Source organism: Thalia democratica, chromosome 1 (assembly GCF_965202585.1).
Source record: "Thalia democratica chromosome 1, ktThaDemo2.hap1.1, whole genome shotgun sequence".
Taxonomy (NCBI): domain Eukaryota; kingdom Metazoa; phylum Chordata; class Thaliacea; order Salpida; family Salpidae; genus Thalia; species Thalia democratica.
The window spans coordinates 68,164,773-68,451,557 of record NC_139165.1 but is presented as its reverse complement, the minus strand read 5'-3'; the positions used below and the strand labels follow the sequence as shown (position 1 = coordinate 68,451,557).

Sequence of the window (286,785 nt, the reverse complement as noted above, 5' to 3'; positions counted from 1 at the left end):
AACAAACTGACTAAGGTTTTAATTAACAAGCAGTAATTGAGCTATATTGGAAACTGAGCTTTTATATCAGGGGTCGGCAAACTGCGGCCCGCGAGCATTTTTTTTATTTAATTGGAATGCGGCCCGCGAGCATGTAAATGTGGCCCGCTGAGCATTGACATATTTTAAGTTAATTTGATTAATTTCGTTGTAAGTCTCTGTATACATTTAAAACAATTTAAAGACTTTACTGCTTCAGCTTATAAATGTGAAAAAGACAGATAAGCATTCCACCAAGGTTTTTTCTCAAATTCTTAAAAACTTTCTTATTACAACAGCAAGTTATTATATGAAAAAAAAAAGTGCTTGAATTTAGTTAGTTATATAATACCTAATTAGTAAATAAACTAAATTCAAAATGTTGTCCGTTTTGTACAAAAGTAATGCACAGTAATTAACTAAAGTGTCATTTCTTCACAGTTTAGTTTTTTTTTGATGTTTTTTATACCTAAGTTTCTTTTACAAATGTTTTATTACTAAATGTTATATTTTAGTAAGCACAAAAATATTTAAAATAACACAATAATAAGAAATAAGGTTTACGTTATTTTGTTTTTGACACATTTGATTTTTTAGAAGTTTTCTTTTTAAATTAATTCCTAAGCACACCAATATACAAAGATGCTTATATTTTAAATCACTTTTTATTTAACACTTCCGTTTAGTTTATAGATAGTTTTCTAATATCATTCTTTTACATGTAATATCTAAGTGTGTGCAGACACATTTAAAACAGTATATAAAATATGAATCAAAATAGTTTTTGTTAGGTATACTTTTTTATTTTTTAAACAATGTTTTTTTTTTGCAAAAGAAGTTAATTTTTATGCGTTGCATACTAATATACACAGTTGCTGTTTTTTGTGACTACTTACTCAATACAAACTAGATTAAGGGATGGTAAACTTATCAAGTTTGTACATTGTTAATCGAAATAGTTCAAATTCAATTAAATAAGCTACTAAAAATTGCCACACACTCAGACTATTACTATTTGAAGACTTCAAATCTCAGGACAATTTAGTAATTTTTCAATTTTTAGCTTAAATTGCTCTTTGTATACTAAAATATCAGATTAGTTTAAAGTCACTCAGGCAGGCTTATTTGCTTCAAAGAGTAGTAAATTATATTTATGATGTATGTTTTGTTCAGTGTTGGTTAAAATTACAATATATTTTTGATTCTAATCATTCTTGCAGCTGATACAATTTAAAACATTATTTATGTTAATTGTGTACATATAAGTGTCAAAAAATAGTGTTGCCAAAAAACTTGAATCCCTGAAAAGCTTGGAATTTGACGATATATGCTTAAAAAATCTGAAAAAACCTTGATTTAAGAATTATATAAAAAAAATATGGAATTTAAAACATTTTTTACATGTAAAAGTAATGAAATTTTGATTTGACACAAAAAGCTACCATATAAGTATTTTTTTATAAACACATTTAAAGTAGCTTAACAGTTACTTTTAAATTTTGCTATACTATTTAAGACATTTATTTTATTTTTAACTTAATTTTGTACTAAAAATAGAAGCAAAAAATAGTGCTTTCAAAAACTTTACATTGGTGCATTGTATCTTTGCTTTTAAAATATATTTACCTATTGTTGTGATTTGTATTGGAACTAACCCTAGAAATTCTTCTAAAATGTTGAAATTAGTAAAAACATTTCTAATAGAAATTCTCAGATGAGCAATATCTGTTGTATCAGTGCTCTCATCTCAAAGGACTGATTAAAGTCCTAATTTGATTTTTGCGGCTTTATAACCTTCAGACATTTCATAAACACAACTTCTTGTTATCATTAAAAAAATAAACAAAAGTATTTTACTACCGCCAACACAAACTATTTTAGTAATTTTTCAATTCTAAACGGAATATTTTTTTATTAATTACTTTTGTTACTTTAAAATTACTATCTTAAAATTTTTTTTGATCAGTCTGTAGTCACTGAAGATAATCAAATGCTTTGTTGAAGCTGACATTTTTATAGCTCGTCATATATTTTATATTTACTCTTTTTAAATGCAATATTTTTATTGCAGATAAAGACTTGCTAATAATGCTCAATAAAAATAAGTTTTTCTACTTCATCAATGGCTTAATGTATTTTTGCATATATTTTTTTTTTTAACTTATTTGTCTTTTCAAGCTGACTTGTAACAATTTTTTTAGGTATATAATTAATTCAGTGTTAATAAACTTTGATATTTATTTATTTTGTGAACGGTATTTTAAACAGGGTTACTAAACAAACAGGCTAGTTCAAAAATTTTAAAGAGTAGGTTAAAGCTGTTTAAGACATTTTTAAAAAACTCAGTTGTGTGTGAAACTTTTATTTCAAACACTTTGAATAAATCTTGGATTTCTCAGAATAGTTTTTAAGTGTAGTGTAGATTACTAATTGCATTTTATTTTTTCTTCCTTCATATTGTACTTTTTTATAATGATGATATTTTAGTAAGGTATTTAAGCTTTATTAACAGAAAGTTTTTAGATTTTTTAACTTTTAAAAGACTTAGGCTAGTTTGATTAAACTTATAATTTTTTTCTTTTAAAGTGGCAACCATGTAAAAGACTAATTAATTACTAATAAATCATTTTATTAAAGTATTCGAGCATTTTATGTTAAAAAACTTGATTTACGACTCGGTGTACGACTTAATAACCGAAAGGTTTCATTGTACACCAGGTCCTTAAACCAAACTTTTTGAGCGCTTCTTTTTTATCGTTCAATAAACAATAATAATAGTTTAGCTTATCTACAATACAAAGAGGTATTAGTTTTATTTAGTTAACTAATTACTTGATTTTCTAAAGATTGCAAATTATTTAAGACAAAAAAGTTGTTTTCAAAAATTAATGTTTTTGAAAATATGAAAATGTGTTTCATAACATAAAAAATGTATAAAATTGACCCATAAATGTTTTTCAAGCTCGGTTTTTATAGAGAATTAGGTTGTAAGTAAAATTACAAAACTATAAGTTTAATTTATCAAGTGTTTAAGAAAGTATACATTTCATTAAGACTTAAATATTTAAACGATGTAAATTTTATTCCAATAGATTTTTATAACTTAAATAGGCATTCTATGTGTAGCTAAAAGTCATTTAAAGTGATAGAGTGAATAAAAGTAAATTATCTCTGGTGTGACTAAAACTCAAACCAAAAGATTATTCAAATGTCACTAAAACTGCGGCCCGCGAAGATTTTGGAAACTTAAAATTTGGCCTGCGAGCACCAACTGCCTGCCTTTGGTTGAAAATATCTAAAATTAAATAACATAAACAGCTGTTTTTTGTTTGATAATTCTTTTATTCTAGGAGTTAGAAAATACATATTCAGAAAAAATAAGCAAACACTTATTAATGATTTTATAATTAACCTAATAGCTTCTAAATAATTAGTTAAAAGTTTTAGAAATATCAATATAAAAATTATAACCTGAAGAAATATTCAGTCAGCTTAAGAATTAACATATTTATTTAGTCAGCTTAAAAACTGCTTTTAAAACATACATTTTAAAGTACATAAGAGTACTATAGTAACTTGAACATCCAAAATGATTTAGTCGAGTAGGTAAACTAGAACATACTGAACATTAAAATTGACTAAACATCATTCTAAATATTATAAACTTCTAGGAAGTCGGTTATTTGATATTTTTTCAATTATCCTCGTATTATATATATCTTGCCATTAAGTATACAGCAACCAAAACAAGAACGGCTTGGATCATGGGAGTTTAAAAAGTAAATTAACTTTTTTCACTTGAGCAAAATTCAATCAGATCTAATTCTTTTTCTAAGAAACACGACTGGTAACAAAGATTTTTTTGTTGTGAACTACAGTTATGTGGCCGAATAGTTTTTAAAGTAGTTTTTGTGTCAATAGTAGTCGATTTATTTTCACTAAGTTGTATTCTTCTATTGTATCCACAAATTTATAATTTGAAACACTACCGATGCCCCTTATTTATATTGAAAGTATCAATGTTATAGTAGGTCTTTTCGTATTCATGCTTGCAACTTCAGTCGATTTAAAAGACTCAGCGCTATAAACTTGACATTTTGCGAGCTTTCTTCTTTCTCATAATAACTTCCGGCCACGAAAATACAGTTGGCAAATGAGCACATTCCAAACCACCTTCTCGGTTATGCATTGGAGGAATTGTTAAATGTGGACATTTTTTACTATGTCGTATTACCTCAGTATCAGCTAACATTATACCGTTTCTAAAACCTCCAATTATAAAAGTATTACCTCAAATAGCAGTAGAATGATGACAAGCTGTTAAATAATTTAAATGCATATTAATGTAAATCATAATTACTTGTTCTTAAATTGAGTATTAATAGCTTTACTGATCTCAAGAGGTCTTAATCCTCTCTGAGATTGTATATAATAGGTCTGAGTTCGAGAGGTATGAGATCCACAGATTATTACTATACTGTTTTCATAATCAGTATTTTGTAATTCTTTTTCTGTTTATTTTAAATTTTATGTTACTAATTAATTTTATTACAATTTTTTGTTTAGTAAAATATTTAAATCATTTTTAAACAATTTGTGAGTTATTACATAATTCAAAATAATTAAAATTGTTCCTCTTTTTTAAATGTATTTTAGGAAAACAGCTGTCGCTGTTTATATTTAGTGAACTTATATTTTACAGCATTCAAAAACTTTTTTTAAATCTTTAAAAATTTTACGTTGTCCAAATAGAAAGTTTTTACTGTAAATAAACCTTTCTTTGGCAAACAGTTTTACTTTAGTTGTCTTCTTTTGTCAACTTTTTTTTCTTAGTATTTCTTCACACAGATCAACTCTACTACTTTTTATAAAAACTTTACTATGTTTTAACTCAGCTGATTTTTTTTTTCTGAAAAGTTTTCTTTTGTAATATTTGTATACTGTTGAGCGTTTTCTAGTGAAGCTATATTTTTTCAGATCAATCTTAAAATTTTATTTGTTCTCTTAAAATCTCATTCTCAAACTTACTAATATTTTCCTCTAATAATTTAACCATTTTATTTTCGTAACCAATTATGCCTTCAAGCTGTTTTTTCAACTTCTTTTGAAATACTCTTGAAAGATTACATCTTCCGTGAATTTAAATACATTTTGTCATCAAAAAAGGGTTGGTTATTGGTATTTTCATTGGTTTCATTTTCTTCACTTTAATCTAAGTCTGCAAACATTGATAAAAAACGAGTAGCTTAAAATTAACTAATATTATTTTATTTTAAAGATTATAAAGCACAAATTGCTAAAAACAACAGTTATTAGACTATTTTTTACATAATCACTGACTAAATGTTTTAAAATACATTTTAAAACTGAAACAAAAGTTAGAAACTTTGACATAAGTTTTTTTAACTAAACAAGTCTTTGTTTTTAAAATTTTCTTTTGCTGCTAGAAAAAATCTCACTACAAGAATAGTTCTTTTTGTGATTTCCATTGTTTATGTTTATATGTTCGATACGTTGCTATTTTTTTATCAACACATTTTTTTTGAAACATCTAGCAATGTATTTTTCTAAAGCTTCAATACTTTGCTTTTTTGTTGCAAGTCTTTAATTTCTTTTTCGAAACAGTTAAAAAAACTTTAAAACTTTTAAGATTGTCTTGATAAATTTTGTTAGTTTCTTTCAGACTTGTGTTTTTTTTTGTCATGCTTCTTAAGTACATTTAGTATTAATATTATTTGTTCTATTTCACTGTCAAATTTTGTTTTTTACTCTTCTGTATCACTTGAACAACAACTGTAACTTAGTTCATCAAAACATCGGGATGTATTGTAATTTACAATGTTAGTTATTTCAATTTTACAGCTCGGACATTTATTGTTACATGTGACCACATTGAGTGACAGAAATATCAGTTTTTGCTACAAACAGTTTATCTAAACATGTACTGCATTTAAACTGTATTTTTTATATTAAACTATTTTTAAATTATGTAAATTCTTAATTTAAAAAATGCTTTAAAATAAAGTATAAATTACTACATATTACTAAATATTGTAAGACTTGGGCGGCACTAGACTGGCTTCCTTGAGTCTGTGCTACCATGAAAAAAAAATTAAATTGTTTACTCATAAAGTTTTCAATCAGAAACTTGACTCATTACTTTATATTTACTGGTTCTATTAACTACCTTTTAGTACGTTAAATTTCTAGAATGTAAGCATTAGGTTATGATTAGAAGTAGCAGTAAGTAATAAAAATTAAACACGTTGAATTCAGTTATTACTAGATTAAAATTTTAAATAACAGATACTTTAAGAAGAAACCCTTCTTTACTTACATAAGTTATTCAAGTGAAAATGATAATATAAGTAAATAAATGTATGATGCTGATTTTTGAGAAAAAACTGAGCTTCAAACGTTTTCAAAGCTTTGTTATTGATAGTTAAATATATTTCTCAAGCATTGTTCTTTTATTTATCTATACTAAAATAGTAAATTGTTAACTTGGGTTTTTACTAGCAGACTTCTGCAAGCTTACAGCATATTTCTCCTCTAATACTATTTAATTCATTTATTGCTATATAATAAACGAAAATAAAATTTTCCAATCAACATTAAAAAGATTAGAGCCTCTCTTAGTATCTTTTTGATTTGTATACTGAAACTTTACTTGTAATTATAGATTTAAATTTTTTCATAAGCTTATTAATGTTGAACTCTACAATAAAAACATTAGTAAAAAGTATTTTTAACAAGAGTTAGAAACCTAGAGAGCAACCGTAATCAGTTTTAAATTGTAATTTCATTATTATGATATTATAAATAAGGAAAGAATAATAGCATATTCAAAAGAGGAAACTTTACACTAAGTTGCTACAACTTCTATCTAAAGTTATAGTATAAGTAAAATAATAATTTAATTGACTTCTGATAAACTACAAACTGAATTTAGTCTAGTTGTTAGTTTTTAATTACTATATCTAAATGTTGAAAACAAGTTTCTACGCAGCAAACTTTTAATGTTTTAGAACTTAGAAATCAGGTTGTATAAAAATTATTATCGCATGCTCTTTAGCATGATTTTTTCTACTAATATAATTGTAATACTTGTTCATAAAATGCTATTTTACAAGACAAAAATATGTCTGTGCTACCCTTCTTACTTAAATAATCTTAGAGTTGTTTATTATGTATATTTTTTGATGAAATTTTGTTGATAACTTTCTTAAAACTTTATATAAGACATTGAATAATTGAAAAGTTTATTTATATACAAAATGAAAATTACTATCTGTTTGAAAAAATATTCACATAATACTTATTTATGGTTAAAATTGTTGTTAAACGGCTACATAAACGATTAATTTTAATTATTTACTGTTATTAAAAACACATATACATATGTTTATATAATTAAGCAGATTTTGCACATTTTTCAGCGTCTTATTATTGATAAACAAAACAGCAACAACTTTTAATCATGATTACAATTTTCAGATAAGTTTAAATATTATTCACAGTAATGTATTAGTTGATGAACCTGAATAGTTAAAATAGCACCATCACACAATAATAATAAAATTAAAAAACGAACTAAATATAAAAAAGACAAACAATAAAAATAAACAAATAAAAAGTAAAACTTTAAAGAAAACTTTTAGCTAAAAATTGTGCTGAAATCTGCTTGAATATAATCTAAAATTCTAGTTTTTTAAAAGGTTGGTGTTAAGTATACCAGTTTTGTATCTGACTTTTCCAAAAAGCTACAATTTCCTTGGTTTCCAATAAGCTATTAACTTAAACTTTTAAACTGCATAATTTTCCAGTAGTCCAAGTTTTTATATTAGAGATAATGACTTCATCATATTATAAACATAGTGAAACAAAAAACAACTAATTAACAAAACATTAAGTTAGTAATATACGGGAAATATATACATAAATTTTGAGTCAGTAATATGCGGGAATATGCTTAAATACAAAAATTCTAAAATTTGTGTTCAATGCTATAGGCATTTGTTTGATTTTTCCACAAAGTAACAACTTCCTTGTATTACCATCATTTTTTTTAATTAAAATTGTTGCAACGACTTTTCAAACTTTATGTTTTCAAATAATCCAGATTTTTGCCAGCTAAGATCAAAAACCAAGAGACTTACAATTAACTACCATTTAAAAATTGAGCTTTTTGTCTAAGTTAATGTGCACTAGCATTTGATAAATTATAATTTTTATAAACTGTAATAGTTTTATACTATGATTGTTTTAAAGACTAGCAACTTATAATTCATTAGTTACAAATTTAGTTTTAGAAAATTTTAAAATTTTATCAAAAGTTTTGCTTTAAGTTTCTATTCTAAAAAATTACGTTAAAGCCTAAAAACATTAACATCTGTTATTTAAATAATAGTTTAGGTTCAAGTCTCATTTTAAATTATTTTTACAGGAAATTTTATATAGAATTCCATTTTATTTTACTTGAAGAGGTCGCAATTTTTTGTCACTGAAACCTGGTTGAAAATAAAATATTTAATTTGCACCTCTTTATTTTAATAAGCTCTTTACATATCAGTAAATTAAGCAATATTTTTTAGTAAAGACAAATAACTATATAGGAGATTTAATATTTTTTATAATAAAGCAACAGTTTTAATATCTTTGTTGTTAGCTATTTCGTAGATTCGCGAGCGGTTACTTTTTTAAATACGGGTGTTAAAATATAATATTGTACATAACTTAGTCAACAATACATTTAAAAATATTTAGTTAAGAAACTCATCTATTCCAGACTTGTAAGAAATTAAATTTGCTGAAATTTGACTGTTAAAAATATTTACTCATGGTCATTTTAAACCAAAATGATTTAGTCGAGTAGGTAAAGTAGAACATACTGAACATTAAAATTGACTAAACATCATTCTAAATATTATAAACTTCTAGGAAGTCGGTTATTTGATATTTTTTCAATTATCCTCGTATTATATATATCTTGCCATTAAGTATACAGCAACCAAAACAAGAACGGCTTGGATCATGGGAGTTTAAAAAGTAAATTAACTTTTTTCACTTGAGCAAAATTCAATCAGATCTAATTCTTTTTCTAAGAAACACGACTGGTAACAAAAATTTTTTTGTTGTGAACTACAGCTATGTGGCCGAATAGTTTTTAAAGTAGTTTTGTGTCAATAGTAGTCGATTTAATTTCACTAAGTTGTATTCTTCTATTGTATCCACAAATTTATAATTTTAAACACTACCGATGCCCCTTATTTATATTGAAAGTATCAATGTTATAGTAGGTCTTTTCGTATTCATGCTTGCAACTTCAGTCGATTTAAAAGACTCAGCGCTATAAACTTGACATTTTCGAGCTTTCTTCTTTCTCATAATAACTTCCGGCCACGAAAATACAGTTGGCAAATGAGCACATTCCAAACCACCTTCTCGGTTATGCATTGGAGGAATTGTTAAATGTGGACATTTTTTACTATGTCGTATTACCTCAGTATCAGCTAACATTATACCGTTTCTAAAACCTCCAATTATAAAAGTATTACCTCAAATAGCAGTAGAATGATGACAAGCTGTTAAATAATTTAAATGCATATTAATGTAAATCATAATTACTTGTTCTTAAATTGAGTATATTAATAGCTTTACTGAACTCGAGAGGTCTTAATCCTCTCTAAGATTGTATATAATAGGTCTGAGTTCGAGAGGTATGAGATCCACAGATTATTACTATACTGTTTTCATAATCAGTTTTTTGTAATTCTTTTTCTGTTTATTTTAAGTTTTATGTTACTAATTAATTTAATTACAATTTTTTGTTTAGTAAAATATTTAAACCATTTTTGAACAATTTGTGAGTTATTACATAATTCAAGTTATTCAAGCTTGTTCCTCTTTTTTAAATGTATTTTAGGAAAAAAACTGTCGCTGTTTATATTTAATGAACTTATATTTTACAGCATTCAAAAACTTTTTTTAAATCTTTAAAAATTTTACGTTGTCCAAATAGAAAGTATTTACTGTAAACAAACCTTTCTTTTGGGAAACAGTTTACTTTAGTTGTCTTATTTTGTCAACTTTTTTTTCTTAGTATTTCTTCACACAGATCAACTCTACTACTTTTTATAAAAACTTTACTATGTTTTAACTCAGCTGAATTTTTTTTTTCTGCAATATTTAAAAGTTTTCTTTTGTACTGTTGAGTGTTTTCTAGTGAAGCTATATTTTTTCAGATCAATCTTAAAATTTTATTTGTTCTCTTAAAATCTCATTCTCAAACTTACTAATATTTTCCTCTAATAATTTAACCATTTTATTTTCGTAACCAATTATGCCTTCAAGCTGTTTTTTCAACTTCTTTTGAAATACTCTTGAAAGATTACATCTTCCGTGAATTTAAATACATTTTGTCATCAAAAAAGGGTTGGTTATTGGTATTTTCATTGGTTTCATTTTCTTCACTTTAATCTAAGTCTGCAAACATTGATAAAAAACGAGTAGCTTAAAATTAACTAATATTATTTTATTTTAAAGATTATAAAGCACAAATTGCTAAAAACAACAGTTATTAGATTATTTTTTACAGTAATCACTGACTAAATGTTTTAAAATACATTTTAAAACTGAAACAAAAGTTAGAAACTTTGACATAAGTTTTTTTAACTAAACAAGCCTTTGTTTTTAAACTTTTTTTTGCTGCTAGAACAAATCTGATTACAAAAATAGTTCTTTTTGTGATTTCCATTGTTTATGTTTATATGTTCGATACGTTGCTATTTTTTTTATCAACACATTTTTTTGAAACACCTAGCAATGTATTTTTCTAAAGCTTCAATACTTTGCTTTTTTGTTGCAAGTCTTTAATTTCTTTTTCGAAACAGTTAAAAAAACTTTAAAACTTTTAAGATTGTCTTGATAAATTTTGTTAGTTTCTTTCAGACTTGTGTTTTTTTTTGTCATGCATTTAAGTACATTTAGTATTACTATTATTTGTTCTATTTACCTGTCAAAATTTTTTTTTTACTCTTTTGTATCACTTGAACAACAACTGTAACTTAGTTCATCAAAACATCGAGATGTATTGTTTTTTACAATGTTAGTTATTTCATTTTTACAACTCGGACATTTATTTTTACATGTAACCACATTGAGTGACAGAAATATCAGTTTTTGCTACAAACAGTTTATCTAAACATGTACTGCATTTAAACTGTATTTTTTATATTAAACTATTTTTAAATTATGTAAATTCTTAATTAAAAAAAATACTTTAAAGTAAAATATAAATTACTACATATTGTAAGACTTGGGCGGCACTAGACTGGTTTCCTTGAGTCTGTGCTACCATGAAAAAAAAATTAAATTGTTTACTCATAAAGTTTTCAATCAGAAACTTGACTCATTACTTCAGATTTACTGGTTCTATTAACTACCTTTTAGTACGTAAATTTCTAGAATGTAAACATTAGGTTATGATTAGAAGTAGCCGTAAGTAATGAAAATAAAACACGTTGAATTCAGTTATTACTAGATTAAAATTTTAAATAATAGATACTTTAAAAAGAAACCCTTCTTTACTTACATAAGTTATTCAAGTGAAAATGATAGTATAAGTAAATAAATGTATGATGCTGATTTTTGAGAAAAAACTGAGCTTCAAACGTTTTTAAAGCTTTTTTATTGATAGTGAAATATATTTCTCAAGCATTGTTCTTTTATTTATCTATACTAAAATAGTAAATTGTTAACTTGGATTTTTACTAGCAGACTTCTGCAAGCTTGCAGCATATTCTTCCTCTAATACTATTTAATTCATTGATTGCTATATAATAAACAAAAATATAATTTTCCAATCAATTTTAAAAAGATTAGAGCCTCTCTTAGTATCTTTTTGATTTGTATACTGAAACTTTACTTGTAATTATAGATTTAAATTTTTTCATAGGCTTATAAATGTTGAACTCTACAATAAAAACATTAGTAAAAAGTATTTTTAACAAGAGTTAAAAACCTAGAGAGCAACCGTAATCAGTTTTAAATTGTAGTTTTATCATTATAATATTATAAATAAGGAAAGAATAATAGCATTTTTAAAAGAGGAAACTTTACACTAAGTTGCTACAACTTCTATCTAAAGTTATAGTATAAGTAAAATAATAATTTAATTGACTTCTCATGAACTACAAACGAATTTAGTCTAGTTGTTAGTTTTTAATTACTTTATCTAAATGTTGAAAACAAGTTTCTACGCAGCAAACTTCTAATGTTTTAGAACTCAGAAATTAGATTGTATAAAGATTATTATTGTACGCTCTTTAGCATGATTTTTTCTACTAATATAATTGTATTGCTTGTTCATAAAATGCTATTTTACGAGACAAAAATATGTCTGTACTACTCTTCTTACTTGAATAATCTTAGAGTTGTTTATTATGTATATTTTTTGATGAAATTTTGTTGATAACTTTCTTAAAACTTTGTATAAGGCATTGAAAAATTGAAAAGTTTATTTATATACAAAATGAAAATAACTATCTGTTTGAAAAAATATTCACATAATGCTTATTTATGATTAAGTTGTTGTTAATCGGCTACATAAATGATTAATTTTAATTTTTTACTGTTATTAAAAACACATATACATATGTTTATATAATTAAGCAGATTTTGCACATTTTTCAGCGTCTTATTATTGATAAATAAAACAGCAACAACTTTTAATCATGATTACAATTTTCAGATAAGTTTAAATATTATTCACAGTAATGTATTAGTTGATGAACCTGAATAGTTAAAATAGCACCATCACACAATAATAATAAAATTAAAAAACGAACTAAATATAAAAAAGACAAACAATAAAAATAAACAAATAAAAAGTAAAACTTTAAAGAAAACTTTTAGCTAAAAATTGTGCTGAAATCTGCTTGAATATAATCCAAAATTCTAGTTTTTTAAAAGGTTGGTGTTAAGTATACCAGTTTTGTATCTGACTTTTCCAAAAAGCTACAATTTCCTTGGTTTCCAATAAGCTATTAACTTAAACTTTTAAACTGCATAATTTTCCAGTAGTCCAAGTTTTTATATTAGAGATATTGACTTCATCATATTATAAACATAGTGAAACAAAAAACAACTAATTAACAAATCATTTAAGTATAAATTTTGAGTTAGGAATATGCGGGAATATGCTTTAATATAAAGTTTCTAAAATTTGTGTTCAATGCTTTAGGTCAGGGGTCGGCAGCCTTATGTGACTCGCGGGCCAATTTTCTTAGAAAAACTTGCTCGCGGGCCGCACTATTTAGAAAAAAAACCTGTGAGGGCCTCATTTATCTAAGAAAAATTCTAGTAATCAGTAAAAAAATATTATTAAGATTAGAAATATAACAATTTAAGTAATATTAGACGATAAATAAAAAGTATCTTTTGAATTAAGAGCCTAAATGTAAGTTTTTATTACAAAAATAGAATTTTTATCGTATTTGAAATGTATATTTTTTGCAGAAAAGGAGCTCGCGGGCCGCAGATTTTGATTTAAAGGGCCGCAGTTTGCCGACCCCTGCTTTAGGTATTTGTTTGATTTTTCCACAGAGTAACAATTTCCTTGTATTCCCATCAATTTTTTTAATTAAAATTTATGCAACGACTTTTCAAACTTTATGTTTTCAAATAATTCAGATTTTTTTACCAGTTACGATCAAAAACCAAGAGACTTACAATAAACTACCAATTAAAAATTGAGCTTTTTATACAAGTTAATGTGCACTAGCATTTGATAAATCATAAACTTTTATTACCGCTCTGGAAAGTCATATAAAAATTATTAGACAATGAATTTTAATAAACTACAATAGTTTTATGCTATGATTGTTTTCAAAAACTAGGATCTTACGCCTAAATTTATTAACATCTGTTTTTTAAATAATAGTTTAGGTTCAAGTCTCATTTTGATTTATTTTCACATGAGATTTTAAATATTTTTCTATTTTATTTTACTTGAAGAGGTCGCGATTTTTTGTCACCGAAACCTGGTTGAAAATAAAATATTTGATTTGCACATCTTTATTTTAATAAGCTTTTCAGTAAATTGAGCAATATTTTTTGTTAAGACAAATAACTATACAGGAGATTTTATAAATTTTTATAATAAAGCAACAGTTTTGATACCTTTGTTGATAGCTATAGCGTAGATTCGCGAGCGGTTACTTTTTAAATTACGGGTGTTAAAATATAATCTTGTACATAACTTAGTCAACAATACATTCAAAAATCTTTAGTTAAGAAACTCATCTATTCCAGACTTGCAAGAAATTAAATTTGCTGAAATTTAACTGTTAAAAATATTTATTCATGGTCATTTTAAAGCATTGATACTTGATAGCTCTCATAATTTAACAAATTTTTAACAAATGAATGAAACTAAATATTTTAAAGTTGAAATTGCTTCAGAACTTTTTAAGCCAAATGTTTTAAACTAGATAAGGAGATATAATGCTAGACTAAGTTTAATCAATTTACGCTGGTATGGCAAATATGATCTACCTGCGCACTTTATCAAATTATGATTACTAAAATTTGAAACTATTAAGAAAAATTAATGAATAATAATTTTGTAAATTATCGCTCAGTTTCATTAGTTAAAGTTAAATGAATTAGTTTTTTTTGCAATTTTACTGTTTCTTAAAAATAAAAAGCAGCAATTTTTTTCATACGGGACCAGTTTGAACCTGCGCACAATTTACACCCGATAAATTCTAACCCAAATCAGTTTCCACCCGATCAATTTAAAGTAACAAATTAAAACAAATATAAGATAATAAAGAAATGTATATTAGGATAAATATAAAAAAATAATGAGAAAAATTCCGACCAACAGTAACAATAAGGGATTATAGTCATAATAAAAAACAAAGTTATAATTAATTTGATATGTTAAGTAAAAGTTTTGGGTTGGATTTCATCGGGTGTGAATTGTGAGTATACCATTATATACTTGCTTTTATTGCCCTGCTCACTGCTCAGTAACATCTAACAAATTAGGTAAATATAAAGTTTTAAATTATTGTAAAACATGTCCTCTGTAGTCTAGTTTTGTAAGCAACTATGAGTCAAACAACTTTAGTTTGTATGAAGTAATTTTGTAGTAATTCCTAAAGTTGTGACAAAATATATGATAGGCTACAATTTTGCCAAGTTAAGCAACAAAAGTAAAAACTACAATCGTGGCCCACAGTTTTTTTTCAAAATTTTGCCAACTGCAGTTAAATGCCTGCCAACCCTTAATGTAATAGGTGGTCTACAAACAAGGTTGCAGCACACTCATGCATGTCTATCAATATAGTTGACAAGTTAAATTAGTAGTGATGCACTCAAAACTCTTTCTGGACAAAATATTTTGAGCATCATTTTTTTGTTCAATAAACTAAGCCAGTTTATTTTTTTTTTTTTTAGGCTTATTAAACATTTTTTGGTAATTTCCTAGGATGATTTCGCACCAATATCAAAGCCAAAGTATTTAACACTTTGTAACTTTACATTCTGATTAGACAAGTATAGAGCTGAAAAGCTCTAAATCTAAACTATACCTTAATCATTGAGACCTTAAGGTAAATAAAATGAATTTTTGATTAAAAAAAGCTACCGATCAAGGGTTAGGGGTAACAGTGATAGTAAAGATAAAATAACTAATAGAAATGAATTTAAAAAATAAAACTGTAAGGTAAATTAATTAAAAATTAAAACAAACTACCGATCAAAATAAGGATTAGGGGTAGCAGTGATAGTAAAATAATAAACTAATAAAAAATATTATAAAAAAGAAAATTAAAAAATAAATTAATTAAAAAAAAAAGCTACTATTCAGGAGTAAGGGTTAAGGGTAACAGTGATAATGAAAAAAAAAACTACTGATTAAAACTATTTAACAAAAGTTTGTTGTCCAAATTTGAGTAATCGTGTTCCCTATATTCCAATTTTATACTTATCATATCTTTTCATATCCTATCAGAATGTAAAATTAGAAAGTGTAAAATATTTTTGCTTTGATACTGGTGCGAAATCATCCTAAGAAATTACCCATTTTTTTTGTTGTTACCTAAAAAGTCTCTTTTTGATTATATAGTATATTATAAAAATTAAAATGAGATAAGTATGTTGTATGCCTGCCCTAACCTTAACAAACCCCTGTTGAAAAAAAAAAACTTATCCACTAAAATTAAATGATGTCTACAGGTTGCAAATTTGTAAATTGTTACTTGAACAGGGTTTGATTTGGAGCTTAATAGTCCTGGACAAGACATTAAACTGTATCAGTGGTGTATGACACGATAAGCAAAAGGTTTTTTAGTACACCAGGTCCTTGGACCAAAACTCTTTGTTGGTTTTTTTGTTGTTCAATAATATGTTTTCTTTGATATTAAGATTATTATTTTAAATTTCTGTTTAGTTGGACAATAAAGTTTTTCAAAGAAATTAAATTTTGTAACTAAAAGACCTAAGACAAGACTTAGCCTACATTGCTTTAGGTATTTGGGTCCAAAGTGTTGGTCTAGTGTTTCAGAAACTTTAAACAACGTAGTTTTAAATATAGTTATAATTTATTTTAAATAATTCACTACAAGAAGTAATTTTGCAGTGGTATTGCATATATATTTTAAATCTACTGAATTTTGATAAATGGTATGTACACCAGAAAGAATTCTTCTGACAGAATTTTATAAATTTTGCAAGGAACATTTCCTAAAAGTTTGAAGCATTTATCTCAAAAAACTTAGGAGAAGATCGATTTTTTGTGGAATAGTCGTTTTTGTGGCTTTAGTTTGCTCCCATAAGAAATCTATTCTTGTCTCAAACTTTGACCTGCTATATCTCAGAAATTATTTTGAACTTTTAAAATCTGTAAAAAGCAACTTGTAGCTTAGTTAAAACTTTATAAAATAAGATCAAATTGTGAAAAAAGTAATTTACCACCCCTATGCCCTTAAGTTTATCCAGTTTCAGTATTTTGTATAACCAATTTTGGTCAAGAATATGAATTTTATTGATTTTTAAACGCTTATTTAAAAATTTTTTAGCCTTGCAGCTAGTTCTTCACTACTTTTAGAAATAACATTGTAGTTTTTGTTTTAAATTAGTAATTATCATGATTTGAGTTAATTAATATGGAAGTGAGTATATAGTGTGGTAAGAATAAAGTAAGTTAATTAAATTTTCATAAGTTTAAACTATTTTCCATTGCATATTAAGTTAACTAGCTTGGTTACATAAAATTATCCACAAATTTTGTTTTAATCTTAATTACTTTTAACTTTTAAAGTTGAGTCTTTGAAAACAGTATTTCTCACCAGTTTAGTAAACATCTAATGCAGAAGCATACACATACACAGGGTTGCCACACACTCAGGGAACTCAGGGAATCTCAGGGAATTTTCAAACTGTAGAAAATCTCAGGGAAACTCAGGGAATTTTGGCATTTTTCTTTTAACTCAGGGAAACTCAGGGAAGTTTCGATTTTTTCTCTAAATTTCAGGGAAGTTTTTGAAAATCTCAGGGAAATTTTTTTCTAGATCTAGAATGAGGTTTAGTTAATCCAGTTTCTATATTTTATTCAAAAGTAGTAATTTTTATTATTTAAGTGGTTATTTAGAATTTTTTTAGCCTTGCGGCTAGTTCTTCAATATTCTTAGTTTAACATTGTAGTTTTTTTTAAAGTTTTAAATTTATATTTACTTAAGTAAAATCAAACAGTTTATAGAAATGAAAGTTGTTGTTAACTATTCATTGAAAAGTTCTGATAAACTTTTTATTTTTAGTTACTTATGTAGTTTAAAAAACACTATGTTGTACTATTAGTTTTTATTTTTTAAATGATAAAGTTGTTTGTTATTTGTTTACAACTACTTGTTTGAACTTTTTAAGAAGGGCTGCTGTTTTAAATCCGGCATGTCTAATTGGAATGGGTAAAGACCGTTGTGTCAGAAACTTTACAAGGTTGGTCCAACAACTTGTCAGCATGAAGATACTAAAAGCAAAAGAGGGTGATGACAGCATTAAAAATACATTGATTTGTTAAGTTCATCTAACACTCAAATACTTTTTGAAAATTTTCTAGAAGAAAGTCACAGTTTAGACACCTTTTATTTTGACACACTCGATATCCCAAGCAAGTATAAAGATTTAACAAGAGTCCTTGAGGCTGTTTTTGTGCTTCACAATGGCCAGGCAAGTGTTGAACGGGGCTTTAGCTTAAATAAGGAAGTAATATCAACTAATATGGGGGAGATGACAATAAGGTCCCGAAGAATGATCAAAGATCATCTATATGCAAACAGTCTAGAACCAAGCACAGTTGAACTAAGTTCTGAATTGTTAAAGTTTGTAAAATCTTCTAGGGCCCAATATTTGGCATATCTTGAGTAACAGCGCTTTTCTAAAAATGTTCCAAATAAAGGTGATGCTTTGAGCAAGTTAGGAGAACAAAAAAGTAAACTTACAAAGCAACTCAAATGTTTGAATGAAGACTATGACAAATATACTGCAGATGCCAACAAACAGTCTGATTTAGAAGCAATGAAAGAATTATTAGCAAGAGGAATAGCTGCTAAGGACAACGCAAATAAACTTGAAAATAAAATTAAAACTATTGATTTAGAAATTGCATACTTAAAAAAACAGTATTAAGATTTTTTTATTAGGTAATGTGAAATTGTTTTAAAATCAAAATTATGTTTTCAGTTATTTAAAATAGATTGTGTATGAACATCTAAAAGACATAAAAAAAATTTTAATTTTAGATTATTTTGTATCAGTTGTTAGGTATTAAGTTGTACTTTGATATGAGATATTTCTTTAGCTATTTCTTTAAACTTTCTTTTTGCAGGTTTTTTTACAATAATGTTAAGCTTTTAAGTTTTATTTACTGCATTCAGAACAGTTGCTAGGAAAGACATACAAGTCATAATGAAGTTATTATGTATGCATTTAAGTGAGTTCTTCATGTGAAATTATTATTATAGTATAATTAAATTTGTCAATTAAAATGTCAAACAAATTAAACTTTATTCTTTTATGTAGAAAGTTAACTAAAAAGTTTACACAAAGTTGTGCAAAAATTTAGTTTTTAATTTTTAATTGGTTTAAACCTTTTAAGATTGAGTTTTTGAAAACAGTTTTTTTCATAAATTTAATGCAGAAGCATACACATACAACCTTCCTTTTATCATTAAAGAAGAAAAATGAGAATGAGGTATTAATAATTTGTGTTAGAAGAGAAATTTTTTTTTTAAGATTTAAAAAATACTCAGGGAAATTTAAGGTTACTCAGGGAAATTTAAGGTCACTCAGGGAAGATTTTTTGGCTCAAAGAGTGGCAACCCTGCATACAACTTTCCTTTTTATTACTATGAAGAAGAATGAACATAAGGTATAAGTAGTTTGCGCCAGAGTAAAAAAAAAATTAACAAATTGAAAAAAAAACTTAAAACAGTTTTTTTGACTCAAAGATAGCAAAGCTGTAAATGTTTGCATTTTTTAAAATTTAGAAATAAGTTATAAAATAAATAAACAGTTATAACTTCAAACAATAAAAAATCTATTTGCATCATGTATATTATTTAATATACTGCTATTATGATTTTATTTATATTTTCAGTTTTACTTTTTAATTCTGAAGTTATAGACCCTAACCTATATAATTCTATGCTAGCTTACATGAATATTTAAAAACATTTTTAATTGGTTATATTTAAATAATTATTTATATTTTAAATATTTGGAATATTACATTTATTGGACTTGATTGAGGTTGATTTAAATAACATAATATAAAAAAGAAAACTATATAACCAAGAACAAATATTTTCCAAGTTATTTTTTTTTATCTTTTAGTGAAGTAGAAATAGATTTCACAAATTGTAGTAAATCTCATATCTTTCAAAACGTTTAAAGTATAGTAAGTGAGTTTATAAAAAAAACTAAAATTTTAGGTTTATTTTAAAAACTTAATGTTTTGTTTTCACCAAGCTTGCACTCGTGTTGTTCCAACTTCTGTAGGAAGGACTTTCTGGAAAAGTATTCAAAATCGATCTTATGGTGCAGAAGCATCAATAGCAAGCAATGGAGCAACAATCATTGATGGAAAGGAAATTTCTAAACTCATCAAAAAGGAAGTTAAGCAAGAAATTAATGAATGGGTGCAAGCTGGTAACAGGCAGCCACATTTGTCTGTAGTGTTAGTAGGAGATGATCCTGCAAGTGCTACTTATGTGAAAAACAAGATGCTAGCTTGTAAAAGAGTCGGAATAACTAGTACTGTTATAACTAAAGAAAGTGATATTACACAAGCTCAGCTATTAAAAGTACTAGATAGTTTAAATGAAAACGAAGAAGTTGATGGACTTTTAGTTCAACTACCAGTTCCTGACCATATTGATGAAAGAACTGTTTGTAACTACATTTCACCAATGAAAGATGTTGATGGCTTTCACATTTCAAATGTTGGCAGGATGTGTTTAGATCAGACTAGCATGTTACCTGCCACACCTTCTGGAGTGTGGGAACTACTCAAGCGTTATAACATTGAGACACATGGAAAAACTGCACTAGTTTGTGGGAGATCTAAAAATGTTGGAATGCCAATGGCCATGTTGCTTCACACAGATCATCGTCATGAACGTCCTGGTGGAGATAGCACTGTAATTCAAACTCATCGTTACACACCTAGAGAAGAGTTAAAGCGACTTGCAAAAATTTCTGATATTGTTGTGGCAGCTGCTGGTATACCTGGCTTAATTACAGCAGATATGGTTAAACCAGGTAGCTGCATTATTGATGTAGGTATTAACAGAGTTCCAAATGGAGAAGGTGGTTTTAAACTAGTTGGTGACGTAGATTTCAATGAAGTTAAAAAAGTTGCTGGTCATATTACTCCTGTTCCAGGCGGAGTTGGTCCAATGACCGTTGCTATGTTAATGAAAAACACCATTGTTGCTGCAAAGAAAGCAATAAAATACTAGCTGATTAACTTATATCTCACTTATACTGTATTATAAAATGTTTATAAATATTAACTTGAAAGCAATTACAAATTTATGAATACCACATTTAATTTGATATACTTAGAATACAACCTTAAGTATTATTTTTGTCAATATTTAGTAATATCAAGTAAAAGTTTGGTCTCATATTTTTCAACTAGAAATTTTAGTTGTAATAACTTTAGTACTTTCATTAGTTTGCCAAAAGCCCTTGCTTCCGAATAGAATTTCTGCAGTTATATGCAACTTTATTTTATAGTAAATATTTTTAGTCAACTGTTGTTTTTCTAAGATTCACCAAGATGTTAACAGTTCACTAATTAGGTGTTATGAATAATAAATTTTTTAACCTATAGTTCATATTGTACAAGTTTTAGGTGCTTAATTAGTTTTCGTCACGTAATACTTTAGCTTGCACTTTGCTTGTTTAGAAAATGCTTCATAAATGTCTGATACATCATAAATTAATTACTGTGATCTAAAAGTGATTTTATAATACAATTTTCACTGGTATAATTTTTTGATAATTTTTCATCATATTAATTCATGATAGTTCATGTACATTTATAACAAAATTGAATTTTTCATTGTCAAAAGCAACAAAACAAACTGACTTTTGATTTCGAGTTACAGTTATTTTAAAGATAATGTTGTGTTTGTAAATAAGTTTATAGTCATTTCTTAGTTTGTAAGTAAGTTAGTTCATATTTCTTAATTTTTTAATCAAACAAAAGGGGTTAAACAAAATAAGTTTTTAGTTTTGATTCAGGATTTTAATTTTTTTTACTACTACAGAGTGTTGTTAAATTAAATATCTTTAATTCTAAAGTTATGCGTATAAATCTAATACACCAAAGTTTTATTTTAATAATACTACCACCAAGTTTAAATCGAAATGGTTTTTATGTAATATATTTTCAAATAAAAAAAGATTTATTTACCAAAACCTACAAATGATAAGTATTCTAACATCATTATAATAAAGTAATATGTATTAAAATTTTATACTTTAAGCTTATTTATTTTTTATAAGTTAAGCTATAACTTTACTTTAAAGTATGTTCAAGTAATTTTTATAATTACTATTTTGACAAATTTGTATCATACTTATTCTAATAATCAATAAAACAAATTCGAATAAATGTGTGCGTGAACTGCTGAATTTTTATAATTTTTTTGCATGCTTTGTGAGTCTTTTAAATTTATTAGGTGTTTTATTTCACATACAATTATTTAGTTAAGTAATATGTCATTAAATAAAGAGTCAAGCTCATCAAATCCATCAAGTTCTGTTTGGGATTACAAACATGGACAAGAATTACCCTCAATTCTTGAAGCCTTACTCGAAAGGGATGATATCAGCAGCCAATTCCACGTGTTCAGTATGCTGCTCCACAGCATTATGTTAGACTGTGGATATATGAATGAAAACGAAATAAGCGTAGAATCAAATCAAATTTTAATTTGCTACACTCACAGTGGATGTAGTGGTTTAAAAATGAAGATGTATTGTAGTCCAATGGGACCTTTTGTCTCAATTAATGCGTACTTTTATAGTGTTGATGCTGACAGTCCAATTAAAAACTTTAATATGCAGTTGAAATATAATGATGCAATGTTAGTAGATGGTTTTAACAAAAAACCAAGAGAAAACACAAATCTCTTCAAAAGCTTGAAGAGATTCACAAGTAAATTCGCAGAAAACTTTGCTTACCAAGCTGCAAATGAAATGAGAAAGTATCTAGGGTTGCCTCCGCTATCAGGACTCTTATCTGTGTTACCACACTTGTTACAGAAGATATTTTTGTATCTTGACGTCAAAGACATTACAAATGCTTCAGACACGTGTATTAGGCTGAACAATGTGCTAAAAGATAACTATTTCTGGAAAAAGGTTTATGCACGTGATTTTAAAGATGACACATGTACAAACAAATCTGTCAACTGGCAAGAAAAGTATAAGTTTCATTACAACAGGCAGAAAGAGCAAGAGTCTCGCCTCCGAGAAGAACCAACTTCAATCCCAAATAGACCTGTACCCATGCCAGGTATGATAGATCCCATGCAAATAATTCCAAACCAACCGAGCTTCCCAGGCATTATTGGTGGTGAGTACGACTTGCGTCCCAGCTTCCCTTATGGTGGTCCATTTGGAGGAAGCAACCCGATGGGTCCCCCAGGACGTCCCGGAATGAGACCCAGGTTCGACCCGTTTGGACCGCCTGGGCAGGGAAGGTTCAGGCCGGGAAGAGGTGGCGGTATGATGGACTTTGATGATCCGTTCCAACCTAGAGATCGATCAGGGAGAGGAGGAAGATTTCCTGGAGGTGGGTTCGATGATGATATGTTTATGTGAAACTGGATTGTTAAGCCTTAACAAACTGGTTATCATGCTTATAAAATACACGGTTGCTGTTTTTTTCATTAAATAGTAGGTTGTTGCTATCTTTTAATATAGTTCTAGTTTTCCACATAATACCAATCTGTTTTTTTTCATCTTTTTGTGTAAGTTTGTAGTTAAATATTCTGTTCAGTTTTTACCCAGCTTAATAGCAGCTTAAACTGCCTTATTTACTGAATTTACTTTTCAGGTATCTAAGTTTTATACATTTCTTTATTGAATACCTTTTTTCCAAAATAATTATTTTATTTTCTGAATTAATGAATGCACTATTTTGTTTTCAATTGCATACAGTTTTTTTACTAAACTATGAAAAAAGGTGGTAAGTCCTATTCAGTGATTCCAAATTTTTAGCAGTTAATTTAAGTATAGCATACGAGTTTTTCTACTGTAAACTTTTTGATACAAAACTAAACTTCTACAGATTCAAAAAACTGTTAGTATAAAAGAAGTTGTAAACTGTTGATTTTTTTTAAACAAGACAAGAAAGAAAATGTACTAGATAAATTGAATTTTTATTAATTTTTCTGTTAATAAATATAATTTCTATATACATTTTGAGAACCACTAACTAACCAATTAGATTAGAGTTTTAGAACAATAAGTTTTTATACCAAAAACACCTAGATGCAGGGTAGCTTTTAAATGATTTTATATGTAAGTAGTGAAATTTTGATTTAACACCAAAAGTCTATCATATAGAGAAAAATTTTCTGTCATCATTTAAAAATTAAAAAAAAAACATTTAAAATAGCTTCATAGTATCTTTTCAATGTTTTTATACTATTCAACAATTTTTTTTTCCTTAAACTAATACCCTTAGTTGTAGGCAGAAACACATTAACTTTAAAATTTCTGAAAATAAAAGAATGATTGTAATATTTTATGAGCATTTGATTAAATCTTTTACAGTTTACTGTAAAGTTTTTAAGAACCACAGTTAATGAAAACTTAAATATATGTTTAATATGAATAAGTTGTCCAGTTAAACTCTTTACTTGGATTTTATATAAACTAGTAATTTAATACTTTTATTTTAATTCACAAGTAAAAATAATTTTTTAAATTTGGAAGTACATAAATAAAAAAGTTATTAAATCATGAATTTATTCATAAAAGTATAAGTCAGTGAATCAAGGAGATGCTGAGTTACAATAAAGTTCTTTATCAAATAAAATATATTAGTCCTACAAAAAAGCTTTTACAAAAATAAAGATTTGCCATTTAAAATAACAAGTTTTTCAATATAATGTTATTAGCAAAAAAGTATTACTTTGGCAAAGGTGATGAACAATTTTTCATATACTGACTATGCAAGTTCCAACAATATTGAATATTCTTTTTTAATTGTATTTTATTATTTTCTTAATAAAACAATTTTACTTCTCGTACATGTTTTCAATTTGTTTAGAAGATAGATAAATAAAATTTTCATAAGAGTTCCAATTGTGAAATGTTCTGATCTTCGTATGAAACAAAAAATATTTAACATCAAGTAGCTATTACAGGGTTGCCACTCGGTCAGGAAAAGTCAGGAAAAATTAAAGAAAATTACAAAAGTCAGGAAAAAATGGGGGGTTTTGAAAAAAAGTCAGGAAATTTTATAAATTTAAAAAAAAGTCAGACTTTGTCAGTTTAAATTTAAGAAATTCCATGTTTTCCAAAGCCTTCAAATGGTAAAAATTAATTAAAAGTCTATTAAAGTCAGAAAAAATTTTCCTATAAATTTACAAAAATATTTAATTTTATTTCCAATGCCTTCTTCATTTGGTATAAATTAATTAAATATCCTTTATAAAACTGCTAAAATTTTCTATTAACATAATGAACAAGTACCCTACTTAAACAAGCAGATTTTGTAAGCTTTTTAGTATTGATGATCTGTAGCAAGGACAGTTCCATAGTGAAACTGCGATATAAACACAAAAGTTTATCTTGCATAATTTTAGAATCAAAGTGTTTTTTGTTGAAGTAAATAATTGAGTTATTTATAACTAAGCAGTTAGTTTAGTATTTTATGTGACAAGTTAATGTTTATACTGAAGCGGAATGCAGACTAGATGAAGGAAACTATATCTTCATTGGATGAAGATGTTGAAGTGCTAATAAAAAAACGGAGAAAATAAATTTTAGTACATACATTTAAAAAAACAGTATTTGATTAAGTTCTTTATTGTTTTAACTGTAAAAATTCGTTATTGTTTTAAGGTTTGAGTTGTGAAAGTTCCTTATTGATTTAAGCAGGGTTGCCACTCGGTCAGGAAAAATTTAAAAAAATGACAAAAGTCAGGAAAAAATGGGGGGTTTTGAAAAAAAGTCAGGAAATTTGATAAAATTTAAGAAAAAGTCAGATTTGTCAGTTTTAATTTACAAAATACCTTGTTTTCCAAAGCCTTAAAATGGTAAAAATTAATTAAAAGTCCTTTAAAGTCAAAAAAAAATTCCAAAATTTTCCTAGAAATTTACAAAAATATTTAATTTTATTTCAAATGCCTTCATCTGCTATAAAATAGTAGAATACCCTTTACAAAACTGCAAAAATTTTCTATTAACATATTGTTCAAGTTCCCTACTTGAACATGCAGATTTTGTAAGCTTTTTAGTATTGATGATCTGTAGCAGAACACTTCCATAGTGAAACTGTGATATATACACAAAAGTTTATCTAGCATAATTTTAGAATCAAAGCGTTTTTTGTTTAAGTATATAATTGAGTTTTTTATAACTAAGCAGTTAGTTTAGTATTTCATGTAACAAGTAACCAACACTTAACCTTTTTATAGGTGTTATTTTTATAGGTTTATTTTAAGTGTGTACACTTAACCTTTTTATAATTTTTTCAAAGTTGTTAAAATTACAAAATAAGTTATAAGAGAGGTATATGCCAAGATTAAGTTTACTTATTTATTATTATTTGTATTTTTTGTAGAGTAACTTAAGTTTTTTAAGTAAATAAGAGTATATTTATTTGTTACAAACTTTATACTAAATGATAAGAGGAAATATTTTATAAATAAAAGTAAATGAGTGCCAAAAGAAAAGAAATTAAGCCCGCAAGTTGTGGCTTGATTTAGAGAAAAGATTCTCTTCAACAAGTGTAGGGACAGCAGATGAGAGCTATTTAAATAAAATGTGGCAAATGATTTTAACTACCAAGAAAATGAAGCGAAATGCAGTTCAAATGAAGGAAACCATATCTTCATTAGATGAAGAGGTTAAAAAGCTAATAAAAAAACGGAGGAAATAAATTTTAGTACATACATTAAAAAAAGAAATGTTTGATTAAGTTCTTTATTGATTTAAGGTTTTAATTGTAAAAGTTCCTTATATGTCGTTTCGTTTATTTAGATACATTTATGCTAGGAAATTCTAAAAAATTGTGTTATTTATTGTTTTAAGGTTTCAACTGTAAAAATTTGATTTTAGTTGTGAAAGTTCGTTATTAATTCAAGGTTTTATTGTAAAAATTCCTTATATGTCGATTGTTTATCTAGATACATTTATGCTAGGAAATGCTAAAAAATTATGTCTTTTTTCAGATAAGCTGTGTCTATAAGGTAATAATACAGGTATTTTGATGATAGAGCTGTTTATTACAAACACCAATCAAACACAGATGGTTTAAGTAATGTACTGGAAGTTTGATGATAGAATTCAGCAAAAAATTGATGTTGTTTTTAACCTGCAGCAAAATTAGATTGAAAGCTTTATATAGTTTCAAGTGTTAGATTATGTGTTTTAGAATAAGTTTAATTTAAAAGTTTGATTTAGAAAAGTCAGGAAAATTTTGGTAAAAAGTCAGGAAATTTTTCTCAGCTTGATCAGTGGCAACCATGCTATTATCTCTTTAAAATTAAAACTAGTGTTTTAGATTCAGCTCACGAGGAGATATCGCAATAAACAGAACTAAAATTGCTTTTTGTAAATTTTTATGTAATGATTAAGAAGAAATTTACATTCTTTGTTTTTGTTTAAATAATTTATTTAGAGCAGGGTTTCTCAAAAAAGGCAGCCTATTAGAGCTAAAAAATAGCTCTATTGGTAGCCATAAGCTTCAAAGGGGATTTTGATAAACGATAAAAGTTTATTATCGTTAGTAGTAAAGGGGCCAGGGGCGTGTCTAGACTTTTTTCAAAGGGGGTTCACAATTTTTTTAGTTCTTAATTTCCCGCTTAAGTACGCATTTCTTAGGTATGCACTGCCAGTTAAGTACGCAATATTTAGCCGAAAAAGTGTTTGTTTAAAATGCTTTTTTCTGCTTAGAAACAAGAAAAAACATATAAGTAGTGATGGGAAAATATTAAATATTTCTATTTATAATACTGGACTAAATTTAGATAAATTAAAACTAAAAGAGCTGGAAAAAGTATATTTATAATAAAAAAAAACTTTAAGTAATTTAAACTATAAATATTTAAATTTTACTAAAAAAAAGGTTAATTATCTAGGATGATGTCGCACCAATATCAAGCTGAATTTATATCAAATTTAACTATAATTATAGGCTTAAAACTTATATTTTATAAAAACATAAATAAAAGTTATTTATTATAAATCAATAAAACTTAAATATTTAACTCTTTTTTTATTTCAAAACAAATGATACATAATTTATATACATTACTATACTGTAAAATAAAATCAATTAAGTATTTTAGTTTATAACAAATGAATTTAATTCTAAAAATGTATTTATATAGCTTGTTTAAAACGAAGTATAATTTTAGATCAATTATACAAGGCTTAAAGTATTGATTTTAAGCCTAAATCATGGTTCAAAAAGATATTAAACACAATATAATTCCAGCTTGATATTGGTGCGACATCATCCTAGGTAATTACCAAAAAATATTTAGACTTTTACAACTAAATTAAAAAATCTTTAAACTATAATTAAATGTTTGCCTTACGGTGCAGGTATTCTAATAATGATTTTGAAATCTCTCTGAGTTAAAATTTTCAAAAAATCAAGAACAAAATTTGTGGTTAACACATATACAAAAACAAAACAACTTAAATAAAAAATATTAAAATAGCAATAAATGATAAAAGAATAAATTGGCAGGTCTAAAGATAATTTTGAAAACTCTACAAATTGAACTTTTCAAGGTTTAAACTCAGTTGGTTGACACATAAACAAAAAATTTAAATTACAAAAGCTTCACACAACATTATCATATACAACCAAATAAGTAAAATAAAATTTTAGCAATTATATTGGACATTTTTTAAGTAAAATTGTACTTACTAGTTCAAAAACAATACTGTATTAAAAATTATTTACACTAATTAACAATTTTTAGTGGGAACTAAGAGCATCGCAGTAAAAAGTTTCCTAGAAAGAAAATGCTACTTTAAAACTTTTACCCATTATGACGTCACAATTGAAAATTTATTTAAAATCTGTTTCAGCTGGGCAAAAAAGAGCATTTTTTGTTAAGGAAACGTTTTTATCTTTCAGTATTATAAATTCAACATTGATTATTTAAAGTTTATCAAATAACCGAAACAAAGTCAATAAACAACGTTTTTAATGATATTCTAATTTTTTTTTTTCATTTTTCTTTTTTTTTATGCGGTTCACAGGAAACCAGTCAAAACACGCCCCTGAAAGGAGCCATAACTTCATTCAGGAGTTGATGATGGAAATCAAAACAAAAAGGTCTTAGGCGTATTTAAGGATAGTTTTAAAACTTTTACTAGATATTATGGAAAATTTAATGGTCATAAGCTGTAAAAAGGGAAGACACAAGGCCATAATTTGAAATGATGAAGAGCAAAAAAGGTCTCATACGTATTTTAGGGTAGTTAAAGTTTTTGATAAGTTTTGTCGGAGGGGGCCATAGCTTTTTTCATTTCTTATAAAGGAGCCTTATGAAAAAAGTTTAAGAAACCCTGATTTAGAGTAATGTTATGTAAGTTTTCAAAGGACAGTCTTAAATATGTAAATTGATTTTAAATTCTAATGTTATCTCTAAAACAGTATAACCTTAAGATAAAAACATAAAATTAAAAAATATTTTCAAGCAGTGCCTACTTGGTTAGTAAACAGCTTTTCAGTATACTTCTAAACCGACACATATAGTTAAAAGCTAAGTTAACAAATTTTCTATAGATTACCAAGTTTTATTACTTAAATGACTTTATAAAGTCCTGTAATGAAGATTTGATATAGCGTTTAGAATAGAACTTACTAAATTTAAATATTTAAAAAATAAAAATTCCTAATTATACTCTTAATTTTTGTTTTATTTTCGAGTTAAAACGAAAGTTTTTCTCAAAGTTATACCTTATAGTATAAGGCTTATACATAACTTTTAAATTAGCATCTGTTCTAATATTTTTGTACAAAAAGTACTTAAAAAATAAAAACAAGTTTATCAAACACAAACTCAAATAATTAGCTTTAAGAACCTAAAGTATGAACGAACTAAATAATTTTTAAGCAAAGTTTTTTGTAAAAACTAAGTTTTGTTGACAACTACTTTACAAATGTTCGATTATTCAAATCCTACAGTAGGAGTCGACAAACACAGTACAACAACTAACCAAATATTAAGTTGTAAAGTTAAATCTACCCACAAAGTATAAATATAAAACTTTGCTCTAAACTTAATTTGCAAAAATGTTCTTCTTTTTTTTTTTATGAAAAAATTAATAGTATTTTTTATTAACGAATACTTCTTAAAACTAAATTTCACCTGATTTGCAAAGACTTTTTTACGATTGTTATAGTTAATACTTTTATCAAAATAAGTCAGATAATAAAATTACTTTCATAAAATATTACTAACAGTTCGTTTACTTAATTTTTGTTAGCCATCTTACTGTTCACATGATTTTTTATCACAGTTTAGTTGTTAAAAATAAAACTAAATTTCGTTTTTCTCCATATACAACAACTGTTCGTATTTTTTTAAATTCTGACCCTTTACTTCATTAAACAGAGACTTCCGGATTCCATGATAGAGGTTTATTCTTATCTAGTTTGTTCTTAAACGTAATAGGCTCTCTATCAGCCGAAATCAGCTATGCGTATCATGAAAAGAAAAAAAAATTAAGGTAGAAAAACTTCAGAACTCACTCTCCCCTCTGCAATGATAAACGTTTTCTGAAGGTCAAGCAAGTGAGTTACAGAATATACATCAACAAAAACAATAATAAACACAGTGATGCAACGAATAGTAAAAAGAATAATTATTTAATAACTTTAAGTTCTCCTTGATTCTTAATTCTTCGTTTTTAGTTTCAGTTATTGTTTTTTCCTTTCATTCAACTTTTTTTTGTACAAAAGATTGTCATTTTTGTGGTAATTTGTTAGCAGCTTTAACTCATCAGTTTTGAAATTCAAGAATTTTAGGTCGCACTTGCATACGCACTTAAAACTTAATGTTGGACGACCTCGCTTGCGCTTTCAAACTACCATCTCACTATGCAACAAATACTTTGAAGTTCGCTCTTCACCCATCCTTAAAACTTGACCGAGCCAGCGAAGCTTACGTTTGCTGAGGGTAAAGTACATAACGTAGTTTTTTGTTACAACGTTACAAAATCCAGTATAATTTAGAAACAATTGTTTTTTTGTTTTCAAAACTATATATAAGATGGAAGACTAATAGCGTAATTAAAGTATTACTATTCTACTTTCATAATATCGTTAAAGTTTTTTTTTTGTGATGATTTTAAATACAAACGTTAAGTTTGAAGTTTTAGAAAATAATACTATTTTTTTATAAAGCCATAAAAGCTTTCAAAATAAAGTTTGCTTTTAAATAAATATATAAAAAAGGACTTTTTGTGTAGTGTTTATCCAGTGCTATACAGTTGGTATTAACCCCAATATTTCTATCTTTTTTCTAAGTATTTTAATATCCTTAAATATTTTCAAACTTATGTATTTACTTTGCTATTGCTGCTTTTTAGAGTGTAGTGTAGACTAACATAACATGTATTTACACAATTTAACAGTTTAATTCACATGCTTTATTGTAATAATTAAAATAATGAGAACATCAAATAAAAGAAAAAAAACGCATTGCTACAATTATTGGTTCAAAAAGTAATCTAGATTCTAGATAATGAAAAAAAACTTAAAAAACCTAATTAACATTTTTTTTACCAACATAAATTACATTGGGACAAGTAAAAAAAATCAAATATACTTTAGCACGTATGGTTTTTCTAATCTAAGGCTCTTTTTTTTACAACTTTTTTACATTACATATCTAATCATTTTATTCTTTTCACTTTTTTACTTAATCATTTAAAGTTTCTTAAAAGCCTTTGTTCTTATAATTTTTAGTATGTTTACGACTTATTTACTACTACAAAACATTTATTTTAAAGGTAAAGATCGTATTTTAAAAAAAGTCGGATATCATTTCAAGCGTAGTTTTATAAACTTTTATTGTTAAATTTGGTTTAACACATTTATTCCCTAAACTTCGATGACAGTTTTGGTTCATCGTACTTTATGATAAAATATGGGTATGATACAATTTCAAATATATCTAGCTTTCCGAGCTAAGAAACTTATTAAGTTTAAAGGAATCAAATAAAAATACTTACAACTATGAAAAAAAAGTCCTAAAAACTAAATTGTCTTTTTATTTGTTGAAATAATTTATTTTTATCTTAATTCGATTAGTAGTACAATTTTTTTTTAAGAAGCTACTTAAAGTTTTTAGATTAATTCTAACTGATGAGAGTCTTTATATTTTAACAGAACAAATTTGTTAAGTTACTACAGTGGCTCTAAATTGGGTTCCTGCCTGTGCTAAAAAAATAACAAAATTGAAAAATTTAAACTGTTTAATGAAACTGTTTTGAACAACAAACTTTATATACGCCTTGGGATTTTTTTAATATTTTTTAAATGTGATATTCATTTGATAAAAAGTGTTAACATAAAAATGCTTAGAGTAAATTTTGAAAAGATGTAAATAGTTTCAAAAAATAAATTCATTAAGATATTACTGTTTATTGAAGGATATATAAGCTCTCAAAATAGTTGGTCTAAAGACCTAGTGTACGAAAAATCTTATCCGTTTTCGAGTCGTACACTACTTGGATAAAGGGTTACATTTTAATGGTCTGATATAATAATCGATTTTTAATTATTGACTAATTTCAGAAGAAAACCCTGCACTAGTTTGCAAATGACTTTTAAATTTTTAATGGTAGAAATTTAAATAACCGAAAATATTGTACTATTTCTATACATAATACTGAAATTTTACTTTAAAATATCTAGTATTATGCTATTAATGTTGAAACACACTTATCCACTCGAAGAAAAAAACTTAGTATAAGTAACATGTTATTCAAATACACTGTTTGAAAATTCAGTAATCTTAAAGCAGTTTCCTGCAATCTTTTTGTAACTACTTTTTTCTTTTTAATTTTTAAAACTTTCTTAATTTTTGATTTTCGTTGCTCATTAAAAACTGATATTTGATTATTAAAACTACTTGACTAATATATTACTGACCAGTAAAATTTTTAAATTACAGTGACAATATAAAAATTAGTACCTATCTAAAAAATGATATTACTTTATCTTCTAACGATACTTTACTACTGCTAAAAATAAAATCATTAAGTTTTATCATAATAACATTTTTACTTTTATTAATTAAATTTCAGTTAAACTAAATATATCTTTTTACTAAAGATATCACAATGTATAATAGTTAAAATTCTAAACATAAGGAACAAATAAAAATATCACTATTGTAATGTTTTGAATGGATAATACTTAAAATAACATAATTAGTTTATCAAAAACAAACAAGTTCAAAATATTAAATGTTATGTTTTTTAATCAGTAATTTAAACAACAAAAACTTTAACTAAAACAAGTATAATTAAGAATTTTGTAGTTTTTATCAACATTACTAAAAAAAAAGCTCAATTTTTTACTTTAAATGTTTACAAATGCTTTATTATAGAAAAAACAGTAGTGCTTGTTAAAAAAACAATTAAATTTCAGACTTGATTTAAATATAAAAAATTATTGCTATACTACAATTAAAAAAACTACACAGCACATGAAAACTTTTTTTAACATGTCTGGCCAGCGAAAGACTTTTTCTGGTGAATGTTGTTCACTAATTAAAAGTTATGCCAACAACTATGGTAAACATCAAATTTTTGATTTATTTTTCAGTTGCTTCACTTTAGTAAGAGAAACTGAATAAAATTTATACTCTATAACATAAAGTATAAATTTAAACTATCTTTTTTTCATGTGCGACGCAAATTCATGCACTATTTTTAAACTAACTATTGTTTACAAAACTTTAAAGACCGACAAAATTTTGCTGCTCATTAGATATGAAAAAACTATGATAAATATTTGTAGAGTGTAAGTTTTTAATTACTTAAAAATCAATTGTATAGTATTAATAATAATTGTAGATTTATTTTTACAACGTTATCACGTACAAAAAAAAAGAACTACCAAACTCAAAAAAAAAATTGTTTATGGTTGCTAAATATGAAGTTTAATCCAAAATGTTTTGGATATTTTTTATATAGAAGAAGTGATTGAACTTTTTTTTTTTGAATAAATTTTATACATAATAAAAGTTAATCCCAATCAAAGTATGATTATTTCAAGTTTTACAGAAAAAATATCTTATATGTTTTTCTTAAAACTTTATGTATAGGTTTGATTTTAGAGTTAAGTTGTGTTTAAAGTTGAGAAAATATAGAAAAGCAAATGTTTTTTGATAACTAGTCATTTATTGTGTTGATAATTTTTTTTTTCGATTCTTTAGTTTGCTACCAAAAAACCTATAGAACAATCGATCATGAATTGACTTATATCTAAAAATGTAGTTTGATATTTTTATATATTTAAAAAAAAACTTGTTACTGAGCGATAAAAAAAAATTAAGCTTGAATAAAAATTTTACAGCCTTGTGAATTATAATTAAAAAAAATTTGATTAATCAATTTTTACTACTTAAAAAAAATTTACCAAAAATATTAGCTTAAAAAAATATATACGGAAAGCAAGGGTATTTAGCAAACTAGAAAAAATACTTGTATTTCTGTAAAGTTCAAAACTTTAGGCATAAACATAGCTACCACTTTTTTAGACTTAAAAACAGTAAGAAGAACGTTTAATTTTGTATATGAAATAACTTAAGGTATCCAGATAATAAATAATTAAAATATTATGAAACAATTAATCACTATAAAAATAACTTAAGTTATTTGTAATGTACATCAATTTTGTTATAGTTTTACAGTGAACATTAAACTATTTTAAACTTAAAACGAAACAGATTAATTATTTAAATTTTAGCTAAATTTATATTCAAGCAAATCATTTAATATTCAATACTTTCTTTGCAGCAACAATAATGTTTTTTATTAACATAGCAACGGTCATTGGACCAACTCCGCCTGGAACAGGGGTTATATGACCAGCAACTTTTTTAACCTCATCGTAATCTACGTCTACAACTAGTTTAAAACCACCTTTTCCATTTGGAACTCTGTTAATACCTACATCAATAATGCAGCTACCTGGTTTAACCATATCTGCTGTAATTAAACCAGGTATACCAGCAGCTGCAACAACAATGTTAGAAATCTTCGCAAGTCGTTTTAATTCTTCTCTAGGTGTGTAACGATGAGTTTGAATCACAGTGCTATCTCCACCAGGACGTTCATGACGATGATCTGTGTGAAGCAACATGGCCATTTAGTTTTAGATCTCCCACTTACTAGTGCAATTTTTCCATCCATCTCTATGTTCTAAAGCTTGATTGAGTTTTACGTAAAACTTAATAAAAAATATTATGGTAGGTTTTAAAGGCATACTTTTATAAAAAAAATTTCTTATAGTATTGTACAGAGTATAATATTCTAATAAATATTACAAGTGCTATCACATTTTTTAAAGACTTTAAAATATTATTGTTTTTTGTAGGCTTTACTTTATTAACAAGTCTGTTTTATTTTTGTCATAGTTTAGTTTCAGTTATAACCAAACAAGCATTTTATATTTTCTTTATATCAAAAGTAAAGTTAAAATTTATAAAACATTGAATATTGAATTTGAACTCATAGTAAAATATAATAGAAATATTCTGTTTCTCGAAATTAAACATAATCCTTAAAGATCAGTCTGAGCTTATAAAAAAGCTAAGTCAGCAAAGTTTTTAAAAGGTTTTCATAATTCTATTTATACCCTTAATCTTAACCTGCCTTACTAAAACATACTAAAAATTAACTTAAAATAAAAGTTTAAATAACTTAAATTTAAAATAACATACAAAATATTTTTTTTGTTGCTGACTCAGTTTTTTTCAGCTATTTTTTAGCTCAGACGTCGTCAGACTGACTTTTAAGTATACTAGTCCTTGAAATTAAATATAACTTTATGCAACAATTTTTAATTTTAGGTTAAATTTATTTTTAAATTATGGTTTGCCTATTTTTATTAGAATAAAATCTCGTCGTAGAGTAGGTGAAAATAGTATTTAAATAATTAATAGTAATAATAATGTTTATTGAAGCAAAATAAAAAAAAGCACTGAAAATAGTTAGTTATAGAACCTGGAACTACGATAAACCTCTCGGTTTTCGAGTAGTACACCACTTGGATACAGTTTAACGTCTTGTCCAGAACTACAAAGTATTTTTTAAATTCGTACTCGGACGAAAATTTTTAAAATGGTTATGTTCAAAATGAAAGACTCTCTTCAATTAATCTCAATAAAATATTTTGAATGGATAAAACGAAAAAAGCTGTAATCACACTAAACAAGCAAAAATTGGTGCTTTTTTATTCTAGTCCTCTATTTTTCTATTATTAAACAATATAAAGTCACATAATGTTTGCCAATATAACATATTATTCATAATAATTTGTCAAGTTTCAAATTTTCATAATTTTGTAGACTTTTTTGTCATTAATTAATGAAGTTTTTCATAAGTTGGTCTTTCATGATTGATGTCTCTTTGGGATCTGATTTTTAGGCTCCAATTTTTGTACATGTAAAGTGTAAACTATTTGACTTAAATTTCAAATATTTCTTTTCATAAATTTGCAGGCATGTTTCTCAATGTTTAATCTTAATGATAATATTTTATTTTGGCTCTAACTTTAGTAGTGTTAAATTTACAGCCATTTACATTTAGCCTTTAAATAGTTTCTCAAAATATATGCTATTTCCATTAGACTTTCAATATTTTTTTTTATATTAACAACTAAAATATTGCAGACACTTTTTTAATGTTATATCTTTATGATACTCTTTTATTTTGTTTTTAATTATATTTAAAATTTTGCCTAAAGCAGTAGGGGTCCTAATGATAGATTTAAAACTCACTGAGTTGAGTATTTCATGATCAACACCCAGTGGTTAACACATATACAAAAAATAATCAATTATAGCTTTTCAATCACAGTAGTACAGGAAATTTAAGCCCATGTTGAAGAATTTGTTTCTCTTTAAGCTTCTTAACCCAAACTACATTGTGTATACAAATAAACCACTTGAATTCTAGTGCAATTATCATATTTGTTCAATAAATAATCTTAATGATACTAATCTATTTTGGTTCTGATTATGTTTTGTTGAAATCAAAATCTTTTAACATTGTTCAAGAGTAAGTGTGTTAAAAAAATAACGTTGGGTCCTATATAAGTTTTAAGAGTGTATTGAACAAAAAAAAAACACTCAAATATTTGGTCCAAGGACCTGGTGTACAAAAAAGCCTTTCGGTTATAGAGTCATACACCAGGATACAGTTTAAAGTCATGTCCAGGACAGTTAATAAACTAAATCAGTATAATTTTTTTTCTAACCTGATAGAAAGACTTAGTCTAACTGTTGCCTCCTCTACAATGAGGGTTTGCAAACTGTGTCCTGCTAGAAAAATTAAACATTTTTGTTTCAATTAGTTTAATATATTGTTCTTCTCAAAAAAAACTTAAACTTAAAAGATAATTTATCTTTTTTTGTTTAATAAGATTAGTAAAAAATTTGTTTTTTAAGCACATTTAAGTTGTTTCTTTTCAACCTGCCTACCCCTGCTTTACAACAACAAACATTTTTTGAAGGTCAAGCAAATAAGAAACATCATGTGTAATTTCACCTGCCCACAATATAAAACTTTTGGTAATAAAGTATAAAAGGTCCACACAATTTTTTTTTTGTTATGATGTTTATTTTTGTTACCAGGGCTAAATAAATACACTTTATAAACCTGTTAAGATTAGTGTACATAAGAACATGATGTCATTTTAATTTCTAATGAGATTGTAACTGCTAACATTAACACTTTTAAAATTATCAGAAGAAAGGTCAAATTCTTACTGTTTTAAAGATATAATAAGGAAATATAAATATAAAACAACAATTAAATGTTTAAAAAAGTTTAAATTCTATTTATAAACTTAAAATCGAACATCAATTAAAATAAGTTTTTGATACTTTGTAAGTAAATAACTTAAAAATTATAAATTACGTTTTTTTACTCAGAAACTTAGCTGTATTCGTCTGCAGGCATTCTATTTCAATTTATAACAATTTTTAAGATTAAAAAATGTTATAAAAGAACAGAGCAACTCTTCTTTAAAAAATTTCCTGTCAACTGAATTAAATATAAAAAATAAATGATTTAAAAAATCTTTATTTAAATAAATTAAATACCTAATTGTAAGTTTTTACCCACAATGTTTCAAAAGTATGTTTTTATATGAAAAATTGCATGCTGCAGATTTTTAGTTTTGACATGCTCAGGGTTCGTGCGCGTCAGGCTAAATCAGGCTAAGTCAGGCTAAATCAGTTTTTCTGAAAAAAGTTGAAAAACGTCAGGCTAAATCAGTTTGTTATTTAAAAATTTGAGAAACTCAGTTTTTCTCAGTTCAAATGCTTGAAAATTTTTGATAGAAAAAATTGAAAAATCTTTTTAAGATCAAATTGAGATGTGAATTTATTTCTAAAAAAATCTTTAGTGAGTAAAGACAAAATCAGTAAGTTTTTGTAAAAATAAATGTTTTGATTAGATTATATAAGTCACAATTATGAAAATTAAAAAAAAAATACAGTTTAAACATTACAGTTTAGTTCAACTACTTAGCTGTTTGTTTGAATTTGTTTACATCAGCTATGTTTCTCAGAGCTTAGTTGGTTAAACTGTTTTCATTTCTAGTTTAAAGGCTTTTTACCAAATAGTTTTTAGATTAAATTTCTTAGTAGTTTATTCATATATTTTACTGTTTGTTTCAAGTTATTAGAGATATGCACAAAAATTAAAGGTTATTTTTATTTAAGTGTTAGCTTTTTTAAATCTGACATGACATCAACAATCACTGTATTTATTTATAGTTTAGGATTCATAATTATGTATCAATTTTAAGTATTAGTCAAAATACTTTAATAAACATTTTTTACTTATTTTAATACTAATGTAAGCGTTTCATTTTAAGGACATAGGGGGGGTAGAAGCCATTTTTGACCAAAAATAACATATAGACTTATATTATAGTAAATTTCATAATCTTTCAGATGCTTTTTTTAGATTTTAAAAATATTAAGTAACTTTTTTTATGACCGGTTATATAAAGGGTTGTCTTTATAAAGGGTATATAAAGGGTAACTTTAAAGCCGTTTTTCTCGAGTTTTTAAAAACGGGCTTTAAAATCTATCTTCTCCTTCATTTTTCAAGCAATCTTCTTCAAATTTTCAGGATATGTTCCTTAAATTATGAGAAAAAAACGTTATTTGTGAATTTTAATAATTTAAAAAAATAAAAATTTTATGACAAAAAAAAAAAAAAAAGTGATTTTTTATCAAAATTTTTTTCAAAAAAAAGGTATTTTTACTTAAAATTTTTTAAAGTCACAAATAACGTTTTTTTGTTATTGTATAAAGAATAGACTGTAAAAGTTTGAAGAAGTGCTTAAAAAATGAAGGAGAAGATAGATTTTGAATGCATTAGTCTTTTTTCGCCGTTTTAGTTTTTCCTTCCCCATAAGGAACCTGTTATGCGGCCCGACTTTGGCCGGTCATATCTCAAAAACTAATTCGAATTTTTAAAAACGGTAATAAGCAACTTGAAGCTTAGTAAAAACTCTATAAAATAAGATCAACTTGTAAAAAACATGGCCTACCCCCCTATGGCCTTAAATAAAACACAACAATGCACGTTGTTTATTATAAATCTTCTACTTATAATGTGTTTACTTTGTGCTTAATTAAATTGAACAATTGTGTTTAGTAATATTAAGTTTTTACACTAGTAATATATTACATATAACAATTATTTTAAAACTTATCACTGAATTTGTTATGCTAAGGGCATAGGGGGGTAAATCACCTTTTTCACAATTTAGTCTTATTTTATTGAGTTGTAACTAAGCTATGAGTTGATTTTTGCAGATTTTTATAGCTCAAAATATTTTTGATATAAAGCTGGTTGAAGTCATTAACTATAATAGTACTAATCAAGACCCCCCAATACCTAAAATGACTTCTAAAGGGGATTTTCCTTACTTTGAAATTGTCAGGCTAAATTTGTCTCAGTCAGGCTAAATGAAAAATATTTTGCGCACGAACCCTGCATGTTGTGAAGAACTTTTTTTTTTCAAACTAAATAATTTCAAAAAATCAGTGGCCATCTTGAGCTAATACCATTTGACTTTTAATAGTAACAATACTTTATGTCAGGTTTTCCTCAACTTAGTACTCAAGATAACACTTACTAATATGTTTGTTTATGCAAAAATATTTTCTATCTTATGATATTTGAGAGAAACTCTGGCCAACAAAGGTTAGTATGAAACTTTTTCAGGTTATTTGAAAAGCTCAGGCTTGTTAGACTTTTTTTTTTCAAACTCAAGCTTTTTTTCCTTTGTTTTTGAAATCCCTGGTTAGTGTTTAACTTTAAAATTAGTTTTTCTTAATGTGTTTTCTTCCATGTACTCAAATTTGGCTAATAGTAAAACAGTTAATTGATTTTTATACATATTTTCTTCTTTTTTTTTACAAACTCAGGCTGACTCAGAATAGTTTTTGGTCACTTACACTGACTTTTTTGCTCTAAGAGTGGCAACCCTGTTTTATAAACAGTTTATACTTAGCACGCATTTAGTTAGATGCTATATATAATCAGATTATTTTATCTTAATTCTAATTTGTATTCTGTTCTTAATTAAGTTTTAATAGAAAAAACATTTACCTGTGTATACCTGGAATTTAATACTTGTTGAAAAAAAAAGCATTAAAAACATAGAGCTTTTTAACAATTTTTATATAAAATAATGAGCTTTATATTGAATAAGAAATAACAACTATATACAATAAGAGTTTATGTAATACAACACCACATTATTTTCTGAAACAATAGTTTTTCTATTCTGACAAACGGAATATATCCGCAGTCAGTTTATTAAGTAGATATTATACTAAATAAATGCAGCAAAAAATTTCTTATTCATAGTTTTATTATAAAACAAATTTAAAGCAAAATATTTTTAGTTATTTTATACTATTTAAAATTTTTTAACCTTAAATTTTATTTTAAATAAAAGAGAATAAAAACCTTATACTTGAACAGCATGGGAAAATTTTCAAAAACCTTTAGGAAATTTAAAAAAAACAATAAACCATTCTTAATAAAGTAGCCTAAAGTTTGTAGCTTAAAAAATGAATCCCAAAGGGGGACACAGTTATTATTTAAAATATGATTATATACTAAATAGTATGAAATAATTTTTTTTCCTATCATTATTATTTCTTCTAAAGAAATTAATATCATACACAATTCCTATCAAAACTGTTTGATAATAACTAATTATATTCAAAAAATCTTTACAAAATCATACTTAAACAGCAGCATTAACAAGCACTCTTGACACACACCTCTTTTAAGAGGACAAAAGTTCTGGTTGAATACCAAAAGCTTATTGTACAGTAAAAAAATTATGAAAGTTTGTATATTCATACTATCAAAGCCAATTATGTTACCTTATTTAAGTTATAAGTCAAAGCATGCAGTAATTATGACATCATAAGAAAAATAAAAAAAATTAAAATTTACAGAATAACATTTTAAAAATTATGTTGACTTAATAAAAATTAAATTCAGTAAAAATAATGGTTTTGAATGATAGTATGTATATGAGCTTTCATAATCATAATGGCAATAACTTTTAAATAATAAGGGACTAGTTTTTAATTTTTGCTTTTTAGATTCCATATTACTAAAAAGTAACTAAATTTTATTACATGTCATTAATAGTATGAATAATAAAAACACCTTAAGTTGTTAACTGCATTAATGTTTTAAGTTATAAAAGTTTATGGATGAAATAGATAAAAGTATACTCAAAAGTACATTGGATCCTTTGTGCTATAGTCAGGTCTTAATTTATATAAAAGATCTTTTATCTGCTTCAAAAGTAAATAATAATATATATCAACTAATGACAAGATATATCTCAAAAGTGAAAATATTTGGGTTTGTTGTTAAACTTCAACACAGACATGATTCTATTGAGTGTTGTATTGATGATGGTACTGCTGAAATCAAGTGTTTTCTTCAAAATACTGTGGATTTAGATGCAATTAACCAGGTTACTGCTGAATTAAAACCTGACCTCGTTCGTAGACATCAACAACATTTAAATGTTGAGCTTGGAAATTTTATTGTTCTTAGTGGAATTATTAAAACAGACCGCTGTGACATAAATTATGTATCCAGTAGTCAGTGGGAAAAGGCTGATGGGTTAAAGTTTCAAAGCTTATGGCATACATTGGTAAAAAGAAGAATAGGTCTTTATAAAAGGATTTACACTAAAAGTATCAACTTAGAGACTTTGGTTGATAAAGCTAAAGTTTCAATCATGTTGCAAAAGCTTTATCATATGTCACTTGAAAAGTTTAAATCAGTAATTAATGAACTTATCAAAAATAGTAATTTCACAGAGTTTTGTGGGTATGAATTATTTGAAACATCTGAAATAAAACTGGCAATATCAGAATGTAAACAACAACTAATGTCAAATTTTAAACATCCAAAGGAAAACAAAGTATTTACATGTGCACTGTGTTGTGTACTGTTTTGGAACGTTTGTGAAGGGTTTCTTATACGTGATAAAAGCAAAATAAGTTCAAAAGTCACAAAGCATGACCAATTAAACAGTAGGTACTTCGTAACTTTAAACTACAAACCGTTAAAGAAATTTTTATCAATCTATCTATCGAAACATAAAGAATATCCCTCTATAGAAAAAATGAAATTAATATTATCTAGAAAGTTTTCTTATTTTGTAAATTATAAACATTCATCTTCTGTTTTGTTTCTTTTGTACAACAAAAAATCCTAATGCTTTATTGTTTCAAAAAAATCATATGTTTATTTTTGTACTTGCTGTTTATGAATTTCTTTCTATATAACATTTTACAAGTTCTACTAATATAGTTTTCAGTTAGAATTGTATATTATAATGTAATTATAGTTTTTAAAGAATAGTTTCTTAAATTGTTAATTTTTTATTTTTGCCTCTAATAGTCTTTTTATGACAATTCAGGTTTTTTACATTAAACAAACGATTGAAGTTTTATAAGAAGTAAAAACTAACTTGACTTAAAAAATTTACCTTAACAATTTATTTATCCCATCTTAAAGTTTTTACATATGGTATAATACATTAGTTATATTACATAAGATTAAAACAAATATATTATAAATAATTAAATTACATTGTGTTTGTCATAATTGTTTTGGAATGATGTTGATATTATTGAAACATTCTTTTAACATTACCTTAAAGTAGGGTTGACACTCACTCGGGCTAGTTTGTGATTTTTTATTAAAATCGTACCATTAGTGTTAAGTTGAAAAGCAATATGAGACATAGTTATAAATTTAAATGCTTTAAAAAATATATCAGTAAAGAAAATAGTAAACTTATTATTTAAAAAGACAGCTTGATAATTTTTTGTATAATTTTTTCAGTAATAATGAACACCATTTTATTTATTTATAGGTTTCAAAATACTTAAATAATAATAGTTTACTTAATAACTAAGGTAATTTTTTTTCAAAGAAGCAAATATATGTTTTATATATTTTTTCTAATTCAAAAGCAGAAATTAAAATTATACCATAAAATTAACTAATAGGCTTTTTACATGTACTGTGTTTCAATAAAATAAGCTTTTGATGTTTTTAAGTATTATATTTTAATAATGTTAAATAAGTTATATGATTTTATTTAATATTTTTAAATAATTTAAATTACTTCTTAAATAAAATAAGTTTTTAATTCAATTACAATTTAAAGAAAAAAAGTGGTATTGAATTTGAATTTTAATTTGTATAAAACAAAACTTTAGCCAATTTGAACTAGCTTGTCAGTTTATTTTGGACATTCAACATAATAGATTCTTTAAATTGAAATGAGCGATTTAGTGTGTCATGAGCAAGTAGTTACAAAACGAGATTTGAAAGCACCATTAGACGAGTCAACACTACAGGATGAGCGTCTTTTGAAAAACTTAATAGACCTGGAAAAGTTCTATGTAATTAAAGAAAATTATTTAAATAATGGAACCCAACCAGAAGTTAAGCCACATATGAGAGACATCCTTTCTAACTGGATGCTAGATGTTAGTTACTTCTATTTTATATTTAGCACATTATATTAACTAGTAACTGGCCTTTTAATTTTAAAAAAATGTTTATTTTATGGTTGTATGTTTTTGAAGTTTGCACAGTATAGATCTAAAAGTACTTTTATTAGCATACAAAGTAGTTTAAGTTTTATTTCTTTATTAACGATTTAAAAGTTAGGCTTTTTTTTTTCAAAAATCAGCATTGGCTTTTATATGGAGGCTTAAAAAGTAAAATATAACAAATCAGTTATTTTAATATGAGAAAATATCAAGAAGTTAAAAAAAGTTTTTTTCCATTCTTTTAATAATTTAAATTAATTGATTTCTGGTGCTAAAATCTAAAACATAGTGAAAAATAAAAATTTTCAAGAAAAAATAGTTGGTTTACAATAAGAAGTTCTTGCAAAGTTGCTTCATTAGGCATTTGAAAAATGAAACTAAAAAATGCTAGTGTAAAAACTAATCATCAACTAATTAAGTAGTTTAAGAAAGCTCTTACTGTTTTTATAAAATGAAGTTGAGTAAATACGAAAACTAAACTAAGTTAATGAGATGTTGCATTTTTTTGTAATTATTGTATACAATGTAAATTATTTTTGTTATAAATAGTTCTTGGTGACTATATAAAGAAACTCCCATACTATAATTATTTTCCTACTGCTTTTTTTAAAGTCATTATAGTCTTATTTAGTTTTTTAAAAGTTTTCTAAGTGCATTTAATTAAGTTATATATTATTATATATTTATAAGTTTGTAAAAATGTTAGTTTTTTTTCTTTAGATTAAGGTTTATTTTTTAAAGTGAAAACTTACTTTTACTTCCTGTTGTGCTTGTTAAAAAGTTATATACTTTAAGACTTTATCATATTTTTTGTAAAAACCTTAATCTGTGTTTGAAACTTTAATGCAACTGCTGAGGTTGTGTCAGTAAAATGGAGCCGTAGATTCTCTTTGATAATAAAAAAATAAAAATATATTTTGTAGTTATTAACATTTGCTAATAATAAAATTAAAGCATCATTTGTAAGTAGCATTAAGTTCCCAAACTATTTTTATAAAGTTATGTTAAATTAATAAAAAAGGAGATATCATTAAAGTTTAGCTGATTTAGTTTTAATATGGTGGCAACCTTAATTTATTATTTCTAATTCAAAAAAACTGTTTTGACTTTTTTGTTCTAACTTTGACTATGTTTTTTATTAAATAGTAGCACTTATAAAAATTACAAAATTTTATTCATTTATTTAACGAATAATTAGAATTAAAAACTTTTATATAAGAATTCAAAAGTTTACATCAAAAATTTTTTAAAACAGGTATGCACAGCTGAAAAATGTGAACCTGATGTATTTCCATTGGCAATGAGTTTGCTGGATAGATTCATGTGCCGCTACAAGGTTAAAGTCGAATGTTTGCAGTTGTACGGAGCCGTGTGTATTTTGATTGCTTCAAAGGTATACATCAATTTCGATAAACGTTATGAATCAGCGTAAAATGATTACTTTTGTAACAGGCAAAAGACACCTGCCCAATGCAAGCTGAAATATTGGTTTCTTATGCTGCCCATTCTTATCTTCATTCAGTTGTAATTGTAAGTTTTATTTCAGCACTTATTGAAAACATTTTGTTATTGTTGTAGTTTAAATAAAGTCAGCAATATAAATTGCTTTTTTCACAATGATGTAAAGCGTTAAAAAAGATTAATCATGGTAAAACATATCGGTATGTAGTTATTTAAACTAACTTTTTTGTAAGTCGATTACAAATATATTTAAAAAGTTTTGGTGATTTAAGTTTCTAAGAAAAGGTTTAGCATTTACAGTATTAAAGTATTTTAATGCTTAAGCTGCTGAAGATATTCTAATACAAATGCATAGCTTACATAGGAATGTAAAGAAAAAATATTTTATATATTTTATGTTTGTAAAGAATTAAATTTGCTTTAAATACTGTTTTTTTTTTATTTACAAGTCTATTTTGATGTTAATTTTGATAAACTAACTTCTATTTAAAAACCAAATAACTTAAATAAAAGTTAGCTATTCAATTATCTAAAATTAATGCATTCAGAATAGTTAGCTAAAAGCTTATTTGAAGGAAAAAGTATAAATTAAAGTTAATGTTTTTGAACAAAAATCGAGTGACACAGGGTAGAAATGTTCAAAGCACTCAACAACGCAGCAAGTGCTTGTTTAAACTTGCGTTGTGTAACAAATGAGACTGGCTCATTGTGTATCATTGTTGAAACAGTAGGTAGCATTTTTGAATTTGTGAACGCGCAGCAATTTATATGAATGAAACTCGAGTGGGCGGGCATTTTTGCCTGTTGACGTCAAAATAGTTTTTCAAAGAGAAGCGGATTCTTGTTATGAGTGTGTGAAATTATGTGGTGTTAACTAAAGTGTTTTGCTCATTAGTTATTTTCTCACTTGTTTTTGTTTGGTATTTTTGTAGTTTTTTACTACTGCAATTTTACAAACTGGCACTATTTACTAAACAATTTTTTACTACCACTTTTTGATACTGTACATGCCATAAAAAATATATTTTAAATTATATTAAAAGTTATTTTGAATATTTTAGATTAAATCCGAAATAAATCTCAATTTGAAAGAAAAAAAAAAACAATGCTAGTTTTAAAAAATATTGCTTTTATGTATTTTGTTTATCTTTATCCCTGTGTTACAATGAAAAAAGACTGTTTTGATGATTTTAAAATTAAGATATCAGTCTTGAAAACATGTTTATCTTAATTAACAAAGTTATCAATCAAAATATAAAGTGGTAACATCTTTATTTAAGTAAAAGTTATTGAACTAAGAAGGCCACGTTATATCTTTAAAATGATTAGCAAACTGGTTAAAAACAAAAAATATGATTTAGTTTGGGTCAATAAATTTATTTGCAAATTAGTAAGCTCACTAAAAAGCATTTTTAGGTATTTTCAATTATATTTAGTACTGCGGTAATGATATTTCGTAAGTAAATTACTGCTAGCTGTCCGTAGAAACAAATTCAATTTGTTTTATAAAACATTCACTGGTGTTCTAGATTGCTGTTAAGATAATATTAGTAGTGTTTGTGTAAATTGAATTTAATATTAAATTTTATTTTATAGCATTTTTTTAGGCAGTTGTTCGATTTATTTTATTATAAAGCTCTGTAAACGTTTGTTAAAAAGTAAAGGCAAGTAATCTAAATAATATAAAAACTTTTATAGTTTAAATAAACTAAGCTTTGAAATAAACTATTTTAAATTTAAACTTGTTTTATACCTTAAAATATAACTCAAAATTTTAAGTGAATACATAGTTTTTAAAACCTAAAAACAAATTCTTTAGATACAATAAAAATTCTATATATATTGTTTAGAGTTTAGTAGAGCTGATATCGTTAAAAAAGGTTGTCATAAAATAAGATGATTGTTTTATTTTCTAAAAGAAAAATGGTTTTATAATACTTGTATTAATTTTATTTTTTTGTAGTATGCTAAAAGATGAATAAACTAATAACTTTTTTATTTTTTAATAAAACTTAAATGAAAAATTACAAAGAAGTTGAGAGTTGTAATGAAGCAAAAGGAAAATGAATCGTAAAATTTTATTAAACTTTAAATTATACCGTTTTCACTGATGATTCAATACATATATGCATCTAATGACAGCGAGTTTCGTGATATTTTGTTTTCACAACATACAAATATAATTTACAGTCCGCGGAAAGGACGGTTGTGGTGTCGCTGGATTATGACGTGCACTCGGTCACCCCCGTTGATTTCGTCGATCCGTTCCTCTACAAACTGCTCGATCTGTCCAATCACTACTTGCACGATCCCAAAACTTTTGTCGACAACGTCAGGCAACTGGTGTTTGTTTACATCAACGCGTCTTACTTGTGTTAGTAGTTTTTAGATAATTGTTATGCATTTAAAACTAATGTTTTTTTTACTATATTATTTAATTAAAATACAGCAGTAATTAATTTGCAAGTCTTTTAAAATAAAACATTATTCTAAGATATATTACTTCTTAAAATAGTAAATTATTAGTAGTCATGATAAGTTTTAAATTAAAGTTATTTTGTATTTGATAAATTCCAAATTAATTTAGACCGTTCCCTAGGCTTTTAGTTAATTGTAAAAATTCTTAAGGTTTCCCTAGAGAAATGTACATACTACGCTATAAGTTAATTTTTAAAATGTTTATTGCATCATGTTTTTGATATTATTATCAAGGTTTATATTTTAGACCTCAGTTAAAAAAAAATCTTCTGAAAACAAGTCGTTATGCCTTAAAAATACGTTTTAAGACTAACAGCAATAGAATATCAGAAAAGTTGCAAATAATATTCATCATTATAAATCTACACTATCAGTAAATTAAAAAAGGTTAGCGTACGAAAAATTAAGTTTTACTAAAAGCAGGGTTGCCACTCGGTCAGGAAATCAGGAAAAATTTTGAAAAATGACCAAAGTCAGGAAAAAATGGGGGGTTTTGAAAAAAAGTCAGGAAAAATCAGAAAATTTGATAATATTAAAAAAAAGTCAGATTTTGTTAGTTTAAATTTACAAAATTCCTTGTTTTCCAAAGCCTTCAAATGGTAAAAAATAATTAAAAGTCTTTTAAAGTCAGAAAAAAATTCCAAAATTTTCCTATAAATTTACAAAAGTATTTAATTTTATTTCCTATTTCTTCATCTGGTATAAATTAGTAAAATATCCTTTACAAAACTGCAAAAATTTTCTATTAACATATTGAACAAATACCCTATTTGAACAAGCAGATTTTGTAAGCTTTTTAGTATTGATGATCTGTAGCAAGGACACTTTCATAGTGAAACTGTGATATATACACAAAAGTTTATCTAGCATAATTTTAGAATCAAAGTGTTTTTTGTTTAAGTAAATAATTGAGTTCTTTATAACAAAGCAGTTAGTTTAGTATTTTATGTATTAAGTTAATGTGTATACTTTACCTCTTTATAATTTTTTCAAAGTTGTTAAAATTTATAAAATAAGTTATAAGAGAGGTTTATGCCAAGATTAAGTTTACTTATTATTTGTATTTTTTGTAGAGTAACTTAAGTTTTTAAAGTAAATAAGAGTATACTTATTTGTTACAAATTTTATACTAAATGATAAAAGGAAATATTTTATAAATGAAAGTAAAAATAAATGAGTGCCAAAAGAAAAGAAATGAAGCCCACAAGTTGTGGCTTGATTTAGAGAAAAGATTCTCTTTAACAAGTGTAGGGGCAGCAGATGAGAGCGATTTAAATAAAATGAGGCAAATGATTATAACTGCCAATAAAATGAAGCGGTATGCAGTTCAGATGAAGGAAACCATTACTATATAACCTTTAATAGATGAAGAGGTTGAAGTGCTAATAAAAAAACGGAGAATTAAAATTTTAGTACATCATTTAAAAAAACAGTATTTGATTAAGTTCTTTATTGTTTTAATGTTTTAACTGTAAAAGTTCGTTATTGTTTTAAGGTTTAAGTTGTGAAAGTTCCTTATTGATTTAAAGTTTTAATTGTAAAATTTCCTTATATGTCGTTTGTTTATCTAGATACATTTATGCTAGGAAATGCTAAAAATTGTGTCTTTTTTCAGACAAGCTGTGTTTATAAGGTAATAATACAAGTATTTTGCTGATAGAGCGGTTTATTACAAACATCTATCATACACAGATGGTTTAAGTGATGTACTGGAAGTTTGATGATGGAACTCAGCAAAAAACTGTTGTTTTTAACCTGTATTTTAATTAGATTGAAAGCTTTATATAGTTTCAAATGTTAGATTATGTATTTTAGAATCAGTTTAATTTAAGAGTTTGATTTAGAAAAGTCAGGAAAGTTTTGGTAAAAAGTCAGGAAAAAGTCAGAAAATTTTTCTCAGCTTGATCAGTGGCAACCATGTAAAAGGCATCAGAGAAAAATGTTAATGTAGCATTTTATTTTGACTGTACAATGAATGTATTTTGAACTTAGTCTAGTGGTTTATCGAATTAAAAATATTAACTTTTAAAATCAGCATATCCAAGTATTACTTAAACCTTTTAAACAAAGAATTTTAAATTAGTTTAAATTCCAAAAAGCCGTAATCAAATCGTTATAACAATTGTTGTATTTAATCTATTTTCAGATACCGAAGAGTTCATGCATTACGAGCCATCATTGCTGACATTCACAAGTATTTGCTGTGCCGTGCAGACGTTGACCCAAGCTCCGTGTTTTAACTTTGGAAGGGAAGTTATTGCCAAAATGTTTCAGACAACTACTATTGACGAGGTTTGTGTTCAGATGATTAGTACACATAATTTTAACTCAACTCATTTGCTAGTATTTATAACAAAAATCTCAAATTAATGAAAAAGTGAAGAAAATATTAATGTTTTTTTTTGTTATTCAAAAACGTGTACTTATGGACACTTTAAAACTAAGAAACAAATAAGTTAGTGCTTACTGAGTTAGTAAAACAATTTTTAATCAAAAACTTTTACACTGTTGATATACTGTATTTTAATAGTGCCTGGTATCTAAAAAACAAATAATATACTTATATCTACTGTATAAGATAAGTCAACCTTAATATACATTTCTTCAGTAGTCTTAAAATATACTAATAATTTTACATTTTTAAATTTAATTATCTATGGTTATATCATATACGAATAAGTTAATATAATAAAAAAAAATAATAATAACCATAAGAATGAGAAAATGTTATTATAAGAAAAACTCAAATATTAAGCTATTACAAATAAGTTCATTACTCATTTTTTAATTTCTAAAACTTCTAATACTTTAGCTAAAAAAGTTTTTTTAATTTTTTTATTTCAACATTAAAAGTTATTGTAAAGTAATCTAATAGGCACAAAACAATTAAACATTATACTTGTTATTAATAATTAAGCTTGTTGCAAAAAATTAAAACTCGTTTAGTCGCAATTCCGTTGATTTAAGTTTATTGTAAGCAACTGTCGAACTCTAGCAAAATGTTACGCAGAAAAAATTACACCAATGCTTCCTCAAGCTCAAAAGCGACTTGCTGGACAAGAAGGTCCAGTCGATACTGCGCAACATCAACTACGAAATCCACGAGGTGACCGCATCCTGCGTCAAAAATCCCCACTACGTGCACGTTTACCAGTTCGGCGAAAATCAAAGGCAAGAGCAGAGGTTCCGAGTGATCAACTAGGGAGGTGTCGCGCTCCAACGATAAGAGAGAGTCTGCGCGTGCAGTAAGGCACGTTGTTTCGTTTTGTATCATGTTTTATTTCTTTATAATTTTGTTTTTCAGTTTTAAATATTTTGGTTTTCTGTTTTATAAGTCGCCACGTGTAGCATTTAAAAACAAAAGTTATGACGTCGAAGATAATGGATTAATATTTCACATCAAATTAGAAATAAATTTGGCTAGTGTCAATTTTCTTTTGGAAAAGTCATAAAAATCATGTTACAAACACAAAAACGGTTTTTGGTAGTACATGTGAATCTGTTTAAGTGCCTTTTATCATTTATAAAAAGAGTGCTTTTTATTGTACCCAAGTATTTCAAAAACAAAATAGATAGTTTGATTTAAGTAAACAAACTCTAGAAAATACACAACAAAAGGACCAAATAACGCTGCGGGCTATGCTGTTTATAAGGCCCATATAAAAAAACCTTATTCTTCTACTTATTAACGTTTTTAAAGTTCTATCTTCATTTTACAACCTTACTAAATATCTGAAAGGTGCTATACTTAAACGGGTGCTTGAATAAACTTCATGCACTTTTGAATTACTTTGTTAAGTAACAAAAAAAAAAACTTTAATGAAGTTATACTCTTAGTTTTGATTAAATTGGTAATAATATTCTGACTCCTGTTTGAACATTCACCACCTTTTTTTTACGTTTTGTTGTACATATTATTAAGATCAATAAACTTTACATCTAGCATTTCGTGTTTAGTGTGCTTATATTTATGTATGCTATAAAGATAATAACCATTTTTTTTAAGTAAAGCTTGAAAGTTATCTAAAATTGTTTTTAAAGCTGTTTAATAAAATTGTTTTCAAATAGAAATATATTTCTTTTCAAATATACAACTCTGTTTTTAAAAATATTCTAACGCAATTAAAAAAATTTTAGAACCTGTTATAATATATATTTTTTTAATTTAGCTTGGTTAATATTTCTTAGTTAAGTCTAACTGCTCTCCAGTATGAAAATTGGTTAGTAGTACAATACTACATCAAAATTAAATATTATTATTATTGTATAGTTTTGGTAAGCTTATAGCTGAGGTTGACAATATCAACTTACTTTTATAATTTTTGAGCTACTTTAAGAAATTCTAACATGAGTAAGATCGTTTACATGGAAGTGTAAAGTTTTAAATGTTCTGTTTAAAAAATATACTAGAAGTCTGTGTTAAACTTTCACTTAACTGTTGATAGACTCCAACACGCTATTTCCTTCTCAAATATTACCTTCAGTTGAACAACTTATAGTTTTCTTCTACATTATTGTAACTTATTTTTGAAATTTAGATAAAGTTAGAATTTTGACTTTTCTGCAAACTTGTTTTGAAAATCAGATATTGTTAATGAATAAGTATTTTTTAAATAAAAGAAGGTTTAGAAGAATTAGATTAATTTTGTTTCAAAGCTAATCACCGATCATTTGTAAAAAATCGGTTGTGGTAATAATAGTGCTTGTTACTAAATGCCAACGTTGACAAGGGTTTTGTTAAAGTTTAGCCGTTGTATTTACAAATTTTACATATTAAAAATTTAACTAATGAACCACATACACACTAACAACTTTTAGAGGAAATCCCTGTTAAGTTATTGCTTAATAAACTAGCCTTGTTTCAAGTACAAAATGTATTCATAAGTAAGTCTGAAGAAGCAGACATCCCTTATAATCCTTTGCTAACCCAACTAGGTCGTCTGATAAAGCATTATGATTCGGGGTATAACATTGTGTTGGTCAGATGTTTTAGTTAACTAAGGATTATTTGCTCGAGTACGTTTACTAGCACCTTAAGTCTTTTCAGCTGTTTGTGCACGCGTTGCATGCTTGGTAACCAACCAATATATGCTACTTGTAATAGGTTGTGTTTCATGCTACTAGTACTCATAGTTGGTGTCATATATTTACCGATAGTGGTAAGCTATGTTTTTATTGATAAGGCTTAACCTACAAAAAGCTTGCTATAGTCTAATCTACTTTATACATATTAAGGATATTTCGTTTTATTTCACTAAGCTAATTTGGAAACAGTAAAAAGTTAACGGCTAGAATCACTCAACGTTAATTTTACAATGTAAAAAAAGAAGCGATAAGAAAATGACACTCACACTTAATACAGTTCAGAGATTTTAGGTCGCTTAGAAGAGCGTGTATGAACTAGATGTATCTGAACTACTTTCGTTTCTGATAACTCGTTCTGAAGCCAAGTTCAAGGAGACAATCACTTAAAACGATTTAAGATGCCACGGTTGAAGCCAGAAATTATTTAAAAATCGAGACTAGGTTGTGTTTTATATTAAAATGACAATATGTAAATGTTTCCAATTAAATTATTACACTTCAACATGCGGTACAAGTTGCCAAAGGCAATCTAGTGGCTTTAGCAAAATAAAATTTACTACAACGAAAGGTTAACTCATTTAAAAAGTTTCTAAACTGCTAGAAGTGCAAAACCCTGCTATAAACATCTGCTTAAAAAAAACGAAAAATGTCTATCTCTCGTGGCGTTTTTTCCTTTTATACTGTAATATACGTTAACTTTTTTTAGTGTCTTAGAACTACAAAAACAAGCAGCAACTAAAGTTTAAACAAAATTTAAATAAAAAATAGTATTACTTTTTAAAAGCCTTACGGAGTTTACAAATGACTCAGTTTGAGCTACAATCAGTCTTTAGGGTCGCAGTCTGTTCTTAAAAAAAAAACGTCACTATTCAAAAAATACTACAGAAGCAAAAATCTAGGAAGAGTAAGTTTAATGAAAATTAAACTAAGAAAATGTTTTTAAACTTCAATCAAACAGGGAAAGTTATGACTAAAGTAGTTCAAATATGTTATTTGAAATAACACTTATTGTTTACAATACTCGTATTCACGATGTGATCAGAAGTTATTATATTTAGCACATAAATTATAATTTCTTAATTTGTTGTTTAAATATTAATAACATTAAAACACAAAAAAAGCGTTTATTTATAAGAATAAGTTTTTTTATTGGAATCTTTTTTCCAGTAGTTTACGGTGCACAGTTATCTAAGAGGTTAAAGACTATTAGATTATAGCAGGGATCGGCAAACCGCGGTCCAAAAGCATGTAAATTTTTGAAGCTTACAATAGATACCTAGGGTTTGAAATAAAGTGTAAAAAAAACGGGAACGGGTCTAAATTGCGCGAAGACAAAATTGCACGAGGTTACTAAATTGCACGTGGGGACTAAATTGCACGAGAACAAAATTGCACAAGTGTACAAAATTGCACGAAGACTAGTTTAAACGCAGACACAAAATTGCACGAGGGAACAAAATTGCACGAAGACTGTTTTGCACGGAAGCTCAATTTTGCACGAGTTACATTTTTGCACGGAAGGTCAATTTTGCACGACAGACAGTTTTGCACAAAAGAATACTAACTAAAAGTAACTAAGTAAAAAATATATTAAAATCTTTATATTTTATAAAAAAAAAATAACCATGTATTAGTGTAATAAATTTTAATTTAATTAGGTCTATATCAACTTTATTTATTTATTTTCTAAAATGTATTTAGCTTTTTTTAATTAAATTTAATTTATTATGTTTAAAAAATAATATAAATTAAAAACGTTTTTAATAAAAATAAAACTATAATTTTATTTTCATAAAAATAAACCTTATTAATGAATAAATATGTATTGATGTAAACTTAAATTAAATTAAAATTATACTAAATTTCAATATAAAACAAAACAAGATTAAAAAATAATAAATATATAATAATTACATGGGTAGGTGTTAGAATTGCACGAGCGTACAAAATTGCACGAGGGGACAAAATTGCACGAAGATACTTTTGCACAGAAAAAAACAAGCATGCAAACTAGTGAGACAATTAGATAAATTTAGAAAGGAGAAAATCCGTCTGATGAAATTTTTGTTGTGCATTATACAGAAAGTTCTGTTATGGCTGTGTACTTTCATAAATTATACTTAAAATTGTTTCTTTTTGTTTTAAATAAAAGTTTTTAATTAGATATTTTAGTATTCTTTTAAGTGTTTATAGTTTAAAGTTTATATATAATTTTAAGTTCAAGGTTAATTTTTTATATTATAGATATCTTTGTTTTAAGAATTAAATTGAGGCATATTGAACTCATTTTTTAATTTATTTCAATTTTTTATAGCTCGTAAATGTTTAGTAGATACTAAATACAAAGGTCTTAAAGTAAAAAAAAAAACAATTCTTTCTACGATAAATATTTAACGTAAATTTAAGATTTAGGCTCTATATGGTGAAAAATACTGGAATTTTGAGATCTTTTGATTAAAAATCTAGCAAGGTCTGCCAATTTTCTGAGATTTATTTTTATATCTACAAAATCTAAGGATTCTAATACTATAAACATTATTTATACATCATTATTTTCTAATTGTCTAAACTTTATTTTAGTTGCATCACTATTTGCACGCGTTTTACTCTAATTAGCTCTTAAGTTACTCCTGCTCTGTTTTTTCTCTTTATCCCAGACTTGCGGAAAAGCACTGTCAGAAGATATTTTCTTCTTACTACTAGAGAAGAATAAGAATATACAAGCGTTTGACTAAAATAAAACAAACAAATAATACAACAGCTACAACTAGTTAATTTCAGTTTTTAGCAAAAAAATATTTATTAATATAAACAAAACTTTTTTTTGGTAATTATATTTGATAAGGATTAGAATCTAATTTTATTATCTAGTTTTCTATTTTTATTTATATAATTTTTTTTTGATTGATTTTTTGTTTAACTATTTAATTTATTCATTTTGACTTTTTTATTTATCCTTATTTCATTTAAATTTTTTAAATTATTTATTTTGTTTATTTTTACTCTTCTTATTAATTTTATTAACTTTTATTTTGGACTTTTATTTAATGTATTTATTGTTAAACTTATTAACTTTTAATTTCTATAAATTATTTTTAATTTTATTTTTATTAGTTTCTTAATTTTCTAATTATTTTTTTCTTAAATTCTGACTTTTTTTATTATTTGTTTTAATCTATTTGACATTTAATATATTATTTAATAATTTAAAACTTTTGTTTTTAATTATTATTTTTGTTATTAATTATTTTATTTGATATTTTTTTCATTTATATTTATCTATTTATTCTTATTTTTTATTGATTTGTTATTTTTTGTTTTAAAATTTTTTCCTTAATTTTAAATTTTAATTTTTTCTATTTATTATTTAGTTATAAATTTTTTTAATTCTGATTTTTTTTTCAAATATTATATAAACTTTTTTGGTGCAAAATTGTCTTCGTGCAAAAATGTCTACGTTGAAAATTGTCTGCTCGTGCAAAAATATACCCTCGTGCAAAAGTGAACCCTCGTGCAATTTTGTCTACGTGCATTTTTATCTTTGTGCAATTTTATGCTCTCGTGCAAATTAGTCTTCGTGCAAAAGTGTCTTCGTGCAATTTTGTGTTTTCGTGCAATTTTGTCCCCTCTTGCAATTTTGTACGCTCGCGCAATTTAGACAGCTACCCAAAAAAAACAGCTAAGGTACAATTTACAGAAAAAAGGTGAGGTTGTTATTAAAACTATGACTGTGGCCTGCTGAGTTTTTTATTTATAAGTTTGTCCCGCAATGAATAAATTCCTGCCGAACCCTAGCTTAGAACATAAACTTATTTACCTAATTTTTAATACTAAGTTTCTATGCGTCAGATTTTTTTTTTGAAATATTATCAAAATGTCATTTTAAACACTCGAAAAATTCTTAAGTTCCAAAAATAAGTTGGAAAATATGGCTTTTGAGTAAATAATTAGGTTGTGAATTTTTATATAAATAAGCATTTGATTTTAGTGGCTTTACTAAAATTAAATTAATATTGACAAACTGTAGAAATTTGTACACATGTTAAAAAAGTTCTGATTTTCCAAAAAAGATTCAGTTGTTTTTGAAAAGAAATTAAAATAAAGGTTTTTGTTTTTAAAAAGTAGAATTTATCCGTACAAGTATTTGAAAATTTCTATAATACAGTAGGGATATCGATAAGGTAAGCACCATGTAACCAAGAAAAAGTTCGCATCTTACAGATTTGATACAAAACTTACTTTTTACATATCGAATAGTAACTAATATCAAGTTATTAAATACAGTCTGTTCAAGTTTATTTTAGAGTTAACAGTTTTTTCAAAAAACTAATATGTTTATGTAAAATAATTAGGATTGTGCATAAGCATTAATCATAACAGGATTATGTTTTCGTTCATTTAAGATCATGAGCTTTTTTTTATCAAAAAGTTTTTGGTTCTATTTTGTACTAGACTATCTAGTGTGCTCAAATGTTTTTATTTTGTAGTTTACTTTGCTAAAGCTTTGAAGAAATTTGAGAAGCATTAGTGATAGTTAAAGTATTATTATCAGTAAAAACTTAGCTTTATAAACAAAAAATAGTCAAAAATACAGGTAATTTATCTAAAATTTTAAATCAAGTTGAGTTAATAGACTATGTTTAAAAAATATATAAATAGAATAATATAAAAGTGCTGATCATACCAGTTCGATCACCAGACCACAAGCCTTCCGTAGACTGATACCGGTTTTGTCTCTATTAGGACTTATTAATCAGTTACAACTAATAAAATTGCAGTAGTTAATCTACAAACAGTTTATTTTTTTTTTCAGATGAAACAACCAGTTGCTGGTGTTGATAAGTGACGTCAGCATTGTCTTTTGGCGTGCAACGTTTAATACATTGTCTACTAGGCAAGAAATCTGGTACGCTCGTATTAAATACGATCAACAAAAACACCAGCGAAAGTCTGCAGAGCAGAAGTCTGGACTTTCAGATACCGTGAGACAAGCCCAAGTCACTAAAAACACAAGAGACAAGCTCAAGTCATTTAACACACAAGAGACAAGCTCAAGTCACTTGACACACAAGAGTAACTTGAGCTTGTCTCACGGCCTACAAAAGTCCAGGCTTCTGCTCGGCAGACTTTCGCGGATGTTTTTGTTGATAAAATTTTATAAGGTGTAACTTTATAAAAATCAAAAAATATTCTGTACATTTTAGTAAATATTCTATAAAACTTAGTAGAGGGTTGCATGACAATTTTAGTTCCGACAATTAAAAATTTGATAATTCTGAGTTTTTGTCTTTTCAACTAATAAAGTATAGTAATTTTTTAGTTTCTTATGTTATCTAAGTTTTTTAAATATCTTAATTTTTAAAATTTGACCTACATGAACATTTTTTTTTTTTTAAATTACATTTTTAGATATGGGCTATTAAATTTTTTTATAAGAGTATTAACTGTCACAATTTGATTTTTCAAACTTTTTAAAGAGTATAGAATAACGGATTCTAAAAAAATCTCATATACTTGAAAAAAGTACAAAAGATATAAAACTTTAAAGATCTAATATATTAACCAAGTTGAAAATGTATTTAATTTAGCTTTAGGCAAATACAATTGCATTTACATAGATGTTGATATTTCTTGATGTTAATTCTTTATAAAAACTTCTTAAAATCAAAGTATGGTCTTTAAAAAAAATCTAAATTTTGTATATATTTTTTACAGAGCTCTGTTGAAGTGTGTTAAGCCGTTAACACACAGAAACATGTGTTAGTTAAATAAAGAATGAATAATGTTTAAGTTTGTTATTATTAAACATTCCAGTAAACTTGTTTCTTAAGGATCTTTATTAGCAAACGCTTAAACTTATGTTTTTCATAGTCAAAAATTATTTAAAAAGTTCTCTCTTGAGCTTTATAAGTAAAAACACTGGTTTTTTAATACTCTTTGTTTGCAAGCTTTTGAACTGTACGAATAGAGCTCTAAGATGCGAAAGAGACTGATGGAAAAGTCTCAAACAGCCAAAAGGAGTTCAGTTTAGTTATCAGCATTTATGAAATTAATATACTTAGGCAAGGAACATTGCAACTAAATAAGACGGGTAATTTAATAGTGTTTTAATTTTATCACATTTTGGCTGAAAAATTTCATAAAAAAAAAATAAGTAGACCTTTACACAATTTCACATGAATATCTGCAACATTTGGTATGACTCCAAGCTAACTTTTGCGCGAGTTCGGTTGTTTGTCATTTCTATTTTTTGCTTTACAAAAGCAATGCGTTGACCCTTACAATGATGGAAGAGATAAATATCTTCCACCCACGATGCTTCCGTCCTAATATAAGAACTATACTACAAGAAGTCATTACCAACGAAATATTCCAAGACGTAAAACTACGTACAGCATTTCATCAGCCAGTACATGGTTCGCTTATTTGGTCATGTTTAGATAATGAGTGTTGAGGTAATTTTAAAGATCTTTCGACGGCAAATAGGTTGTTTGCAAATATAACGTGGGTAAAAATTTTACGAAAACACTTGGAAGTGCGACCCGAGAAGCTTTGGTATTGGCATTGTGGAGATAAATAAGCTTTCTGATAACCGAATATGTCTCTTTCTCATCCGCAAAATGTTGTGTTAAAACTAGAAGGAATAAGAAGATATAATAAAAACAAAAAAAAAAAATTTAATTAGTTTTTACACTAGTGTGTTTACAAATTAAATGTTTTTATTATGATACTTTTTTTTTCTGTTCTACTGTTTTTTGAATATGACTAAATTGTTATGAAATTATGACACGTATGACTTAGTTCAAATCTTAAAAGATTATTGTTACTTCGTATAAATTTGGTAATTTACTTTAATTTTTAGTAACTTATAACTTAAATATGTTAAATATTAATTGCAGATAATTTGAATATCATATTTAAATTAAAGGTTTATAGTTTAATAAAATAACAGTTTAAGAAAATATATTGTAAAAATATATTAAAGAAACTAACTTATATCTAGCTTCACACAAAAAAAGTGTTCATTATTTTTATTTAACTGTTTATTACTAACAAAATTATGTTTCTTAGTAATAAACTGTTAAAATAAATGTTAGATAAAAATCTTATTAAAGACATTTTAGTCGAGAACTTTAAATTGTTTAATTTAAAACAAGTTACAATATTACAAAAAACTTATGTACAATAAATTGTTTTTTTGTCCGTACTTCTTAATTTAATGTTGTGAATTGTTGTGTTGTGCATTGTTCTGTTAATATATACCTATTTTTTAATTTGATAAACTGCTGTTTAGCAGTTTACAAATTTTTAGTACTTTTAAAGTAGACTTTTAAACAATATTGTAGTTATTTTATTTAATAAAGTCGATTATTTGTATAGTTTGCATTCGTTTTTTTTTTCACTCACTTTTTAAAGACACAGTAAAAGTTGATCTTTCTTACAAAAACATACACTTGTTTACATGAGAAGGCAGTTTTATTAACGTAGCTAAAGATTCGGATACATTTATAAATCCCTGGATACGTTGTACTGTCAAATAACGAGCTTGTTTAAAAAGTAGACGTTGTAAATTCTCTTTTATAGTAGGATTTTATAATAAACTAGTTTTCTATTTACACAAAAAATTGTTGACAAAATAAAGTTTATTAAAAACATTGATAATATTTTTTCTTAAAATAATGTTTTAAAAATAATATAAACATAAAGTTTAAGTTAGTATTTACTTAATAATTTCAAAAAATGTTTCTTTTTTTGTATATTGCTAGAAAATAGTTTATAATAGTCAACTAAACCTGTAAGCACATATTTTTACTAATACCATGACAATTTTTTTTTGACAACTAAATTTTTAAATCCAAACAGTAAAATTTAAATTTACTATGAAGTTATGTTGATTTATGTTTTCTAAAGTAAAATTTTCTTAAGTTATTAAAAAAGTTACAAAAAACAAAATAATATTTAAAGTCGTACATAAATATAATTACTCAATCAACTTTTTTGGTTGACAAAAACTGATTATTAGATTTTAGAAATCATTTTTTTAGATTTTTAATTGAAATAGTGAACACTTATTTCGCCCCTTTTTAAATGCTTTATATTTTCAGAAATGTTCAATACATTTCATCTTTGAACTTTTTGTTATTAAATATCCTTATAGAGTGATTTCTAAATAATTACAGTAACTTCTCGCTTATTTACGCACATTGTGTCCACAGAAAAAAATGCGTAGATATATGAGTTATCGTAAAGATACGAGAGGTACCAAATATACTTACTATAATGGCTGTTTATTGATATTGCTTCCGTGGCTTCCAAAGCTGTAACTGGTGCATTACGAAGAATTAAAGGCAAAGTCCGAAAAATTTCAACGCTTGCTGTGCAAAGCAAGTGTTACAGAAGAAGAACATAAACTAAAAAAAAACGTCAAATGAAAATTAGTGATATGTTTACTAAAAAACAATTGAGATTTGTGTTAATTGTAAGCTCTATATTTATTAAGTATCACTGCTACTTTTTGCTAGGAAGTTTCATTAGATTTATTTTTTAAATGTTTGTTCATATATAAGGCAAGAGTGCTGTATTATTTATTTGTGTTTTAAACTCTTATTATTTCATTATACTTTTGTTATTTAACACATTCATATTTCTTCCAGAATTTTAATTTAATCTCTTATTGTTAACAAAGTTTCTGTTATAATGACGAATAACTAGCTGCTTATCAAAAAAAAATCGGTAAACTTTATCAATTAGTCAAGAATATAAGTTTACAAAGTCTAAAGATATAGAGAGGTGAGCAAGCATTTGAAACATATTTTAAATTAAAATTTTACAATAAACCTAATTTTTGCAATATTAAAAAAAAGAAAAAAATATTTTTTGAATTTTTTAGAGTTCTAAAATGCGTAACAAAACGAGAGTGCGTAACGTCATAAGTGCGTAAAGATCCGAGAGGTTACTGCATTTGAAAGTTATATAAATTACTTTTTATAAAGCATGTTTTAGTCACTTTTACTCTGAGAAAAAAAAATGTTTAAGTAAAACATAAACACAAATCATGTTAAACAATTTATTAAAGTTTCATAAGTATTTATAGTTTTACTTTAAAGAATTGATAAAAAAATTTGCTAGTTGATTTTTTTACTATCTTTTTAAATTTATTTTATATTTCAAATCAAAGAATGTAACGTACTACATTCTTTTGAGAAATACAAAAAGTTGCATTTTTATTTAAAGTCCTACATTTAAAGTTGGTTATCTTTAAAACACCAACGTGTTTTATGGCACTATATGTTTTATAGGTATTTATAGATATGTTTTTTCTATTATTACGACCTTTAAAAGATTATAACAGGTGTATTCTTTCAACTAATAGAACATTAGAAGTTGAAGGTTAGTAAGAAAATTTTCTGTATGTTATTACAATAAACTGCAAGTTATTAGTTTTTAGTCTACGAAAATTGTAGTTAAACAAAATATTCTATTAACCTTGTTATAGGTTATAAAAAAATAGTTACAATAGAACAATACAAAAACACTCCTAAAAATATGAAAACTTTAAATACTACTGTTTAAATTTACCTGCACAGTTTTATGGTTAAAAAATCAAAAAATCAAGAGTTCATGTTAAATAAATTGATTACGTACTTTTAGTTTATTTTAGAAACATGATAAAAAACAGCTTTTTCATGCTAAGTTTGAATTCAGCAAAATAATTAGTTTGTTGACCTTTTTTATCTCGAAAATAAGTTCATTTGTTTAATTCATGTTTTCATGCTTATGTTTTTTTTTCAAAATGAAAGTAACTACAAAAGTTATGCTTGTACAAAGTGTTGCTAATAAAACAAATTACTAGATTTTGAATATTAAATAAGTACCATAAAAACACTGTCAACGTCTTAAGCTTTTTTTAAAGATCTTTAAAAAATACTTTAATTAAAAATAATACAAATAAGCAAAATACTACATTTTATTTTAACAATCGTTAGACATAATTTCTTATATTATTACAATAATCAATTATTGTTTTACAAACTTTCGTTTTATAAAGTTTGCAGATATAAATAATTTTCCTAAAACTAAATAAAAATATTGGCTAAACATGATAAAAAATATTTTCGGTTGAGGTAGTTTTATAATAGAAAATGATTGAAAAATAAAAAATCATAAATAAGGAGTAGAAATACTCGAAGTCAATGGATTTTAAATTGAATTATTATTTTTTAAATATTGATTAAATGATACACAAAGTTTAATTTAGTGAGTATCTTTTTTGAAACTTTCGGTTTCTAATACTTTTTTAACAATTAGTTCCATGGCTTCGTCGGATTTTAAATACTTTACATGTTTTGCTCTTCTTCTGAGCTGAACGATATCCGACCATGAAGATGTTAACGAGCTGAAAATTAAGCAAAGTTTTCAAAAGTTATTTAAATTTAAAGTCTTATTAACTATATACATGTAAATACTTTTTATATGCTTGCTTTATATAGCTAACGATTTTATATGACAATAATATTTAAAGTCTAAAAAAAATAATTTTGATTTATTTTCGTAGTAATTCTTTAAAAATAAGGAGACCATGTTAATTATAATTAAATTCGTCACAAAGTTACATCATTTATTATTCTTTTTTTAGTAAGGAACAATCTAGTCAATTAATGAACAGTATTAATGTTTTTTATTTTGTTTGCTAAGTTTGAACTTAGTTTAAACTTACATAATTTTGTCACTGCTGTAGAAAATCTTAAAACTCTTAAGTTAAAATGCTAATGGACAGTTTAAAAAATATCATAAAAACATAAAAATTTTGCTAACAAGTATTTGATTTGCTAAATTATTAAGCTAAATTTTAAAGGTAAGTTTGCTAAAAATGTTTAAATCCCTTAACTTTAAAAAACAATATAGTATTAACTAATAGTTAGTTAATTTTAATAAAAGTTTCTGTTAAATTGTTTTTATTAGATCTGAGTTGTGTTTTGATATTTTTTACTTTTTAACAGCATCACAAACTTCAAAAAAATTTATAAACACTATTATTAACGATAAATAGAAAATACCTCAAAAAGACTTTAGAACGGGCACAAATCTCCATTTCTACATTTGACAAAATATCCATAACATCTGTCCACAACCATTTATACTTTTTGAAAGACTTCATCCAGTAATCTTTTATTTGATCACCAGTATAAACCAAGTAACCCTAAAACATTTTTATGGGAAGAAAATATTACTTAATTTTTAAGCTAAACTTAAATGTATATATACTATTAAAGATTGTTTAATTTTTCTTAACTTAAAAGTAGTTGTTTAAGTACAAGTTTTACTGTCAAATTACTTTAACTGTATCACTAAGTAAATTAAGTTTTTTATCTTGCTGCAAGGTAGATTAACACCATGATAATCTAATCTTAATAGTTTTACACTTTTAAAACTTATTAATAAGTTTTCGAAGCTTTTTAATATGTCTTAAACTTGAACCACTACAAAGATTTAAAAAGTTTTGATCATAACACTGTTTTTTAATGTTCGAAAATATTATTTATTTAATTATTCAGTAGAAGGGTTTTATATCAACAATACTACTTATTATACTTAAATGTTAAAGTTTTTTACCTAGTATATGTAAGAACTAAACAAAATAAAAACAAAATGCTCGAAAGTTTAAATAAGAAAACAAGAAATTTTAGTGAAATATGTTATAGAAGTTTAAGTTTATAAAGAGTACAATGACCAGTTTTTTTTTAATTAACAAATTAAAACTTAGTCGCTCGAAAATATTAGGTACAATCTAAAAAATATATAATATTATTAATAGTGCTTAATTATAAATTTTCGTTAAGTTAAATAACTTTAGTAAATAGTGCTTCTTGAGAAAAAAACTTGATGAAGAAACTTGAAACTAGTATTTACTGATAAAAAGGTAATAAATATAATAAGATGTAACGTTAAAAGGCGTTAAATCCTGGAGATCCTGATAAGCTAAGCTTATCGGAATATACACCACAGATGTTTTTGTGTCAAAACTTTATTCCGACTAACGGTTTTTCACTGCTCTCAAATAAATTTAAGAACAGATCAACGGAGTCTTTAAAATATTAACACACTTTAGAAAAAAAGCATGTATAGTTATGTATAATGTTTATGTGAATAGTTTTTTTGAGGTTAGTGTGTGCTTTTATTAAATTTGTAATTTTTATAGAAAATTTTATATTTTTATGTTTTTATTCCAAACTTTGTTTTTAAACCATAAAGTTCGTTTATAGTTACTACTCACATAAACATTATACATAACTATACATGCTTTTTTTTTCTAATGTGTAAAAATATTTTAAAGACTCCGTAGATCTGTTCTTAAATTTATTTGAGAGCAGTGAAACGCCGTTAGTCGGAATAAAGTTTTGTAGTAAACATCTGTAGTAAATATAATATTAAGTTTTCTAAGTTAAAATAAATTAAAGTTAAGATACGTTCGTTAGTTTATTATAGCTACAGAATATTTTCTAAACTTTTATTCTAGAAAAATAATAAACAATTTTTAAAGTTGAGACAAACACATTAAACAATTAATATTAAAAAATTGTTGAGAGCTCTTACGCAGTATTTAGCGGTTTCTAGGTTAAGAGAAAATTTTTACGAGAGTTTTTAGACTGGAAAGACTTTGAACTTGGTCTATTTATCGGGAAAATTTTGCACTTGCCAAAAAACTATCTAAGAATTTCAAATCAAGCTTTTTATAACTAAAAAGATACTTTTAATAACGTGGTTTAGATAAAATTATTCAAAAAATTAACCTTTGCACTTAGTAGTTGTGATACTTTATTTATGTAATCGAGCTGAGAAGGTGGTGTGGCAATGTATATGGTTCTACGTGTATTACTCAAATTAGAAGAAAATGTTTTTTCTATTTTTTTGTTAATAATATCTGCAAGCTTAGCAGGAGTAAGATTCAACATTCTTTCACACATTTCCAACCTAGCTTTAGGGCCCCACTTCACAGGACCTGTGCACCTGTTTAAAAGATCTGTTTTATAAACAAAAAATCTAAATACCTACTTTATTTTTACTTACAAACAAAGGTTATTTCTTTTAACATTTTATTTAACTTTTTCTAATATACATTTTAAAGTTGTGTTATTATTAAGTTTTCAGAAATTATACAACTTGAAACTTATAAAAAGACATTTAATATTTTAAAAGCTTAAACAGTTTTTACTTTAACCGAAACTCAATATTGATAACTTACAACATTTAAAAAAATCAAGTCTAAAAAATATAACTGAAAAAAAGCTGCATTTAATACAAAATTGTAGCTAAATAATCAAGCGAATAACTTTATTATTTCAATCAACAAATTTAGAAAATAATAGTTAATGCATTTTATAAGAAATTTTACTATTATTTTTTAATTTATTCAAAGATTTAACGGGTAATGTTTAAGACTTTTAGTTTAAAAGTAATAAACTTTAAAAAGGACTAGATAGTTTCAATTTTCTAATATTTTAGAGTTACTTGGTTAATGAACAACTGCACAGTGAACGATTTTAATTTTTTTTCAATGTTTTGATGAAAACTACAAAATGAATATTAAACCAAAATAAAAACATTGACAACTAAGTGATTAATTATAAAACTTATTTAATTCAAATAATTAATCTTTAACAATATTTAATTCGAAATGCAATAGTCGATATTTATCCGAGTCTCTTACTTTTTTCCCCAATCGTTATAATCAAATCTCCAGTGTACTGAAAAACTTATAGATCCATTCATTTTTATTTTAATAAAGTCTAAAGCTAGCTGAGTTATGTGGCTTGGTATTGGTGTGTTTCTTATAACTTCTGAGTACAACTCAGTGTCATTTAACTTTTTCAGGCCTATTTAAAAAAGTTTACATAAAAAAACAATATAAACAAGAAATGTTAAACTATTTCAAAATTAAACAATATAACTATAAAAGTAATTTTTCTAAAATTTTTAGATTTGTTATTATCGAGTTTTCAAAATACTAAGTTTAAAAAAAAGCTATAGCATAATGTTGTATAATAAATTAAAGTAGAATGACTAAAAAATATTTATTCTAATTTTAAAAACAAACTAATTAAAAAGATGACTTACTAAATTTTTTAGGCGATGGTTTTTTAGGATAGACCTGTTCAAATCCCTCTATAATTCGAAATGGCCAAAGAAGCATGCCGCAAGCTCTCTATTACAATAATGTTTCAAATTCTAAGTGTAAAAAAAATATACAAAAACGAAGAATTTAATTGAAAACAACGAATTTAGTTTGTTTTTGTTAAAGTTTATAAGTAATTTATAAAAAGAAAAGTTCAACTGATTTTGCTAATTGAATCTACTAGATAACTAACTTTTTGTGGCAATTTTTTTTTACTTTCATGTTTTACAGACTCATACAACTTATTTTTTTTAAATATATTTACAAAGTATTGAGATGCAGAACAAAACTAACGCTTGAGTTATAATATTGTCTAATATCTTCTTTTGATGAATTCAGTTTATACATTTTATTTCTAGCTAAATATTTCTTTCTCGGAAATTTTATGCTCTTAAAAAAATTAAATAATAGGTTAATTACTATTTTTTTTAATTTTTTTCAATACTTTAAACCGTTGTAGAAAGCTTATTATTTATTTATCACTTTCAAATTAAACTTGGTGGTTTTTAATGTACTATTTAAAAAAAAGTATACTTCTAGCTTTTATATCAGAAATTATTAATATTAGGAAGTGATGATAAAGTGATCAGTGTTGTAAATAGTTTGTTTACACTGTTAATAGTATGAAATACATATTGTTAATAATGAAAAATAGTTATAGTAATATAAAATAAAAAACAGTATAACACCTTTTTTTCTAAAAATTTTTTTTTTCTATATATTTTCACAACTTAAAAAATATTAATTTAATGACAACCATACTAAAAAAAATCGTATATTAGACATAAAGAAAAACTTTAAGAAACAACCAAATAAAAAATATTTTAAAACTAATATGAAAAATTTAAGCAATTCGATTACTAGTAACCATTAAAATTTTCTTAAATGTTATAGACTTTATCTGAAAAACTATTAAAAAAATAGTAATTTTAAAACGTTTTAACTTTTTTTCAAACTAAGAAAATGCTTACACGCCTTTTTATTTTAACTTAGTTTAGACTTAATTTTAAGATTACAATTTATAAAATTAAAGTTAATGGACTTGAAACATTTTAGATATTTTTAAAAAACCTTAACAGGGTAGATTTCAGAGCCGTTCAAGTTCTGTTGATAAAATTTTTCATCATCAGGTAGTTTTAGACCATAGCTTCTGTGAAAGTTGTCATACGATATGTTTGTCATTTGACGAGTTCTAAAAATCACATCTATCTTTGAGTGACATCTTTTTTTGTAATCAGACAATGAAATTACTGGAATAAAGTTGTAGAGCATGTTTAGGTTTATACGATGTCTTGCATCAATAAAGACAGAACTGTGAAAAATTATAGTTTAAAAAAAAAATAAAGAACCTTAGTACAATTGGTTCAAAAAAATTAGCCTAGGTTTTTGCTTAATTTAATAACTTAAACTAAAAGCTGTTTGAAACTCTATAAATAAGTTTCTAGTAATTAATATAACTACATACCTGTTGTCAGTTCGATGTTTTCTAAACAAAGGTAAAACTAAAGTACGGTTCAACTGTATAGCGATATATACAGACTCTCGAAGACCAATTAGCTGGTTGTTGGGTCCACCAAATAAAATAGGCAGTAAGTATTTTGACCGACGTAAATTTATTTTTGTACTTTTGTTTTTGATTACTTTGTTTGGAAAATGTATTATTTGACTGTTATTAACAACAACATTTGGTGCAGTATAACTTTTAACTGTTTTATAACTTGTTTCGAATACATTTTGTTTTTCAGGTAAAGTTTCTTTTAGATCAGTCCCTTTATTTATTGAAAAGTCTTGTTGTTTATGTGTGATAACTTTTTTTATTTCTTCATTTTTTTCAGGTATAACTTCTTTTAGATCTATCCTTTTATTTATCAAAAAGTTTTTTTCTTTATATGAATTGATGCTTTTAAGTTCTTCATTTTTGCGGCGAAGTATGCTTAAGTCTTTTAAACGGTAGTTATAGTTCAAATTTACGTTTAAGACAAGATTAAGAACTATAATTAAAGCTAAAAATGGAATTACAACTCGAAGATTTTTAAACATATCAAAAATATATCTGTAAAAAATATTCTTTTTTTAGGATAAACAAAACTAAAAAATAAGAAACTTATATTTCTAAAAACTTTATAAGGAGTAAAACTTTTTAAGGCAAAAAATAATATTATATCTAGGTAGCATTTTATATATTTGAACTTTTAGTTAAATTTTTGAGATGTACCTACGACTAAATAAAGCATTATTATAAATTAATAAAAGAAGTTTAATACAGTAAGTTATTTTACTTTAAAGTGTTGTTTAAAGTTTTAACACTAAGTTTCGTGTGTTTTGTTATAAAAACTAATTTTAACTAAAGCAGTTTTCAACTTTAACTCAAGGTATACTATATCTGTTGTTAGCGTTTGTTACAATAACAGTACTCGAACAATTTAAGACATTTTTATTAAACTTAAAAAGTCTTTAAAATTTATCATAGTTTTCTAACCTAAGTATTAAACTCTAATTTGTCAACATAATTTTTAAGCTTTTAATGTGAGCAGCATTTTAAGTACACTCTATAAAACATTTTGTGTCTACGTTTTTATGATTTATTTTTACAAAAATATTCTCTAAATAACTTTTGGGAAAAAAAGGATTGTTCTTGCAAAACTCTTTTTTTCTTCGAAGTAGTGATAATCTTAAAATTAGATTTTTAATTTTAGTTCATTTTCTCCAAACTTTTGCTGTCGACATCACTTATATATAAATTGTTTATGATTAAGTATGTTTCACCACATTGGTTTCAAATCAAAGCACATATTCCGTCATTTCTACAGCTGATGATTTTTTAATTTCAAAATTTTCTTTATACACAACTTATCTTTTGTTGTCATAGTTTCACCATAGTGGATGGTTTTCACAGTGTGCTTATTATCTATTCTAACTTTAACACTGCATAAAAAAGTCAAAATCTATCTTCCAATTTTTTATCATTGTGTGGTAGATTTTTAAAGTTTTTGTGGTCTTTCATATGCTTTTTTATGTACTAAGGATTAAATATATTATATTTAAGTGAATAGTAATAATTTATTGTCTAAATTTTTAAACTTAGCAATGTTTCATTATTTCTTATAACTTTATAAAAAACTACTTATCGAGTCATATTATGAATATCGAGCTAATTAGATAGTTTAAAAAAATTACAGTCGAGCTTGAAAACAGATATGAGTTAAAACATGTGTGAATAAAAAATAAGCTTACAAAAGTAGCTTTATATAAAAAAAAATTTCAAACACCAATTTTGAAAATTGAAATACTTTTGTTGTTTTTTTGGGGCTTTTATTCCTGATCAAACTAGTTTTAAACCTAAATTTTTCATGTTAATACGGTAAAAAAATACTTTTTTCTTTAAACATGCGTTCTAAATTACTAAACATTAAGTAGAAGTTTTATTTTACTTATCTAGTTAAAAGTTTTAACAAATTTGTTATTTTTTAGCTGTTTATTGTTTAACGTAAAATTAAAGTTTGTATAAAACAGCATAAAAATATATACAAAGACGAAGTAAAACTAATATTAGTTGTGAGTAGAATTGAAATAACTGTTTTGTTTAAATTTAAGCAAGTATAAAACAAAGTGTTAAAAGTACTATCAAAACTAGTTTGTTGTCAACAGAGGTTTAGTAGAAAAACTAGTTTTATGTTTTAACCTACTTATTTTATACAGAACAACCGGTTTTGGTGTTTTGTGTTCACTTTATCAAACATTTTGTTCGTGTTTCATAAAGACTGCGATTAAACGTAAAATCATTAACATTTATTAAACATTCCCTTTCTTAATTTGATAGTTTATAATTAGTTAAATAGAAATAAAAACAATAAAAATTTGATTTCGTAACGTACACGTTTTTTTAATGACAATGTAAATATCTTCATTTGTTATATTATTTTGTTACTGTTCAGTTTAGTACTGTAATAAAGCTTGTAACAATTATATTAAAAAATATTGTAACTAGTATTATTTTTATTAAGTACGTATTAATTGGAATATTGTTCTGAAATCTCTAATAAAAAATATTATTTAACTTTGATTACAATAATACTTCATTTTTAAATTTGCATATATTCAAAGTATCAAAATTTAAAAACTATAATCTTTAATAAATGAAACTATAAAAAAACATCAACTTTTCTAAGTAACTAAATGATCATCAAATTGTATTGTCATGTTTGACTGTTTTCCTAACAACTGTTAAGTAAATAAGTATTAATAATATACAAGAATGTGTAAAAATATAATTTATGCTATTTATTTTAGTATGAACTTAGTTCTAAAAACAGTTTTAAGATGTATCCATAGTTCTAAGAACTTTTAATCTGTACTATGTAGGTTAAAATAACAACAAAACTTGAAAATATGTTGTTCAAAGTTTTTCAATACACTAAGTATTTTTTGAGTTACAAAGAAAAGAAAACACTCATACAAAACAATCTGGATCATGCAAAATCTACTTTTACTTAATTAAGTCTAGATTAAAAAAAACTTAAAACCAAACCGAAACTAAAAACCTGAAAGTGTAATTACTTGCGACTGTAAATCTTAAAATCTGCTAAAAAATAAGTTTGATTATAATGGTTGGTGAAAACCTCCTTGGGGCAAATTCATGTCACTGTTAATTTTACGCTAAAATGTTAAGAAGTAAGTACTTTCAAATAAACTTTTACTGCTACACATTTAAAACGTTTTAATTATGGATAGTTTTTTTTAAACATATCTTGATTTGTAGATTTAAAGCTAATAAACGCAATGTAAAGTTTTTTATCTTAAAATAAAATAATTTGGAAATTTATACTTAAAATAGTTTTTTTTCTTCACAGCTTAACAATAATTTTTATCTTTGTAGGAAATAATCATTAAAAAGAAAATAGCATTTGTAACCCTTTCCTATTTTTTTACAATCATTTTCAACTTTTTGTAAACTGCTTGTTACATTTTTATATAAATGTATTTGCGACAGTACTTTTAAAAACTTAAGACAAATACTACAAACAATTGTTTTTTATACAACAAAATATTAAAAAAAAAATTCGAAACAAAACGTAATTAATATTAAAAGTATTTTTAAATATAAGCTTTGAAAAAATTGGTTATATAACTTTTGGTTAAGCATTAAAGTTTTAGCTCAAAAGTTGGTATACCTAATACATAAAAATGACTTACAGAATAATACTAGTCTTAGCGTCCTAAACTTTGCAGATGACACAATGCTATACATTACATTCACAAAAAACACATACTTAAATAATATTAAAAGTTTTAATACAGAACTAAAAAAGATATCAGATTGGCTTATGGTAAACAAACTCTAACTAAACCTAAATAAAACCAAAGGCATGATTTTACATCAATCAAAAATTAGTTTTTGGAAAAATATAGATTTTTATTTAAAAATAGGTAAAACAGTTATAACAAAGACAAATAGCAATAAATATTTGCGAACAATTTGAGACAGAAATTTAAAATGGTCAGAACACATAGAAACAATAAAAACAAAACTACAAAAAAAACATTTGGTGTATTATAGAAAATCATACACTTCTTAAATGAAAAAGTATTATACTTGATCTTTAGTTCTTTGCTTATGAGCAATGTTAGATATGGCTTGTTGTGCTGGGGAAAAGCAAATAAAAAATGTAAAAGTGATATCAATGTTCTCATGTACAGAGCACTTAGATGCATACATTATAAGAAATATGATGATAGTGTTTAAAAATTAAAAACTCAAAAAAATATTATATGTTTAAAGTCTGTATCTATATGAATTAGGTCCGTTTATGTTTAAGTTTAATAATAATTTGTTACCAGCTAACTTTAATAATTACTATAAAAGTGTAAAGATGTCCATAAATATTAAACGTGGTCTTAAGAAACAATTTTTTTCCTACTTAGATTTAACAGTAAGATAGGTCATAAATCGCTATCCTACCAAGGTAGGAAATTATTCACTAAGCTACCATAATGTTTTAAAAATATAAGTCATTTTTGAAAGTTCCAGAATGAACTTAAAAGTTATATTTTAATAGTTATTATCAAGGTCATTATTGATCATTGCTACTCGTCTATTTACTTTTGTTTAAGGAGTTAATAATATTTGTCATTTAATACCTATAAATAATTTTTATTTATTTTTTTTTCAAAAGCTGATTTGCTTTTTTACAACAACAGTGACTTAGTCTAGATTGGATCATTTTCTATCTGGTTATTCTTTAGACTATTTTTTAAGATTATCACTTTGAATTAAGTTCAGAATACTTACAAACTTTTTCTGTTTTTTTAGCATGCCAAAATTAGTTATAGCTGCATACTCTTTAACATAAAATTAAGTATTTAAATGATAAGCTGAGATAACTGTTTCAAGTAAACTTGTGCTAAACAATCTCTTTTTCTGCGAAAACTTTAAAAAAATCTTCTTTTTTATGTTTGCAAACACTGTTTGCTTTCTATCAATACAATTTTAGACTTAGACAAGTATTTGAAATATAAAAAAGTATATTATAAAGTATGAGGAAATTTGTTGTTTTAATTATTTTTATTTATTAATGTTGGTTTTTTTTCATTAAGTGCGTAAATGTTACAGTACTTATCTTTATATTTTTATTTATAAAAGCTAAGTTCAGTTATGGTAAAATTCACTTCTTTAAAAGTATTGAAAAATTTATACTGTATTTTTTTTATCTTCTAAATATGAAATTTATTTTAATGTTCAAGTAAAATTATAAGTAAAAAAATATAAATTACACTTTTAGCACAAAATACTGATAAAATTGAACGTAAAAATATTTCAGCGTGTTACAATTTTACCTTCTTTAAAGAAGTTGTAACCTATCATATAAGTATTCACATGTTTGCTATTAGTATTTTTTATCTCCTTTTATAAGTTATTTTAAAGTTATATTTACTTTTTTAGTTTTTGTGTTATTAGACAAGTTTTTAAGTACATTTTTAAACACAAAGTTCAGTTAGTTTTCGTTTAGTTTTCTTTTCTTTCATTTCGCGTAATTGATTGTTTTAGTACTAAAGATTCAAATAATTAGAAGGTAAAAAATTATTTGTAAAAGCTCGTAAGAAATTGTATTAACAGGTAGTGTACGACTCGATAACCGAAAGGTTTTTTTCGTACACCAGGTCCTTAGACCAAACTTTTTGAGCGCTTTTTTTATCGTTCAATAAACAATATACAACTTTTTTGTCTTTATTCTTTAGGTTTAGTATCGTATATTTTTTTAAATAAACTTCAAAAATCTTTTTAAAAGTTTATTAATAATTTAGCTAAAAAAGTTATAAAACTGAATTACTGTTTCTAACTTTAACAGAATAGAATAAACTTACGTTCCATAATTTTGAAACAAAGCATAATGATTTTATTTTGTCCGCCTTAACATGTACGTTTTTAAACTGTGAACTTGTTTAAATTTGAAAAATACTGAAGTTTTGCAGATATTTTGCCTACAAAGTTTTAAAAATAGATAGTATTTACTAAAACTCTAACACTTACATTGAAAACAAAAAGTCATCCGTCACATCTAAAACTTTTTTCAAATTGTAATAATCAATATTATTAAAACAATATAAGGTATGCTAGTTATATGATAGTTTTGATTGATTTTCTTTATTTCATGATGTTAATAATCAATTTGCAAAAAGCTGAAATATGTACATTGTACAACAAAGAATATTTACAACTTAAACTTAAATTTTTCTGTTTAAAAATTTCATTTTTTATCAAACAAGTTGTAACTTTAAAAGTATAAAAACTTTTGATTGTTAAGAAAAATTTAAGTTTTATTAATATGTTATATAAGTAATAAACAAAATATAGACAATTAATTCCAATACGAGGCTGGACATGGTTGATTTTTCAAATGATAAAGTGAATAAACTTCATACTCATTTTTTAATATATAAAAAACCTTAAATTTATAAAAAAACGTATTACTCAACAATAGTGATGTGAAAAATATAGCAGCAGTTATTTCTGGTTGGATATAAAATAATTTTTATTAAATAACGTTATTTGAAAGTTATATTTGTACAAAGGAAAATGTGAGGGTAGCATTCTATGAAGATTTCTTTAATCAATATTCTCGTACCTCCAGTGATTGGTGATCTAGTTCATTAGGCATATAATGAAGGTAAGTACCGATTTACTTTGAAATTGGGAAAAGTAGTACCCATATTCAAGCCAGTATCAAAAGCATTATCTGAAAATTTTAGGCCGTTTTAAATTTATCTAGTTTAGATGAAATATTTGCTATAGTTATATACAACCGTTTGCATAGTTTTTTTTAAACAAAATATAGCATTTTAATTAAACAAATCTCTTTTTAGTTTCAAATAGTGTAACTCTAAAACCTTAGCTTTGTCTGAGTTTGTTGAAAAAGATTTGTCTACATTTTATAAGAGCCATATGGTATTTGCATTCTTACTAGATCTAAGTAAAGCTGATAATGAAGAGAGAAATTTTCCTAAACAAATTTGAACTTTATGGTATAAAAAAAAAAAGTACTTATAGTTGAAATCATATCTCATTGAAAAGAACAAGTTGATGCATTTCGGGGAATATGATTCAATCTATAAAAATATTAATTTTGTAGTGACACAAGGTTAAGTTTTAAAGCTTTTATTGATTTAACTACATACTACTGATTTGCAGAACAAAATTATTTTTTTCGCAGATTAAACATTGTTATACACAAAACTAGAACAAAACACGTACCTACAGGTAAGTTCAACCGATATAGGACTTAAATATTTCAGACTGATTTATTGTAAACAGGCTTAATAGAAAAACAATAATAAAACTAGATCATTCTCATTGATTCAAACGTAACTGGGAAAAAATAAATATAAAAATAAATATATTTTTTTATAATTATTTGGATGTAACAACCGCTAGTGATTTTTTTTGGATTGAACATGTAGAAAAATTGAGTCTGAATTATCAAAAAAAATTATATTTGATGAAACCAAGGTACTTCCTATAGAAGAAATATATGCATATAAGCTTTAAATCTCGTTTTAGTTAGTCCTAATATATACGGTTTGTTTGGTGTAACGAATATATCTAAAATAAAATAATTCAATGTATTTTTTAATAAAGCAGTTATATATATTGATTATAAAAGTTATGAATAAAATGTAAAAGACCTAAAACCTACAAATACTATTAAGTTTTAGAAACTTGCTTAAATTTAAGCCAGGTGCATCTATATATAAAGTATAAACTAAATTAAACTTTTAACAATAACTAAAAATACTATCTTCAAGTATAAGTAAACTTAAAAATATTCTATAAATAATATTGAGAACGGGTCACTTTTGCACGGCGTTACTTTTGCACGGTGGGTCATTTTTGCACGAGAGTAAAAAACATATAAAAGAAAAAAAAATTGTAAAATCAATATATAAATATATATATATATAAAATAATTAATAAAAAAAAGTAAAAATTTACTGACCGAGTGTAAGGATTAGTGGTAACAGTAAAAGTAAAAAGAAAAAATAAAATAGAAAAAATTTGAACAAAAAACTAATAAAAAAACAAGTAGGAAAAAAAAAGTTAACAACCGAGGTTAAGGGTTAGGGGTAACAGTGATAGAAAAAAATATACATACCTAACAAAAATTATTAATCAAAAAACACAGAAAAACAAAAAAATAAAAATAAAAAAACTTAAAAAAGTAAAATAATAAGTTTACCGACCGAGTGTAAGGGTTAGGGCAGGGGTCGGCAAACTACGATCCTCAAAGTCAAAATCTGCCGCCTGCGAGCTCCTTTTTGGACAAAAAAAAACTTTTCAATAAAAATTAAAGATTTTGTAATCAAAACTTACAGTTAGGCTCTTAACTCAATAAATATTCTTTACTAGTGCTCTGCCATTGCTTAATTTATCACATTTTTGAACTAAAATAATATTTTTCTACTGATTACTAGAACTTTATTTAAATAAATACGGCCCTCGAAAGTTTTTTCTAAATAAAGCTACCCGCGAGCAATTTTTCTAAGAAAATTGGCCCGCGAAAAAGGCAGCCGATCTCTGGGTTAGGGGTAGTAGTGAAAGCAAAAAAAAAAAAGTTAATAAAAAAAATTAAGGTTTTTTCAACCTGTGCAAAAATGGCCCTCCATGCAAAAGCGACGCCGTGCAAAAGTGTCCCTCGTGCTAAAGTGACTCTTGTGCAAAATATTCGCCGTGCAAAATTGTCCACTCGTGCAAAAGTGACCCTGCGTGCAAAAGTGACGCCGTGCAAAAGTGTCCCCTCGTGCAAAAGTGATACTCGTGCAAAAGAGTCACCTTGTGCAAAAGTTTCCCTTCGTGCAAAAGTGACACCTACCCAACTGTAGACTAAAATTTTAAATAATTTAAAAGACCAACGCAACTTTGAAAGGTTCTGAAAGGTATTTTTTTGAAGTAAGAGTTAGATAAATAAATTATAAATGGTTAAATTCTGTTATAGTGGTCATACGTCTCAAAAATATAGTGATAGTTTATTTTTCTAGTTAGACAGTTCTTAGAGAGTTTGTTGACTGGGATCTTATGACACTTTTGTCTAATCTAGTTCCAGAAATTACTGTTATATATTAGACCAGTGGTCTTCACGGTATTGGAATTTGTACACCCTAAATTAGAATAAAACATTTCTGTGCACCCGGAGCTCGAAACTCCTAACATTTTAGTTAACATTTTTTAAATTTACCCAGATATCTTGTGTAAGTTTCAAAACACTTCTCAAATATACCTGATACTTTTTTTTGCTCTTCATCATAAACTCCAGAATATTTAGTGTAAATTTTAAAGTAGATTTTGTGATTCTTTTGACGATTATGGGGCACCTTAAAACTCCGTTTTCGTGTACACTAGTCTGCATGGGTGCACACTGTAAAAACCACAAATCTAATGTAAGTTTCAAAAATTTTCAGAAATATTTAGTGTAAGTTTCAAAACTCCGCTCAAATATGCCTAAAGCTTTCTTTATTATTATTTGCTCTTTATCCAAAACTCCGAATTAACTAGTGTAAGTTTTAAAAAATTGCCTGAAAGTTTTAAAATAGATTCGTGCACCCTTAACCTCTCCTAAAATTCAAAATAAAGTTCACACCCCGTGAAGACAACTGATTTAGACTATATTTCGTTTACTAGTGAAAGTTTCTTTATTTAAGTTTGAGTGGTTAAAAAATAATACTTTAACTGTATAATATATTAAGTCCGTTATGTAGTAGTTTTCAGATAAGCTAAGTAGTTAAATAGTTAACTTAAATTGCTGTTAAAGTTTAAGTTTTATCTACATAAAAATAAAAAACGGTTAGGAACCACTTAAAAAAAACTTTCTCAGTCTTTTACAAAACATTACGAAAAGATTAAAAGAGGCAGACTACCTTCATTTCAACATTTTAAGTTTAAAATTCATGGTATCTTTAGTTATTTTTTATTATTATCTTATACAAAACTTAATACATTATACAGTTAAAATGCTACTTTTTTAATGTTAATTATTCTGAGTTAAGTTTCATATTCTGTTTTGTTTCTTTTTCAATTGTATGTTTGTTTACTTTGTTGTTAAATAGAGTTGAAGTTATTTATGTTAAGCAATTTTATTACATAGCTCAAAATAGCTAAAGTAAATAAAATGTGCGTAGCTCGATTACTGTCAAGTATTTTTTAGTGATCTACCGGATCTAAGATCCGGTTCAGGATCCAGCTTATTGGAAAGACTTTCATTTCCAACATCAGCTTCTTTCAGTTTTATACTTAGGTTATTGTGCTTTTGCTTTGAAATTTTGAAAAACTCAACTATCTACATATGATTTTCACGAAATATTTTTGTCGTTCTACTGCACGTTTGAAACAAAAACAAATACAAACACTCCGAAAGCGAGTAACAAGATTCAGTTGATCAAGAGGTTGAAACAGATGTTAAGTTTTTTTTTTGCTGAAAAAAAATTACTTTCAACTAAATTAAAGATGCTAAAGTCTTAGCTTGATGGAAGTCAAAGAAGAAAAGATACCCGTCAGGCTTGAAAGTAAGTATCTTTCGACACCTCTATTTTCTGTTTATTCTTAAAGTTTATTATCTAAAGTTGGTAACTTGTACGAGCAAAAGCAAAAACGATTGCTTCTAAAGAGCAAAGAAAAATTTTATTTCTTCATTACAAGTTTAAAAATTTAGAATACATTTCTTTATAGATTAGTATCGTAAATTTGAGTAAAAATTATTTACTAAGTTAATTAGTTTTATTTATCTAAACAGTTGCTTAAAAAGTTAATATTTTTCTCTTAATTCAAAGTTTTATATATAAAAGTTTAATTTAATCTTATCATTAAAAAACATTTAAAGTTTATTGTTTTTAAATTATTTTAATATTTTATTTGCTTTTATTTTTCATAATACAAGATACGAAATTCAAGTTCAATCGTACAAGTAGCTTGAAATCGTATTTTAAAATATAAAGTGAGAATTCGTATAGATAAATTTTTTTGTCTTTTTCGTACGACATTTATTTTTTTCTTAGTCTAAAAAGTAAAACAGTTTAACAATAATATTGTGTTTCTTTTTCAACAAAATATATGATTTAAAAATTTGTACGAATCTAGCTTTATTAAAATAATTAATTTTTATATGTTTGTTCACTATTGGCACTACATAAAACTTTAAGTATTTGGATCCGAATCAGGCCAGATCTTAATTAGAAAAGATCCGGGTCCGATCGGACCTTAAGTTTATTAATTAGGATCCGGCTGGATCCTAATTAGTGGATCTGGTAAATCACTAGACTTTTTGTACATCAGGGTCTATGACCATATTTTTATGCGAAGGGATCATGATCCTGATAGTCAAATTTAAAAAGAATTTCTTTTAAACTACTTTTAAAACATTTCTAGTACGTTATTAAAGTAGAGCGTATGACGTGTAACAAAAACTTTACCACAAAAACAAGTATAAAGCACTACTAATTCTTAAAATAAATTATTAAGCAATACCAATGAATTTTATAAATAAATTTAAAGTACTGTTAAAAAGCATATTAAATAAGTAAAAAGAATATATTTAGTTAGTTTCATATAACTGTAAGACTTTATTAAATACGTTATTAATAAATACACAATGTTTCACTCCTATTGTGATATATAGTAGACCTTAAGTTGTTAATCAAATTTTATTCGTGCACCAGGTTCTAGGTCACAGGGGTCGGCTTATTTTGATATAACTTTGTTTTAAAATAAAATTAAAGACTTTAGAGTGATCTTTAAAAAATAATCTGTCACCTTTTTTTTGTTGAAAAAAAATAGTAAAAAATAAGTTTTTAAAAGCACGCAAAAGTTGTTCTTTTTTTGACCTGCCGACCCCTGTATTTTGAGCGCTTTTTTTTTCAATTAACAAAAATATTCAAATAGAATGAAATTCAAATTAAATTACAACGTCATATAGCTGTTATAAATTTATTTTCATTACTAAAACTTCTTTATAAAATTTAATTTTTTAATACTAAGCTAAAAAAAGCATTCCTAACATATTATTGCTTTTATGTCTGTTTATAATAAAACTACTTTAGCTAATAAAAAAAATTAACTAAAGTTTTATATTGCTTTTATGTAAACTAGGGTTTCCGTAAGTTAAAGTTATAAGCTAATTTTTAGTTATTTTAGTAAGTCAGTGGTAAAAAACTATGAGTTTTATACTAGTGAGAAACTTGTGAAATATTTGCTAAAAATTTAAACTTTTCCTAAATTTTACTACATTGACTGAATTTTATTATATTAACTTCATTGTATAACCAATTTCTAAATTTCTCTATGTTTTTAAACACAAAGCCACTAAAATAATAATAAACGGTTTGTTGATAATAAGTGATTTTAAATTTAATTATTATGTTTGGTATATCTAAGTTTGCAATTTTATTGGGCAATTTTTTTTTACCTGACATTTTTTTGTTAATCTTAACAAAATTTTTTGTACTTGTTTATTTTTGTAGAATTTAATGTATTAATATTTATTTTTTGGGTATCCGGTTTGCTAATTGTTCGAAATGTTAACATCTTCTAAATAATTTTTTTGTTTAGATTTCCGGAAAACTCATGCTAGATTGAATATTTTTAGTGAGTTATCAAGGTTAAAACATAACAATTAGTAAAGTTATAGATAGTTTGTCAACATTAAATAAGAACTATTATTTTTTTATTAAAGTTTAGTTTTTGTTTGCAGGTTATTCTTATTTTTTTTTTTAGAATTTCCATCAAGTTAAATGTAAACAAAGACAATATTTATAAGTTAATTTGTTAAAGTGCGCTGAACAAAAATTATTGTATCAAAGATTTTGATTAAAATATTATGCTGTAATAAGAATATCTACCAAAAAAACTACTAACAATAGTATTATTATCCTACATTAAGGTTATAGACTACAGAGTACCAATTTTTTGTTACAAACGTCTTTATCTTCATTTTTTGCGAACTAGAAACCACAAGCATTTTAACATTACAAATAAATTTTCTACGATTTTGTTTACAATAAACCTTTTGAAGATGCTCTTTTTTGAGTAATTTAACGCACTTTAATTTAATAAAGTATTGTGTGTAAAAAATATATAAAATCTAATAAACTTCAATAAAATCATAAGTTCTACCTTTATAGTCTGTATAAAACCGAAAAGAAGTTAAAATAAAAAGTACATAATATTTTGATATTCGATATATTTAAGTACTGTGCTATCGTTTATAATAATACCTAAACTTAACGTCACAAAGTTATAAAACTAGATCTAAAAGTACATTTAAATTTAAAAATAGTAAAAAGTTTTAAAGTACAAGTAGTATTTGTTTAAAAAAAGTGTTTACTTTTTTGAAAAACGAGTTTTTGGGCTTTATTAATTGTATAATAAAGACATTTTTTCGGAAGTTTTAGTGTACATTTTAAAGTTACAGAGAGAATTAAACGTGACAAAAAATTGTTTATAAAAGCTAAAGATAAAATTACTGTCACTGAAATTTATGTACACAGTTGCTGAGTGTTAATTTAGATTTTTTTTGAGTTTTGCTAAAGATGACGTAAATTAATACAATGCTTCCTTACTTATCCAGTTCTCGCTTATCCGGCTGATTTCAGTCGAAGAGTAGTTTTTTTTATTTATTCAAACTAAAATCAATGCTTTATTTTAGTACATATCTAATTTGATTACAATAACTAAGCTAGCAGTTTGTAGTAACCTCATTACTCTTTAAAAAAAGTTAAACTTAATGTTTTAGTTTATATTTTTCTCGTTATACAAATAATAAAATAAACTTATAAGTAAAGTAACAATTTAAAGTTAAGTTTTTTTTTAAATTGTTTTTCTTTTGTTTTTCATATTTAGCTTTCCAAGTAGACAACATTAAAAGGTAAAAGATAAGTTCATAACAAGTTGACGGTTTATAAACAAAAATTAGAAATACTAGTTAGTTTACTTAATAAATGTTGTTATGTTCAAACGACCCCAAGTACAAACAATTTCTTATATTTAATACAAACAGTTAAATAAACTAATGTTAACTTTATCTGTTGACTAATTATTATCAAAAATTTAAACTGCCATAATAGTTTATAAAACAAATCTATTTAAAAAAATTGCGAAGCAACATCTTAACATTTTAAAGTCAAACACACAAGAATTGATACTAAGCATTTTTTTAAAAGTGCTTTAGTAAATTTTTTTTTTAATTAAATATTTCTGGTGTTTTTAAAAAACAACTTTTTAATAGTAATTATTTAAAATTTAATTAAAACATATACATATACGCTATTTTATCTTGTTTGAAATAAAACTATTAATGTTGTTCAGCACTATACTTTAAAATAAAGTAGTAAAACCTTTTTTACATATAACTATCATTTGGTTACATGACTATTCAAATTCGGACAATTCAAATTCCGACAATTCAAATTCTTAAAAAAAAAATAAAACAGTCACAAATAAAAAAGTAATGTATAGTTGCAAAAAGCAAAAAAAACATATGTAGATCTTATTAATATCTACAAACTACTTTTTTTTTTTTTGAAAAAAATTAAATATTATTCAAGTTATTTTAAAATTACTAAAAATAACTATGTTTTTTATTTTATTTAAACCATATCTCAAAAACTATTTAATTATTTGAAAAAAGAAAAAAATGGTTTGTAGATATTAATAAGATCTACATAAGTATTTTTTATTTTTGACAAATATACATAACTTTTTTATTTGTGGCTATTCCAATTTTTTTTTAAGAATTTGAATTGTCGGAATTTGAATTGTCCGAATTTGAATAGTCGTGCACCCCTATCATTTTTAGTTGAAAAAGTAAATTGTAACATTTTTTTTTGGATAATTGTAAGCGTCAACAAAATTAAAATATTTCATGAAGAACTAAACGACAAATATGATACAACATAAGTTTTTGCTTAAAGAAAATAGAAAAGTTACGCAATTTAGTCTTATATACAATATTTTAACCATAATATCGTAAACAAAAGTTTAGAGAAACGTGCTCTTAAGAGTCTTAATCTGTTTCAATAATATCGACTCAAAACTTTATAGTTTAAATACTTTAAAGTGTTTACTTTCTGATAAATATTTACGTTTCAATAGTTTAAAATGAAGTAAAATGTTCACTTAAGTTTTAGCATCAATTAAGTTTTTCACAAAACTATCTAATAGCACTTTTTGGAAATTTTAAAAGTTTATCATAAATCTCTTTGAACGGATGTCGCAAAACTTGTAATAGGTACAAAGTCAAATTCATGAATAAAGTCCGCCCGAGGCTAATGAGATGTAGACTTAAAACAAGCTAATGTGTTCGTCTTGCCTTGCACGAATTTGCAGCATAAATAAAATAAATATTTCAAAGTATTGTTATTGTGTTCGTATCTCTTCATTTTTCTTTTTATAAGCGGATTAACAGTCAGTTATCATCGCTGCTCGCGTGCGTTTATATTGATACAGATTTTTTTTTAACTTTTTTCAAGAGATTAACTGCACATATGTTTGTTGAAGTTCACTGTTAGGTGGTTTTAGAAGTTTGTGTTTGCTATAGAAACGTCTGAGACAACCTGACTAAAAACATTAAAGAAACGTTTTAGAGTTTAGATTTTTATTTAAAATTTTCAAATTTTTTTAAATTGAAAATATTAAAACTTTAGCTAAAGTTTACAAGTATTCAAAATTATAAGTCTATATTTATTAACTAGTTAATTGTGTTTTATTACCAGATTTTTTTTTATATAATAATCTTTTAATTTAGTTTTTTAGACATAAAATCGTAGCAACAATTTTTTGTTTTATAAAGTTCTAAAAAACTAAATAGTTTATAAAATATTTATTGGTCATACTTAAAAAGTCGAGGAACTTTGTAATTAGTTAACATTTTTATAGATGTAAGGCAGTTTTTGACAACTTAAATAAGCCATACGATGAATGTCAAAAAGTAATTACGTCTCACATAACTGTGTATGTAACATTTAATGACTTTGCATGACAAAGTTAAAACAGTATTCAAAACAAAATCTTTAGTTATGGCTATATTAAAACTACAAGGTATTTTATTAAAATGTATTAAGTACTCTTAAAGACTAAAGCCATTTTTAATACATATAGTTTAAAACGTTTTGAACTTTAGCTTTTTACGTAACAGGCTAAATTGTTTCAGTTGTTGAGTTATAAAGTCAATATAGTTTATTTTATAGTTTTAAATACTTTTTATCAAAGTACAATTGTCAGTTGATCTACTCGATCTAATTGTACTTTGTTTTCGTAACACATTAAAAAAAAGAAAACCTATTCTCTGTCGTTGTTTTTTTTTATCAACTTTAATTCAAAAAAAAAAACAAGACTAATTAATTTAAACCATGCAGTTACTTATATAATTCGAATCAAAAAATGTCAATAAACTCAAATACCTTTTTAAAAATAACAATAATAATGGGAATTGCAGCTATGCTTTGCCTTATTTCGACAAACAAGTATTTAGAAAAAAGTCGACTGGTCGAAGCTAGAAACAAGTTCAGAGAGTACTATTTCAAATATAACCGTGAAAGTGATTTTCCTGTTATAAATTTATTAAACAACGAAGATAAATTAATAATAATGCAGAATAGTTTGTTCAAGGAAAGTTTCACACAAAAAGACTCAAGCAGTACAAAATCAGTTGATAAAGTAACCTCAAAAAGCAAAGTTTTTACGAAAAGCCAAAGCGTTTCTACTGAAACAACTCCAATAACAAGTAACAAAAAGCTAGTAAAAACTGACAGTTATAAAAGCTCAAAAGATTCTAGATTGTCTGCTAAAAGAAAAAGTTTTAAAGTGTATACAGGGGTTGCTAAAGAACTACCGTTAATCTCAATAAAAAATATTGAACCAAAAATAAACTTAAACAAAAAGAAGTTTTTGTTTCCTCTTTTAAGCAATGGACCTAACAACCAATTAATGGGATTAAGGGAGTCGATTTACATTGCTATTAGGTTGAACCGTACGTTAGTATTGCCCTTTTTTAGAAAACATCGAACTGACACGTAAGTTTTGTTCAATATTGTGTTCAAATATTTAAATTGATTTAATAATAAGTAGATTATGCTTTGTTTTTTGACGAAACATGCGACTTTTAATGTTTCGTCATGAATCAAATTATAAAGTATAAAATTTTTACAGCCATGAATACTCTATCAATCCAAGACATCGTATCAACTTGAAAACTCTCTATGAATTTATTCCGATAGTCGAGTTTGATTATTTCAAGCAAAAGTGTCATTCCACTATCGAAGCGGTGTTTAGAACTCAAGCAATGACCGATCGTTTATACTCAAGAATAAACAACGTTTTCCAACTTAAGTTTTCAAAATCAGAAAATATTGACCAAAATGCTGCAAAATTTCCGAAAATAGATTCGTTTAAGGTTAGCTCAATGAGTATGTCTTAAAAATGAAGTGTGCAAAAATTCTTGTCTTTATCAAAAATTAAACATTTTGTTAAAATTTATTTAGGTAAGTTTTCAATGAAAAGTAATTAATTTTAGATAAGCTATAGTTAAAACTTTAACAGATATAGTTTTAAGTAAGCTAAAGAAAGTCTAGAAGTTAAATATTTTAAAAATTATTTTTGATCAAAATAACAAATAAGTTGTTATATATACTTGTTTATAATGTATTGTATTTTTTTATAAATTTGTTTTAGTAAAAACATGTTTACATCATGATAATTTGAAATCATAATTATTTATCAACAGAGTATAGAATTTCCGAAAAATAATTCTCCAATTGAACTTACAAAGAACAAACTTTTTCAAGTTCAATCGTCAAAAAGAGAGTTAAATGCTTTTTATAATTCAAGTGTTAGTTTTGCATTTATATTGTTTGTTTTTATATAGTTATTTGAATTACATTATAAAATAACACAGATATTATAATTAAATTTTTTAATCAAAATTTTAAATGTTAAGTTTTATATGATAAAAACTTTTTTTGGTAAACACTAAAATAAATCAACTTAAATCTTATTTAAATTTTTAATAGTAATACAGTAATTTAAAATCCTGGTCACTAAAAGCCTGAAAACATTTAAAAAAAAGTTTTAATGAAATAAAGGTATTTTGTACAGCTTAAAAAAAATAAATGCGTTTATTTTACTTCATACTTAGGTATAACAAGGTTACTTGTTATTACAACTTGGAATTTTTAAGTATTAATAAAAATTATTAACAAAAACAACTTTTAGAAAGCCTGTGCTATTATTCCATGGCCATATAAAACACTTCAAATTGATGATGTTATCCTTAAACAAGATTTGATACAGAAAAAAGGTTAATATTAAAAAAATATCAACTATATGTTTTAAAACGTGTACTGTTTTCTAGTTATTATAAATACCAGTATTAAATTTACTTTTTTTTTAATAATTCAAATTATAATAGTTATATTTCTAGTTAATACAAATAAAATTATTATTTTTGCTTTATTTTTAATAATTTTATATACTCTTCTTATTAAAATATTTTAACCCAATATATATACACAATACTAGTCAATACAATAAATAACTATTTATTGTATACGAAATATAAGTCCTATTGGTATTAAATCTTAAATATAGACTTTTTTCATTTTTCAGATATTACGAAAATAGATAGTATGACCGACACACAACTGTATGCAGAAGTTTTAAAATATACAATACCACCAAATCATGTAACAGAACTGGCTTTAGATTTTATCAAAATGAAAATGAATAAAATTTTTCAAGTTGCAATTCACTGGAGGTTTGACTACGATGATTGGGGTAAAAGGTTAGTAATTTAATTTTTGTTGCAGTTTTTTAATCACATTAAAAACAGCGTGTCTAAAAACGATAGTCGTGCGGTTAAGATTTGTGGTAAGAACAATTGTTTAGTAAACTATCAAAAATACATTTATGTAAGTCTAACGAAAACTTTACAGACTGATTAAAGCAACAACTGTTTCTAACAACCAATATGAATAAAAAGCATTATTGTTCAAGTTTAAAATTGAAGTTAAAGCTTCAATTATAAAAGTTTGAGTAGTTATAATCTGGTTTTTTAAACTGAAATTGTGTCTATAAATAAACAATCATAGGGTATTATTTAATAAATTACTAAAAGTGCTAACTAGGTATTAAATATTAGCTGTAACTGGTTAGTTAAAGTTTTAATTAAGTTGTTGGTTGATCATTTGTACAACATACAAACTTAATTTAACTTTAATGACCAAAAACTTAACGAAAGTTTTGCTTAAGATAGTAAATTTATGATAAAGTTTTAAAGGCAAATGTTTATACTTTTTTCACACATTATTTCAAAGGATTAAGTAAAATCAAGTTGCAACATACAATTTAAAGATTATTTATTATTAACGATTAAAATACAATGTTTGAATAAGATTTAGCTTTTTCAAGCAATAATAAATATCTCTAAATATAAAATGGTTGATATTAAGAACTATTTTAGCAATGTAATAAAACAATCATCGATAAATAATTAGTATTTATGAGTAAACACATTTGTTTTAAAATTAAAAGTTTTTTGCTATAATGATTTTTTTCAAACACCCCAAAATATGAATAAATTTATATTGCTTAAAACACTGTATTCTGATTAAGTACAGTTTAACTACTTAACCATCATTTACTATCATTAAAACTAAATTTTTGAACAATTACAATTATTTTTTCTCAATATAAATTAGGTATTTAACCGTGTTTAAAACGAAAACTGAGGAGTTTAAAAAATAAATTAAAAATATAGTTAAATTATTAGTTTAAATAATAACTAATATTATATATTAATTTTTAAAACAGTCACCATACACATATAAAGTATTTTAAAAGAATTAAAATTTTCAAAAGTGTAAATACTTTTTCGTGATCTGTATCTATATCCATTTCAAAAACTTAACTAAGAAACGATTTCTTAAACATTCAGTTTAATTTAATAAATCAGTTTCAAAAAGTCATTTTAAAAACTAACAGACGTACTTCGATACTAAAAAATTTAATAAAAGTATCTTGTTATTTATAAATTACAATAAGTTTTAATTTTAACAGATGCACAGGGCCTGTAAAATGGGGTTCAGAAGCCCGTATAAGTTTGTGCGAAGTTTTGCTAAATTTGAGTCCTATTGAGCTTGCAGAAGTGATTAACAAGAAATACAGCAATATTTCAAGTTTGGTTTCACAGTCTTCCAGCAAAAATATTTATATTGCAACTCCACCAACGCAGCTCGATTATATTAACAATGTGACAATTTTGTTAAACGATATGGTATGTAGTTTTTTATAATGAAGTATTATCTTAAAATGTAAAGGAATTTTAGTAAAAAATTTCAGTAAGTTGATAAAGTATTCTTTGTCAAAGCTAAAGGATAAAGAATTATCTTAACTGTTATAGAGCTTAGTGATCTCATTTTTACTTTAATATTTGTTTTCGTATTTATTGTTTCAAATAGAAAAACATTCAAAAAATCAATTAATAACTTCTTCTTTTTTCGTTCGAAGGGATATACAGTATATACAAGCGATGCAGTAAAAAAACATTGGAAACAAAGCTTTAGTGAGTATAACTGGTTGTGGTCTGATTTAAATGATATTTTGTCAAGTGTTGAAATGGAAATTTGTTCTCATTCGCAAATATTTCTTGGGTAACTATTTTGATTAATCTTTTAGTTAAGTTGTTTTTTCTAAGCTGAAAACTCTTAAAGTCTTAGATTTTAATGGTAATACTTGAAAAATAATGGTAAAAGGCTTGTATTCGAACATATATTTTGTTTCAAGTAAAAAACTAAATTTGAAGTGTTTCAATAATTTTGTGATTAAAAGTAATTTATTAAAATTGTAAAAGTCTAAAATAGTAGAATTACAATAAAAGTGGTAACAACAATGAACGTATCTAGTTTTATAGTAGTATAAAGTGTATAGTTTTGATTCAATTTACATTTAAGTTTTCAATATTAAAAAAAACGGTATGAAACATATATATATTTACTGCGATATTTTTTTAGATTATAGAGTACAAGCCTTAGTAAATTTAAAGTCTAGATCATTTATGTAAGCTATAATCCATCACTTATCATTTTTAAATTTTCAGTGCATTGTCGTCTTCCTGGACATACAATGTTAGTTTAAGAAGAAATTTAATTACACCTATACAGCTTTTAAAACAAGATGAGACTATTAACAGACTTATTTATAAAAATAGAAACAAAAAGTCAAGGGTAAAATCAAGGGTATTAGCAAGAAAAAAGCTAAAAAGAACTAAGCTAAAACAATTTACTTTCAAGTAAATGTCTATTTTTATCAAATTAATATATTGATACAATTTTAAAACACTTTTTTAAGCTAGTAATAACAAAAAATGCTCTTATCTTTGTTCAACTGCGTTCAATTTGTTTCATGTTTTACACTTGCTTGTATGTTTACATTGTGATGGCTTTTATATTTAAAATATTAGTGTGACTATAAAGTTAAAACGTAACTACTTTCTTTTTTTCATGAGAACTATATAATATTGTTTAATATTCAATTTTGTATTTTATCATTTTAAACACTGTGTTTTAAAAAACATGTTTTTTATATTGATAACTCAGTTTCATTTTAGTTATGTGTGTTAGTAATTTTTCTCAACTACTAACAACAGTAATAAAATAATTGATAATTATTATAATAATAATTAAACATTAAAAAAAAAACTCTTTTAATGAATGCAGTTTTGTACGTCTTAATGCAGTCTAACTTTTTTTTTGCTTAAATTTTGTCAGATACATTTAAAACTGAACAGTAATTGTCTTAGTCAAGTGCTTTTTTACTTTTATAAAATCATGTGAAAAGTTTTTAGACTTTATTGATACTTTTTATGCTGCTGTATCTTAGTTTGGCACTTATGTATCATTAGTTAGTATAAAACAGTTAAAGATTTTACAAAAATAGAATCTATAAGACGTTAAATTTTCTCAGTTTTATTCGTAAATTAGATGCTTTATAACTAGTAATCTTTTAAGTGAATTGATAATATATGTTAAAGTTCTTTAATGTCTTAGTTTGTTTAAATTTTAAAATGTATAATCATGTAAAAAACAGTCTCCGATTTGAATATGATCAACACATCTTATCTATTAATTAACTTTTTTTTTAAGTTTTAAAGCTTTTTTGCTAAACATTAAATAAGAAGATTGACATCTTTTTTTTAAGCTGTTGTTAGTACGATTTATAAAAAGGGTATTATAAGTGGATTATACAAAATTTTACTTATTGGTTAAAAAAAAATAGTATGATACTTCTTTTTATGTAGACGTTGCTTTAGAATAAAAAAGAAGATTATCAAAACAATGAATGTCTTTCAGTAAAAATACTTTATAGCTAAGTTGTTTATTATATAAAACCACGCTCAGAAGTTAAGCCTTTTATTCTTTTAATAAATTTTTGTTTATGATTTTGTTTTACACTGACTGATAACATTAGCTTTTTTTAACATTTTTGAAACAACATCTTAATTTTTTTTTCTAGGAATTACTTTAACTAATCATATTTCTTTTTAAAATAAATGCTAAAACTGTGTTTTTAACTGTATTTGAAAAAACTATAATATTTAAATAATCAATAATCAATTTAAAGACTTTTTCAATGTCAATAATCAGTTATTTCGTTTGTAATTTTAAGAAATTTTTTTTAACCTGTATCTAAGCTAAAACCGCTAAAAAACCGTAATTATTTTCCAAATTTTCATCAACTAAAAAAAATTACAATGTTTAAACTTAAGAACAACCAATTACATATGAAACGTAAAAACTTTAATTGTATTCAAACATCGGAAAAGAGCTATCTAATTTTTGAAAACTACGGACATTTAAACACTTCTTTTCCAAAAAATTAAAGTACTTGTAAAATTATTTTGAGTAGGTATGGATTATGTCGTTAATTTTTGTAACATTGTTTACTAATATATTTTATCTAAATTTAAAAAAAAGTATATGATTTTTTTATTTTCATAACTAACACTGTAGTATTATTTAAAAATAAATGTTTTTTTTATAGTTTTTATAAACTATAGGAAACTTAAGGTGTTTATACCATGCGTATCAATAAAGAAAATAGAATAATTTAATTCAAGCTAAAATTAATTAGTTGTGTTTCTTGATGTAAGTGTTTTTATTAGAAGTAATGATAGCAAAACAAGTTTCTTTAAAACTTAAACAATTTATTATTTACGTTTGAAACAAAGCTGGATAAACCAGAAATTCAGTAAAAACTATAATTTTGCAACAGTGAAAGATTTGTAATATAGTTTAAGCATTCCCATATGAAGTTGAAATCAAGACTTGCTTTAGGCGTATAAAACCTCACTAGTATAATGACAACTATACTTAACGATTATAAGTAGGTTGAATTTTTCTATATTAAGTATAAAATTTTATAATCTTTTTATTTTGTATTGCTTTTATACTTTTTGTAACAACACTTTTGATATGTATAACTAAGTGAAAACTAAAACTAGTCGTTTAATATATTTTTTATAACATTTTAAGTATTTTTAATTCAATGCATATGTGTCTGAAAAATGTAAGTTTTAAACAACAACAAATTTTTTGAAGACTATGTCAAAACTTTGTTAATTATATTTTATTAATAAAAATATTACTTTATTTTCTGCTAAAAATGTTTAAATAGTTTCAATTTTATAAAACCATATATTGTTTAACTTATTAAGTTCTATATTTTTAACAAATTAGAGCTGTGTAAAAAACAAACATTTTATTTGGTATAAATAACTTTCTTCAAAACAATTATTTATTTCGAAAAAAAACTATTAGTAAAAATGTATTTAAAAAATCAATAAAGCTTCAAAATCTAGAGTAATTTTATAAAGCTTATGGTAAACAACTTATGTTAGTAATTATTCTGTTAAGTCACAAAGAAACCTACTTTTGTAAATAGTAACAAGCTAAAAGTAACCATGTGCATTTTTAATAAAACGTTTTAATTTAAAACATAAATTAAATTGAAAAAAAATTGATTCTCACTGGTTTCACATTTAAGTAGAAGTAAGCAATTTTTTGCATTTAAAGTGTATAAATAATCACTTTAGAAATATTTTTCATGTATGATCAAGTAGTGTGTCCTTACAAACTATGTTTAGTAATATTTTCATTTTAATACACAGGAAAGAAGTTTTTTTGACTTGTCGGTCAAGTATTATATTTAAGATACGCCATAATATTGGGCTAAACAAATTTATGATATTAGTTAATTATAATAACTGTTTTAATTATTTTTCAATAATATTTAATTTCAGTTGAATATTTTGTTTAACTTATCCGTTTTATTTCAAAATATCATATACACTATTTTTTATTTACTAAGATTTTATTTAATGAACTTTTTTTTTCCTATATATTTATCAAAAAATTAATTAAAAGAATTAAGCTAATAATTCTTAGTCTTTTTTTTATAGTTTTGTTTTGAAGAAAAGGTATAAAATTTTATTTTTATTTATATAGTTTTGTTCTTTTGTAAACTATGATATAAAGAAAGAGTCATAAATGAAACTTTAATAATTATGGATTAATAATTTTACCAGTGATCTACCATATTACAATTTTTTTACTAAAGTCCAGGCTGGTTCTAGATATTCTAATTTGTTAAAGAACATTTAACAGAGTGTATGAAAATTAAATTATTTAGAATTTTTTTCCAAAATAATAAAGATAATTATAATTATCTCATGACCGAAAAAATTAAAACGGCTATGAATCAAATTATCAGGCAAAGTACTTTGATCGACCCAACTAGGAAAACCTAAGCAAATGTACTGCAAGTTTAAAGATATTTATAGATATTTTGTTAAACATTTTGTAGTTTATATAGCAAAGAGAAAAGATTTATAAATGTTTTAAAAACTTTGCAACTCAGGTCAATAATTTTTTATAAAAGTATTAAAACTTTCGAATTTTTTTTACTTGACGGTTTTATTAGAGTGGTTTATATAAACAGCACTATTGACGAAAGCATTACATAGGTAACAGGTTTGAATAAAAAACTTTTTTGCGGGTATATTTAAGAACATGTTTTAGCAGATCGTCGTAAAAAACTTATGCTCAAATAATGGTAATAGCTCTTAGAAATAAAATTTGTAGAAAAAGTTTGTAATAATATTAATAGTTTATTGTATGCCAAAAATAGGCACCCAAAGAAAAATAATGCATAAAAAATATTTTTGGTAATCGATTTTATTATTACAGCTTATTGGACGACAAAAAAGCGCTTAAATAGTTTGGTGTACGAAGAACCTTTAGGTTATTGAGTCGCACACCACGGCTAACTTTTAACGTCTTGTCGAGCACAGGATTTTTTTGTATTAAAAAACAAGTAAAAAGTAGCAATTTTTAGCATTAACATTTTGTAATATTTAAAGTAAAAAGAACACAAAACATGTTAAAAGAAAGAATCACAACATAACTTACCATGAAAAATAAATTATATATAGTATTTTGGTTGTAAAATGCATATTTCTTAGAACAAAAACTTAGGCTTATTGGCTTGTTTTAAATTGTTTATAACTGTAGTTATTTACCTACAAATTACATTATATCAAGATAAAATACGTAAGAAAACAGCAAACTGTTACACTAAACTAGCTATCATATTTAAGTTTTTTACAGTAATTTGATTAATTATTTAACTACTTAAAGTTTTTAAAGCAGTTATATCTGAGACTTTATAAATCTATTTAAAAATAAATACTATTTTGTTAAGCTGGGTGCAAATAAATTCTGTATATAGAGCTAGTTTTTTATCATAAAAAAACCTGCGCGGTTTCATAAAATGGAAAGTGTCTTTACAACAATAATAATAACAAAGGTCATAATTTATTATATTTAAGAATATAATATCAGAAAGATAATTTAATTCTATAAAACTAATAAAAATTATATAAAATGCAGAAAAACTCTTTTATATTGAGTTTTATCACTAACTATCATACTTTACTTGGATACAATTTAACCTCTTGCCAAGTACTAATACTATAAACACTAATATTTACTAAGAATCAAATTAAAAACAATTTTTTTACCATATAGAAAATATAGTTGTGTTGGTAAATGTAAAAGATAGCTTTAAAGATAAGTGTTTGTTTAGGACTGGGTATCTACCTCTAGGTTAGAGCTTTGGTGTAATCAGGGACATTTTGTTAGAAGTTTAGTGATATCATTTTAACCTTTTAGATGTTTCACTTCTACAGAAAAACATCCTGACTCGTGTTTTCCCAACAAACTAATTCCGGGAGGAACCAGATCCTTAACTAAAGTCAAGGATAGCAAGGTCTCACATTTATTTTTTAATTTATCTCAATCTTAACAATAAAGGTAAGGTCCTGTCGATATAGATAACTACTTTTAACGTATCAAATCAACATATGTGTTAAAATAAAAACGATTAGTACGTAAAAATTTAGTCTTTGATAAGTTAACAATAGAAGATATTTTTTTCTGAAAAAAGTTAAGTATATCAATTTCAAAATTTATTCCATATAAGTGTAATACTCTGTCTTTATGTATTTGTATTTTATTAACCAGAACTAATGACTTATTTAATTTAAAAGAAGTTTCATAATTGTATTATTTTTTTTTTGTTTTACCATGGTTTATTGCTTAATAAATATAAGTTATCTTGAAAAGTTCTAACTATATTAGCTTTATTTAATTGTATTACAAAAAACTAAATAGTTATAACTTTAATAATCATTTGAGACTTCTGCGATGTAAGCTTAGTTACATTTTACAAACTTTAAACTTGTTTTGAATATTAACAAAACAGCAGCTTTCATAATCAGTAAAAAACTTTAAAACCTAAAACAACTTTAAGAATTAAATACTTGATTGTAGTCTAGTTGTTTTTTACTACCTTAGTTCTTATTTTAGATAGCTTTATTTTCTAGTTTTGTTTTATGCTAAATTCACTTTAAGATAAATTTAAAATAGTAAAACAAAAAGTTCCAACTATTAATACTACTGGACTGTTTACTTAAAAAACAGAATAAACTTTGTTTTGTCCATTAAAAATATAGTTTATTTTTTGTTAGATATAGTAGTATATATCAAAATAGTAAATATAATTGAGCTATTATTACAGTAAACAAAAAAAGCTCAGTTTGTTAGCTCACAAGTTCTTTCTCACACATTACATAAGATGTAACTCGTTTTTACCCATAAAACGTTTATCGTTGCAAAGGATAGAGTTTAACTGATGTTATTTACCATATTAGTTCTTTCACACTTTAAATCTCAGCATTAATAATATGTACCGAACATCTGTATTTCAGTTTGATATCAGATCGCTTAATATGATCCAAAACAATTTTCGTTAACTGTTCGTCTAATATAGCAAACGTTAATTAATGATGTGGTTTTTTTAAACGAGTTCCAAAAAAGGTTTATATCCACAACATTTCAGCAAACACCACTAATACAGCTTACAGTATCCATCTCTTAATTAAAATAAAATTTTCCAACTCACAGGTTTTAAACTACTGTCTTTAGTTCTCTTTTCAAAATATTACCCTTGTAGGTAAGTAGGAAAATCCACTTGATCATTATTTTGATGCACAATCTATGAGAATTTCAAGCAAAACAAGAGAAATGATGTGGAAAACAGTACTTTTAAATACTACAATTATAAAACGTTTTTTTGAGTAGTTCAAATAAACATTATGATTTTATTTCTCATCTACAAACTATTTGAGCGCAGTTTTTTTTTATATTATACTATTTAATAATTGAACAACTTATTTTTAATACAAAATTAATATTTAGATATAGAATTAACGAGAAAAATTAAATCTATAAAACATATTAAAATTGACCAAATTTTCAACTTTTTAAGTTGTTACGTAAAAACTACTTTTAGCTTAAAATAAATTTTAGAAGCAGTGAATACTTTCATTAATGGTGTAATTAAGTTAAATAATTTAAACCTAGATCAAATAACGTTTTTAATAAGTTTTAAGTAGTAAATCTATAATTTACAACAACGTAAGTTAAAAATTTAAAAATTCTTCAAAAAAATTATACTTGATACTATTCTTATCTTTTAAATTTTGTACATCAATTATTAGTGAATTTTTATTACATTAGCTTTTAAGTCACTCGAAAATTTTACATTTAAATTTAATACAACATCAGACAACAACTATATTTTGATAAATTTAATAAATAAACGCGAAAATAAACCATCAATTTAAGTGACATTAATAAGGTAAGCAAATTCATAAACTTATACACCCATTTCACTTACTTATTTTAAAGGCTAAAACAAAACACAATCTTTTGAATTTTAAAACGGTTTGGTCAAACTTAACTTAATAATTTAACTTTTTCATTCAATAACTCTATAACATTACTATTCGTGGGAAAATAATTATAAATTGATCTATTTTAAAATACGGACGTACGCAGTAATTATCGCTTGTTCCTTCTGATCGCCTTCCTGACAGGTCTGTTTCCACCGTGCTGGTTCGAACCGCCAACATTGAACATTCCACCACCAGCTGCATTCGCGTCAGGTGTAGCAGAACTAAAATGTTTTATTGTTAGGATATTAGCTCATAAATAGACATTTAAATATTCGGTTACTTACGGTTTGATCTTGATCTTTGTATTGAAAGTAAATGTTCAACACTTTATATTTTGCATTTTTTTTTAAATTAATAAATTAAAAGAAAAATTCTTATGGCATTTACAACTGAATTATGGAACACAACAAACTTAAAGCTGAATGACGATTGAGATTGCTGTTGATTCTGACCGAATGCGAACCCAGTGGTGGCAGCAGGCTTGCCGCCGAATCCAGTTGAATTGTTGCTTCCAAAGTTGAAGCCGGACGATGCGGCAGGTTTGCTTTCTTGCTGGTTGCTGCCGAACTGGAAACCTTGAATGAAGAATTTATTATTTATTCAATTCGAGATTTATGTTGTATATTTGTATTAATTCTTTGATGTTTAACTTGTGTATTTTATTTTTTTAGATCTTAAATGTAAAACTTATATATAGTAATTAGCTTTGCTGTTTAGGCTGAACTATTTAATTTAGTCTAATAGATGTTTGAATGGTATATTTACCTTTTGCTTCGCATTTTGGATACAGTTTTACTATGTTAGTTAAAAATAAAGCTAAGTATATGAAAAACAAACTATGGATAAAAAAATCTAAACAAAAAAAAATAGAACAAAACGAGATTAAACGTTTAAACACTTTGAGTACATATCGGAATTTAAAGCGAGTATAAAAACACAATTTTAATAAATATTCACCTAACTGCTAACTAACCAGATTCTTTAGGCTTGCTTGCAGTAAAATTAAATCCAGAACTTGGCTTTGCATTGAATGCATTGTTAGTTGTTGCTGGCGAGTTGAAAGAAAATCCAGTTGATGCCGGCTGAGCTGGTTTCGCACCGAACATGCTGGAACCGGTAGTTTCCTTTTTGGCACCAAAAAGACCTCCGCTGTTGGCATTTTGAGATCCGAACATTGATCCTTGAGAAGCTGGCTTGTTATCGCCAAACATGGACTTTTGAGGAGTGCTGTTCTGACCGAACCCAGAAGAGAAGCCACTGTTATTTGCAGCATTCGAACCGAAAGAAAAGGACTTGTTTTCACTTTCAGCTGGTTTTCCGAAACTAAAACCTGGCTTTTCTGCAGGTTTGTTTTGTTGTTGTCCGAACATCGATCCGGAAGTCTGGTTGGTGGACGCACCGCCGAAAATGCTCTTACTCTCAGCCGGCTTGGGTTGAGCAAAGGTCGAGCTGGTTCCGAATATGGAAGGCGTTGACGAGGTGACGGCGGGTTTCGCGCCGCCCGTTCCGAACCCTGCACCCTCACTCGCCTTCTTCGCTCCGAACCCTCCAAAAGCGGGCTTGCTGGCTTCAGCCGGTTTGCTTCCGAACGAAAAGCCGGACGAGCTTCCTCCGAAACCGGTGGAAGCGGCGGCGGCGGGAGCTTGAGACGCTGCTGGTTTGGATCCGAATGAAAAGGTGGCGGATGACTTTGCCGGTTCCGTGCTGGCAGCTCCCCCGAAGTTGAAGCCGCCGAGCGTCTCGGTTTTTTTCGGTTGTTCTGCTTTAGGTTGGCTTCCGAACGAGAAAGACGAGTTCATGGTGGAAGTTGCTGAAGCGCTTTCGTTTTTGCCGAATAAAGATTTCTTCTCGGTTGAAAGACCAAAAGCTGGTTGAGCTGGTAAAAGTACGTAAGTTACAATGTGTTGAAGCTAAACAGCTATTGTAATATTTATATATTTTGTTTTCACATTATTTGTTTGTTATTAGTCTTTTAACTCTTTGTAATTTTATTTTTAAAATTACTTGCTATTTACAAAATTATAAGTATTTTTTCAACAACTAATAAGACAGAAATTTATTGATATATCTCAAATATGCTTGCTCAATTATTGTTGGAGTTAAGTTGAATAATTAAGTGAAAGAACACTTTACTTGTTTTTCTATTTAACATGTTAGAGTTTTATCTTATTTATATAAGGTTTTAAATCAAACCTGTTGCTTGTGTAGTAGATGGTGTAGAATTTTGCCCAAACATAAATCCTGACAAAAAATAGTTTATTCAGAATGGATGTGTGTACTTGTATTATTTACTTAAAAGATTTTTAGTTACTTATATAAATTGCTTTCACTGCAGTGTTTACTTTTAACAGTTTTCAAAAAAACTGTTAAAAGTATTTGTAATTATCAATAAAAATTAAGAAGCTGAAAGTTAAATGTAGATGTTTATACTACTAAATAATTAGTAAAAAACTGAAATTTAATAAACTTATTAGTTTAAAATTCATCATTAAACAAGTTTTTACCTGTTGCTGGTTTATTGTCGGTTTTTACGGTTTCAGCTGGTTTTCCAAAACTAAACCCAGGTGTTTTTGCAACTGTAAAAAATAATCAACTTAAAATGTTGTTTATATATTTTTTTTTAATTAACTTCAACTTGAAATATTTTAGCAAATTATGAAATTCATGAATTAGATCAAAAGCTAAAAATACATTTGAAATTTAAATGTCTTTGTCAACTATAAAATAAAACTTAATTTTAAAGTGAAGTTTAAAATGCTCTACCAGAATTACTTTTCATTTATAAATCTACAAACAACAAAACATTGTACATCAATTCAGTCGTGTGTAAGTGCATCTGCAAAAGTTTCACTACCTCTAAAAACAAAAATTTCAAGATTTGTAGTTAGTTGCAACTAGTGATGTACCGGACTCACTATCCGGGTCCGGGTCCGGCCGGATATTGCCATTTTTGTCTGATATCCGGATCCGGCCGGACTCTAATTTGAAAAAAAAGTCCGGATCCGGTTCCGGCCGGATTCTAATTTGAAAAAAAAGTCCAGGTCCGGTTCCGGCCGGATTCTAATTTGAAATAAAAGTCCGGATCCGGGTCCGGCCGGATCCTAACAGAGATCCGGCCGGAACCGGATCTAGTTAGTAAAAAAGAGCATACTGAAAAGTATTTTTTCAAAAACAAACCCTGTGAAAATTAATAAGAGTCATTTTCGTCAGTTAAAATTAAATACCTACCGTGATTGGCTCATTTTGTACACGTGACTAATTTACATTTGTTTACATTTAAACTATAAATAAGCATTTCATGAAATGCAACTCTTTACATATGTTGTAAAATTGAAAACTTTTGAACGAATACTTGCATTATTTATTGTTTAAAGTTGAGCTCAGAGAATATTTAGAGTTAGTACTGTTGAATGTACGAGCTAATGAGAATCATATGACGAAATGTTTCAAACTAAATACTTATGCAACAAAACATCAGAACATGACAGGCAGTTTATATGTAAGCAGTTAGTTAGTTTGGTGTGTAGCTTGAAGCAAAAAAATATCTTGAACGTTTTTGTGAATGCTTATTGTAAGTAGTGTTTTGTCTTAAAAGTGAATATTTCAACAGGTGTTTAATTGTTTAAATATTTAAGCCAGGTTTATAGTTTAATAGTTTATTAAAAATTTTACAGTTTCTTGCTTACTAAAATTTTTATTTAATTTTTAGTTTTTTATTTTATGTCTTTGATATAGATTTAAATAGCTTCTAGTTTTTAAAGTGTTACCAAAGTAATTAATAATTTTGTATATGCTAGTATTTCTTGTTGTGTTTTATATAAAAGATTCATCACTCAAAACTGTCGTGTCTGATTATAGAAAGTAGTCTCAGTTAGAATTAAGTATTTGTTAGATATTAATTAAATAAGGTATGATTTAATTATGATGGGTAGTACTAATAAGTTAAGTGTACCACAATCAGTCCACAACTTTACTACCAAATTGTCAACCTTTGCTAGCTGTTCTACTGATTGTTAGATTAAAGTAATTTTTCAGTTTTTAAAAACCTCATTCTGACTCAGGCTTGTTTATACTCACTCTAGCTAGTTTTATTGACTTAAACAGTGGCAACCTGCTAGTTTCAAAATTTTTGGGAATTTTAGAAAATCTTGGACTGCCTCAGGCTAGTTTAGTTTTTTATAAAAACTCAGGCTAGTTTTCTTTTAGATTTTGAATGAGTTTGAGCTGATCCAGTTTTCAATATTTTGTAATTTTCTAGTGTATTTTGTTCAAGAACTTGATTTCAGATTTTTAATTGTAAATAACACCTAAATTTGTAAACTTTGTGGCTAGCTGTTCTACTTATTATTAGATTAAAGTTCTTTTTTTTTCAGTTTTTAAAAACCTCATTCTGACTCAGGTTAGTTTATTCTAGTTATGTACCGGACTCACTATCCGGGTCCGGCCGGATATTGCCATTTTTGTCTGATATCCGGATCCGGCCGGATTCTAATTTGAAAAAAAAGTCCGGATCCGGTTCCGGCCGGACTCTAATTTGAAAAAAAAGTCCGGGTCCGGTTCCGGCCGGATTCTAATTTGAAAAAAAAGTCCGGATCCGGTTCCGGCCGGATTCTAGTTTGAAAAAAAAGTCCGGAACCGGGTCCGGCCGGACCCAAAATTGTGGGTCCGGTACATCACTAGTTGCAACAGTGTTTTGTAATAAAATAACAGTAAGTTTTATATAACAATCGTAATTTTAAAGCATGTATGTATTAAATTTACTTAACACTTCCATTTAAACCGAATTAAACAACTTGAGCTGAGAACCACTGACTTAAGCTTATAAAAACAAATGCATATCAATTTGATCATATTACAATCAGTTTTTTAAAAATCTCATAAAAACTAAAGCAGTTGCAGCTTCTAGGGGAAACGTAATCAAAACTGAACGCCACTGTTATAAAACAAACAAACTTTAAAAATAGTAACTAAAATGATTACACACATTTATGAGGATATTAAAAACTGAATTTAGTTAAACAAAAGAAAAATTTAATCAACTTGAGTTTTAAAAAAAACTATGAGTAATTAACTTAAATTTGAGCTTCATACAAGGTTGCCACTGATTATTGAGAAATTTCTTCCAGGTTTTTAAAGGTACAAGTTTTTTGGTGTACTTTTAGTTTAAATTTAAGTGAAATTTAAAAACTGTGGTTAATGGTTTTTCACCATTAAAAAACTACTTTTATGGTGTTTTTTAATAAAAAAATTTTGATGATAACAAAAAGTTTTTACTATACGACAATTTTTTGTGTCAAATTAAAATTTCACTACTTAACATGTAAAAAATGTTTAAAATTCCAGGTTTTTAAGTGATTTTTGTTTGAAATTCCAGGTTTTTTCAAACTTTATCAAACTTCAGGTTTCTCCAGGATTCCAGCTTTTGTGGCAACCCTGTTAATAGACAAAATATATGTCTACATTGAATCATTTGTTTTCTACCTAGAACTTAAATTAATTACTTGTACTTTTAATTTATATAATTATTATTGTTATTTCTACATTGTTTAACTTGAAATTTAGTTTAACTGCCATACCTTTTATAAACTATAAGTTTTTTATTTTAGCGGCTACTTCTAATAGTAACTAATAATTAAAATTCCAAGAAAAGCTCAATAAAAAATGTAATATTCAGCTCAAAAATTAAACCTGAGGACTCTGTTTTATTGTCAGCTTGCTGCTTACCGAAATTGAACATAGATGGTGCTTTATCACCTGTACACAAATAGTTTAAAACTTATTCACAGCTGTTGCATACAATACAAGACTATTTTAATCTTGTTATAAACAAGATAAATAAATTTTAAATATATCTTTCAAATACTACACATGACATTTAAATAAAAATATATTAAATACACAACCTAAAACTTAAACTAGTTATAAGTATACAGCAAAATCAGAACGAGTATAAAATTTATTCTTACCTTTGATGGTTAATACCGTTTACTATAATATTCTTAGTAAGTATATATAAGTTTTAAAGTAACAAAAAATTGCATAATGCTTCGCTAGGATCTTTATTGACAAACGATTAGCTTGAAATTAATATTAGGTTTTAATATATTTTTCTTATATTGTAGTTTTTCACGTTTTACTCAAAGCTTAGTTTTTTTAATGTAAATGCTACTTTCTAAGTTAGTTACAAGAAGTGTCTAAAGAATTAGTAAAATTACATATGTAAAAAATTAACCTGAAGACTCAGTTTTATTCTCAGTGGTGGAAGTTTCAGTTGGTTTGTTTCCAAAACTGAACAAAGATTTTGGTTTGTCTCCTGTTTGCAGAACAACACATTATTAAAAAAATACTTATTATTACCTTATTACAAAAAAACTAATTTGTAAATTAATAGGATTTACAAACAAATATTGATACTTTATTATTTAAAAAAACTAGTTTTACTAAAATCGAAAATAATTTATAATATTTTTCGTCAGTATATTTAACTACACAGGGTTGCCACTCTATGAGTCAAAAACTATCTTGAGTAATCTTAACTGTCTTGAGTCATTCTGATTTTTTAAATCGTATAAAAAAATATAGAATTTTTTTTTTAATTAACTTTTCAACATCAATAAAAATAATGTTTTTAAACGAAACTGGTTACAATATATTGAAACTTGAAGAACTAAATAAATAGAATATAAATATCACTCAATATATAGAAAAAATACTAGGCTGATATTTTAAAAATCTTAAATTTGTCAAACTGTCCTTAGTGATCGTGAGTGTTTGACAACCCCGACTGCATTTAGTTTTAACGAAATCTGACTCTCTTTATTTACATTCTAATTATTGCACATACTTAAGCTTTATTTTATATAAAAATTTATTAGCAAGCCTCGTTTACAGAATGTAAATTTAAAATATTAAGTTATCACAAGAAAAAATTATTTCAAAAATTAACCTGAAGACTCTGTTTTATTCTCAGTGGTTGAAGTTTCAGTTGGTTTGTTTCCAAAACTGAACAAAGATTTTGGTTTGTCGTCTGTAAAATATTCGTTTCTTAAAAAACTAAAACTTCGAACTTGTAAAATACAAATATTGATTTATGCACTAAAAAAATGTGTGTCTTGATTTTTAATAAAAATTTAGAGTGAATTGTTACATCAAATTCCTTCAGTATCAAACAAATTAATATACTATTTAACTTTTAAAACCTGTCACTTCTTTCGTTTCAGTTTTTGCAGTCTCCGCAGGTTTTCCAAAAGAAAAAGCAGTTGCTGTTTATAAATTTTTTAATTAAACAATTTTGAAAAGTTTTAAATAATATTTTTATTAGAAACTGATTTCACTATCTAAATGTAGTAAAACTTAAGGATGACTTGAAATAAAATTACATAACAGATATGATTTTTTGATAGGAAAACGTATATTTGTATCCGTTTGAAACTGATCATAAGAGATAAATGATATTCAAATGATTCAATAATTAAATCAAAATGTCGTTAACTATTCAATAATAGTCTAAAAACTTTTTAAAAAACTAACTACTACAATTTTTTATTTGAAATAACTTAAAAGCAACACTTTCAAATATCTTCATTGAAAAAATAACTCTATTTGACTGTTTTTAAATGATTGTTTTAATCATTATTAAAAACTTAAAATTTATAACCACTTGTATCAAATTCTTAACTGGTAAATATAAAATAAGGTTTGCAATATTTGAAAGAAAGTATTAAGGTAACACAAAAAGGTACTTTTGAAAATACATTAATTATCAAATAATAGTTTTATAATGAATTAAATTTTTTAACTTCTCTTTAACAAAATAAAACTTTTATATTAATTAAATAAATGAAATTCATACGCTTAGTTCTTAATTCAAATAGATTTTTTTGAAGACTTAACTTATCAAAATACAAATACTTTTAATTTCTGATTCAAACATTTCGTAATTTAATTTGTTTTTATGCTATGTAATTACTGTACAGTTACAGCTTCAAAGCGATCAAAACTAAAAGCAAGTTTAGTTTACAAACATTATGAACATAAAAACAAACCTGATGTTTTATTTTCAGTATTAGAACTTTCGGCTGGTTTTCCGAAAGTAAAACCAGGTGCTTTGCTGCCTGTTAATTATAATTTTAACTATCATTGTATTTTATCACATTGCTATAAAGAAACGCAAAAAAATAATTGATTTTGATATTTTTAAATTTCATTATGTTCTGCGAATGGTATCTTTTATTTTACTAAAAAATCACCTATTCTATTGTCAGAGTAGCATAAAAAATATTTAGTGTGTGGTTGCTGTTTACGATTCACAACTTTGTTTTTTAAACTAAGAAAAAAAATCAAGTGGTAAGGCTAAGCCAAACTTAGTTTTTTGTTAACACTTTAATTAAAGAAAAAACATTACTTGAAGTTTCGGTCGGTTTGGCTGCGCTGGCACCAAATGAAAAGCCTGAAGTTTTAAGCTCCGTCGCTGCTTTTGAAATATAATACAAATTAATTATAAAAGTTTTACATGAAGTGGATTTTTTTTTTTAAAGTGTTAAGTAAACTTACTTTTATCTTCTGTTTTTGCGACAAACCCTCCAAATTTAGGGAGTTCTGTAGAAGTCTTTTCTTTTGGTGCGCCAAAACTCAATACAGGTTTACTTGGTTCCTGCTTATTTTCATCAGCTGATTTAGGAGTCGCAAAACTGGTTTTAGGCAGAGATTTATCCTCTGATTTCTTTCCAAAACCAAAAGTCGGAACAGTTTTTGTTTCTGCAGCTTTCGGCCCACCAAAATTCAAGGTAGGAAGCGTAGCTGCTTTTTGTTCGCTTTCTTTATTTGTCGTGAGAGGTTTGGAGTCGGCAACTTTCTTTTCTTCGGTTGAAGGAGAAGCGAAGCTGAATGAAGGTTTTTCTTTCGTAGCTTCTGATTCAAGGGGCTTGGTAGTCAACGAGCTGCAATCAGCAGGCTTGACGGGTGCAGGGGTGGAAAAGGTTTTTTTCAGGTCCTCAGCTGCGGCTCCGTACTTGAACTCAGCTTGCTTTTTGTTAGGATCAGGAACCAGATCTAAAATTTTAATTTTTATTACTTTCATTATTGGTTAGCTGTCAAAAAACTACAGTTATTTTAGAATAAACAAACTGTTTGCTTATTCTAAATTTGCAACAAACATTGTTTTATAAATATTGAAAAAATATTTTATTTTAAGTATAAACAAAGAAACGGTTGCAACCTTCTAAATAGCAAAAAAAATAGTTACTACTTATTAGCTTGATTCAGCCAGACTTCATAAAGTTTGAAAAACAATTATATACTTTAGCATTAGAGATAAAACAGTATGAAAATCAAATTGTAAATAAACTTTGGAGAAAAAAGATTAAAGTTATAAAAGCTATAAAAAAATTGAAATTTAAGAACTTTTTTAACCTAGAAAAAATTAAAAATATCTTGAGTTGGTAGTTTAAGTGACCACCAAGTATACATTTTTTAACTAATAGATACTGATACACGTGTCTGAACCTTAAACATTTGTATGATTTATTGTATGTACTATTTAATCAAAAATTAGCAAGTATGTGTAAAAAATATTAATTCGTAACATTAATAAATCTTTAAATATTATGTAGTATAGATCATAAGGTATACAGTAAAATTGAGTCAGAAATAAAGCCAAAAAATTAATCAATATTTCAAGCAAGTGTTCACAAGTTTTAACTTCTTAGTCTACTGTTTATATTTAAATTAAGATATATATCCAGCATGCATATATCATTTTATAATAATTTGTACACATTTCAATTGTTATAAATTTATCTTTTAGCAATATCTGTACAAGTTCTATTAAATAAAGCAGTTTTACATATACTAGAAGCTTATAATAAACCATAATGACTCTGTGTTTACTTTTTTGACAATTAAGAAATATTTTATGAAATTCAAACCCCGCCTTAAATCAAAACAACTTCATGGTATATTAAATTTTATTTAAACGGGTTTCTATGTCTGCTAGAAATATGCAGTGAATTCATAGGAGTACCTCATTAGGGTAGTTTTAATTAAGTTAATCTCATTTCATAACCTTTTATCTTAGCTACCGTATAAACTTTCGACCTTATAAAATTACCGCTCAAAATATTTATGATTAAATTTATTGAGACTTATTATAGAGTAGAGGTTAGCAAGCAAAAAACCTCTGACCCACGGATGTGTTTAAAATTCCGCAGAACAATTTAAATTTATCTTTTTTACAACAACTTTTCTGAAATTTACTCCAAACTTTATTTACAATACACAGTAATGTTTAACTTAACCACCCTTTTAGTTTTAAAATGATTTTCTACTGTAAAGTTTAAATTTCAAAAGTTACGCGGTCCGCAAAGAGTTTTTCTGGTAAACTAGACCCACTGACTAAAGAGGTTTAACCTCTTTTAGTAAAATTAAAATAAAAATATTTCTACAATTATCTATCTTCTCTTTTAAATTAAATATTCTTTTTTCAAATATTCAGTTTATTGTTATTATTCCAACATTTATTTATATGATTTACTTAATTTTTTAAATGACAACTTTTTTGGGGATTTTGTTTGAAAAGTATTAGTATGATTTCTTAAATCTAAGTTTTAAAAGTTCTTCAAACTCATAATATATTATCTCCCGGAAAATAAAACAGGATTGTCACGGATCGAGCTGAAAAAAATTCCTGACTTTTCTCAATCTAATTCTAAATGAAACTGGTTCAGAAATACATAACCAAAGATTTAAAAAATAAATAAGATTAAGAAATTATAACTCGTTTCAAAAAAATCAATTAAACCCTGAAAAAAAAAATTAATTGCAAAAGAGTGTTTTTTATATAATAACATTAGCAATAGGCAGTTTTTATGAATAATGATAAACTTTCTTATTAAGAGAATGTATATACTAAACTTCCAACTTTTCCTGCCTTTTTTTTCTTGAAAACCCCAATTTTTCCTGACTTTTGTAATTATTTTTCGTTTTTCTGACTTTCCTGACTTTGTGGCAACCCTGATAAAATCTCCCAATAAAGTTAAAATAAAAAATTTACTCTCCTTACGTTTGTATAGGCTACTTTATACAAAACTGACTACACATCAAAACCTAGTGTAAATTTAATAGCAAACAAATTGTTTACCTCATTTTATTTAAAGTTTTTTTGTAAAAGTTTAATAACTTTTCTACTATTTATTAAATTTCTCCTCTAGAAGTTGAGATCTTTCTATTGGTTTTCAAAAAATCTAAATATATAATATTTTTCTACTATTTTAAATATCCCCTTTTTCTAAGGAATTCTTTAAAACTTTCAAACATTTCCATAAGCAGAAAAATGTGTTTGAATTAATTATTAGGACCTTAAATGTTAACAGTCTTAGTTTATTTAAACTACAAAAAGGCTGAAAATGACAAAAGCATTTTTTTTATAAAAAATAACATTGACTCATAAACTAAGGCCAAACAAAAAAGTTTAAATAAATCATCAGAGAACACAATATCATTTAATTTCCAGAGTCAGTTTTGTAAATTTGATCATACAAAAACTAATAGTCAACTTTTGTGTGTTAATTTTCTTAAAAACCCAAAAAAAAAATTGTTTGTTTTTGGAGCTAATGACTTCCAATTTTCAGTAAAAAATTTATAAAACTTTTCAAAGGAGTAAAATTTTAAAAAACATAAGTAGTAAAAAATTATGAACCAAACTCCTAAAATAGAGTCACTTTTTTGTAATAGAAAATATATAATTTACGTTAAAACAACTCTTGTGAATAATTAAGATAAAAGTACTTAATTGTTTTAACAAGTGGTAACATAAATTTATTTTTTTTATTTACTGAGAAGGCAGCTTGAAAAGAAAGTCTCAGGTGTTATAAAGTATAAATTCTAATGAAAGTTTTGAAAATTAGTTAGCTAAAATGGTAACTCTGTCTCTTTATATAGCACAAAAACACTTTGAAATTGATTAAGGAGCAAAAAGAGAGACTGTTACATTATACAAAGTTATATAAATAAATTCAATTCTTTTGTGAATTCATGTTGTCTTAGCAAATCACAATCAATTAAAACCATAAATGAAAATATAAGAATATAACAGATATAGTTTTAAAATAATCTAGAATTCAGTTAATTTTATTTTTACCATAAGTTGGCCTTTGTTATTAATAAAAAGCTTGGTGTCAATTTTAAACTGTAAATGTATACCGTAAAAAAAATATCATGTACCTGGATTCGGATCCCCACAAGCAACGCATTTATTCTCTTCAACTGCATTTTGTAGTAAACAAGTTTCACATTCCCATTTTTTACCAGATTTCGCTCTTTTAATATTTACAAAACGTGTAATTAGTAGGGTTCTAAATAAACTATAAGGACTTAAAAACTACAAAAATCATAAACTTAGAATTTTTTTATCTCATTGAAGTGAAACAAAGATTTAGTAAAAAACTTAATAGCTGAATAACTGGTGTTGAACAATCTTAATACCATTTATTAATTTATTTTTTAAATTAAAATTTCACCTTAAAAACTTATTGTTTCTCAAGTAGTACCAGTAATTTACTTTAAAAATAAGTTTACAAAAAAGTATCTAGTATGATAAAAATGATATTTATTGTAATGTGTACAAATTATGTAAAATAATATTTACATGCAAGACATATAACTAATATTTTAATATAAACAGTAGGCTAAATTAAGTAACAAACATTTGAACACTTGGTTTTGGCGGAAGTATGACTTTTGGTGTCGTTTTTATTGGTTTGTTGGTACCAAAACTGATCTCACCACCTGTATTGAATGCAGATTTTTCGCTAGTCGATGCAGATGCAGCTAAACAAAATATTTTTTTTTATGTCAAGCTGTTTTCAAAATATAAACTGAAATTAAATATGAATTTTTATGAAAGAACCAAAGTCTACAAAAAAAAATTTCGTACTTTTAAACAGTTATATCATACTATAACGGCATAATCTAAATCAAAACGGATTTACTTACTTCATTTCATAAAGAAATATTCCTAGTACAAACATAACCAACCAGTCTTATTTTGTCCAAATGTTACTTTTCCAGTACCACCAAACCCAAATCCAATACCATCTGCGGCCTTACTGGCTGTATCTTGAAAAGTACACAAACATAAACAAAAAGCTTACTAACATTTATAATTCGCTGCATTAAACTTATGAGACACAAATATTTTTTTTTTTTTTTTAATAAATTATCTATGTTTAAACAACACTTTTTCTTTCGTTTAAAACTGCCATTTGAAAGTTTATAATACTATATAAGTAAACTAACTCATAAGTTAAACTTTTCTAGATCTTCATGTTTTCAATTAAATTAGCAAGTATAAATTAAGCATTTATAATATAATTTATTTTAGCTTGTAAAATTAATGAATTTTTTAAACTTAAAACACTAAAAGGTTGGCTTTTAAATAATTAATACATTGCGTTTTACACGGTTAAAAGATTAAACTTAAATTTTAAAACATAATATTCAAATATAATAGGCAATAAATTTATAAAAAGTATTTAATGTTTTAAACTAAAATTCTCTGTGCATATTTAGTATGTATTGAACAAATTTGTGATAATATGATATTAAATTTGACTAATTTTATAGCTATACTTAAACTAATATGCTTATATTAAATAATCATAATTACCATAATACAATTTTAAATTAAAATTATTGTCTTAAAATGAAAATTATAGCTTTTTTTAGATAAAATTTATGGAGATTCTAAAAATTAAAAAACTATTTTGCTGTCAAATATACTAATTAAGAAATGCATGATTATAGCCTTTTTGAAAAATAACAGATAATTTTGTATGTATTACATAAACAAAGTATTGATTTGCTTGTTCAAGTCTACTTGTTAGTCTTGTAGCGAATAATCGAATCTATTTTTTTAATCTAAAAGAAAAAGAAAAACCAATTTTAATAGTGGAAATATGTAATAGAAAAGCGCGGTTTATTTTAGATGGTTATAAAAACAATGCGTTAAAGTTTTGCTAACGGATATATGTTATTGTTAAAATAATAGATAACTATATACGTATGAATTAAAAAAATATCTTTGCTTTCGATATAAAATAGACTACGTTTTGAAAGCATTGGCATTCGGCAGTTAGATGGTGCGTTGTAAGCTTCACAATTTGAATACTTCGGAACGTTTTTTTATAAGTCCGTTTGTTCTTAAGATTTAAGTATGTGCTTATTAGTTACCCACTGTATATTTGTGTTCATTATTGTTAGTAGTCTTGTATTAGTTCTGTATAGATCATTTATCTGTGTGTTTCTAGCTTGTAAATAAAATATAAGTTTAATCTGTCTTTATACTAATCTTTATGTTTCTATATCCTTTTTATTCCCTATTACCCATAAAAACCCCTTTACTGAGACAGTCTTAGTCTATTTTACATTTAAATATTATCTTTTTTACAGTATCAAGTTTTTAAATACTTTACATTAATTGATTTTAAAAACAAAAATGTAAATCTTCAGAAAACTAATGACTTTTTTTAGCTATTTTAATAAGTATACTATAAGCAATAATATATGTGTTAAATAACTTAGATATTTTACTACTAAATGAAATTAAAAAGCTAATTTATGCTTATTTTATTATTAAGTTGTACATCATTATATGTAATAACAAAATTGAAACTTTATAAAAGATTAATTGTGAATTCGTCTTACCACAAATTAAAACTAAGTAAATAAAACATCTTGAAACTACTCTGATTTTACTTTGTGATTACTAATGTCAGGGTTCGTGCGCGAAATATTTTTCATTAGCCTGACTGAGAGCAATTTAGCCTGAAAATTTCAAAGTAAGGAAAATCCCCTTTAGAAGTCAATTTAGGTATTGGGGGGTCTTGATTAGTACTATTATAGTTAATGACTTCAACCAGCTTTATCTCAAAAATATTTTTAGCTATAAAAATCTGCAAAAATCAACTCATAGCTTAGTTACAACTCAATAAAATAAGACTAAATTGTGAAAAAGGTGATTTACCCCCTTATGTCCTTAACATAACAAATTCAGTGATAACTTTTAAAATAATTGTTATATGTAATATATTACTAGTGTAAAAACTTAATATTACTAAACACAATTGTTCAATTTAATTAAGCACCAAGTAAACACATTATAAGTAGAAGAATTATAATAAACAACGTGCATTGTTGTGTTTTATTTAAAATGAAACGCTTACATTAGTATTAAAATAAGTAAAAAATGTTTATTAAAGTATTTTGACTAATACTTAAAATTGATACATAATTATGAATCCTAAACTATAAATAAATACAGTGATTGTTGATGTCATACCAGATTAAAAAAAGCTTACACTTAAATAAAAATTACCTTTAATTTTTGTGAATATCTCTAACAACTTTAAACAAACAGTAAAATATATGAATAAACTACTAAGAAATTTAATCTAAAAACTATTTGGTAAAAAGCCTTTAAACTAGAAATTAAAACAGTTCAACCAACTAAGCTCTGAGAAACATAGCTGATGTAAACAAATTTAAACAAACAGCTAAGTAGTTGAACTAAACTGTAATGTTTAAACTGTATTTTTTAATGAATTTTCATAATTGTGACGTATATAATCTACTCAAAACATTTATTTTTACAAAAACTTACTGATTTTGTCTTTACTCACTAAATATTTTTTTAGAAATAAATTCACATCTCAATTTGATCTTAAAAAGATTTTTCAATTTTTTCTATCAAAAATTTTCAAGCATTTGAACTGAGAAAAACTGAGTTTCTCAAATTTTTAAATAAAAAACTGATTTAGCCTGACGTTTTTCAACTTTTTTCAGAAAAGCTGATTTAGCCTGACTTAGCCTGATTTAGCCTGACGCGCACGAACCCTGTAATGTACTAAACGACTTTAAGTTTATCCGTTTTTAAAGTTATGCGTTACATTTAAAATATGCTTAATAAAGGTGGAAAAGGTGCAATGAAGTACTTTGAATAAAAAAAAAAAAACTTAGAATAAAAAAATAATTATGAGCTGAGAACTTAATGTTTTAATATTTTTAGTAGTTATTGCTCATAAAAATAATTTAATGTAAAAGATATACAACTTTTTACTTTTTATTGTAAGCAAATGAGGTAAATAGTGGTCAAATTGAAGTTATTAGGATATTATTTGAGTAATTCTATGTTTTTTCTGTTTAAAGTTTGATTCAAAATATATAACATTTTACTTCAAGCAATTTTATATAGTGTTCATCTAATTTATTTTAAAATTAATCCCATTCAAATTTTTAGAACTTTGTGATAATTAATTTACAACGCATATGTTGTGTATATTGTATATTATTTGCAGAAAATACATTATAGAAAAAATGTGTAAAACTCAAACTATAAAAAAACACATATTATCAGATAACAAACCAGTTTTAGGAGCTCCAAATGTTATACCTCCTCCGGCAGGCGCACCAAACGAAAACGCTGATTCAGGAAGCTTTTTGTCTTGCTTGGGTGTAGGCTTGCAACCCGGTTGCGGTTCACTGCAGCAAACGCAGCTGAGAGCGGACACGTCGTTTGACACCATGCAAATTGGACAGCTCCATTTGGCTGCTGCTTTCGGTTTACTTGCAGCTGCCACCTAATTTTTTTTTTCAAATAATTTTTTTTTAACGAACGCATGTTTTAAATGTTTAAATATTTTTGTTTCTAAATCTGAAACTCAATGTTTCAGCTCAATTATTTAAATTTTTTTTTTTTTAATTTTGTTTAAAAGTTTAGTTTTAGTTTTTTTAAGTTTTATAAGATCATTCTTTCAAACAATATAAATAAGACTCAATTTTTCAGAACAAAATATATTTCATGCTTCTTTCGTCAGTTGTATACTAAGCAATAAAAATAAAGTTTTAAATCTAACTTATATAGTGGAAATGCAAACAACGTAATTAATAAGACGCCTTATGTCAAAAAGAACTCAGGAGTTTTAGAAAGAGAGATTTGTAAATTAGTAAGTAGGACGTATCATTCGGCCAAGCCGATTGTTATTTTTATATCGAAACCAATGTTGAGACCTGGAGGAAAAGATCCGATAGCAGAATTTAAACAAAGTATGGTAGTTTACCAGTTTAACTGCTTCTGTGAAGCTAGTTATGTCGGGATGACCTCAAGACAATTTGGCAAAAGAATAAAAGAACATATTCCAAAAAGTATTGATGAATTTTGTAAGAGTAATGAGAAAACTAAATCTATTAGAGTAATAAATGCTTCAAAAAGATCTGCTATTTCTGAACACTTAGTAAATAACCTTGATTGTGCTAGTAATTATAATTTAAAAAGATTTAAAATTGTTTTCACATTTCGGATTTAATTAAACTTGAGGCTATTTGTATTTTGTTAAGAAAACCTAAGTTGTGTAAACATAAAGATTTTGATTATAATGTTTCGTTGTTTTCTTAAATTATTTTATAAGTTGTTGCCCTGTTTTATTATTTTTTAGTTGCATTGTAATTAGAAGTACTTATGTATTGTTAATTACTCTTTGCTTTATTGTTATTAATTACGTTGATTGCATTTCCACTATATAAGTTAGATTTAAAACTTTATTTTTATCGCTTAGTATACAACTGACGAAAGAAGCATGAAATATATTTTGTTCTGGAAAATTGAGTCTTATTTATATTGTTTGAAAGAATTAATTTTAATGTCAAACAATGTTTAATTATAAGATCATTGTCGTTAAATGACTTAGGTTGGTATTTGAAGTTTAAATAATACAACAATACAATTACAAAAGTAATTTTCAAACTAGTATTAACTTCTTTGAGAAAACTCAACTTTATAAGATAACAAAAACATATTAGTTTCATAAACAAAACTCTTACAATATTTGCAAAATATAAATAATACAATGCTATATGTTTATAAATTAACTACAAAGCCCAAATTTTTTACAACCTTGACGAAAGAATCTAGTTTTAAAAAATTGATTAAAATTTCAATAAATTCTGTTAAGAAAAACTACTAAGTTTGTATGTCCATTAAAACCATAACTCGAATTATATGAAAATAATAACTCACTGGTTTTGCCTTTTTTGCTTCAACTGGACTACTTTCTACCTCACTTACTGACGATGGCAGGCCAAATGAGGACCTTTTGAGTTTCGTTGGCTTTTCTGTTTCTGTTCAAAATATTTACAATATTCTAACTTACAAAATGAAGTATGGTTTTCTAGCTCAAAAAGTTTAAGATTCTTTTATATGTTTTTTCCAACATATTTTTTGCCTTTATTTTATTTAGTAATTTTCATAAAAAGTTATTTTTTAATTTATTAAGTTGATTATTTAAAACTTTGAATCTGAAAATTGTTATGAAGTAGATAACTCAAGCCTCAAAACTATTTCCTAAACCAATAAAAATATATGAAAAAAATGTACATAATGTCAGAAAACAAATAGTTAGACCATGTTTTAACTATTACATTAATTTAATTAAAAATATTTAACACAAAACAAACAGCTCCCTTTTTTCGCAAAGCTAAAAATTTTAACACTTAGTAATAACTCCAGCTTCACAACTTAACTAAAAAAGTATTATCTAAACATCATGTGTATTTGGTCTCAAGGAAAATAATTTAATTTTTTTTTCAACTTAACAATTTTATTAAAAAACGCCTAAACAATTTAAATTTATAAAAGATTTATAGAGCGTTTAAAAAATACCAAATACTTCCAGATTTTAACGACAGTTTAGCAATTATGATGTTAAGATAAGCTAATTAAAGTTAAAGGAACATAAAAGTTTTTATATAATTTTTAATCAGACTTAAACTTTAAATTAATTACTTACAAGTTAGGGAAAAAAAATTAAATTAAATAGAATACAAAGTTACCTGGTTCTTTAGTTTCAGTATCCATAGGTTTAGTTGGATCCGAAAATGTAAATTCCAACTGTAAATTATAAAAATTTAACATATAGCCTTAAAAAAGGTAATCTGATAAATTTTTTGATCATCTTATACATCTTATTGAAGAATTTTGTTAATTTAATAACATTTTAAGGACACAGCGGAGTACAACATATTTTTAATTTGGCTCTTTTTTTAAAGCTTAAGAGTATATACTATATGACACTTTTTCTAGAATAAAAAATAATAATTAACTTTTGAGATATAACAAGTTTGGTAAAAAAAATCCAATACAACCATATGGAAGCAAAAATTTTCAAGACCAATTTCCTCGGAATTTTGAAAAATTTACTAAAAATCTATCTTCTCCTTCATTTTTAGAGCAATTTAATTCAAACTTTTAGTAAAGGTACTTTTCAATACTACAAACTACTTGTAGGAAGCTGAACTATTGAAAAAAAATATATATATAAAAGTTTATGACGAAAATAAAATTTGTTAATACTTTACAATTTTTTTTTTTTAATCTGTTTTTTAGAAGTTGTTTAAAATTTATTTATCAAAGACTACTCTTAGAAAGTTCTAAAATAATTGCTCTAAAACTGAAGGATGAGATCCACTTTTTGTAAAATAGTCTTTTTTGCCCTTTTAGTTTCCGCCTCCCTTAAAAAATCTATTGAACACTCACTCTAATTTTGATCGCTTATATCTCATAAGTTACTTTGAATTTTTTAAGCGGTAAAAAGTAATAAGTAACTTATCTAACTATGTAAAAAATATTACTAAATTTGAAAACAAAGTGTTTTAAACCCATGTGCCCTTAAATTGTGCTATTAATATGTATGATTTAGTTTTGTAATTATAAAACATAAACTAGTTACTTTTAATTGTTTGACTAAGAAAAACAGACAGCAAACAATTCAAATAAACTCAAACTCAATCAAATACATTTAAGTATTTTTTTAATCAAACACTAAAATACAAAGTGAAGTTACACTTAATAGAGTTTGCACAAACTAATTTATAACAACAATAAATATAAACGTTAACTCTGTACGCTCACTTACTTTAGTTGATTTGGTGTTGTCTTCATCTTTTACAAGACTTTTAGTAGTGACAGCAGGAGATGCAAAACTGAACGCTATCGTCGTTTTTTTATCGTCGTTCTGTTTAAATTATTATTTTTATTAAAATTTTTGTGAGGAAATTTAAAGATATTGAAGATTTGTTTTTTAAGTTTTAAAAAGAATATTTGTTGCAGTTTAAAAACTATTTTTTAAATTTTTTTATTGATTATAGTTTTAAAATCAACACTAGTTTTTCGAATCTTGCACAATAGAAACACTTTTAAGTCATAAATTGTACAAACATCCGGTGAATTTTTTTTTTTCTTGTTTTAAATGAAAATTACAAAGCTTTAATAGTAATTAAACTAATATAATACTTTAATTTCTAAACTCAACTATATTAATAACCAAATACAATTATAAACTTGAAACTTATGTTGAAATTGTTATATGCTACAGAATACTTTCTTAATTAAAAATACGTAGTATTAAAAATAAGTTATCTTTAAGCGCATAGGGGGTCCACAAAGATTTTTACAAGTTGATCTTATTTTGTTGGTAGAGTTTAATCTGAGCAATCAGACTTTTTTTACTACTTAACAAATTTCAAAGTATATTTTGAGGTATAAGCGATCAAATTCGGTGACCTCAATAGGTTCCTAATAAAAGGCGCAAACCAAAAGCGTGAAAAAAAGACTATTTTACTAAAAATCTATTTTCTCCTCACTTATTAAGTAATTTTCTTCAACTTTTTACAGTAAGTCTATTACTAGTATTTAAATCTATTTAAGGCAGATTTTTTTTTAATTTGGAAAAATAAAAATTTTATTATAAAAAGAACTTTTTTGTTTTTTATCACATAAATAAGGTTTTTTAATATCTTTAAAATTGTAACATTAAAAGTTGTTTAAATTATAAAAGGAAAGTTTTCTGGAAATTTGAGGTCTCTAGCTTGAAAAATGAAAGAGAAGATAAATTTTTAGTGAGAATTTTAATTTCCGAGAAAACTGACCCTGAAAATTTTGCGCTCCATACATTTGTATTGGAAACTTTTAACAAAAACGTCTATATCTCAAAAACTAATTAATTCTTTTTTATTATATATAAACTGGCTTATAGTTTAAACTTTAAGCTTTTATATAAAAGCCTATTTTATTTTTTGTAAAAAAAATTTTGACCACCTCCTATGCCCTTAATCTATAAAAAATAAAACAAAATACTATATTTTCATTGGACAGCTGACTGTTTTAATAAAGTCAGCTGACTGTTTTAATAAAGTCAAGTTGAAAGCTAATGAGTCACATAGTCAGCTGTGTAGTATTTACTAAAATATAGTATAGATAAACTAACACAACTTTTACACACGGGAAACGTATAAAACGTGTTTTTAATTTTTTTTTATTTATAAGCATAATATTTCTAAAGAGTAAAAACAAAATTAAGTACACTATTTTGAATATTATAAATACAGGGTTCACTTTTAAATTTTAAAGTGTATCAAAGTTGTATTGAAAGTTATTACATTAAACCGGAACATTCTACTTTTAAACTAAAAAAGTAAAATTATAATAACTAAATAAGTAGAATATATCTTCAAAGTTCTAAAATTATGAATGTATTTTACAAAAGTTGAACAATGTCAATGTTTTAAATTAAAACTGTTTAGCTCTGAAGTTTTTAGTGAAGTATAAAAAAATGTAGAAAAAAAGATTTGTTATTAATAATTTAGTTTGTTATTCAAAAGGCATATTAAATTCTTAACAATGAAAATTTTCAATAATAACACCAGTATTTTTTGTTTGCATCACGCATAGTTGCCATAACTTATAGCTTTTTGTCTGACTGAGAATGTAGTTTACAATAGGCCAATCAAAAACCTATAATTTATGGGTACTATTGAATTAAGCATCACAGTTTTAATTTTAAAAACTATAATAAAAAGAGTAAAATAGAAATATAAAGTACACTATCATCAAAAAACGAATCTTACAGTATAAGAACAATGAAAATAAATGATTATAAATAGTATTTTAGAATAAAGTTTTTTTTAAGTACAACGTTTAACTTTTAACATTTATTTTAATGAACTTTATAATGTACCTTAACGGGACTGGTTGCTGGACTCTCAATAATTTTCTCAATATTTTTTGAGCTGCTTGGTTTCACAGCTGGTGTAGAGTGCACAAGTTTGAAATCCATTGCTGGCAAACCCTCTACTTTTTTCGGTAAGTCTTCAAACTGTCAATTTTTATTTTTATTACAAGATTGAATTTTTACTGTCTTGTTGTGGTAGTTTCCTTTTGTCATAAACAACATAAGGTGATAAATTTTAATAAAATAATATAAAAGCTACCTTATTTGTAGTGACAGGAGTTGATTTTACAGTAGATGCGTGACTTCTATGATGCGCACTTTTTATTTTTCCACCTCCAGGAGGAGACTTTGACGTAATTGGTGGCCTGTTTAGTATTTTTAAGTTTATAATATTATTAAAATTGTATAAGTTAAAAATGAACATAAGCGCTTAAATAATAAAATTTTGGATTAAACTAATTTTGAATTGTTATTTAAAGCTCAAATAAAAAAGTCCCATACATTGAAGAAATCGAGTTATTCATGGGTTGGGGAATATGAACTGTTTTGGCGGGAGTGGGAGCCATGGGACTGCTTCTCACTGGTGGTTTGCTCTGAAATAGTGGAATATGTAATAAACCAAACTATATACTTTAATTGATAACTAAAATATGATAGAATTAATATCAGACAAGATAAAAAGATAAACGTATGCATAAATTTTATTGAAACTAAGTTTATTGCAGCATTAAAAAAACACTACATATTAAGCTAGTAAAATTACCTGTTTAGCTCTTACAATTGAATGGTTAGGCAAATGACGTTTTCTTATACTTCTATTCTGTACAACAAATTGTTATTTAACTTATATCTAATTTAAGAAACATACAAATTTTAAAACTTTTCCTTCTCAATATATATAAAAGCCTAGTTAAAAATAAAATTATTTTAAAAGATACTATTTTTTTTTTTATCTAGTTGCAAAATTTAACTAAAAACTGATAACGATAGTCTTGTAATGATGTTTGTAGTATGTACATTTTGTCTAATGTTAAATCAATTAAAAACAAGTACGTTTTGTTTTTTCTGTTTTATCAAAAAATCAAAACTTACTGCATAAGGCGTAGATTTTCTGTCTGAGATAGGTATACGTTTGACATCCTGAAATAACAACATATTTAATTCAGATAATTATTGATAATAGCAGGGTCGCCACTCTTTGAGTCATTAAAACTACCCTGATTTTTTTACAAAAAAAAACTATCCTGAGTCGATTAAGTTTAAAAAATTAATCCTGAATTATCCTGATATATTCAGAGACTTTTTTAAATTCAAAATATGCTAAATTATGCATGCTTTAAATAAATTCTTGTGTAGCTATCATTTTCTTAAAACTAAAAGTTTCTTTTTTATTTAAATCATTCAAGCAAAATTTCAAATTTTTGTAATTATTACAAGCACAAAATTACTTAAGTTTTCAATAGTCAAATCACAATAATAATTAGCTTGATTAAAATGCATCTTAACTTAAGCTCACTTATTACCATTAACTACATTTTTATTTAAGCAATGTTTACTTTGAAAATTGACTAGAAGAAAAAATAAAGCTACATACAGCTTTTATTATTATTATTATTGTTTTTATATTAATTTTAAAAATTAATTAAAATTTAAACTTTACCTTAAACTCAATCTTAATATTAAAAATTAACTTTTTTAGTTTTTTAAGTAAATATTTTGAGTATAAATTTGTTTTTATTTTAATTTAATTTTTTAAATGCTATTTTCCAAGACTGTCACATATCTTTTTAGATTTATTTAAGCACTGACGAGGTCTTTGACCGAAACTTAGTTTGTAAAATAAATTATTGAAAGAATAAATTCACATGCTAAATTATCTTGAATATTTAAGTGTGTAGCAACCCTGCTACAGTCATTAAAAACATAGTACCCATTAACTTTATTAAAATGTATTATTTAAGATTTGTTTACTATTTTAACACATAGCTTCATGATTTTTTGTTTAACAGATTTTTTTAAAGTAACACAATAAACAAATATATTGCTTTTCTATTTAATATTATAGTAAGTAAGGCTAGATAAATTCATATATTTGCTTTAAAAGTTTGATTTACAAAACAGTTAGAAATAAATATTAGATAACAAAAGAAAACAATACAATTATTATTTTTAAGGACAGAACTGGAGTAAAACTCAGGGTTGCCACTCTTTGGGTCAAAAAATCTTCCCTGAGTGACCAAAAGTTCCCTGAGTAACCTTAAACTTCCCTGAGTTTCCCGAGTTTTTTCAAATCCTTAAAGATTGTATTATTTATAAAAAAATTACAATGTAAATTCTAAGAATATTGAAGAACTAGCCGCAAGGCTAAAAATTTTCTAAATAAGCACTTAAAAACAAATAAAATTAACTTTTTTGAACAAAATATTGATACTTGATTAACTAAATCTCATTCTAGAGCTTGAACAAATTTTCCCTGAGATTTTTAAAAAAATTTAAAATTTCCCTGATTTTCTTTTTTAAACCAAAACTGCCGTGAGTTTCCCTGAGTCTTCCAGAGTTTCCCTAAGTTTCCCTGAGTTCCCTGAGTGTGTGAGAACCCTGAAAACTGTATTAAAAACTATTAAATAAAATAAAAGTTTTGAAATTACAATTTAATTAGACATTCAATTTAACACTCTACCTCCACGAATTATCCCTTAATATTGTTAAAAAAATTAAAAATAATCAACTACAAAAAATATTATCTATCAGTTACAATCTAAAAAATATTCACATTTATTGGTGTGGTAATTTGTCTCATAGCTTCCAAAATTTTAGTGGCAGTAGAGCTTAATGGTGTTGTCGTTGTTGTTTCATGAGACTCAGCAAACGAAACCTTCCTCTTTTTGCTGGGAGTAACCACAACCTTCTGTACCCTTGGCAACTTCTAAACACAAAAAAATAGGATTGTTTTGTATACTCATATAAATAGTAGAAAAACAATCACTTAATTGAAAATATCATAAATTAAAAACATACAGCATATCTGCTAGAGGTGTTAAATGATGTATCAAAAAGATTGTTCATCGATGAGTTAGCGCCCATGTATCTGGTTGCTCCAGGATAGTACAAACTGTTGTTACTCTCCTGAGTGATTGAAGAGTTAACTCTGCTTGGGGAGCGTAGTGAACCCTGAATCAATTTTATTTTCAACAATTAACTTTTTTTTACGGTTGAAATAACTTAAATACTAATATTATATTTAATGAATATTAAACTGACTTAGGAAATTATCTGTCGAGAAAAAAAGCAAAACAAACAACAAGCTTGGTTAACTTATAATAACAACATCATTTATACATTTCGAATTATAACATTAAAATCATTAATAACTACTAAGTTTTAAAAATAATTCATCAGTTGTAAAATAACGAAATGCAAATTTATTTATCAAGAAACTTGAATAAAAGTAACAAAATAAAGGGCATTAAATAAATTATAAAATAATATTATTTACTCTAATAACTGTGTTAACCACATATACATAAATATTTTCAATAAAACTTGTTAAAATAAGACTAAAATAAGATTTTAAGATACTAAAACAAAAATTCAAAATTAAAAGTCTAGTATCAATTCCAACAACAGACTTTCAGATAAGTATATTTAAAGATATCATTTTAATATCAATTGTAATTAAATCGTTTATACATTTTAAATAAAGAGTCGAAAAAAAATTTTTACTAAAACTTAAAGCAAACTATTAAACTAAAATTCAAAAATAATTTTAAGTTTGTTGTCGCTTAAATTAAAATGTATCTACTATTTACTTTGATTTTCAAAGACTTCCATTTAACGACATTAATAAATGGATATTTTTTAAAGCATTTTTACTAAAAACTTTTTCAGAAACTTGAGTTAATAAGAAACTAAAATATTTAAAACCACTTTTCAAGAAATTACTATCAATATAAAGCTTGTAATTACTCAGACAAAATATAAATTAATAATTTTAATAGTTAAAAAAAACTTGAACATTGTTTTATTAATAAAAAGCTATATAGAATGTAACTTAATATTTGGTTACTTAATTTTACATTATAAAAAACTACTACACTGTATGTTATTCAAAATTGTACATTTAAATATTTCCTTTAACTTTTATTTTGTAAGAAAAACTCTTGTTATCCTATAATAAAATTATATATAAGTAGTCATGATTTGAAGTACTATTGTATTTCTAAATAATTAAAACGTACTATAATTATTTGTACGATATAAAGTGCTAACATTCATTGAACTTCTACTTAATGCTGCAGACATAGGATCAAATTGGGGCGAATAAAGCTTTTTAAAACTGGGTCTCTGTGAGTAATCAACTTCTTTGTTTTTCCACAATTGTTTCACCAGCGAATTTTGCTCAACATTTGATGGAGTTGCCTTGTCTGTTTGAGGCTTTTCAACATGAGACAATGAAAATTTTGGCACTGCCTTTGTTTTTTCTATTTAAAAAATGTTTGCTTTTTTATCAGACAAAAGCAAGTTATAGATGATTATTATGTACAAATATTACTTTTTATATCATTCAAAATTACTATAAAATATTCAACAGTTTCAACAGAATAATTAATTAATTCACATTCATTAACTTAAAAAAGTTATTTATTATTAACTAAAGGGTTGCTAAATATTTTTGGCAAATTTTCTCTAGGTTTTTAAAAGTACTTTTTTTGGTCTATTTTTAGTTTAAAGATAAGTTTAAGGTAAGAAACTGTGTTAACTTAATTTAAATATTGAAAAGATACTGTTGAGTAACTTTTAAAGTGTTTTTTAATAAAAAACTTTTGATGATGACAAAGAATTTTAATCTAAATGATAGATTTTTGTGTCAAATCGAAATTTATTACATAACATGTTAAAATTGTTTAAAATTTCAGGTTATTTTTTTCTCTAATTCCAGGTTTTCTAGGTTTTTTAGCCTAACATGTCAAACTCCAGGTTTTTTCAGGTTTAAGGATTTTTGGCAACCTTGTAACTATAAGCTACAATGACTGCAAAAGAGTTTTATCATTTTTATCCAAAAATACAGTTGCTAATGACTGAAAAGTTAAAACATAACCTTATTTTATTCATTTAAAATTACATAATTTTATTCTTTGCTATTTTCTAAATTAATTTTCAATAACTAAAAAGTTAAACAGCTTATATAATCTTTGTAATATAAACTAACCTTTTTTTCTTGTTAAATTATATAACTATTTACTTAATTTTTTTTAATTTGTCAGTCAAAGACTATATAAAATTTTCAATTTTTTTTACTAGATTTAAGTATTTATTTTTTCAAAAGATTATCATACAATTAAGTAGAAACCTAGATAATCTTAAATGATATTTTGATGCATGATGTTATAAAATATTTACTTGAAAAACTTTAGAAAAAAAATCATGAAACAGATACAAATAGTACTAAAACAAAAAAGAATGTTACAAATAAAACAAATACTTACTTTTAATGTTTTCTTCAGTGCTAATGACTATTTTACTAAGTTCATCTTTTTTATTTTCTATTTTTTGAACTTGCACAGCATCCTAGTAAAAAAATATGTTAACTAATAATATTTTAAAAACTGAAGACTATATCCCTTCATGTTAGTTCATAAAAGTTTTAGAAATATTCTTTCAGGGTTGCCAAATGAATTTTATAAATTTTCTCAAGATTTTCTGAATTTTTCCAGGTTTTTAAATGTCAATTTTTATGGTCTTATTTATTTTAAAATTGTATTTAAGGTAAAAAACTATCTTAAATAGTAAAGCAACATTGAAAAGATACTGTAAAGATACTTGATGTGTTTTTTTTTTAAATTTATGATACAAAATTTTCTTTTACTTATAAGATTATTTTTTTATTTTAATCTTATTTTTTATTTAACAAAAATTCCATAACTCTTACACATAGAAGTTATTTTTAATTCCAGGGTTTTCCATGTCTTTTTTATTTGAAATTAGAGGTTTTTTTTAAATTCTCTAAACTCAGGTTTTTTCAGGATTCCAGGTTTTTTGGGCAACCCTGTTATTCTCAAAACTAGTTCAAACCAGCATTAACTAAATTCTAAAGCTATAAATTCAAGTGCGTAATAAAAAACTTTTTTTGTTCATGAATTTATGTAGAAAACTAAAATACTTATACTATTAGATATAACTTAGTAAATTATTAAAGTATAAAAATTGTTGAACTTTAAGTTTAAATTTTTCATAAACTAGAAATTAGATCTTTTTAATTAAACACCCTTGAGTAGAAAAAAAGGTTTAAAATCATTAACATTAAAAAAACAAATTCTTAGAACTTTAATTTATACATATACTAAAACTAACCTCATATACTGTATCAACTGATGCACTGTCTCCATTCTGATTACTAGTAGTTCCAGCATCAATTGTACTAACTTTTTCTACTTCTGCATTTGAACTCCAAAACCAACTCTTGACAGAAGTTGCTATTCTTGTGACTAAATTAGGCTGTGAAAATAAAGATAATTTTTAAAAGGCTAAATAGTGTTAAATATTTCAATCTATATCATATTTTGGTTGTTATAGTACAGAGTACTTTTGATTAATCATTTTTATTTTATAAAATCTACTTGATTAAGTTAGTGGACAAGTTTTTGTAAAAATAGCTGAGTAGAGTGAAAAAAAACTTAGTTTATTTCAATGTTAAGCATTAATAGTTGTACTTTATATTATATTTTTAAAATACCAAACAACTTAATATCAAAAATAAAATATTAAGCTGAAAAATGTTTGGAAATAGGCTTTTTTTGAAAAAATTTAAACAGTTCACTTGTTTATTGACTTTTTTTATTATATTAAAGTTATAAAAGTTTAAAATAGTTTATGTTTCACTTAAAGGATTTCCTATATAACAGATTTGAAAACGCTCAGAGTTGAACATTTTAAGATCAAAATCAATGGCTGACATATATAGAAAAATAAATAAAACATTCACTGCAACAAAAATCTAGAAATCTAGAAAAACAAAAAGTTAATATATTAATTGACACTTAGTTTGATAGAACTACAAAAACCAGTTGTTCTTAATATTTTTTTAGCTTAATTACTAAAGGTAATTCATTTAAAACATATTTAAGCACTAACTTTTTGCTTTCTTTCATATGGTTTGCTCCTGTTGTGTTTTCTTCTGTACTTACCACCTGCTGTATTCTCCATTCCCTATGCTATTTACTTTCCTAGTTGTAATAATTTTCTAATGCTTGTATTTTAAAACTAATCTAAAATTTTAGCACATAAGTTAAACATTTTGGGACTTAATAATTGATACAAAACTACTTCAAAAACTTTAAAAACATATTTTTAATTTATTCACAACATATCTATATCTACCTAGCTTATTGATAATTGCTGTGTGATTTTATGGTTTAAATATTAAACTTTAAGTGTTAATTACCCAACTTATATTTTAATAGATTATGATTAAAACATTTTCTAAAATAAAATAGTCTTTTACCATTGATATTTAATATTTTACTCCCTTAGATACAACTTTAAATACTTTAAAAATAATTTTATTTTTTGATATACTGAAAAACTTAAACATATCTACTATTTTGATACTGTAATTAGAATTTTTTTTTTTGATATAAACAGTTCTTTGTGTCTGATGCCTTTTAACCCTCAAGGGCATAGGGGGGTAAACACCCTTTTTTGGTTTTTGATCTTTTTTTATATAGTTTTTACTAAGCTACAAGATGCTTTTTACAGATTTAAAAAATTCAAAATAATTTTTGAGATATAGCCGGTCAAAGTCAGGGGCAACAATAGGATCCTTATGGGAGGCACAAACTAAAACGGCAAATAACTAGAAATCACTAAAAATCTATCTCCTCCTACGTTTTTTGACATAACTACCTCAAATTTTCAGGAAATGTTCCTTGCAGTAATTAGAAATATTCTGTTGGAACAGAGTTTTTTAAAAATAAAAAATTTATAATAAAAAAAAAAAATATTTTTTTTTTGTTTTTTTTTTAATATTCTTTTTTTTTTTTTAATTCCTTCCGACAGAATTTTCTAAATATATCAAGGAACATTTCCTAAAAGTTTGAGGTGGTTATCTCAAAAAACATAGGAGAAGATATATTTTTAGTGAAATAGTCTATTTTTGCCGTTTTAGTTTGCGCCTCCCATAAGGAACCTATTGTTGGCTCCAACTTTGACCGGCTATATCTCAAAAACTATTCTGAATTTTTTAAATCGGTAAAAAGCATTTTTTAGCTTAGTAAAAACTTTATAAAATAAGATCAAAAACCAAAAAAGGGTGTTTACCCCCCCCCCCCTCTATGCCCTTAAAAAAATATGAATAGTTTACAAGTGTTAATTTTCTTTTTATTTATATTAATGTTTATTGAGCGTATAAAAAAGCACCCAAAGATCTGGTGCACAAAAATACCCTTTGGTTATTGAGTTGTGCACCATTTGGATACCTTTTAAGTCTTGTCCAGGACAATTTTTGTTAAATGGTAATTATAAAAAGGGATTAAATTGACGCACACATTGAAAATGTTTCATTTTTTGACATATCATAAAAGATTTTTACTACACTAAAAAAACTATTAAAAAATTTCTTACTTTTTTCATTTTGTTTATAAATTGCTAAGATTTCAAATATCTTTTTGGGAAGTGATGAAGGTTTGAAATAACTATCAAAGATAAAAACTTTTTTTAAATTCTAAATCAGTAGACATAAAAACAACTACTTATATTTTTTTTTACTTAAAGTTGATGGAACCTTAAAGAATAAGATGCTTTAAGAGTGAAAAGTTTCCTAAAATTTGAATGCTTAAATGATTGAATGAAGTTTAGTGCGCCTGAAAACATCCCATGAGAACAAAGTTTAACTTTTATGGCTTTTTTTTGATCACTAAACTACTTTCAAGTCAAATGCAATCATTTTTATTCCTTTAATTTTTAATATTTACCATTAATATTAGTAATGTAAAATAAATATAGGGTATTAATGCTTAAAATTTTAGTTAGGTTATTATTTTAGATTTAGTTATTCGGGTATTTATTTTAAACACTTAAAAGCAACTTGTTATGTGCCGTTATTTTTCATAGTTTAACAAACTGTGATGAAAGCAGCTGTTTATTAAGAGCTTTAAAAATTTTTAAAAGTTTCTTAAAATAGAATGCGGTAAAGTATTAAAATAAGAAAAGTATACAATGAATGTTTTTTATATAAACTGCTTTAAAAAAAAACAATAAATAGTTACTAGTGATTATTAAGATAGTAAGATACGACAAAAAAACACAGTGTTTTTAAAACATATTTGAAACTTTATTTGTAACAGGGGCGTGTTTTGACTGGTTTCCTGTTTCCTGTGAAGCCCCTGAAAAAAAAGAAAAGAAAAAAGAAAAAAAGATTCTTAAAATATCACTAAAAACGTTGTTTATAGGGTTACATGACAACTCAAATTCCGACAGTTCAAATTCTTGAAAAAATATTTAAAAAACTATATCTCAAAAAGTAATAAAATTTTGAAAAAAATAAAAGTGCATATGTAGATCTTATTAAAACCTACAAGCCACTTTTTATTTTTTGCAAATAATAAATACTTTTTAAGATTTTTTAAAATTACTAAAAATAACTATATATTTTTTTTTATTTAAGCCATATCTCAAAAAACATTTAATGTTTTGCAAAAGAAAAAAATGACTTATAGATATTAATAGGACCTACATATGATTTTTTATTTCTGACAAATATACATTACATTTTTAGTTGTCCTAATTTGAATAGTCGTGCACCCGTTTATAGACTTTGTTTTAGTTATTAAATAAACTTTGAATAATGAATGTTGAATTTTTTACACTAAAAGATTATAACTTCCGTAACAAAAAATACTCGTTTTCGCCCAGCTGAGATAGATTTTGAATAAAAATTTAATAAAGACGTCATAATAGGTAAAAGTTTTATTTTCTTTGCTTTTTTTTTTTCTCGGAAACTTTTTACTAAGATGCTCTTAGTTCCCATTATAAATTGTTACTTAGTGTAAAAAACTTTTGATTAAGTATTGTTTTTCAAATAGTAAGTACAATTTTACTTAAAAAATGTCCAATATAATAAATAAAGTTTTATTTTACTTAATTGATTGTATATAATAATATTATTTGAAGCTTTCAAACCTTGAAAAGTTTAATTCAAAGAGTTTTCAAAATCATCTTTAGACCAGTACACCAGCTGACAATTTATTCTTTTATCATTTAATGGAATTTTTATTTAAGTTATTTTATTTTTGTTTATCTGTTGGCCACAAAGTTAATTCTTGATTTTTTGAAATTTTCAAATCAGAGAGGTTTCAAAACCATTATTAGAATCCCTTCACCATCAGGCAAACATTTAATTATAAGTAAAAGATTTTTAATTTAGTTGTATAAGTCTAAGCATTTTTTTAGTGAAATTTAAATTTTTACAGATTAAATTACTTGAAAAAAATATTTTTACTATAAACGAATATATAAATGTAAAGAGTTTAAAATTTAAAAGAAAAAATTGTAAGAACTCCATCTATACTAACATTTAAATCAAAATTTGTAAGTTCATAACTTTTTTTCTGGTTCTTTTAGTTTTAATTTATCTAATCTAAATACAGTATGATAAATAAAAAAATATAATTTTTTTATATTACTACTTATGTGTTTATTTTTTATTTCTAAGCAGAAAAAGCATTTTAAACACTGAGTTTTTCGGCTAAATATTGCGTACTTAACTGGCAGTGCATACCTAAGAAATGCGTACTTAAGCGGCAAATTAAGACCAAAAAAAATTTGTGAGCTCCCTTAGAAAAAAGTCTAGAAACGCCCCTTATTTGTAATAAGGTAAGAGCGTTGTTGACATTTGAAAGGATTTATGTTTGTTATAGTTATAAGCAAATTGTTTATGTTTTAAACTTTAAACATATTTAATTTAGTGAAGATTTTAGACTTATTTTCTGGATCCTATGCAAAGCCTCAAAAGAAAAAAGGTTTAAAAATAAGGTTTAGATTAATTATTAAAAATGCTTTTGATTCAGATACTTTACATAGACTAATAGATTCTTACGGACTTTTAAAGTGTTCATTATCAAATCAAAGTTGATCAGAACAAAATGAAATGCGAACAGCTAGAACTCAATAAAATGCTAGTGCAATGTGCATGTAATAACTTGATATAATGCTTTAATTATAAACTAGACAATACAATTTCACCTAAAAAATGTTTAGCGTCATGCCCATGTTATTTGTGTTTTAACCATGTTGAAATTTCCTAACTAATAATAAAGAAAATGTTTCTGTACGACAAACTTGCTTTAGTTTATAAATTGTTTAGTAGATAACAGAGTCTGTTAAACATTTTTGAGCCACTCATCAGTCAATTATACAGCAATAAGTATTTTTTTTAATGTCTATACTTTATCTAGTCACAATGTAATCGTTAGTAGATGTTATAGTTAATAGGCAATTAATAATTTAAAAGAAAAGCAAAGAACATATGTACAAACATTAAATAGGAAAACAAAAATAGAATAATTAAGTAAACAAATAAGTATAGTAAAAGTTAGGGAAAAATACATTTAAAAAACCATTCTGCAAAAATGTTTAAGCCACAAAGCTATTTTACAACATAAAATTTGTAAATATCCGGGTATGTAAAAATAACTACGTCTAAAACGTATTTCAAATAGTTTGAATTTGAAAAAAAAAAATTTAACTAAACTAGAAGCCGCAGTTTTTTTTTAATGTATTTTTTGTAAAGATAAATACTTTGATTGCTTTGTTTCTGTACTCCCGTAAATTTTTGTTCATAATTTGTAATGTAGTTTGATTTTTTTAGGTTTATATTGTAACCTAAATGTAATTTTACAGATTGTAAATAGGTTGTTTGTTCTTGTTTATAATTATTTTTTATTATTTATTTTTTTATTAACTTTTATTGAGTAGTTTATTGTGGCTAAGTAAGTTTATAAAACCACATCTTTTACTGCTATGTAATCAATAGATGATATTGCGCGATGTTATATATTTAATATAAGTACTACTGATTTTTAACTACGAAATAATAACTACGAAATAATATATTGAGTTGTCACATAGTTTATTTTTAAATATAAAATTCAAAAATTGGGTTATATTCAGAAAGTTTACCAAACTCTTTTTAGGATGATGCTTTGTTTTTGGTATTTTATTTTTATTCAAATTAAAAGTTTTGTTGACCGTTTCATTTCAAATAAGTCACCATGACATTTTTAGAAAGACGTTTTATAGTTTAATTTAATATTTCGTCTGACTAAAAATTATTTTTGTTATATTTTTTAATAATATTATCATACTAATTTATACTGCTATTATTTTAAGTTTTAAGAAAGTGAAATTTCAACTATTAGTATTTAAAATAAACACTTAAACTTTACAAACAGTAGTTTTATTAAAAAAAATAATAACTCTAAAAGAACTTAAACTTCAAAGTTTAAAGAAAAGTTAAAATATAAAATTACCAAACTTTATAAATCGTTAACAATTAAAACTGCAGTTTTTATTTGACTATATTAATATAAATTTGGAACCAAAATAATTGTAATCAAAAACTTAATTAGTAATGAAAAATATACATATTTCAATAAATCACTAATTACTTGAAGCAAGTATTAATAAAGCAGTAAATACTCACTTGATTTTTTAAAATGTTTTATTACAAGTTGTTAATTTTCTAATGAGAAAAAATTGAAGTGAAGTCTGTGCTACCCCTCGAAAAAAGCCTAGAGTAGCCCCTGATTTAATTAAAGCAAGCAAAATTTAAAAACCTTATTCAAATAACTTTTTAGTTTAATAAATATGTTGAATGAAAATAATAATGAAAAATAAGAACAGATATAGTAAACTTAAGGGCTTTTTGTTACGACAAAGTACAAATAAACATAAAAAGAATGTATTTAAACTAAATTTTCTGTAAATCCTTCTTAGTAGGTAATTATTTAGGACTCAAATTAAAACAAATGGCTAATTAATTTTTCACATCATATATATAACTTGTTATACGACTTAAGCTCTGAGATTTAAAAATAAAGTGTTTTTAGTTAATAAAAGTTTAAATTAGTTTTTACTTCTCTAAACTACTAGCAAAATTATTTTAAACAAACGAAAAAAAAATTAGTAACTCACTGTTAGTAGCTAGTCTTCTGACTTTATAACCTAATCAAGCCAACATATTGCAGTTAGTTTTTGAAAATATTTTGCTGACATTAAAGTTTTACAAGAAGTTAAATAAAAGTTTTAAATGCATTTAGTTTGTAAAAAACAGAGATTTTGTAAGTTGTTATATTAATGGTTTGTTTTAAAAATACTATTTAATGAGAACGAAAATTTTATCAAACTTACTTTCAGTTTTTTTACTAAATGAAACTTTTCTAAATAATTATTTTGTTTTTTAAGTTTAATTAAAACAAAACAATGAAGAAATCCTGCAATTTTTATACTTATTGGTTTTCTTTCACATTTATAAAATATCTACTGCTCACTTTTTATAAGGCTTATACTAATAAACTGTAAACTGACGGTTACTTACACAAATTTTGAACTGAAATTGAAGTTCTTGTCATTTATTTTATGACAAAACTAATTTATGCTGTTTTCTAACTTTTCGTTTAATTTTTACTACTTTTGTAAAGCTAGCTGTACGGTAAGTTAACTTTAGAAAATCGCCTAAAACATTTTATTATTAAAAGTTTATTTAACAGCTATACTAAAAGCTTAAGTTGTAAGAAAGTTTTTGTAAGTTTGTAAACTACTAGGAATTGCCTACTTATTTAAATAGTAAAAAAGCAACAATTGTCTTTATATTAATAATAACACTTTTTTTGTAACTTACTTTTTCATTAAGTTATAGTATATATATAAAATGAAATATAGATTAATTTATTTGATATAATTCATAATTCTAGCATTCACAAATTGGTGAGATTAAGAATATAAAAGTTTATTTTGAGAAGTTTTAGCGTTCAAAATAAGGGTATACGATTATTCAAATTCGGACAATTCAAATTCCGACAACTCAAATTCTTTAAAAAGAATTGAAAGGACCACAAATAAAAAAGTAATGTATTTTTGTAAATATAAAAAATACATATGTAGGTCATATAAATATCTACAAGCCATTTTTTCTTTTTAGAAAACATTAAATATTTTTTAAGATATGGCTTAAATAAAGTAAAAAACATACTTATTTTTAGTAATAGAAAAATATCTTAAAAAATAACGACCATAAAGTTGATTTTATAGATAAATTTATAAATTTTTCAAAAAACATAAAACTTTAATGTCAATTATTATCCTTATCTTAAAAGCTATCAAAAAATTTTTATTTTTATTTTAGAGAACGCACCTTTGTCTTTAATTAAAAAAAAAATTTGGTTTGGGGTTTGAATTATTTCATGGGGTCCCTCCAAAAATAAAGGTTTTTTTTTTTTTCATTATTATGGTATTACAACCAAAAATAAATATTTTTTATTTTATTTTTTTTTTTTCCCTTAGTTTGCATGTTATTTAAACTCCTAGATGTTTATTTTATAAATAATGTTAATATCTTTTACGATTTGGCCTTAAAGCAAAATGATGTATATTACACTATCATTAGCCTTGGCCATTTCCTAGATAAAAAAATGATAAAAGGAAAAAAAAAAATAATAAGGATGTGAATTACAACAAATATAATTAAACTAAAATAATTAAAGTTTAAAACAACTTTATTTCATGGGGTCCCTTCAAAAATAAAGGTTTTTTTTATTATTATTATTATGGTAATAGAACCAAAAATAAATATTTTTTTATTTAATTTTTTATTTTTTTAATATTGAAACAAATATTAAAATGAAAAACAAAATATAAAAATATTTATTTTTGGTTGTAATACCATAATAAAAAAAAATATTTTTGGAGGGACCCCATGAAATAATTCAAACCCCAAACCTATTTTTTTTTAAATTAAAGACAAAGGTGCGTTCTGTAAAATAAAAAAAAAGTTTTTTAGGTAGCTTTTAAGATAAGGAAAATAATTGACATTAAAGTTTTATGTTTTTTGAAAAATTTATAAATTTGCCTATAAAATTAACTTTATGCTCGTTAAAAAATAGTTAAGATTTTGCAAAAAAGAGAAAAAGTGGTTTGTAAATATTAGTAATTTCTACATATGCATTTTTTATTAAAAAAAAAATTGTATTACTTATTGAGATATAGTCTTTTAAGTATTTTTTAATAATTTGAGTTGTCGGAACTTGAGTTGTCCGAATTTGAATTGTCATGTAACCCGAAATAAGTAGGTTGTGTTTTTATAAATTAAAAGGTATTTTATAGTTACTTTGAATTCATTTTTGAAAATTATAAAGAAAAAATAATTTTTACTTAAATAAAATGACTTTAAAGTTAGAAATTAAATAATACTGTAAAAGTATACATTATTCTCTAAAGTACTCTTACTAACATTTATTGTATCCTTGAAAATTTATTTAGTTATTAATTAAAATCTAATAAAAGTAACGCAACAGAAAACTTAAATAAAAATAATGAGTGCTTACAGTTTTTGAACAGTTTTCTTAAAAACTTGTGCAATCTACAAATGTTGATGATTATACTACTACTTTTCTTAATTATTTTAAAGTTATAAAGGTCCTGGAAAAGACCTTAATCCGTGGTGTGCGACTCGATAACCAAAAGGTTCTTTGTGGACCAAGTCCTAAGACCAACTATTTTGAGTGCTTTTTTTTCTTGTTCATTAAACTATATTCTTTATAATGAAAAGTTTCTTTTAACTAAATTAATGCAAATCATTGAGTATAGAAATTTAATTGCTTAATAATGTTAAATGCTTCCTTATTCTTTTTTAAACTTTTATTAATTGTTGAATATCTTAGTTTATAGGAAAATGATCTATTCTAAAGCTGTTTTTTTGTGCTCAGTAAAGCAGTTAAAGCTTTCTTAACACCCAACAATAGGCTAGAAATGAAAATTGTGTGTCTTATTCGTTCATATAACCGAAATGAATTTAGGCAGCCGTTGACTATTTAGTTGACAAAAAAATAACACTAAGTGTAAAGGATTAAACGTGGTTTCTTGTTTTAAAAGCTGGTTTTGTCTCTTTTCATCTTTAACTAGTTCAGAAATTGGTAATTACCTAGAATGATGTCGCACCATTTTTATCAAACTGAAATTATATTGTAAACCATTTCTTTTTTGAACATTACTTTAGGCAAAAAATTATTATTTTAAGCATAATATGTTTAATCTAAAAAGATACTTTGTTTTAAACAAGCTATATAATACATAGTAAGAATTAAATTTAGATGTTAAAAACTAAAATATTTAATCAATTTTTTTTACAATATTGTAATCAATATAAATTATTGTATTGATATGATATAATTGCTTTATTTATTTTCAAAGCATGTTTACCACTTCTCCCTTTTTATGTTATTATGGAACTATGTATTGCATGTTTCGTGGTTGTTTTTGTAAAAAGAGCAACAAGAAAAATGTGAACGTACATGACAGTAAAAATTGAAATCTAAGGGAAGGATGTTGGTTTCCATAGTCAATGTTGGCAGAAATGGGTATAAAAAAGAGTGCACATAATTTTTTTTTCCTTTGAAAATAATTTTGTATTGAGTTTATTTAAATAATAACACTTTAAAAAAAACAATTGATTAATAATAATGTTGATTTTTCATTGATCTCAAGTTTTTTTGTTGTTTTGATTAAAACTGCTAAAAAAATGTTATAAAATGTATGGTGATTCTTGTTTGTACTTGTGATTGGAGTAGAGTTCTATTCACAACTAAACCTTAATGAATTTTTTTCTTTCTATCTAAATTTTTCCCTTATCTATTCAAATTTTTGAAGTTGCTCCACTCAGTAATTATGACAATTATGAGTAAAAAAAAGTTTTTAGCTAAAAATTATTTCCAAAGTTATTGAAAACATAGTTGGTATTTTTACAGGACACAATCAAACTGAACAGATAAAGGTGTTTTTTTTAAGGTAAAGTTCAGACTGTCTTGTAGTTTTTAAAACGTTAGTTAGTACAATGAAAAAAAAGTTTAATAACTGTACATTTAAAAACATGTCTGCAAAATTTGAACTGTTTTTATTAAGAATTATTTGTGTTTGAGTGCTTTGGTTAATGGCCTATACTATTAAAAGGCAAATATAGGTGTTTTTTAAAGGTAAAATTCAGATGGCTGTAAAGTTTCAATTACATTAGTTAGAAAAATAACAAGGTGTTCATAACTGTAAGTTTATTGATATGTCTTCAAATTTTGAAATGTTTTAATAAAGAATTGTTTGTGTTAAAATGGTTTATCTGATTTTGTCCAGTGACAAAATGACTATTGCTATTTATTTAGTTTAAAAAATTCTTATACTTACCATTAAAAACCTTTATTTTACAGTGTCTAAATTAAAAGTCAATCAGTACATTATTTATGATGTAACAACAATTTAACTATTCAAAATTACTCTTGCTCTCTCACTACACTCTGATAAAAAGTTTATAGCCTTTTGTTTAAAATTCCTATATATATAAGGATATGTAAAAGTTTAACAGGCGTAATCAATAAGTTTTACTTTAAAATCTGCAACAAAAAATGTACAATTGATATAGTAAAAAACAATGGCAAAATTTATTGTATAGTTTTATTCACAATCAGATCAAAATTGGTTTACAAAGTTAAGTAAATTAAGATAGGCTTATTTTATATCCTTAAAGCTACATTAGAAGTACATTTTAGTGTACAAACAAATCTTTAAATTACTTAGTTGTATTCTTAAGCTTGTTTGTATACCTGAGAGTTCAACCTGTAAATAAAATAGGATAGTCAAAAAATATAGAAACCTTGAGAACTCTTTATTTGAAATATTTTGATAAAAACCTGATTATACCTGAATTTTTGAAAAAAATCACTAAAAAACCTGAAATTTTAAACAGTTTTCAAAAATTAAAGTGACAAAATTTTGTTTTTTGATACAAAAAATCTATTGTATACAACTTTTTTTTGTATCATTAAAATTTATTTATTATAAACACTTTTGAAGTAGTATTAAAGTTTACTTTAAAAAATTATATATAATTTAAAACAGTTTTTTACCTTAAATTTAATTATAGACTATAAACGGATAAAAAAACTTGAACTTGTAGAAACCTGGAAGAAATTCATAAACCTGGGAAAAAAAAACATTACAACTCTTTTAAAAGTTTTTCTTTTATTAGCCAATATGTTTAAGTACAAACTTCTAAAATAATTTGATGTAATTTTACAAGAAATAAATAAAAACTTTTCTCCTTTTAAAGTGTGACTTTTTGTTTAACAACCACAAAATTTTTGCTATATTTCAAAATTTAGTGTGTTTATTTTGATAAGTTTTTTTTTTGCTAAAAACTAATAGCAAAACTCAGAGTTTATATATTTAAACAAACACAATGCCTCGCATGAAGCCAGCCGGGATGGTTTTACCAGGTGCTGGTAAGCCAGCTCCAATTGAGCAGATGATGAACAATGTTACTATTGATGATGAGCAAAGACAAAGGCTTGACTGTTTTATTAAGCAGAAACAAAAAATAGGTCTTATGGAAAATGCTGACAAAAAAGATTTTGTTAGAGAAGGTGAACTTGGTGCTGGAAATTTTGGTATTGTTTATCTGGTTCGCCACAAACCTTCAAATACTATTATGGCGCAAAAACTAATTCATGTTGAGGTAAAACCAGCAATTTTTAGTCAAATAAAGCGTGAGCTTGAAGTTTTGCATGACTGCTCTAGTCCATACATTGTTGGTTATTATGGAACTTATTTTAGTGATGGTGATATTAACATATGTATGGAACATATGGATGCCGGCTCATTAGATCTAGTTATGAAAAATGCTCATCGTATTCCTGAAAAAATTTTGAGTATTGTAACAAAATCAGTTTTAATTGGGTTACAGTACCTGCGTGAGAAACATAGAATTATCCATAGAGATGTAAAACCATCTAATATTCTTGTTAACTCTTCAGGGGATATTAAACTCTGTGACTTTGGTGTAAGTGGACAGCTTATTGATTCACAAGCTAATTCATTTGTGGGTACTAGATCATACATGGCCCCAGAGCGTTTAGAAGGTAACAATTATTCAGTTCTTTCAGATCTATGGTCTCTTGGACTTTCTTTAGTCGAAATGGCAATTGGAAGGTATCCTATTCCTCTAACATCTCAACAGATTGAGCTTTTAATGGAAAACAATCGCGCAATAGCTAGTCTTCAAATTAAATCCCTTGCAATTTTTGAGTTATTGGAATTTATAGTTAAAGAGGTGAGAATAACTTAACCATAGAGAATGTAAATAAATAGATAAAATAATAAGATTCAAATATTTAAATCTCATCAATGAATTTCAGTATACTTGTTGTAAGGTCTAAGCCAGGATTTCCCAATTTGTTTTTTTTAATTGCCCCCTTTAAAAAAAAAAAGCTATGTCCCCTCCGACAAGATTTTCCCAAAAAACTATGATTAAAAACACCTAAGATCTTTTTTTGCTCTTCATCATCAACTTAAGAATATCTAGTGTAAGTTTCAAATTATGACCTCATGGCCCTCTCTTTGGCTCCTTTGCTGATTATGGCCCCCTGAAATTGTGTAATGGTCACCAAGGGGACCATTTGGTCTATTTTCGGAATTCCTGGTCTTAACTCATAGTCTACTGGTACCAATTTCCAGATCCAGCTAGATCTGGGTATAGCTTGCCAGGTCGGGATCCAACTAGATCTGACCAAACTAATATTTAAATTTAGCCCAGCCAGATCTGAATATTAAATCTAAATTGAGATCAGACCTGAAGCAGATAGGACCTTATTTTTAAATTGAGATCAAGACGAAATAAAAGAAATTTTAAAACCTGGTTGGATCTAGACCTTGGCAAGCTATGGTTGGATCCGGCAATTAGATCCAATAGACCACTAGTTTAAACTATTAAGACATTATAATCAGATTATCACAATATTATTAAATGTCTTTAAGTTTTAGTCTAAAAATATATATCAAAAAAATGCCAGTATATAAAAAAGATTTCCATAGTTACAGGGTTGCCACTTTACCTGGAAAAACCTTGAAAAACCTGGAATTTGACAATTAAGGCAAAAAAAAACCTGGAAAAACCTGGAATTTTAACAATTTTCACAAGTTCAGTTGTAAAATTTCAATATGACTCAAAAAATATAGCATATAAATAAAAATTTTTTTGTCATCATCAAATTTTTTTATTAAAAAGAATATTTAAAGTAGCTTTACAGTATCTTTTCAATGTTTTTATACTATTTTACACAGTTTCTTACCTTAAACTTCACTTTAAACTAAAAATAGACCCAAAAATGTGTACTTTTAAAAACATAGAATAATTTTAAAAAAAAACAAGTGGCAACCCTGATAATTAAACTTTAATTAGTTTTATTTAATTTCTTTTGGTTAAATTTTTATTACAATACTAAATTATTTTAACCATTTTTATTCAAAACTATAACTATAGTTGATGCTAAAAATATATAAAGATACTTGAAATACCTTATGTGGTCTTCAAATTGATTAATAAATTTTCAGTTTGTTTCTTCCTTAATATTTAAGTTTACTAGATTTTGGTAATAAATATTAAAATTACTAATGATAACTTATTTTAAATAACAATTATAGTGTTTTTTTTTTAATTTTTGTAAAAACTTTGAATTATAGTACAATTTCCTAATGTGATGGACCAATGTTTTTAAAAAATTATTTATTTAGGGAGGGAAATATAAAAGGTAGTTGAAAAAGTTGATGTATGAAAATTATAAATTCCGTAGCATTCATAAATTTAAAATACTAGTCTTTGAACAAACACTAAATTAATTTCATATCTTAATTCTCTAATTTTTTTTTGCATTTTAATAATCTATTTATTTATTTATTTATTTAATGAATTTAATTTCACACTTTTAACGAAAAAATTATTTATTATTTATTTTGAACAGCTATTTAATATTGGTAATTTTTGCATTTTAACAATAATCTTAGATTTATTTAAAAACATTAAATTATTATTCCAAATAAATCCATATAACTAACTTTGAAAATACCAAGTACAGTAACCTCTCGCTTATTTACGCACATTGTGTCCACAGAAAAAGTGCGTCAAGATATGTGAGATCGTAAAGAAACGAGAGGTACCAAATATATTCACTAAAATGGCTGTTCTTTAATATTGCTTCTAGTTAAAAGCAGACTGGGCACTTTCCCACTTTTAACAATTTGTTTACATTATTTATAAATATGAAAACAACAGATAAAACTATACATATATTGAAAAAAGGATTTGAATTTCTATAAAATAATAATACGAGTAGAAATAATTTTACTAATTTAATAATAAGTAGAAATTATCTTTATTTATATGTGACATTTATATTCTATTCTACTTAGCAAATTCAATTTATAATCAAGCATTTCTTTACAATTATAAAATGGTGTTTATTAATATATAATGCAAGACTGCTGTATTATTTCTTTGTGTTTTAAACTCTAATTATTTCATTATTACTTTCATTATTAAAAACAGTCATGTTTATTTCAGAATTTCGATTTTCTTATTGTTTACAAAATTTCTGATATACTGAGGTATAACTAAATGTTTATCAATTAGTCAAGGAACATAAATTTACAAAGTCTAAAGATATAGAGAGGTGTGTTAGCATTCAAAAACATATTTTAATTTTATAATATACATTAAACCTAGTTTGTGCTATATTAAAAAAAATTAAAATTTTTATTTTCTGAATTTTATAGAATTCTGAAATGCGTAACTAAACGAGAGTGCGTAACGTCATGAGTGCATAAAGATCCGAGAGGTTACTGTACACCTTTATTTCATCTCTAACAATTACAAAAACCAGAATTTATTTTACGGAAAAAAATACACACTTTACTAACAGGAATCACCAAAGCTACCACAAAAGCATTTCAGCAGTGAATTTTGCTATTTCGTTGAAAGGTGCTTGGAGAAAAAAACAAAAGACCGTGCAACACTCAAAGAGCTTATCACCTTGGACTTTGCCAAAAACGTCTCAGTTACTCAAATTGACATGGCAAAATGGGTTTGTGCTACCATGAAATTACAGCTTCCCAATTTAGATGCCCTCAAAGGTTAAAGTAATTAAAAAAAAAATCAATTATGTATTAACTTTTGTTAATTAACTTTTTTTTCTTAAATTTAAAAGTTAGACACTTTGTTAAATAAAGTTATGCTAGTTTATTACAACCTTCAAACTCTCAATGTGATTTTATTTTTGAATTAAGAAAAATCCAACTTTTAACTTTCTCTAGAGTTTGTCTTAAGGGAAACAAAGTTTTTTAAAAACTATTAAAAATATATTATATTAAATGATTTAATTATGTGGTTTGTAATTTTAGTTTATCAAATTTTTAACTATGTTTCCTGTACAAAAATTGCTTTTTAGTATTAACAACTTTGTAGATTTGTTATTTTGATAAGTTTGTTTATTTCCTAAAAATTTCAAAATCTTTTTTTTATCGCACATTTTAATCATGAAAAGAGAGTTTAGTATCAAAACATTATAAATAACTAAAATTACTAAGTATAATTTATACTAAAGTTAAAGCATTTCTATTAGCTCCTAAACTTTGTTAAATTTGAGTACTTTTGCTCAAGCGTTAAACTTTTGTTTGTTAGTAGATTTAAGTGACAAAGCACAAAATCGTAATATGATCTGTTATAAAGTGTTTGTTGATATGATTTTGTGAAAAATCTACTTAAAAAACTATTTTCATGTTTAAAGCTCATCTCAATAATTTTGTGAAAATTATTAAGTTATAAAGGTGAACAAAGTGTATTTAGAATTATGCTTAAAAATAAAACCTTTGAGATGTTTATATATTTTTTATAGGTTATGATATTTTGTTTAATTTAATAATTTTGTAAAATGTTTGTTTGACTAAATAAATGTTGAATAAATTATGTTAAATTTTTTCATCAAATTTGTTTTCTACAAAATGTTGTAAATATTCAATGTTCAGTATATACAAGTAAATATAACTTATTTAATTACTTCAAATACAAGTTTCATTATGTATTAACTTTTATGACTTTTGTTAAATTAATTCATTTTCAATCTTATTCTTACATTTATTGAGAGGTTTAATTACTAAAAGTAATCATAAGTATTTGTAAAAGTTTCAATCTATTGTTAGATTTAATTAATTTTTTACGTTTAATTATTTTGTAGTCTAACTTCTGAAATATGAATATTTAACATAATTTTTTTAAGAATTAGCTTTTATTTTACTATATTTTTGTTGTTGTTGTTGTTATTGTTGTAATAATTTTTTTGATTCTCAAACAAATTTAAATTCAGCTTTAACTGTCAGTGTAATAAAAAATACTATGCTTCTCTGATATTACGTTTATTTTGTTTTTGCTTTAAAATGTATTATATTGTTGTACTTAATATTCAAAGTTTTTAAATATGAGTGTAAATTAACTTCAGTTAAGTGATAAATTTAATTTTCATTCTGTTAGAACCAGGAAGTTGTTAACAAATTCAATTAAAAGTTGATTCACTTGAAGTGATTATGTGGCCCTTTATACCGAGACTGTAATAAAATATTTTTTGTCTGAAAAAAGCTAAAACTTATTTTTAAAATCTACATTTTATAAAAAAAGTTTTAGCTTTTTGAGTTGCTACATGAAGTGCTATACTTCGAACATGTTTTTTTTAAGGAATAATTGTGTCATAAATTTTTAAACAAGCATTGCTATTTAAATTGCTATTGTTAAAAAAATGCCTTTTTTCAATGAAAAATTATAAAAATCTAGATATCTTTTATTTAAAACGAATCAATAGAAAACTTCAACATAAAAAGATTACCGCTTAAACTTTTTTTTGTATATAATTAACATAAATTCATTTACTTATATAATTACTATATTACTTCTAGGGTAAGTATAAATATGTTTGAAATATTATTTTAATTTTATTATTAAAATTTTTAAAACTTTTAATTATTAGTTATGAATTAATATTCGGTTATGAATTAACAATGTACAACTTTTTTTTAGTTTGCTTGAAAAAATTCCTTGGTAACTACCGTACAATTACAAAATTTTTAAACATTTTGTAAATGGCTAATCTTTCCCAATTATTTTAAGTCTTAATTTTAAACAACTAGTTATTATATGTTTAAAACCCTTCAACATAAAAATCATAAAGATAATATAATGTATAACATCATAAGGCGTTCAACTCAAGAGTTCTAAACAGCAAAGCCCATTGGAAAATTAAAACAAATTTTTTTATATGCAAATACTTTCACAGACTCTGTAGAGCTGTTCTTGTTTTACGTTATCAGTCAAAAAAGTATTTGAGTATGTACAAAATAAATTCTTCTAAATAACATAAAAGTAAAAACTTTAGAAAACTTTTTTACACAGTTTTAAAGTAAAAAAAACTTTGCTAGTAAAATTCATTAAAATTGGTAGTTGAAATATGAAACACCTATCTCTTAGTTTTAAAAGAGTAATTTCAAATGGTTTTATTTAAAGTTTTTCTTAGCTGTAAATAACTTTAATTTACTTTGCTATGAACAAGTATAGCCTGTAAAAATGGGAACGGGTCTAAATTGCACGAAGACAAAAATGCACGAGGTTACTAAATTGCACGAGGCGACTAAATTGCACGAAGCCAAATTTGCACAAAGGGTAAACTTTGCACGAGTTACATTTTTGCACGTGAGTAAAAAAATAAAGAAAAAATAAAAATTTAACAGAAAAAATATCTAAAAAATTAAAAAAAAAAAATACTGACCGAGGGTAAGGGTTAGGGGAAATAGTGATAATTAAAAAAAAAAAGCTAATAAAAATTATAGTAAAAAAAAAAGCTACTGACCGAGGGTAAGGGTTAGAGGAAGTAGTGATAGTAAAAATAAAAAAATAGCTAATAGAAGTTAAAGTAAAAAAAAAGCTACCAACCGAGGGTTAGGGGTAACAGTGATAGTAGAAAAATATAAACAAATTGGAAAGTTTAAAAAAAAAAAAAACTTACGGACCGAGGGTTAGGGTTAACAGTGATGGTAAGTAAAAAAAACTAAAGTAAAAAAAAAAGAAATAACAGAATATAAATAAAAATAAAAACTTTTTCCCATGCAAAATTGTCTGCTCGTGCAAAAGTGTCTTCGTGCAATTTTAAGAACTCGTGCAATTTTGTACGCTTGCGCAATTTAGACAGCTACCCTGTAAAAATATATTGCATGTTGTAAAATTGAAAGTTAATTTTTAATATTGGTCTAAGGACCAGGTGTACAAAAAGACCTCTTGGTCATCGAGTCGTACAACACATGCTTACTACAATGAACTAAACAAAACATTCAAAACTTAAATTATAAAGAAAGAAAAACTCACAATAAAGATTTGCAAACAAAAAATAAATGCGTCAATTAATTAACTAATAAACTAACATGAGTAAAACATTTCTAACTAAAAACTAATCGAAAATGAAAATCAATGTTAAAAAACACGATTATCAATTTATTAAAAAAAAAACAATTACTTAACTACTTTGTTTTAAATTGTAACTTTTAAAACTGCAAATTATTATCGATAAATTATAATTTAATTTATGGTGTGAAAAATAAATTATTAAAGGTATAGACAACGTTTATTAAAGTTTTTATAAGAAGTAACAACAAAAAAAGTCTGAAATACTTTCAATTTTAGTTTTTTTCAATAACTATTCAACTCATTAATAACTTAACAAGAGTAAAAAATAAAATAACACTAAATTAGTAAACAAAACCTTTCTAAAAATAAAATGTTAATAATATAAAAACTGTTTTGTTTAAAAGCAAAGGATAAAATTTTAATTTTTTAAGTATATGAACTTTTAAAGATAAAAAAGTTGTATCTTCTTAAAATTATAAAACTTTACAGTAGTATTTATTGAAATATAGAAAAAGGGCTTAAAAAGTTTGGTCTAATGACCTGGCGTACGAAAGAGCCTTTCAGTTATCAAGTCGTACACCAAAGTTACAATTGTAAATAGTTTTCCAAACAAGAATAGAATAATAAAAATAGTAAAATATTCATAAAAACTTTATTCTGACTTAAAATAAAATAGACAACGTTATTCTGACACTAAAGACACATAAAATACGTAATGGTTTCTGTACTAAGAATGACATTAGTAAAATTAAATGTTTTTTAATACTTTTTTAGTAAGTAGTAATCAATTAAACTTGAGTTAACTACATATGATAGAAAAATTGCTAAAGTAGCTACTAGTTGCTGCCTTCGACTTACTTAAATAGACAAACAAAAGCTTTCTATACACTTTACCTAGAATAAAGTTTTTTTTTAAGGCGATTACAGGGTTTCCACAAATACTTTTCCTAAACGCTCTTTTTCGGAAAACTAAAAAAAGATCGCTTAAACTCGTTACAAACCCGAGATTATCTAATTTAAGTTTTAAATTTTTTGTGAAATTATCTAAGCCTTTATGGCCCTTCGCTAGTCACGGTCCCCCCTTTATAGCTTATCGCCTCCTGACTTGTTTAGATAGCCTCAAAGGGGGCCATATGGATCACCATGGGGAACCCTGGTATAGTCTGAAGTCTGAACCAATGCCATTAGAACCTAATTAGTACGGTTGTAATGAACAAACTCAGATATAAAATTACTATCCGTAATTGTCCTTAGGCCTATAAAAAATCATCTCCGTTCATATATGTAAATTTTGTTTAACTAATTGATCTTTTAAAAAAATTACCTTCAGTTCAACCAGGAGCTTTACAAGACTGATTTTAAAAATTAATAGTTAGCTATGCCCATAGCTTACTACGTGAATAAGCTAGTGATTTATGACCATATTTATTATTAGTTATTAGTAAAAAAAAGTTTGTTTTTAAGGACCTTGTTAAATGTACTTTGTTTTACTTTTAAAAAAACACTTGAAGTTAGTGATATAAATTTACTTTTTAATTTAAACATGAAAACACCCAGCTCGATATTTAAAAAAAAATCAACATTTAATTTATTTTTGTTAATTTAAGCTTTTTATACTTTTGATGTATTTTTTATAATGAACGCATCTTAAGTGTTTTGTTTTTGAGAACGTTGACTTCATTAAATTTTGCTTTGTTACTTCTGCCCTAACTTAACAAATCTTTCTTATATGAATTATTAGTATTCTGAAACATAATATAGTATTAGAATCTCTTCTACATTGATATGTACCTAAAATATCTATAGAAGCTGTATTTACAATTTTATTTGAAAAATTTATTAGTATGATTATTTTAACTGCGTATGCACACGCCAATAACTATATACAATATTTTAATGCATGAAAGAATTTAGCTTAAGATAATAGTGAGATAAAAAAATAATCATGATTACCTTATTATAAAACAATCCTTACAATTATTTTACTTAGACGTTGTTTTAATACTAATTGAGATAATACTTCGCTTTACAAAGTTTGTACTATTAGGTTTGCACGTTGAATGAAAAAATATATTTCTTTGTAGCTATTTAAATGTTTTGTTTTAATTTAACAATTCATACTGAACATATAACAACAAGTTTATTCAAAGTCATATTTAGTTTACTAATACTGCCTGCTTTATTTAAAATACTTAGTAAAAGGCGATTTATCTGGAATCAGATATTTTGTTTAGATCGTTTATCATTAAGTGGTACTTTACTCAATAGTAATTGTTTTTAGTGAACTTTTATAAAATAATTTGAGGCAATAATTCTTAGATAAAATAGTACATTATTTTGTCAAACATTTAGATATATAAGTGCGTTTACGTTTGTTTAATTGTTAACTAATATTCCTATTAGGTTACACCACTAAATTCTTGATGTGATTTTTACACTTCAGAATTAAATTAATTAGTATTTAGTTTAAGTAAAAATCAAGATTGTAAGTGTAACTGTAATGTACTACAAAATAATTGTTTATGTACTAAAAAGCTAAAGGTAGTAAATTAAATTACAAAAAATAATACAAATACTATATAGATAACCAGTTAGCGTTCAAATAAGGTTTCTATTTTTGGAAATCATTATAGCGATACCAAGTTTGAAGTTTTTTTTTTCAACAATGAAATTTGTATACCTTAAGTTATATTTTATTTTATCTTGTACAGATAAAAATGTTGTTCAAAATTTAATATAAAAATTAGTTATAAATTTTGAAACAAAAGTAAGTTTAAGTAGAACTAAACGTAAAACTACTGCTAAATTTAAAATTGTAAATGTAAAAATCCGCTTTAATGTATTTATTAGCACACGATATTAAGATACTGGTTATTAAAAACATCAATACGGTATTAATATTTAAAACTACACATTTTCTTTTGTTTTAAGTCGTGTAAAAACTTTATATAGCCTGAAGTAAAAGTAGTAAAGTAGTGGCGAAAAGATTAATTACAGAAATACTTGTGTAAAAAAATTAGATACAGAAATATTTTGTACACTATATACTACGGTAATAGAAAGTAAAAATTAGATAACATATTGTTTAACGTTTGGATATATAAGAAAAAAAACTACTTTGGAAATATTAAATTCTAAAAATAAAAATCAAGGTTTTTTATTTCTTCATTCTGTTTATGTAAATTTAACGCTTAGTACTTAGCTGTGTTATTATTAAACATTTTATACAAGTTCTTTCGTTTACTTACTTTGAAAATTTTCAATGTAAATGTTCTTTTAATGCAGAATTGAAGCAGTTTTAAAGTTTTTAGCAAACAAATATATTTTAAATATTCATAAACTCAAGTAATAAACCAAACTTAAGTTGATAGAAGTATGTTTTACAAAACAAAATTGGCTTCTTCACTTTTTATATTTATATGTTTTTAATTTAGTGTTTTTTAAGCTTTCCAATCTACAAAGTACATGATTGAAGCAGCGAACACACTGCAGGGAGCGGCAATCCATCCGAGTACAAAAGAATAACCAAAGTTTTCATCTTCAGCTTGGTTTTTCATTCTCAGAGATGTGAACAGAGCTACTGCGGTAACGACGAAAAAAGCTGCAAATATTTTTTAGTTTAAATAAATTTTGTAAAGTTTAAAGTAAAAATCACGAAGGTACAATCATTTTTACACACAAGTACCTTTAAAAGTTATTAAAGTTTAACTATCTATCGTTTGTATAATTTTGTATAAGACAGATGATAGAGTCTTAAATTTTTATTGATTAATTAAATACAATCACTATACTAAGAAAAAAAATGATTTCATTATCACAGTTTGTGAAATTCTGCAAAAAATTAAAAAAAAAAGAAGAATTGTTACAGTAACCTTCAACGAAGTATGAAGTAGCAATAACTCCTGGACTGATGGCATCTGATTTTTTCAAAATTGCTATGATACCAAGAGCAACAGCTAAGACTCCCATGGCGGCTCCACAAACACCAAAACCACGAACCATTTCTTGTAAAACAAATTATTTAAGGTCTTTAATGAACTACTGGTTAAATTTTGTATAAGTGGTAAAAACATTGACATTAGTAAACTATTCTAACTCAAATAATAAAAGTTTTGTATGAAAAGTAACACTTTTTTCTTATCTACTAAAACAACTAATTGTTTTTTTTGTAATTAAAAAAGTTTAAACAGATTTTTATTTTAAAATTTTTACTAACCATAGTGAGTGTATTTAATAGACTTTCCTATTAAAACATTTTCACATTCTACGTCATTACATTTTTTCCACAATCCAGAAGATGAATCCTTATCCTCTGATTTAAAAAATTTAGTAAGTATATATTACAGCTCTAATTTAATTTTTCAACAAGGAGTTTTTAACACTATATTTTCATTATTATATCTTTTCATCTGCTATATTTTCAAAAGTTTTAAATGTTTGCGTTTTTTAATTATTCTCAAAAATCTCTTGTTTATTTTTTATTTTCAGTTAAATTATAATGAGATGCGTTATAAACCCATGATGTACTATATATCGTAAACTTTTCAAACCTAGTTATGAAGATATTTATAAAAGTAAGCCTGTATTAAAAATTATAAGTCTACGTTCTGATAGATTACACAGTTTAAGCTTAATCATTAATTAAGATTTTTCTTGAAGCTTGTTTATATGAAAATCGTAAAACTTAATAACAGATTTATTTTATTTTATGTCTTAAAATATACTTGATAAACTAATTTTTTGATACTTATATTAAATTTAAAATAATTAGACATATATTAGTATTAGTATGTATTTTAACTTGAAAAAACAGTAGTATTAGTTGCCCTAAATTAAAACAGAGAAGTCTATTTCAATTTAAATCTTTTATTTAAAAAATCTATTTTAGCCTTTTACAAAAGCTAAAAAAGTTTAAAAGTTTTACTATTAAGATGTATTTTAAAAGTGTTATTTATGTATCATACATACATTTAAAAACATAACTTCTGTATTATAAATAGTTAAGTACTTATTTCTATTAACGTTTAAAATCTTTTATGTTACTTTATGATCAATTAAACCGTTTTATTATTTTTTTGAAGTATTTTTAACACGTATAAGTTTTGATAGAAAAAAACTAGAATTGAAGCAAGAAAAGTTTATAACAATGGTCATAAATTATTTCATGTTATTCAAAATTAGTATAGAAAGTTTACTTACATTTATGGATGAAAATTTAAAAAATCGTATCTATAACTCAACTTTGTTTAGAACAAGTTTGAGAACTCAATTGAAAGTACTTTGAAAAGTAATAAACTAACCGTTGACCCAAGCGTTAGTAGCCATGGCAACAACCAAAAAAATTACAGACAAAACTCCAAGGCTCAATGCGGCCGCAGACCCCATACTTTTGATGGCAGCCATAATGTTAAAGGTTTATGAATATATATATTTTAAATTGAACTTAAAGAAATTCCTTTGATAATAATGATTATTATCAAAGCTAAACTTAGTATCTACAGTAACCTATAGTTTTATATTTTAGTTAAAATAATAAAAAGTACCTTTTTTAATATAATTTAACCACTAAAAAACATTAAATATTTAAAAAATCAAAAAAGTAAACCATCTGATGAACACGGTTCTCTAAACTGAGTTACACCCTTTTACAGCTGATTGTAAAAAAAGTTTAGATAGCGAGAGAAAGACTTTTTTTTATCAACAATGTAAATCACATTGCCAGAGGCGAATAACTAAAATAGCATTTTGAAAAGCACTCATGCTTTAAATTTTATAAACATAAAGAAAGTTGTTTTTATATTTCACGCTCCATTTAACCCTCTTTTCCATTGAAAGTACAATAAACAAGGTTTTACATTTTTTAGTATATTGAAAACTAAATTGAAAAATTATGTTGTTAAAACAACTACTTTTTAGTTTAGAATATCGTATATTGTTATCATTAATACTTGAAATATTTATTATATATATACAATTTTAGTATAAATAAAAAAGTAGAGTATTATAGTTTTTAAAAAATTAGAAATTATTATATACATTTTGTAACTTGGAGCAAAAAAGTTAGTTTTAGATATCTTGTTCAATTTAAAACTCGAATAAACTTGTTTTACACAACTTCATTAGTTAATATGAAACAAAATAATTAACTTTGCATAAGTACAACTATGTTTTTAACATATGTTCTCATAGACATTTCACCAAATCTTTAAAATCGACGTTAATCATTAATAATCTTATTTGATGAACAAAAATTAAATAAACATAAAATATACAAAAATAAAATATTTAAAATACCAAATAGTTAAAAACCGTAAGAAAAAAAACGTAAAAGTATTTTGGTTTGTCAGAAAACACTTTTAAATATTAGAATTTTTTATTGTGTAAAAATAAGGCTAAAATAAATTTATTACAAAAAGTAAGTTCTATTTCAACAAATAAAAAAATTCTAGTTTAGTTCAAAAAACTAAATTTAAATAGTTTTGAAACGTATTTTTCTTGCATTTTAAGACTTACAGATACTTCATGATGTAACAAGCAAAAAGAAAATATATGCAGAATTTTTTTTTTTTTTTAGTAAAAGAAGTTTTTCTGAAAGATTTTTATATAGCTACTTAAAGCTAAAAATGTCAAAGATAAAACTTTTTTATGCGTTTTTCAGTAGATATATGTGCTTCATGCATCAATAGATAAAAACTGAACTTCATCTATTTTGAAAAACTAATAATTCCTTTCAAAGAAGTTAAAGATCAAAAATGTGGGACACGCTCAGTTCTAACCCGCGCACAATTCCCATCCCATCAAATTCGAAAACCGTTTGTCGACCAAGGGTAAGGGTTAGGTTTAACAGTAATAGTATAAAATAAAAATAAAGTAAAACAAATAAAGAAGAAAAAAAAAGGTTGAGAATTGTGAGTATACCCAAAAATGTGCATATAGTTAAACATCTCAAACAATATTAGTCAAAACCATATTACATCTAGACTGAAAACGTAAAACTCAAGGTAAAAAATATCAAATCGAGTAATATTTATGAAACAACTGTAAAGCTGAGGAATCATTAATATAATTATTATAATCTGATCTAAAATCAAAAACCTATTTTTTAATTAATTAGAAACAATATTTTTCCTACTTTTGTTCTAATAAAGTATTCTAGGTTAAATTTAAAGCTCACAGATGGAACAAGTTAAAACTAAATCAGTTTATTTTTAAATTTTTTATGATATTGCATAGTTCAGTCTTGGAGCTTGGCTTCTAAATCATAATTGTTTAAAAAAAATAAAATCTGTTATCTTTTTATTGTGTTTTTGTTATTCAATAAGTAAACTAGATAGTATTAAACTAACTATGCTATCATACTGTTGTAAGAGAAGCATGTTTTTATTAAATAAAAATTTTACCTGTTGTTTACAATAAAAAGCTTTTAAAATTAACCTATAATATAATAAATCGTTCTTTGCTGGTAGTACAGTTGTAAACAAAGTGTACAATTTCATAAATAAACTAACAAAACTTATTCTGTTAACAAAAATGGTTTTGTAAAAGATTACATGTTTTTTAAGTATGCACAAAACCGTACAGATTATAAAACTAAAGTTAGGTAAAGCTTATCTTATTGCTTATTAAATTGAGTATTGAAGTACATAAAAAAATATAGTTATGCTTTCAGTATAAACAAGTTTCAATAGACACTTTAAATTTTTTTTAAAAACTTTGTTTATTCGCATAGATAAGTAAAAACAAAGCTATTTAAAATAAACAAAAATCAATTCTTCGTTGTAAAGTACATTTGAAAACTATTAAGTAAATAGTAGTTATTTTATGAAATAATTTTATAAAATGAAATTAATCAAATAAGACTTCAAGATATTTCATTTAACATTATAAAAAAATACTTAAGTTAGTCAATATTTTACTTTGTTAAATTTTTAACACAATTTTAAACATTTATTATGCTAGAGAATTTAATTATGTTTACGTTACATCTTAAAAATCCCTCATTAAAAGCTTTTATGCAAGCAAAAAAGTGGTTATTTTTTATACATATTTACAAAAAAAATATCACTCGGTGTTTTTTAATTTAACAACCTAGTTGTCTATACATATAACTAAAAGCCGGTAAAGTTCGTTCCAACAACTGTTAGCACAAACAAGTTAAGACTTAAATATTTTCTGTAGAAAAACTTCTGAAAATGGTTTCAATCTTATATTGCCCAGTCTGAATTTGTAAAATTTAAGAACGAAATTGTTTGAAATACTTATTAACTAAGGGTGAGCAAGAACATTATATAACACTTTGTAACAATATTTTGTATTTCTTTTTATTATAATAAATAAATTGAAGTTCATAAAAGTTAATCGTTAACATAATTAAATAACAGATTAAACTATTTTCAAAGCTATATACTAAAAATTCATTTTGAGACTCTTCTGTCTTTCATTTGTCGTGACATGTTCAAGCTAGCGCAGTCTGACAACTAATTGTAAGCATTGTTGATAACTATCTAGATAGCTCGTATTTGTTTGCTTCTCTTCTTGATCATGATGCCACGAACAACTAGCTCAAAGATTTAGTTTATTTAAAGCAACATGTGCTGTCCAGATAAAGTGTTCCCATTAAAAAAAAAGTATACTTTAAATTAAAAGTATTATGGTTAAATAGTATATGTTTATTTATATATAAAACTTAGTATTTCTAATACTTAATAGTACTTTGTGTACTCAACCTGTAAAAAACGTTAAAGTATAATTAAAGAACTTTTTTTTTATAAACAATAGATACATAGTAATTTGCATGTTAATTCTAAGCTCTAAAATCTGTAGGTATACGGAATCTGTGAAAACTTTGGCAGGTTTCAACTTGTAACATACCTATATGTCGTATATTGTGATACAGTTCTAGTTAGTTTTAATTTACTATCAAAACTGTTAGTTTTGAGCAAAAATATTTGCAAAACTTATTGTAATGAACATAGGCATTATATTATTTAACGTTCAAATTATAGTTAACGCTGTTTAACACTTTAAATCAGGTAATATCTAATATAAACAAAAAATGTTGAACCAACCTTGAATTCTTGTAAATTGTATGGCTTTGGTTTGTCCGAAAAGAAAATTGCTTTAATATAGGTATTAAAATTAATATTTTTTACACGTCTTAAATTATTGATAACTCTTTAACAACAGTTTTTAAATAAAGTAAAATATGAAAAGTGTTATAGCTTAAAAAAATTAAACCTATTTAAACTTCATACTTTACGGCGCTAGCTAAGAAGAAAATGCAAAAAAGTTAGAACAATTACTATAGTAACCTGTCACATAGCTTTGCATCTAATAACATCCTTGACCATATCATTCTTGCCAGAAAGAGTTTTTTTTTTAACTTTTTTTGCATTTTCTTCTTAGCTAGCGCCGTAAAGTATGAAGTTTAAATAGGTTTAGTTTTTTAATGAAACTTTATTTAAGTATTTTTTTTTATTAGCTATACTTCAGTTTTTAATTTAATAGATAGCTAAAAATTGTTACTCGAATATAGTATTCACTAAAAAAAAAATTATTGTTTTTACTTAGTAAATTTTAAATATTATGTAAACTAGTGGTTTCAAACTTTTTTGAAAAGCTATACTCTGTAAATTATATGACTATATCATAAATAAAAAATAAATAAAATAGAACAATTACTATAGTAACCTGTCACATAGCTTTGCATCTAATAACATCCTTGACCATATCATTCTTGCCAGAATGAGTTTTTTTTTTTTTTTTTTTTTTTTTATTTATGATATAGTCATATAATTTACAGAGTATAGCTTTTCAAAAAAGTTTGAAACCACTAGTTTATATAATATTTAAAATTTACTAAGTAAAAACAATAATTTTTTTTTTAGTGAATACTATATTCGAGTAACAATTTTTAGCTATCTATTAAATTAAAAAACTGAAGTATAGCTAATAAAAAAAAATACTTAAATAAAGTTTCATCAAAAAACTACATTTGTAAAGTCATCTCTTCACTTTCAAACAGTTTAAATATTGTTACAGTTATTTAAATTTCAGAAATTTTTTATTTATTATGTGTTTCTATCTATATCGTTTATTAAACAAAAAAAAAAGCGCTCAAAAAGTTTAATCTAAGTACGTGATGTACGAAAAAACATTTCGGTTATCGATCGTACACCTCTTGGATACAGTTTAATGTCTTGTCCTTATTGCTTGTGTATAACATGTAACTATTTACTTTAACTTAAAAAAAAATTCAATGTCAAAATTTTAAGTCTAAAGCAATGAACTAACAAAACTATAAACAAAAATAGTTTTATTAATGAACTAAAAAGTGGTCAATCAAAAGGCTCAGTAGTGGTCAATAAATTTATAAAAAATTTAGTTAATATTGTTGAAATAAACAACTTAAGTAAATAACAAAAAATTAAAAATTATTTTATCAAAAAGTTTATTATATTTTAAAGTGTTTGTTCATTTCAACAATATTAACTAAATTTATTATCCATTAATTGACCACTACTGAGCTTTTTTACAATATATTAATGACAAATTTTTAAGCTGACTATAACTACGCATCTCACCTACCGTTTACTTTTTTCATAATTCGGGCTCAACATGCGTAGATTTGCAACAGATTGATGTTTTTATAATTTTTGTTTTGTTTTGTACTTTTTTACTTAAGCTTTTAAAAGTTTTTATTTTATTTGATATCAGTAACAAAAAAACAAGTTACTGTAAAATAATTATAAAGAAATAAATCGCCAAAAAATTGACAAAAAAACAAGTGGTAGAGTAACTAAGACAGAGAAAATTCAATTCAGAGCTTTTTATTGCTTAAATTTTAATAATTTTGCTAAAAATAAATTTTTGCTTAATTTTTTTTAAGATAAGAGTGTGATGTGAGATAATAAAGTAGAGTTATGCTTAAACGTTTTCTTAAAATAAACTGTTTTTACCTTACCTTAAATATTTTAATTTACAAAGCATTTCTTTATAGTAGAATTATGTAAAATATTATTTATTTAACTGCCAAAAAACTCGTAGTAATAAATTATGCTAGGTTTATTTAAAGGTTTTAAAAGTAGTTTTGAACTATGGTATTAGATGTGATTCACCATCAAAAACTCATGTTCTGCCAAGTACGAGTTATCGAAAATCCTAAGAAATACTTTTTTTTTAAATTTGTTTTAAAAACTTTAAAATGAAAAGATTTCATAAAAGCTGAAAAAAGTTTTAGTTAATTAATCATCTAAGATAGAAAAAGAAGAAAAAAAAAATTTAAACATTTAATTTTTTAAACTGTACAAACTTAGGTTTACTCTTGGAGTCTTGGATCATTGTTGATTTAAAAATTTTTGATTTTTTTCGTATTTTTTTTTCTTGTCCTGGAAATGACTTTTAACACCAAATCCTTGGGCCAAATATTTAAGCGCTTTTTGTTTTTCGTTCAATAAACATTATAATTCTAGCTAAAAAAACTGTTCAAAATGTAAAAGTACAAATTAATTACATTAAGTTGCCTGGGTAGTTTGATGCTAACTTAAATACATTTTAGACAAACTAAATATTGTAGATTTCATTTTGCACCAAAGTTGAAACTGATAGAACCTAGTTTTGAATTTTAGAAACAATTCGTTAGTGGGCAGGTGCTGAAATTTTTTTTCAAACTAGTGGTTTAAATGCATAAAAGAATAATAAGGTATATTTTTTGTGTACCTGGTAGACTCCAGCAACATATGTTTCAAATAAAAACTGGTTTGATAAAATTCAATGATAAGTTTAGTTTGTAAGCTGATGCATAATACTTTAAGAGGATGTAATGTTGACCACAACATATTTACATTTGCTAGTTTTCTTATTCAAACAATACAGGGTTTTTAAAAAAATTGAATTTTGGAACACAAGTGACCAGTATACAATTATACAATAAGGTATACAAGACACACAATTTCAATAAAAATAGATATATTTCGAGCAATTCTCATCTGTAGAGTACAAAGCTAACAAGAGATAAGATTTTAAAAACTTATATAGTAACCAAGTAATCAATTAGTGATAAAGTAATCAAGAGAATAATAAGAGACAAAAGCATTTAGTAACAATTTAAATCATTTAAGTTTACTTACATTTTAATTAATCTACAGTAAAACTATTTATCAATATAATGACAATAACACTTATAAAGTATTACAAAAATAAAGAAACAGCATAGTCAAAAATCTTTTTGCTTACATAAAACAGGTTTCCTTAATAAAATACAAATGGCTTTTAATTTAATCAAATTGAAAACATTACTACAAGCTTTGATAATTTTAAATCTATTTAGATTATAACTGTTTGCACAAGTTGAATTATTGACCAAGTGTTCTGCACTGGATGAGCAATTAGATGCATTTAAAACCTTGATCAGTATATCATCTTTCTTATCTGAAAAGTAAAAAATCTCTACACTCTTTCGTACATGCTCTTAAGGGTAAAAGAGTGTCAATCCTGGTATGTCAGATTTTTATGCTTTATATTTTGATAATCAAGGACAAGTAGTGAATTCTGCTGTCTTAAGTATTTGCAGACTCTGTAGTGTGGAAAATGCAATTGCCTTAAGCAGCCCACAAGCTTTTGTTTTAATGAGATATGGCCCATTAAAGATAAAACTTGCAGCCAAGAAACATGCAAATTTATTTTAATAAAAGTAAATTTTGAAACTTACATTAGATATTTTTAGATTTGAAATAAAGACCACTAAAAAAGATCTTAGGTACAATTCACAAGAAATTCAAAACTTACACTAAATATTTCTGGTTTATTATGAAGGTTTAAAACTAAACTGCTCCTTGTGAATATTTTTGTTTTCAAAGTTTAATATACCACCACCTAATGCCTGCCAACTCAGGTTTGCAGCTAGATGATTCATACCTTTTATATTTTCTCATTTATAAGGATTTTTCTCTCACCATCGGCAAATTAAACCTTTAATTTTTTGCCATGATTCATCATTTGATCCTTTTTATCCAAGGCAACTTCATTATCTCTGATATGTTCAAAGTCTCATTGATGCTTTGACTTGATACCTTGTTTACAAACTGCAATGCCTAAAATGGTTCGAATGTCTTTCTCTGGTGTGCCTTTTCTTGTGGTCTTTCATTGACTTCTTTGCAAACAATTTGCTGCAAATCTCATATTTGAAAAGTTGCTCTTTGGTATTTTTTTTTGTGTGCAACAAGAATTCAGTCTTTGTAGGAAGAGATTGGTCAGTGTATTTGCTTTAAAACATTTTAGTTTTCCATGCTGCTCTTTTAAGTGCATTTTCTCAAATATCAAGTTGTAATACAAGAATTTTCTTATGTATGCCTGTTATGTCTTTTGACTAATCCCCTGGTCAACTGTTGGTCAAATTAGCAGTAGTGTTGTTTTTGTAACACTTTAATAAATTTATAAACTGGAAAAGTGGTTGTTGTGCTTGGCTGTAATGATAACATAAACCTGGTTTTACCATCCTTAAACCTAACAGGCAGGGCATGTGTATAACAAAGTCTTTTAGCTTTAAAGTTCTCAGTGTGTAGGTTACTGAATATTTGTACTTGAGACCACATGCTCAGTAAAATATTTTGGAATTAATCTGAGGCTTATTGTATTTTATTGCTCAATAGGAAATTCAATAGGCTCTCATCCTTATTTGCACTACTCATTTTAATGTAAATTTATATTTACATTTCAAAATAATAAAAAATTGTTCATAAAAAATCACTTTTTATTTATGTTTTAAGTTAATTTATTTTCAAATTACTTAGATAATGATAGTAACGGTGAAGATAATTATAGTTAATGAGATACAATACAATGACTTACTCATAACTCTAAAGTTTCCAAAAATAACTTGTTTGTTATAACAATCAATAGAAAAATAACTTGCAAACATGATTTTTAAAATGGAAATTTGCAAAATAATTTTTTCCACAGAACATTGATTTTGTAGGAACAATTACCTCAAGAAGTAGTTTTGTGTTAGAAGGTAGAAAATTTTCTTTTTAAACTTTAAAAGTTTAGTTTAGATCGAATATTTTTTGGTAAAATTCAAAAAATATCTAAAAAGTATTATAATAAAGTAAATTAAATATTTATCCTTACTAACTTCTGCAGATGTTTACTTACTTTTCAAAACCATATTTTGAATATGCTTTCTATAAAAAAATATCTAATAATTTTATCAATTTTGTATAGGTTTATTTCTTTTTTAATTGAAGCTTCTAAATTGTCTTGATTTTTTTTACTATAATTTATTTTTACTAGTTAATCTAGTAACTGTTTTTAATGAGTATATAATTTTTTGCAATCTTACTTTCAATACTAAAACACTTTAAAATTTTATGCTCTTTTTCTGCATTGAGGTATCTTTTTGTTTAAATGCAAGAAAAACTATGTTTAATTAACTTTTTATTTTATTTATTAGTTGCACATTTAAATGTCCATTTGTAATAAAGTATTAACTTTCTTTTGATGTCTTCTGTTTAAGTGGCCTAGGTTTTTATGCCTGAGTCAAGTTTAGATAAAAGGAGTGTAAAACTAGCATAACAATTACTATCTGGCTCTATGCTTGGGTGATTATAGCAACTAAGATTAGAACATAGTATTTGATTATTTTTGAACAAAAGTTATTTTTATTGCTTTTGTGTTTTGTACTATTTCATAGAAACTTTCCTAGCTTATGCTTATTTATTACTGCTTTCTTTAGAAAACATTAGAAAAATTATTTTTAGTGATCACTTTATTTATGTTATTGTTCAATATGTTGTAGCATTAATTATATACTAACTATTTATTCCAAAGATAAACTTTTGTAAAATAGTTTAAAGATGATAGTTTTGATAAAAAACCGACTAAAACTGGAATACAGTCTCTATAATTTTATTAAAAAAGAAACTAAGTGTCATGATCAAGACGTTAAAAGTTATCCAAGTGGTGTGCGACTCAATATAACCTAAATGTTTTTTTGTACACCTGGTCTTAGGACCAAATATTTTGAGCGTCTTTTTGTCTTTCAATAAACTATAAAATATAACTACATCCCTATAAACTAGCTTAATTTTTTTTTTAGATATGAGATTAACTTAATTTTTCACACGTTTTTAGGCGTTTTGATGTCACGAAAAGAAACTAATTTTGTTCGTTTGCTTCATGGTAAAACAAAAAATCTCAAACTAGCTGGAAAGAAATTAGATGCCATCCCAGATTCAATAGGTGTTCTTCAAAGTTTATCTTCTTTAGATGCAAGGAACAATAAGCTTTCAAGTTTACCAACTACTATACAGCTGTTGAACAACTTAAGATGCTTAAATCTTGGAAACAATAAGTTTGAAGCTGTACCTAATGTTATTTCTAAAATTTCAACTTTGCAAAGAATTTTTTTGTATTCAAACCCTCTTGCAGATATAAGCGGTTTGTGCTCAAAAAATTTAAGAGAACTCACTACACTAAATTTAAGAAATTGTTTTTTAAATATTATTCCAAAACAAATTACTTTACTTAAATCTTTAGAAGTCTTAGTATTAAGTTTCAACAAGTTAGAAGTTCTTCCTGAGGAGTTATTTGAGTTAAAAAAATTGAAAGAACTTTTGTTAGACAACAACAGTTTAGAAGTTTTACCAAATAATATTGGCAATCTTATTCTTTTAAGAAAACTATTACTACCCCACAACAACGTAGTTGTGTTACCAGAGTCTATAGCAAATTTAAAACATCTTGAAGTACTTGATATTGGATGTAACTGCGTACAAATACTACCTACAGCAATCACATCAATGTTCTTAAATGAGCTTTATTGCGAACACAATCCTCTACTCGAAGAACAGCCTGTAAAGTCAAGTGAAGAACATGAAGTCTTTTCTCTAAAAGAAATAAGCGCCCGTTTCATCATGAAAGAACTCAAAAAAATTAATTCTGAAGTACGTTTAAAAATTAAAAACTATCCTGATATAATTGAACAGCTCAGTTCTTCAATCAAATGTGAGGTATGTCAACATCCATTTATATACACTTGGCTCGAGTGTGTTAGATTTATCAAAGTCAGTGAATTGAAAATAAAAGTTTGTTCTGTTCAAGTCATACCTCAAAAAGTTTTTTTATGTTCGTACAATTGCTTTAACTCTTCAGGTCATAATTTGTATGGTATTGCATTTAATTAGCGAAAATCGACTTAATTTCATTGCTTTTTTACTGCTATACTTACTTTAATAATATAGGTTATCACTATTGCAAAGTATTTTTTTGTATTTTGCAAATATAATTTCAAAAGCATTATATTAGAATTTTTTGACATATTGGCATAATTCATTGAAAAAATTTTTTTTTTGGCATATTAAGTAGTCATATATTTTCTTTGTTATATATTTTACTAAAATTTTTATTTATTTTAATGAACTAAGTAGAAATATGCAGATCATTTACTCAGATTAAGAATCAATTTTTTTTTAAAGTCACCACTGTATACTAAAATAACACTGTATAATAAACACTGTGCTTACTCAAAAATGAAATTATTTTTATCTAGGCCATGTCTGAAGTTGATGCTATGTTTATAGCTAAAAGTACTATTTTTACATAGTTTTGTCACATAAAATCAATTAGATCTATTTCCTTTTATTACAATTTCATATATATTTTTAATTCTGTACTGGATTTACTAAGTTTTAGCTATCTGAAGCTATGAATACTATACTGTTTTATTTTTGTAAAATGTATAACGCAAAGTGTTGTTTTGTTAAAATTCTGAATTACGTTTTAGTCCATAAAGACTAATGTAGTGTTATTGTTGTGCTAAATTTGAATATTACAAAATATACCTATAAGAAAAGTATTAATTGAACTATTTTTCTTTTTTTTTACTAAAATATTTTCACTTACAATGATGTATAAGTTAGAATATATTGCAGTAAATATTAAGTAAGCAAATAATGTTTTTCTTTTGAAATAATAAGATATAAAAGGTAAATTTTAAATACAAAACATCTTAGAATAAATTTTAATAAGCTTTATAACGCTTCTGAATTTCTTTTTTTATTACTAAACTTAATACATGTTGTTTACGTAAAGTAGTTTAATACGAGTTTCGTTTATCACAACTATGATATTTTAGTTCAACTGTAATTTTTATAACTTCTGAGGAAAATTATATATTAACGTTGTTTTATGGTTTTCAAATAGGTTTTTGTATTTTGTATAACACAGCAATTAAAATATAAAGAATTCAACGCTAGAAATAGACTAAATTATTATTGCTATACACATTCTTTTTAGCGTCTAATTAGATCAGGGTTTCCCTAAGTGTTTCCTAAAGTTTACCCTTAAAGGCCATGACAGAAATTAAGGGACCATAAGCAGCATAGGGGGCATGAGCAGTAAAAGGAGTCATAGGGGAGCCATGAGGTCTTAATTTTAAACTTACAATAGATATTTTGGAGGTGATGATGAAAAGAAAAAAGAAGATCTTAGGCATTTTTAATGGTAGTTTTTTGAGATATCTTATTGGAAGGGGCCATAGCTTTTGAAATTACTTAAAAAGAAAATTTTTGAAAATAAAAGTTTGGCAAACCCTGATTTAGATGTTGAACTAACTTGAAATATTAAAATGTGTGAAATCAATTTTCGAAAAACTGTTTATTAAATTTGATTAATTATGTTTTTATAAAAAAAATAATATAATTAGTAAAAACTTTGTTTAAATTTATAAAATTTACCTTAAGTTATCATGATTTGTACCTGGGTTTCCCATATTGCCCTCTAAGTTGGGAAGTATTGGTTCAGACACACATTTTAAAAGATATATTAAACATGTTACTTTTAAGAATTTTATAAATACTTGTTGTCATAAAAACTGGTAAAAATCTTATCTTATGTTAAGATTATTAAGTAGTTATTTTTTTCTATTTTTTTATTAAATGTTAATATTTCTCATAAGATATACCTTTTATAAATATTTTGTTAAAAAAGACTTTTAAAAAACGAAAAAAAGTGTATTCTAACATTTTTGAATAAAATATAACTTGTTATAAATTTAAAAGTGTTTTATTAAAACTATATGTTATCAAATTATAATTGAGTGTTACTTACGTTTTTTTTTTGAAATATTTGTTTTCAAATTTTCATAGTAACTTTTTAATGATTTGGAGTAATTTAGTTGGAAATTTATATTTACACTAATACTCTGACATTTTCGCATGTTTTTTTGATAAACTAGTTAAAATATCCAATGTTTCATATAAAATTCTTTGAAGAAGTCACCGCAGTACTTGAATGTTAGCATAACTTTATATAAATTCATTTTACAAAAATTAGTTTGACTTTAAAATTATGTACATTCTTAACTATTTTTTTGGTAAATATAACATTAAGATAAAAAATTAAAAAGTTCGTTTATACACTCTATGAACTTGATTTTGATCATAAAATAACAAAAACTTTATCTTGAGTAACTGAAATCCACATAACAGATATGTATATATATATAATGTATATATTCCTTAAGAAAATAGATTACAGTAACCTCTCGGATCTTTACGCACTCGTGACGTTACGCACTCTCGTTTAGTTACGCATTTTAGAATTCTAAAAAATTCAAAAAATATTTTTTAATATTTCACAAATTAGGTTTATTGTATATTTTTAATTTAAAACATGTTTTTAAATGCTAACTCACCTCTCTATATCTTTAGGCTTTGTAAACTTATGTTCCTTGACTAATTGATAAACATTTAGTTATACCTCAGTATATCAGAAATTTTGTTAGCAATAAGAGATTAAATTAAGGTTCTTAAAGAAATATGACTGTGTTAAATAACTAAAGTATTAATGAGAGTTTAAAACACAAAAAAATAATACAGCACTCTTGTTCCATATCTTCTAGATCATATCACGAGAATAAACACTTAAAAAAGAAATCTAATGAAACTTCCTAGCAAAAAGTAGCAGTGATACTTAATAAATATAGAGCTTACACTTAACACAAATAAGTTTTTTAGTAAACATATCATATATTTTTCTACAAGCATTATTATTTTATATAAGTTTAAATCCTTTTTAAATAAATTTATAGTTTTATATTTGTTTTCATATTTATAAATAAAGCAAAAAGATTTTTAAAAGTGGGAAAATTCCCAGTCTGCTTTTAACTGGAAGTAATATCAAAAAACAGCCATTATAGTAAGTATATTTGGTACCTCTCGTATCTTTACGATCTCTCGTACCTTTACGCGTTTTTTCTGTGGACATAATGTGCGTAAATAAGCGAGAGGTTACTGTAGACATAATTTTCTAAATCTAAATTAACTCTTAGATCGAGGCCATTGAATCTGACTACACTATTAAAACAAGTGACAGCAAAAATTTATCATTTTTTTTACAATAATAAAAGTAAAAAACCGTTAAAATTTAAAATATTATGTCTGCAAAAACTAGGCAAAACAATTTTGTTTTTAGTCTGATGAAGTAATTGACACTCAATGACAATATTAGCAATCGTTTTCAATAATAAAAGTTTAATATTTTCATGTAAAAAATATTTAATTTCAAACATTAAAATATGTTTGTTGTTCAGAACGATGCCTAATTATTGCCGTTTTTTTATCAAATTTATTTATAAGTTTTTTAATTATCAATTGTTTGCAGGAAGTTCAATAAAAATAATAAAAAATGATGTTTTGTTAATGAAACTTTAATATGTATTTACAAAAAAACAGATTAGAAAATATAATTAATTTAATAAGCTTTTATGTGACAAAGCTTTATTCAAAAATGTTTACTTATAAACTACATCCGACTTATCAAAACAAAAAACAAATGCTTATCTACAGTGGTGTTTATTAAAGTGTGCACAGTTAATTTTGACAAACGTTTGTCTTAAAAGATTGCCTTTTCTTAATGAAAAAACTTTAAAATATTTCAACAAAAACAGTTTATTTACTGTGTTGATCAGTTTGATTGTTTTAACTTTTAATGAAGTTATACTTATGTAATAATCAATAACACTAGAGTAAATATGTACCAGCTTATATATCAATGTTTTATAACATACTTAAATTACATCAGGAAAAAAACTTAAAGTATTTTAATATAATGAAAAAATACTTGATAAAGTGTGCAATCAGAAACAAACTTCTTAATTTGATTGGTAAAGATAAAATTTAAGTATCTCAGTAGACTTTTTAACAATTAGTTTAGAGATTTAACAACAACGTTAAAACTAAAAAAAAATAAGTACGTTTTCTAAGTACTCGGTTATGTTTATGTAAATTAGACCTACGGTGAGTTCTAGTTATTCACTTATATATGGCATGAATCTTTTAAAAGTGACTTTGAAAATTTTCCAGCTAGTTTTAAAGTTAGTGATCAGCTAAAGATATCAATACTTTATTAAGGTTATTAATATAAAATTTTACAGCAGAAGAAGTAAAATGGCAGATATTAGTTATGTAAAACAACATAATTAAAGCTTTTTGTAATCTTTGCTAAAGCCTTTTAATGTAATGCTATATACAGCTCTAGCTCTTAAATAAGTAAACGGTTTCAAAAAGATACATATGGAAAAACAAGAGGACTATCTAAAGTAGAGTTGTTTTGTGAAAAGACAATATTTTTTTTAAAAGCAGTTGAAAAAATCTTTCAATGATGACTTTTCTCGTATGAATAATAAAGAAATTTTTTGTTCCGATTGTATCACAAAAAAGGAATTTTTAGTAGCTGTAAGTGGTTCATATAAAATGAATTGCATTAAAACTCCAAATTTAATTGATAATTTTTTATGGTTATTATTTTTCTAAACGATAGGTAACTGTTAACGTAGTTGAAAGCATACTGGACGGGCAAAACCTACATAAAGTTTTGTTCAGCAGAGGTTTGTTTCTAACTAAAGTAGTCTTCCTAATGTTTATGTTAGAAATAGCACATTTTTTAAATAAAGTTTTATTGAAAGTATTATTAATTCTGATGCTTTTAATGAGAAAAAGACAACTCTAATAAAACTAAAAGTGAAATGCAGTTGTGTTTGTCAGTAGTAGTACATAAGGCGTGTTTGGGGTTTTTGAAAAAGGTACAGAACCTAAGTATAACCAATTGAGAAGATATTAGATATACTAGTAGTCAGCTTTGGATAAAACCTCCTGCTGTAAAAATTATTGTTATAATTTACAAATTGAAAAAATATTTTTTTTTGGTAAAGTATTTCGATTTCTTGCAACATTCAAAAGTTTATTTTTACAAAAATCTCGGCCCTTTCTGTTTTGTATGTTTTATAAAGTTAAAGTAAACGAAGTTAAGTTAAAATAAACCTCATTATTTGTTTTTTTGCTTCGTTTGTGTCTTAGTCTGTTATAAACAACTGATTGTTTTATTTTTGTTGGTTATTTTATTATATAACGATTGAAAATAAAACTCATCAACATTATTTATTCTAAGTTTAAGAACATAGAATGCAATGTTAACTTAAATACAAAATTTTGATAAGTGTGTCAAATTTATTTATAATAAAAACTAAAATAACTTGGTTTAAATTGTAAAAAGTATTAGTATGAAATAAGCACTACTTTTGTAGCTAAAACTAGTTAGTTTTTAGTTTTTTTATGTACAAATATTTTTATCGAATGGTAATATAAAACTAATCTTTAAATTAATTAAGTTGTACAAATTAATAGTCTCAAAATTCCTTACGTCTACTTCATTTTGGTGGAACTATTATAGTACTTAGTCAAATTAAAAGCCAATCGTTAGTACAAATTCTATTTTGTTTATACTTGTATTAATATTATTTTTTATTGAACGAAAATAAAAGCGCTCAAATATTTGGTCTAAGGACCTGGTGTACGAAAAAACCTTTCGGTTATCGAGTCATACACCAGGATACAGTTTAAAGTCATGTCCAGGACAAGATTATAAACTACCGTTAAATAAAAGACGCGATTTTGTTTAATAAGTACTTTGTGTTGATTATAATAAAAAACCTAAATATATTGCTTTTTTTTTCTAACATTACGTATTGAATAACTTATACAATTGAATTTCTGTACCTACAATAACAAATTCAGTGAATTTAAATTCTTACAAAAAAACTGGACAAAAAGAAACAAACATACTTGAGTTATTGATAGAAAATTAAACCCGTTTACGAAAACTATATATTTATACGAAAGCTATATGTATATTGTATATATTTAAGAATCTTTTATTCAAAAAATATTTATTTTTGTTAAAAAGTTTAATTTATTAATCAGTTAATAAACAGATTCTGAATATTAAACTAATGCTAATTTAAAGCTAGTGTACGAAGGTACAAACAGGGTACGAAGTGTACAAACAAAATTCTTTAGCTAGAAAAGATAGATAAGCAATTACTAATATTGAATAGATATAATTAAAAAATGTTTTGATAATTTTAGAAAAAATAGCTATTTTCGTCATAAGTGAAAATATTTTTTTAAATTTTAGAAAAATACAGTTATATTTTGTTTTAATAAAAGGATTTTTTTAATTATTTTATTAAGTTTAGATATAAAATAGTATTTATACCTTGAGAAAAGAAAAGTTAAAGAAAATAATATAATATCATGTTTTGTTTTACTTCGTTATTATTCACAGTTTAACCAATTTTTGTTTTGTTACTACCACAATAAAAGTTAGAATAACTTTAAACATTTAGGAAAAAAAAAATATTTTATTTTATTTTGTTAGTTTATTTATAAACAAAATTTAACTAATTCCTAGATATCTTTAAAATATTTTGCTTTTATGTTTCAGTTTTGCATTGTATGCTTATAAAATTATTACTAAGATCTTACCATGTTTTAACTTATACTATCTTTTGTTTTGAAGTCTAAAATTTTCTGTATTTTGATCGAAAAAAACAGCCTTTTTAAAGTTTTAAAAGCTGTTGTTATTACGTTATTTTAGAAAATGTAATTAAAACAACATTGCTCAAATTAAGCAAGCTGTTTCTAAAAACTTTTAAAATTTAAATTGTCCTCTTTTAGCAATTTAGGCACACATTTTAATCTGTTTAGTAAATGGTCAGTAGCTTAATAAGTTATAATTCTAGTTAAAACAATTATTAGCTTGATGTAAAATAGTTGAAAAGATATTGAAAATAAAGAAGTTATTTCACTTACAAATTGTTGTTTTCGTATAAAATTTAAATTTTTATAAATTGTTAAGCAATATCTTCGTCTTTATAGTAGATAAATGGAACATACAACTTAATTATATTTAAGTGCAGTGCTTACAGATACATGCAGTTGATAAATTGGAAGGCTGGAATTTTACAAACACATCATTGAAACCGCTAATTATTTTCCATTTTAAATGGATCTACAAGCTATCTCCTTCTTTTATGTTTACAAGCGGCTTGTTTAATTTTTTAATCGGAAAGCATGCTGTGAGTAATTGACAAGCCGCTGTATGAAAGAACACCGCTGAAGTCTACAGTACCTTGGATAATGCTCTTTTGGCTGAGTTTCATGGCTTGTTAAGTTGATTGAACTTTAACAGAATTATGCAGTCGTTGATGACATACAAGCCGCGTTTGCTGTCTTAAATTTCCGCAATTTGCGCTTTAATTTTTTATAGCTTCGGATACACACATCACCTGTGGGAAGGCTGAATGAATTTAAGCGTAAGTGAAAAAATAAACTTGTAAAGACATCTTAAGCTAAAGAATAAAGTTAAGTGATTCTATACAAGTATTTTTTAGAGTTTTAGTTTTAAATATTGGCCTTAATTTCGAAAAAAAACGAGTTTTTGAAGTTATATGCTTAATTTTTTAGCTTATTCAGACATGTCTGCTTCTTTTGTTTTATCAAAAAGTTTTCAAAAGAGCGTTCTTTGATTTATAAATTATATACTATTATGCACAAAAGTTCACACAAAAATAATGTATTTGTACGAAAAGCTTTACATTTAAAAACATAAAACTAGTAGCCAAAAAAGATTTTTAAGCATAAAAAATTGACCGTTATACAATGGCTTTTTAGCAGCTTTTCGAAGAAGTAAATTGTTAAAGTAAAAACTAAATCTTTTAAGAACTAGGTTCTAGATTTCTCGTGCTTCCATTTTTATAGAATGTTTATAAATCTTTTGTTTCTACATTTTATATATATACTATTAATTTAACAAAAAAAATTTGATCAATAGTGCTCGAAAAGTAAAATTGGATCTAAATATCTATTTAATTATATAACAAACAACAGTCTTATACAGCCGTTTCGTATATGAGATATTTTATAGTAGATATGGCTCATATACGAAATGGCTGTATAAGACTGTTACTTGATAAATAAATATATATATAGTTTCATAAGAGGATTCTACTCACATACTTATATTTTATTAACTTGTTAAGTAGGTTTGAATTAAAAAAAAGACTAATTAGAAAAAATGAGTAAAATTTTACAAAATTTTATTTTCAGTTATAAATTTTTTTATATGTAAACGATAAAACTTTTAAAGACAAACTTGTTTATGAAGTTAAAAAGAAGTATTTTGATAGAAGTATCGTTTAATAGTATAAAGTAAACAGTTTAACTTGGTTTACTTTAAGTTTGTTTTATAATTACATGTTTGTTCTCAAGTAAAATAACATACTCTAATAATTAATAACTAACTAACATAAATAACTAACTCTTATTAAAAGTTAAAAAGTTTAGTTTTAAAAGACGAAAACGAACGGAGCTACCAAGTTTCACGAGCAAATAGTTGTTTCCAAAATTTTTACCTTTAATTGACTTATATAACTTAAAAACAACTGGAGGTATTCAAAATAAAACCACTTTGAACAAAAACCACCATCAAACAAGTTCAATTGAAAGTACCTCAAACAAAGTAGCTATAACAATTAAATTTTTAATTTAAGGCCAATTTGGGCTTGTTTAATGTTAATTTTTGCACTTTATTTGACTCTTTTGATGCTAATTGATAATTTTTTAATTAAAACCAAAGTAAGTCACAAAAGGTACAATAACAAAATTTCTATTCGTTGTTACATTTTAATCATTCTTAGTTAGTGTTTTTAGTAATTTATCATATTCTTTAGTCTCTTACAAATACAGAAACAAAATAAAATGAATTTTTAATTAATACACGTAACCACGATTTCATTTTATTTTGAGATTTAATACTTTTAGCAAACAACTAAAAGCGAAGCTTTTAATTAATAGAGATATAAAATTTATCAGTCAGTTAAAGTATTTACTAAAACTATCAAGTTCAAGGCTACAGGTAAAACTATGTATTAATAATTAAAATTATTTTAACGTTTATGACTGAGAAAGTAACAGTTGAAGTAAATAATAAAAAAAAAGGACGAGTTAAAAACTTACAACAATTCATTCACTTCACTATTTTTTTTTTATTGTGTGTAATCTTTTTTATACTTTTACTAAAACAGTAAACAAAAAATAATAGATTTATACTGTGAATGTTTTTTAAGTAATACACAATACAGTAGTACTATACGAAAGTAAAAGTTTCGTATTCATTTTTTTGGAAAATTATGAAAAATTAGAAATAGCAATAGGAATTTTTATAAAAGGAAAGTTAAGTAAACTAAAATTAGCTTTCATAAAACATATTAAAAAGTTATAATTCAAACTAGCTTATAGATTAAAAAAAAGTCATGTATGTAGAAGATAGATGTTTGTAATAGAAACGTTTAATTGTAAAAAAAAACAGATAAAAAATGATTATTTCATAAGCAAATATAAATAAGCAACATCAACAACAAAAAATAAAAAAATAAATTTATTTTGTGCTTAGAATAACTTGTTAAAAAAAAAAAAGTAAGACTGCTTCCGCAAACACCAATAAATTTAGTGTATTAAAAAGCTTCCATTAATGGTGTTTAAAATAAAATTTTATGTAAGCATGTAAAAATTTAATAATATTAATTAAAGAAAGCTGAAAAATAAAAAAAATCTGATTTTGTTGCAATTAAAAATTACAATGGATAATGAAATCAATTTTCAAGAAAATAAGTAGCGTTAATACAAAAGATTCAAACGTTAGAAAATGTCTAATTTTTTTTTTAAATTTAATTTAGAATTTAGGTAAATAGTAAAACGAATTTAAAATAAAAGCTGTTTCATTGGCATTAAGTATGAAAACTAATTGTAGTAAAAATTTGAAGTTAATAAGTATTAAAATAACTGTGTTTTTGTTACCTAAACAAAAAAAATTGAAACGTTTATTATAAAATCATTTTTGTTTTGAACGCTTATTGATAGTTTTGTTTATAACTTGTAAATAATCATTGACAAAAAAGTGTTGAAAAATCAAAATATTTAAATGAAAGTCGAAAAGTTTAACCTTATTTAAGTAAGTTGCTAGCAGTAATGTCAAGTAAACTATAATAACTAATTTGCGCATTCTTAAAACTATAATGAACTCACAAAAGTCTTATTTAAATAAAACGAAAATTAAAACAAAAAGCATTTATATTACGCTTTTAATTATTTAAATACTTTGCGACCAGCGCAATGAAAAAAAAAGTAAAAATCCAATAAAATAAGTAATAAGTTTAGATTCGTCGAATTTTTATTTTATGGTTCTTAAAACTCGCTTTTCTTCAACTTTCTTCTATTGTTTTTTTTTTATTTGTCACTGAAAAAATTGCTAAAGTGTAGAAAAAGCAGCCAAAAACAAGCTGAAGAACTGTGCAACCAAAAAAAGCTCGTCTTAATCCGTTTTTGTCGTACTTCTGTAAAAATAAAAAAGAATTTGAATCAAAATGAATAAATAATTTATTTTTTTTTAGTTTATGAACTAATTCATTATAGTTGTATTTATATCAAACAAGTTTTTAAAAGTTCTTAACAGTTAAAACATTTTTACATTTTTTTCCTAACTCCTGCCTAATTATTAAAACTTTTCAAAAATTATTAAGTTTTAAAGTAAGAAAAACAATAGTATAATTTGTTTCTATATTTTGATATAATTTAGTTTTTCCAAAACTAAAGTGTATGTCTTTGATCATATAGGTAAGTTTTTGAATACAAAAAGTATTGATACAGGAAACCCTCTTGATTAAGTAGATTTAAAGAAATAAAACAACCAATTTTATAAAATGATGTTTTTGAATATATGTGTTCAATAAGACGACTGAGTTTTAAATTTAATGTGTTCAATTGAAAAAGCTTGAAGTTTCAGTTTAATGTTTTAAATATTATAAGATTATTTTTTAAGCTAAGTTAAAGTCTATTTTGTCATTCCTCAAAGAAAAATAGTATATCTATACGATCAAAAAAAGGTCTTTTTAGTACTTATATCAAACAACACTATACTTTAAAGCAGGGTTTCCCAAACTGTTTTTCAAAAGGCCCCGTTTAAAATAAAATCAAAAAAGCTTTGGTCCCCACCAATAAGATTTTCTAAAAAACTACCACTAAAAATGCCTAAAACCTTATTTTTGCTTTTAATCATCGAGTAAAGAATATCTAGTATAAGTTTCAATTTATGACCTCATGGCCTTCCTGTGGCCCTATACTCCCATGTCCCCCTTTGGCTCCTTTGCTTCTTATGGCCCCCTAAATTTCTGTAATGGCCCAAGGAGGCCACTTGGCCCAGTTAAGGAATCCCTGCTTTAATGCATTTAATACAAATTGTATAAACTTTATTTTAGCTATTATTTGAAACAAGCCAGAGCTAAGTAGTATTAGTTTAAAAAGTTTATAAATTTACTAATAAGACAAATTTAAGAAAACATCATGAACTGCCTTTTGAATGATTTCAAATAAAACTAAAAACAAACAAACACAAAAACTTTATGAGTAAAAGTCTAGACCTTATATTTTAAATTTATTTTTTATCATTTTAACGTAAAATATATTCCATATTAATGTTACTAATTTAATGAAGCTTATTTTTTGTTCAGTGTTAAAAAAGCTTAAGAGGTACATTTTTTGATGACATTGCTAAACAAGCAAAAACCGCTTTTTGAGAACATTTTGTATGTCCAAAATGTCAAAAAGATATATTCATTTAGTAACTAAATTTTAAGTTTAGTTCTTACAAAAAGCTTTTAAATTATACCTTTTAAATGATAAATACTAAAAGAATACACAAATAAGTTAAATATGTCTTATTTGAATATGCTTTTAGATATTTGTTTAGTTTTTATAAAAAGAAAAAATAAACAGTATACAGTTTATTAAAGTTTTCAAATGTGTACAAGCTTAGCAACTAATATTAACTAAAAAGTATCTTATTTACTGCAAAAACATTCCTTAATTTTTTTTTTCGTTCTTAACTTTAAGTAAATAAACAAAAGACTTTAAAAGCTATTTACTAAAAAAACTATAAGTACAGCTATTTATTTTTATTTTTTTTAGTAAATTATTGTACTTAGGTAAATTTTATTTTTTTGTACCTAACTTTTAAATCACAATTTATGCTTATAGTTGTAAATAGCCCAGAATAAAAAGTAGCTATATAATTTGTTTGTAGTTTGTAATGATTGGTTCTAGCTTACGTTGTCGCAGGCTTTAGAAATCATCAGCATTACTTCAGTCACAAGCAATTGGTATTTCTACTTAATAAAATTTTCCGATCAATTATAGCGTTATTTCCGAACTGACGCAACTGGCTACGATTTTAATTAAGTAAAGGTTTACCACAACTAATGTTTTTAAAGGGAAAATCATGAGTATAATAAATAATGTAATAACTTTTAATGTGTTTATTTGTCTGATTTCAACAGTTGAAAATGTTAAGGAAGTATCAGTTTCCAATAAGATTTAAACACAGTATACTAGATAGTTTTAAAAAATTTATTTGAAAAGTTATTTTTTTTAATCACACAATTTAACAACAACTTTTGTATTTCTTAATTATTTCTTATTTCTAACACGTGTTTGTAACTTATTATAAGATAATACAACTGCTGTATTTCAATTTAATTATGAATTTTAGGGAAATTTACCTTAATACATGTCAAATAAAGGCGCATTAAAGGTAAGCACCCGTGTAGTTTTTATTTGTTGACTGTCATTATAATTTAACCTTTAATAGAAGAGTTCAATTGAGTAATACGCCTTTTAAGGAGTTATTTTTAAGATTGAATTTAAAGATTGAATTACACAATTACGAAACTGCGCAGTATAGTAAAATAATTACTAAACTTCAAAGTACAATAGATAGATTTTTTATAAGTGCAATCATTAGAGTCTACAAGATTTATTCTTACATTTTTACTTTTTAAAAGTACAAGTTTCTCAGATTTAAGAATAAATAAAAAATTAATTTTTAAAAATTTATAAGAAAAACCTTACGAATAAGAAAGGTAAGTTTTAGACGAATGTAGATATTTGCAATATATCTACGTTTAATTAAACTTACGACGATAAAATTCCTTAAAAACATAATAACTGATATTTTGAATATCTAGTAAACAAGTATATTTTTTGATACATAAATTATACTTTAACTAATACATTCAAAACATTTGGATAATTAAATTTGTAATTTTAATTTATACTATGATATTATATTAAGTTTTTAACGACTAACTCGGTAATTTTAATTACAATACTTTGCAGTCATGTATTAATTAATTAAAGACATGTAATTCTTACTTTATCAGATCAAAAAAAAAATATATACATAAGTATTAAGCTACTTAAAGTTTAACTTGTCGACTTATTAATCAAGTTTTAAACGATTAGTTAAGGACCATTAAAAGTGTGTAATAAAAATTTTATAATACAATTCCATTAAAGAACAAAAACTATTCGGTAATGAATAAAACAAAAAATTGAATATATCTAATAACTAAAACAAAAAAATGTTACTAACAGATATTACAATGATTTACGAAAAAAATGTTTAACCTCGCAATGATGAGCTTCACTTATCAATGAAGATGATTTACTTATTTTCCACTCTTTGCAAGACATGTCTATTGCATAGCCAACGTAAATGGGTGAAGGTATCCAAGCGAAAATTCGGGAAAACAATGTAACTATTCCGATTGAAAGTGACTGTATTTAATTTATTTTTTTGGGTCATTTTTGAGTAACGACAATAGAGATATGTTGTATATAACTTTAAACATTAGTTTCTCATGTATTTGATATATTTTAAGTTTTTCAAAAAAAAATTATAAAGGAGTAAGAAAAACGTAAATCTTTGTTTATTGAACGAAAAAAAAAAACGCTCAAAAAGTTTGGTCCAAGGACCTGGTGCACGAAAAAACCTTTTGGTTATCGACTCATACAATAGAACAGTTTTACGTCATGTCCAGGACTAAAAAATTGTTTTTAAACAGTACATTTTTAATTCATTGAAAAAAAAAAATTGTGAATTTTGTTATACATATAACAAATATTTAGAAAGTCAATAAAATTTATATCTGTTTTTTGATTTTAATTAATATTTCTTAATCCTATTTAGAAAACATAAAAAATCTACAGACTAACAAAAGTTTCAAAGAAATCGTTTAAAGGTTGTATGAAACTCAAGTTTTAAAGTTGTTTAATTATTACAAGAGACTAGTTCTCCTACCAAAGTGTTTTGCTATCCTTAAAATAACATCCTAATTCATAACACAAGTGTTTAGTTTATGTTTAATTTTAGCAAATTCAAGATTTATTCGGGTTCAAAACCTCAAGCACTAAAAGTTATTCACTTTCACTAAGCATTAATAAAAAAATGTGACATAATGTAAATTAAAAATGTAAAAACTAAAATAACAAAAGTAAACTTTACCTTATACGAGTTAACTTTGTTTTTATCATCTAGAATTTCAGTAGATTCCTTGAGTAAAATATTAAATGTTTTATTAAAGTAAAGTTGAGATAACATAAGAAGTACATATAGCTTAAGCATTTTTATCCAACAGCTTAAAGAACTACAAATAATACTTACGTACACATAAAATAAAAAGTGATAAGCTTTTAATTTTGACCAAATTTAATTTAGTTGAGATAAGTCGAAGTAAAAAAAATCAATACGGATCAACTATTTGTTTTACTCTAGTATACTTTTTTATCAAGAAATAGAATAAAAATATGCTTAATCGACGTTGCACTTGAATAAATTGAATGAAAACATAGAACGATTGTTCTAAATGGGTAAATTAGATGTGAATATTCAAAAAAATGTAAAACTAAAAAAAACAGTATATTTTTAATAAAAGTATTTATAGATACTTATTTTCTTTACAATATTCTTCTATGCACAACGTTTTAAACTATCAATGTAATAACTACTTAAAAAATAAACTAAAATACCTCTTGGTAGTTTCTGACATGTCTTAAAATTGCCATAGTAGAAGGAGTTGCTGAAAGTCCAGAAAACATGCTTGCCAGACCCATGAAAATAATAAAGTAAAACAGCATGGCTGTAAAACTATCATTTTTATCGAAACAAGCTCCGGCAAACACTGTTTTTTCAGATTCAAGTTCATTTTGATTGTTTGATGAGTTTCTTCGCAAAAGACACGAACAGTCAGTAAAAACCTGACAAGACAAAATATTGATTTATTCAATAGAAATTTATTATTTATTTTTATAATAGTAAATTTGTAAAGTGTTTGTTTTGTATTGTGCTTATTTAAGTTGATGTTGTATTGTAAAGGTTTTATGCATAGTAAGTTTGTTTATTGATAAAATGTTAAATATATTACAAGCCTTATTTTGATATACCTTATTAAATATGTGAAACGACTAAGTATAAAATAAAAATAGTTGTTAATAAGCTTATTCAAAATTGCAAGTAAAGATATGTAAAACTGATAAAATAAATGGTTGTGCAAAAAGAAATAACTTTTCTACTGTAGTTGTTAAAAACGTTATGCACGAAACGAACTTTTTTAATCATTTATAAGAGAAAAAAAGTTTATTTGATAGCGACCTTAGCTTAAATTGGCTAACTATATAAGAAGACCGTAAGTTTTACGAAAATGGATGAATAATACATAACTTCGCTTTAGAAAGAAACTTTCTAGGTTAAAAACTCTTGCTAAAAGTTTAGAGAAAAACTGAAAAGTTTACAAAAACTTAGCTTTAAGAAACGACTATTTTTAGCTTTTATATCTCTGCTTAAAAACTACATCAAAAGCAAAAGCGCATTGAATTTTGTCACTGATATTTCGATAGATAGGCAGACTTACGTAATTATCGGCTCTCATTTTTTTTCTTTTGCATCCGGCAGCACACGGCGATGCATACGTCACGTTGGTGATGACGTCGCAAACAGGCATGCGAAAGTTCTCTTCGCAGCCGCAGTTTGCCGAGCAAGAATCTGTTCTATTTGTAGTTTATAGTAAGTATGTTGTCATTGCTTTTGTAAAATAGTATTTGGGATGAAACCAGAAATAACTCTATAAAATTTTTTCAAAAGTCTTCTATATTTGTAATCACTTTACACCAAACTTTGTTGAGTTAAACAAAATTATTTTTATTATAAAAAAAAACTCTACTTTATTTAGTATTATAGATGTTTAGTAGGTAATTTCTAAAAACAAACTACCTGTTAGAGGTTTCTTCGTCTTCCAAGCTTATTGCTTGGACTGAACGGTTGCCTACAAAGAAGAAAAGAGTGACAGAAACAGCTAAGGTGATCAAAATTCCGAACAGAACAATGTACAATGTTTTCTTCACGTTCAAATTTCCTCTTCGGACCATCCAGCCACCTACTATGTTGCCAACGACTGCCATTGGTAAGTTTACTGAGCCTGTTGTGTTTAAAATGAAGCGTTAGATAATAAATAGTTTTAGCAACTCAAAACCAGTCAGTATTTCTTTGAAAACGCTAATGGGTTTTGATGAGTGAACAAAAGTAGAGAGCTAACTTAAAGTTTTAAATCCGCATTGGAAGTTTTAAGTTAGTTTAGTGATTTTTGATGAGGCAAGCAATTAGCTTTATCTGTTTATTTTGTGTGGTAAAGTTGAATAATATATTCAACATATGAAAAACTACAGTTTTACTTGTTTCAAATAAAATTCTAAACAGTGGTTTAATTTTTAAAAGAAAATATTTGTTCAATTAAAGAAACTTAAGATTTAAAAAGATAAAACATCAACAAATGATAAATAAAATAATCCGAAGTTAAAAATATAAGTATAACTTGAATTGTTTATTAAAACTTTAGTTTTATACTAATTTAACTACTAACTGAAAAATCATATGTTAACCTATTAAACATTACAGATTTCAAACAAATACTAAAACTTTACCACACTAATACAGTAACCTCTCGGATCTTTACGTACTCGTGACGTTACGCACTCTCGTTTAGTTACGCATTTTAGAATTCTAAAACTTAAAAATTTTTATTTCTTTTTATTGCACAAATTAGGTTTATTGTATATTTTTAATTAAAATTATGTTTTTTAATGCTAGGTCACCTCTTTATATATTTAGACTTTGTAAACTTATGTTCCTTGACTAATTGAAAAACAAATAGATATTAGTATATTAGCAATTTTGTTAACAATAAGAGATTAAGTTAAAATTCTAAAAGAAATATGACTGTGTTAAATAATGAAAGTATAATGAAATTTTAAAACACAAATAAATAATACAGCACTTTTGCCCTATATATGAATAAACATCTAAAAAACAAATCTATTAATACTTCCTAGCAAAAAGTAGCAGTGATACTTAACAAATATAGAGCTTACACTTAACACAAATCTCAATTGTTTTTTTAGTAAAAATATCACTAATTTTCATTTGACGCTTTTTCTTAGTTTAAGTTTATCTTCTGTAAAACAGCAAGCGTTGAAATTATTCGCACGTTGCCTTCAATTCTTTGTAATGCTCACCAGCACCAGTTACTCCTAAATTTTTCTTATACTTATATATTTTTGTTTAAAAGAAGAAATCTATTACAGCACCAAATGCATATTTTTGTAAAAGGCTATAAAAACAAATTTAAATATAGACACCACATCATTTCTTAATTCTAAGCAAATGCTTAATTATAAATTGAGTTTTCTAACTAGAATACAATTTAAATGTTAAGTGTCAAATAAGTCACTATAAATAAATAAAAAGAAAAAAAACTGCTTATTATTAAAATTAGTAAAATTTTTCTACAAGTATTATTATTTTATATAAACTTTAATTCGTTTTTTAATACATGTAAAGTTTTATCTTTTGTTTTTATATATATAAACAACATAAACAAATTGTTATAAGTTTAAAAGTCTCCAGTACGCTTTTTACTAGAAGCGTTATCAAAAAACAGCCATTATAATAAATATATTTGGTGCCTCTCTTATCTTTACGATCTCTCATATCTTTACGCACTTTTTCTGTGGACACAATGTGCGTAAATAAGCGAGAGGTTACTGTAATCGTTAAGTTGTTGAACTGTGACATATTAAAAAAAATATCAACTTATAATTTAATTCAAAATGATAAAGTTTAGTTTTAAAAGACGTAAATTTATCTAATACGTAAATTTATCTAATACGTAAAATACATAACAAAAATGTTGCAGTTTGCCTGTTTATCACATTTTCGTTTTTACTAATCAGCTTTGGAGTTAAATAAAACATGACTTGTAGAAATTTGTTATCTCTTGTTTACTCTTTAAAAGAGTGATAAGTTTAAGTGCTGTAAGACATTAACAAGATAAGGTTTTTTTTTCAAAAACAGGCCACCCATACAAAAACTTTAACGAGTTAATACTTAGCTAGAAAAAATTAACCTACGACGAAAACAAAGCTTTTAATTACGCTCATTTTCACCTAGTTAAGTGTAGGGAAAGTTTTAAATGAGAATTAAAAATGCAACCTAATCAAACTTTCACGCTATTCAGTCACATGTTCTACGAATGTGTTTTAGTCAAAGCACTATATTCAAACTATGAAATTAAAACACAACAGCACATTTGTGGTGTAGTATTGTAGATCTGAAATGCAAACAAAGCTGTTGTTATGATTTTACTGAACTATGTATTCATTATTTTTTGTTTCGAAACCATAAGTGCTATAGCTTTTTGCAAACTTTAAATCTTTACCGTGTGACTTTTGGCATAAAAAAGAAATATCTTGTTGAGTGTTTAGTCAGAAGGTAAACATTAAGTACTTACGTAACCGCTTCTTTGTTTGTTAAGTCACGAAAACAAATCTAAACCTCATATAATTTATGAATTTAATAACCTATGACTTTCTTTGAAATTATCAGACTGCTCATTAAAAAGTAAAACATTTTATGACTGTCATAAGAGAAAATATTTTGGAAGAATAAATTTGACTCACATTTTATGCTTAAAAAGTAAACATAACACCAAAAAAGTAATGTAAAATAAACGTAATCAAGAAATAAATGTAACTACACAATACTATGAAAATAATAAAGACAGCTTATTTTTACTTCTTTAAACTTCATAATAAATTTCGATTTTAAGTAGAATAATGTTCATTAAAAACGTTAATATTTAAATTAACTTTTTAAATGCATACTTTTTGATCATAGAGTACTAAAAAACAAATAGGCGATTTAAAACAGTTGTACAAAACAGTTACTTTTAAACTTACCGTTCAGCAAGTTTGCATAAGACGCTGATAATCCAAACTGGGTTTCCATGTATTTTGAAATGTAAGTGAAACACGCTCCAAGAAAACTTGTCAGGCAGACGAAACCGAGTGTTATGCACATAAAAACCGGGTCCTTCAGTACCTTGCGTAACGTTTCAAGAAAGCCTTCTGCGCCAAACAAGAAAAGTGTTATTTTGTAAACACGCTGTTTAAGTAGGCTTGAGTGACGTGCTAGTTCGTTTTTATGCTGTCATAAGTTGCATAACATTTCACTTGCCAAACTAATTATCGAACTTAAAATGTATCATTAAAAGTCTTTAATTACAAAAGTTACTTGTTTAGTTGTCAATCATAGCTTTTTCTCAAAACAGACTAAATTTATTAGCTAACATGTGTTTTTTAGAAAAAAAAACACGATTTATATTTACAGTATAATGTTTTTTATATTTCTTAGAACATAGTAGTTTTTGAATTAAAATTTTCTAACCTTCAAGGTTCAACGTTGATTTATCCATGGCCGTATCAATGCTATAGTAACTGCGCACGCTGAGACGTTTGTTTCTGTTCGCATCTTTAGCCCTTTGCTGTTTAGTTCTTCTCTGAACGGTCGGTGTTCTGGTTATTACAGGCGTCGAAACGCTTTTCACCACGTTCAAGCTTTTATTCTGCACGTTGAGCAGCGGCGTGTTGCCGTTGGAATTGTTGCACCACGACTTCGTGGCAGATATGCGATTTTTGCCGTCGATGTTGTTGTTTCCGTGCAACAGCTTATTTGTGAACATCAGTTCAGTGTGAAGGTCGTCCAGTTCCTGGCAGTGGTCCGTTCTGCTCGTGTACATTTCACCTTCGTCCGGAACTTTGAGATCTTCCAAACCGGGGTTTTCTTCTTCGTCTTCCGAGTGCACGATGGTCAGGCATTCCAGACACTTTAGGTAGCATCCGTTGTAGTTTTTTCTTCTTTTCGGAGGTTTTTCTTCTTCTTTATTTACTGACCTAAAAACAAATATAAGTTGCAGAAAATCAATGCTTAATAAATAGTAATTCTCTGTTATTCTTATAAACCCTGTAATAATAATTCTTATTTTCACAGAGCTTTACCAAATATATAGTAAAGTTTAAAATGTTAACCGTGTAAATGTACTCAAACCTCAGAAAAAAATTAAAAAAAAATCTGTTTTAATAGATACCTTGGAATAAAAAAAAGTGGTATGCTCATAACAAGTAAAAGCACTCCAGAAGCCAGGTAACCAATCCACCAAGCACCCACCCAATTAGTATCGGAAGGCTTGATGGCAAGCTGCTTGGCGTACTGCAATCTCGTCACATCTACCCACATTTTAGTTGTAAATGAACCAATAATGAACCCTATCGCGGGACCGAAAAGTGGTAAGGCTGATAAGATGCCTGTTGAAAGTTTAAAAAAGTTACTGATAATTGAAAGACTGCATTGAGTTTATTGTAAATAATTCATTAAAAGAAATTATCTGAAAACTAAAATATCAAAAAAGCATATTTAAATCTGAATATATTTTATCAACTTGAACGTTTAATGATTAGAATTGTAGAAAAAGTTTTGTAACTAAATTTTCAAGTTTGTAAGCTGTAACAATATATTAGACTTCTTATTGTAAAAAAAGCTTCGAGCTACAACATTGTTTATGTCACCACTAACTTATGTACATTGCAGAGTTTTCGGGCGAAGCGAAGTCGTCTATGAAAGCGACACCCAGTGGATGGAGCGGAGTGTGGCCCATCCCTTTTATTATGCTGCCAACAGCAATTAAAATGTAAAGCCAAGAATCGGTGTTTTCTTTTTTTGCGTAGTTTATCAAAGCTGAAGTTTCTGTAATGTTATTTGCATTATGTTGCTCAGTGCAGAGCTGCGGCACGAACTCGGCTGTTGTTTTGTTTTCCGTATTTGTTTTCAGAGAGCTTGGTATCGGAATCGGTTCGTAAGGCTCGCTGAGAAAGTGTGGTGTGGCGGACAGAAAGCTAGCAATCGACATCATTATTGCACCTATGGCTATTGCCCGTGGCCTGTTGGATTAATTAAACTTAAAAAAAAACGACCGTTTTGAAATTTTCAGACCAGGTACAAAACAAATACTTTTTAAAGTGTAAAAGTTATTCAAGTAAAAGGAGGGAAACTTTTTTGATAAAATTTTTTAAAATTAAAAAGACAGCATTTACGCTAACTTTGTTTTTGTAAATTATGATAAAAGAAAAAGTAACCTATGCCACTTAGATCCGTAATAGCTAACAAATAGTATAAGTGCTAAATTCCCAACGTGAAAACAACTTTGTAAAATTCCAATCTGGAATGAGTTCAGCTCATACCTTCTTTCTATTGAAGTCAAAGAACTTTTTCCGTAACTGTAAAAGTGTTAACTTTTTTAAATTTTCTATTTTTCAAATTTTATTTACAGTTTAGCTTGTTTTTATATTAAAGGGTAACTATTTGAACTTTATAGACAGAAGACTTACAAAAAAAATTAAGGTTATTTTTTTCAATGTTGTTTTAAATTCTAGGCTAATATTATTAGTTTTAAAAACATCTTATGAAATTGATCTTGAAAATAAGAAAATAAAACAAAGTATTCTTAGAATCTTACCCGCTTCCCATAACCTGTACAAGCTGTAACAAAGATAGTAAAAGTACAAACAGTCTCAGCTTTGAAAACCCATCCTTCGACTGAACATTTTGATTTTTATTAATCTGTCCTTGACACTCAATTTTAACTTTCGTTGCTTTAATATCGTGTTCCTGTTCCGTCATAGGAATAGTTGAAACCTCAGATCTGCTCGGAGTGACCTCAATCATGCCGGGTTTTATATCCGGACTCGAGCTTCTGCGACTTTTAGGTCCACAATCAGAACAAAGTTCGGCTGCTCGGAGGCTGGTAGATTTGCAACAGCTGCTGAACTTTGAAGAGAGATCATTTTTTAAATCTGGCTTCAACGGCAAGTTTTGCGCAGCTTTTAACAGTTCCATTTTGTCAGATCCATTTAAAAGTTGGTGGTCTTCTTTGGTCATGCTACACAAGTTACAACAAATTGCACTAAAATTTTCTGGAAAATAAAAACTTTGACGAAAGCAAAAAAAAAAAGGTTTGAATTGATTTCTACATCAACGCTCTGCTTGCTCAGTATTGATCGAATACTTAATATTCTGCGCTGCGTCACAAAGTTTGCGTAGCAGTAAAATTCTAAGAAAAGCTTTTTTTTTAAACTGGCGAGTTAGGTCATTAAAATTTAATTTTGATAATTTCACAGAATTTAACAAATAATATTAACGACTAGATAGATACACACTGTACTATAAAAAAATCATAAATGTGTAGAAATTTCTAAAGCTTCATCAGCATAAAAAAAAACTAAAAACTATAAGATTAATAAAGTATTTTTATTAAAGATTGATTTTAAACGCAACTAAAAACAAACACAAATAATTTTTTATAATTATAAACCTTTTTTTATATAAATAGTACAAGGTATGCTTATTAAACAAATTTAACTTAGTTGAGCATTTGTGTTTTGATATAAAGTCTTTTTATTTAATTTGACGTATATAAACTGTTTTAAAATTAGACATATAAATTTATAGCTTTTGATTTTACATGAAAATTTCAAAGTATAAGTAAGAATAGTTAAAAGTAATATATATATATAAATATATATATACATATATTATATTAAATTAACGTTATGCAATCGCCAAGATATTATGTAAAAACCTTAAGCAATATTCTTTTTTATACGAGTTAAACTGTTTATTAATGTTGTTGACAAAATGAAAATGACTATACTTTCTGTTTACAAAAAAATAAAAACCTTACAAACTGGTGCTTAGCTAAAAAAAGTTTAAGAGTTTTTGTAATATTGTGAATTTCAATCTATAGTAAAAAACTAAGTTGACCACCTAAAATATTGTGACTTGAAGATTATTTTGTGGAAATAGTGTAAATTACCAGCAAGCAAAATTAAGTTATAAATAAATAGATCACCGTAATTCAGTTGTTCATAACAATATAATTAAGATGGCTAGTTACAAATCATTTTTTTATAACTTTTAAGTAACTTTTTAAGAATAGAAGCGCTATAAAAAACTACAGCTAAACAAAAAAAAAATTGCAATTTTTCTCATGTTATAAACTTAATATACCTGTATTAATACTTTTGATATCACTTCTAAATCTTTAATATTTAAACTTAAGATATTCTACAAATATTAAAAAAACAAGTTTTAAATTAAACTTTCCTAGATTATACATTTAAAATTTAATCAGTAATTTTTATAAGAGCTTATTTTACCGTTTTTGCTTATATCGCTTGTACTTTTAAATAAACCATGTAGAATCAAAAGCTAAATGCTAGTTTCGTCAGTGTCTTGCTCATTGTCGTAACGAAATACTACTAGCTCAGCTAATGTTACTGTACTTGTCACAACATTAACTACTGACAAAAATTGTTAAGTTTAATTAACAAAGCCATCGCAGTAATGCGACGCAAGCTTGTGCCAAGAATGAAACTGTAATCGTAGAATGTTTCGCTTGAAAAAAGGCAGCGCCGCTCTCGCAGCTTATTTACTTTGCTTTTTCTCAAAGTTTTGATGGCAACTTAGCAGAATCATAACTTTCTCTTCATTGCATCTTGGTCTTAGTTAATAATTAAAAATAATAGCTGCGCTTTTTAAGTTTTATTACTTTTTTAGTTTGATGGTAATGCTACTAAGCGTTTTTAGTCATGTAAAGTAAAGCTTGTGTTGTCGAAAACTAACTTGTAAAAATGTTCATCACCATTTTGTATTACTATGTGTGTATTAACTAATAACAGTTTTCGTCTTTTAGCTTTATCTAAAACATTTAAATTTAAAATAAAAATTAAAAAGTTTTTATGAAAAAGAATATCTATTACTTTTTGAAAAAATTAATATAACACTATACAAAACATGACCACTACTAATAAAACATAAGTTTGATAAAATTCAGTTATTATGAAAATATTTTTAAAATTGTAAAAAAAAAATGTTAAACAACAATCGAAATTTGTTTTTAATATTTTTTAGCATCATCAACGATATGCTATATCTGAATTTAAAATCAAAATATTGATTGTTGATAAAGAAAAAGGTAGATACACATTTAAAAATGCTTATATTGAGTATTAAAAAGCTACGATTTTTTGGTATATGCTAATTAATTTACTCATATCTATAAAGAGCAAAATTTAAAGTTAAAAGCATCAAGTTTATCTAAGATTCTTACCTTAAAACTATTTATATTGATATTAGGTATTTTTCTTTAAAAACTTTAAATTATTGAAATTAAATCATTATCTAGAGCAGTGCTTCTGAAATGGGGTTCCGCGACGCCTCTCAGAGGTTCCGCGAAACCGTTCGAAATTTAAAAAAGAAATTTGAAAGAAAAAAAAACATAAATCATAAAACTTCAAAAAAAATGGAACAAATAAAATGGAAAACATATATAATTGTAGCATTCATTGATCTGCTTAGTGTGTATCTAGCGGTAGAACTTTTAATGGGTATTCATTATTAGTAGGTGTCCTGGTTGCGCAAATTTAAAAAAATTTTTGAAATTCTTCTTTTAGTGAAGTCATGAAAATACTGGTATTGTCACTTTAACAAACAATGTAGGAGCAATCAAAACAAATTCTAAATGTTTACACAATAAAACTAAATAAAAAATATTTATCAGAAACTTATTTCTGGTATATTATATTGTTTCAAATAATGTAAAAAAGCTTAAAAAATGTCAATTAGCTTAACTTAAAACTTAATATGTATAAAAGCTTACTTTTTACTTAAAAAATGCTACTATAATTTTAAAAACAACTTTGGAAAAGGGTTCCGCCACTAAAAAAAGGTTCAGAAGCACTGATCTAGAGCTTTCAACAAAGTTCAACTTTTCCGCGGAACCCCTAATTTAATTTTACATAAAATTTTTAATATAATATTTCCTGCAAAAAAAACAAAAGAATTTCAGTAAAAAACGAATTTTTTAGCAAAACTATATCATTGTTAGAAATCATACCAATTGTAATAGTGTTAAGTCGAGTCAAACTCAAAGTGCGCCAGAGGCAACAGGTATTTTATGATTCTATAATAAATAAACGAAAACAAACATGATTAATTAAACGTCATAAAAATCTTTCCTTGCATAATAAAAACAAAATGAGAGCTACAAACAATAACGAAATGAACATGAACCTAATCGAATTCACAGATTGCTGTAATAAACGGGTTAGATGCCCAACGAAACATAAATAAAACACATTTAGTGCGAAACATGAACTTGTTTCTTAGCAACAAGCATGTCAATGCGCGGCTGGATTTTGGATAGACTGAGACGGAGACAGGCAGATAAGGTTGGAGTCAGCATACAGTTCCTTTGCTTCGTTTTAATGTTTGTTACATGCGAAAAGCCGGACTCGCAAAAATAAGTGGTGGTGAATGGTAAATGAAATTTTACTGCACGCTTTGCTAAGACGGGGTACTCTGAAATTGCACATATCCAAAAATCTAAAAGCTCCTTCCCTTTGAAACTCAATTTTCAATTGCTATCTTCAGATAGTTGCAGCAATTCGTTTTTGGTATTAGTAGGAAGATTCACTTCTTCTGAAGCAATATCACACATAAAAGGATTCAAAATCCATAAATTTCTGATGCGAAAATCTTCAGGAAAATAATGTTGAAACTTTATAGACAAAACATCAAGGTGGTTGTATATTTCTTCAGAGAATTTGAATTCTATGCATTTTTCATGGGCCTCATCGAACCGGTGAAGCATCGCAAAATTACATTGCTAACCTTTTTCTTCCAACTGTTAATTCTATTTTTAAACGTCTCAATCATGTCTTTCATGACAAAAATGGAATTTTGCTTCCCTTGCATGCTTAAGTTCAAAGCGTTCAATTCTTCGAAAACATCGGTGAGATAAGCTAGCCAGGCCAAAAAACATCATCTTCAAAGAACTTCACTAATTCTAAGCCTTCATCTTTAAGAAAGGTGAACACCTGCTTCTTTAATTCAACGAGACGAACCAGTGTCCGCCCCTTTGACGGCCAGCGAACTTTGTTGTGATAAAGAAGGCGCAGATGGTCAGCATCTAAACTTTCACAAAGGTCTTTGAAACATCTGGCCTTTGTGTCACTTTTCTCTATAAAATTAACAGTTTTAATCGACGCTGAGAGAAAAAGCATTTAATACTTAAATAACAAATTTTAAAACTTGGCTAACACATAGACATTTAAACATTTTTATCATGTAATTTATAAAAAAAATATTTCAAACTCAATTTCTGTTAAAATTTTAAAGACCTGGCCACAACTTTTAAAAATTAGAGTATCATTTTTAATCATGTAAGTCTAAAAAAACTATTTCAAATTCAATTTCTGTTAAAATTTTATAGGCCTGGCCAGATGTTTTTAAAATTATAGTAGCATTTTTTAAGTAAAAAATAAGCTTTTATACATATTAAGTTTTAAGTTAAGCTAATAGACATTTTTCTAAGCATTTTTACATTATTTGAAACAATATAATATACCAGAAATAAGTTTCTGATAAATATTTTTTATTTAGTTTTATTGTGTAAACATTTAGAATTTGTTTTGATTGCTCCTACATTGTTTGTTAAAGTGACAATACCAGTATTTTCATGACTTCACTAAAAGAAGAATTTCAAAAATTTTTAAAAATTTGCGCAACCAGGACACCTACTAATAATAAATACCCATTAAAAGTCCTACCGCTAGATACACACTAAGCAGATCAATGAATGCTATAATTATATATGTTTTCCATTTTATGTGTTCCATTTTTTTTGAAGTTTTATGATTTATGTTTTTTTTTTCTTTCAAATTTCTTTTTTAAATTTCGAAAGGCTTCGCGGAACCCTAGGGTTCCGCGGAACCCCATTTCAGAAGCACTGATCTAGAGGGAACAAACATTACTGTATTGTTTAAAAATTATCCATAAAATAAAACTTAGTTAGCTCTATAAATAAAAAATTAATAAAGTAAACACGCAACTATTTTTAGTAAGCATAAAAGTAAACTCAAACAAGTCGTTGGTTGTATCCTTGATTTTTTACTAAACTGAGTTTCGAAAAGTTTTATGATTATAGACGCAAGCACATTAAAATAGTTTCGTCTTTCTGTTAGAGTTGTGAACTCAATATTGTCATAGTTTTTAGAGCTTTTCAATACGTTTAGCAATTTTTAAAAGTATCCAGTATTAAAAGGAGTATTTAACAGTATGTTACTTGGATTTAAAGTTGATTTTCTTAAAGACTTTGTGATATACTGGTCACTTTTATAGTGAATCTTTTTTTCTTTTCATCCCATAGCCCTATCATTGACTTACTATCCTAGTAAAGTCAAAAATAGCTTTTAACGTTGTGTCTGAAAAAACAATAGTAACGTGTTTAAAAGCTTCATTAAATTATACCATACGTGTTTCTAGTGGTGTCTATGCATGATGAATGCATCCTGTGATGACCACTGACGTAAACATTTTTTTTACACCTGTTGTACCAACCTTCAGTATAATCAATTCCTATAGTTACATAACTTTAGTAACTAACATAAATAAATTACACTGTTTCGAATTTTAAACCCGAATTAAACTAATTAGCTTAAAGTAATGTTTCTTATTTCTGATTTTTTGACTGTAGATTGTTGATAATTTTGTTAAAATCTGTTATTCAATCAATAAAGCTTAGACCACTAATAGAATTCATAAGCTCAATCTCGAACTTTAAAGTTTTTTATTTCAAAACTAGAATATATATTTAAGTAACGTTACTAAATTCTTACTGGAGGTTACAAAGTTTAAAAATATTGTAAACAATTTAATAAAAATAATCAAACTATTGTCAATAAAAAACACAGTAAAAGTATGCTAATAAATCTCATACATTTGTTTTAGCTTCTGTACTTAAATATTTATAGTAGTTTCTAGTAAAGTATAAGTTTGGTAGTTTAAAACAAACTTTGTAGTTTTTTAACTTCATTGTCAAAAATATTTTGATTAAAAACGATAAGAAATATACTTTTGAAAGAAAAAAAAAGATAGCAAATAACATTTATTGAGTTTTATTCAGTAATACATTAAATTACTTAACTTCTAACATTTTTCAAAGCTGATGAATTTTTTTAATTTTTAAGTAATAGCAACAATATTTTCAAAGTCTTATCAAACTTTACAAAATTAAATGCATAAAACTGCTTTATACACACAAAAGTTTTATTAAACTTATAATAGAAGCATGTGTCTGTAAAAGATCTTAAAATTTTCCGTCATGTTTTTAAACAGGTGAAGTTAAAACAAAATAAGTTATGGTTCGTTTGTTTATTTACTTGTACCTGAGTAATTTACTTTAAGTATTTAACAAAAGAATAAGGTAGTTATTATATAATGTTTGAGTTTATACTCGCAACAACACTCTCTCTTTGTGCTTATACGTGGCCTAGTGGTAACATACAGTAGCATATTCTAAGGCCAAGGAAACGAATTGCAGGTCATAATAGCAGCTTAAAGTTGAGTTTGCTACTTTAAGTAAAAAGTAATTTTGATTTAAAACAGTTAAAATGTTTTATAAATATATAAATACAAGCCAAAGATAAATTTATCCAAATTTTATTTAAAGAAACTCGCCAAACTTTATTATTACGTAGACTTCAGCGTTTTCGCAGCAACTTATCAAAACAACTTAACAAAAAACATTTCAAAAAACATCTTCAAGCAAATGGCGTTCGACATAACAAAAGTCGCGCTCTGCTTCTGCTTGCTCGCTTGCACGGCAACCTGCCAGGTGAGAATGGGGCGGCAAGTTGACAGCAAGGAAGAGTTCCCGTACATGGCCAGAGTGGCGACCAGATACAAAAGCGACGACGGAATAGACGTGTCAGAGTCCGGGTGCGGCGGCGTCGTCATCACCAGCCGCTTCGTGCTAACGGTCGCGCACTGTGTCAAGCAGCTCAAAGAGATAACCGTCGAAGAAGAAGACGAAGAAGAAGACGAAGAAGAAGAAGAAGACGGGTGGAGCAGGACGGTTCTGACACGGAGACAGAACGCGACTGTTTACTTGGGCGCTCTGCAGCGAGACGGACACGATAGTAAGCAAAGTTTGGAGGTCATACAATTTATAATCGGAGATTATGAAAGCGATTACTATCATGAGCATTATCGTGACAGTGAGAATGGTGGTGAAGGGGAGAGCAACTGGGACCTCGCGCTTCTTCGCACCAGCGAACAGATACGAATCGACAACTTCGAAATTGCCAGGGCGGTTCTGGGCAACCATAGAAGCATGAGCAGGCTGGGTTGGGAGTGTGATGTGACCGGGTTCGGACGTTCGACTTTGGAAGAAATAATGAATGGCGACAGTTCGCCCGTGCTGAAGTCTGCGAGAAACAATATTATAGAGTGCCCTAATTTATATCCATGGATGGACAACGTGCCTGCGGTCAGCAGAGAAATCTGCACCGAAGGCGAGTTCACGCAGCAAATGATTTGGCCCATCGATGCTGACACCGGAACTTACGACGAAACGATGGATATGACTGAGCAAAGGATCGCCCCTTCCCCCATGTCGGGCGATTCCGGCGGTCCTCTGTCGTGCCACCCTCAATCTAGGCCCTACAACCAGCACCAGCACAAGTCCGTGTACGCCTTGATGCGGTCCGTACATTGGGGTGTTGGCGGCGGCCACGGTCTCAGCCCAGCCTACCACACCAGGATCGCCTTCCACGACAGCTGGATCGCCGAGCAAGTAGGCACCAACGACGTGCTACTGGACGGCAGGGACGCCGCGATGGGCCAGTTCCCGTACCAAGCCGCCGTTTATGGTACGAACCGCCAGTTTAAATGCTCGGGGACTATTGTAAGCGATGAATGGGTTCTGTCGGCTGCTTCGTGTTTTGAGCGGAACGGCGCAGTTTTGGCGGGAGAAGTGGACCTTGGCGTGGCGGGAAATTTTTACCGACAGAGGCGAGATTGCGTTGAAATAGTCGCTCACCACGACGTCGCCCTCTGCCGCATGAACGCCACGTTCCAATTCGGCAAGTTCGTTCAGAAAGTGGATTTGGCGCCGAAAGGCTTGCATCAACTGCGACGGTGCCAGTTTGCCAGCTGGGACTTTTTCACTGGGAATATTTTAGTTCCGGGACAACGTCATTTTCACAACTACCTGAGATGGAAAAAAGCCATTATCAGGGACCTTGGAGCCGGCGGCCCCTTGAACGTCGATGTGGACCTTTCGTTCGGCGTGGATCCCTGGAATATGGACGTGAACTTGGAGAAAACGAGCCCTGGCGCAGGACTGGTTTGTTTCGGCCTCCGAGGCCGTAATCGAGACAAGAAGGGGTACTTGGTCGGAGTGAACGTGGCACAGTTGGGCCACCAGCGACGTTTTGTTGACGTGAGATACTAGATGGTGGACTTCTGTTAACATATGTTAGAAAAAATTTAACTTAAAATCTCACTTTTGTAAATGCAACATAAAATTAAGTCTATAAACCCAAGTATTATCATTTAATTTGTTGGTTTTAAGAAACTGTTCAACATTTGTTATTACTTTAAAAAAAATAATTTTTTTATATAACTAATCGTTTAAAAATATACTTTGAAAATTAAATTAGTTTTTCAATAATTTATGTTTTTAAGTAGATTGCAAAGCTAATTTGTTTAGCTTATTTGTAATACTCTAATTATAATTTTATCTAATATCTTTAAAAGACTATATACCAGTGCTTCTGAACCTTTTTCTAGTGGCGGAACCCTTTTCCAAAGTTCAACTTTTCCGCGGAACCCCTAATTTTAATTTTACATGAAATGTTTGATTAAATAAATGTTCTTTTTTCAATTTCGAAAGGTTTTGCGGAACCCTTGGGTTCCGCGGAACCCCATTTCAGAAGCACAGCTATATATATTTATTTTTCAAAAGTTTATTCGACAAACTAGGTCTCACTTTAAAAGCCCTTTAGGGCCAAAAATAAATTAAAATTCAGAATAAACTTTTTTCAAATAACGGAAAATGAATTGTTCAAACAGTGAGCAAAAACTACTCAATTCAAATAAAAACAAAATATTATCTTAAAATAAAAGCTAAGTTACTAATTTGGTATAAACTGAAAAGAAAATTTCAATAAGGAGTTATAGTTAAGATATTTAGACTCCAAAGTAAATTGTTTTTGATAAGAATTAAATTTACAGTTAATCATTTAATATAATTGGTCTACCTTAGACTTATATTTTTTATAAAAAACGACGCCACAAAAAACTTTTGGTGTTTTTTAGACTAGTATTGCACTGAGCTATAACAAACCAAATCATTATAGATATTCACTAAATAAAAAAAAAAATCCTGTGTTTGAACAGTATTTTAACATTACAATTTAAAATAAATTCGAAAATGACTAAATGCCATAGAAAAGAAAAAAAATCTTACAAACTTTATGTTAGCCAATATTTCAAAATTTAAAGTTTTAGGTTTTTTAAGCTAGAGACCTCAAATTTTCCAAAAATTGTTCATTGAAAAAAATACTGTAGGCAAGTTAAAAAGATTTAGAATATTCAAAACTAATACGAGAACTCTTGAGTTTATTTACTAGCTCTTATGGAGTTTCTAACGTAGAGAAAAAATGGTCTTAGGCACATTTTAGGAAAGTTTTAAAACTTAAACTAGATATTCTGTCAAAAATTTGAAAACTGTTCTAGAGGTTCTCAAGTTTACGATTAAGAGCAAAAAAATACTTTAGGGGTATTTGAGGGGTGTTTCAAAACTTATAATAGATACTACGATTAGTTTTTGAAAAAAGCTACTGCATTTTTGGGAAATTTTGAAATTGGGGATCACAGAATTTCTTTTTCTAGTTTTGTGTGCTCAGATTTTAATTCCCGCAAAAACCACTGCACTAGGGTTGTACATCACTGTGAAAGTGTAGACCGGTTATACTTAATGATGTCTAGTTTAATGTAGGCTAATAGTTATTGAAATTTGGTTCAAGTCACAATTCAAATTTCGACAACTCAAATTCTAAAAAAATATTTAAGAATCAATACCTCAAATAGTAATATATATTTTAACAAAATGTTTGTAGGTCTTTTAAATATCTATAAGAAATTTTTATTTTATGCAAAGTTTTAAATATTTTTGAAGATATTTCAAAATTACTAAAAATTAATACGTATCAAAACTTATTTTAGTCATAAATTGCAGAAAAATGTTGGAAAAAAACTACCTTGTAGATATTAATGAGACCTATACACGTATTAATTGCTTTTTTTTTAAATATACACTACTTTTTAGTTATAACTTCTTAGTTTTTCTAATAAATAAATTGAATTTTTGCAATTTGAGTTGTCCGAACTTGAACAGACGTGCATCGATGATTTGTAAGTTATAATTTTTAAGATATTTACTTATTTAGCAATAATTCTACAGTATACCAGTTAGCTAATCATAAATACTTTTTTGCATGCATTTGTGTTTTAAATAAATAGTTAGTTTATAGAAAACTATAATACTTAAACGATAAAATAAAAAAAAGCTAAGTTGTTGAGTACTTTTGCTTACAAAATTTATATTTTTCTTCTACTATAAGGCTCGATTTATAAGTTTGTCAAAACATTTACAAAAAAAGTTAATTTAGTTTTCCTTCTTAATTTCGATTTCCTTAAAAACATGTCATTAGTTTTAAAATAAAGCATTTTATCTGTTTAGTGAAGTTATAAAAATTAAAAAAAAGAAAAAATGATGCCTATCAGATTTTAAGAACTTATATTTCATTCATGGTACAAACAAAAAATTGAACTATAAAACTAAATTTAAAGCGTTAACATTTACTTTTTTTAATGAGTTTAAACAAAACAATATTTTCTGTGTGCTTTTATTCGTAAATCGTTTTATCAAGTCCATTATAACCGTCATGAAGTTTTCTTTTGCTTGTTTTAAAATTTTAATGGTTTTATCTCGTTTATAAATAGTTTTAAACTAAATATTTTTTCAAATTATTTTTGTATCGTGTAAATATCAAAAAACAATTACTTTCTAGCTTAAAAAAAACTTGTGCGTAACAATTAACAAGGAGCTTTTTGTAAGAAACTATTTACTTTTAAATATACTGAAAATTACTTTTCCGTACAAAGAAGCATATAAAAATATTATATTTTTCACTAAGTTGCGATTAAAAAAAGTTATTGTACAGTTTTGAAACTAACACGTCTCATTTATTGAACATGTCTAGCCTTCAAAAGATATTTCTGCTAAATTTGGCCAATTGACTAGAAAAGTTTTCTATATATCTTGTAAGTGATAGTCGGATAGAAAAACTATTTTCGACATGTATGTTTTAAAACTAGCTGGATCCGGATTTGAAAACAAGATCATGTCACCGCCTGGAACAACTTAAGTAAAATGTTTTACTCTTTCAAAGTACAAAATTTAGAAATTTTTGTCTTTAAATGCTCTCAAAAAAGTATTATATTCCAGTACCAAAAAATAAGCAATTAATACCCACTGTCGTTAGTTTTATTATGAGCTTAACTTATAATAAAGATCCGGTATGTAACTATGTTAATTTTATCTAACATATAAGATAAATAACTCATTAAATTTAGTTATTCTTTCTTCCTTATAACAAATATGTAAAACATTATTACCATTACCTTTTACAGTACTTATTCCACTTTAAAAATCGTTGTATTTTGTAGTAAATCTTGATTTACTGTAACCATGTTTAAATGTTCGACCTATGTAGAAATTAAATCCAACAAAAATTGGGCATTTAAAGTTGAATACTATTTCTTTATGAGTGTAGCTAAAACAGAAATTATTATATTTATATTGCGCAATGCAAGTTGCAAAATATACATGTTTGCTATTGATTAAGATTGCTATTAAACATTTGCTTTTGTTCCAAATCTGTTTTTGTTTTTATATTTCTTGTGTAGTGTAAGATATCTATAAGCTAAATACTCAGCGTTTAACTTATCTATTTAAAAAAAAAAATTGAGATTATTACTGATAGATAGGTCATAAATTTTCAATAAAAGTCTAAAAACACTAACTTAATTAGACATATATTAGCTTTAAACTTATAAGTAGTACGGTATTTGTTTTAAACATATACACTTGAAAACATGTAGTTTAAAACTTTAAGTCCATAAAAACAATTTAGTTACATTGCTCTGGAACAATAAATTTTATATTAGATTACATAAGCTGTTGAAAAGACGACTGTAAAGCAGTTTATGCAAAAGACTTAAAAAGAGTGAAGCTTAGCAACAATGTTTACAAAAACAATGGTAAACTTTAAAAATAAATCTTACTCAGCTTATTTTTAGTCAAAATCTATCTAAAAATAAAAAATAAACAACTCAAAATTATAATAGCAGTTTAGAGCTTTTATTGCTTTAAAAGAACTTCCAAGTCTTAAACTTCACATCTAAAGAAAGTTTTTATCAGAAACCAAAAGTTAGTGGAGAGAACCTGATCCAGACAATAAACTATGAAATATAAAAATTTAAATAAATTATTTTTCTCTTTCAAAGTACAAAATTTAGAAATTTTTGTCTTTAAATGCTTTCAAAAAAGTATTGAATTCCCAACACCAAAAAATAAACAATGAATACTCATTGTTGTCAGTTTTATTATAAACTAAACTATCATTTAAAAACTTTACATCTCCCAAACATTTTAACTATTACAAATCAACACAAAAATCTTCAAACAAGTCGTACGCGTGCACAAGACGTTTGTAGTCGAGTCGCTGGAAAAAGTTGCTGCACATCTCGCTGAAGACCTGATCGCTGTCAGCCCTGTTTCTGCGCATGACGAAATCTGCGACGTGATTGGTCAGCCACTTGTTGATCGAGTCGATGTCGTCGGTTTGATTGGTCGTACGCGATGAGGTGGCAAACAGGTACAGGTGCAAAATGTCTGCTGCCAAACTCGCATCCATCCTCTGAAGTACAAAAATTTGCTAACTTTGACAAAATAATTTAGTTTATTTCTCAGAATCAAGTCCACATTTAAACTTTAACATTAACTTATTTTAAAGTAACTGACTTTTACAGGATTCGTGTCAAGAAGGTACACTATGAAACGCTTGAAAAACTTCTCAGAAGCATCAAGATCTCTCCATTCCTCTGCAAGTTAAATTAGTTGACTAAATGAAAATATGATTTTTAAATAAGTTACTACTTTTTATGTTTGATTGAAACATTTGAAGCGCAATCATTCCAACGGACCATGTATCTGAGTTTTGATAATTCACATACTTTTTGTTTCCAGCTTTGGCAGAGAACACCTAAAAAAGTTACGATTTTAGTTTTTGGAACTAAAAATATTTAACCAAAATAAATTAATTGATATAAACATACTTTAAAACTGTATACATTTTCTAAACTAGAATTAACATAAAAAATTAACAGTAACCTCAGGGGCTTGCCATAAATGAAAGTTGTTTCTTGTGTCTATCTGCATTGAACTGAACGGAACTTTCATTTCGTTTGAACAGTTAACTTTAAACGCTTGTAAGAAATCGCCTAAGAGTATGCGAGGAGTTTCTGAACAAAAATAAAATTACTTAAGCTAAATTACAAAACTTCAACATTTTACTAAAAGTTTTCTACAGTTATTGTATAATAAAAAACACAATTGTTTAAAACCTTTTGAAGCATCGATGTACACAGAATGAGGTGATATACTTCTATGCACTGTAAAATTTGATTGCAGAAATGAAACAGCTTCCAACATTTGAGCAGTGATAATAATTATTGTGTCAATGTCCAACTTATACTTGTTCAAAAAGTCATCAAGAGTTTGTTCATTCCTATATTTTAGGGTCTATAATTTAGTATTAGGGTTTTTGATTACCTACAAAGGCTGCTTATTAACGTACAGTAATGTAACTGGTATTAATTGCATTAGTCAAAATGTTTTATCTAAAAATACATTATAATCAGAATTAAACGAATCAAACATATCTTAAGTACTACTATCATCTAATTAAAAATAAAATTGTTTTCTTCATTGGAAATTAATCAAAATAATTTATCTATCATAAACTAAAAATATTTACAGCAAAAAAATAACTTTTATATACAAGTAATATCTAGTGATGAGTATGCTTTGTACTTAAATATAAATTATGTTTAACTATGTTAATGCTTTTAAGGTCTAAACTTGGTTTATAATTTCAAGAAAACTATTAAAAATTTGAGTAAAATTTATATAACATAAACATATATTTTTCGACAAAAGCTCCTTAAAACTTTATATATATATTTATATCTAAAATATAACTAAATGAAAGTTATATTTATAGAGGAGAGCTTATAATAACGCCAAATTATTAAGTATTAAATTTTCATTAAATTGAAAAAATACTTTTGATATATAAGATTCAAGTTAGATCTGTCATCCATTTGACCAAAATTGAAAACAAATTTAGATTTCTTCCTCATAGTAGCTATAAGATTGTTTTTCTTTTGGTCATTTTGACTGAAGTAAAAGCTGTCTATCATTTTGATGTTCGGGTGACTATTGACTCTTTGTCTTAAGCTAAGAAAATATAACGAAAATTAATGTTAAATTTTTGGTTTTCGTGTAAAATAATTGTACAATAAAAGTTTGTTAGTAAATAAATAGTTACGAATATACAAACACACTACATTTATTAAATACAATATACAAACAGGTTATGCTAATAGTTTAAATAATACTAAACTTTTACACCTGTACTTTAACATTTTCATAAATTTTTTCAAAGTTCTTTGAAATATTCTAAAATATCACATTCTAAGTAAATAAAATCTGGAAGAAAAACTGAAAACTCCACCAAGATAGCTATAAAAACTTAAAATAAACTTAACAATGTGTGATAGGTAAGCATTTGGTTCAATGTTTTGCTAATAAAAAACATGTATTACTATATAATAAATGTATACACATAAATTGCTTAACTATCAATGATATATTAAAGCTGCGACTATTTTTTATCAAAAAAGACTAGTTTCAATTATTTATGTAAGTAAAATTAAGTGAGCTTGGTTTTAAAATTGCTTTAATAGTATAACTTTATAAAACATAACTTTTTCAATAGTACAAATAAAACTGCTTATGTAAACTTGTGATGATTTTTAAAGAATTTCGCTTAAAAGTTAATTAAAACTAAATCAACATACATTTTCAGTACACTTGGTTCATCTGTGCAGCTTTGACACATGAGTTGCGCATCTATGCAAGCTTTATTGGATAAAGGAAGTGTGGGAAGATTAATATAATGTTCCACTACTTCAACCACATATTCAGGTTCCTCACTGACAACGTTGTTCTCTTGTGAACTTTCAGCAGGTAGTATCTCAAAACTTTTAGAGTCAAAATCAAAAGATTCTTCTAAAGTTTCGTGTACCTTTATAAAAAATTAGTTAAACATAAAATAAACTAAACTGCAGTCAAAAATAGTATGTTTTTAGTCTTTCAAAAATATCGAGTTAGTTTTTCAAAACTTACTAGACTTTCTTCTTTTGGTACAAAATCGTAAATTGAAGAATTTTCTTTTTTAGACAACAAGTTTCCAATAGAAAATTGATGAAAACTGCTTATCTGTTGACCATTATCAGCAAATTCATCAGAAAAGCTATTATCAAATTGATCCTAACAAAAAGATACTACTGAATCTCTGTTACAAGTAAGACGTAAAAAACTAATTGAAAATAGAAAAAGTCACCTTTAAAGAATGGCAGAAACTAGTGAGTGAGTCAACGTTCGCATTATGAGTGTTTCTTTCTTCATAAAGCTCGTCTTGGAGCATCACCAAGCCTCCAAACGAAAACAAGTAAGTGCCAAATCTAGCTCTTCTTGCCATATAGTCATTAAAAAAGAAATTTGACCTGGAAATTCCGTTTGAAGACCGCATATTTTGCATAATCCTTAAAGCATTTCCTACGTTATATAAAACCAGTTTAAAAAAGCAGTTAACTTATAATGACCAAATATTATAACTGGGTTGCCACTGGTTTTTGGCAGACTTTCTAAAAATTGTGTTAAATAGTATATCAACATTGAAAAGATACTATAAAGCTACTTTAAATGTTTTTTATTAAAATATTTCTAATCAACAAAGTTTTGATGATGAAAAATAACTTTTATATATATGATAGATTTTTTGTGTCAAATCGAAATTTTACTACTTATCATGCAAGAATTGTTTAAAATTCTAAGTTTTTTTTCAAAATTTCTCAAATTCCTAGTTATTCCAGTTTTTTAACCTAAATTGTCTTCCAGGTTTCCAGGTTTTGTGGCAACCCTTTTATAAAGCTGAACAGATTTTAGAAATTGATTACAGAACTAAATTTAAAACGGCAAACTTTATTGAATTAATACTTTTTAAGGATTTTTGAGCTTAGCAAATCAACTTTTTATTGTTTTATACAAACGTAACAATTCTAAACAAGTTGGTTTTGTAATTATTTATAAACATATAAATAAATGTTTTCAACTAATTGAATAGACTATAATTTTTTTTATAAATTTCATTGAATATGTATTAGAATATGAATATGTATTAAACAAAATTGGATGAACTCTGAAAATAAAAGAAATGTAAAAATAAATATAGTATTTTGCTAATAAATGGTATTCTAGACTCTGGTTCGCTGTCTGATACTTTCATTGTTTAAAAACATTAGAAACAATATTTCATTCGAAAAATATTAATAATAATGGGTTTAAAATACTATTTAAAGAAATTTTTAAAGTTTAATTTAAAGTTAAGTTATCATTGAAAAAACATTGAAATAATTTAGAAACAGTTTTTTAAATTGTACTTAATTTTAGACTAATTTTTTTTTCACATTTAAACAATCCTAATCTTAAAAAAAAATTATGATGAAAAACGTAACAAAAAATCTATCTAATTAAGCAAATGCTCTTGCTTTTTTATATTTCAACTATAAAATTAAAATTAGCTCTTAACTTTTATACTCTTTAATTTAAAGAATATTTTGAAGTTTATAATGCAAAACAAACAATTTTTAGAAAATTCAAAAAGAAAACACAGATATACATTTATTTCAAAATTAAGTTATTTCAGACCTTCTGGGAATAAGTTATTCTGATTTATTATATATAAAGCCTTAATGATTATTTTCTATCGTCTTAACTACTTTAAAAAAGACTCGTAAAAGTAATAGTTTATGAGAAAAAATACTTTTTAAAAAATCATTAAATTAATATACTGTATGAAACACGTTTCGTAGTTTTTGAGGCAAAACTCGTAATATTAATAGTTTTGAGAAAAAATACTTTTTAAAAAATCATTAAATTAATATACTGTATGAAACACGTACTGTAGTTTTTGAGGCAAAACATCTAACCTGAGTTACTAAAAACGTACCTGGGTCAGCCAGAGTTATTTTGAAAAAAACGTCTCTAGTTAAACTAACTCTACCTTAAGCTTTTATATGCCTAGAAATATTTAAAAAATATTACACAGTACGACAGAATAAGCGTATGCTTTTATCACTTTAATCTAAATTGAACTTTTTAAATGAAATTTATTTCTAGCTTTTTAAATTAAACCTGTTTATACCATTATAAATCTAACGTTTAGTACACATAAAAATTATATTTTATATCAAGTTACAGAAAATTTACAAGAACAAATTGATAAAACATAAGTTAATTGAAACACAGTACTTAAAACTAAGGTAGCTCAACCTCATTTAGGTTTAACATACTAGATCAAGTTATAGAAAAATAACAAACTAGCCTGAGTTATTTAATTAAGCTTAAATTATTAAAATTAGCTTAAGTTGGCCAGTGTTAGCCAGTTTTATAAATTTTATTTATTTGGTTAAACTTTGTAGCTTGTTTAAAAAATATACTAAAAAATAGATTTTAATGTATACTTTATACATGGTTGCCTAATGTTTTTAAGAAATTTCTTCCAGGTTTTTCAAAGTACACGTTTTGGGTCTATTTTTAGTTTAAAGCTAAGTTTAATTTTATAAACTGTGTTAAGTAGTATAAAAAAATTGAAAAGATACAGTAAAGTTACTTTAAATAAGTTTTTCAATTTAAATTTTTATTTTATGTTTGATTTCAAAAACATCTTTAAAAACTATTTGAGTTTCATTCGCAAGTGGTAAATGTTAAATGAATTTCAAAACATTTTGGTTAGTAAAACAGTATAAAAAATAATTTTAAACCATCATGTATGAATAAATTTGAATAAATACAAACTTTAGAGTTTATTTAGCAAGTAAAACTTAAATAAAGATATGTTAATCACTAAATTGTTAATATTTAACATATATTTACCTAAGTTTTACTTGCTAAACTCTAAAGCTTAGCATTAAATGGATAAGAAAAATTATTAGTAATTTATTAATTAACATATCTTTACTTTAGTTTTACTTGCTAAACTCTAAAGTTTGTATTTATTTGAATTTATCAATACGCGATAATTTAGGACACGTTCAAAAACCAACCAGTCAAATTCTAGAACCGCTTAGTAATCGAGGGTAAGGGTTATGGTAACAGTGATAGTGAAAAATAAATCAAGAATAAAAAAAAAAAGCAAAAACTATAAAAACAAATTAATAAATAAAATTTGGATGGATTTTGAATGTGGGTGGATTTTGATAATATACCAACAATTTAAACTGATTTTTTAAACTGTTTCATTACTCAAGTTTTTCTTAATTCATTTAACATTTACCACTTAAGAATAAAACTCAAAAAGTTTTGAAAATATTTGTGAAATAAAATATAAAACTGAGTAATCTCTATATATCAAGTTGCAAATAGTATATAAATTTAAATGTAACTATCCAACAATATTGGTTATAAAATAACAAAATATTGCAAATAAGTCTCAATTAAAAACTGTCCTGAGATTTATAAAAAAATATCAAAAGACAAAATTATCCTGAGTCAGCCAGAAAAAAAAAACAACCTGAGTTATTTTGAGCTCTCCTGAGTCATCCTGAGATTTTCAAAAACTTTTAAATATCCTGAGTTTTCTGAGTGTGTTGCAACCCTGAATGTATATAAAAAAACTGGTAGTGTAAAATTGTTCATAAAGTGTTGAGAAAAGGATGCAAATGTTATTGAAAGAAAATTTTTAAGTATCTTTCAATCCAATTCTAATATTAGTATGTATACTATACAGCAAGTAATAAATTTATAAACACATGAATCAAAAATACTTAAACATTCTATATTAAGGTAGAAAATAGATGTTTGCGGAGAGACATACATTTTAACTTAAATTTTGTGGATATATATAAAAACATGCTCAAAAAATTACTTAACTTTAGTACCAAAATCTGAAATTTAATATATTTTTTTCAATTTCTAAACAATAATGGTATATATTTTAAAATATTTCAGATGGCCAATTAAATACTTATATTTTGTTTGAAGTTTAGGTAGTTAACAATCTTTTTAATCATAATAAATAACAATGCTGTTTTTCAACTAAATTTTAGTAACTATTGTTTTTTAAACAAAACTAATAACTTTGGTAAAAACACTTCGTATAAAAAACTGTGGATTGTATTATATATATAAAACTTTCAAAACATGTATAGTAAAGTAAATAAGATTTACCTCTAGAGAAAGTTTTTTTTAAACAAAAACTAAACAACTAACTGTTATAAAATCTAAAATAGTTTGATATATTAGAATATTTTTAAATACAGAGTTGCCACTCGTTTTTTCCAACTTTTTTCCAGGTTTTCCAAATTTGTTCCAGGTTTTTGAAAGTACACATTTTTGGGTCTATTTATAGTTTGAAGTTAAGTTTAAGGTAAGAAACTGTGTTAAATAATATAAAACATTAAAAAGATACTTTGAAGCTACTTTAAATTTATTTTTTAATATAAAAAAAAATTTGATGATAATAAATTTTGTTTTTGTATATATGATAAATTTTTTGAGTCAAATCGAAATTTTACTACTGAAATGTGAAAATTGTTAAAATTCCAGGTTTTTTTTCAAATTTTCTCAAATTCCAGGCTTTTCCAGTTTTTTTTGCTTAAATTGTCAAACTCCAGGTTTTTCCAGGTTTCCAGGTAAAGTGGCAACCCTGTAAATACTAAAAATTGAACGAAAGGAAAATAAATTTTGTTAGGTGATAACTAATTTTAACCAAAAAAATCTATTTGTTAGACATTAATTGTATATAAATTAGAAACTTACGAGGTACAGAGTTCCTAAAAGAATGAAAGACTGGTTTTAACAGATTAATGTTTTCCAATGACTGTTGATTAACAAATTTAGCAAAACTTGTTTGTTTGGGTAATTGAAGCCCATTCTTAGTGGCTGTAGGAAATTTATACTTTTAAATAGTAGTATGAACAAAACAGATAGCAGTACTTTTGTTGATTTTGTAAGAAATAAAACTGTATATGTTATTGTAAAATTTAAGATTGTAATAAAAATACTTTAATTGAAATAGTTCAAGTAATAAACCTTCATACAAAGTAGAAAATAAAAATTCTGAAAATTATTTACCATATATACATTTTTTATATGTAACTGTAATGAATTTTAATAATTGTCAAAAATCTACGTAAAACTTGTTACTATTATTAGAAAAAGTAAAAACTTTAAAGTAATTTAAAGAAGTAAAAATTATAGTATTTGAATACTTTTTAGAAGCTTCAAATGATGTACTAAAATTTAAGTTTAAAGTTTAGCTGAATTTAAACTAAAACAAAAAACATCAAACTATTTTTAAAACATACCTTCTACATTTCTTGTACCTCTAAATGTTTTCAAAGTTTGTTTAAATGACCGCAGACCATTTGAGGTCACAGAAATTAGACTTTTTACTACCATAAATTATAATAGTTTTATTAAACTGTAAGTAAGAATATACTAAGGATTAAACTAAATATACTTTTTATAAATTCATGTTTGTATAGTTTATACATTGAAATTTTACTTGTCTAAATTTATCTTTTTATTTAAATCAACACTTTAATACTTTTAAAAGGTTTTATCTATTTTTTCTAATGTTGTATACTGTTTAAGAAAACTAAAAAAAAAGTTAAACCTAATATTTAAAATAACTATGTTCTTAAAAAATGTTTTTAAAGGTTATCCAGGTTTTCTGAATTTCTTCCAAAATTTTGAAAGAAAATTTTTTTTGATTCATATAAAATAAAGTTTAAGTTTAAAAACTTTTAAGAAAGTATAACAACATTGAAAAAATACTGTAAAGCTACTTTAAATGTGTTTAAAAAAATATTGATGATGAAAATTCTTTTTTATCTATATGATAGAATTTTTTTGCGTCAAATCAAAATTTTACTACTTAACATGTAAAAATGGTTTAAAATTCAAGGTTTTTCCAGTTTTAAAAAATTTTTCCAAACTTCAGGTTTTTCCAGGATTCCAATTTTTGTGGCAACCCTGTCTATCTGAATTAAACATTTCAAGTATTAAAAGAAAATGCTCTAACTTCTAACAAAAAACTACTTCCTGAGGTAATTCAATCTACAAAATCATTGTACTGTCAAAAAATTATTTATCCAATGGTGGTTTTGAAAATCATTATTAATTAAATGTTATTTTTCTACCATTTTATTTTAATACATAGCATAGTTGTTTTTGACAATTTTAAAGTTATGTAGGTATTTTATTAACTATAATTTTCTTGAATTATATTTTTTTAAACTTCTTTTTTTGAACAAAAAAAAAAAAATTTATATGATACATATTTTGTTCCAAGTCAAAACTTAATTATTTTTTGTGTAAAAACTGCTTTAAATGCCAGGTTTTTTGGCAACCGTACTTTACTTGGTTATTGCAAAATCGTTATGACAAATTATGATAATTGCATTGTTTTCAGTAAAAGTAGTAAAAAAATAAAATACCATATAGCAAAAATAGTGTAATTGTAGGTTTAATTTTAAATCTAACAGTTAAAATTTCAATAAAATGAATTAAAGGCATAATGGTATTTAACAGGGTGACAAAATTGTAATAAGTACTGTTCTTTGTTTTTATCTGCTATCAAAAATAATTGCAAAATCAAAGGTATAATACAAAGTCTTCATTTAAATAATTTAACCATTACTACATTTCTAAGAGACTTGTGAGTTCAAAAATTTAATTTAGAATGGTACAAAACTATAAATTAATGAAATTAAAAAATCTGTTATAACTTAAAATGTAAGAAATCTACTGTTAGAAAAAGGGTTAGAAATGAAGAAGTGAAAATATAGCAAATCATCTATTTAGAATGATAAATTGTTTGATGGTTAGATAAGCGTAAGCAAATTGACTTTGCTGCATTTAATTTGGGTATAATCAAGGTATTTTTTGTTTCTTTAACAATTTTAACCAGTACTTATGGCAATCATCAAAAAAGTTGAGATGCTTTGCGCCATCAATAACAAATAATCAACTTTACCACACAACCATCAACAACAGTATCCAAACAACCTACAATTAGTAGGACGAAACCAGTCGTAGGTAAAAATATAAATAAAATAAGAGTTTTTATTTTAGTTTGTTAAAAATTCTGAACAAATATTTTGATTTTCTTTATATTCTTACTACTTAAAAATTATATATAAAATTTATAGACAACACACAATGAACTTTACCACACAACCATCAACCTCTTTGCACTTGCACAATTATTTAAAGTAATCTTGGCCAGAATCGTAGAGAAAACATTTCAGAAAAGTTTTTAACTCATGTAACATTTTTTGTTATATGATTATTACTAGTTTTTCACTTTGAGAACTTAAAAAAATACTACTGCTAAAATTGTTAGATTTGAGAAATTTCAAGTATGGCAATTTTGCTGTTTTGTGGTGAACAACTGTTGCATAATAATGCTCCCTTTGAATCACTTTAGTTACTTAGAAGACTATACAGGGTTGCCATTGGTTTTTGAGAAATTTCTCCCAGGTTTTTGAAAGTACTCCCTTGGGTCTATTTCTAGTTAAAAATTAAGTTTAAGGTAAAAAACTGTGTTAAGTAGCATAAAAACATTGAAAAGATACTGTAAAGCTACTTTAAATATGTTTTTTTAAGAAAAAAATTGTTGATAATGACAAATTTTTTTTATCTATATGGTAGATTTTTTTGTGTCAAAGCATGTAAAAACTGTTTAAAATTCCAGGTTTTTTAGTGATTTTTGTTCAAAATTCCAGGTTTTTCAAGGTTATTTTTTGCCTAAATTGTCTAATTCGAGGTTTTTCCAGGTTTACAGGTAAAGTGGCAACCTTGACTATAGTTTGTAAATCACTAATAATACTAATGTTTTTTTAAAGCTATCACAGCTTAGTTAATAAAAATTCAAGGCTATATAAAATAATATTTAGTTGATCATCATTTTTACTTGTAATCTTCAATACTAAAAACTTTTTAATTGTCAATAAACATTTTTTGACAAAGCTTTGTTGAAATACTGTTTTCAAACTTTTTGATTAAGTAATAAAACTATCTTTTTTAATAAAAAAATCTATTATTACAGATATAAAAAAAAATTGTTTAAAATTCCATGTTTTCCAGGTTTTTTAGTGACTTATGTTCAAATTTCCAATTTTTTTTTCAAAATTTCGTAAATTCCAGGTTTTTTTAGTTGTTTTCGCCTAAATTGTCAAACTCCAGGCTTTTCCAGGATTCAAGAATTTTTGGCAACCACTTTGTTTTTAAATTTCTAACTTAAGGACTGTAAATATACAAATAAAGACTGTGTTAAACATTTGTTATACTTTAGTAGGCATAGTCACAAAGAAGAAAATTTGTCTTATAATAAAACTCAATACTGTAAGTTAAACAAAAAATAAATAGTATGTCAGGTGCAATATTGTTGCGACCAAAAAATTTAGAAAACTTTTTAAATAAGACTATATACATTTAAAAATTAATAGTATTTAAATTATAAAGCTTAATACAAAACGTGTATCTAAGTAAGCTATAAGAAATCAAAGAGGTAAATAACTTAATCAAATTAAACTAATTTAAAATGTAAAAAAATAGTCTGAGTTTTTTAATTCTAAAACTAGACTAATTTATCTTGATATTTTCTAAAAAGTCAAACTAGCTTGAGTAGGACTAAGTTTAAAAAAAAATAAAATGATCATGATTAGTGTTAAGGGTGTTGCAACCCATATAAATGCAATATTATTCTGTTTGCTGTTTCTAAAAACAAAAAGCTCAAAAAGAAAAAACATGCTAAACTGGTTCTGATAGATAAATTGTTTTTACCGTCTTATTTTTTTTAAATTTTACTAGTGTTAAAATCTTTTAAAAGTTTAAAATTGTTATATTTGAGCTCTTGGCATTAGTTTAGCAGTTTCCAAATTGTGCTGACTTTTTTAATTTTTGTAAAGCTACTGCACATATATTTATAAAACTCGTATCTATACTATTGAAGATAACATTTTAAAGATAAAATAATAAAATAACTGACTTTGCTTGCTTTGTAAATAAAGCCAGCCTCAGTGACTTAAAACTAGTCTGAGTTGGCCTAAGTTAGTAAGAAAGCTGAAAAAAAGTGTATGAGCAAAATAAAAAATTAAGTTGTTTATTAAGCTTTAATTTAAAATGAATACCAAAATAACAATAAAATGACTTATATAATACATTATTTGTAGGATAAGAAGATTTTAGGTAAAAAAAAATGGTCAAAGAGTAGTTTGCAAAAATATTCAATATAGATGAAAAAAAACAGATTAGCCTAATTAGACTCAGTTTTTAAAAAAAACTTTCAACTAGTCTCAGTTTTCCTAAATTATCAAACTATTCTGTATAATCATGAGTGTGCAACATCCCTGACATAAATTAGAAGTTAGAAGCTAAGTACTTTTTTTTCAAGAAGAAATTGTCATCAACACAACCAAAAGCAGCTAAGAATTTTTTAATTTAAAATTTCCAAGCTATAAACTTTATTAACGAACAAAAACTAATATCTAAATACAACTCTTACCTTAAAACAAGGTTGCCAGATGTCATTGGCAATTTTTATCCAGGTTTAAAAAATAAAATCCAAAATTTAATATATTAAAATTAATTTTTTTATGGTCTATCTTCAGTTTAAAATTAGGTTAAAGGTAAAAAACTGTGTTAAATAATAGAACAACATTGAAGAGCTATCTTGAAGCTTCTTTAAAATTGATTTATAATAATAAAATTTTATGATCATGACAAAAAATTTTTGGTAATTACCTAGAATGGTGTTGCACCAATATCAAACTGAAAATATATTATAATCGATGTCTTCTTCAACCATAAATATAGGCTAAAAGTCAATGTTTTAAGCCTAATATGTTTAATCTAAAAAGATGCTTTGTTTTAAGCAAGATATAAATATACATAGTAAGAATTAAATTTATGCATAATAAACTAAAATACTTAATCGACTTAATTTTACAATATCTAATCGATATAAACTATTGTATTGATATAATTGCTATATATTGTCAAATAAAAGCAATTAAATATTTAAGTTTTATTAGTTTATGAAAAATAAGTTAAATTTTATTTATATATTTTTAAAGTATAAATTTTTGGCTAGAAATATGGTTAAAAAAGACATCAAATACAATATATTTTCAGTTTGATATTGGTTCAACATCATCCAAGGTAATTACAACTTTATCTATACAATAGAACTTTTGTGTCACATCAAAATTTTTCTACTTAACATATATAAGTTGTTTTAAATTCCAGATTACTCAATGTTTTTTAGTAATTTTGTTTAATGTTTCAGGTTTTTTAGTGATTTTTGTTCAAAGTTAGAGTTTTTTTTTCAATATTTCTCAAATTCAAGGACTTAAGGTTTTTAGCAAACCCTGTTAAAAGTGCTATTGAAATTTTAAGTATTTATATTGTATATAGACCAAGAGGTTTAGCCAATAAACTTTGTCTAGCTACTAACAAGAGGCCTGAAATTGCTGACAATGTGAGTGTGGGAGGCCTCTTGTTGTGCTCTCTTAATTTAGTGTCTAAGGAATGCACTGCTGCACTGATTAGCTTAAGTTTTGATGCACAGATACAAGCATTAAGATAAATGTAACCACAACAAAAATGAACCGTTAATTTAAAAAAAAAAAAGATGCAATTGAAAGATAAAATTAATGTGATGTTGATGTTTGCTTGAACTTCAAAAAATGTTTAATGTTGTAAAGAGGAAGACTGATGTTATTCTAGCATCAAAAAATATAATATATAAATAGAATAATTTACAAATTATATTAAATTTTTAATTTGTTGATCTATTTGTGTGTGAACCATTGGGTTTTAACTATACAAAATTCAAATCAGAGAGTCTTTAAAGCCATCATTAGGACCCCTATCAGGCCACTTTAAAGGTTAAGGGGCCATTTTGTAAAAACTTATTTACTCATGACATAAGTTATATAACATTCTTAAAAACCCTTTAAAATCTGATTTTAAATTTGATAATCACTACAGCTAGAATATGGAACTTATTGAAATGAATTAAACAAAAGTTAGTTTAACCTTTTATTAATACTTTCAAAATTTAATTTATGTTAATAAATAAATAGTTTAAAAACCAGATTTTTAATGGGGATTCCCCTTATAAACAAACAGCTGTTAAAACCTTATAAGTTATGAAATCACAACTGCTAGAATTTTAGCAAGACTAGCGCGGATTTAAATGCTTCGTGAGACGTCTTATCTTGATGAATTAAATCATAAAAGTAAAATTTAAAGACAGCTAGATCTAAATAACTTTTATTTAAAAAAGACTCTTCTTAAAAAAAAAGAATTTAAAGAAAATTCCAGAACGGAACAAACTTTGTTTATTATTGCGATTATTGAGAACAAAGTATAGAAAAAAAACGAAATATTGGATTTGTTGTAAAATAAACTTATAAAAGTTATACAGGTTAATTTATAAAAAAGTATATTCTTTTATAAATTTTAAAATGATGTTTGCTTACATGTTTTCATTTAAAATATAGTAACAGTAAAATAGTTGTCAAGTTCTTGATTTTGCTAGAATATACCAGGTTTTCCTTAAGAAGGCGATATTGCCTTCTGGGTTGAGTGGATTAAAAAGAGAACTAAAACTAGTAAGGGAAAATGAGTAAACTAGTGAAAGAGTCAAATCTAAAAAAGGGGTTTATTATAAGTATTTGCCTACTAAATTACAAAGAATTAAGTTTCGAAAATGCTCGACTAGACTAATTAACCTTATTATATAAAGCAAACTTATCAGTTCTTTTCTCTATTTAAAAAAATCATTACTTAGATTTAAACTTTGTTTTGCTTTTTTAACTTAAACAGTTTGTTATGATTAATTTTGCTTGCATCAGGGGCGTGTCTAGATTTTTTAACAGTGTGGTTGCATAACTTTTTTTGTTTAATAAATGGTAGTAATTAGTTGAGCTCTCAAGTACATAAAAATGTTTTAACATTTAACGATTTGAAAGTATCAGTATAACAGAATGAAAAATCTTAACAAATCATCAAGTTCATTAGTTTTAAGTTTATTTTTGAGGTAGTTCTTAAAAAATATTAACTAAGTTTAATTGATATTAAACGTTTAAATATAGTAAACTATACTTGGTTACTTTATTTTTACGTTTATTCCAGTTTTTTCAGGGGTTGCACAGGAAACAGAAAACCATTCAAAACACTCCCCTGGCTTGTATGTATACTATATTAATTAATAATGTATACTATATTAATTTTATGTATAATAAACTTAATGTTTAAATCAACATAGGTGAGTTAGCTTTTGTTAGATAGTTACAAAGCAAAGTTTTTTAAAATTTAATGTGCGCAGATGCCCATTTAATAGAAACAAATACAAATTTGGTTCTTACTATGAACATGCGACGTGACACTTTGAGAAACACTGGTTTAAAAATTAAGATGAAAGATTTTTACAATTGTCGATATTTAGTTATTATACATAAAATTATTTTAGTTCAATAAAAACTGTTTAAGGCAAAAAATAAATTATTTAAAGAATTATAAGCTAGTTTAAAAAAAATAAGATTTAAATTTTATAGTTATTGTTAATTATTTGTTGAGTAAAAAGAAAAAGTGATCTTAATACTTGGTACTAGGATCTGGGGTATAAAAACACTATATTATTAGTGTTTATTTTACATTATTAAGTTGTACACTATTTGGATTCAGTTTAAAGTCTTGTCCATGACATGTAATTTACAAAAATTATTAGAAAATATACCGGGTTTAACAATTTCTAAAATTGTTCATTTTTCTTATGTAAAATATTTTTCATAGCAGTTATAAATTACCCTAATTTACAAAAAGTTTTATACTATAAGAAATAATAACCATACAACTACGTCTATTTAAAACATAAAGTTCTTAAATACTTTAATTAAATGTTTAATAAATTTTTCTGCTTTATAGTGTTTTTTTATTATTCTTAATTAGTTGTTGTCCGAAGTAGTAACATACAGTTTAATTTTTTAGTAGGTAAAAAAACATTGAATTACTTTCTTTTTGAAAACAAAACTTTATAAACTTATCTTAATTTTTAAATGCTTTTTTATTTTTAATAAACAATAGTAAAATTATGATTAGCTCGATTTGTTTATACAACACTAAAGAATATATTAACGTACTTCATAAAACTCGACTTTATAACAAATATTTCGTTTAGTAAAATATAAAATTTGAAAACTAGTTGTAGATACTATAACGTTTTATTGACTTAAAAGGAATTTTTACAAAAAAAAATAAATTGACTTAATTTAAAGTTATTTTACTTTAAAATTAATTTATAAACTTACTTATTTATGAAAAAAGATTAATTAATATGTTAAATGTGTTCTTAGTTTGTTACCATTTTTTTTTTCTAAGTTACTAATAAATAAAAGTATATAACTTTTATATTGTATTGACTACAACTAATTGCTTTTAATTAAAACTATCATACAATTTTGGATAATTTTTCAAATAAATACTGAATTAATTAAAAATAGTTCATGTATTCTTAGTTGATATTAAAAACATTAAATAGGATTTTAATAAACGTTTTAATCTATGGTATACTGTTGAATATAATAACTGTTCAAAAGTATTAAAATATCATTTAAACATTTAAAATTTATAGTTTCTATATCCTTAAAACTATCTAAAAACAATGGTTTAACATAATTAAAAGCTTATAATTCATTCTAACTCTACATTAATTTTTTGAAGCTTAGTTTTAAAAAGCAATATAAGTTTTGGTTTTCTCATCTGTCTTTGATAGTTGTTTTTACCTTTGAATGTTGTAAAATGTTAAATTTGCCGTTGTGTTTTATTCTCTTTTTAATTTAATATAAAACAAAATTAATTGAAAATTCTTTATATAAACTATCTTAAACTTAAGAATGTAAATAATTTTATAAAATAGAAAATAGAAATTTTAAACTATTTATCATAATTACTACTATGGTCCTTTTTTTTGTAACAACTATAATACGTATTAAATGTAAATTTAACAATTTAAATAAATCATTAATTTATATAGTATATAATTCTCACTAGTTTGAAAAATAAGTAACATTTTTAGAAAACTCATATATTTCTAAAAGAGTGTAGTAAATCGATACGAAGTTAAATCATCAAAAAAAACTTTGAAAATAACACAATGAGTGCGTCAATATACTTTAAAAGAATTATTTTTGTTAATTTTACATTTAAAAAAAAGCATTGAAATTTTGCTTATACTATAATGTATCTCAAAAGGAGTTTATAAAGATTATAATACAATAAAATTTTAAATTTTTAAAAGTAAAATAGAAAAACATATTATTAATGAATCAAGTGAATTATTATTTTATTCCAATCTAAATAAACTAAAAAGGCAATCGTTCCTGATGTTAAATTTTGTAAAGAAATGAGAATTTTCATACTTTTTACTTTTAGAAAAGGTTTTTCTAATAATGAAGTATTAAAGTTTAAAATGAAATAATCCTAATTCAAGATACTAAAACTTAAACAATAATTTATTAAGAAAATCTTGTTCGTTAAAAATGTAAATATAGTTTTCTTTATAATAGATAGACTTATTAAACCTATTATTTCCAAGTTAGCTAATTTGGAAAAAGTTATTTAGGTTAATTTATTAATACACCTGTTATATTATATAAATTTTTTTTATAATTATGAGTCAAAAAGACATAAATATTTTAATAACTACTAAGCAGGAATTAAAAAGTAAGTTTATTTTTATTAAACTAGAAATTTTTATCAAAATTCAATTAATCAAAATTTTTAAGTTTGTTAATGATTTTGTTTAAAAACTGTACAAAACTTGATACATGCTAATATATATTTAACTTGTTTTAATTTTAAAATCTTACTTTTATATTAAATAGTAGCAAATTTAATACAAACACGATGTCGTAAGAAAAAAAAAACAATCAAATCAATTAATTTACTCATGAAAAAAGTTGTACAAGAGTTTCATTTACTTCATTTAACCAGGATGTAGAAAACAACTTTGGCAGCTACTAATTAGATTGTTCCTCAACATTAGAGACATTGTTATGGATGAAATTGTTATTATTCTTTATATATAAAAATTATTTGTTATAATTAAACTTCTGTAACAAGTTTACTTTAAAAATATATTTTATGTACTAGGTAGGTTTTTAGTAAAGCTTTTAGTTTTTTAAGCAAATTTGCACAATTGAGTTTATTGAACGATAAAAAAAAATCGCTCAAAGTTTTTGTTACTAAAACCTGGTGCACAAAAAAACCTTTCGGTTATTGGGTCGCACACCACGTATACCTTTTAACGTCTTATCTAGGACAATTAAGAAGTCATATATTTATTAGTTATTACAAGTTTTGATAAAGTCCTGCTTAAGTTCGTTCAAAAGTATAACAAAGCTTAACAACATGACTTTAAGTGAATTTAAAATGCAGTTTTATTTTAATCTTTAACAAAGTACTATTAGCTCCATTTACACTTAGAGCTATATTACAATCTATACATAAACACTTTTAAACTTTTACTAGTTGTTTATTTTTTAAGTTGAATTAACTGTTAAGTACACTATATTAAAGTTTAAGTCTAATAAAATTATAAGCAAATATGCTAAATTTAACCGTTTTTTATTTCCAGTGTCCATGACAATGAGAACCCCTTTGCAATTATGCTAACTTACGAGTTAATATCTTTTAGTAAAAAATTACAATTCTTTTTAAGTTTTTTTAATTAGTAAGGCAAGCAGTTCTTAAGTTTAGAAAGTTCCTCTATTTATTAGTTATTACAAGTTTTGATAATGTACGTGTTTACTTATTAAAACTTCGTTTATTTTTGTAAACACATATAGCTCAGTAGTTAAATCATCGATTATAAAATAAACAATGGAAACTAACTTAGGGATTAATTTTGCCGAATATACTATGTAATGATTGAAAATAATACAACAATTTTTTTAAATTTATCATAAGTTCTACTTTACACAACAATACATAATCAAATTAAAATCTTTACTACTTTTGACAATTTTTGGGTATTCTTAGTAAATGTATAATATATTTAAATAGTCGCAACGATTTTAAAAAGTCAATACATATGTTACAAAAAAATATAAAAAAGATCAATTTCCATTAATAAGAATATGTAATTGCTTGTTTTTACTTTTAGTTTATATAAGTAGCAATAGTAAAATCTTTTTTTAAATTTAAACAAATGTATTGACGTCAATTCGTTTCTACTGTCGATGCTCCTTATTAGTTATTTTTTTTAATTAGCAACAAAAAGCTTTGATATAGTAAAAATAATAGTCTAGGACAAGCACGGGTTAATTTAAAAAAAAGACACATTCACATATTGAAGTTTTAAATGTATGCAGATTAAAATAATAAGACTAAGTCTGGATGTATGTGACTTACTTTATGGCAGCTGTTCTTCTGACAGGTTAGAAAACATTTTTAGGAAATAAATACTAAGTTTAATAACAAATAAATTATTGTTTTCTAGTGTAAAAATATTTATTAGTTGTTACTAGTGTTAAATATAAACTTTGTACCCTGAACCTTTAATCGAAGTATTTCTAAGTTAAGATCTTTTTTTTTTCCTAATTAGTCTTAATCGAAACTTTAAAAAATGAAGCAAACTACTATAATGATAATATTAGGGGGCTTGGCTTTAATACTTGTATGAACAAAAAATAATAGCTCAAGAAAGAATTTTACTAAAAAATCTATAATATTTCTATGAAAATAAAAAGGTTGAAACAATTTAATAATTTTACTTTTTTAACATCTCAATGTAAAAAATGTAAAACAAAAGAGAGTTCAAGTGTGCTTACTAAGTTTTAGTTAATAAATATCTTATTAAGAAACAGAGTTAATAAGTAAAATATTTAAAGTCTAAGCGGTCCAAAAGTATTTGAAAGTTACTAAATATGTGTTTGGAAATTTTAGTTTTTATTTATAAATAAATAATGTTATATTTAAATTTTAAAATTTTTATACGAACTAAATTTTAAGTTTTTAATTTAAACGGTTTTGTATTGTTTCAGATAAAAGTCAAAATACTTAGTTGTAAGATACTTAAAAACTTAATAATTTACGTACAAACAATTAAATTATCTAAATACAAATTTTTAAAGTTTTTTAAAGTTATGTCAAGTAATGTAGTTATAATTACTTTAAGCTTTCAATACGTCATTTACAAAGCCAGCAACAAAAAAACTACAACAAGACTCAGAGTTAACACAACTGAAAGTTTCAAAGCAAAGTAAGTATTTTTTGGCAAGTATATTAAAAGTAAGAAATAAAAAATTTTAGGCGACAAAATAAATTTTCATTGAAATAGCTTATCAATGTTTTTTTCAACTTGGCTCTATTAAGTTAACTATACAGATAGAAAATTAAACTAATTAATTATTAATTAATTGTATAAATTAGTCTAAGAATATTTTACCAGTCATTTAGTATATGAACATATTATTTTACTTTAAGTAAAACTTTTTTTGATGCTTTTAACAAAAAAAAAAAACTAAACTTTGCCTATCCTTTATGGTGTGTTTCTATAAAAAATATAATGTAAAAATTTATTTAAGAAATAAAAACATGTTTTTCGTTACATAAATTGAGTTATAGTTTAATTAAAACTGTTTTCTTTATAATAATAAGACTTTGTTGATATAAATATTAATTTTAGGATGTTATTAACACAAAAAAAGTAAAATAATTAAAACAGTTACGTTTTGTAATCAACCTTAAAATAAAGTTTATATCATTTTAGGTACTCGATCAACTGAAAGATTTGTTACAAACTTAACACAGGTTTGTTAAAGTTTGACAATTATTTATTTGATTTGTTTTTCTTAGGTTTTACAAATAAATTCTTTGTCAAAACAAATACTTTTAAGAACATTCATTAGTCAGGTAATTCTTATCTACAGTAAAAACTTACTCTAGTATAGGACCTTGAAGAAGAAAAAAAAAGGTTGAAAAAAGATTCATCTAATTATAAGAAAAATATATCGTTATAATCAATAAATTTCTTAAAAGTTGAGAAAATTTGTTTAGTTTACAAAATCTTCTATGCTTTAAAATACTAAAAACACCATCATCTAATTTAGGGGTCAACAATCTAGACCAAAAAAGCAAAAATCTGCTACCCGCAATGTATTTGTCACCTTTAAACATTTATTTATAACAATTAAAAAGTTTTTATGGTAAAAATTAACATATGGCACTTAAACCAATAATTTGCAATAACTAGAGCTTTGGTAATGATTAAATATCCGTTTCTTTGAAACATTATTTTATTGTTGATTACTAAAATAAGTTTTTTATAACCGCGGCCCGCCGAAGGCTTTTATAAAGTGTTTGGCTCTAAATGCGTGTTTTGTAGGAAATCGACCTTTTTTCATAAAAGGCTGCAGACCTCTGATCTAAATCATTAGGTTAGGGTAGTGTGCTTTTAATATATTTTTTAACAGAATAATTCAAACTTAACTGTTTCTGATTGACTAAATTATAAATGACGATGATGTAGAAGAAAAATATGGCCTATTTTTATATATTGTTTATTGAACTACAAAAATACGATCAAATTATTTGGTCCTAGGATCTGGTGCACAAAAAAAAAACCTTGTGGTTATTGAGTCGCACACCACAGGATACCTTTTAACGTGTTGTCCGGGACGAGCTTAATAGCCTAAACTGTATAAATTTATTTAATATATTAATATTATTTAATAGCTTAAACTGTAAAGTATTTTTATGTGTTCAAGATTAAATAATTTTTTTTTGTTAAGTACATTTTTTAAATTTAATTACAAATAGATTGTTTAATAATTTAAAACTTGACAAAAAAATTTTTCTTCATTAATTTAGCATATTTTTATGTGTTCAAGATTAAATAAACTTGATGTAGGTTCACCCTTATGAATTTTTTTAGCGTATGAAGAATCTAGAAAACTTTTTAATTACTTATTCTGAAATATTAAAACAGTATCTAAATAAAATGGAAACCGCTTAATATCAAGCTGCGAAAAAAAAAAATTGGACTTCTAAAAAATATAAATTGCATTTTGTAAATAGCGTAAACGTAATCTTTTTAGTGAAAACCAGACTTAAAGATATACAGCTTTTAAACTTAAAAAAAAATCATTTGTATGATTTTCTACTGTAAAGTTTATTATTTAGTTAGACAACAATTTTTTTTTTTGTGATTAATATATATAACGTACGTAGTAGATGTTAAGAATTATTAGTGATTTTTCTTTTTATTCGATTTTATTTTATTTTTATCAGTTGTATAAAAAAAAGTTTGAAATAAAATCAAAAATAAATAAGACTTATAGTTTTTGTTAAACATTTTGTTTTGCTTTTATAAAACAAGGTTTCATTTATTAGTTATACATGTAAAAAAAAATAGCTCATAGTATTATTTTGGATTTAGAGAAAAAAAAAAGAAGTATATTTTTAGAATCAAATAAACTTATTTTTAGTCTTCAGTTGATTTATTTTAATAATGAGTTGACAGAAGATTTAAATCGATTAGTTTGTTTTTCTAAGTATTGATTACCTGTATACTTTAATAAATCAATAATTTTTATTGTGTAATTAATCTTGTTAAGTGTAGTTTCTAGAGCTGCTGAAAATGTTAACAAAAACAAGCAGTCTCAAAATTAGCATAATACTTAAAGGAAATATAGTTTTCTAAAAATACTGCTAAAACATATAATCAGCGTTACCACTGGATGTTGAAAAACTTACTCCAGGTTTTTGAAAGTACCCGTTTTCGGGTCTAGTTTTAGTTTAAAGTTAAGTTTAAGGTTAAATTGTGTTAAGTAGTATTTCAATTTTTAAAGGATACTGTAAAGCTACTTTAAATAAGATAAAAAAAGATTTTTGATGATGACAAAATTGTTTTTATCTATATGATAGAACTTTTGTGTCAAATCAAGGTTTTACTGCTTAACATGTAAAATTAGTTTAATATTCCTGGTTTTCCAAGGTTTTCTACTGATTTTTGTCCAAAGTTCAAGTTTTTTTTTCCAAAATTACTCAAATTCCAGGTTTTAGCACAAATTTTCAAATTCCAGGTTTTTCAAGGACTTTTTGTTGCAACCCTATATAATACATTTAGTGAAAACAAGCTTCAAGGTCAACTTTTAAAACGACCTAGAAGCCAAGTTTTCACAAAGTTGACAAAACGAATAAAAAATTTTTGGGGGAGGCGTAGGTAAAAAATAACAATTGATAATTTTTAAACATTAGCAGTATTTGATTTGAACAAAGGTAATTTTTTTTAAATAGTATTTTATTATCGTTAAACTTACATTTTAAATTTTTACAGAATCTTAAAACAGTTATTCTTTTTAAGTCTAATTTTTAAATTTTTAAACAAAAATTTTTATCAAACTAAGTAGATCTTAACTACAAAAAGCTTTTTCTCAACACTTATCATCAGATTGTTTATGTATTTTACAAAAATGCCTTGTTTGTATAAAATATACAGATTTTGTCAATCGATTTTCTAAAGTTAAAAGCTAAACTTTTTTTATTTTTAAAAAGCAAACACCAAATAACATAGAAAACTATTAAGATAGTAATTAAAATCTTAATTTAATTAAGTATAGACATTGATTTATTCTAAAATAATAATAATCTTTTAGTTTAAAATAATTTTTAAACTCAATTTTTACTTTAAAAATCGTTTAATTTAGTTTTTAAAAACAAAAACTTTTAAATATCTATTTTGATGAATTTTAAATCTTTTTACTCTAAAATTTTACTAAAGAGCATATACATTAGACATACAATTGCTCTCTTAAAATAACTATATATAGTTTCGATAAGACTGTATGTACCACTAGATTTAACAATTTACAAAAACAGTTTAAAAAAATCAATCAAAACTTAATATCCTACGTTTGATTTAAATCAAAAATTTTTACGTTAAATCCTCTGAACTAATATTTTAAAACGTATGTCTAGGGCATTAAGTATAAGTACAATAAAATATAGTACAAAATTAGATTAAATAACATATTAATCATTAAAATTTATATTCAAATTCTGAAAATTTAATACTTTCTTAATTTGTTACGATTAGTCATCATTAACAAGTTATTTATCTAGTTACACGTGAAAACCTAAAAAAGAAAGTATTGTTTATCTGATTAAAAAGTAAAGTTTTAAACGAATATTATTTTAAAATAAAATGTACTTTGTTAAATTACTTCATAAAAAGTTTAATGTGTGTTTAAACTTATATTTTAATTCAGCACATATTTGAACGTTACATGGCTTTAAAATAAATATATATTTAAAATATTTTTTTTAGTAGTTTTCGACTAGACCTATTACTGACAAAAATATTCTACGGAAGTGTTTTGTTTTTATTTTTAATGAGTTTTATAACTGTGGGTGGTCTGTTTTTTAATTATTCGTACTATGTATTGTTTTCTTTTATTCTACAAGGTTTACCATAATCTCTATAAAGTCAAAGTTCAACTTTAAACAAAATCATCTATTTATTTTTTCTGTTTTTTCTACGTACTTTGCTATTTTGTCGTTAGGTCTTATATGAAAAATATAAGTTCAAAAGCTTATTAAGATATACACAAACTTAAAGCTGTTTTTCTTCTAACTTTAGAATTAGCCTTAAAACTGTGAGCTATTTGATAGAGGCAAATAAAAGTTTTTTTTTCTTATCGCAAACAAACAAATTTCGATTGGTGTTAAAAACTGGTGTTTTCCTTAAAAACAAATACTTCACCATTCTAAAGCATATGTAGTTTAAGCAGCGGTGCAAAGCAACGTTTCGCTTCAAAATAAAAAGCGAATGTGGAGGCTATCGAATGGAAAATCGATTTTTTGTCAATAAAGCTCGGGCAAGTCACGCTTTTGCTGACAACTCGCCGCTGCACCTCTGCAGCCGCCGACCCAGCGACCCACGTAATTAGATAAAAACAACTTTGCTTGCGACTCCTCGCTTCTACCTAGCATCTGCACACGCTCTCTGCCATGCGACATAGGCCATCATGCTGTTCTATGTGGCCTCGACTTTTTTGCGCCATAAATCAATGCTATACTCTTCTGAGGACTCAGATTATAAACAGTTTATGTGTTATTTTAAATATAGTTTTATTTGTGTATTATTTTATAAGATTCATTTCAAGCATTTTTAAACTTTTTAGGCTACAACAATTAAAAAAAAAAAATTTTTAAGATAAAGATTTTACTTATTAAAGTATACTTCAATCATAAATTTTATTGAGTGTAAGTTGGAAAAACAAAAAGTTTATAGAAAGTTGTACATTAATGCATCTTAAATTCAATGTGATTTTTATGTGTGTTTTAAATATAGTTTTAATTTTAGTTTAAATTTAATCTGGATGAACATAATATTATCTTTACTAGGATGTGATTAAATAGAATATTTTCAATTTTTTGTCTTGTATGATAGTTGTAAAAACTTGTATTATTTCTAAAAAAATCCTTTTTATTTAATCATAAATAAAAGAAAAACATACAAGATTATTTTTAAGTTGTTTTAGTTTAATCACTGTTTTTTTATTACTTAAGTGTCTACGAACTTCAAAATTTAAAACTTCTTAAATATATCTAATAAAATTTACAAAGAAAACTGTTGAATAGTTACCATGATTAAATATTATACATCCTGTATTTTCAAAACTTGTTAAGAACGTGCAAAAGCACAGAAAAAATTTCAAGGTTGAAAGTTTGTATTTTGCTTCTAAAATTTATGTTTGCTTCCAACAATAAATACATCAAAATTTCCGGGTTTCATTATAATAACTTAGTTTTGTTCATAAAAAAAACTTTTTTGTTAATAACAAAGTAACAAATTTAAATTGTTTATTAACTAAATTAATTAATTTTTAGATGTTTTATTCATATAGTATGATGCAAAAAACTGTATTTGAATCTTGTGACTGCAATTGCAATTGACCTTTGGGAATTCAATACCGTAATAATATCAACATTTTTATTTCATTAATTTAACTTAATCCAAAGCTTCTTTTTTAATAATAGTAAACCTTAAATCTTTCTGTTTCCGATTAAAGCCTAGTAAGCCCTTACCTTTTGAGATGAACATATAAATAATTAAAAGGCATCTTTTGCCTCACTCATGAAAAGTGCATCTCACAGTATCTGCTGTAAAAAACAAGTCACATGTCAAGAATGTTTTGCTGCCGTTTTTCAATAGAGTCACAGGACATAGCAGAGAAGTAGAATAAATAAAATGTTCTATGTTTCAGTTTTTAATAGCTTGTAAAAAAAAGTCGAACTGTACACTTTAAAACAAAGTCCAAAATCTATATTTACAGTTTTTTTTGGATATTACATCATTTGTTTTGTATTTATGCCTACTTAACGCCAAATAAGTTTACTCTAAAGTCTAATAGCATAGAATAGCATAAAACTTAATAAGCCTAATTTCGAAGCATCGTATAATTGAATATTTATAACAAACTTCGTTTTATAACTCTTGTTAAAGCTCTTGATATACAAATTTAAGTAGTTGCTCTAACAAAAATATTAATTTTGTTCATTTTTTGCTACTTTTTGTTTGTAAAAGTTTTGTTGTTTAAAATGTGTGTATTATAATGTTTTAAATGTAAATGTGTGTTACATATCTAAAAAAAATACATATTAATAAAAAGTGCAGTAACAGAATTAACTTATTTGTACTTCCATTCAAGTAATTTTCTTTCAAAAATTGATTGAAATAGTATGACATCATAGCATTCTAAAGTACACTGATAAATATTATTGAGTAACATAAAAGCAATTGCAAGAGTAACTCAGCCTTATTGCTTCTAAAACTTATCGTTATGCTAAAGTCAAATGACCTCTAATAACTGCATAATCATCAAGTACGACATTCAATTAGCTTGAGAAAAGTGCAAATAAGCATTTTTTATTGGTAGTCGAGTTAAGGACAAACTGTTTAGCTTTTAAAAATTTTACTATCTTTTTGATCGAAAAACTTTACAAGTTAAATTAAATCATTTAATATACACATACTCCCCAATATAAAAGTAAAGAATGCATTTGAAAACATTTTACTTTTTAGACTTTTACAAGGTAATAGTTAATTTTTGCAGAATTTATTATTAATATATCAAACTTTTAAGCCCTTTTAAACTAGTAATTTCGCCATAAATCCGATTATTAAAATTTCAAGTGAAAACGGTTGTTTTGCGGTCAGGGACAAGTGGTCACTTCAACAGTCGTTTAATTTGTATGAACAAGCGAAATATGGACGTTGAACGACCGCTTTTCATCAACCTCGCAGGTCTTTTACAGTCGTTGATGAAAATTGAATGTGATTATTGATGATATCTGCTGCGCGACCTCAATGGCACTCAACCACTGCACGAGTGGTGACCCTCCCTTTTTTAAAGCCTTATGCCCTTTCTTGTCTTTGCTGATAGCCGTCTTCTCGCTGAAAAAGAGACGCTGTTAGAAGTGGCAGCGAGTTTTTAATAAAGTGTTCGGCGATTTCTCAACAAAAACAAAGTCGCCCGTCGCTTCGAAGAAAGAGCGCGACTGCGCCTTTCGAAATGAGGGGGAAAGTCAATAGAAGAAATAGCGCATGGGCGGTAATAAACAGCAAAAAAAGCACGCTCACTTTTTTGCTCGTTGAGATTTTGCGTTTTTGGGAGTTGGAGATGAAAACGGGCGGCAGGCGTATATAAGCGAGCGTGCATGTTGTTCGGCTTCACATTGCTTTTTTTCTCGTTGCAGTGAAACAAGAGAGGAAACTGGCTTGAACGGCTGTAATGTCTGCAGTTCAATTTCGTCTCGGTATTTTGTTTAGCAAAGTATAAACAAAAAATACTTAGCCAACGATGAAAAAGAATCAGAGCCCTCGCGAAGGCTTTGGCACTATTTCAATCTACTTGCTTTCACGATTTCTTGAAAATGAAGAGGATTGACTTGGTGTCAAAGTTTTACTTTGGGTGCAACCGTCGTTTTATCTGAAAAAATACTTGAATTTTTTAAGACAGTCAAAGGAGTCTTTTCAAAGCTTTGTCTTCTAGTATAGTATGACTGTTTGACTTTGGCACATGCCTTTGTAAGGTCTTTGGCACCTTGACGATCCACTAGGATGGCTTCAGTGGATTGACAAGGTGTCAGAGACTTATGTTGGTCCTTTCAACATTTCAAATTTTGTTTCGTTTTTGTTTTTATAGATTGGTTAAACTAGATTTTATGTAATTAGCAGTATAAACTAAGTAAGACAGTATTTTATTTAAATTGCATTTTAGTTTTATTGTAAGTGGAAACTTATTTTAAAAATGTGAATTAGTGTAAAGTTTAATTTTTTCTGGTGTTGCGTAAGCAGCATAGCATATTAAAAATTAATTTTGTAGGTTAAAGTTACTCACTTTATGATGAGTTGCGTTGAAAACCAAAAAACAGAAGTGTAATTGTTAAGTTCATTTTTGCCGATTAATCATACATTTTTACCTAAAAAGGAGAAACTTTATATAGAATGCAATTCGTGGGAAATACAAGATAATAATAGCTGTTTTTGAATTCACTCATGCGTCACTTTGACAATAAGTCATGCTTTTAATTTAATAGAAAGTTTTACTTTTGTATAAAACTTTTGTATTTGTAAACATGTAAATTTACATATAGTATCATTTTAAAGATTGTCTAGTAGAAAGAACAGTTTGTTTAAATTTTTTAGACAAAAGTTTATTTGAGGTCGCTACAAAACATATTTCATTTAAATAAAAATCAACTAAGACAAAGTCATGATGTATTAAAAATATTTAACCTTTGCAGTTTAAACACATTGTAATTTTGTGCAAACAATATTAAGTTGTCTTGAACTATTTAGCAGTTTAAACATTAATTTTAAATACAAAATATACCAAACTTAATCGTTTTAAAACAGATAAAAGGGTGCAGCGAAATAATTAAGCACGATGACATAACTACAAACGAAGGGCGAAATATCATCACAGTTTGCGTTTCTGTGGATGACAGCTTTGATGAAAAAAATAAAGTTTGTGTGTTTTATTTGTTGCAGATTTTAAGATTTTTAGTTAGGAAAAATCAAGAGGCTTTTTTAAATGAATATCTAAAAAAATTTACACCTTTTTAGTTTAAAAAGAATAAATTCAAAAATAAAAGTTTATTTTTTGAGCTTTTAATGTTTTTTATTTCAGTAACATAATCTTACATATACACGGGAAAGCAAGGTTAGAGAAAAAAGTAAATAAAAGCGTATACATAACATGACATGAAACACAGCGGTACATCTATTCAAGAGCATAAGTAAGTAGCCAAAGAGATAAGATTTCCCTGCGCACTTCTACTGATAACAAGAACAATCTTTGCTGGAAGCAGCAAACAAAGTGAATTAGGTTGTTCTGTGTCAGTTTAAAAAATAATTTTTAATCCTTCTTGTATGTAAATTACCCTAGATATAGTGAAATTATTGCAACCTTAAAAGCTTGATAACAGTTAGATAATAATAACATTTATAAGTTTATAGCTTAAATTTTTTTACAAAACAACTGTTAAAAAATTTTCTTCATCAATTTATATTTTGAAATGATTCAACCACATATTTTCCCTTGAGAAAAATTCATTAGTTTGCATAAATATTATTGTAGTATACGAGCACTTAACTACAATACAAGATGTCAAAAAGAAGAAAATAATATTTTTCCAGTAAAAATTTCATTTAAATAAATTAATTTGACCGAACGGTGGCCGTCTGCTTTCCTTCAAATTGTTGCAACAGAAGTTGGGCAAACACAATAGCAGACCACCCGCCCAGTTAGAAATGCGCGTATTATTTTTTATGTAAATTTAGTATCTTTTGAAAAAGTTGCTGAACACAGCCGATACAGTTGTTCAAGCATAATCGCTTAGTTTTGTGTTTGTATGTTTGTTTTAATATTTTATTTAAAAAAGGTAAATTATATAAATAAGTTAACGTGAGTACAAAAACTAAACACGTAGAGTTTCGGAATTTTAGCAATCCTGTTAATCAAACCCAAATAATTTTATTTTACGTATTAAGATATCCAAGGAGAAATTGCAAAAACAGGTTTATAGTCTTGCTGCGAACATATGACGCTTTGCTGTGGTATTTTTGCTTTGTGACGTCATTTTAATAACTTTTCGTCTATAGTCGTTCGACCAAGATTTGCCTTTTTTTTCAAAAATGTATGAGCTGGTCTTACAATAAAACGTTAGAAAAATATTATTAGTCGAAAACTAATAAAAAATTAAAAAACGTTTTAACATAATAAAAACATTTTAGTTGTTTGAGGTAGAATACAACTAAATAAAACGTTTAAACTTATATGCTAGTTTTAGGGTTTTGTTAACATATTTAAAATAGCGAAAAAGTTTGTGATCTATCAAATTAAGTACTTAAAAGTTTTTATTGTTAATAGCAATTTTATAAGCGTTAACTAGTAATTTCTTATATAGCTAATTCAAAAACAAAAGTATAACTAGTACATGTTTAATTGCAAAAGTAGTTAATCTTCTTTTTTTTATACTAATTTTATTTTATATAAAAAAAAAAAAGATAATTTTTATTTTGGCTTAGCTTTTATGTTTTAACCAAAAATAGTGAAAACTATACGACAATTTATAAAAATAATATTTTTTTTTTGAAAGCTTATTCTTTTTTAAATTCCTTAAATGCTTAAAAGTGTATGAGTTTTAATTAATGACTTTTTCAAAGATTTTTTTGTTAGATCTTAAAGTACAAGTTTTATTAAAATAAAAACCTTAAAGTTCCGAATTATTAAAGACTGAATAAATTTTTTTTTTTTTTTAATTTTAAACCTTAAAACTAATCATTTTTAAAGTATGTATGTGGTATTTCGTTCTATAATATTTCAAAAGAAAAACCAAGTTAAATGAAATAATAAATTTTAACAGTTGTTTAATAAATTTTGATATAATTTTAGAATACACTTAACATTTTCTTATTTTTTTTTTAAATTAGTTTATAGACAAAGTGTTTAAAGCTACTTTAATAAATATAATATAATTTAAGGAAGACACATAGTTTATACGTGAGTACTATACGATATCTTATTACTAAATTTAAATAAATTTAATATTAAAAGAACCAAACAAGTTTTGCCTATATTTTATATTGGCTAGGACTAGATTAGTATAATATTTATTGTAGAAGACGATTAAGCTCAAAATTAAATATTTCGAAAAGAAACATGCATTTTATTTTTTATAATTTAAGATTTATAATGTTTTAAGTTTTCATTAAATTCTAGCTCCTTTGCAAAAGCAAAAACTGACAGTAAACTATCTGAGCTACAAGCATAACAATATTCATCAGTTCAAAAAAGTTTGATGGTTTGATACTAACCTTTTCTATTTACATATAGCTCTGTGCTTAAAAGTTTAAGAATATGTTTTATAATACATTCAGTACATTTAAAACAAGATCACATGCGTATTAAGTGTGATGAAGATATTAAAAAAGTACTTATAAAATTTAACTACAGTATGATGATTTTGAAGTTAAAAATGAGCTCTTATTGTCTCTTATTTTTTTAAAATGAATCGTTAATTTATTTTTGCCGAATGATTTTGATACATCTTTATTTTTAAAAATTAAAAGTTTTCAAAGTTCAACCTACAACAATAAACCAAATCTCGATCTGTAATTAATAACTGTAATATTCTAAGGTGAAACTCTTTTCTTACAATAAAAGTAAAATAAATTAAACACTTTTTCTAATTTTTAGTTTAAAACTTGTTTTATTGTTACTCTTAATCAACGTTAAAAGTCCATGGGTGAGAAAGATAGCAGAAGTTTTTTCAGAGCTTTGATGTAAGTTTACTTACTTAACAATTCTTAGCTTAGAATTATTTGAAGTACTTAACGTAGTATTTTAAACTTAATTCTATATATCTATGTAAAAATCAAGCTGAAGACAAAATTTTCAGTTATGTTTTTATTTGATTATAACTTGAGTAAGTTTTTTAAATGTTTCAAAATAAAAATATATGGCATTTTAACATTAATAGTTTTAAATTTTCTAGTTGTCCTAAAACTTCAAAGATTAAATAAACCATTTTGTACATATTTTTCTTCTTAGCAACTAAATCAAAAATTTAAATTAAGTTTTTTTTTTTTATATAATTAAATTATTTATTGTTTTAAACATTCTAAAAATACAATACATACATTCAATAAATAATACTGACTTTATGCTTTACTTTCGAAAACTATATTTTGTAATAAACGTTCAAAAATTATTAGTTGCTAATAAAAGATTCGAATGAAACAAATTTGTTGAATTATAACAAAAACTATTTAAAAAGTACTCAGTTAATTAAAAAGTAACAATGTTGCTACTGTTTACTCAATGAAAACGTCGCAGGGCTGTATTATTAGATTAATATAGAAAAGCTTCGTTATAGTTTCCTTCAACTAGTATTAAAAAAAATATATGGTAAAATTATACTAAAAAAATAAGACTCAATTAATTTACGCTTACTCACAACTTTTTTGATGGATATTTTAGCTATTTAATTTAGTTTATTTCATTTTTTTGTACTGACTTTTGTTTGTAAGTATACAAAATTAGGTTATATTATATGAAAATATTCCGTTCAAAAAATATACAAAATTAAAAAAAAAGTTTATTGAACCTTTAATTTCACAATTAGCACAAATACTTGATTAAAGCTACTGTTGTATATCACTTAAAAGTTATTATTAAAAAAAAAGTTGTCATTTTTAGCCACAACCAAATGAATCGATGGCAATTGAACATGGGATGACTACTTTAGAGAACTACCTGGAAGATCAAAATATATCATTAAAGTGCATTCCACCGTTGAAAACGCCAACTGAAGATGCGGACAACAGTTATTCGTATACATTCTACGCCTATTCACCTAAAACAAGTAGGCATTTAATAAAAGTTAACGCTTCAATAATATTCTAATTGTCTATTAGTCAAAGCATATAACATTAAGTTATTATTTTAAAGTAACAACATAAAAAGAAACAATAGACTTTATTTGCTTCAAGCTTCCGTGTTTATATCTATTTAATTTAAAACTAACTGTAAAATAATTCATTCTAGTTCTTACTGACTGCTGTTTTTTAGTACATATGTATTGAAATGTATTGTATTATAAATATCACTAAAAGTAAACAGTTAAAACTATTATTTTTAAAATAATTATAATTCTATAATAACAAAATCATTAAAGAAACTTTACAAGGCAGTATTTTTTCGAAAAAAAATCTACTTAGAGAACGATAAACAATTAGTTACAAAGTAAATTTCAAATAAAAGCATAATGTCTTTATACAAAATTATTATCACTGTAAAGCTTTTATTACTTTGAATTAAGCAGAAAAACATAATTATAAAACTATTTAAGTCATTTTGAATAGAAGTTTCAGTATAATCGATGTCTATAACCAAAAACTACGTCATCCAATACTTGAAGCTACGGTGTTGCTTAGTTCGTTTCCCTTTCCTTAAATCTTCAATCCGCTTTTTATCATCGATTTATTTTAGCATTTCATTTCTTAGTTGTAATGGAACGTAGGTTTTCTATGATTAGTTAACTTTTAGACAACTTTAAAATATACCACTTAGAACTTGAGATGACTTTTAAACAACTTTTATGTATTTTTTGATATATTAATACTTTTTATAAACAAAAATTATCTTACAAACTAAACAAGAGGTCCAATGCGTAACAGAAGTTGTTTGATATAACATTATGGTAACTTTGTTACAAGTAAAATTGTAACTCCTATTTTTATTACATCAACGATTTCTTTTTAAACTTACAATACAAGATGAAAATACAAAATAAGTAGTTGGCAAGCTAAAACTTAGCCTAAACGCTTTAGACCTAAAAATACTGTGACATTTAATACTTATTCCTTTTTCAATAAGTTTTATAAAAACGACTCATAAGGATGAATAAATTGAAATATATATGCCATTCGTTCTTAAATCAGAAAACGTAGAAAAAGCAAAATTAATCTCTAAATAATGTTTTGTTTACAACAACTGATTTTTCAATAAATGAGATCATTTATGCTTTAGCATCTTTTAATTCGAAGTGCACTACGTATGAATCAGTTTATAGAGCAACATGTTTTATTTGTTCATTTTTTCAACAACTAATTGCTTATTCTATTTTAATGAATTACATAACTAAAATAGAATATATCCTCTAGTCAACACTAAAAATATTTTAATAATATTTCAGTTGTATAACAAATAAACAAAACAAATGTTTATTTTTAGCACAAACCAATTTGTATAAACGCTAAAACTAAAAGTACAAATTTATTTATATTTCATTAGTTGTGTTTATTTTAAGCTGTAATTTTCTTTACATATTATTTTATTGGGTAGTTCTTAGTTCTGTTTTAAAAAAACTTATAAATGAAAAAGTTATAAATAGCTTTATTAGGAAAGTAATTCTGTGATTAATAGTCTTAAATTTTATAAAGTAATTAAAAATGCATATACAAGTAAAACATTTGGGTTTGAAAATACTTCTTTAATAGTAACTGAAAAGTTATTGCTGTTTAACTAAAACCTTGTTATTAGATCTGGATGGAATAATAGAAAAAAACGAGTTTGTTGACATGGTAAAACAGCAAGTTTCAAATTTTAGCAAGAACAAAACTCTAGTAAGTAACTTAAGATCGCTACGTAATTTTTTCTCAATAAAAACACTCCCAAAATTTTGATATATTATAAAATAAACATTTTAAAGTTTTGTTTTGTGTCTTAGTAATTTTAAGATATACTTAAAAAAATATTTAAAAAGTATATGTTACCAAAGTACTTACGACTATTTAGTGTCAACAAAAATATTTGCAACAAAAAAAAATAGCATTGTTTTTGTTATATGAGATTTTCAGTTAATTATGGGTTTTTTGTATTTAAAACTTGGTATACAATTAAAGTAAACAAACACTGGAAATTTTGTACACGACTAAATACAAAAACAAACAACGCGAAAAAATACGGCTAAAAACGATTACAGACAATAGGATTCAAAATTTCATGTTTATACGCCGGATGGCCTTCGAAGGGCCTTTTTCTCGACTACTTAGCAATATGGGTGTCCATATTCACTCTCGGCTCATCTGGATTGCTGTTCATTGCTGGTTACTACGCAGTTAAAGTGTACAGGGAGCGACATCCGCCTGAACACTCTTCATTTTGCAGATCCTCCCTCACTGTAAGTAGTAGATTTAATCGTAAAAAACGATTTTTACATTGTTGAGTAATAAAGTTTTGTTTGGTTTTAAAAACTGAATAATAATAATAATAATAATAATAATAATAATAAAAATAAAAATAATAATAATAATAATAATAATAATAATAATAATAATAATAATAATAATAATAATAATAATAATAATAATAATAATAATAATGATAACAATCCCTGGGGGTTTTGAATGACTTTTCAAAAAGGAATCATAAACAAAAAATCATGTAGCAAACTGTGTAGTAAAAATTTATTTATGTTTATGGGCTTGGTTTAAATCGGAATGTAAAGTTCTTAAAAAAAGCATTGGTGTTTGTTAAGCTAGAAAACCTAATAAACAATAATTCTGCATACACTATATTAAAAAGCTTCTGCATCATTTAAAACTAGTTTAAATAAAATTTTACTATGCTACTACTGATAATGAAAGCTAGAAATATATTCAGTGACTAAACTAAGTTTTTTATAAAGTTTTTAAACTTAAATGTTTAAAGTATCAATATTTTTATTAGTATCAGTTACTTCATTCAAGGTCTAAAAAAAATACGAAAACAACTAAGTGTGGTATTTTTTGTTATAAATTTTAGTCAAGTAGAAAGCTTTTTAATAGCTTTATGAAAGAATAAGTTTTTTAAGCGTAATTTGTGAAAAATTTCGTCATTAAGTTATATAAAAAACAATATTTAATTGTATTGTTACTTTTGATATATATGATTCTTAAACTAAGTAAATGATTTACTTTTACTAGAATATTAAAAGTGTTTTAAAAATAATTTATATTTAAAATTATAAAATTTAAACACTATTTTATTTCAAGGTTGCTTCTAAAAAATTAAAAGTCATATAAGCCGTAAAATTGACAATTTAAACTTAAAACTTTTAGTTTAAAGACGTTTAACCAAAAAAACTTTGTTGACTTTTATTAAGTAGAAGTTATTTGATTACAAACAAGTTTTTAGGTTTTTTTTATAAGTTGTTTAAAATTTAAAGGTTTTTTAAATTTTAATATTCCAATTAAAACAGTTTTGTTTTGTACCAGAGACGAACGAGCATGATCAGCGAGCAGAACTCACGCGATTCTATTTTTAACGAGGAAACGCCTCACAAGTCAAGCATAAAGATAAAAGTCACCAAAGCACCGAAGGAACCAGCTAAAAAAGCAGTGAAAAAAGGAGCAAAGAAACCTGCTAAAACAACAGAAAAGGCGGCAAAGAATGCTGGGAAGACGTCAAAAACAACAAAGTCCTCCACTCAAATCTCCCTGCAACCCGTCAGCGTTTCGGCGACCACTTTGGCGGCGGCAAAAAAGGACGCCAATGAAGTGCTGCTCAACACTCCGGAGGTGCTGCTGAAGAAATCGAAAAGAAAAAACGGGTCAGCTGATACAACAGCTGCTTCCAATGGAGCTCCGGCAGCCGCTGCAGCTGCAAAAGTGAAAAGTAGCGGCAGCAAAAAGAATGGCAAAAATGTCGAGTCGCTCGAAATGAAGGAAAACGCGCAAAAAGACGAGGAAAAGCTGCCTTCAAAGAAAGACCAAGAATCGAAACAGAAAGACGGCAGCATTTCGACAACTAATGTTTGATTTTGCACGCTGCTTGAAAATTACAAGATTTAAACGAAAACGATGGAGCTATTTGATTGGTCGAAATAACAGTAATTAACACTAATTAAAGTTTTTTCAATTAGCTCTTGACAAAAATATTTTTGTAAGAACATAACTAAGCTAAAGAATATATTGTTGATTTAAAAACTGATGTTTTGCTTAAATATAATACACAACTGCTTTTTTTCTTAAAGTCTAAAGTTACATAGCCAAGTTATTTCAATGTTTAACTCATTTCTGATGTATCCTATAGATACAAAAATATGTACAAATTTTCCTGTCACAAAATATTTTTACCAAAACTTGCTAATGAATTTTTGATTTTTTTGTAATTTTGAGTGCTAATGTTTTTTTTTGCATTTTTAGAATTGTTGTTTTGAAATTTTATTTTTTATAATTCCAGTTTTTTTGCTAATTTACTTACTTACTTATGTTTTTTTAATGTCCTAGTTGACTAGTGTGCAATTTAAACTTGTTTTTGATAAAGTTTTAAAAAATAAAGTTATTGTTTGTTTGTTTGTTTTTTGTTATACTGTTATAAGAAAAATGTATCATTAAAATGATTTCAATACTATACATGGTTAACATAACATAAACGTAATATAAAGTGTGCACAGTAAAAGTTTTGATTTAATAAAACTTAAGAGGTAGGTGAATATTGTTAAATTAGACAACAATATTTAAAAATGTTTAGTTTGCTTTACAAAGAAAAAAAGTTAATACATTTTTTCTTACCGAAAAGCTTAAGAACTATGTTAAAAAATTGTATTTAGATTTTATACTATCAGCTTTAGCACCGACCTAAAGATACTACAATTCGGTATTATAAAAATACTCGTGGGTGTTAATTAATTTTACGGCCCGACGACGTTTTCAGTCAGTACGAACTTTGCACTCGGTATGAAGGCAGTTACAACAAAAACTTGAAAGAGCGGGACGTGTTTGCCACCGAGATGAAGCTTTTATTTTCATCACGGATAATTAAGCGTGTGATTTGACACTTGTACACAAACATAACTCGAACCGCTGCTAAGCAAGAACAATGCGCTCTTTGTGTTCATTTTCAGTGCTAATTAACATGAACGCGAAATCGGCATGTCGCATGCTTCACATGTATATTCTTGCAAAAAGTTTTCCCTCCTGACAATGACTCTGTCAGTGAATGTGAACATTGCGACTTGCTCCCTCGAGCTTTTCGTGTATCGACCTACTCCATACGCTTGTTGACATTATTTTTGCTGCATTTTAAACTGGCGTGTACGTGCGAGCAAGTTTTGTTTTCAGTGAAACTTTCAAAACCGTTTTGAATAAGTGCAAAAAATATATCCACAGACACCTCTCTATTTCGATAGTTTGAAGTAATTTCAAGTAGTTTTATTTTTTTTCACAAAAAATAGTGTATGCATAGTTTACGATTTATTTTCACGATAAGCAATAAAACCATCAAATGGTTAGATTTATACAAAAATTTAAAAACTGATTTGCAATTTCAAATGCAAAAGATTTTATTGAAGTTTAAGAAGAAAAGCTATAATAAAAATAGTTTGAGGAGAAAATATCTTTTAATCTGTTGAATTTGATTTATGCTTCTAACTTTTTAAGTTTGAGTACATCAAAAGCTGTTTTTCACTAACTAAAATTCAAAATATATTCTTAATTATTTAAAAAACTAACTTATTAACATTACTAGTAATGTTTTAAATATTAGTTAAAAATTTACTTTAGAAAATTTAAATAATTATGTATAAGACAATAGATTTATCGATCAATACCTTCGTACCTTTAAATACTGACTTGACTAACTAAACACCCCTAAAATGACAGGAAATAAAAGTTTATTTTAAAAATACCAGAGCTTTGCTAGTATCTTATAAATTCATTAGAAAAAAATTAAGACTTTAATTAAACAAGCATCAGTTTATTAAAATGATTGAAACGTTAAAACAAAAAGTATTTAATCTAGAAACTGGTTTGAAATACAAACACATACAAAGCTCAAACATTTTTTTAACATGATGTCGTAATACGTTTAGTATTTTAAGTCAAACTCATATTATAAGAATTTTAAAAAACAATGGTACAAATAATTTATATCTTATATTGTAAAAATTAAATTATAAACAACCAAGTATTTAATAAAAAAATCACAGTGTATATTGGTATATTTAAGTTTTAGTTTAAAAGAATTAAATAGGAATAAAACTAAAAATGAAATATGCTTATAAAAATATAAAAACACATTAAAGTAAAAAATATTCAAATAAAATATTTATTTTGTGCATCTATGGTAGTTCCAAATTTAAATACCTCGATTTCTTTGACCTTCCATGCAACCTATGACATTAAGTTATTTTACTGCACACGTTTTAAAATAGAGAAACATTTTCTACTAGCTAAATTTTATCTTTAAAGACATCGTTTTAAAGATTTATTGCGTTTTTAATAGTATTTTTTTAATTCTTAAAAGTGTTAATTAAGACAAGTAAATAGTCCTTTTTTCTAAACCGTTAACTGCATCTATTAATATGCAAAAATAAATTTTATAAAAATCTCTCTTATTACATTTAAACAAAAGACAATAAATGAACATCCAAACTGCTATTTAAACTTGATTTCAATTAAAATTAAAAAATAAATAAAGTTTAAAGTAACAGTTAGTTTAAAACAGCTTAAGTTATTCATGTATCTTTTTTAACTTACGACTGTTTTTTGTTTTTCATAAAGTTACTCGGCACAGTTCTTGGTCGTTGCTTTTCAAAACCTGTTTTAAGATTTTATTAAAACTGATCTTGAATAAAATTATCGTTTTGAAAATGTTAAGCTTCAAGTTTTATAAAAACCACTAAGTATGTTTAAAAAATGATATACAAAGGCAGTTATTAAAAGTACTTATACTTTATATGAATTGATATCTTTACTAGAATATAATAATTATACAAATGGCTAAAAAATCTATAACAACAAATTTATTAAAAAACACACTAAACTAATGAAGAAACTTGACCTTGATAGTTTCTAACTAAAAATGAACTTTAAAAACTTAAAAAACAAAAATAAAAAGAACATAAAAAATGCGTTAGAAAATTAACTCACGCTTGTAGGAAGTTTTAGGCGAAAAAGGAATACCAACAGCCTTTTGTCTTTTGAACTCTGAAATAAATTCCTTTGAAAGCCGTCCATCTTCACCTAAGTTTCTAACTACAAGATCGTACAAACCGTATATTCTCCGGCATTTTGACATAAGTCTACTGCTTGCTGTTCTGTTGAAAGTCAGGTAGCCTGGGAATATATAACACTCATTGTACAAAACACACTAACAAAATGTTTTCAATGGCTTGTTGAGAACTTTAAAATATTAGTTTGTTGCAAATCGGTAAACAAAGCATGACAAACCAAGCGCCTGAGCGCAAGCTTCTCGAACTCCATCGTGGCTCGATTTGAGGTGCAACAACAGCTTGTCGACAGCTCCTGAGGTTACGAAAGCATCTGGAATACCTGCCCGCGTATGGCATAAGCTTGCTAGGTACGAGGCTGAGAAAAATTGAACTTTAAACTTAAAGTTTAAGTGATTTGGAGAAAATGAGGATAAAATGTTAGCTAACGAATAAAGTATTTAAAGAGAAAGTTTCGTTAAGCTAAAGAATAACTTTTTTGTTTGAGCTTAAATCAAAAACAAAAAGAAGTAAAAAAAAAATATTTTAGTATATCAAATGTAGGTTTTTCGAAAAATAAATTTTTACACATAATATTCAAACCGTATAAAAAACTATTAGAAATTTAACAATGAATTATGTTGTATGTTTTACTGCAATAGGCTTCTTTTTATCTTGATAAACAAAACAGACCGCGTCGATAACACTAGCTAGTAACATCATAAAATGCGAAGTCAGCGAACTTATCTTAAAAAACAAAACGCTTAAGTGGCAATAGATTGTAAGTCTAAATGACATACAAATGTCACTCAACAACTTCATTCTCCCATATTAATTGACTCGGCATTTTTGCATATTCACTCACCAGCGGTCATTATGATGTCATAGTAGTGCGAGTTGTCCGCAGCACAATCAATGGAATCTACAAGAGTGATTATTCCTTTTGCAGTAGCTTCAACTACTTCATAACCAATTATTAGTCTTGCTAGTACTACGAGCTAAGATAAATTATAAACATTATATTTTTGTTTTTAAACCACTACTTATTCTACGATATCTAAAATAACAAAGTATCAAAAAAAACTTATACAAATAGTTTGAGTAAACTTTTGTACTAAAACTTTTGGTTTTAAGTATTGAAGCAACTATAAAAATTACCATTTTCAACTTGATTAGATTTATAAAATTTTAAGCATTTTTAAAAATATATAATCTGTTTGAATTTTATGGTTGTTGTAAAAATTAACAGTTAGTTTCAATTTAAATGAATAATAAGCATAATTGTGCTCTTTAAAATGTAAAATTAATAGTTATAGCTGTAAGTTTATAACTTTTTAATAATTTAAACTACTCAAAAAAATGTTTTGATATTTTAAACCACTTAAAAATATTTCATTCTTGGTATAAACTTTATAAACATTAAGAAAATTTATAAATCTTAGTTTTTCACATGATTTTCTTAATACCATACTTTTGTTTATTTCTTTTGTTTTGCTTACAAAGTCTATAGTTTACATGATATATAAAAAAACTAATAAAGTTGAAATGTATAAACAAAAACAAGTTCTTATTTATTTACATGTTTATGCTTTTGAAGTCAACTTTAAAAAATAGCTTTAGGCTTACTGTGATTACTTTTTATCTACAATAAACTTTATGTTGTTTTAAAAATAAACTTTTATATGAAAAAAATGTCTTTACAAAGAACTAATATTTAAATTGTTTTTAAAGGCACGTCAAAAAGTTTACTTTTTTTTGCTTAAGAAAGCAAATTTTCATGAACTTTTGCATTTGATTTCTAACATTTGACTAACATTTGCTTTAGAAATTCTTTAAAGAGCATAAATAAAACATGTATTCAGTCCTTTATAAATTTAATATTAAAAAAAGTTTGTTTTCAAAGTTTTTTTTTGTAACCCAAGTATACAGGCTGAACGAATTACAAAACTCACCGTTAGCTTTATGCTGATCTTAAGTATTAAGCATACGGCTAAAGTTTAAAAAGTTTGCTCCAACCTGAAACGCAGAACCGATTCTGAACATGGGGTTACTCGAGGACATGAGTGCGATGAAGTCATTTAAATCAATATCTCCTGCAGTTGCTATGAGCTGTTGCTGGGAAATTCGATTATACGCGAACATTGCTAATGCTTCTAGTGCTCCAAACTTTACTGCCTATAACGACGTTTAGTGCTGATACAATTCAATTTTTTGTTTTAATAAATGTTATAATTAACTTTTATTTGGTTTTTATAAGGAAATGGCTATTTAAATTTGAAAAAAAATATTCACTTTATCAGAAGAGTCAACAAGTTTGAGAATGGAAGCGAAATCGAACTTGTTGTTTTCATTTAATCTCTTTTCATTTTCTCGACAACCAGTTACCACACAAGCCAAACAGTTGTACAGATCAACCTACATTTAATAAATTGATGCACTCATTACATTTAGTTATGTACATAACAAATTTAAATAATCAGTTTATTAAATCTAATGCAATTTTTTAAGTCTTAAATGTGTTTAAAAGTTTTCTGCAAAAAAAGTAGTTTTATACAATTAAGAGATTAATAAGTTACTTGTTTTTTTTTAGTTTTCAACCTTGTAAGCACTATGCTAAATTCATAAAATATTTAAACAAAGTAGTTTGTATTAGGTTTAAGTTTAATATAGGATGCTTAAAATTATAAAACATTTAAAGCGTTTTACTTACAAATTTTCTTATACTTTTTATTCGTATCAGTCATAAGTACTTATGATATTATAAATTTGTTTAAATTTGCTCCTTTTATAGTTTAAAATCCACTCGTATAGATTTAAAGGCAAGGAGCCACCGGAGTTCATTAAATATTCAGGTAGTTTAAAAAGCGTAATTTAAAATTAAAGGACAAGTAAGCAACAGTTCTTAATCGAAAAAGAACGCCACGAGGTTTTATTTGTAATGCAAACTGTGACTGCGCGCACTAACAAATCAATAATTTATAAAGAAACTTTTTAGCTTATCTATACAGCTAGAGTGGAAAAGGGTAGGAAAATCGAAGGAAGTTAGAAACAGTGATTTTACCTGCATTAGCTTGTCATTAGCAGAGCGCCAAATGCGAGCCAGAAGGAGCTCGATGGCGCCTTCGGTGGCGATTACTTTTTGTGTTATATTACAGTTGATGTGGGCGACACCTGGGGAGAGTTTTTGATTGGTAATAAAACTATAGCTTGGTGTTTATAGAAAAAAAAAACATTTTACAACTCTAAAAAGTAATAAGGGTAAAGTCTATTGTAAAAAAATAAGAATAATGTTATTTACTAACTTTAAAGAAATCATATTTAATAAAATTGTTTATTCAACGACAAAAATAAAGCGCTCAAAATATTTGGTACTAAGACCTGGTGCAAAAAACACCTTTCAGTTATCGAGTCGCATACCGCTTGGATACCTTTTAACGTCTTGTCTAGGACTATCTCTATTTAAAAACTTAAACTGTTTCTCAAGTTTGTTTTATACGTCTGATTATCATTTATAAACATTTATACACTTAATAATTTATGTTTTTATAATAAGTAGATTATTAATAGTTTTTATTTCAACAACAAAAAATATTTTTTATATTATTGAAATAAAAATTATTATAACTCTACATATTATAAAAAATATTTTGCATACCTATGCAAAGTGAATTCAGTGCTAAAATAACTGCACGTAAGACACTTTTTGTAGTTCTTTCGAGGCGTAAAAGACGAATGAGTGGACTGATAACGTTGCTTTTTGCCAAAAGCTTTTGACTTTTTATGCTGTTTCTAGCCCAAGCAGTTATAGTTTGACAACCTGTGCATTTATTCTGTTAGAAATTAAAACCTTCAGATACTTTAAAAGCTCATTCTAACACAAAGTTAGCCATCAACAAGAATAAATTTTTTTAACTTTTATGTATATTTTGTTCTTTTTTATAACTAAGTAAAAGTTGCACTAAAAAAAATAAGATAAATATCTTATAATGTCGATAATTCTTAAGGTTTGAAGGTACTAAAGGCAAGGGAAATTTGTATAGATACCTTACTTTAAACTGTTTAGAGCTCAAAAAACTGCTACTCTTTGCATATTATTAAGTGTTTGTTGGTTTTAAAATTAGTTTACTAATATATCTTAACATGAAAGTAGTTTAAAAAACTCATTAAACAATTAAATTTTGTATATTGAAATGCTTAAGACCTTATTTATTTTATTTCAAAAAGTTAAAAAAGAAAAATATTGGGAGTATAAAAAACTATTGTGCCAGTAAACATCTAAAAAGCATTTTTTCACGCCAACTCTTTCAAAATTTAACCTATGTGCTGCAGAATATTCGACTTGCTGATGAGCATTTCAACAATCTGAGTGCTCCCGATCAGCTCGGATATTTTCCTCTGTTGAGCCGGATGATCTCCCGCCAGACACCAGAGTGCGCTCGCACCTCTTTCTTGCACCGAGTCCGACCAAATCTATAAAAAATTAGTTTATATAGTTATACATTTCGTTGTGTTTTTTATTATTCAAATTTAATAGAGTCTATACATGATTATAATTAAGTTTTTATAAGCAATTGATGTTATAAAGAGTTGAAATTAAACATTTTAAATATACCGATACCTTTAGAAATAAACTTTTCGCTTAATGGTCTTTTATTATTCGATTAAAGATTGTTCAAGTTTTATTATTTTCAAAATTTATGCTTATGATATATACGTCAGTAGTACAAGTTTAATTTTTACAAAAACAATACAAAAAGAACATAAGATACTTTGTAAAGTTTCAAAGCTTTACAACACTTTTGGTAGGATTTTTAAAACAAACTTATAATGCGACTTTAATTTTATATTGTTAACTACATAGGTTTTTAAAGTTCATAAACCACTTTTGTACTTTTATTGCTAGTTTAAAATATTTTTATAAAAAAATAAAATAGAGTTCTTTTACTTACAAAGATGTCACTGTTTAAATCAAGTTTCAAAAAAATATAGTTCTAAACCATAAATTTACAATTTATATATATAAAATTTACCTATAAGGTATTTCATAACGGGAATTTTAAAGTTTATATATGTTTATATGTTTTATTTCAAAGCAAATGAAATTAGTATGTAAACATATATATAAAAACAATTCAATTTTTTTAATATTTTTATAACATTTGCATAAAATTATTGAGACTTTCATTAATAAAAATTATATAAAGTAAGATCATTGTGTTCTATACTTTAAAAAATTTTTCACTCACCGAAAATGTTTCTTTATATATATATATATACTATTCGTCTGGATATCTTGAATTTTATCTAATATATCCTGACAAACTGTAGATATACAGTAAAACATTATTGAAAAGTGAAAAACATATTCTGAGTAAAAATATAAAAAATTGCTGCTTTTTTTATTAATTGTACAGAAGTTTAATTCATAGTATTACCACAAAATAAAGTAAAGTCTGTCAAAAAATATGTTGTTAAAGTAGAGAAAAACAAAAAAAAAAAATTCAAAATGTTTTATGCAGTGTTGGTATGAAACAGGTTTTATTTAAAATTACTTACCTGAAATAGTCTACAAAGTGCTTGCGGAGCTTTTTCCTTGTCTGCAAGTAGCTGAGCATCTAAGTTGTGTTCACAAATGCATCCTACAGCTAGTGCAGCTTTCATTTGAGATGCGATGCAATGCCCTTTTAAAATTGCTACCAGCGGTTTCAAAACACCCATTTTCACAAACTCGTTCTGCAAGATTTACGGATCTAATTTTACTTAGAAAAAAACATTTCCAATAAAACCTTATCTTGATAAAGGTTTTATTTTTAACGAAACGCTTAATATGTTACCTGGTTTTGCTGATTATTTTTGCAAATATCAGCAATGGTTTCACAGGTAGCTGATTGAAGTTTGTCATCACGAGCATTGAGAAATTCAACAAGCGAAGGTGCTGCATTGTGCTGCACCACAAGGCTTTGTATGTGCCTGTTATCAGTTGCATCACCTCTGCATAATGATCCGAGAGTGTTTACAACGTGAATCAAAAGATCAACAACCTAAAATTTTACGTAAAATTGTTGCATGTACTAAAACTGTTAAGTTTATATATTTTATTTTAGTGCATATGTTGTTATTTTAGTTAACAGAAATAAAAAGCCAACTTATTTTTTTCATTATAAGACATTTAATCTAAAGAAGAAGAAGTTAATGACACTTTTTAATTTTCTAGATTATAAATATGCACCAACATTTGTTTGTAATAGTTCAACTAGCGGTTGAATGCCATCATTTTCAGCTATCTTATCTGCTTTTCTACTTGCGAGATCCGAGAGAACAACAGACGACCTCGATTGTATATCAGCTCTTTCATCAAAATTTTCGTTATAAACCGAGTTGGTCGAAGTTGGTTTTATTTTATTATTTATCGGTTCAAGCATCTCGACCAGCACTAATAAAGTTATTTGATTTTTACAAACACAAAATTTAATACTTTTAATCAATATAATTTTTTATACTCATATGAAAAATTAGATAAAAAAATACATGGAATAGCTCCAGCCGCTGCTATGGCATGTTTTATTTCTTCATGAGTTGATATCAAGCACAAAACAGAGCAAGCAATCGATCTTATTGGTGATGGAAATTCTTCCTCGTCTGTTAAATATGAGCATTACTTTAAATTTGTATTATTGGTGCTTTAATGTATACAAGTATTTATTTTGCATCATGTTTTTTAAACAAATAAAAACTTCTTGAAAACAGTTTTTAATACTTTTCATAAACTTTTACTAATGTTTGTCAATAAATAGCAAAACTTTACTCTCGAAGATTAGATATTTCAACACAACTAAAGCTTTAATTATAACTAATTAAGTATCTTATAATTATGTTTTATGTACTTTAACAATTAGTAACTACAAAACGTCTAAAATTGATTTTATCTATTTTTACTTTGTTACTTAGCTTGTTTATAACATGTGTTTTTATACTATTTGTTTACATTATTTAGATAAGAACAATATAATATCCAAGAACTTAGATAAGAGTTTTAACTATCTAATATTCAATAACTTTGATGTAGATTTAAAGTTATTAATTTCCGATTTTATTCTTTAAGTTAATAATTTGTTAAATATTAAAAAATATCCAAAACAGTAGCTACCTTGGTTTTATTTTATATCTTAATATTTTAATTTCTTAGCTTTTTTAACAAAATAAAATAGTTTTTGACCAAATAAACTTGAACTGATTTTTAATTACTTTCATTTCAAATCTAGTACTTTAATTACTTGTAAAATAATTCAATATAAACAAAAAATTGCAGTACTTTTTTTATTCGCTTTGTTTTCATATTAATGTTTCCTAATTTAGAATATATTTATTATGTTAAAAATTGCATAAAAGAGTCTTTTAAACATTTTTATAAACTAACTAATGCAATGAACTGTCAATTTTGCAGACTTGGGTCTTCTTTTTTTACTTTTAAGAAGATTTACAACAGGAATCACAGCACCTGCATTATAAATAGGTCTCCAAAATTCCGGGTTTTCGTGTAAAATCATCTCAAGACATCTCAGTGATGCGTCTTGCCTCGCTTCAGACCTTGACTTCAGCATCTCTAAATTATTTAAATTTAAAAGGTAAAAAATATTAACTTTTTTAAATAAAAAAAAAACAAGTAAAAAAGAAACGAACATCAACAATTAAGAAAATTTAACAATATGGTTTTCATCTAACACTTAACTTGTTAGAACAGAAATATTTCTCATTTTAGGTATAAGCTGTTTTTACTATGTTTTATGTCAAACTTACTGGAATTTTTTATATCATCCATTTTATCATGAAATCATTAAAAAATACTTTCTTCAGCTTTCAATTTATATACTTTGTTACTCATTTTTTTATAAATTACACATGCATATCTTACTTTAAACGGTATATTAGCATTTAGTAGTATCAACGCCATGAAACTGAAGTGTATATATATATTTTTTTTTAATTTTATTTCTTAAGATAATACTTTATAATTTCTTCGGTTTTCATTACTTAAAAACCAATTTGATTATTTAGGGAAAATAGTGTTAAGCATTATTGTAAAAATTGTGAGCTAAAGGCGTCTTTTCACTTTCCTAAAAAACTTATGTTTAATAAAAAAATTAGGCTTTATAACAAATGTAGTTTAATAAAATTTTTGAGCTTGCTACAATTCAAGCTAGCGAAACTGTAAACAAAACTTATCATTAAAAATTACTACTTTAAACTTTGTTATTACTTGAGTTGATATTAGTACGTTTTTTGTTTAAAAATAGTTTGTATAATTCTTAAAATAAACTTGGATTACAGTTTTAAAACGTGCCTTTTAATACAGTTAAAAAAAAAAGCATTAAATTATCTGCTGAAAACAATTTAAATTGCTTTTTAAAACTCAAAACAAAGATTTCATGATAATACACTTTCATGAATTGTAACTCACCAACTAACGTTTCCCAAACTTTATCTGAGTCAAGATCGTCTAAACTTAAAATGAATTTTAACAACTCGGCATTAAAGTTTATTGCTGCTCTGTTGATTAAGCTGTCTCCATGGACATCTCTTTTGTTTAAATCGGCACCCAATTTTATTAAAAATTTAAAAGTCGTCAAAGCACCACCAGAAGCAGCATACAGTAAAGGTGTTGCTCCGTCTCTGATAATAATTAAACCGGCTTATAATTTTTTAAACGATTAAGCATTATAAAAAGATTTTAATTTCTTCCACTAACCCTTCAAGTGCTGGTATTTCGAGTAGGTCAGGTTTTCTCCGCAACAGACTTCTAACTACTGCTATCTGATCATTTTGAGCTGCTCGGTGTATAGGAGTAAGCCCCTTTGAGTCACTCATGTTTATTGAAAACTTGCAGTGAGACATTAAAGCTGTGACGCATTCTAACGAGCCCGTTCGGCACGCGTAGTGCAACGGGGTACCACCTAAAAAATTTACAGTCTGAAACAGTGTTTTTAAAATCATCAACAAAGTATGGTTTGTGTACAAAAATGTATTAAGTTTTGATATTTTATTTTTACGAAATAACCCTAAATGCCAAGACTGTTAAATGATTTTTTTTTAGGTAGTGCAATTAGCAATTCAAACTAGCTTGTTTGTATATCGTTGACATCAGACCTTCGTATATTAAGTTTCAGACTTTGATTGAGTAGCAAAGCTAGTATAGAAGTGCGATTGTTAATACATGCATCATGAAGTACTGTCATTCCCTTTATAGAAATGTTACTTAATTATCTAGCTACACAATTGAAAAACTAAATGTTATGTATTTTTAGTTTGTATAGTTGAAGTCATTTTTTTAACCAAAATTATCATTGTATTTTCTTTTTGAAGTTATAAAGGTGCAATCAATGTACCACTTTAAATTCTAAAGAAAACAATTTGTAACACATGTTTAAAAATTGAACTAATATAGATTTAATCTACATCTACACACGTAAATAGTTTGTTTAAGTGTTCCTGAAGTATTAAGATATTGATGCAAATGAAAACACACTGTTAAAGTAGACTAAAACTAACTTTATCATGATTTTGCTTGAAAAAAGCATTGTCTATTAAGTAGGTTATTACAACTAAGTGTTAAACCATCGCATACTCAACAACAAAAACTAACTTAAGTTATAAAACTTTTTTTTATATTACTGAGTACGTTATTTGGGTATTCTTATAAAAATATATTTAATCTTATAATTTTTTGGTATAACTTATATAACTTAAACCATTTTTTAAATTTCTTTTATTTATAAAAAAGTTTGTCTTTACTTTTGTTTCTTTTCGTCACATTAATTGTTTAATAACTTTGTTAAAAATGTTTAAACAGTTTTTTTTAATAGAGTAGCTATTATAATAATTTTTCAACTTTTAATGCTAACCATCATATCATGAGACATGAGCGATGTTGAAGGCATCTTCTTCATTAAGGCAATAAATGGTGCTACAAGTCCTCTACAGGCGCACATTCTTAAACCAGTCTCAACATTCTGTTGAGATTTAAAAAAAAAACAGTTATATGAAATTGTTCACTACAATGTTTTTAAGTGTTTCTACTTACTTTAAATTTTACTTAATACGATTCTTAAAATTTAGTTTGTTAAACAAAATTAAGCTTCAAAAAAAAAAATCTGGTTTTAAAACAAACATTTAATGTTGTATAACTTGAACGTTTAAAATATAAATTTAGGTATTAAAACTGAGTTTTTTTATTAAAAAGTTTTAGTTTTACTTTATTATAATACTGATTTTTTTATGGTGATTATTCATTTATCAAACAAAATGCTTATACTTGGTAACGTTTAGAAAAATTAAAATCTAAGCAACTCTTTACAATAAACAAATTTACTTTGTTTGTTAGTGCTTTTTTAATGCCGAATGTACTTTTAAAAAGTTCAGCAATCTGCTGATCATTCATAGCAAGCTTTTTCAGGCGCATTTCGTTTATTTTCTGGTATTTTGAGTGCAGCCAAGTAGGCTGAGGTGGTGACACAGGATAAAAATCTCTCAAAGGTACATGAACGACGTAGTACTCTTTACCGTCTAATTATGTAGAGTGTTAAAAAAACACAACTAGTAAATTTTTACATTATCATTTGTCAAAATACTGTTTATACTATATCATTAGTTTATCAGTTTTGGTAAAACAGTTTTTGTTTCAAAAGCCTTAAAAAATGAACATAAATGCTTGTAACTTTTAATTATAAACTAATTTGTTAATAACAAACCAAAACTTAGTTGATATCTTTCAACAAGATTTTTTAAACATATTTTCCAAAATAAATATTTCTATTGATTTTGCACTAGTTTTGAACATAAACAAATGCATGCAAACAACTAAGTAGAAAAAAAAGAAGCAAATTATTAGCTTATAAAAGTTAGTTTAAACCATTTTATAAGTTATTTTATTAAAAAGGCTAAAATTGTTCGAAAATCTTGCAAATAATCTTACCTAATACAGTTGTTTGTAATTCATATTCTTGTTTTGCTCTTCTTCTTTTTATATTGTCTATGTATTCAGCAGCGTTATTTTTTGTTTCGATATAGAAATCTTCATCGATTAAGGTCTATTTAAGAGATAACTGTTTTAAGTTTCATTGCTTCTATTTTTTTGTAAAACCTTTGTTTAAAAAAGCTGTGAATAAACACATGATTAAAAAAAATATGACATGATTCAAAGTATGATTTATTTTATGAATATTAAAAAAAGTTTTAAAAGTCAGCATTATGTTATCTTAACAGTACAAGTTAAATACAATAATAATAATATTTTTATTTAAACGTGTTAAAATAAGAAGTTTAAAAATAAGAATATACGATAAAAACAGTTATTTTAATAGAAAAACAGACGTTGAAAAGATAAAAATTACTTAATTATTTTCACCTCAATTTCGGTAGTGTCATAGTCAAACTGTATGCCACCATGTACATGGGCTATTTTGTTTCGTTCTCCATTCTCGTTTATTGTAAAAGTTTGATTTGGATGTAAATCTTTTGGACCAATAGCAAATGGGGGTAATTCAGACTCTGTTCTTCTTGTTTCAACTGTAAATTTTTAAAGGCATAACATTGTTTATTGAACGATAAAAAAAGCGCTCAAAAAGTTTAGTCTAAGTACCTGGTGTACAAAGGAACCTTATAGTACAAAGGAACCAAAGGTGTGAAGATAACTTGTTGTACTCATTATTTAAATATATAAATCTTATTTAATCGCTGTTCCAGATATACTTTTATGCAACAAAAGTTTTTCAATTAAGTCTTATTTCTCTATATCATAAGTTTTTTTTAAAAGTTACCTGATAATTCAGTTAACAAGTCATGAATGTCAGGAACCTTCATAAGACGCTTTTTCAACCCAACTAGTACCAGAGAAACTGCATTGATTATTTTAAGCATTTCTATGCTTTTTCTTGTTATCGGATTAATTGGAAGGGCTTTTTTTATCATTTTTACCTATGCAACAAAAAAATTTTTATACATGACAAATTGTATAAATAATAAAGTATTAAAAAAGTTTTATAATATAGAGTACGTCCAAAAATTTACTTTAAGTTTTATAAACTCAATTTTTTCAGTACTGGTTTTAGAAATATACTATAGACTACTTTACATATAACATAAATAGACTTTAAAAAATGCAACGAAATGTATAGAAATTTACAAATAATATTATATCTAAATTCTAACCTGACGCCTCAACTGACGATTCATTCTTTGTAAAGCCATTGGAGATATAAAATCGTCATCAGCAAGCAGCAAAGAGGAAGTTATGTCGTAATCACAATTGCAAATTATAACATTGGCGATTGGTGAGCATCTAACTCTTGAAACATGAAAACTCATTAAAACACGAGCATGGTCTATTAAAAATTAAAAAGTTTAATCAATTTTTTTTTTACAAGTGTTTATTTAATGAAAAAATAGTAAAAAATACGTTTACACTAAATTAAAAATACTTGACAGTTAACTTAAAGGTAAGTTATTAATTTTGTAAAAAATTTTAAATATTACTAGCTTTTTAACACTTTTTTTTGAATTTATACTTAAAAAATACTCATATCTTAAAATATTTATCTATTTGAAGCACTGGAAACTATTTTTTTTAAACTTTAAGAAAAAAAAAAGTAACACGGATAGGAAATGTTAATTTTATTATTAAAAAGTTTAGGTTCTATTTTCTCTAAAATAGAATAAATTGGTGTGAACTATAATTTTTATAAGTTTGTAGGTTTAGTTTCTTAACAATTGAAGATATACTTTAGAACTGAAGATATACTTTATTTGCTTTTTACTTTATAAAAATCAAAGTTCATAAAAATTAAATGACTATTTTAAAAGATATTTATTTTTAAACAGAAAATTGTAAATTTAGTCTATATATATATTTTTAAACTGATAAAATTACAACACTAATTTAGACTTACCTGAATAAGTATTGAAAAACTGACTTTCCTTTTCTGCTATTTTCTCGCTAGGGTTAATTTCATTTAATTTTTTATAAATATCCTTCAACATTGCTTCTTTTGTAACGAATTCCTGACCTGTTATTTTGCCAGTTGAAAACTAAAACACCAATATAAAGCAACTTAAAATCGAAAAACTTATTTAGTTTTTATTCAAAGCTTCAGCGGTAAATTCAAACAAACCAGCGTTTGTAAATTCTTTAAATGGATCTTTTCCCTCCTGATCATATTCTCCGGAGGACGTGTTAACATTCAACAGTGTTCTCCATTTCTCCTGAAGCTTTTCTCTTTGCAGCTTTTTCACTCTCACACCGTGCCAAATTGATTTCATGGCGTAGTCAACTTCAACCAACAGCTGACCTTTATATGTGTAAGATTTGAAAAAGATATGTTATTTTTAATGTGATTTTAAAGTTTTTTAAAAGCTAAGTCTATACGTGCTATTGTACTAGAACTCGTTAAAAATAGTAATTGTTTATCTAGCATTCAAAACACACGACTTGTTTTTATTTTTAACTTACCCACTCTTGTGTCCTTGTAAGCCATCGGAAAATGACATGTAGACGAGAGATCAAAGTTAGGCTCCAAAGACAAGCATGGCATTTGATTTGTACCGAAAATTCCTATTGTCAGCTCTCGTATGACCTTTAAAGTAGAATAAAAAATCGTATTTGATTATATGAAACTTTAGAATTGATATAAAGTTACCTGGTGTACTTCTCTGTACTCCAAATCAGAAGCCAAATGGTCTTTTGGAAACAAAAGGGTCATAGTTGTCGGTTGTTGGCTTAGTTTCAAATTCGAAACTAAACCTATCGGCATTGGTCCTTGATTTCTGATAAAGCAAAAACATTTTAGAATAACTGTATAGAAAGTTAGTTTTTACAAGTTCTTAAAAATTTACTTAAACTACAACTGCTATTTTTTACTAAACCCATACGTTAAAACTAAACTAAAAGATTAATAAAAATAATGTTATTTGAAACTAAAAACACTTCGAAAAAGTATAGAACGAAAAGTTTAAAATTATAACGGTTAACTTTATTAAAAAAAAATTATGACTAAAAAAAAATTAAAGTTACATGTTACTTTTACAGTACTTTTATACCATTACTTTCTTTGTAAAACATAATGACTAACAAAAGAGCAAATATTGCAGAACTGCATCAAGTTTTAGTATGTTTTTCTTAAATCAAACTTATGTTTATACTTGTACCTAAATTTTGGTTTACACCTATATCTAACAGATTCAACTGTAAGAACACAGAAAGTAATTGTTTTTATTCTCAGTTTATAAACCTTTAAGTACTTACTTTAAATGGCTAATAATCTACTTATCTGTTTTATGTAAATAAATAAAAAATCACCTAGAGTCATTTGATAATAGCCAATTAGAACTGTACTCAGCGATCAGTTCCCTCAATTCTTCTTTTTTAAACGCATCAAAAAATGCACCGTCCATATTTTGCTCCAGTTCTTCCTTTTGGTTTATTATGTTGTTTTCACGAGTATTTTAAAATAAGCACAGTAACAGTTGAAAGTTTTCATAAATAAGTTCAAACGTGTCAAAGATGTGAAAACATAATGCAAAATTAATTATTTTTAACTTTATACGTTTTTTAAACTTACCCCCAGAATAATTTACTATAAAATACCAGTAAATGTAAAATAAAACGAATAAAATGCTTCAAGTTTAATTTCAATGTTTGAATAATTTTTAAATATTTTAATAACTTTAAATAAATAGTCTGTTAAAAAAAATTAGGCTTGCATTTCATAAAAAAAAGTTACTAAAAAACCGAAGCAACTTTACTAAACTTAAACTAAAAGGTTTGAGTATTATCTCTAAAATAAGTAACAAATAAATAATTTCTATAAGCCACTGAGAGGTTTAGTAAAATTTCTAAACATTTTGCTAAGTTTGAAGGTTTAAAAAAATTGTGTTTTATATATTATTATATAGTTTAGCTTAATAGGTTTAGGAGAGTAATGAGTATATATTACAAATAAAAATAGTTTTTTTAAATTTAATTCTAAAAATAATTATGGTAGTAAAAAAGGAAATAAGAGCTTACATTGTGTGACGTTTTAGAATTTCTGTTTGTTGTTGAGCTTCTAAGTCTTGTTCGAAAATTTGAGCTAAAATTTGTACAAAAGCTTTCTTATAACAGCATAAAATATAATCAAGTATTTTTGTAGTAAAAAAACTAGTTACACTAGCTTGTTTCTAAATCATCTAGTTACCGTATTCTAAGCTTTACACACATGTTTTAGAAGCTTTTAAGTATTTTGCGTCCATAAAACAAAAATTATTCTTTAAAATTTATTGTTGATAAAACTTTAATTTGTGTATCCTTATTTAGTATAATCTATAATAAATTACTTTCATTACAGCTTGTTTTATAAAATAAATCTTACTGGTTTCTTGACGACATTCTAGTCAATGGTCTCGAAAATTTTGATTCATTTCCTCTTGTTAAATTGTGAGCAGTAAAAGGTCTTAACGAAGGCATTTTGTTTCTTAAAAAACAAAACAAAAAGGTATTCTAACAAGAAATGATCTCTTTCTCACTTATAAACAACGTAGAAATAATACCAAAACCTCTTATAAGTATATTAATCGTTTTCGTACGTAATACACTTGCTTTTATACAGTCTGCAAAAAGCTTTTAAGCTCTCTACGTAAAATAACCATTTAGAAATTCTTAAGCTGAAAATAAATAAAAGCACAAAATCAAAACAAAACATTCGTTTTCTCCAAAATAAATAGATAAGGTAAAGTCAGTTGTCTACAAAGTTAAAAGTAAACAGAGAGACCAGCGTGTGTGGAAAAGCAGATTTATTTTGACAATATTGAAATTGGAAGCAAGCGTAATATTTTTCATTTTCTTACATTTACTACGTCGTCAAGTAAAATGCTATTGTTGTTGATTTAGCCACTTATTGAAAGTCGTACTCTCAGTACGCCTAAACCACAATCTTATTTTTTTAAACTAAAACTTTTTGCCTACACTTTGTTGACATACTTACGGTGTATAAGCACACCAAGCCTAAAAAAGTCTTTAAGAATACAAGATTCACTAAAAACTATTAAAAAATATAAAAGTTGATCTAGTCAATAAAAAAGTTGAAAAATAGTGTAATATATTTTTTCTAAAGCTTAACTATATAATTTCCTTGTAAAAATAAAAGTTTACTAGGTTGTTAGTCTAACCTAAGTTTTTTTCCTCTAAATAATTAGTAAGTAAAACTAATGAAATGTAATGAAAAAAAAAATTAGAACTGATATTTTATTTATGTTACAATTTTTTTTTTTCCTCAATAAAATTTTTTGGGTTACACTACAGAATTTATTACGTATCTTGTTAAAAATTATGTAAAGTAATAAGTGTTGATTACATAAAAGTTATTATCGACTAAAACTTAGCTTCGAAACAACTTCATTTTTTCCAAAAAAAAAAGTTGAAATTACGTGTGAGGTTTAAAACAAATTTTCATTTGTATTTAACGGAAAAAAATAAACGTGTTTTATAAAAGTGTTTTATAAATTAAATCATTGGTAACAAGGTATTTGGTTTTACGTATTTGTTCTAGTTAAACTAATAAAACTTAAAATTAAACTAACTTAACTAATATTTTAGCTATTTTAAATGCAGGTTTTGTAAAGTTATTAAATGTTTTATATGTTGATATTTTCTTTTTTAACTAATTTTTCAGAGTCTTATGAACCAAAATTGAATATATTTTCAGTTTATTTACAATTTTTTTTTTTTTCGTTTAAATGAGAATATTTAAGTCAAAAGTATTGTTACAAAGAGTTAAATGTAGCTAGTTAGGTAATATTTATAACTCGTTAACAATAAAATTTTTAACACAATAAAGTTTAAAAACCTTTATTTTTATACGCATTGTTTAATTTTAATTTTATTTAACTCAGTTAGTTTTGCTACCACTTTTTAAATTGTTTACTTTTTACATTTCTATGTAACTTTGTCTTGAAAACAGAAAAAAAAACATTAACTTAATATCAAATCACTTTTTTTTATTACCTAAATGAGACATTATTTTTGTTTAATGAAATTGTTTTATATTTTGCTCGTTTTTTTCTTGTGCTACTTGAAAAGTCAACACTTTTCGAATTTAGTTTAAAAGCCTGTTCGATGGAATAAATGTAAAACGTATTTGTTGTACACCTAAACAAAATTAAATTATTTTACTTCATCAGGAATAAAAAAACAGTTTGAAGCTTTATCATTGAAACCACATATATATACAAATAAATTTAACTTACTTTTAATCTTAAAACAAAAACATAAAATGGTTATAAGTATAACCATCAAAAAAAACGCTCTGAAGAGATCTTTCGTTTAACAAAAAACAAAAATTTTCAATTCTGTAGAAAACAAAAAATTTACTAGCAACTAGAGAAAATTAAATATGTTTAGTGTTTACTGTGTTTGCGTTTTCAATCTGTTCTGGTATATACACAAAAAAAAATATACCAGAACAGATTGAAAATGCATACACAGTCCAGTTTTTAGAAAGCCTTATAAAAACTAATTTAGACTATACAGAACAATGGTGGATTAAAAAAACTAAGGCAAAAATTAATTTAAAAAGTGTTTTTAAGGAATAGTTTTTATAAAAAAATTCAAAATGTCATCAAATTTTTTTTCATTATTAAGTACAATATTAGAGGATTTATTTAATTGTTTGTTGTTTATAGAGTTAGTTTTTCTTAGTTACAGTAAACAAAAATAATTTTCTAAAATGTCGTTTTCTCAGTTTCTCAAATTGAAAAAAAAAATCAAACTTTACTGACTAATCTCAAATATAAGTGTTCGGTATTAAATTTGAATTAAAAGTATAAAATTCAGTATTTTAATAAAATGGTAGTTTTTAGTTTTATTTTAAATTTTGCTAAATATACTTAATTTACGGTATTTAATTTTCTCTAGTTGCTAGTATATTTTTTTGTTTTCTACAGAATTGATAATGTTTGTTTTATAATAAACAAAAGATCTCTTCAAAGCGTTTGTATAAGGCTGAGACTGATTTTTTTGATGGTTCTAACCATTTTTTGTTTTTGTTTATCTAAAATTCAATCCTTTCCGGTCTTTAAAATGAAAAGAGGAAGACTACCTTCATCCCATTTTAGCTTCTACTTTTAATCTTATTTAGCAGTTTAGTGTCAAATAAAAGCACCACAACTTACTATGCAGGTTTGTTGGCATCACTCGGTTCATCGAATTCTTCTTCGTATTCTTTTAACTTCTTTAGTTTCATTATATGTTAGTACACCATTGGTTTTTGAAAAATAATCACTTCTTAGTTGTATGTTGTAAGCTCGTGAAACATATACACCTTTTCAAAGTAAAGTTGTGAAAAAGCACATCTAAGTCACAAAAAAAAATTGAAGTAAAACTAACAAACACACCTTAATCACACACAGCATTAGCTATTTTACATTCGAAAGTTGTGTAAATGAAATATTTATGTGCTAGTGTTCATATAAACATCTAGGGATTGCCCTCATTGTTATATTTGTTCAAAGTTTATTGTTTACGACTTATCGTAAATGGTTATTTAAAATTTTAAACGTAAAGTTTTACATTAGTACAGTGCATCGGAAGTATCTGGCGTAAAAAAAAACTTATTTTGATTTTTGTTATACAATGACTTAATAAGGAAAAATTCAGTAGTAGTATTCTTAGAAATAATTTCAAACTATCAAAAAAAAAAGTTAAACTAAATTACATGCAAACTGTTAATAAAAAAGTAATATAAAAAAACAATTTACAGAAATAAAAGCTTTTTTCGGCAAAGAATTTCTTATTCGAGTTCAGGAGCCTATCCTCTTTTGTATATTTAGTACCTCCGGTTTGTAAAATATCGTATACTTATTGTTTCTCTCTATTACGTAAAATTTATCAATTAATTTTACTTATTTAATCTATTTGAATGAGAAATAAATTATAAGTGAGGATTTCAGTCGTTAACTAAGTAATTCCTATTTTATGAAAAATTAAATAGATTTGTATTCATACACTTGGATTTAACTTGAGAACTTTGATTGTTGCTCTTTAACTAAGCTAAAATTTATATCAATTACATTTCTTTTAGTTTTACACATTGAAGCGGTAAATGCTGTAATTTTTTTAAATTCTAAACAAGCTCTATTTATTTTATGAAAGTTTTATAGATTGGCAGAAATTTATAGTACTACAGTTTTAAAACTTTGTAAAACATTATTGGTAGTTTATATTTTTTTGTTCTATAACTTAAAACTTGAACATATTTCTCAATTATTACGTTATACAAATTAATTGCTTAAATATTTTTTAGTTAAGTTGTTATGTTCTTCCAGCATGAAAACCTTTCAAAACCTAATTTTAATTTAAATCTAGCTAGAGTAATTACCAAATACCCTTAAAAGCTGCTATCAAATAGTATCTATAAAGTGTTCTTTAAGTTATAAAATCAATAAAAATATTATTTTTATCATCTTAAAGCCCAAGTACACAGGTAAATGTTATTTAGTATAATATAAGTGTATGTAGTTAAAATTTTAAACAAAATATATTTAGAAAATTTTTACAGTAAAAAAGCTTTCTGCTAACTTTAATATATAAGAAGCTAGTTATAAGAAATATAAAATAATAAGCAGTAAAATATAAATGTTAGCACAAACCATGCTGTTATAAAAATAAAACTGCGATCTTTTTTACATAATATCGAAGTTATATCATGAAGTTATTTTTTTTACAGTTTACTCAATTTATTTTTCGTTAAAATTCTAAGAAAGTTAAGTTTTAAAAAATAACTCCGTTGCAATTTCAAATATTCCTTAATCTTATTGCTAATTATTAATTGAAGTTTACTTAATAAGTTGTGATTAAGAATCTAAAAGCTAATTAACTAAAAGTAAACTATGTAGGAAATGTTAACTTGTGCTACTTAAAATCTTGTTTCTTTCAAATTTATAAATTTTTGATGTAATCTTTGAAAAATATAGTGTATTTTACAAAACTTCCAATTTCATTTTTAGTATCAAATGTAAACTAAATAATTTATTTATTAAAATCGGAAATAAACTTTTTTCTTTATTTAACTTCGAAAGTAGGTTTTGAAAAAAATGTTTAAAAGTATTTAAAAGTAAAGTATGTATAAGTAAATTTTGTGTAAATTTTCTTAGCTATGATGACTTAAATGTAATAATTTTTTTTACTCTTTCTAAAAAAATTTAACAACTAAATCAATAGAACAATTTACTCTTTTCAATTAAACGTGTTTTTTGATAAAGTGATTCTAAAAGTATTCTCCAGTGTACATAAAAAAGTAGGTATTGTGCACATATACTTGCTAAAAATTTAAATTTGTTAAAAAATATGTACATAAGTATACAGGGTGGACTATAAGTTTTCGAAGTACGTATTACAAGCAAACACTACAAAGCAGAAAGAAAAACAGTCAAAGAATTTATTTAAGGAAACTAAGAACAAATTCAAATTGTATATTTTTTATGTCATTTTTTATGTTTGACAAAATGTATAACTTTTCTATGAAGTCAACGTCCGAAGCACGCAGCGTTTTCTGGGAGTTATATTCAATTATCTTGAAAAAAATGTCTTCAATAAGTCAACACTTAGAAAAAAATTGACAGTACCAAACAATCCACTAGATTCTAATAAGGCGATGTGGAATGCTCAATCTCATTATTCAAAAATGTCATGAATAATATTATAACATTTTAGTTCCTTCACTCCTCTTAGTATTTCAACAGTTTTTGTGGTTTATTTGTCCAGATCTTGTTTTAACAAACACAAGAACACATTTTAAAAAAATCTACCAATTTTTGTTCAGCAAATTATTTTTGCATGAATAACTATCGACTAGTCTCAAACAAACAAACAAAAAAAGTTTGTTGGCTATAATGTTTATATCCTCTTGATTTGATTTTTACTACTCACTAGTTCTTATTCAATAAATATTTTGTTGTATTTTGCTTTTAAAGACTTTTTTTTTTATAATGAGGCCTACTAAAACTTTTACCGAGCTCTTGAAATATTTTTTGATAAATCTGACCCATTTACTAGAAACGTAGCCCCTGCTCACTCTGAAATAACTAGTTAAGTTTTATATAAAACTATTTATTGTTGTTTATAAAAAACTGTTTGAAAATAATATTTAGACTAATTTCTACCTACTGTTTATTTTTTTACTTCATTTAAGATTTGAATCTATAGACAAGAACGGCTTGAAGTTTTTTTTAATTTTTCATGTTAGTTTTAAAAATTACAATACTTTTTTTTTAAGTTTTAACCAGTTTTTTATAGTTTATTATATTTTTATCATAAAAATTATTAAAAAGCTTAACGATAGTTTGATCTATTTACTGTTCAGGGTGTTTTTATAAGCTTAAATTTTAGAAAAAGGTATTAATACAGATAGTGAGAGCTATTTTTTTTAACCTGAATCAGAAAGTATAACTGTTTATGAACCACAGAAGAATGTGAAACTTACCAGCAGAAAATAAAAAGTTCAAATTTGAATTCCGAACAAAAAAAGGGCAGGCAAGTTTTTGCATATAAGTTATACAGAAAATAGCTGCAGACCACGACATAAAATGCCTTAGAAGAGTAAGATTAATGCAAATAATGTAAAAGGATATATGTGTGAGATCAGAATGTATCTTTAATGTAAATTTACCTTTACTAGTTTGTTGTTGGTGGTCGTATAGTGAAGTCTAAAGCTTATTGGTCTGTTCTGAAAAATAAGTTGAAAGGTTGTCCAAGTGGTGTGCGACTTGATAACCAAAAGATTTTTCGTGCACTAGGTCCTAGAACTAAATATTTTAAGCGCTTTTTTTGTTTTTCACTAAACAGTAAATTACTAAAAAGAATATTCATTTTAATTTCCTTAAAATTGAACATATTTTTTAAAAACAAGTTTTCTATACACTGCAGTTAAATTTTTCAAATTTTAAATCACACCTTGAAATAATAAATGTTTTTACTATTATGCATTTTTTAAACTTTTATATCATTATTTAAGTTTATTAAAAACAAATAAAAAACTTACGCAAAAAAAAAAATTTATTGAAAAACGAACCTAAAATTTTAAAAAGCAATAAACTAAAATTAAACTTACTAGACATTTTTTTACAAACAAGTTAAAATATACCAAACTATTTTACTGCTTTGGATCATTTAAAAGCTCTCCATTTTTAAAAGTTGTATTTGTATTTAAAATTTCAATAAAAACAATTATTTTGTTTTTTCATCTTTACAACTTTATACTGCATAGATTTTTTGTTATTCACCGCTATTTTTTAATTTTAATTAGAGCTTTTTGTGTTTAAGTTTATAGCTTTTCAACCATTTTTTTATTTCTTTATTGCTTAAAGTTAATTTAGAAGATGAATAACGTTTTTAGTTTTTTTTCATTAGCAATGAAGTTTTGTTTACTTAGAAAAGTAAAGTTTATTCATTTAAAAATAAACCATTTATTGACTAAAAATATATTAAAATATTATCTGCGATAATCTGTTGTAGTTATATTTGTTTGACAAATAACAGTAAGTTTTAAAACGTACATTATTGTTTTAGTTAGTATCATATCTTAGCTCAGCAGTAATTTTATTTTTAACTATTTTCTAAGGTAAACATACATTTATTTTTTAATTTCGCATATTTAAAACAATAAAATTAAAAGTTATACAATAAAACAATTCTAAGGTATTTTACTATTTTTTATGCATAAACTTTAACATACACTATGGGGCAGATAAAGTGCCTAATCTTAGTAAAACTTGTAAAACTAAGCTTTAAAACCAAAATAAAATTTACTTTATTTATCATGCAATCTGAATGAAAAATATATAAGAAGAATGAATTTTTATTATAGTGAACTGTAGCATGATCAATTAAATAAATTCTAGACCTAAAAATACTAGTTTAACAAAAAACGGACAAAAAACTGGAACAATTATTGGTTTCATTATACTTATTTTCTTTACTGTAGTTTTATTTCAACTTTTTTTAAAGGGTTGTTTAACAACTGTTATTATTAATAAAGCTAAAATAATGTTTTATCTAACTATAAAAAACACTTAACGAGCTCTGATGTTTAGTACTTTTTAAGTTCAATAGTTTTCGATTGAGTTATATTTAGGCAAAAGTTCAGTTTAAAAAAAGTAATTTGTTTTATTCTATTAAATTTTTCTGTAATTTTTAACTTTTTTTCTCACAGTATTTTTTTTTACTTTTTAGTTTTAAAATTTACTATAAAAACTAACGTTTTGAAAGCTCTTTTAAAGTTTATTAATTTTTGTTCTTACCTACGTCAACGGGAAATTTTATAGTTCATATCACTAAAAAACCACAATATAATCATATTGTCAATCACTTATTTTATAAGATACTTTATATTTTGTTATCAAAAAAAAAATCGTATAGGTTATCAAAAAAACATAGAATTAGTTTTTCAATGTAAAACGAGCTTATATTTTAAAAAGAGTGTAAAACTTAATCTATACTAATTAGGTATTTGATTACAACAAAGCTTAACTGTTGTTTTTTAATTCCCATAGATCTTTTTTCATTTTAAAGCTTATTCATTCTAGAAGTGTTGATTTACACGTGTTTATGTTTTCCATTCTATGAAATTAATGAAGTCTACTTAGCATTTCTTATTTGTGCTAAAATGTACAATTTTCAGTTATCTATTAAAAATTCTGCAATAATTCACAAAGTCAAAGCATATTCTAAAGTCTAAATCATGTGTAGTTTTAAATTAAACTTGAACATGAAGTAAACTTTTATTGCGATGCTGTAAACCAAAAACTAGTTATAATAAATAACTACTGCTTCTTACTAAAATAACGTTTAGTTTGGTATCCAGATACACAATAAAAATGAACATAAAAAACAAAATGGACCAATTACCACCAACAAATTCTACGTACTTAGCTGTGACCGCCAACTGACATTCTTGGCTCGGCCTAAACTCATGGATTTTCGCTCAAGTGTCCACCGTCATCTCTCTCATATTACTTATCTTCTGCATATACAAACTTTACAAGTACGGCAGGAGAAAGGGCAAGTGGCAGTTGAAGTGGTCTGACAGGAAGAAGGTACTGATGACGCTGGCAATTGTGACACCGGTAATGACTGTGGGAAGGGTCGTTTTGACCCAGGCCGTCATCATAATTGGTCTCGTAGCCCCCGTCGGCGAAGTGGGAGATTTTGCCTGCAAAGTGTACTACAGTCTATCTATAGTTTTCTACTATTTATCCGGTAAGCTTGCAGTTATAAGATTTTAAAGATTAAAATGTTAATTTGATACATTTTTTTAAACAGTCGACATATATGACACACTAAAACTCAATTTGACAAACTTGCACATAACTTAAGTGATAAAAGTTCTAAAATTTATAATTTTTAAAACACCAATTTAATGGTATACTTAGCTAAAATTATAATTTTGCAGAAAGTAGTTGCTGTTAAGTTTAATTAGAACTTTACTATAGTGAAAGCTTATTTAGTTACTTTTATACTTCATTTTTTTTCAAAATATATTAAATTTCATTACATTATTAACCTTAAACAATTTTTTTTAAACTTTTCTTGAAAAACTTGGGAAATTCTTATATGTTCATAGGTAACTCTCTGACATAGTTTGTTACTTTGGTATAAGCGTTTACATTTTAACCCATTGTTTACTTTTAGATCGACTCTAAGTTATGTGTGTTAAAATTAAGAGCTTGGGATACTAGCTGGGGGCTCAAAAATTTGGACTTTGAATTATTGCTAATTAAAGTGGGTTTTCGTTAATGGCAAATGTCACTTTTATACGTGAAAAAGATTATATGCAAAATACCATCTATTAAACATTTATATCATATAAAACATACAACATTTAAAACGTTCTTGATGCTTTATGCACCAAGCCTTACTCAAAATATTAATATTTATTTTGGTACGAAAAAGTATATATGATAAAATAAAGTAGTATGACGGAATAGTCTATAAATCTAGTTTGACAATGCATTGTACTTTTCAAAATTATGTTGTTTTTATGAGACAATATTACACAACATTTAATTTAAAGATTAATTTTTAAGTCAATGTTGGTAAAAATATAACATAAACATACATTATTTGATTAATTTAAAGTAACTTATACTTTTGTGACAGCATTACCAGCCTACTTGTTTTTCTGGCTGCGTCAAAACATCTTATACGAGCAACCGTTGCTGAAAAATCTCAACAACGTCGTTGTGCGGACATTTAGTTTGTTGTCAATGGTTCTTATGGTGTTTGCCAGTTTCGGCATGGCAATCTTCTTCATCCATTCCAGCTCGTTTACTATGACGTCAGAAATCGGTTGTACAAGAAAGCCAGATCAAAGTTTTATGGAAACTATGCATTACGTTACTACTGGTGCCATGATCGTTACTCAAGTGAGTTTGTGAAAAGTACTTTTTTGATAAACTAATATTTAGCTAAGGGTCAAGGTATTAGTACTTTGATTAGAGTGACTTTATACTACTGAATCTTTTTGTTTAGTTGTAAGTATAATATGTAAAAAAGAGGTTTTTATACTGAAAATTTTATCAATGAAAATGTGAGAGTAATTTTATAACCAGTCTAAAACTAAAAGTTAAACAAGCTATACAACACATAATAATACATATACATCAAAAATTAATAATAAAGACTCGTTAAAGTCTTAATGAGAAATCCTTTAACTTCCTAAAGTTCACACTTAAAAAACATCATTCAATTTTTAGATTAGGAAGCTGAGTTAAATCACTTAATAGTAAGCTTTTATTTAACAAGGTTATTTTATCGAGATTGGGTTCTAAAACTTAATGACAACATAAAAAATTAAACAAGCGTTGATTACAGTAATTACCATGGAAGTAAGTACAGCTTGTTTGTTAAACAGAAATTTAAGTGCTTTATGATGGTTGTTTATAAAAAGTTAAACGATTCTTTTAAAAAACACAATCTTTAGTTAGAAGACAAATGTTTTAGTGTTTTGTTTGACAAATATATACTATTATTTTTGGTGAATTAAGTTTAAGATAATAACCATTTATTTTTAGTCTATGTACTGTTTTTACAAAAATATCAAATTATTGAGTTTGTAATTCTTTACTGTCTAAATAGACGAAGTATTAAATAGTTTTAGAAGTAAAATATATTATTTATTGTAAAAAAGTTTTAAAGTCCGTTTGCTAAAATAAACTTAGTGAAGTAATAGATCATTATAAATTTTAAGTTTAAACTGTTTTGAGTATAAATAAGAAACATAATAAACTTATATAACATTTTTAGTAGATAATCTTTTTGCTCTTTCTTTACCCTGTCTTTCGGATGAAGAAAACTTGCGCTCCTAATATCGAATCAACCAAATTGCGCGTGAAACGAATTCTCTCCAGGGCAGCTAAAAGCATGGCGGCTAGTTCGTTGTCGGACACCATTTACATAGCCCTCGTAATTCTGGTCTTCCAGAAAGATTTACCTCGATCGCTCAACTCCGCAATGTACGACTTCAGTTTGATAATCAACGCGATTTCTATCATTCTCTGTTTCGAGGATTCGCCACTTTTTTCCAAATCAAACGTGAAAAATGCGAGAAAAGACGTAGAGTTGGCAAACGAACCTACATTGGAAGTGAAACAGGATTATTGTGATTCAGGGGGAAGCTCTTAAATAATGGAAACTTCCATGACGGAAACGTGAATAAAGTATCGAAATTAGGAAATGATACTGTAGGTGTATTAAGAATGAAAAGTTTTTGTAATTTACTTTGAGTTGTTAAGGTAGCAGGTTATTAGTGTTTTTAGAGTTTGTGCCATTAGTTTCTGATTTAGTTACAAAAGTGTTACATACATATAACTATTAGGTTTAGTAATGTTTAAGTATTATTCTAATTTTTTGTAGATAATTTTAAAAATGTTTTATTTATTTAATAATTTTTTGACTTATTTAAAACTTTACTCTTTCTTTATGCAAAGTCTACACACCTGATCTAACAGCAAAACTGCACTGACTTTCATTATTCTTTTTTTTGTGTAATACGCTTTAAAGATTTTTTCTAATTTTTTCTAACATTGACAACTGTTTTATATATTTTATATCTAGATTCGCACGATGTGCAGAAAAAATCTATTTTGCAAAGGATAACATTTAAATTGAATACGGGTAACATATGTTTGTATATATATAACAGAGAAAAAATAAACTTAAAGTGATTAAAGTATAATTTCTAGAAGAAAGGTTAGATAAAGGACGTAAAACTCAATGGTAAAGAGTACAAAGTTGGATACAGAGAGTTTTGGTTAAAGTTTATAGTTCATAGATTTAATTTAGAAATATTAATCATGGTCTTGTAACGAACTCGATTCTCGATTTCGTTGTTTTATACTTTTCCGCCAGTTGGCGCTATAGTCAGCCAAAATTGTGTACTTATTTCAAGATAACGATAAGAAAATGCTCATTAGCCTGTAGCTCGCGCACTACGCGCAGCTCGAATATGTTGTTATTTATTTTTGTTTTTGGCTCAGTTAGCCATAACATCGTGCAAAAAGCACACTAATTATAATAAGAACTTAAGACACTGATTGAATTTGAGAACTTTGTTATGATTGTCATTTTATAAGAACTTCATGTTTATTTGTATAACTGTATTGTAATGCGCTCAGTTAAGCCATAAGACCGTGCGAGAGGCACATGAATTGATTATAAGAACTTTTTTATTATTTTAATTTTATAAGATCTTGATGTTTATTTGCGTTATCGTATTATATTGTGCTTAGTTTAGCCATCGTTGTGCATGAAGCACGATATATATTAAGACTCTGTATTATTAGTACTTTTATTAGTAAGAACTATATAAGTATTTAAGATTTTAAACACTTTAAGAACATTTCTATTTGTAGAACTTTGTGTTTATTTATTGTGTTTATATTCGCAGTTTTATTCAACTGATTTATTAGCTGCTTTATCATTTCTACTTCCTAGTTCTCACATTAACATCACGTTTTGAATAAACTCACTTCATTAAAGAAATTATATATATTAAGTTTATTACATACTTAATAATTACTAAGTTAAACCTAATGAGTAAGGTAAATTCAGTAAAAGCCTTAAGAGCTAAACGCGCCTAAGCGTTTAGCACAAAAAAGGGGACTTCCCCAAAATAAAGGTAGTTCCTACCACAGGCCCTTTAGGACTACAGACTAAGTTAAACTTTTCAAGAATAACACCTTGTTATGTGGTAACTTTTTTTTAGTAACTTGATTTTAAGCTAAAATTACGTTTGAAAAAATTGATTGCTTTAGTTTTTTTTCTATAATAAACACAAAACTTAATTCATAAGAAAGTTAAAAGAAAGTTGATAGTTGCTTTAGAACAGAGGTCGGCAGGCAGTTGGTGCTCGCGGGCCAAATTTCAAGTTTCCAAAATCTTCGCGGGCCGCAGTTTTAGTTTTAGTGATAGTAACAAAAAAAATTATTCAGTTTTTTATTTTTTAAGACTTTTAGCTACATATAGAATACCTGTTTAAATTATACATAATTAATGGAATACAATTTTCATAAACTAATATACTCAAGACTTGATAACTATGTATGTACTATCATTAAAAGTTAATAAGGTTAACTTAATATATGTTTTATTTTACTTACAACCTAACTATCTATAAAAACCAAGCTTTAAAACCATCTATAAGTCACTTTTATATATTTTTTATATTGTCAACCACTTTTTCATATTTTTAAAATTTCAACTGTTGAAAATATTTTTTGTGTTTTAAATAATTTGCATTTAAAAAAAATTCAGTAACTAGTTAACTAAATAAATTTAATACTTATATATTACGTAGAAAAATATAAGAATTTTTTAACATAACTAATGCTTGAACACTTTAATAAAACACCTTATTAACAATTAATTAGTCGTTTACATGGTTCCCACTTTTAAAGCAAAAATGTCTGAATTACATAAAACCAGCCTGAGTTTATTAAAAGTTAAAAAAGCCAAAAACTTGATTTGAAAAAACAAAAGCTTAAATACTTAACTCAAGTATAATCATAAAAAAGTACAAAATATTTAAAACGAAAAGTAAAAATTACAATTAGTAAACTTCACTAAAGCCATAAAAACTATTCTGAGAATTCAAAGGTTTATTCAAAGTGTTTGAAATAAAAATTTCACACGTACACCTAAGTTTTCTAAAATGTCTTAAATAGGTTTAACCAAGTGTAAGTTTTTCTACTAGTTTGTTTCTTTTGCAGCCCTGTTTTAAATAAAACTCACGAAATATAGAAGATAATTGTAGCAATTATTTATTGCTTTATCTGCAATAAAAACATTGCTTATAAAAAAGAGTATATTAGAAAAATAAGACGATTTATAAAAATCACAAAACGTTAATTAAGAGTTGTTGCGAGAAACGAAAAAAAAAAGTAAATCGCTTAAGTTACTTTTAACAAAGCATACTATAATTTTCAGTAACTACGAACTTATCAGAAAAATTTGTCAAGGTAAGTTATAAAGAAGCAAAAGTAAATACTTCAAAGGAGACACCATTTAGATTTAAAAAAATTTTTAAAGAACTTGTTTTGGTGATAGTAAAAGTTTTGTGTTAATTTTTTCAGTGACAACAAAAAGTCGCTTTTAGGCAATTTCTGATATTTCAAAGTCAAATAAATCAAATTGGGACTTTAATCGATCTATTAAGATGAAAGCAACAACAAATGCTGCTCATCTGAAAATATTTATTTGAGATATTTTTACCAACTAATTTTTTAAGTATTATTTAAAAATGTGGTTTAAAAATGAGCATCTCTGTACATTGATGTGCGTAGAAATAAATTAAAAACACACAGAAAACTTATAAAAAGGTTATGTCAAACAAAAATAATTGTGCTATTTTTAACTCTTAGAAAGAATGTAAACAGTTTCAGGGCTGCATAAGGTTTTTAAAAAACTTTTTCCAGGTTTTCTAAATATATTCCATGTTTTTAAAAGTGCAAGTTTTTTAGTCTATTTTTAGTATAAAACTAAGTTTAAAGTATAAAAACTTTCTGAAACAGTATAGCAAGTTAAAAAGATACTGTTAGGCGACTTTAAATGTGTTTTTTAATAAATAAAATTGTTGAGAACAAAAAACGTATTATATGATAGATCTTTTGTGTAAAGTCAAAATTTCATTAATTTACATGTAAAATTTGTTTAAATCTTAAAGTATTTTTCAAAAATTCTCAAGTTCCATATTTTTTAGCCTAAATTGTCAAATTTCAAGTTTTTTCAAAATTCAAAGTTTTTTGGCAACAATGATTGTTCACGTTTATATGTAAACAATAATAAAAATTATATTTCCAGTTATAGCAGCTGCAAGACTTAAAACTTAATATATATCATGATTAAAACCAAAGCTGTGAAATGAACGAAACATACATCATAAGTTTACTTTGTTACTCTTCAAAGCAAAAATTCCTGCCTGGCTGATCGAAAAACTATCGTTACATTTTAGAATAATAAAAATAGTTTAATTCATAAACTGAAAAACGGCTATACTTGCATGATATTCGAGAGGTTTATAAACTAGCCTGACTTAGTCTGAGTGTGTAACAATGTTAAGTTGTTTATTTGCTTAAATTTAAACAATTTTAGTTATTAAGACACAGACTAAACAAATTTATCACCCCTAAATCTAGTTTGTATTAAATAGGTATTTCCAAAAAAGATCACCTGTATATATAAGTGTGCAATGAAATGCAAAGAAATTAACTTAAATTGTCAAAAATTTTGTTTGTAAAATTAAAATTTATACTGAACAAAAACTAATTTACTTATGTCATATTTGTTGATTTAAATGTGTCTGTACATTCTTAGATATTGTATGTAAAAACAATTATGATCAAAAATTATGCTTAAATTGAACTTAATCTAACTTAAATAATGTTCTAAAATTGTTTTAAGAATGACCATTTCTGTACATTGGTGTGCATAGGAATTAAAATAAAGTGCACAGAAAACTTATAAAACATTTTAAATATGTTAAAACCTAATTTTATCTTACTTTTAATGATTTTGTGTACTTTTAAATAAAGTGATAAAATATCTTGGTGTAAGTTACATACTAAGGAAAATATATAAACTGTACAGAAATGACATTTTTGTTAACTATTGTCCATTACTTTTGTACACAAGGGAAAACATTTGCATTTTATTCATTTACTTAATAGGTGTTATATAAATAACTTTTTAGTACTTTTAAAACTGTTTTTTTCAGACTATAACTTGTTATTGTAAGAAGAAAGTTATTATAAAACTGAGAAAAAAAACAACTCAAATGCTAATCTGTCTTTTTTACATTTTTAACACAAAGCAGTTAAGCCTTTTAATAGTATCAAAATGTTATACAAGAACTTTGATGAAACTAATAAAATTCTAATAAACTACAACATTCATAAAATATTGAACTTAGAATATACTTTTGCTCAGCGGGCCACATTTACATGCTCACGGGCCGCAGAAATTTCTTTCGCGGGCCGCATTCCATTCAAAAAAAAATCGTGCTCGCGGGCCGCAGATTGACCCTTCAAGGGCCGCAAATGGCCCGCGGGCCGCAGTTTGCCGACCCCTGCTTTAGGAGTTTGTTAGGTTAAACTAATATAGATATTAAAAATAAACGAAAACTTTGGGAAGCTTTCTACTAAAATTAAAGTTTATTTTAAAGCAGACCCGTTATTAATTATTTTTAAGTATGTATATTGTGTTTAGTTCTTACACTTTTTTAGACTTGAGTCGTAAAATCTAGACGAATGAAAATCTAAGAGTAAGAAACAAAGTTTACAAGTGTTTATTTATAAAGTCTAGATCGTAAAAGCACTCTATTGGGTCATGAAATTTACAAAAATTTAAAGTAAAAGTTTAAATAAAAATGAAGCTTACCTAAATTAAGTAGTTAAGCATTCTTTAAAATGTTAACAGTATTAAATACATTATTGTACGAAATCTGATTTAAAATTGATAAAAATTTAACGGTATTTTACACTAAATAACTTAAAGTTAAAACAAACCACTTTGATTTATTTTACTGTTTATTTTGTTATGTTAAAAATGCAGTGTAAAGACAATGTACTATATGTTTAGAAAAGCTAAATTTAGAGCATTAAATTGTGTTTCATTCAATTTCTATATATAACAAGGTGAATAGTTTTTAGGATTTTGCATTAAAAAAAATTATTAATAAAGTTAAATAGGTTTTTTTAATTATCAATAAAGTTTTGTCATTAGAGATTAAAGTAAAACATTTTTTACTTTCTTCGCTTTTTTTTCATTCTTTAGTAATAATTGTAGTCATCAGCTGAAAAAAAAAATTGTTATTAAAACTGTTTAAAAAAATAAGTACTGAACAAAAACTAATTTATATATCTAAAATTGCCATTTTAGCATTTATACAACTTTCAAACTGTAGGATATAGTATTACAGCTCTTATGATACCAAGTTGTATATGTTTATTTCACAGGTTTTACAAATATTTAAAATATAAAGAACTAATGAGGGTACAAACAAGTAATTTATATGGTTTAAAAAGTGTTGATTTTTAAAGTATTAAACTTACTGTTTCACATTAGTCTATATTTATATAAACATAATAAAACTAACAATTTATTTTAAATAAACTTAATTTTCTTTGTTTTAAACAGACTAATTTTAATATTTTTTAATTAAACTCTTGTAAAATTATTTAGTTTTTAGTCCTAAAATAACGTTTAATAAACATTGTGAAAAGTTCAAATTAAAATTCAAATAGCTTTTTTTGAAAAAAAAAAAACAATATACGTAATATTTTTATGTATTTAAACCAGTTGTTATTTACAAAAATTTGTAAACTTCTTATCATTTATTTTACTGATAACTTTAGTACAAATGCTATTACTTCAATAAAACTGATTAAAAAATATTAGGCATAAGTTTAAATTCTTTTTGATAAAAACTATGGAAGTAAGACTACTATTTCCATTAAAAAGCTCAATTGAAACGTAATAGTGTCAAGCGTAATTGTTAACTTTGGTTTAATAACTTTTTTAGGTTATCATTCTTACTAATTAATTCACGTAAGTTTTGTAATCAAAAACTACTCAACTTTAAAATAAAAATACTCTGCATTAATTCTATTTGGTTTAAATTGAAACTTATATTTATCGATACTCTGACTTACGTTCGTTAAAGTACGTGACGCTAAAGCCCTTGCCCTCTAGTGTGCGGTCAGATGTGAATACTATATCGACTTTTTTCGCCCTGGTTCTCATTGAGTCTCCCAACAGTGGCGCCTCGTCTCCACAGTAGTAGTCCTTTACGTCAATACCATCGATGTTTACGTACTCAATCTGTAAGAAAACAAGCTTTTATTAAAAAATACAGTATAATAAAAAGTTAGTTATACAAAATTTCAAAAAAGTTGGACTAAAATACTTTGTAGACTGATCTATACTATTTAAGAAGAAAATCCTACTGTAAGTCGATCATACGGGCAATCATCTTCTTCATCGTGCTCTTCCATCCAAAACTCTTCGTTAAATTGCAAAACGATTGAGTGACCTTCCATTGCCTAAAATTTATAAACAAAAAATTTCTTAAACACTTAATTTCGATATTTTATTTTAGTACTTTCAGTATTTTTTATACTATTTTTTAACGTAAACAGCTTTACCTCTATAGTCCACTTGCAGTTTGCGTATTTGGAGTACCTGTTGGGGTATCCATTAGAGGTTATGGTTCCGTTTCGCCCGGTCAAAACTTCATCTTCACACATAACTACAATAGTTCGTTTAATTAACGTTTAATTACTAAAAAAACTTATAAACAATAACATTATATTGTTAACCGCATGGATTTAAAGTTTCAAAATTAGTTAGTTTAAAAAAATTTAACCTTTGCAAGTGTGCTTGTCTTCATGAAGTTCAAACCCTGGTTTGCATGCACACTGGTAGCTGCCCGGAAAATTGACACAATGCTGGTTACAATACAGTGCCTCATCCCAGTTCAAATCTGGAAACAACTCTCCTTCTTTCATCAAGTTGCATTCGTTTGCATCTAAAACAAAAAAAAACTTAGTGTAAAACCCAGATAAAAATTTTAAAATTAAATTAAAACTGTTTAGAATATTGCATCTAAACAAAATTTATATACAAAACAAGCAGCATATGATTCAAAAATAGATAAAATAATAGTCAGTGTATCTGCTTTATTAAAGATAATAAAAAATGCTATACTAACCAACTTTTGAGTAGTAAAGTCGGAAGCCGTATAACTTTGGATCATCGTTTGAGTAGTCCGATACAAAGTTGATGACCACTTTGTTGGTGTCACTTACATAAGGCTTACTTGAAGGCGCAAGAAAAGAATGAACTCCTTTGACACCGCAAAGTCTTTCCACCTCATCTCCGTCTGAAATCTTTTATTAGTGAAAGTTTTAGAAAGATTTCATTTTTCTCTTTCTTTTAAAGTTGTTTAACTTTAAAAATTTGGCAATTTAACAACTTGATTAATCAAAGGTCTAAAGATATAACCAAAGGATATGATGTATCAAAATACTTCAATGTCATCGAGCCACACACCAAGTGTTTTCTTGATCTTTTTTTTTATTGTGTGTTTTTTTTTATATTATGTCTTTATTTGTTTTTCCCGAAGTTAAGCCCGATTAAACTAGCATTATTCTACAGATCACTAATATGTATTAAAAACGACAAAGGTCTTTAAAATAAACCTCTAGCACTCTAACATCTATTTGTTTATAGTGTGTATCATACTCCCAACTCACAAACTGTTTTCTTTCAGTTAGTTAATACTTTTACAATAAACATTTTTTTCTGAATCAAAGTGTAATGATTTTACTGTAATGTGTTAGAATATACCGACATTGATATTGAACAGGTATAACTTTTCAAATTACTTACTATTAAGCGAACAAAAACTAAACATAAAGTACATTAGTAAGTATCTTTAAAAAAAAAAAAAACAGTGTAGAAAAAAATAAAAACCAACTGTTACATAGTCGTAAACACATTTTCCTCCCAAATCTTCGTCGTAAGATGCCTCGAGATAAAAATCAGTGAAGTCGATTTCTATGACAAATCCAGGTTGTGTTTCGACGACCCACGTCATGTTGAGTTCCGAGTCGTATCCGTTAGGAAAACCAGGGCTCTCAATGAACCCGTAGTTGTTCTCCATGAGGATGGGTGGTTGTACCACGTCAACACTGGCAGCCATGGTTGTTGAAAAAACCGCTGCTAATACGGCTAAGCCCAACATTTCTTTTTAAGTATTAGATCTTGTAAGTTCTGTTTGTTAAGAAAATAAAATTACTTTACAGTTGTTTTATTTTGGGAACTTACAAAGTCTTAAATTTATAATCAATATTTTATTTATTGCACTTTATAGTTCCCTTTAAAACTTTTTTTTAATGTTTTCTTAATAAGTTAGGTCGATTAAGTTTTGCTTACATAAAGCTTTTGCAGATAAAATAGTATGGGTATAAATCAAACATATTTGAGCTTTGTGGAAAAAAGTGTTGCATTCGAACAAACAAAATTTTATGTACAAGGTTAAACAAAATATCAAGCTTCTTTAACATAACTACGAAGTTTCATTACAAAAATAAAAAATATAGCTAGTTTACGTTTTTTCTTACTTCTTTTGCTTTCAAACAAAGTTAGTAAAACAAATAGCTATGTATATATATTATAAGCATTAGTAATTCTTTGTCTAAATCAAATATTAACATATCAAGAAGTAATTAATAACTTTTGAAAGCATATGTTTAAAAACATTTCAACTAGTCAATACTTATAAATACTGCTAAAAAAACTAGAACATTTCTTAAATAAAAATTTTAAGAAATATGTTTGTAGTCAAAACGAAAAATATAAAACAAAAAAAAGTTTTATAAAATATCTAAAATCTAAAGCCTAAAGAATGATTTTTATATAAAAAAAACTTTTTCAAGCATTGATTTCTGTAGAGTAACAAAGTATACTGAGCAAATTGCTTTAAGTGAAACTTCTTATTAACACAAGTCATTTAAATTTAAATTCCATTATTTCTTCGTTCAAGATTACAAACTTTTTCTGTCACGTGCTTTTAGTTGCGTTGGTTTGCAGAGGACAATGTAGTTTGAGCAAACAAAAATTCTTTACGCGGTTTGTTCTTATTGCTAGACGACAAAAGTGTAGTTTTGTTCTCATCAAAAGGTAGAAGGCGTGTTCGTTACAATGTAGTTAAACAAGTATAAAAGTTTAAGTATTGTGTAAAATACCTAAACTTTAAGTTTTTTGTAGGTTTTCCTTTAATTTTAAACGTTTATATATTTAAAGTTTAAATCTTTTGAAACCAATCTGTTCCTAAACTACTTCCTAAATAAAGAACTGCTTTTATTGTCTTATTTTCCTTCTTTTTAGTAGTATTACAGTGATAATTAAAAAAAAGGTAATAATTTTGTTTCTAGTTTTAAACTAAGACAAATTTAACGTCAAAGTTTAGTTTATTTAATATCTAATCTGTTTTTTACATTAAAAACCTGTAACTCTATTAAATATTAACTAATATTTATCATATCATGTTTACATTGAAAAATAGTTTATTACATGCTTTAAGCAAATAGTTTGCTTTAAAACACTTTAAAGCCAATATCCTTGTATAAAATGTTATTGAAACTTTACCTTTTAAAACTTTATCATTGCTTATACTTTAAATGTTAGTTGAAATTTTTCAAACTAACCCTAAAATAATATAAATGATTATTATTAATTTTGACATTTATCTTATTTTTATTAAACATGTAAACATAACTAAAGTTTTTAGAATTTGTAATAATAGTAAAAAATATTTTTTATAATTAATAACAGTTTAATTTTCTAAGAATTAAAAAAAAAACATTTTAAGAGTATCAAAACTTTACTTTTAAAACTATTAAATCTAGTAAAAAATAAAATCTAACTAACTGTATAGTTTCTTTATGTGTTCCATTTTTACAATACTACTGTTTTCAAAAGTATTATTAAAACTAATACTTTTTAAACTGAGACGACTTATTTTGTTTCTCATGCAGTCTTTATCAACATTAACTGATAATTTCATTTACAAAACAAATTGTATACCCTTGCATCAATCAAAAATACTTAAACCACTTTTAAGTAAAAAAAAATACATTCTAAATGTAATTAAAGATAGTTTTTTGTACCAGTTTATGATGAGAATTACGTTACATTAGAACAGGGCTCGGCAGGCATTTGATGGCCGCGGTCCAAATTGAAAAAATAAAAATATTCGCAAACCGCAGTCGAAGTTTCAGTTTTTAGTCTTCATGACAGACACAAAAAATCTAGTTTTAGTATATTTTTTAACTAGAGCCTTTTTTTACTCATCATTTCAAACCTCGGAATTGCAAGAGTAAGTTTTATGAATTTTCTTTCACGAGCTAAATTTGCATTTCATGTTGCCACAGGTTATACCTTTCATAAGCCGCATCAATTTCAAAATAAAAGCAGGCTCTCGGGCCGCAGTTCGCAAAGTATGATAAACTATGACTGCAGGCCGGGTCCAGTAAGTAAAAATTATTTATTAGTTTAAATAATATCCGATACAAAAATCAAGTGTTTTATTGTCTTAATATATAAGGTTTGATCATACCAATTCGATTAACAGATCACAAGCCTTCGGTAAACTGAGACCGGTTTAGTCCTTATTAGAACTCGTCAGTCAGTCATATCCAAAAAACCTAAAGGCAAAAGAAAATGCTGACGTCACTGATCAATACCAGCAAACGGTTGCTTATTGTGATAGCAATATAAACCGTTTGTAGGGTGATGACTGCAGGTTTTTAGGTTAGGACAAACTAATAAGTCCTATCTAAATACAAAAAAAAGTCTCAGTCTACCGAAGGCTTGTGGTCTGATGATCGAATTGGTCTGATCAAACCGTATCTTAACTTGAGATAGTCTCACGGCATACAAAAGTCCAGGCTTAGGCTCTGTAAACTTTTGCTTATGTTTTCGTTGGTTGTCTTAATATATTTACTGTTTACATAAGATTTGCCCGTAGAACGTTACATAAGATATTTTTTGTATCTTTAGCATATACATCATTTTCGTCACAAGTTTGTGGCTAAATAAAACGTGTTTCCGAAGTATAGCCGTAATAAATGAAGTCTCCTTTAATTTTATGGTTATAAAAACTATATTTTTTCCAGTGTAATGGTTTACATTAAAGCGTTGCGATACAAGAGTAGAAATGCATAGATGTTACATCACTGAATTTGCAAAATAACAAAATATGATAACTATGGTTTAAAGTTACTCAAAAAGGCTGCTCGGCAAAAAGTATTCACTATTAAGCCATTTACTAATAAAGAGCTGCTTACTACTTAATTTCATTCTTGACAAAAATTTTTTTGGTTAGATTAAGACCTTAGAAATGCAAGACTAAATAGTTTTATTTAAAATTCTATAAAAATATGGCATTTCATATCGTAAACAGTAAATAGATATTTGAAACATGTGATTTATGTTGAAAATTTAAATATTTATGCTTCTATTTTTAAAAATAAATGATAACAGATATAAAGGACAATTGGATCTTTAGAAATATTTTTAATAAAATTTTTCAGTTTACAAAGTATATATATATATATATATATATATATATAATTTATTAGAAAAAAAAGATTTCAAAAATGCTGGTACACGTGCTTCATAAGACTAGACGCCTTAATCTTCAGCCAGCTAAATTTAAAATTAAAAGCACTTTGCTAAATATAGAAGCAAAAGTTATACGAAAAAACAAAAAAATTATGACGTAATATTGTGCATTACAAGAGTTCAGTACAAAAATCGATCTATCATCTAACTTTTTAAAAATCACGTGTACCAGCTTTTTTGAAATCTTATTTTTCTAATAAACTATCTTAGAGCCCTTCAAGTGTGGCTCAGTAAAAGGTGTTTAAGTTTAAATAACAACCTTATTTTATTATATATATATATATATATACATATATAAAAGTTTATTTCAACATGTAAAACTCAAAGGACTCGAGTTTCGTGCCTATGCACTCATCAGCTTCAAAACAAGTTTAAAAATAAAGCACAAAACAAAACACACAAATGAAAGTTAAAAAATTTAGCATAAATAGATTATGACGTAATTTTTAAACTATCAAAAATCATGCAAAACGGCTTGTGCAAAAATTAATTTACCAATCGACAATAAACTGGCAAAAATTCATAAAACTTCAGTGAGTAAATATATATTACGACAGATAATTGAAAGAGATAAAGATAAAATTAAGGTACAAATTGAAATTTAGATTATTTTGAGATGAAATTAAAACTTGTTAAACTTTAAAAGCGTTTTTTTATATGTCTACAAGACGATACAAGCTCGCTTCTTTTATTTAGGCATCTCTTGTCTTTCAGTGCATATTTCAGTGCATATATATATATATATATATAGAAGGCTTAAAGAGTATAATTTTTCTAATTTATTAAATTAAAAGTCTTTAAAGTTTTAAACTTTCCTTTGTAAAACAAGTATAGTTTATCATAAAGCTGCTTGTTTTTTTTAACTATCCAAGTAGACTTGAGATTCAGACAATATAATACTATTATGAATTAATAATATGGCACAAAAAACCTAAACAGCTTTTTAAAACTAAAATAATCGTGGTTAAACTCCATTACCAGGAGGTAATTTTCAACTTTTAATTTTCAAAATACAATTAGAGGATTATTCTTTTTAGAAGAATAAGATTGATATTTCTAGTCTCTAGGTTACTACTTAGGTTAGTAATTGAATAAAATGCATTACAAAATTTTACCTTTTGTTCCTTAAATTGACACTATTCCTGTTTTAATATACAGAAATAACTAAAACTTTTGAAAAAGATAGCTTATAAAAAGTATATGAATTGTTTTAGTTTTTATCTATTTTTAGACTAAAACTTAGACAGTTGAACATACAAAACCAGCGCTTGAAAAAATATTAATTTATAAAGAAGTTGGTTTAATTAAATAACTATGTATATAAATAGAAATAACAACAAAATGTATTATAGGTTTAAAACTAACAAACTTAGACTAAATTAATTTAAAAATTTAAATACTGGAAAAAAAAGGTTAAATAGCTGTGAAGTATAAACTTGTTTGAAACTAAAATATTAATCATTTTTTTAACTTAACACTTTCGTATGAAGGAATTTTTTAAATATTTTGCTAAGTTTTACATCAAAAGTATAGTCACTTAATGTAAAATAAATTTAGTTGGACCTTCTTTAGTCTTTTTATAGAATGTGTAGTAGTACGTTCTTTCATATCAATTTTTAAATAAAGTTTGAGTAAATGTAAACACAAGGCAAAATTAATAGTATATGTTGTAAATTCTTTTTATTGTTTTGATATTTTACAACGATTAAAAACAATAATATATACTACTAGAAATATTATAATAAAAGTCTAAAGTAAAAAAGCTGTACGTTTTAAATTGTTCCAAGCTAGTTATGCATATAAGCTGACTTTGATTTTATCTTAAAAATCAAAGTTGTTTTGACTGATAATTATAGTTTATTCAAAAATAATGTAATTTCAAAAATTAATTGTGTTTATTAACATAATATTTTTTATATCATATATATCGTTCACAATTTCAACATTCTAGTACGTATCTTCCAACAATTTTTCCATCTCTTAACGAGCACATTGCTTCATAACACTTTTTTAAAGGTATCGTCGTTATTGGTGGTGGAGTTAGCTGTTTTAAAGTTACAAATGTTTTGTACGAAAAAATATTAAGAATATATTTTAGTTATGATTTATTAATTTAAAAGAAAATAAAAATCTTAAAGTCTTGTATACTAATTTAGCAACAACAAACTATTTAAAAGGTCTTTTAAGAAAATAAATAAAGTTTATCTAACGACTACATTTTAATTTTATTCTAAATATTTCAAGCAGACGCTTAAACTCTTGAAACACTTAGCTTTAAACTACATTTTTAATAAAGTTTGTTAGAATTAATTTTAGTAAAAAAAAAAAAAAGTAACTATATTTTTACAACATGATATAGTTTCGTATATAAAAGTATACACAAACAAATGAACTTAAAACTCTACTTTTCTTACTATAAATTTTGCTTGTTTGACAGTTATAGCTAAAGGTAATGTTTTATTACGACAAAATTAAATTAAATTAAAGTTTAAACTTACCTAACTGCTTAGTAGTACTATAACTTATTAGTACTTAACTTTGACAATACGCAAATATTTGAAATTTTTAAAGAATAACTTTTTCCACATATTTTGACTTATGCAAACTAACAAGCTTTACTGAGGCAAGTTCAATCAGGTTTCTAAGCTGCTCCAAAGATCCGGTTAATGAACCTTGTACAGTTCTAAGACCATGAACAAAGTCAATAATTGGGAAGGATGCAGCTCCTCCATACAAACCTACCATCACAATATGACCACCCTGTTAATTTTAATCAGTTTAGAGTACAAAAAAATTCTAAGCCTTGTTGCTCTTTTTTTTTTTAACGTTGATTTAACATTGTCCTTTTAAAGAGTTAACTATTGTATATTTAAAATTAAAAAAAAGTATAGTTATTCGTCATAGTAGCTAGAACACATCAACTTATTTTATAAATATTGGTTTGTTTTATATTTTAAGAGGTTTTTCAAATTAAAACGTTTTTTTTTAATGTTTTACTTTACAAGACTATTAGTATTATATGTGAATGTTTTTATTATAAGGTGTTTTGTTGAATACAAGTAATTCTGTAAATAATAGTTCCTTTGGCTGGAACCAAGCTTTTTAATAAGAACTAAGTATATAAATTTAGATTACAAGGTTGTAGAACTAGGTGTTAGATAAATTGGTATTTAAAAAGTACATACCTAGAAAAAAATATGCTTTTATTTAAGTAATAAAAATATATCTGGTTAGAAACTAACTTTGTGTTTATACTAACCCGATGTGTAACACCGAAATGTCTTTCTGTTGTGATCGTGTTACCCACAAGGTCGATCACCCCGTCAAATGCGCCGTCCAAAGCTTTTCCCTTCAAGTCCTTTATGACTTCATCTTTACTCATGCTGCGTGTTTGAAGCGCAACGTCATCGCAACCTCGACTCTTAGCTTGCTCTAAACTATTTGCCTATGTTTTTTTTTAAATTTAAATTGTTACATCATATAAAATCGAGGTAAGTATAAACGAAAAGTATAGAAGCATTGTTTACATAGTATAAAACTTTTAGTATCTAACAGATATATCAGCAGCTACAATCTTGGTGGTAGCGGGGAAAATATGCTTGGCAAGTTGAATGCACCACAAACCAAGACCACCAGCTCCAACTATTAACACTGAGCACGATCCTGTAAAGCACGCAGGATTTTAAAAGTATCTTATATTAATGATTTTTTTGTGTTAGCAACTATCGCTTACGTTAAATTTAGCATTTAAAACTATTATATACTTATGGCTCACCATTTGACATTTTACATATGTTTTTTTATTTTCGTTTTTTCTTGCTTTAATCGATAAATTTAGTAACAAAAATTTATTTTAAGCTGAAAAAGATTACAAATTACCTTACTGCTCATTAAAAAGTTATTATAGGGCAATAAGATATACCCTTTTGTTTAGTTTTTTTCTCAACAGTCGGCTGCAACTTTTTAACAGCTGCGAAAGTAGTCAATCCGGAGCAGGGCAGCATGCAAGCTACATCCAAGGAAATGTTTTCCGGAAGTTTTATTGCAAACTTTGTGTGGCAGACTGACACGTGGGTCGCATATCTGAAGTTTAGCATTGATTAAATGAACAGTTTTAGTTCTGTTATTATATTGCAGAGTGAAATAGTTTTTGAAAAATTGAACATATAATATAACTAGGTACATTTATTAAATACACCCAAACTGCAACAATCTAATTAACATATTTTGTCAGTTTTTTTTCTTTAAATTGTGCTTTAAAAATGTTTTGCATCAATTCACCCCCCTGGTGCCCCGATTCCAAGACCATGGTACCTTTTGTCGCAAAGTGGACGCTCGTCATAGTCGCAATACAAGCAGTTCTCACAAGAAATCCATGGGTAAACAGCCACATTGTCACCAACTTTCAACTCACAATCAGCTAAATTATAAGTTTAGCGACTTGTTACTAATTTTAAAAGGTTTTGTTTTGAGTTTTAATTCGTAAAAAGTAAAGAACTAACTCAGCTAAATAATTTTAACAAAATATAAAATTATATAATAGAACAAGTAATGTAATAAAAAACGTTTGTATATACTTTTTTTAACTTTCATCTACCTGTTAAACTAAATAACTAAAACCCTAATAGAAAAAATATATATAAAGTTTGAAATTAATGAAACTAACTAGTATTACTCCCTAATGTTTCGACAACACCCGCAATTTCATGCCCTGGAGTTATTGGAAAGTTGTAGTTCGGATTATCTGTGAATTTCCGCATGGTAGTACCAGTGTTTATTTTGTTGTGCCACTGATTTAAATCCGAGTGACATATACCGGAACGCTTGATCTAAAAACAATTATTTTATAAAGATTTCTTAAGTTTTTATACTCAAGAAGAACGATAATTTTTTTATAAAGTTCTTACTGTCTTTAATTGAAAGATTTCTAAAAGAAAGTAACTAAAAGAAAGTAACTAAAAGAAAGTTTGAGCCTGAACCTGTTAATATTGAAGTAGTATATTTACAACCTATTTTAATTTTTATGCTTGAAAATGACAAAAGTTTTTTCATCTCAGTTGAGAACTAAAAGTTGGTCTATCGCTATTGTGTTTTATTGTTATATCTTAACTTAAGTTAATATTTGAGAAACGTCTAATAAAGTACTAAATCTTATATACTTTAATAAATTTTTGGGTAGCTAGTTTTTTAAGTAGGACGTATTTTTATCAACACAAACATTTAAAGTCAAAATAACTAAAATTAAACAATATAAAAAGACATTCAGTGCAAAAATCCAGATATATTTCACGCTATTTTTATCAGTGGATACATAGCAATTAACAAAAGATAAATTCAACTTATATAGTAACAGTAGTAATCATCACAAACAAATATTAATTACATAGAAAGTCAATTACACAAAACTAATGATAATACTAATTATTAGAGCTGGAAACACAAACATATAAAAATCAAAAAGAGCATTAAGTAAATAAAGCAACATTGTAATCAAATTATTTTTGCTAACAAATACATATACCTGCTTGCATAGATAAGTTTTTGGATATAACTAAAAGAGAAAAAGAAAATAAATCTAATAAAGTTATGAATGCAATAAAAAGATCTGCAATTGCGAATCATTTGGTGAACAACCAGAGTTGTGCTGAGAATTTCAGTTTAGAGAGATTAAGATAATTACAATTTGTTATAACGTGTTTGAATTAGTAAAAATGTAAGCTATATGTATTTTAATTAGAAAACCTACCTTTTGTAGGCGAAAATAATTTGACGATAGTGTTGCTTAATTTACTTAATGCTCTTTTTGGTGTTTATATGTTTGTGTTTCCTACTCTAATATTTAGTATTTTGATTTGTTTTTTGTAATTGACTTTGTATGTAATTAATATTTGTATATGATGATTACTACTGTTACTAAATGAGTTAAATTTATCTTTTTTTATTGCCATGTATCAACTGATGAAAATGACGTATTTTTATGCTTGTATTCAAGCAGAGTATTTTATTAAACTAAAATTAAACCTTTAATGTGTAATATTTATTTTATGAGTTAATTACCTTCCTATGGTTAACACTTAAGTTAGTATTTAACTTTTTCTTGTAAAGTAATTTACTTTAGTTTGTATGAAGGTTTATTTTATTTTACTTTTGTTAGATTAATCGATAAAAACAACTAAATAACTTTAACGATAAGACCATTTGGAGGTACTTCTGGTATTTGGGAATTGAACTCTTCTAAAGGTTTTTCATCACCAACAATACAAAATTTTTTCATGTTCTTAAGTTTTTGTACTATCTAGAGTTTTCAAAATGGTTAAAGTAATACATAGTAAACGAAAAAATTTAGAGTTATAAATCTTAAAATCTTTAAAATTTGTTTTAATTTCTAATTTTTTTTTTAAATTGAAAGCCTTTATGGTTTTTTAAAAAGCGTTATGATATTGCTTCAATTTAAAAATAAGTAAAGTTTTATGTTAAAAACTTTTTTATATCATTTAGTTTAAATATCTTGCTGTAGCAATTTTATTCTTTATTCAAAAACAACTATACTAGTTAGATAAAATAATGATTATATTTTTGTAAACTATTTTGGTTTTTTCAAGAACAAAAACAAAAACTTTGCTGTACATATAAAAGTATTAAAACTTAGTAGTACTTAGCATAATAAAACTTTCTAAAAAAAATACAATCGTAGTATACAACGTTTAATAATATTACCTTTGACACTATCATAGGCTGATTATATTTTAGGCGTTAACAATGAGTTTAAAAGGCTTTTGTTTATTTGCTAATACATAAAAAACAATTTTTAATCTCCATTTTTGTTTGATGTGCGCACGACAAATGCAAACGTTTTATTTTATTTTTAGCAAATCTGCATTAAACAGCAAACAGTACAACAATCACTTTAATTTCAATAAAAAATGTTAAACTTTAATTTGATTTAATTTGGTAAAACTTATAATAACTTTTTTTTTAGTAAAATTAATAACCTTTCTTTTTTCTAATCTAAGTAAAAAAAAATGCTCCATTGTTATAAAAATTTTATTTTTGTATATCTACCTTTTAAATTGTGTCTTAGAACAAAAATTTAATTATTATAATTTTTATAAATAAATCAAAAAAATTAATCTTCATGTTTTCAAATAATTCTATTTTTTACTATTTTGACTGCTGTATCTCAATTTATACAAACTATTTCTTCATCCCATTTAAACATTGAATACTAATCTTTTGTTATATAATATTAGTTAGGCACAAAAAGTGTTCTATTCAATATATTTTTTGTAATTTTTGAAACTCGATTAATACTATTTTTCAAATATTTTTCTTAGAAGACAACTAGGCATTTTAATTATTAACAGTTATCTTTTAAGTTTAGTTATTTGTTAATTAGACAATTTATGTAAACAAAACTCAATGTTAATATATTTTTAAAAGTTTTAATAGAGAAAAACTACCTTAATGCATAATTATTTTTATGAGGTTTGACCGAAATTTTGAACTTTGGTAATTTTTCTAGAAGATACGAAAGGGATAGAAAAACGAAAAAATAATATTGATTTTCTATAAAGAACTTTTTATATAAGATTTATTACTTAAGTTTATTATTTAAACTTTTATTAACATGTTAAAAATCAATCGTTTTTTAATATAAAACAATGTCATGCTCAGTAAAACAGCTTTTTTTCTAATGGTTTTCTAAGCTCGACTAAAAATTGATTTGTACTAAAAATCTAAATGCCTAAGGTACATGAAAAATTTATTTCTATAGTTATTTCTGAAAATTTATTTATTTTTCTACAAATATTAAAAGACTTAATAAATTTGGTCAAAAGGTCAGAAAGTTGCAAGTAACATAGAAAAGCAAAACTGGTTTTAACAATTTAGAGTTTAGTTTAAAATAACTTTGACTTTTTAATGTTTTGTTGGACTAAACTAAAACATTTTTTATCAAAAAGTTTAAATTTAGAAGTACAACATATTATACTTTAAAACTAACTGTTTTTAAGATTGTTTATTCAACTGACTTGTAGCTTTATAAAAAATGTATTGAACATTTTTGAAATCTATTAAGCGCTATGTTTTAAATTTTTCGTCTTATCCAAATGGTTTTTTAATGTTTTTTGAGAAACAGAACGCAGGAAGCGAACACCGCTCGAGCGGATTTGAGTGGTCCGGAACTGTGAGGCGCGTTGGACCGGGGTCGGGCTTACCTTTCGGCCCCCTGGCACCACCGACACGCGAACGGGTCTGATCTCCGCGGCCCTGGCAGGGCGCCGAAATATTGGCCTGTTTTCGGAGCGGGACCGTTCCAGCACCCGACGACCAAATCGAAGGCTTACTCTCAACGAATCGCAGCAGAAAACTTCTCTAACGACCACAACACCCCGATCTTCAACTAAGTCGTTTGCAAATGATTCAGCACCTCGCCTTTCGACGAGGTAATCTGACACTCACTCAGCGCGACGCTTGTCGCACCCATGAAGGTCGGTACTGGACGCGGTGACGACCCAAGGGCCGTCTAGCTTAGTCTATCAGTTATATAATACTACATTTTTAGATGTATAATACTTTAGTATGTAAAAGTAGTTAAATCAAACATGTATCGTAGATATCTTATAAATTAAAGGTATAGTTAAACTTAATAAATTAAAAGTATATTTTATGCAGTATGTAAGCTAACAGTTTTATAAAATTAAGTTCTCTAAGCAGTTTAAAGAAAAAATGATTATACCAAATTACTAAAACTAAGTAATAAAAATATACTTTTTTAAGTTAAAATATTTTTTGATGTTTGTTTTTTTAACATATTATGAAACAAAAAAAAATATATATTTGTAATAAGTATGACACTTTAACTTTTTCAATTTTAAAAAAACAGAACATTCTTTTTAATAAAAAATTATTTTACTAATGATGTGAACAATAGTTAGTTTATTTTTAATGAATACGAAGACCTTTGTTTAGATACAGCTTTAAGATCCTTTTTTGTATAAAACATTCAGTTTTGAGGAAATTTTAGATTATCTTCAGACCGACTAAAATGTCTTGTCTCACATTCAAATGTATAAAGTTGAAGTTAAATACAATATATGCATTATAAGTTCGTTATTCATTATTCGTTATTGATTTTATTGAAAAAACAGCTATTCCACAAAATCCCAGCATTCTTGCTTTTATAAATTCTCTAAACCGTCTGACTAGATTTAATGTATATAAATAATGTTAATAAAAGTTTTTAATGGCATTGTAGATTTATTTAAAATGCAAGTGTTAAAGTTAAGTGTTAAATGATAGTACAAAAAGATCAACACTTGAAAAAAAGTTGAGCAAATAGATAAATTCGGTATTTTTGGGATTTTTGAGGCTAAATTTTGAAATTTACTAAGTAAGTTTAAAAGCATTATATGCTCGAAATTTCTGTAAAAGCATGCAAAAAAGCTGCACTCATAAATGAAATTTCTTGTAAATTTTTTTTTATGTTTTATAACAAAAAAGATGAGAACCTTTCAAAAAGTTAATAACAATATGATAGAATAAGAATGTTCTAAAACAAAGTGTTTCTGGTTTACAATTAACTTTGTTTTTAAAGTAATTTTTTAAAAAGTTACACACTTGTATATAAAAGGTATATAACTAAAAAAAAGCAAACTTATTTATTATCTCTAGTATTCTTGTATGCTAAGTTTTAAACTTACAACAGAAAAATTAAGCTAAAGTTTTAGAATGTTAATTTACAAGTAAAGTATGTTCTATATCAAATTTAGATTTATTTTTTTGGGAAACAACTTTGGTCATGAATAACTTCTTAAGAGCAATTATCACTCAGATACTTGAACTAAAAGTCAACTAACAATTTTTCGAGATAACTAACTATAGATAATGAAATAGAACTTTAATTATAAAGATATAGACAAACAGGACTCTTAGAACAAACAAAACATCTGCTTCAGTGAGCACAAATATTGCTTCACAGACGCTGTTTTTATGTATATTAGGAGTTATAACTAGATAAGTTAATTTTTATAATATTTTAAAGAATGAATCTTATAAATAAAACTATGTTCTATAATATTTATTTTATAACAAAAAACACATATATACATAAAAGTTTAAAAACTATCGAGATGTTGAAATAAGCTAATGATAAATCTAAAATTCAGGAAATGAACTCGTATACCGTTTTTTTAGTTTTAGACTACTAAAAGACCTCTATTATTCTAAAAAAGTTTTTTTTCTTAAAAATATTTTTCGAAAACGAAGTTTTTTAAAACCACTCTAGTTTTAAAAAGTTAAAAACTTAAATGTTTAGTTGTTTATGTTCAACCACTTATAAAGTACTTCTGCATTTTTTTTATTGAACCTTATGTTTTTTAACGTTAAATTATTGAATAAATTTTTCTGTTTTAAATAAATATTTTGCTTATAGTTTTGATTTGATAGTGACTCTTAAACATTGTGAGTATAACAGCCAAAAATATTATTCTGTAAAATGGTTGTAAGAACATTGAACTAGCACATTGGTCAATTAAGTTAAAACTTGTTTAAAAATGAACATTTATTCTTTTTATAAAAAACTATCTTACAGGTTTTTTTTCTTTATTTATACTGATAAATAATAAAGTATTTTAATGATAATAAAAACTAATCTAAGTGTATTACAATATCGCTAAGAGAACTAACCCGAAGTTTTAGACCAGGGTTTCCCGAACTGGGCCAAGTAGCCCCCTTGGGGGCCATCACAGAAATTTAGGGTCTACGAGCAGTAAAAGGGGGATCCCACAAGGCCTTAATTTAAAACTTACACGAGATATTCTGGAGTTGATGATGAAGAGCATAAAAAAAAAGGTTTAAGGCGGTTTTAATGGTAGTTTTTTGAGAAACCTTGTTGGAAGTAGTCATGGCTTATTTAATTTCTTTAGAAGGGGCCTTTTGAATTTTTTTTTGAAAATTTTGTTTTAGACTACATAATGCGTATATATAGAATGAACTACTAAACAGGTATGTATAGTACACATATCTTTCTATTAGTTAATTCTATTCACAAGTCAAATGTTAGACTTATGTTTTTGGTGTACATATAGAAAATTATCAAAAAGTCAAAGACTGACATTTCAAAAATAATTTTTTTGCTAAAATGCATAATGTTTTACGTGTACTTATTTAAAGTGAAATCATTATTAAATATTCTTATTCAGCTTAAGCTACACACGTTATATCATTCAACTTTATATCAAAATAAACTCATAAGTAAACTTTAATACTTCTTAGAAAAACGTCTCGTAATTTGAAAATATGTTATGCTTCAAAAAGTCATCTTCGATCACCTTTACAACTTTGTGTGGTATAGACAATTTTTCAATCACATTTTACTGCTTTGCTTAGATATGAGGTATTAATTTTAGTATATCAATGTGTATATAAGAAAAACGTTTAGTCTGTAGTTCTTATATTAAAGTTAGATCCGGTTTTTGCTAAGTACTAAATTGGTTACTATTCTTTAAATTATAACTGTTTAAAAAATAATAATTATAAAAAAAATATTAAATTTACAAAAAAAAGTAGTAAAATTAAAGTTTGAAAACTACTCAATTATTTTTGTGATCAAAGTTTTTTGTGATTGCAAAAATTTTAAATCTTTTATTGATTTAAAAAATACTAGTTAGTTTAATTTATTCCTTTGTTATGAAAAAACTTACAGACAAGTATATATTAAAATTTAAAATAACTCGAATATTTTTATTACTGAGTAATTAATTTTGTATTATAAACTACTAACTTCTTTCTTTTAAGTCTCAAAGTTTTAAACTTTGAAAGCTTTTCATTTACTACACTTATAATATTATGTAAAACTTTGAAACATATAAAAAGTTATAAACAATGTTTTAAAATATGTTAACCACTAATCTAAGCCTTGATAGGTAAGTAACACTTTTTTTAATTTTTTTTTTTCAATAAATCTAACATTGTTTTTTTTTTTGCACAATTAGCTTTTTTATAAACTTAATTAAATAAGTATATAATTTATAGAAACTTAAACAGTTGTTTTTAATTTTAATAGTTTCAATGATTTTCTTAATTGAAATACAATTTATTTTTGTGGCTTATAATAAATGTTTTTGTAGTCTTTCATA

General features: G+C 25.6%; 16 protein-coding genes and 1 pseudogene across 20 annotated transcripts; 8 read left to right on the top strand and 9 right to left on the bottom strand.

Moving 5' to 3' along the window:
- Positions 1-20,019: 20,019 nt before the first annotated feature.
- On the top strand, positions 20,020-21,967 carry LOC145847424 (bifunctional methylenetetrahydrofolate dehydrogenase/cyclohydrolase, mitochondrial pseudogene; annotated as a pseudogene).
- Positions 21,968-22,150: 183 nt separating this feature from the next.
- On the top strand, positions 22,151-24,211 carry LOC145847409 (F-box only protein 7-like). The gene has a single exon (XM_082953592.1). The coding sequence runs from the start codon at positions 22,312-22,314 to the stop codon at positions 23,419-23,421; it is 1,110 nt and encodes a 369-aa protein (XP_082809718.1). The 5' UTR covers positions 22,151-22,311; the 3' UTR covers positions 23,422-24,211.
- A 10,590-nt stretch (positions 24,212-34,801) lies between these two features.
- Positions 34,802-35,182, bottom strand: LOC145838274 (bifunctional methylenetetrahydrofolate dehydrogenase/cyclohydrolase, mitochondrial-like). Its single transcript, XM_082945846.1, has one exon. The coding sequence runs from the start codon at positions 35,180-35,182 to the stop codon at positions 34,802-34,804; it is 381 nt and encodes a 126-aa protein (XP_082801972.1).
- Positions 35,183-41,657: 6,475 nt separating this feature from the next.
- LOC145843791 (uncharacterized) lies at positions 41,658-43,036 on the top strand. The gene has a single exon (XM_082951023.1). It carries the CDS (start codon positions 41,795-41,797, stop codon positions 42,818-42,820), a length of 1,026 nt encoding a protein of 341 aa, XP_082807149.1. The 5' UTR covers positions 41,658-41,794; the 3' UTR covers positions 42,821-43,036.
- An 800-nt stretch (positions 43,037-43,836) lies between these two features.
- LOC145829643 (G1/S-specific cyclin-D2-like) lies at positions 43,837-52,055 on the top strand. The gene is made up of 6 exons (XM_082937498.1): positions 43,837-44,105; positions 45,427-45,564; positions 45,624-45,701; positions 47,823-48,006; positions 50,257-50,402; positions 51,121-52,055. The coding sequence occupies exons 1-6, from the start codon at positions 43,896-43,898 to the stop codon at positions 51,310-51,312; spliced, it is 948 nt and encodes a 315-aa protein (XP_082793624.1). The 5' UTR covers positions 43,837-43,895; the 3' UTR covers positions 51,313-52,055.
- An 11,394-nt stretch (positions 52,056-63,449) lies between these two features.
- Positions 63,450-71,108, bottom strand: LOC145838266 (uncharacterized). Its single transcript, XM_082945834.1, has 9 exons — positions 71,074-71,108; positions 68,834-68,992; positions 68,440-68,680; positions 67,663-67,758; positions 67,311-67,398; positions 66,904-67,069; positions 65,987-66,203; positions 64,253-64,395; positions 63,450-63,591 (listed from the first exon to the last, which is right to left on the bottom strand). The coding sequence occupies exons 1-9, from the start codon at positions 71,106-71,108 to the stop codon at positions 63,450-63,452; spliced, it is 1,287 nt and encodes a 428-aa protein (XP_082801960.1).
- A 14,161-nt stretch (positions 71,109-85,269) lies between these two features.
- LOC145833710 (uncharacterized) lies at positions 85,270-90,332 on the top strand. The gene is made up of 8 exons (XM_082940863.1): positions 85,270-85,917; positions 86,054-86,297; positions 86,628-86,732; positions 87,116-87,200; positions 87,509-87,683; positions 88,958-89,174; positions 89,408-89,550; positions 89,997-90,332. The coding sequence occupies exons 1-8, from the start codon at positions 85,286-85,288 to the stop codon at positions 90,190-90,192; spliced, it is 1,797 nt and encodes a 598-aa protein (XP_082796989.1). The 5' UTR covers positions 85,270-85,285; the 3' UTR covers positions 90,193-90,332.
- Positions 90,333-97,098: 6,766 nt separating this feature from the next.
- On the bottom strand, positions 97,099-126,574 carry LOC145849213 (uncharacterized). Of its 5 annotated transcripts, none has more exons than XM_082954338.1 (30): positions 126,440-126,574; positions 125,660-125,803; positions 124,795-124,876; positions 123,578-123,789; positions 122,327-122,479; positions 122,082-122,234; positions 120,401-120,448; positions 120,072-120,128; positions 119,810-119,901; positions 119,568-119,673; positions 119,315-119,452; positions 117,215-117,313; positions 116,133-116,190; positions 115,321-115,421; positions 113,671-113,884; positions 110,286-110,366; positions 109,955-110,078; positions 109,473-109,567; positions 105,807-106,304; positions 105,658-105,726; positions 105,299-105,367; positions 104,453-104,515; positions 104,200-104,280; positions 103,486-103,566; positions 102,942-103,007; positions 99,758-99,829; positions 99,447-99,494; positions 98,227-99,129; positions 97,666-97,828; positions 97,099-97,474 (listed from the first exon to the last, which is right to left on the bottom strand). In XM_082954338.1, exons 1-30 carry the CDS (start codon positions 126,509-126,511, stop codon positions 97,360-97,362), a joined length of 4,257 nt encoding a protein of 1,418 aa, XP_082810464.1. In that variant the 5' UTR covers positions 126,512-126,574; the 3' UTR covers positions 97,099-97,359. The 5 variants fall into 5 exon arrangements, with proteins under 5 accessions (XP_082810464.1, XP_082810465.1, XP_082810466.1 ...); XM_082954339.1 differs by having other exon boundaries at positions 105,658-105,723; XM_082954340.1 differs by having other exon boundaries at positions 123,578-123,732.
- An 11,206-nt stretch (positions 126,575-137,780) lies between these two features.
- On the top strand, positions 137,781-142,248 carry LOC145847064 (dual specificity mitogen-activated protein kinase kinase 1-like). The gene is made up of 2 exons (XM_082953515.1): positions 137,781-138,671; positions 141,316-142,248. Exons 1-2 carry the CDS (start codon positions 137,802-137,804, stop codon positions 141,529-141,531), a joined length of 1,086 nt encoding a protein of 361 aa, XP_082809641.1. The 5' UTR covers positions 137,781-137,801; the 3' UTR covers positions 141,532-142,248.
- A 5,410-nt stretch (positions 142,249-147,658) lies between these two features.
- Positions 147,659-150,337, bottom strand: LOC145843478 (lens fiber membrane intrinsic protein-like). Its single transcript, XM_082950944.1, has 4 exons — positions 150,137-150,337; positions 149,053-149,148; positions 148,709-148,840; positions 147,659-148,437 (listed from the first exon to the last, which is right to left on the bottom strand). The coding sequence occupies exons 1-4, from the start codon at positions 150,237-150,239 to the stop codon at positions 148,277-148,279; spliced, it is 492 nt and encodes a 163-aa protein (XP_082807070.1). The 5' UTR covers positions 150,240-150,337; the 3' UTR covers positions 147,659-148,276.
- Positions 150,338-159,973: 9,636 nt separating this feature from the next.
- LOC145838256 (uncharacterized) lies at positions 159,974-161,017 on the top strand. Its single transcript, XM_082945822.1, has one exon. It carries the CDS (start codon positions 159,974-159,976, stop codon positions 161,015-161,017), a length of 1,044 nt encoding a protein of 347 aa, XP_082801948.1.
- Positions 161,018-171,233: 10,216 nt separating this feature from the next.
- LOC145837857 (solute carrier organic anion transporter family member 2B1-like) lies at positions 171,234-183,394 on the bottom strand. The gene is made up of 12 exons (XM_082945362.1): positions 182,965-183,394; positions 182,585-182,725; positions 182,025-182,389; positions 181,540-181,756; positions 180,840-181,345; positions 180,353-180,520; positions 177,333-177,537; positions 176,974-177,109; positions 176,093-176,320; positions 175,569-175,616; positions 174,692-174,841; positions 171,234-171,564 (listed from the first exon to the last, which is right to left on the bottom strand). The coding sequence occupies exons 1-12, from the start codon at positions 183,384-183,386 to the stop codon at positions 171,433-171,435; spliced, it is 2,718 nt and encodes a 905-aa protein (XP_082801488.1). The 5' UTR covers positions 183,387-183,394; the 3' UTR covers positions 171,234-171,432.
- Positions 183,395-195,763: 12,369 nt separating this feature from the next.
- LOC145831969 (uncharacterized) lies at positions 195,764-204,249 on the bottom strand. The gene is made up of 11 exons (XM_082939331.1): positions 204,132-204,249; positions 203,584-203,706; positions 199,106-199,320; positions 198,889-199,032; positions 198,561-198,787; positions 197,764-197,937; positions 197,043-197,206; positions 196,810-196,940; positions 196,576-196,681; positions 196,441-196,520; positions 195,764-196,336 (listed from the first exon to the last, which is right to left on the bottom strand). The coding sequence occupies exons 1-11, from the start codon at positions 204,223-204,225 to the stop codon at positions 196,076-196,078; spliced, it is 1,719 nt and encodes a 572-aa protein (XP_082795457.1). The 5' UTR covers positions 204,226-204,249; the 3' UTR covers positions 195,764-196,075.
- A 20,488-nt stretch (positions 204,250-224,737) lies between these two features.
- Positions 224,738-233,073, top strand: LOC145844429 (uncharacterized). Its single transcript, XM_082951831.1, has 5 exons — positions 224,738-224,875; positions 228,612-228,777; positions 230,457-230,539; positions 230,899-231,096; positions 232,172-233,073. Exons 2-5 carry the CDS (start codon positions 228,630-228,632, stop codon positions 232,712-232,714), a joined length of 972 nt encoding a protein of 323 aa, XP_082807957.1. The 5' UTR covers positions 224,738-224,875; positions 228,612-228,629; the 3' UTR covers positions 232,715-233,073.
- Positions 233,074-235,011: 1,938 nt separating this feature from the next.
- On the bottom strand, positions 235,012-254,166 carry LOC145829344 (ankyrin and armadillo repeat-containing protein-like). The gene is given in 31 exon segments (XM_082937112.1): positions 235,012-235,069; positions 235,436-235,496; positions 235,829-236,014; positions 236,129-236,266; positions 236,753-236,885; positions 237,904-238,062; positions 238,180-238,302; positions 238,949-239,058; positions 239,543-239,704; positions 240,204-240,357; positions 241,444-241,620; positions 241,722-241,928; positions 242,121-242,320; positions 242,416-242,526; positions 243,305-243,490; positions 244,346-244,557; positions 244,634-244,854; positions 244,935-245,123; positions 245,787-245,894; positions 246,254-246,447; positions 246,857-246,971; positions 247,289-247,449; positions 247,701-247,857; positions 248,092-248,264; positions 248,829-248,945; positions 249,051-249,227; positions 249,389-249,512; positions 249,576-249,702; positions 250,235-250,347; positions 250,943-251,006; positions 254,083-254,166. Coding segments are annotated over 31 exon segments (4,482 nt in total). The 5' UTR covers positions 254,154-254,166; the 3' UTR covers positions 235,012-235,017.
- Positions 254,167-267,975: 13,809 nt separating this feature from the next.
- On the bottom strand, positions 267,976-271,230 carry LOC145833377 (mannan-binding lectin serine protease 1-like). Its single transcript, XM_082940558.1, has 7 exons — positions 270,939-271,230; positions 270,171-270,348; positions 269,826-269,987; positions 269,605-269,708; positions 269,407-269,502; positions 269,113-269,281; positions 267,976-268,253 (listed from the first exon to the last, which is right to left on the bottom strand). The coding sequence occupies exons 1-7, from the start codon at positions 271,203-271,205 to the stop codon at positions 268,231-268,233; spliced, it is 999 nt and encodes a 332-aa protein (XP_082796684.1). The 5' UTR covers positions 271,206-271,230; the 3' UTR covers positions 267,976-268,230.
- A 5,357-nt stretch (positions 271,231-276,587) lies between these two features.
- Positions 276,588-280,922, bottom strand: LOC145838244 (6-hydroxyhexanoate dehydrogenase-like). The gene is made up of 8 exons (XM_082945811.1): positions 280,830-280,922; positions 279,315-279,477; positions 278,930-279,068; positions 278,571-278,731; positions 278,202-278,311; positions 277,908-278,093; positions 277,259-277,408; positions 276,588-276,692 (listed from the first exon to the last, which is right to left on the bottom strand). The coding sequence occupies exons 1-8, from the start codon at positions 280,920-280,922 to the stop codon at positions 276,588-276,590; spliced, it is 1,107 nt and encodes a 368-aa protein (XP_082801937.1).
- Positions 280,923-286,785: the final 5,863 nt, after the last annotated feature.

Bases quoted from the DNA above. Each gene is read 5' to 3' on its own strand.
- LOC145849213 (XM_082954338.1), bottom strand. From the start codon at position 126,511: ATGGAGAATACAGCAGGTGGTAAGTACAGAAGAAAACACAACAGGAGC. The intron at 122,480-123,577 runs GTTAGCACTTTA...AAATTGATTCAG, and splicing joins TAAGTAGAAGTTCAATGAAT to GGTTCACTACGCTCCCCAAG. The intron at 119,674-119,809 runs GTATGGGACTTT...AATACTAAACAG, and splicing joins AATAACTCGATTTCTTCAAT to GCCACCAATTACGTCAAAGT.
- LOC145844429 (XM_082951831.1), top strand. From the start codon at position 228,630: ATGGCAATTGAACATGGGATGACTACTTTAGAGAACTACCTGGAAGAT. The intron at 228,778-230,456 runs GTAGGCATTTAA...CCTTGTTATTAG, and splicing joins CGCCTATTCACCTAAAACAA to ATCTGGATGGAATAATAGAA. The intron at 230,540-230,898 runs GTAAGTAACTTA...AAACGATTACAG, and splicing joins TTAGCAAGAACAAAACTCTA to ACAATAGGATTCAAAATTTC.
- LOC145847409 (XM_082953592.1), top strand. From the start codon at position 22,312: ATGTCATTAAATAAAGAGTCAAGCTCATCAAATCCATCAAGTTCTGTT.
- LOC145843791 (XM_082951023.1), top strand. From the start codon at position 41,795: ATGGATGAAATAGATAAAAGTATACTCAAAAGTACATTGGATCCTTTG.
- LOC145838256 (XM_082945822.1), top strand. From the start codon at position 159,974: ATGTCACGAAAAGAAACTAATTTTGTTCGTTTGCTTCATGGTAAAACA.
- LOC145829643 (XM_082937498.1), top strand. From the start codon at position 43,896: ATGAGCGATTTAGTGTGTCATGAGCAAGTAGTTACAAAACGAGATTTG. The intron at 48,007-50,256 runs GTTAGTAGTTTT...ATCTATTTTCAG, and splicing joins CATCAACGCGTCTTACTTGT to ATACCGAAGAGTTCATGCAT. The intron at 50,403-51,120 runs GTTTGTGTTCAG...AATGTTACGCAG, and splicing joins AGACAACTACTATTGACGAG to AAAAAATTACACCAATGCTT.
- LOC145838266 (XM_082945834.1), bottom strand. From the start codon at position 71,108: ATGTTTGATAAAGTGAACACAAAACACCAAAACCG. The intron at 67,759-68,439 runs GTTTTTTAAAAA...AATTTTTTTAAG, and splicing joins CTGAAATCTACCCTGTTAAG to AGCATAAAATTTCCGAGAAA. The intron at 67,070-67,310 runs GTAAGTCATCTT...TTTTTTAAATAG, and splicing joins ACCATCGCCTAAAAAATTTA to GCCTGAAAAAGTTAAATGAC.
- LOC145838244 (XM_082945811.1), bottom strand. From the start codon at position 280,922: ATGAAAAAATTTTGTATTGTTGGTGATGAAAAACCTTTAGAAGAGTTC. The intron at 278,732-278,929 runs GTGAATTGATGC...GCTAAACTTCAG, and splicing joins GGAATCGGGGCACCAGGGGG to ATATGCGACCCACGTGTCAG. The intron at 278,312-278,570 runs GTATATCTTATT...CGTGCTTTACAG, and splicing joins GAAAAAAACTAAACAAAAGG to GATCGTGCTCAGTGTTAATA.
- LOC145843478 (XM_082950944.1), bottom strand. From the start codon at position 150,239: ATGGCTGCCATCAAAAGTATGGGGTCTGCGGCCGCATTGAGCCTTGGA. The intron at 149,149-150,136 runs GTTAGTTTATTA...TTTTTAAATCAG, and splicing joins TACTAACGCTTGGGTCAACG to AGGATAAGGATTCATCTTCT. The intron at 148,841-149,052 runs GTTAGTAAAAAT...TTGTTTTACAAG, and splicing joins TATTAAATACACTCACTATG to AAATGGTTCGTGGTTTTGGT.
- LOC145833377 (XM_082940558.1), bottom strand. From the start codon at position 271,205: ATGTTGGGCTTAGCCGTATTAGCAGCGGTTTTTTCAACAACCATGGCT. The intron at 269,503-269,604 runs GTAAAGCTGTTT...TATAAATTTTAG, and splicing joins ACTGCAAGTGGACTATAGAG to GCAATGGAAGGTCACTCAAT. The intron at 269,282-269,406 runs GTAGGATTTTCT...GTTTTCTTACAG, and splicing joins GCCCGTATGATCGACTTACA to ATTGAGTACGTAAACATCGA.
- LOC145833710 (XM_082940863.1), top strand. From the start codon at position 85,286: ATGTCAATAAACTCAAATACCTTTTTAAAAATAACAATAATAATGGGA. The intron at 85,918-86,053 runs GTAAGTTTTGTT...AAATTTTTACAG, and splicing joins AGAAAACATCGAACTGACAC to CCATGAATACTCTATCAATC. The intron at 89,175-89,407 runs GTATGTAGTTTT...TTTCGTTCGAAG, and splicing joins CAATTTTGTTAAACGATATG to GGATATACAGTATATACAAG.
- LOC145847064 (XM_082953515.1), top strand. From the start codon at position 137,802: ATGCCTCGCATGAAGCCAGCCGGGATGGTTTTACCAGGTGCTGGTAAG. The intron at 138,672-141,315 runs GTGAGAATAACT...CTTTACTAACAG, and splicing joins TGGAATTTATAGTTAAAGAG to GAATCACCAAAGCTACCACA.
- LOC145837857 (XM_082945362.1), bottom strand. From the start codon at position 183,386: ATGACCAAAGAAGACCACCAACTTTTAAATGGATCTGACAAAATGGAA. The intron at 181,346-181,539 runs GTATCTATTAAA...ATTTGTTTTTAG, and splicing joins CCACTTTTTTTTATTCCAAG to GTCAGTAAATAAAGAAGAAG. The intron at 177,110-177,332 runs GTAGTTTGTTTT...AACTACAAATAG, and splicing joins GACGAAGAAACCTCTAACAG to AACAGATTCTTGCTCGGCAA.
- LOC145838274 (XM_082945846.1), bottom strand. From the start codon at position 35,182: ATGGCCATGTTGCTTCACACAGATCATCGTCATGAACGTCCTGGTGGA.
- LOC145831969 (XM_082939331.1), bottom strand. From the start codon at position 204,225: ATGGTAGTAAAAAGTCTAATTTCTGTGACCTCAAATGGTCTGCGGTCA. The intron at 198,788-198,888 runs GTAAGTTTTGAA...TTTTTTATAAAG, and splicing joins TACCAAAAGAAGAAAGTCTA to GTACACGAAACTTTAGAAGA. The intron at 197,938-198,560 runs GTATGTTGATTT...ATATTTTCTTAG, and splicing joins GAACCAAGTGTACTGAAAAT to CTTAAGACAAAGAGTCAATA.